This window comes from Saccopteryx bilineata, chromosome 11 (assembly GCF_036850765.1).
Source record: "Saccopteryx bilineata isolate mSacBil1 chromosome 11, mSacBil1_pri_phased_curated, whole genome shotgun sequence".
Taxonomy (NCBI): Eukaryota; Metazoa; Chordata; class Mammalia; order Chiroptera; family Emballonuridae; genus Saccopteryx; species Saccopteryx bilineata.
The window spans coordinates 60,211,378-60,487,708 of record NC_089500.1 but is presented as its reverse complement, the minus strand read 5'-3'; the positions used below and the strand labels follow the sequence as shown (position 1 = coordinate 60,487,708).

Sequence of the window (276,331 nt, the reverse complement as noted above, 5' to 3'; positions counted from 1 at the left end):
CAGCCTGGCGGTCGGTGCACACGTGTTCCGAAAGGCGGTCAGATCCTAAAGGAACTTTCTTCAACGTCAAATGGGTCGTTCTCTGAGAGGAGGCCACTGGATACCCGGTGTTGGTCTCAGCCTGCTCCGTCGGCCGCGGGCAGCAGAGAGCATAAAGCTCCTGTGTTCCGTAATGCTTGGATGCAAACAAGAAGCTTTCACCCAGCTAAAAACCAAACACTACGATGACAGTCTCTGGATTTTATAACTGAACTCACAGCTCCAATGTGAAGCCCTAACTGTGTGACTACCCCTCTCTGTAATGAGGAATGACCTTCCCGACGTTGGATCTGTTAACGCTGCTGAACTGTGGTACCACCTAAACATAATAAGCGGCGTTTCCCAAGAGAGACTCCGTGGTTTCCAGGAGTTTAATTTCATAAGCTGCTGTACTTACTACTCCTTTATAAAAGATGCTGACCCACATAAAATTATTCTGGAGTGCCAGGTCTCAGGGCCTGGGAGAACAATGAGAGTTTGTACAAGAACCTTGATGGGACATTCTTTACCCAATTAACCTAATAATGGGATTAAATGTTTTTAACTTTTGTCTGTGAGCACTTTATATTAAAGTTTCACAACACTCATTGTAGAGTAACTTTAGGTGTATCCTACGAGACAAAGATTACAAAGAACAAGGAGGAATCAGGAAGCCAGAGCTGGGTAGGGCTTTAGTCTCTACCCTAGCCTTGCCCAGCCTCTTAGTCCCACAGCTCAGAAAACCAGACCTAGAATTGCCTCAGCTGCCACTATAGGCCAGTTAGGGGCAGCGAAGGGCATGCTTTACGCCATCTTTTTCATTCATCTTTCTCATGATTTTCAAGATATGGAGCTGGACTTCTAAAAACAATTAAGACTGTGTTCTAAATGCTGCATTTTAAAATTAAATATATTCGGTTGTTGATTTTTCACAGCAGCTTTTCATAAGAGATAACCAAACAAAATTAGAAGTGTTGGCCCTGGCCAGTTGCTCAGTGGTAGAGCGTTGGCCTGGCGTGCAGGAAGGAGTCCCAGGTTCGATTCCTGGTCAGGGCACACAGGAAAAGCACCCATCTGCTTCTCCACCCCTCCCACTCTCCTTCCTCTCTCTCTCTTCCCCTCCCGCAGCCAAGGCTCCATTGGAGCAAAGTTGGCCCCGGGCACTGAGGATGGCTCTGTGGCCTCTGCCTCAGGAGCTAGAATGGCTCTGGTTGCAACAGAGCAATGCCCCAGATGGGCAGAGTATCGCCCCCTGGTGGGCGTGCCGGGTGGATCCCGGTCAGGCATATGCGGGAGTCTGTCTGACTGCCTCCCCGTTTCCAGCTTCAGAAAAATACAAAAAAAAAAAAAAAAAAGAACTGAAATTTCTCTTTGGCTTCTTTTCGGCTCCCCTTTCTGAACACCTCTCCCCGGGGCCCCACTTTCTATCTGGACCAATCTGAAAGCTCAGTTACATTTTTAGATAAACTCTTATTACAAATCTCAGCCTATCTAAATAGCTAGAGAAAAAGCCTTCATGCCTTTCTTGACTAACTTCCAAATAGCTTAAGGCAGAATCACTTGGTTTTTACCAGTATGAAGTTTGGAGCCAGCCAGATTGTCTAAGCTAAAATGTTGGATTCAGTTCTCCTTTGCCTTGTGGAGTTGAGCGAGTCACAAATAACCTCTTTGCCTCAGCTTCCTCAACTGTAAAAAAAAAACTTTTTTGTGGGTTCATGCACATGTGCTTGGCACTGTGTGTTTACTAATGTTACTAAAAACTTTGCCAATTTAGCCTCCAGTGATCAGCATACTGCTCTGCACATAATACCTGCTTAATAAATATCTGTTAATCATTGAATACTGAAATCAGCTTTTCCAAATGGATTAGCCACGTTTTTCATGCTTTAGTGATGAGTCTCCATGGCAACGTAAAATATTCTTCACTCCCAGTCTGCATGTTGCCTCTTTAATGTGAAAAACCGCATTAACTTTGGTAAGCCCCCAGAGTGTCATGCTCTGCCTTGAAAGACTTTTCTAACTGACCCTTCCAACCCCCACTCCAAGGGTGCAGCCTCGAGTGGGTTCTCTTATCACCAGAAAGTGGTATGCAGGTGCCTGTATAGGCGCCTCTGTCTACTGTGACTTGCCCTTTATGTCCTTATTAATCTGGGACTTCCTGCCCTCATGTCCTTTCTGGAACAAAGCAAAGCCTAAATAAACAAAATGCCAGATGAAGTTTCTCTTTTCTTCTACCTACTTCTCTGGTTTCCCAGTTACTTTGAAATCTGATATTATTTATTCTCCATGGGCAAGATGTGCTGATTTGGACATTTGCCAAGTGGTGTGTGTGTGTGTGTGTGTGTATGTGTTTTGTTTTTCATCTCATCTAAATCCCTAGAAATGGGCCGGGGATAATGTCTGACTATTCTTAACCTCACATATGGAAAGTTGTCTCATGGCTGAATCATGCCTTTCCCAAAATGCATATGTTGAATCCAAACCCCTAGGACCTCATTATGTGACTATATTTGGAGACAGGGCCTTTAAACAAATTATTAAATTAAAATGAGCTCATATGGATGAGCCCTAATCTTTTATGACTGGTGTCTTTGTAAGAAGACAGAATTGAAGAGACACAGAAAGTGGGAGGAGATCATCTGTAAAGAAGGAGAAAAGCCTGAGGAGAAACCAAACCTGTGAACACCTTGATCTTTGACTTCTAGCCTCCGGAGCTATGAGAAAATATATTTCCGTTGTTTAAACCCCTAGTTTGTGGAACTTTGTCATGACAGCTGTAACAAACTGATACAGTTGGGAGCCTCAGGCTTTCACTGCATTTAGGATTATCAGGAGCTCTTCTCAGCCAAGAGGCCTTGTGAAGGGCAGTAGGGAGCGGAACAGCAGAGGGAGCCCTTCTGACCCCAACCTGGTGGGCACTCAGGGTTGCTTATGCAATAGCGTCAGCCAGCACCACGACTTCTCACTGAATGAAGTCCGACAGGTAATTACCAGCAGGTGCTCTGTATTTCAGTATCCTGTATTTCAGTATCACCCAATACTGTGCAACAAGGAACAGCCCTGGGATTCCTTGCAAAAAGTTCTGCTTCAGCAGAGTTCTCTGCAAAAACATTCTCTGTGGGCTTTTTTCTTTTCGTTTATTTCCACTGTAAAACCAAGATGCTTTTTCCTACTCTGGAAAAACCTCCAAGTCAGTATTTCTTGTTGAGGAAAGGGTTAATGTGTTGGTCATGGCCCTGCCTGCTGAGTATGACCTGTACCAGATACTCCCTGATAATTCACATGGCATGCTGCCTTTCAGACTTGCAAAGCTGGTCTGGTACTTCTTTTTCTTCCTTGCTCTGCCCTCCACTCACTCCTACAGTCATAGATAGGTCCTGGAGACAAGGAAATGATAGTTCAATAATGGATGCCACCTTCATTCTGTTAAATTCTAACTTCCAAGGCCTCAGTCTTGTGAAATAAAAATAAAAAATTACTTATAATAAATAGACCCTTTGTGCTAAATGAAATAAGCCAAGCAGAGAAAAACAAATACCATAGGATCTTACTTATATGTGAAATTTAATGAACATAATAAACTGAGGAACAAAATAGAAAAAGAGCCAGGGTCATCACAGGAAACAGATGAACAGATAGCTGTCAGAGGGAAGGGGAGGCAGGGGACGGGGTCGAAGACGGTGAAGGGATTAGCCAAAATTATGTATACATGACACATACACATAGATAACAGGGTAGCAAAGGCCAGAGGGAAAGGGGCGAGTGAAAGTAGGAGGAGGCTGCAAAGAGGGGGAAATAAGGTGGAAAGAGACTTTGCACGGGGCATGCAGGGCACGAGTGTGTAAAGCAGGGGTCCCCAAACTACGGCCTGCAGGCCACATGCGGCCCCCTGAGGCCATTTATCCGGCCCCCGCCGCACTTCCAGAAGGAGCACTTCTTTCATTGGTGGTCAGTGAGAGGAGCATAGTTCCCATTGAAATACTGGTCAATTTGTTGATTTAAATTTACTTGTTCTTTATTTTAAATATTATATTTGTTCCCATTTTGTTTTTTTACTTTAAAATAAGATATGTGCAGTGTGCATAGGGATTTGTTCATAGTTTTTTTTATAGTCCGGCCCTCCAACAGTCTGAGGGACAGTGAACTGGCCCCCTGTGTAAAAAGTTTGGGGACCCCTGGTGTAAAGGGTCTTATATTGAGCGGGACACTTGAAGCCATGTCAACACAATAAATGGAAAAAAAAAAGGTTCCACCTATTCCTAAAATATTTAATATTTTTCAATATTTCCAATTCCAAACAACTGAAATGCTTCATGACGATGTTTATGAAATTGATACAGAACAGATGATATGTCATAATCTGTAGACTTGGAGGTACAACAGTTAACTCTCTTTAGTCTCAGTGATCTTTCCCAGCATCCCTTCCTGCAGGACAGCAGACAACTGAATCTGTTTATTTCCAAGACAACTCAGACACGTCAATGATTTTTCAGACATTGCAAGTTTAAAATTCAATCAATTCAGCTATGAGCTGTCCCCCTTTCCGTGAATCCATGCCAAGAGGACTTGGCCTTAGGGAGGACATTGCCCCTCGAACCTTCCTCTGTTCTGCCCTGGCAGATGCTGAGACCTGCCGGCTCCGGACTCCTGCCATCATTCCTCTCTTTGGCCAGCCCAAACCTGAGTAGTTCCGGCCATCCCGATGGGGATATTGACTGAGCCGCAGGCTAGTTTCTTCCTCAACCCCCTGGTCGCTTCAGTTCAAGGATGAGCCCTGTTGTCAGCAGGCTTGTGGCTTTGGGAGTCTCTCATGGGGGACTCCCAGCCTGGTCGGCTTGTCTTGGATGTTTTCTACTTGGCTGGCACTCCCTCCTCCAAGCTGGTGTCATGCAGAAGGAAACCAGAAACAAGCATGCTTCCCAGGTTCCACGGGAACAGGCTCAGGCTTCCTAAAGTTTTCTAGGAAAAATCATCTCCCTCTGCGCCCTTGGGCAGGCAAGATGCCTGGCCTTACTTAAGCTTTAACTTTCCCTTCATTGCACTCCTGTCCCCACGAGTAGCCCCTCCAACCTACCTCACCACTCGACAGGAGGGACATGTACATTGTCTCATTGTATCTTTTTTTTTTTTTTACAGGGACAGAGAGAGAGTTAGAGGGATAGATAGGGACAGACAGACAGGAACGGAGAGAGATGAGAAGCATCAATCACTAGTTTTTCATTGTGATACCTCAGTTGCTCATTGATTGCTTTCTCATATGTGCCTTGACCATGGGGCTACAGCAGACCGAGTAACCCCTTGCTCGAGCCAGCAACCTTGGGCTCAAGCTGATGAGCTCTGCTCAAACCAGATGAGCCCACACTCGAGCTGGCAACCTCGGGGTCTCGAACCTGGGTCCTTCCACATCCCAGTCCGACGCTCTATCCACTGCGCCACCACCTGGTCAGGCTCATTGTATCTTTTTTAAAATGTCGCTTTGTCAGCACTAACCACAGGGGCAATGCATTGTTTTGAACTCTTTCTGTAATAGATGGCCCCCTGTCCTTAGGGTAATTCACCTTCAGATCTCACTACTCTAATGGGGAAGGTTTTGGGAGTTGAAAATCAGTAGAGATAGGAACATACTAACCAATTCTTCTGTCCACCTGTATTTTAAAACTGGGTGGTTTTCAAGGAAATGTTTCTCTGCCATCTTTTTTTCTCTCTGTCTTCTTATTGACAGCTTATGTTTCATTTGCAAAAAAAAATTTTTAACCTAAAAAGGCATTGTTACATTACCCTGGAGAAAGTTTGTTTGTTGGTGCATACAAAAATGCTACAAAGTTAATAATAATGTGTGAGGGCACAGCGAGACTTTGCTACATTTGTTTCAATTTTCAGAACACTTCATATTTTGAAGTGGCTGGAACAATGACCAACACTGAGCCAAGGAAATTCACTTTAAACTTTATGTCTTCATCACACAAACTGGTTTTGGCAAGTGTTGATACCTGCACTCTCTTTCTCAGGTTTTTTGGTAACCATAGCAGAAAAGGGGAAATGCATGAACGTGCTCAGTCCTGCCAGGTCCCTTTCTCTCTTTCTCTCTCTCTCTCTCTCTTTCTTTGTTTTTCTAAGATTTTATTTATTGACTTTAGAAAGAGGAGAGAGAGAGAAAGAAAGTGGGGAAGAGCCAGAAGCACCAACTCATAGTAGTTGCTTCTAGTATGTGCCCTGACCAGGCAAGCCCAGGGTTTAGAACCTGCGACCTCAGCGGTCCAGGTCAATGCTTTATCCAAGGCATCACCACAGATCAGGCACCAGACCTCTTTCTTTACCCGATGTGTCTGCATTTTCCATATATTAAATCCTTCTCATATTTTCATGTATTTATACTCCCTGCATCTAGCTCCAATGCTTAGAGTTAAAGAAACAAACAACAAGCAGGCTTCCTAAACCAGCTATGTTGTATGGAGTGCTTTAAAAAGTACACATGCCTTGTGGGAATCTATCTCTCTACTCCCTGCTTCTGACTTCAGAAAAATAAAAAATAAAAAAAGAAAGAAAGAAAGAAAAGTACACATGCCTTTTGAAAGCAGATTAAATTTATTAAAATGAAATGTCTTACAATTATAAAATTCTGTCATACTTTCATTAAGGCAACATTTTTATATTAAAATTTAAAAAATCCTATTTAAACTTAGAAATAGAAAAACTTTTAAGTATAGATATGTGTGTGTAAACAGGAAAAGAAAGAGAGAGAAATAAGCAAGTACATACATCTTATACCTATTAGGAATATATAACTAATAGAAGAAAGCTAACAAATATAAAATTTCCTACTTGTCTGTGTCACAAAAAGGAAATATTATGATCAGTGCTAAGATTTGAGTCTTTTTTTTGCCAAGACAGGAACTCAGTTTAAGGGGGAAACACAATGAATGTAAATTTCATATTTTGGTGTAGATTTATCCTTACATATATCATTTGTTTTACTCATTCATTCATCTACTTATTCAACAGGCATTTCTTCATTGCATATTGGTCCTTGGTGGTTAGGGAAACAAGAAGAGAGAGAGAGTGAGGTGCAGTTAGATATTATTGGTCATTTCAGGGGGTGGTCCTGCACAACGAAGGCAGGTACCACCGAGGGTCCTAGGTTAAGTTAGAAATGTGACTGGACAGCCTGACCAGGTGGTGGCGCAGTGGATAAAGCGTCGGACTGGGATGTGGAAGGACCCAGGTTCGAGACCCCGAGGTCGCCAGCTTGAGCGCGGGCTCATCTGGCTTGAGCAGGGAGATCACCAGCTTGGACCCAAGGTCGCTGGCTCCAGCAGGGGGTTACTCGGTCTGCTGAAGGCCCATGGTCAGGGCACATGTGAGAAAGCAATCAATGAACAACTAAGAAGTCGCAACGCGCAACGAGAAACTGATGATTGATGCTTCTCATCTCTCTCCGTTCCTGTCTGTCTGTCCCTGTCTATCTCTGCCTCTGTAAAAAATAAAAAAAAAGAAATGTGACTGGACAGAAGAAAAAACACTATGTAGGGGTTCAGGAGAATCAGGATGGCAAACTCGGCAGGGGGGGGCATTATAACAAGAGATTGTCATTATTAGACTGTCCTTGGAAACTGGTTTGCAGAGTGAGACAAAAACCAGGGGAGAGATGCAGAATTCAGTCGGCCCTCATTGTCCCACCAGTGAGAGCTGCAAGCCCAGCAATAGGAAGAATATGAAAATAACACAGAATTACATTAAATGCAAAGGCCTGGAGTGGAAACCTTGCCTTTGTTATTTATTTATTTATTTATTTATTTATTTATTTATTTATTTATTATTTATTTTTTTACAGAGACAGAGAGTTGGCGAGAAGGATAGATAGGGACAGACAGACAGGAACGGAGAGAGATGAGAAGCATCAATCATCAGTTTTTTGTTGCAACATCTTAGTTGTTCATTGATTTCTTTCTCATATGTGCCTTGACCGTGGGACTACACAGCTGACCAAGTAACCCCTTGCTCGAGCCAGCAACCTTGGGCTCAAGCTAGTGAGCTTTTTTACTCAAACCAGATGAGCCAGCGCTCAAGCTGGTGACCTCAGGGTCTCAAAACTGGATCCTCCACATCCCAGTCCAACTCTCTATCCACTGCGCCACCGCCTGGTCAAGCTAACCTTGCCTTTGTTGAATTGGGTTGAATATTGTTACCTTGGTGGGTGAGATCTTCTAGCCATAGCAGGATGCAAAATTTAGTACAGTAACTAAATATTAAGTAACTAAATATTATCAATATCTCCATGTTAAGAAATTATCTGTGAATATTTATATTTTACATATATAAATGTAATCCAGTAGGATTAAATTCACTTAACAGAAGTTGCAAATGATCATAATAAAAATCATTTTTAATAGTGATTGTTTAAAATTCGCTAAATGGTATATAAACTAAAAACTGAATAATCAGATATTAATTTCTAGGACCGAAGGCAGCTTTGAAAAATCTTTGCTCTGCACGAAAACATCCCTGAGGACACTAAACAATTCACTGACTCATACAACTTTCCCTTTCAGGCATATTTCTCTTGGGGTGGATGGTGGTAGTGGGGGGCCATCACTGAAACCCGAGACAGAAAACAGGGGACAGGAAGATGTCTCTTGTGTTTCCATAGAGGGCATCTCTATCAAAGTTGTTAATAAAGTTATATTCTACAAAGTCGATCCTACTTCATGTTTATATCATCAGCATTATTCTCATGTCATCTGCATTCCAGAACTGAATTTGTCCTTTGTTTGGCTATTTGCGATGCTTTCTAACATTCCTAGCAAATGACATATTTGAACCTTCACGTTGTTCAAGTTCTGTGTTTATTTCACATCGATATACAGTTTTATTAACTTTGTGCTCCGTAAGACTGTTTTACTTAAGACAAGAGCATATTTCCTGGGATTCCCAAAAGCTTTGTAATTAAAGGTGAAGACACTGGAAACAGAGCAAGAAGAGAAAAGGAGTACCATCTAATGCTCCCTAACTCTCAGGAGGAAAAACAAGGAGCTGCCTTCTGAGTCAGTGTTGTTAAGGCTCAGCCAGAGTATGACTGTCTTAGGCAGTGCATGCTCCCACCCACAGGAAGGGTGTTGTTAGAGCAAACCTGGGGCCTCTGGTCCTCGGCACGGCAGAGCACCAACTGCTGCTAACTCCACAGGCTGCCACTGTGGCCGCTCTCCCACTACCTTAGGGATGGTGTAAATGTTTGTGGTAGGCTCCAGATTTAAGCAAAGCCACAGAGAACACATTCCTTATTTTACAATGTGAGCACACGGGAGGATGCTGAAATTCCCCCAGCGGGATGATCGGAAATTTTAGGCATCAAGTCTAGCTGGCTCAAGGAGTTTCTTTCTCTTTATGCTTGCTTTTGCCTGACCACTTGAATTTGTGCCATAATTGCTTTAAACAGATCCACCCTCTTCCCACTGTACAAAGAAATGATGCAAACATAAACAGGTGATTGGAAACAGTCTTTTATCAACTAATTTGTAAAATTAAAAGATTTGTAAAAGATGTGGCCAAAAAAATGTAAAGACTAATTTGCTTAAAATAAATAATAAAGAATTCAAGTGAATTTTTTTTTTTTTTTTTTTTTTTTTTTTACAGAGACAGAGAGTCAGACAGACAGGAACAGAGAGAGATGAGAAGCATCAATCATTAGTTTTTCGTTGCAACACAGTTGTTCATTGATTGCTTTCTCATATGTGCCTTGACCATGGGGCTACAGCAGACTAAGTAACCCCTTGCTCGAGCTAGCAACCTAAAAAAGTTTGTCAAACTCATAGAGAGTAGAAAAGTGGTTGCTGAAGGGTGGGAGAAATTGATAAAAGGGTACAATCTTTCAGTTCTAAGATGAATAATTTCTGAGGATCAAATGTATAACATGGTGACTCCAATTGATAACACTGTTTTGTATAATTAAAATTTGCTTGAGAGTAGTACAACCGAAATGTTCTCAGCAAAAGAAAAAAATGACGATGTGAGGTGATGTGTTAATGAACTCAGTGTGGGGGGGGGGGGGAGGAATCATTTCACAATGTATACAAAAAGCAAATCAACACATGGTACACTTTAAATATCTTACAATTTTATTTGTCAATTATACTCCAATAAAGCTGAGAAAAAATGGTAGATGATGCATTTGTTCAGTAATGATTTTCTGTTTAAACTAAATTATTGTTTTTGGATCAACTAGTTCTTTACCAAATTATTTGGATCAAGCTGTCCGCCACACAAAATGCAGATGAAAGAGGCATAAAAGGCAAGGCAATAGGAGAGCATCAGATTTTTTAAAGTGTCATCTAAACCTTGTCCGAAGGCTATTAGAACTCTCGGTAGGTATTTTTCTGTTGGGAGAGGAGGGGAGAAAGAGGAGGTGGACACAGGACTAAGACTCACAGCGACTTCACTGTCCTCGTGGTGTTAATTTCAAAGTCACCATTCACATTGCTTGAAAGAGTCTGTTCCCTGGCTTATAATTTTTTCACTCTGTCTAAACCTCTCCCATTTTTCTAGATTTTGCCAACTTTTTTTTTAAGATTTTTTAAAATTTTATTTATTGATTTTTAGAGAGAGAGGAGTGAGAGAGAAAGAGAGAGAGAGAGAGAAGGGGGGGAGGAGCAGGAAGCATCAACTCCGATATGTGCCTTGACCAGGCAAGCCCAAGGTTTCGAACCGGCAACCTCAGTGTTCCAGGTCGATGCTTTATCCCACTGCACCACCACAGGTCAGGTGGTTTTGCCAACTTTTAAAAGAATGGCAGACTGCATACCTGACACTCAGAGGTACTTCATCTCCTGCCGCCTGCGTGTTTCACTGCCCCTCCTGCAGCTCCGCAGTCCTCCCACGCGCAGGCTCATTGGTCATTGCCTGGCCCCTGGTCATCTCTGCAATCCATCTCCTAAGTTCCATTCCCTGTCTGAACTGCCCGTACTTATTTCTCTCCTGTACTTATTCTCACTACCTTAACTATCCTGGAAACCTCTAGTAGAGGAGTACTGCAAAGAACATGCCTTTTAGAGTCAAAGCAACCTGAGCTCACATTCCAGGAGTACTACTGGCTAAGACCTCAGACAAATGACCTTACCTCTTCCAGTCTTCACTTAAATAGACGCTCATTACACGGTGACTACTTTTTTCCATGTCTTTGACTTCAGTGCTGCTCAGCGATGCATCTTCTCTCCTCTTCACCATCATTTCCAAGCCTCTGCTCACAGTTCAAATTCCCTATTGCCTCCTATTTCACTAGAAGGTAATTTAAACCGCTTCGTCCTGATAACATACAACACCTTTCCCCCATACTTATTTTATTGTTGCAAAGGAAGAGATGCATCTCTATTCTATTTCCCCCACTTTGTGCTCTTGGCCCATCCACATGCTCCTTTGGGACCTCACATCACCAATTACCTCCCTTCTCTAGTATGTGAAGTCCTTACATCCATCGCCACTGACTGCTTCTACCTTCTTGCCCAACCTATAACGACGCTGATGTCTCCCTCTTCTTCAATGTCCCTTGTTGATCTTGCACTCCTACTGGTCACCACCTAACCATTCTGTCTGCAGCTCCTTGGAATAGTCCCCATCTCCTTACCACCCCTCAGTCATCCCACAGCCCCATGCTGCCAAGCTTCCTTCCAGCACCCTGCTAAACGGCTCTCGCGAATGTTACCAGTGCCCTTCTGAATGCTGCCCACAAGGGACACTTTTGTATCTTTTTCCTACTTGAATTCTCAGCAGCATTCACTCTGAGGCTACATCTTCCTGTAATTCACGAACTTGTTGGTTCCAGGACTCATCTCTGCTGGTATATTTTTACACTTTTTTTTTTACTTTATCTTTTCCAGTCTCTTTGAAACCCTTGATGTTTTGTCTACCCTCTTGTCTAGGTCCTCTCTCTTCAACGTTTACTGTGTGCCTATTAAGTGCCAGACCTGTGTAGGTGCATATGTCACAGAGGAAGTCAGACAATAATAATGGAAGTATGTCTTTAGTTCAGAGCAGGCAGAATCAACTCTCGTGAAGGGTGGAGCATGGTCAAGGAAGGCTTCATAGGGAGGCGAGGGGAAGAACAGGTGTCCACAAATAGAAAAGGAAAGAAGCAGAAGGGACATCCCCAGGGCAGTACCCAAAAGACAGGCAGAAGTGGATTTCCACAAATAGAACTTGGAGCACCTCAAGCTGCAGAGGTGTTTTGTTCCTTTATCTCAGTGATTGCTACCAGGGTGATTATGCCCCCCAGGGGACACGTGGCAATGTCTAGAGACATTTTTGGTTGTTATAAAGTGGGAAATGGTACTGGCATCTAGTGGATGGAGACCAAGGATACTACTGCTAAACATCCCACAATGCACAGGATACCCCCCTCTCCCTGCAACAAAGAATTATTCAACTGAAAATGTTAATAAGTGCTGACTTTGAGAAATCACGGTCTATTTTACTTCTAGTCTGAGGAGTCTGGCTCCAGGTCAAAACTCTATGTGCGATTTTTCAGACCTGGCCATAGACAATTACAAAGTTAGCTGGCAGGCCTCACAACGGGTGGGGTTTGCCCTTCCCAGGCTAGACTTGGTACACAGCCAGTGCGCTGCAGTTTTCTGCCGACAAGGCCTCAGAAACCACACCCACCCCTCCCTGACCCCAGACAGGCTCTTGGGCGTAGCTGTAGGCCTGACCGTGGCCCCTCCATTCCCAGGCCTTCTTTTATGGGGAAAATGTCTCAGATGAGGCCTTCCTCAGAGCACCTGCCAAAATCACCTTGTCTGAGGGCCTTGAAGACACTCTCCCCGTTTCCCGATTCAGTATTCAGTGCTTTTCCACTGCCGTCCTCCCTCTCTGCCTCCTGAGCCCCCGGGTCCTGGCAGCTCAGCTCTTCCTAACTGGGCTCTAGACCTAATCACATCGTTTTCTTTGTCTTTGGGACTAGTAGGCTCTCAATAATTTCGGCATTGAGTGAACAAAAGCGTGTGTTAGTTCTCCAGGAACTCAGAGAGGCCAAGAGGCCATTCACAGTGAGTTGAAGAATAAGGCTTTAAGAAATTTTGTGGACAGCGTGACAAAGAAATGTAACTAGAGTCCATATAAACTCCTCCGTTTAGGTCTAAAAGAGCGACTTACAAGGGTGGAGTGGGTGCCTAGAGCCGACTAGCTATTTATTGTAGGGACTGGCACACTGAGGTGTTATGATTCTCAAATACTTAGAGCCATGTAGGCCATAACCCAATTGTATTTTGGCTAGGCAGGTCACCTGGGGGATCTTGATCAGTTCTTGGCATGCTCTAAAACGTTATTTACTTAAATATGTGATTAAAGTCATCTCAGTGTATAACCATGCATGAGGTGACACAAAACTCCAGGGGGTTGTGCTGGTATCTGCCTTCCATCTCAGGCCCCGCCTTCCCTTGTCACCTCTGGAGCAACTACTGTTTACACACCATTCTGTAGGCGTGGTCGCTGACAAACTGGAGTATGTCCAAGGAAACAATTGAGAGAATTAAGGGTGTTTATCTTGCGGAAGAAAAGAATTCCCAATGTGGTGGAGAATGGGGTGACATGAAGAATTCTCAGGAAGAGAGGTCAGGACAGAGGTGTGGTTGCTATGTTTCTTTTTCTTTCTTTCTTTTTTTTTTTTTTTACAGGGACAGAGAGAGAGTCAGAGAGAGGGATAGACAGGGACAGACAGACAGGAACGAAGAGAGATGAGAAGCATCAATCATTAGTTTTTCGTTGCAACACGTTAGTTGTTCATTGATTGCTTTCTCATATGTGCCTTGACCGCGGTCCTTTAGCAGACCGAGTAACCCCTTGCTGGAGCCAGCGACCTTGGGTCCCAGCTGGTGAGCTTTTTGTTCAAGCCAGATGAGCTCACACTCAAGCTGGCGACCTCGGGGTCTCAAACCTGGGTCCTCTGCATCCCAGTTCAACACTCTATCCACTGCGCCACCGCCTGGTCAGGCAGCTATGTTTCTAATAAAACAGAAGCATCCAGGGCCTCACTTGCATGGACCTCTTCAAAGCCTTCAATCTATTCATGTTCGCAATTGTTACTCTTTTTTTTTTTTCTGAATGAGAGCCCCCCCCTCCAAAAAAAAGAAAAAGATTAGCTCCACTAATTCCTGATCCACTGCCCAAGCTAGAATTAGTCTACATAACTCTGTGAGACAAAACTAGGATGAATAGTAGAAAGTTACAATGAGGAGAACATTACTGAGATCTGGATATTCTCCGGTCAGAATTGTTACAAATTGGGAGGGGCTGCAGGAAACTGGTGAACACATCACTGGAAGCCTTGAATAGAGGTGAACGATCACCTGCGGGGGTGTTATTGTAGAAGGAGAAGTTATGATCGCTTCCAACCCCAGGAATCAAAGTCTCTGAGATAAGATACAGAGCACTGACAAATTATTTTTTTGGCTAAATATTACAGCAGGTACCCCAAGTCCAGACACAAATTAGTTTGCTAGCTTTGTTTAAATCACAACATTACGATAAAGTAATGAAAATATATATTCAAAGGCATTCAGTATTTCAGAATGGACTTTCTCAAGCATATTCAAACCAGTAGGAAGTTACTGAAATTAGTTTACAATGGACTCCCAATCTCCTACTCCTCTAGTCATGCTCTGAGAGATTGGATTCCTTGCTCAAAAACAGGCAGCAACATTGTCAAGTCTTTCTGTAAGCTCTCCAGTGGAGTGGGAAGTAGCAATGCACCCCACCAGGCCAGTCATGTTATTGCTGCCCCGACAGTAAAGTGCAGTGGCCACTTGGTTCTTTGAGGCACCTTAGTAGACACTTCATCACAGTGAACCACTAGTGGTGTTGTGACTAATAGGAATGGCACTGTATGCTGTAGATCAGTGGTCCCTAACCTTTTTTGGGCCACGGACCGGTTTAATGTCAGAAAATATTTTCACGGACCGGCCTTTAGGGTGGGACGGATAAACATATCACGTGACCGAGACAAGTGTCAAGAGTGAGTCTTGGATGTGACAGAGGGAATCTGGTCATTTTTAAAAAATAAAACATTGTTCAGACTTAAATATAAATAAAACAGAAATAATGTAAGTTATTTATTCTTTCTCTGCGGACCAGTACCAAATGGCCCATGGACCACTACCAGTCCGTGGCCCGGGGGTTGGGGACCACTGCTGTAGATTACTAGTGTTTCATTTCCCACCAGCGGATAACTCAGTACTACATTCAAGACCAAAACCACATCAATATCAATCCCATAATCTGACCTTTGAGAGCTGGTTTTCTTGAACCACTCAACACCTCCTATGACATCAATCATGGTCCAGTCAGGACAACAGAAACAACTTTAGGCATTTCCACACAGAGAATTGAATATAGATATTAGGTAAGCAGGTAAAAAGGCAAAAACAGAAAATGGAGACAGCAAAGATAGTGAGTGAGGGCAGGAAGGAGCTCCCAACCGTAGGGCTGGGGAGACAGGCCAAGGCTGAGGTTGCTAAACCTACCGCGGGGAGGGGCGCCCGGGGCTGGGAGCCAGGCCGCAGGGAGAGCTGCTGTGTGTGTGCTGGCCCTGCGGAGGCTCAGCAGAGCGGCCTGGAGGTGAGGCAGCTATCTGCTGCTTCTGCCACCTCTGCAAGGTGCAAGCCACCCGTGCTGGAGCGTGGGAAAGAACTGGACATCAGCAGGGTGATGCTGAAAGACAGCACGAAGGCAGGTCCCCTCTCCCTCCTCCAGCCTCTCAGTCTTTGCAGAGCCTGAGCATCAAACAGCAGAGAGCAGCCCTGGCCGGTGGTACAGTGGGTGACGAGACTGAAGGTTCAATCCCTGGGCAGGGCACGTATGAGAAGCAACCAGTGAGTTCCATGCGCAGCTATTGGAACAATGAGTTGATGCTTCTCCTTTCTTTCTCAAATCAATGAGGAGGAAAAATAAATAAAAAAAACAGTAGAGAGCGGAAGTGTGGTGCTGAGCTGGGAGGCAATAAGAGCCTTCCCTGGCCTGACCTGTGGTGGTGCAGTGGATAAAGCATTGACCTGGAAATGCTGAGGTCGCCAGTTCGAAATCCTGGGCTTGCCTGGTCAAGGCACATATGGGAGTTGATGCTTCCTGCTCCCCCCCCCCTTCTCCCTCTGTCTCTCTCCTCTCTCTCTCTCTCTCCTTTCTAAAATGAATAAAAATAAAAAAAATAAAAAAGAGCCTCCCCTGTCTGCAGAGCATCTGGCTCCTTAAGGTGGATTCCGCAGCCTTCCCCATCTGGCCTGCTGACCAGGCTTGTCCTCTCTGTGTGTCTGGGGAGTGTTGCTTCCCACTGCGGAGCCTCCTTCCCATCTCTCATGGAGAACTGACAACGCCCTCCTCCCTTCTGCTCCACTGTACCTGCCCAGGTAACTAGGAAAGCACTGGGACCACTTCTCATTGACTCATCGACATGTCTGTTTCCCCTTGTAAAATGCCTAAGCTCCTTGACGGAAAAGGATGCGTTTTTATTATTGTATCTGTAAAGCCAACGCAATATTATGGTTGGTACATAGTAGGTACTTTAAAAGCATTTGTTGAATGAATAAATATGACTTAAGTGTTTACCCCATTATGGCACTGAAATTCTAATTGTAAGAGGTCATATAAAACAATATACAATTCAAAAGTGTTTTGAGGAAGACGAAGCATACTAGACATAAAAGTTTTTCAAGTCTACAGAAAACTAATATAATTTCTGTTTAGTAATCAAATACACTGCATACCTTTTCAGGACACTTTATTCTCTGGAAGTCTAAAAGCCTCTGTCTCCCATGAGATGGCTAGCACACACAGAACATACTTGTAGTCTGAGGATGGGAGGTGTTTTTATATGTGGAAGTTTCCCCCTGCGTTCTTGGGGAAGATGGTTCCTCTTTTATGGACCATAGAAACAGCGACATCACACTGAGTGTGCTCGCAGGAAAGCAGGGTGGTCCCACAGGAGAACGCACTCCTTTCTGAAGCAGGGTGTGCTCCTCTCACAGCTGTTCCCTGGGCAAGGGGAGGGCTCTAATGAGGTCTTTGGGTTCATGATTGGCCCAGTGACAACTTTGGAGTCTAAAATAATGTTGATTTATCATTTGAAAGGCATCTTAATCAAGGGGCATCAACGCTTTATAGAGAGTGAGGCTGATACTTTGTCACTAAGGGGCCAGGAGGGCCAGGCAGTTTGCAGCTCTTCCAGGGGAGGCAGAGGAAGAAGTGGAGCTGTCCTCCTGGTGACCATGATGGGACAGTGTGGTGAGAGAATCAGGCTGTTTTGAGTGTAGTAGCCACTGCTCACATCCCAAAGCAGATGTGACCAGGAGCAAGACTGACTGCACATGGCCTGTTCTCTGGGCCGTGATTCCCAATTGGGGACTGAACTGTCCACAGTGACATTCACGTCTCCACGAGGGCAACACAGAAACTCTGTGAGGTTTTCATTCAGCTGCATGTATTTCATGTTAAAAAATGTTCTTATTGAAGTCATGGTCTTTCTGCATTTTGGCATTAAAATGTTATTTTTGTAATAAAATAATTGTGATGGGAGATGGCAGGGTTTTGTTTTCATTTTTCCTGTTTACTTGGCTATATAAATGGTTGACAGATCTATGTGGGTCATCAAAACAAAATATTTCTGAGACATTGCCGGGATGTAGAAGGTAGACTTCTGGGAACTATGGTAAAGGGCATGGCATATACAGGGGAGACTGAGACGGGACAAACTAAGGGGGTGTCAGCGATGGCGGCGCTCCCTCTTTGCCTGACTGAAAGGAAAACCAGTCTTTGGTGAGACTCCTCAGGACTTCTGAGACTCACTGAGTTCTTCCACATACTGAACAGGGAAATCTCTCTCTGTTGTAATGTCCTTTAAGAGCAGGGGTCGGGAAACTTTTTGGCTGAGAGAGCCATGAACACCACATATTTTAAAATGTAATTCCGTGAGAGCCATACAACGACCCGTGTATGTTATGTACTATCCAATAAAAATTTGATGTTGTCCCGGAGGACAGCTGTGATTGGCTCCAGCCACCCGCAACCATGAACATGAGTGGTAGGAAATGAATGGATTGTCATACCCGAGAATGTTTTATATTTTTAACGTTATTATTATTTTTATTAAGGATTTGTCTGCAAGCCAGATGCAGCCATCAAAAGAGCCACATCTGGCTCTCGAGCCATAGGTTCCCGACCTCTGTTTTAGAGGAAAGAAATTCCCATTAGAAAACACCACATTTATGTATATATTCCAAAAATTGTATTAGTCAGATAAAAAAAATTGCTAGGAGAAAAGAGCCTTGGCCTTTTCTGTGGCACGAGTGGGTGTGCTCCTTTATCTTTCTAGACTAAACTAAACTGTAGAGACCTGTCCACTGAGTGGTGGGGAGGGGGCATTATGTTCTCCAACCGTTATGTCCAGTTTATAAATCTTGCTAATCAATTCAAACACCTAGTAACATTCAAAAGTCTAAAGACAACTTTTCCTTGTTCTTTAAACAACGTGAAATTTGTGTATTAACTTGACAGATTCAATTTCCCCCAACAGCAGTCCAGCCAGCCTCCGAGATACTGTGGGCTTGGTTCCAGACCACTGCCATAAAGCGAGTGTCGCAATGTACTGTAACAAGTCATCGTCCTTTTGTCCTTTCCCTGGTGGAGGGTTTTGCTGTCAGTTTGTCAAACATGCACCATCTGCAAACCACAATGTAACGAGTTATACCTGTATTGTCAAACTTGATTAGATTGCCTTAGTCAAGCTATCATTTCGAATGCAGTATCTGATTCCTTTGAATACTTCAAGTACATAACTATTGTAGATACTTTTATAATTCTCAGGGGCAGAGTCCCTCTGCATACTTAAGTGCTCTGGTCTGTCAGACTTCAAAACCCAACCAGTCATCTTCCCTTACCTATATTGAACATCTAACAGCAGTCAAAGCAAACATGAAACAGCACAATAATTCTAAAATTGCTACCATAACTCTATAGACACAACTTGTACAAGTCCCATACAACTTGGATGTGATTCCTCTTTTTTGGTCTTCTGGTCTGTTTGTGTTCAGCACACCTGTTTGGCTTCCCAATCACAAACTTGCCAGCAGGTAGTAGTGGCCTGCACTTTGTTTCGGGTCCACCAGTTTTATTTTATTTTAAAAACAACAGCAACCCCTCCAAAACCCCAAAAACCTTTCACTGAAATACACACATATCAGAGAACTACCTATACCCTAGTTATAGAACTCACTGAATTTTCACAAAATAAACACACCTGTGTTTTACACAGGTGAGACTGTGTAACCAGTCTCAGCTTAAAAAAGCAAGGTTTTCTTTTAACAATGTTGATCTAAGAAACGCCCAAACCTGTAGTGATTTTTTTACGAGAGTATTTGAGCCAAGCTGATGACAATGACCAGGAAACAAAAATGTCGAGGAATTGAGAAAATGCTCCTGAGAATGGCAGTTTTGCGGCTTGTTTTATAAATTAGAATCAAAGCAGAAGACTTAAGGAGCATTACATGAAATCTATTGGTGGTAGAATAGGAAGGTGGGAGAAAGCAAAGCAGGGAAATCTCTGAGATTAGATAAAAAGTAAAATAAGAGACACATACTCCTTTTACCTTGGTGGGTATAGGATAGTTAATAATTAACGTTAAAAGCACACAGAGCTGGTATGTGTGGAACAAAGTAGCAATGAAGGATACTATGGGCTCCTGCTCTGGTGCAGGGGTTGTGCCCTGGGGCGTCTGGATAAAACAGGATTCCTCTGACATTACAAACCTATGTTATCATAGGTGCAAAAGACAACAGACAGGCTCTCTTAAGGTAAAGACTGACCTTAGTCAAGGAAGTTACAGGCTTAGGATGTGACTACCCACCGTGACCAACTTTTAATTTGAAATTTTAATGTTTCAAACCATCCTATGGGGTTACTGTCAGTGTCTGAGTTTGTAAGGCCACCAGGCAGGCCGTCACTGAGCTTTGGCAGGTTTAGTACGTGGCCCCTCTTTCATCCACAATAATGTGAATAATTTTGTACGGCATGAAATCCAAAAGGGTATTATGAAATAAGTCTTCCTCCCAACCCATTTTCCAATCACCCAGTTCTCCTTCCTAGAGAAAAAATATTGTTAGTCATTTCTTAACCAGTGGGTTTTAAATCACACACTTTCTGCCATCTGTGAGATCTCGGCAGAGTGGTGGTGGTGGTCGTGTACATGTGTGGGGGTGGGTGGGAGGGAAGGATGCCTGGAAGGTTTCTGGTGAGAACCAGAGAGCCTGTCCCGGGTGCTGGCTGGCCTGGGCTGCCCCAGGATGGCCGGGCCACAGAGGGGAAGGGCCCAGGGCCACAGTCTGAATCAGTAGCCGACACCAGGGCCCAGGTTAAGGGAAGGAGGACACAGACACAAGGCTTCTGGACTTTGAGGAGGAAGCCTCCAGGGATTGGCCCCAAGGAAGGAACCAGACCATTGTCAGTCCTGGGGAAAAGGTCCGCAAGGAGCCCCAGAGGGGAGAGGGGCAGCCTTTCTCTGGGAGAGCTGGGCCTGGTGGAGCCTGTCCCTCTAGGGGTGGTCTGCCTTCCTCCCTGCACCCCCTCACGCGTCTTGGGGTCCTCTCTCCCTGCCAGGCTGCAAAGCAAGGGCAGGCAGGCAAGAGCCAGGCTACAGTAGCCCGCCCCACGACGCTTTTATTTGGGGTTCTACAGGAAGGCAGATTCAAAAATAGCCTGGCTGACTTGTGGAGAGCCATATAAAGTGTGCTTTTTATGGAAGGTGATGATTGCCGCTCAAGTGCAAGCCCCAGGACTGAGTGGAGGGGATACAGAGGCCCCGTGGACTCCCGCCGCATTGTCGTGTCAATGCGCAGCCAGAAATGGGGCAAAGGTCCCGAGTGGGCACGAACAGGCGCCCGCCTGAGGCAAGTGTTTGTTCTTGAGCCTGAAGTTCTGAGAAGGCATTTCATTTCAAAGGCAAAAGAGAAAACAGAAATTTTAATAAAAAGATTTTTTTTCCCCTTGAAAACTGTTTGCTTTTACTTGGGTCATCTTTTGGCCTTTGCTTTATTTATTTATTTTATTTTATGTTTCCTTTACAGAGACAGAGAGAGAGTCAGAGAGAGGGATAAATAAGGACAGACAGACAGGAACGGAGAGAGATGAGAAGCGTCAATCATTAGTTTTTCGTTGCGACACCTTAGTTGTTCATTGATTGCTTTCTCATATGTGCCTTGACTGCGGACCTTCAGCTTGAGGGAGCAACCCCTTGCTCGAGCCAGCGACCTTGGGCTCAAGCTGGTGAGCCTTGCTCAAACCAGATGAGCACGCACTCAAGCTGGTGACCTCGGGGTCTCGAACCTGGGTCCCCCATATCCCAGTCCGAAGCTCCATCGACGGCACCACTGCCTGGTCAGGCTGGCCTTTCCTTTATTAATAAATTCAAAAGAATGATCTTGTCCCTAGCTGAGTGGCTTGGTGGATTAAGTGTCCTCCCAGTGCTGGGAGGTCACAGGTTACTTCCTCTGGTCAGGGCGAATATGAGAAGCAACCAATGAGTGCAAGACTAAATGGAACAACTACATGAAACAATGGCTTGATGCCTCTTTCTCTCTCTCTCACATCAATGGAAAAATTTTTAAAAAGGGAGAATGATCTTTCCTATATTCATCTCTTATCTGATGTCAAATGAGCTATTTTAATGTATCAGCTTTACAATTTATTTTGAAGCTGATTATCAGGTAACAGGTATCTATGGATAGCCAAGTTCATCCTAAGCAATACCATTTTGGGGGTATAAAATAATACAGTCAGGTTTCTTGTCCTTAGGTTTATCATCTAGTTGGGAAGACAAAAGTAGCACTAGCATGTTATATAATATGCGACACTGAACGATTCCATATATAGTAGTTCAGCGTTAATTGAGACAGACAATTTCTCTTAACACTTCAGAGGAGGAAAAAAGAGATCAATGGAGGAAAAAGGAATCAGGAAAGTATTCCAGGAAAAGGCCTGTTTTCAAGTGTTGGTCAGATTTCAGTAAGTTCTGGCTGAGTTACACTGAATGAGCTCCTGACATCTTTGTTGGCTTTTGTTACTGGAAGGCTGAGTGTTAACAGCAGGCTATGTCCCTGGGTCAGTTTACCTATTATTCCGGTGAACACATACAAATGTCAATTCTACCGGAAACTCCCCTTGTGCCTCTCCCGATGGCTACCCCTCCTCTTTCTCCCTTAGGTGATTACTTTCGGAATATTAACACCATGTATTCATTTTGTTTGCTTTTGAAGGTTACATATTTGCTCTCTGAGCTGACTATCAAGCCTCTCGGCTCCAAACCCATCCTTCTAGCCTGTGCCTGGTGGTGAGGGCAGGAGTCCTCCAACCCCGTTTCTGGGTCAGCTGCCCCTCTAAACTCAGCCAGGAGGACAGCTTAGGAGAATCTGCAGTCTGAAGGAGAAGAGAGAAGCTTCTTCCTGCTAGCTTCCCGTTGGCTCCCTTTACTCCCCATGTCACCCTAGCAGTGCTTCTTCCCCCCCACCCCCACCCTCAGCCAGTGTCAGGGCCTTCCCATAGCCAGAGCTGAATCGAGTCTATAATTTTCCTAAGATCTGGTGAGTCTCAGTGCATGCCAGTCCCAGCACTGAGAGCTGGCCCGGGAATCAGGGTAGCATTCCAAGAAGAGGCCCCGCCTCTAAGCTTCTAAATTTCAGGAATTCTAACATTTTTCTTTTGTACCCCAACCCCAGGGGTAATAGATACCTCCCCATGCCTCTTTTTTTGACTTTAAGTCATCTAATTAACATTATTATACCTAGTTAACAATTCTTTACATTTTTTTTTCCTATTGGAATAACTGGTGTGGTTTCTCTCTTTGCTTGATCCTGACTGTAGAATTTTGGGAGGTTAATTCTTCTGTGACTGGCTTCTTTCACTCATGAATTTTTTGCTGCCATTTAGCACTTTATTGTGTGGACATACTACAATTTATTTATCTAGTTACTGTCAGTAAATATTCAGGTATGGCCTTTTACATGTGAAGCCATTATGAATATTCTTGCACATGAATTTTGATGCATATGTTTATTTATGCGTGTCTGTGTGTCCTTGAACTGGAATTCTTGCAACATGGGGTATATAGATACTCAACTTTAGTAGATTGTACTGTGTGGTTTTCCAGAATGGTTGTACCAATTACACACCCACCAGCAGTGGAAAGAGAGTTCCCATTGTCCACGTTGTAACCAGTTCTTGACATGTCAAACTTTTTTTTGTTGTTGTATTTTTCCGAAGTGAGAAGGGGAGGCGGACAGGCAGACTCCCGCACGCGCCCTACCGGGATCTACCCTGCATACCCACCAGGGGGCGATGCTCGGCCCCTCTGGGACATTACTCCGCTGCACCTGAGATGGAAGCCATGGAGCCATCTTTAGAGCCCAGGCCAACTTTGCTTCAATAGAGCCTTGGCTGCAGGAGGGGAAGAGAGAGATAGGAAGGAGAGGGGGGAAGGGTGGAGAAGCAGATGGGCACTTCTCCCGTGTGTCCTGGATGGGAATCGAACTCGGGACTTCCACATGCCCAGCTGACGCTCTATGGCTGAGCCAACTGGCCAGAGCCGACATGTCAAACTTTTAAACTTCAGCTATTCTGGTGTATGTGTGATAGTATCTCATTGTATGATTAATCTATTTCTGTATAAAAAATTATCCCCAAGGCTTAAAAACTTTATTATCTTGTCCTGGCTGGATAGCTCGGTTGGTTAGAGCATCCTCCTGAAACGCAGAGGTTGCTGGTTTGATTCCTGATCAGGGCACATACAGAAACAGCTTGATGTTTCTGTCTGTCTCTCTCTCTCTCTCTTTCCCTTCTTCTCTCACTGAAATCAATAAAAAACACAACAACACAAGAACAAAAGCAAAGCAAAACAAAAAATCTCACAGTTTCTGTGAGTTACCAGCTCTTCAGGACTGAATTAGCAGGGCAGTTCTGCTGAGGGTCTTTCACCCACTGACCTCTGGGCAAGAGGCCTTAGCTCCTTGCCTGTGGCTCCTGCAGGATGTGGCGGCAGCTTCAGGCTGCCTGGGTGACTCAAGGGCAGGGGCGAAGGGAAGCTGCAGGGCCTTTGCCGGCCCAGTCACAGAAGGCTCAGGTTTCTATCTGCTTTATTCTCTCTTTTGGAAGCCACAAACGGGGGTGGGTGGAATTAAGCCCCATGTTTTAAAGAGAGAAGTCTACAGTAGCCCCCCTTTATCGTGGGGGACATGTTTCAGGACCCCCAGTGGATGCCTGAAACCACGAATAGTACCAGACCCTGTATATACTGCACTATGTTTTTTCCCCTATACTGTACATATACACCTATGATATCCCTATACTGTGCATATACACCTATGATATCCCTATACTGTACATATACACCTATGATATCCCTATACTGTACATATACACCTATGATATCCCTATACTGTGCATATACACCTATGATATCCCTATACTGTGCATATACACCTATGATATCCCTATACTGTGCATACACACCTATGATATCCCTATACTGTGCATATACACCTATGATATCCCTATACTGTGCATACACACCTATGATATCCCTATACTGTACATATACACCTATGATATCCCTATACTGTGCATACACACCTATGATATCCCTATACTGTGCATACACACCTATGATATCCCTATACTGTGCATATACACCTATGATATCCCTATACTGTGCATATACACCTATGATATCCCTATACTGTGCATACACACCTATGATATCCCTATACTGTACATATACACCTATGATATCCCTATACTGTGCATATATACCTATGATATCCCTATACTGTGCATACACACCTATGATATCCCTATACTGTGCATACACACCTATGATATCCTTATACTGTGCATACACACCTATGATATCTCTATACTATGCATACACACCTATGATATCCCTATACTGTACATATACACCTATGATATCCCTATACTGTGCATACACACCTATGATATCCCTATACTGTGCATACACACCTATGATATCCCTATACTGTACATACACACCTATGATATCCCTATACTGTGCATACACACCTATGATATCCCTATACTGTGCATACACACCTATGATATCCCTATACTGTGCATATACACCTATGATATCCCTATTCTGTACATATACACCTATGATAAAGTTCAGCTTACAATTCAGCACAGTGTGAGTTAACAACAAGAAGTAATAATACTATAGAACAATTATAATAATCTACTATAAGAAAAGTTAGGCCCTGGCCGGTTGGCTCAGCGGTAGAGCGTTGGCCTAGCGTGCGGAGGACCCGGGTTCAATTCCCAGCCAGGGCACACAGGAGAAGCGCCCATTTGCTTCTCCACCCCTCTGCCATGCTTTCCTCCCTGTCTCTCTCTTCCCCTCCCGCAGCCAAGGCTCCATTGGAGCAAAGATGGCCCGGGCGCTGGGGATGGCTCTGTGGCCTCTGCCTCAGGTGCTAGAGTGGCTCTGGTCGCAACATGGCGACGCCCAGGATGGGCAGAGCATCGCCCCCTGGTGGGCAGAGCGTCGCCCCATGGTGGGCGTGCCGGGTGGATCCCGGTCGGGCGCATGCGGGAGTCTGTCTGACTGTCTCTCCCTGTTTCCAGCTTCAGAAAAATGAAAATAAAGAAAGAAAGAAAGAAAGAAAGAAAGAAAGAAAGAAAAGTTATGTGACTATGCCCTGGCCAGATAGCTTAGTTGGTGCAGTGGTCGGCAAACTCATTAGTCAACAGAGCCAAATATCAACAGTACGACGATTGAAATTTCTTTTTTTATTTTTATTTATTTATTTTTATTTTTTTCATTTTTCTGAAGCTGGAAACAGGGAGAGACAGTCAGACAGACTCCCGCATGCGCCCGACCGGGATCCACCCGGCACGCCCACCATGGGGCGACGCTCTGCCCACCAGGGGGCGATGCTCTGCCCATCCTGGGCGTCGCCATGTTGCGACCAGAGCCACTCTAGCGCCTGGGGCAGAGGCCACAGAGCCATCCCCAGCGCCTGGGCCATTTTTGCTCCAATGGAGCCTTGGCTGCGGGAGGGGAAGAGAGAGACAGAGAGGAAAGCGCGGCGGAGGGGTGGAGAAGCAAATGGGCGCTTCTCCTGTGTGCCCTGGCCGGGAATCGAACCCGGGTCCTCCGCACGCTAGGCCGACGCTCTACCGCTGAGCCAACCGGCCAGGGCCTGAAATTTCTTTTGAGAGCCACATTTTTTAAACTTAAACTATATAGGTAGGTACACTCCTTATTGAGGTAGCACCTATACATGGTATTTTGTGGAAGAGCCACACTCAAGGGTCCAAAGAGCTGCGTGTGGCTCGCGAGCCGCGGTTTGCCGACCACTGTCCTGAAGCACAGAGGTTGCCTGTTGGATCCCCAGTCAGGGCACATTCATGAACAGATTGATGTTCCTGTCTCTCTTTCTCTCCCTATGAAATCAATAAGTGAAAAAAAAAAGTGATATGAATGTGTTCTATCTCAAAATACTATACTGTACTCACTTTTTCATTTAAAGGAATCACTTTACGATTTCTCTTTGGCGTATCTGAATTGCCATCATCACTACTCTTGTGCTTTGGGGTCATAATTAAGTAGAGTAGGAGTTATATAAACACAAGCCCTGTGAGACAGGCAGTCAGTATGATAACCAAACAGGCTACCAAGTGACTAATGGGCGAGGTGTGTATACAGCCTGGAGATACTGGACAAAGGGATGTGCCACGTTCCAGGAAGGACAGAGCTGGAAGGCGTGAGATTTCATCGTGCTACTCAAAACGGTGTGTGATTTAAAACTCAAGAATTGTTTATTTCTGGACTTTTTTGTTTATAATTTTGGACCATGGTCGATTGTGGTTAACAGAAACTGTAGAAAGCAAAATTGCAGACCTGTCCAAATCTCTTGATCATTTTTTTTTAATTGTTTTTAAAAATGAATTTGTGGCCTGACCAGGCGGTGGCGCAGTGGATAGAGCGTTGGACTGGGATATGGAAGACCTCGGTTCGAGACCCCGAGGTCGCCAGCTTGAGCGCGGGCTCATCTGGTTTGAGCAAAAAGCTCACCAGCTTGAGCCCAAGGTCACTGGCTCAAGCAAGGGGTTACTCGGTCTGCTGTAGCCCCATGGTCAAGGCACATATGAGGAAGCAATCAATGAACAACTAAGATGTCGCAATGAAAAACTGATGATTGATGCTTCTCATCTCCCTTCGTTCCTGTCTGTCTATCCCTCTCTCTGACTCTCTGTCCCTGCAAAAAAAAAAAAAAAAAAAAAAAATGAATTTGTGGAAGTTTTTTTGTATATTTTGGACATAAGCTCTTTATTAGAATTGTATTGCCATTATGCACTCAATCCTGGGTACATTCGCTTTTATAATACCTTTCAATGTGTTCTAATGTTTTTTTCAATTAACATACATTTGTTTTATATTTTAAAATACTTTAAAAATAAAGTTTCAATGGCAGACTAACAGAAAAGCAGGCTGGGGACACTGGAGAGTTAAAACACCCATGGAAGTGAGGGGAGGAGACAGTAGGTGCTGGCAGCACAGCTATTACTGGAAATTAGTCACTGACCTGAACATTCCACACTCACGTTTCTTTGGAAACTTGGGGCAGACACTTAAAAAGCCTTAATTAATCAAGTTCTACATTCTTTCCCAGATTGTGAAGATGATCCTAAGGATAACATTAATTATGCATTCTGCCTTCCAAAAGAGGGTTACCTCTTTCTCAGTGTTTTTTTTTTTTTTTTTCATTTTTCTGAAGCTGGAAACAGGGAGAGACAGTCAGACAGACTCCCGCATGCGCCCGACCGGGATCCACCCGGCACGCCCACCAGGGGCGGTGCTCTGTCCCCCAGGGGGTGATGCTCTGCCCATCCTGGGCGTCGCCATATTGCGACCAGAGCCACTCTAGCGCCTGAGGCAGAGGTCACAGAGCCATCCCCAGCGCCCGGGCCATCTTTGCTCCAATGGAGCCTCGGCTGCGGGAGGGGAAGAGAGAGACAGAGAGGAAAGCGCAGCGGAGGGGTGGAGAAGCAAATGGGCGCTTCTCCTATGTGCCCTGGCCGGGAATCGAACCCGGGTCCTCCGCACGCTAGACCGACGCTCTACCGCTGAGCCAACCGGCCAGGGCCTCTTTCTCGGTGTTATAAATGCTTCCAGTTCTACCGTTTATTCATAAAAAATGCATAGCCTAGAGCTCAAAATGTGAGCAAGAACATTATATTTATTTGTAAGTAACTAGTGAAGCAGCAAAAACATTGGCTGATCTCAATAATCTCTAATCAAGGTCCCCTTTCCTGTGTTTTCTTTCAGGATTAGTTTATCTTTGTTACAGGAAAACTTTCTCCATTATGAGCCCTTCACCAATTATCCTACCAAATAGGAAAAAGATTTTCAGATATCCAAATTCTTGGTACTTCGTCCTTTGGGACTTAATCTAAAACTTTGTCTTGGAAGAATTTTTAACTTTTTCAAAAGCCCCAAATGATGTGAATAAAACAATATTATTGGTGAGGTCAATGCACGTTTTAGAGCAGTTTAATATGAGTAACAAATTAAAAAGCCTCCAGATTTTTTTCTTTCCTACATAGCATCTCCTGGAATCCCACTGAAAATTTTCTTTCCTAACCCAGCCCCTTCCCTGGACAGGATCATCATATGAAGAGGAAACCAATTTTGATACTAAATGGGCGACACTGTGAGAAGTCTCATCACAGCGGAGGGCAGCTTGCGCCATCTGCTGGGAACATTAATAGCCTTATTCTCTCATGAGTTGATTGGCTGGGTCTAGTTAGTTTACAGCCCCATCAGCTTTAGTATTTCTGAGTGACGATTACTTGCCTTGAGACACTCTGTCTTTTAGATATTTTTTCAGATAAAAGCGAAGCATAATTTATCCTAGAGACAAAAATAATTTTAACCCAAAATATGCAGTTATCCTAGCCATTATTTGTTCTTACCCTAAAGGACGTCTGTCCTAAGAAGAGGCTAAGAAAATAAGTATAGTTGGAAAATAGTTAATTTCTTTAGAGTGATCACAGTGGTGTGTGTAGGCGTTCCCACCAAGCCATCTTCCTTCTTTCCTTCCTTCCTTCCTTCCTTCTTTCCTTCCTTCCTTCCTTCCTTCCTTCCTTCCTTCCTTCCTTCCTTCCTTCCCTCCCTCCCTCCCTCCCTCCCTCCCTCCCTTCCTCCTTTCCTCCTCCTTCCCTCCCATCCTCCTTCCTTTCTTCTGTTTTTTATTTCTTTTGTTCTATCTTTCTCTTATTTTTTCCTTTTTTCTTCCTTTTATCCTTCTATTTTTATTCCTCCTCCTTTTCCTCCCCCCCCCCCCGCAATTAATAAAAATGATTTGAGAATCTGGTTTGCATCCAGAACAAAGACCATGAGACCAACAGTTCTATCAATATTCTTCTGTTGGATGACTTCCCAGGCTTAAAATTCATGGCAGGAGACTATGATATGCCCTAAGGAAAGACAACTGGCAAGTAACTCAGTGTTCCTATGGTTCCTGGGTGTTGGACTCACAAAGCCCTGTTATTAGCTGGACTATTGGGACCTTTGCCTCCTAAAGAGACAGAAAGAGTCAATCAAGAACCTGGGCTTGGGGGTTCAAAACTTGGCCCTGATGGCTTCTCAATAATATCAATTGTTGCCTGACCAGGCGGTGGTGCAGTGGATAGAGCATTGGACTGGGATACAGAGGACCCAGGTTCGAGACCCCAAGGTCGCCAGCTTGAGCACGGGCTCATCTGGTTTGAGCTAAAAGCTCACCAGCTTGGACCCAAGGTCGCTGGCTCGAGCAAGGGGTTACTCGGTCGGCTGAAGGCCCACAGTCAAGGCACATATGAGAAAATCAATGTATAACTAAGGTGTCGCAATGTGCAACAAAAAACTAATAATTGTTGCTTCTCATCTCTCCATTCCTGTCTATCCCTCTCTCTGACTCTCTCTCTGTCTCTGTAAAAAAAAAAAAAAAGAAAAAAGAAAAGAAAAAGAAAAAGTGTTGTGGCATGCTGAACACAAACAAGTCTGGAGTTGGAGAGGAGGCTGGCTTATATCTCTGAGAGGTAAATTTCTGTCACTTTATTTCCTAACTTGGGAAATGCGGTGGGAGTGGGACTTGATTGGTTATACGGTGTGCCTTGTTGCATGAACATTTTTTTTGCAGCTGGCGGGGCGCCTAGAGCATCCTTCCCTGGTCCATGACCAGCTTATCCTGTCACAGGAGTCTTCTAGTGGCAAGCGCCCCAATGGCTCTTAAGTGCTCAACCTGTGCCCACAGAGGTGGGCTGATCCGCAGAGAGAGAAAACCCCATGGCCAGAGGAAAATGTGCAAGAAGAAAAGAAACCATGATTAGTCAAGTCCTTCAAGCCAAGGCAGCAAGGACAGCTGATATTACCAGTAATGAGGAGATCTGAGTCCAGGCACCAAAGAGATGTTATCAGTGAAGTGAGGAAACCTCGATTCTTGTCTTGCTTGAAACAATTCAATTAAGAGACAAAGTATAGCAAGCAAAGCAAGAGTTCATTGGCCCTACAGAAATGCACTCAGGGAGGCCTGACTGGGCAAGTCACTTGCAAGAATGAGTGCCCCACTTAGTTACAGAATTTAGGTAGTTATGGGCTTTACTTCCTGGACTTTCCCATTCCCATTTATTTTCTCTCCAGCTTCTTCTTCTCATTTATCTGTCTTCATTGTATTGCTGTGTGGCTGATACCATCTCAGGGAACTTGAGACCACCAGTCTGGGTGTAGTGAGGTAGATCCTGCAGAAATGCACGGGGGCAATTTATCCCTTCCCCCCTCCTTTCCTCCTTTGCCTGTCCTGGCTCATGTCTAACTAGCTACCTAAACTAACCATTCCAGTTGCTCCAACTGTGAGTACTTTAAATCCTTGTTTTCCCCTGGGTATGAAGGTTATGTTCCCATATTAATGACTCAGCAACTTTTACTTGCAGCAATATAAGAAAATTGCTTGTCTAATATGGACTGGACACTCAGTGAACTAATTTTGTGTCTGTTCCTTTTAGGAATGCAGTAGAAGGAGTCATTGGAGATGATGACCACGGGGGTTACATGTAGTAAGGACTTAGAGTATTTACTTTGTGTTCACAGAGCAGTCCAAAAGTTGTGTTACTTTTCTTCTCATTGCTACTAAATATAGGTGGAGTGTGAGCATGTCTACTTCTTGACAGGTTTTTGAGATAATTAGTATTTGAACATTTCTGTTAAAATAAAAAATCAGTCTCTTTTGTCTTATAATTCTTTTGTAAAGTCATGAAAATAATTTTAAATGCTATTTTCTGAGACCATTATGTTTTCAGAGGAAATTGTTCAGATTTCCCTCAAAGTTGTCTCTTTATCATTTTGTTCTGTCAAAATTGGCCACTCAGTGGAGCTATTCAGTCAGTGGTTTGCTCATTTCTTTGGTAAAGGTAACAATGCACCACAGCTGAAAAGTCCATCACATGAGATTTAAAAAATTATAAATAATTACTGCAACAAATTAAATAAACTAAAGCTTCGAGGCGATATACAGATGATGTATTATAGAACTGAGCACCTGAAACCTGTATAATTTTTTTAATCAATGTAACCCCAATAAATTCAATATAAATTAAAAATAAATAAACTAAAGCTTTAAAAAGGTCACAACACAATAGAGTACTTTCTTATGAGCTGGGGATGGCAGAAGGAAAGAAAACATAAAGATTCTTGGAGCTCTTGGAGGTTTTCAGATTTAGCTAGTGGGATGTCATTGTTAACATATTCAGTAATATGTGCTGAAGCAGCCTGGGTAACATTTCAGTGAAAAATCAGAGGTACTAACCAGCTCTCACCCTTTCCAGCCAAGTGACCTTGGGTAGGTTACTTAACCTTCCTGAGCTTTCATTTTCTCAACCGTAAAAAGAGATGACAATAATGAGATCCTGACATAAAATTGCTGTCATTTAATTCTAAGTGGGTTATTAGTGTTTAGTATGGGGCATAGTATATATAGTAAGTGCTCAATAAATGTGACCTAAAGGAGCAATTTAGCTTTAGGTTACTTTTTGTAATATGTACGTGGTAATCAACCTCTCTGCTACTTGGCAGATGACCCCCTAATAAACTTTTCTTACCTGAACTCGAGTGTCCTCCTTTGGCTGACCTTACACTCAGTACAAAAAAAGTGGCCCCTACTACAGAGCCTAATCCCTCAGCCACTGCTGGACACTCAATTTTAATTTTTCCCCAACAAGGTGAGCAGCAGGTTCTGACTGAGTGTGGCTGACAGTCCCCTCTGCAGAAATTCTTACAGCTGGTGAAACCTTAACTATGTCTTGCTTGAATACTCAGGTTTTTTATTCTTCCCTCGAAGATCTCTGTTGTGGGTATTGATAGTCCTATTTTCTGCTGCTTTGTTGAATATATAGTGGTTCCTTTATTCCTCCTACCTCAATGCCCCACTCATATTTCAGGCTGGGACCTACTCCTAATTTAGAGCTCTCTTTTCCCCTTTTGCCAACTTCTATTATGAATTTACCTTTGCCACCCAGCTTAGTGTATCCCAAGGTTCTCTTTACTACGCTACAGATGCAGAGCTCCAGGGAAAAGGAACCTGGTCTCATCTCTCCAGGCAGAGGAGAACAGAAGCTCCATATCCACACATGCTGCAGATGGCTTTTCCAGTCTATCTGAATCATTACCAGCAAGAAGCAGCGGTCATTGGGACTTGGACGTGAGCTGCAAAGTATAGAATGGTGACAACAATTCCAGTGCCATGCAGACTTTTCCTGGATGTGGACTTTTCCTGGACTCTTGCTCCTTGTGACAGCTCCTAACGGGCTGAACTGGGGTTGGGTTGCATTTGCAGGGATTTGGAATGGTGTTGGTGCCAACTTGGACTTGGTGAACATATTAAGGACACTACTCTTTTATGGATTCTTGCTGTATTGGCCAAGAGTTTGCTTAAAGGCTTTAATCACTGTAAAAAAAAAATAGAAGACTGGATAAAGAAGATGTGGCACATATACACTATGGTATACTACTCAGCCATAAGAAATGATGACATCGGATCATTTACAACAAAATGGTGGGATCTTGATAACATTATACAGAGTAAAATAAGTAAATCAGAAAAAAAACCAAGAACTGTATGATTCCATACATTGGTGGGACATAAAAACAAGACTTAGAGACATGGACAAGAGTGTGGTGGTTCCGAGGGGCGGAGGGGAAGGAAGGTGGGAGAGGGGAAGGGGAGGGGGAGAGGCACAAAGAAAACTAGATAGAAGGTGACGGAGGACAATCTGACTTTGAGTGATGGGTATGCAACATAATTGAATGACAAGATAACCTGGACATGTTTTCTTTGAATATATGTACTCTGATTTATAGATGTCACCCCATTAAAATTAATAAAAATTTATTTATAAAAAAAGATACATTTGTTTTGTTCTAAGTCACTAAATTGGTGGTAATTTGTTAAACAGCAATAAAAAAAATAATACAAGCATTTATTACATTTTTCTCTACTTTTAAACATGGCTAAGATTTTTCATAATGTTTGTTAATTCCATAAAACGTAGACCTACCTAAGAAAATACATTTTCAAAGTACTTTATTTATACCTGAATCATAACAGAATCTGACCTAAACATTTTGAAAAAGAATCATATGATTCCCTTTTTTAAAGTATTATTGAGTGTAATTAATAAAATAATATTTTATTTTCAAAAACAAAGATATAAAAGAGCATGATGCAACCTATTCCCAACTTTAGAATTGGTTTATCTAGGCTAATTTCTAACAAAATCTTTATACTCACATGCCTTCAAGAAGGTTATTAAAGTTATTTTTCTACTAACACGTTAATTTTGAGAAATAGATAAAACAATGAGTAAACAAAATTTATAAAACAGAATCTTTAAGAATACAAAGAGGCCCTGGCCGGTTGGCTCAGTGGTAGAGCGTCGGCCTGGCGTGTGGAAGTCCCGGGTTCGATTCCTGGCCAGGGCACACAGGAGAGGTGCCCATCTGCTTCTCCACCCCTTCCCCTCTCCTTCCTCTCTGTCTCTCTCTTCCCCTCCCGCAGCCAAGGCTCCATTGGAGCAAAAGATGGCCCCGGGCGCTGGGGATGGCTCCTTGGCCTCTGCCCCAGGCGCTAGAGTGGCTCTGGTCGCGACAGAGCGACACCCTGGAGGGGCAGAGCATCGCCCCCCGGTGGGTGTGCCGGGTGGATCCCGGTCGGGTGCATGCGGGAGTCTGTCTGACTGTCTCTCCCCGTTTCCAGCTTCAGAAAAATACAAAAAAAAAAAAAAGCTAGACATTTCTTTAAAAACAAACAAACAAAAAAACAGTTATCGGAAAACTCCCAACAAACAAAAGCCGTGGGCCAGATGGTTTCACAGGCGAATTCTACCAAATATTCAAAGAAGTATTAACTCCTATTCTTCTCAAGCTATTTCAAAAAATTCAAGAGGAGGCAGAACTTCCAAACTCCTTTTATGAGGCGAGCATAATTCTGATTCCAAAACCAGGCAAAGACAATACAATGAAAGAAAACTATAGGCCAATATCCCTGATGAATTTAGATGCCAAAATTCTCAACAAAATATTAGCAAACCGGATCCAGCAATACATGAAAAAAATCATACATCATGATCAAGTGGGATTTATTCTGGGGAAGCAACGCTGGTACAATATTTGCAAATTAATCAATGTGATTCATCACATAAAATGAAGAATAAAAATCACATAATATCAATAGATGCAGAAAAAGCATTTGATAAAATCCAGGACCCATTTATGATCAAAACTCTCAGCAAATTGGGAATACAGGAATATACCTCAACATGATAAAGGCCATCTATGACAAACCCAAAGCCAACATCATAAGCAATGGGCAAAAATTAAAAGCAACCCCCTTAAGATCAGGAACAAGGCAGGGGTGCCCCCTTTCACCACTCTTATTCAACATAGTTCTGGAAGTCCTAGCCACAGCAATCAGACAAGAAGAAGAAATAAAAGGCATCCAAATCGGAAAAGAAGAAGTAAAACTATCATTATTTGCTGATTATATGATACTGTACATAGAAAACCCTAAAGTCTCAGTCAAAAAACTACTAGACCTGATAAATGAATTCAGCAAGGTGGCAGAATATAAAATTAATATTCAGAAATTAGGCATTTTTATACACCAACATTGAACTGTCTGAAAGAGAAATTAAGAAAACAATCCCCTTCACTATTGTAACAAAAAAAATAAAGTACCTACGAGTAAATTTAACCAAGGAGATTAAAGACTTGTACTCAGAAAATTATAAAACATTGATAAAAAAATCAAGGAAGGTAACAAACAAGTGGAAGCATATACTGTGTTCATGGATAGGAAGAATAAACATCATTAAAATGTCTATATTACCCAAAGCAATCTATAAATTCAATTCAATTCCTATTAAAATACCAATGACATACTTCAAAGATATAGAACAAATATTCCAAAAATTTATATGGAACCAAAAAAGAACACAAATAGCTTCAGCAAGCTTGAAAAAGAAGAATAAAGTGAGTGGTATCACACTTCCCAATATCAAGTTATACTACAAGGCCATTGTACTCAAAACAACTTGGTACTCACATAAGAACAGGTATATAGATCAATGGAACAGAACTGAGAACCCAGAAATAAACCCGTACCTTTATGGACAATTGATATTTGACAAAGGAGGTAAGAGCATACAATGGAGTAAAGACAGTCTCTTTAACAAATGGTGCTGGGAAAATTGGACAGCTACCTGCAAAAAAATGAAACTAGACCACCAACTTACACCATTCACAAAAATAAACTCAAAATGGATAAAAGACTTAAACGTAAGTCGTTTAACCATAAGCACCTTAGAAGAAAACATAGGCAGTAAGCTCTCTGACATCTCTCACAGCAATATATTTGCTAATTTATCTCCACGGGCAAGTGAAATAAAGGACAGGATGAACAAATGGGACTATATCAAACTAAAAAGCTTTTGCACAGCTAAAGACAATATGAACAGAATAAAAAGACAAACCACACAATGGGAGAACATATTTGACAATACATCTGATAAAGGGTTAGTAATCAAAATTTATAAAGAACTTGTAAAACTCAACACCAGGAAGATAAACAATCCAATCAAAAATGGGCAAAAGAAATGAATAGACACTTCTCCAAAGAGGACATACAGATGGCCATTAGTCAGATGAAAAAATGTTCAATATCACTAATCATTAGAGAAATGCAAATTAAAACCACAATGAGATATCATCTCACACTAGTCAGAATGGCGCTCATTAACAAAACAACACATAATAAGTGCTGGCGAGAATGTGGAGAAAAGGGAACCATCCTGCACTGCTGGTGGGAATGCAGACTGGTGCAGCCACTGTGGAAAACAGTATGGAGATTCCTCAAAAAGTTAAAAATGGAACTGCCTTTTGTTCCAGCTATCCCACTTTTAGGAATATATTCTACGAACACCAAATCACTGAGTCAAAAGAAGAAACGCACGCTCATGTTTATGGCAGCATTGTTTACAATAGCGAAGATCTGGAAACAGCCCAAGTGTCCGTCAGTGGACGAGTGGATTAAAAAGCAGTTGGTACATATACACAATAGAATACTATGGGGTCACAAAAAAGAAGGAAATCTTACTTTTTGCAACAACATAAATAGACCTGGAAACTATTATGTTAAGTGAAATAAGCCAGGCAGAGAAAGAAAAATATCCTATGACCTCACTCATTTGAGGAATCCAATGAACAATGTGAACTGAGGAGCGGAATAGAGGCAGAGGTGGGATCAAAGGGACCAGAGGGAAAGCAGACAGAGGGAAAGGGGATGATAGGATGGGATCAGAGAAGGGAAAGAAATTGGTGAAATTACATATACATAACACAGCATTATAGAGAGCAGGACAGCAAATCCTGGAGGGGGGGGAGGACATTAGGGGGAGGGGAGTAAGGGGGATGTTGAGGGAACATGGGGGTCGGGGGGATGTATTCCGTGGGACACTTGAATCTATGTAAACACAATAAATTTAAATCAATAAAAGGAAAAAACAAACAAACAAACAAAACACTAGTTTGTCTTAATTATGACCCAAACAAGGCCCATAAACTGCATTTGGCTAATGTGTCTGTCTCTCAAGCACACTTTATAACAGATCTCCCTCCCACCCTACTCTCTTTGTTTCGGATGCTCTTTATTTGTTAATAAAGAAATTGGATCATGCCCTGGCTGGGTTGCTCCGTGGATAGAGTGTTGCCATTCTAGCTCACAGAGGTTGCCAGTTAGATCCTGGGTTAGGGCTCATACGGAAGCAATGAATGAGTGCACAACTAAATGGAACCACTAAGTGGAACAATGAGTTGATGTTTCTCTCTATTTCAAATCAAAGGGAAAAAAAGAAATTGGGTGAGTTGGTCTGTAGAATTTCCCACATTCTGGATTCAGCTGATTGCTTCCTGGTGGTGTAATATAACATCTCCATTTGGTTCATATATTTCCTTAATTGTAGTAAATTATAGGCTTAATTGGATTTAATTTTTTTTCCTTTTTTTAGTTTGTGAGAATACTTTAGAAGTCATGCCGCATACTTTCTGTTGCTTATCAGTGTTCGTTTGGAGTCTGGTTGTCCCAGTTTGGGGGATGTTAAAAATGTTCATCTGAACATATTTAAAAATATTACAACATTCCTAGCTAATAATAATAATTACCATTTACTGCTTACTTACCATATACCAGGCGTTTTGCTGGTTGCTTTCTATATGATTTTCTCATATTAAATCTCAGTACATTAACTAAACTCATAGATTTGCAAAAATCATACCTAATTTGTTGGCTTTAAGGTTGTGAATTATTGCTCTGTTCTTCTGTTTACTTTTTGTAACGTGGGGTAACGATTGCTGCTGATTTACAGGCTTATTTTGAGGGTTGTTGTTTTTTTTTTGATAATAGATGTGCAAGAACTTCGAAATGTAGATCAGGCTATGCTATACTGTTGTAACAGTAACATGAGTTAAAAGGAAAAAAAAACAACCCATAATAAAGAGTCACTCTGACCGGCTTATTTATTCATCACACTTTTCTTGAAGGCACCTTGCCAGGCCTTGAAGCCGAAGAGGAAAGACAGTCATCCAGGAGCGCGATTTGGGGGACAGAAGGCAGACGGAACAAGAAATCAGTTCTAGGGATAACTCAACAGCGAGCGCGAGCAACTCGCTTCCCCGAGCAGGCGGCTTCCCGCGGACCCGCTCAACCTCCGCCCGGTGTGCCTGGGTCCAGGGCGGTTCTCAGACGCTGAGCCGGTCCGCCGCGCCTCTGCGACGGGCGCCGGGCTGCCGACGGGAAGCCCCGCTCCCCGCCTAGCTTGAGGCCGTGCACTACGGAACGACCACTCAGGCCGCCGCCGCCACGCAGCCTTGCGAGGAAGCCGAGGGACCAAGTGTGAGTCCCCGAGCGCGGGGCCCCAGCACCGAGGGCGTGGCCGCCTCGAGCCGGCGGTCCCCGAGGCGACCTTGCTTCCTAACGGCCTTTTTGTCCCCGAGTGACTAGTCTTCTGCGCGCCCCCCTGGCCCTCTGGGGTGCTGTTCTTGTCCCAGGCTTCCACCCGTTTGCAGCACCTTCCCAAGGGTCCCGAGGATCAACAGTGCTCAGGAGGGGAGCAGACAGAAAAACCTGGAAGACCGACAGAGTTTCTGACACATGGTAGCCACTCTTGTTTTCCCTGCTCCAAGCACAAAACAGGGGAGGGGTTCCTGAAGTATACCGCCCAAGTGGTAACAAAGAGAAGGCCTGCTGGTAAGCTTTTCTTCTTTGTAACAAATGGTTCTTATTGACAGCGGTCCATCTTCCTGCAACGTTTGCTTTTTTTATTTTTGTTTTTTTTTTCTTTTGTATTTTTCTGAAATGAGAAGTAGGGAGGCAGAGGAAAAGACTCCCACATGCACCCGACCGGGATCCACCCGGCATGCCCACCAGGGGCCGATACTCGGCCTGTCTGGACCGCCTGGAGCGCCTGGACCGCTGCTCGGTTGGATCCCCAGCCGTTGTAGCACCTGAAGGGGAGGCCATGGAGCTGTCCTCAGCGCCGGCGCCAACTTTGCTCCAGTGGAGTCTTGGCTGCAGGAGGGGAAGAGAGAGACGGAGAGAAAGGAGAAGGGAAAGGGTGGAGAAGCAGATGGGCGCGTCTCCTGTGTGCAGGAAATCGAATGGGAAACTTCCATACTCTGGGCCCATGCTGAGCCAACCGGTCAGGGCCCCACCTTCCTGCAACTTTTTATGACAACAGTACCCATTTGCCTAGAATCAAGAAGCTGTAAACTGCTAAGTCTGCAGTTCATGCAATGATACAACTTATCCAAAAATATATCTGGGATCAAGCCTCCATGGTGAGTCTATTAAAAATCAAAAGAAGAGAGAGAGAGAGAGAGAGAGAGAGCGCGAGCCTGACCAGGCGGTGGCCCAGTGGATAGAGCGTCGAACTGAGCTGCGGAAGGGCTCAGGTTCGAGACCCCGAGGTCACCAGCTTGAGCGCGGGCTCATCTGGTTTGAGCAAAAGCTCACCAGCTTGGCTCAAGCAAGGGGTTACTGGGTCTGCTGAAGGCCCACGGTCAAGGCACATATGAGAAAGCAATCAATGAACAATTAAGGTGTCGCAAGGAAAAACTGATGATTGATGCTTCTCATCTCTCTCCGTTCCTGACTGTCTGTCCCTGTCTATCCCTCTCTCTGGCTCTCTCTCTCTCTCTGGCTCTGTAAAAAAAAAAAAAAAAAAAAAAAAAGGTGAGAGAGACAGAAAAGTCTAGAAGACATTTAAGGATGGCACAAAGGACCAAGTCATTGACGAAGATGCAGGCACATTTATGTGTTTGCTTTCCTTTGCATCTATTGTTTGGAGTTGCCAGCAGAGCCCTGACTGGTTCTCTTCCTGGGATCGCACGGAGGCTAGCCGGCCACCGGCTCTGTCTGCACGGCGCGCCGCCCGGGAGCCCGCGTTCTGGAACCGGGGCGGGGCTGGGCGGGGCTTTCTGGGACGACTCCGGGTTTCTCTGTGAGGCTGACGTCGCCGGGGCGGGGTTCCAGGGCGACGATGACGCGCCCGGCGGCGCTGAGGAAACCGGAAGCTGCGAGATGGTTGGCCTGGCTCCGAGGACAGGTGAAATGAGGGGTCCCCGCTCAACGTGGGGCTTTGCTTTCCCATCCGCCGGTGTCGTGCTGAGCTCCCAGTGAAAGTGGGATTTTACATGTATCCTTGTAACCGTGTTATAATATTTATGCTTTTAGGTTGATTGCTATTCCTTGTCAGTGCAAACTGGAACCCCCTTGCCCTTTTAAAAGTTAGCCTATTGAAAGAACAGTATTTTGGAGAATAGTAATTTATTTTGCTGGAAAATGACTCTTAAGTAATGACTATATTATTAAGTCGTAGGGGTTTCTCACTTTCTGGCTTCCTATGTATATTGAAAAATATTTTTTTAAAATATCATTTAAGATAAAAATTTTAACCAAGAAAGGCCATTGATGACATTGTGTTAATAGTGTATTTAAGATAATACACAAGTAAGAGAAAAAATTACAGGTTAGTATGTAGAAAATATTTTTTAATGCTCTTTTGGGGGGGAGGGAATTTAGATATTCAATAACTTTGACGTTAAAAATGGGTAAAATATTTTGCTCTCTGTGATGCATTGCAGCCATCATTCTTATTGGACAATATAGAACAATGTATACGTCTTACATAAATATTCTATACTGTAATTTAAAGGACCCATTCTTTTTTTTTTTTTTTTTTACAGGGACAGAGGGAGAGTCAGAGAGAGGGATAGACAGGGACAGACAGACAGGAAGGGAGAGAGATGAGAAGCATCAATCATCAGTTTTTTGTTGTGACACCTTAGTTGTTCATTGATTGCTTTCTCATATGTGCCTTGACCGTGGGCCTTCAGCAGACCCAGTGACCCCTTGCTCAAGTTAGTGATTTTGGGCTTCAAGCCAGCGACCGTGGGGTCATGTCTGTGATCCCACACTCAAGCCAGGGTGACCTTGGGGTTTCGAAACTGGGTCTTCAGCATCTCTTGCCTATGTTCTACCCACTGTGTCACTGCCTGGTCAGGCTCCACTTTATGTCTATGAATTTGACTACACTAGATACCTCATACATGAAATTATACTATATTTGTTCTATTGTGACTGACTTATTTCACTTAGTCTATGTCCTCAAGGTTCATCCATGTTGTAGAACATGTCAGATTTTTTTTCCTAAAGGGCTGAATAATATTCCATTGTATATGGATGTATATAGATTGCATTTTTTTTTTTTTTTGTATTTTTCTGAAGCTGGAAACGGGGAGAGACAGTCAGACAGACTCCCACATGCGCCCGACCGGGATCCACCCGGCACGCCCACCAGGGGGCGATGCTCTGCCCCTCCAGGGCGTCGCTCTGTTGCGACCAGAGCCACTCTAGCGCCTGGGGCAGAGGCCAAGGAGCCATCCCCAGCGCCCGGGCCATCTTTGCTCCAATGGAGCCTTGGCTGCGGGAGGGGAAGAGAGAGACAGAGAGGAAGGAGAGAGGGAGGGGTGGAGAAGCAGATGGGCACTTCTCCTGTGTGCCCTGGCCAGGAATCGAACCTGGGACTTCTGCACGCCAGGCCGACGCTCTACCACTGAGCCAACCAGCCAGGGCCTGCATTTTGTTTTTCCATTCATCTATTGATAGACATTTGGTTTTTTCCCACTTTTTAGCTATTGTGAATACTGCTGCTATGAACAAGGCAAGGCCCCTGTTATAAGGAGCTTACAACCTAGTGCAGTAAGAAGTACATTGTATATCATGACCAGTACAGACAGATACATGTACTGTTGTAAATGTTGTAAAATAAACTCTGCTATGCCTTGCCTTTACTATGTGTAGTATATGTTAGTATTTTATATTCTTTATTATTCTATTTTCTTTTTTAAAGTTCTGGTCACAAACCACCAAACCAATTTTGTAAACCAGTGATGAATCAGTTTTAGCTTCCAGAAAAATTCTAGGATAGTAGGTGTTACTAAGCTGTATTTTTATTTATTAATTTTAGCCTCCAAAGCTACTCTGTCTTCATTTCAGAAGGTAAAAGGAGGTATGCTTTGGCAGTAACATTGAAGACAATATTGGGAATACTAGTTTGATGAGTGATACAATAAATTTTGCATGAGGAAGAAAAGTGATTTTCCAAAATTTGAACAAAAGGAATTCTGTGTAAGGATTTGGTGCCAGAGGTTGTCAAACACAGTTTTCACTCTGCTGAAGAGTTCTGTGTTTTAGAGATATTCACGTTCTACCGGAGAGATGATGTGCTTGGAACTTGGGTTTTCTCAAGAAAATAAGTAATAGACCAGGTGGTTTGCTTGCTCTCCAGCTTTCTCTTTCCTTTCCCCTCAGATGTGTCTATTTCTCTATGGAAAGAAAACATAGGAGTCTGCGGGAAGGACCAGGGCTGACATATTCTTTGGTCTCTTTGCGCAGGGCCCTCCTTATCTAAGCCAACAGATTGATTAGTCATCCCGCAGCAGGCAGCCTGGAGCAGAGGGCCCAGCGAGAGGGAGCAGCAGGACCGACTGTGCGTGAAAACCGGTCGGGGAGGCTGTGCTTGTGCATGCAAAGCCGTGGCTTGCCTCCATGTGTCATCTGTCCTAGGACTGCAGTTTTGTGTCCTCTCTAGTCCCCGAATCCCACTGTGGGCTGCACTTGTGTGGCCAGCAGTATCTTTGTTTCCAGACCATTCACCCCTCTTTCAGATCTTAGCTACTGCTACTGAAATACAGTTCTCATAGTAAAGGCTACGTGGACAAGAGCAGTTTGAAAGCTGTCATTCTGAGTATCTTGGGAAACTTAGAGAAAACAAGGGGGCGAGGAGGTTCTAAATAGGGTGAGGTATGGGACGTGATCACTAATGGTCTGGTTGGTTAGAGATACTGTGGATTTGCTGATGGAATTTTAGTAGAGCAGTTGATTCTAGGTTACATGTATGGCTACTTTTGACCTCTCTGAGAGGTCATATTAAAATCTAGCACTTGTTTCTTTTTGATGGTACCAAGGGGGAAGAGGAAGAGGACCCAGTAAGGGTTAATTCTTAGAAAGTATATGTAACAATGCAACAGACTATACCATTCACCTTTCTTTACCTCTTATTTGAAAGCAAAAGTGGAAAATGTTGTCATTGGCCTTTCTATACTGTGGGGAGAGCTTATTTACCACAAGGAGCCTTATCAAAAACTATATTTTGTAACGACTTCATAGATACTGTACCTAGCAAAATATGCTTTGTATTAGCTCTCTGTAAAAGTATTTGTGGCGTAGGATGATTTTTTTATACATGTATCTTTTTATAACTTTCCAGGAACTAGGCACATTATTTGATACTGTAAATTATTTTCTGTCAGTGCTTTAGTTCAGGATGGGCAAGAAATTATTTTTAAAGGAGGTCTGAAAGTGGAAAGAACAGTTTGGTTTTATAAAATGAGTTGCTAGTTCATTAAAGCTTTTTACTTTTGTAAAAAAACAAATAAAAAATCTAGCACTTGTGGCCTGGCACAGTGGATAAAGTGTTGACCTGGAAATGCTGAGGTTGCAGGTTCGAAACCTTGGGCTTGCCTGATCAAGGCCCATATGAGAAGCAACTACTATGAGTTGATGCTTCCTGCTCTTCCCTTTGTCCTTTATCTCTCTCTAAAATCCACAAATAAAATCTTTTAAAAAATCTGCATGTGGGTACGGTTGGCTCCCTCTTTATTCATTTTTTTTTTTTTTTTAGAGAGGATAGAGAGAGGGAGAGAGAGAGACAGAGAGGAGAGAGAGACAGAGAGAGAGAAGGAGGGAGGAGCTGGAAGCATCAACTCCCATATGTGCCTTGACCAGGCAAGCCCAGGGTTTCGAACCGGCAACCTCAGCATTTCCAGGTCGACGCTTTATCCACTGCGCCACCACAGGTCAGGCACAGTTGGCTCCCTCTTTAATCAAGTACAATGCTGACTATCTATTATGCCATTCGGGTGCAGACAGAGGAAAGGTAAAGGCTGGAGTCTCAGAGCCCTTCATCTCACCCCTAGCCTCTCACTCCATCTGTCTGTGGAGCCACGGATGGGAGTGAGTACCTTCCAGTCCAGCAGAACGACTGGCAGTGCTCCATTTGAATGAGCCCGAAGAGGTTGCCTCACTTCATCAGTTTCGGAAGGCATTTTCAATTCTGGGGTTATGTTTTACATTTTTGATAATGGCTCAAAATATCTTTGCCTTTATTTATTTTTCTTTAGGTAAAGTTTTAAAATTTTTCCAGATAGAGTGGTTGCTTATTATACAACACCGCCATAAAATAAGATAGGGACTTTATAGGGACTGGGGCTTTATAGGGACTGGGGCTTTATAGGGACTGGGGCTTATGTGAAAGTTCTGAACACTGAAATTCACAGAGATTACTTTAGATCAGTAGTCCCCAACCTTTTTTGGGCCACGGACTGGTTTAATGTCAGAAAATATTTTCATGGACCAGCCTTTAGAGTGGGATGGATAAATGTATCGCGTGACCAAGACAAGCATCAAGAGTGAGTCTTAGATGGATGTAACGGAGGGAATCTGGTCATTTTTAAAAAATAAAACATCGTTCAGACTTAAATATAAATAAAACGGAAATAATGTAAGTTATTTATTCTTTGCGGACTGGTACCAAATGGCCCACGGACGGGTACAGGTCCGCGGCCCAGGGTTTGGGGACCACTGCTTTAGATGCTACAGAAATGAGTGTTTCTGACTAATTCCTTGCCTGGCAACCGTAGGAAGATTCCTAGATTCATCTTAGAAAGTCATCTTGGCAGAAAAGGATTTTCTTTCTTTATGGCTCGGTTAGGGTCTCAGGTCAGAGTCACAGTCCCCCTGCCCCACAAGACTGCTGGAGCTGCTGCCACAGCTGAGTGCTCCGGAGCCTCCAGGGCACTATTTGTTTTAAGATTTTTGTTTTGAGCATAAGCTGAGGAACCTTAAATAAAATGCCACTTCTTATCTCCCATCTCAGCCCTCCTTTTATTAACCTTTCTCTTCAGGTGTCAAAAATCAATACTTTTTTTTTATAGGATACTGAGTTTATCTATGATTCAGATGAATCCATAAACATTTTATTTTTATTTTATTTTTCTTCTTTTCCAAGTGAGAGGAGGTTAGATAGAGAGACATGTGCCCCAGCTGGGATCCACCCGGCAACCCCCGTCTGGGGCTCATGCTCTGTCCATCTAGGGCCATCCTTACAACTGAGCTATTTTTAGCACCTGAGCTGGAGGCTCCACGGAGCCATCCTCAGTACCTGGAGTGATGCACTTGAACCAATCAATCCATGGCTGCAGGAGGGGAAGAGAGAGAGAAAGACAGAGAGAGAGAGAGAGAGAGAGAGAGAGAAGGGGAAGGAGGAGAGAAGCAGATGATCACTTCTCCTGTGTGCCCTGAGAATTGATCCCAGGATATGCACATGCTGGGCCGACGCTCTACCACTGAGCAACCAGTCAGGGCCTCCATAAATATTTTAAAAGTTCCCATACCCTGGCCAGTGGCTCAGTGGATAGAGTGCTAGCCTGGTGTATGGACATCCCAGGTTTAACTCTTGATCAGGGCATACAGGAGAAGCGACCACCTGCTTCTCTCCCACTCCCTCTCCTCCTCTCACAGCCAGCTGGATTGGTTTGAGTGTGGCCCTGCACGCTGAGGATAGCTCAGTTAATTAGAGCATCAGCCCCAGATGGGGGTTGCTGGGTGGATCCTGATTGGGGTATATGTAGGAGTCTGTCTCTATCTCCCCTCCTCTCACCTAAAAAAAATTTCCCATAGAGAAACCTCCGCACATAAGCGTCTTCTTACAAGAAGACCATCTAGAGTTTTAAGGCAGGTGAAAAGCCCATATTGTGAAAATTTATATAACCTGAGTGCAGTATTCACAGATGGTGGTTCTGTCAGACCCTGTCCTCTGAGCGCAGGGTCTAGAGTGGAATGTATTAATTGGCTCTCTAAAGTACACTGTGTGTGAAGATTCACTTCTTTTATGGAAAAGAGTGTGGAAAAGTAATGAATCCATACCAGCACATTACCGAGGGCTTATGACTCACTGATTTTTAACATCCTGGAGAGGTGGTGGGGATTCCTTTTAGGAATTACACTTCAATGATATTTTTGATATGTTGACTTTCCCTGTTATGTCTACTTCCTAAAGTGTCCATCTGAAAGATTCTTGTTTAATGATTTCCAAAGTGGCGATAAGATTTTATCATCTCAATGGGAAGGAATTCTAATAGTATTATTCTGGCATACCTGCTTGTTATCCTTATCAGCAACCAGACATATTATCATTGTAAGAGTGGAGGACACTGCTCAGTTGGGAATGTGGATAGGATTCTGTAACTCATTGGTTCTTCATAGAGAGAGCCAGTGATAGAGGCATTATTAAGAAGCATAACCCAACCCTTTGCTGTTTCCCTATAGGTACATGGCTAAGACCCGGACACCATCGGCACCTTACCCAGGATTCTACAGTTTTCTCCTGGTGAATTCTTGATGGATCTGGCTCTTGGTTTCCGGCAGCGCCTGGGCAGGAGAAATGGCTGCTATCAGATTTGGGTTTGGAAGGCTCAAGTTTCATCTGTTAAAGAGCAGGAGTTTCTTGCTGTTGAAACTCATAGCTGTTGTCTTTGCTGTGCTTCTATTTTGTGAATTTTTAATCTATTACTTAGTGATCTTTCGGTGTAATTGGCCTGAGTTGAAAACTCCAGCCTCTGATGGTGAACAAGAGACTCTTGAACCTGTCCTGAAAGCCATGTTTTTGGCTGATACCCACTTGCTTGGGGAACTAAGAGGCCACTGGTTTGACAAATTACGAAGGTAGGAGCCAAAATCAGGAATCTCTGAAATTCTGTTTGCAAAAAGGTGTAGTCCTCTCCCTACAGGTCAGGCTTAATGGCTTCAGGGTACTCATTAAAGATTGTCCTCTCAGAGGAAAACATAAATGGGGCATTGGACTTTTCCTTGAACTTAATATTTACTGAGCATCTGTTCTATACAGGACCCAGGATTTGGAAGGCAGATGTGGGATTGGACAGGTCGCCAGGGCTCTCTGAACCTGTCTCTGCCTCCTTGTCTGTAACTGGGATAACATGAGAAATTGCACAGGCTGTGTGAATAAAGTGCCCAACACAGAGCTGTGGTCAGCAGAGGCCACTTCCCCTCACCGCAGGTGGGGCAGACACAGAGTGTGGGGTGTGGACCCTTCGCACTGTCACTGGAGTATAATTTTTAGCTCACTTGGTTTTTGTCCACTCTGGGCAGCAGGTGGAGCAGAGCTGACATGTGGCTGCATCCCTGGGGTGAGGATCAGAGCCTGTCCCTCCAACTTTGACCTGCACAGTGTAGACTATTTTCCCACAGGAGGCTTTTTAAAAATTAAATTGTGGTGAAATACATGTAAGATAAAAGTTGCTATCTTAAACATTTTTATGTAATTGTAGTTGTCCTTTTGTGACTGGCTTATTTCACTTACTGTCGTCTTCGAGATTCATATATGTGTCTTCACATGTGTCAAAATACCCCTCCTTTTTGAGGCTGAATAATATTCCAGTGTATGTTTACACCACATTTTGTTTATTCATTCATCTGTTGATGGACTCTTGGGTTGCCTTCACCTTTTGGCTACTGTGAACAGTGCCCACAAAAAGATGACTGATGGGGTTTTTTATTTATTTATTTATAAACTAAATTTAATGGGGTGACATTGATCGATGAGTACCTGGGTTTCAGGTGAACATCTCTGTAGCCTTTGAACCGTTGATTGTGTTGTGTGCTTACCACCCAAAGTGAGGTCATTTTCCGTCTCTGTATATTTATCCCTCTTTACTTCCTCCCACCCACTGGCAACCACTTCACTTTTATCTGTGTGATGGGGCCTTTCAACCACGTGTCAGAAGAGCTCTCTCCTTGCCCCTGATGATGTGCTGTGACCCCTTTTCCTTACCCCGACTTCATTTGTGCCTCTCTAACTAGATGCCTGTTCTTGCGAGTAGCAGTGTCCTCAGAGTGCTTTGATATACATTAACCTTACACTGGGTGGCAGGGGGAGACATGTGACGTCCCCAGGGTGGGGGAAGAAGCAGGTGCAGGTGCTCCTCTCCTTTTCCTCAGTTTTTTTTTTTTTTTTTTTAAAAGTTAGTTCATTATATACATGTTGCGTTACAGCAGTCGTTTTTTTATTTTTTATTTTATTTTTTTTAATTTTTTTAATTTATTGATTTTTTAGAGAGAGAGAGGAGTGAGAGAGAGACAGAGAGAGAGAGAAGGGGGAGGAGCAGGAAGCTTTGACTCCCATATGTGCCTTGACCGGGCAAGCCCAAGGTTTCGAACCCACGACCTCAGTGTTCCAGGTCAACGCTTTATCCCACTGCGCCACCACAGGTCAGGCATTTTTCCTCAGTTTTAAACCAGAGGAGGCGAGACAGAAGGTCGGGGTGCAGCCGAGCCCCCTGGCTTTGCTCAGACCTTACACTCGTGCTTTAGTTAGGAGCAGCTTTCCTTTTCCTGTTTTGCTGCTGTTTCTAGATACTTTCTTCTCAACCGCAAATAGCATGAAGTCAGGAAGAGCTGAGAAATGTATTCTGAGAGGTATCTTGAGTGAAGCTGTGCCATGCAGCAGTTTACATGAGGTCTGAAGTCTCCTCTGACCAAAAATTACTGTCCCTTATGTCAGGGGTCCCCAAACTATGGCCTGTGGGCCACATGCGGCCCCCTGAGTCCATTTAAATGGCCCCCGCCACACTTCTGGAAGGGGCACCTGTTTCATTGGTGGTCAGTGAGAGGAGCATAGTTCCCATTGAAATACTGGTCAGTTTGTTGATTTAAATTTACTTGTTCTTTATTTTAAATATTGTATTTGCTCCCATTTTGTTTTTTTACTTTAAAATAAGATTTGTGCAGTGTGCATAGAGATTTGTTTATGGTTTTTTTTATAGCCTGGCCCTCCAATGGTCTGAGGGACAGTGAACTGGCCCCCTGTGTAAAAAGTTTGGGGACCCCTGCCTTACGTATATGCCCAGGACAGAACCTTTCTCCTTTGCAGGGGGAAGCCGCCAGGAACATGCTTTAAAAAGGAGGCAAGAATTGGGATCCTTAGGAAAGTGACCAGGTCAGAGTCTGTTAGGAGAGAGGGACGGTGGAGAAAGCAGTGACAAGTTTGAGCACCTGCTGTGCTGGCTGTTCACAAGTACTACCTCAGTGGCTCCTTTGTCCTGTGACAGTGGGTGTTTATTATCTTCATTTAACAACAAAGAAACTAGGAGTCAGGGAGAGGAGGCAACATTCTCTACTGGTTAGTGGGTGGAGCTGGGATGGTAAGCCACTGCTCGTCAGGGTCCAGGTCCCAGCCCCTTTTCATTCACTTGTCTCACCTGAAGGGTGATGACTTGTATGTCTGAAGCCTACAGGATTTACAGTTTTGATATTGTCTAGTCTGTTTGTCTCATCGCCTCTCCCCAAATCTGAAGGCAAGAAGTTGAGGTCCCTTCAAGAAGAGGTGGAAGTTAAGCCAGTTACTGTCATCTCAATGTGGTGCAAAATTAGTCTACTCTGGGCAGCTCTGGTGGCTTTGCTCCCCGCATTTAATCAGATGTGGATTCTTTGGCCCTTCCAGGCTGGGAATGTGAGTGTGGGGCCATAGAGGAGGAGATTGGGACCAATAAATTTACCTTTAAATGGTCCAGGAGACAGGTGGAGGTTCCCCCGGAAACAGACTGATGCGTGTCCCCATTGGCCTCTAGGGAATGGCAAATGGAGAGAGCCTTCCAGACAGCTCTGTGGCTGTTGCAGCCAGAAGTCATCTTCATTCTGGGGGATATCTTTGATGAAGGGAAGTGGAGCTCCCCCCAGGTAGGACTCTTCAATCCTGGCGTCTCAATCCTGCTTTCAGGGTCCTGGACAGGCAGCCCCGAAAAATGCATGAAGAGATGTCAGCTGGGGTTAGAAGTTTTGTGTAGGATCAATATTATAAATATAAAGTCTGTTCTGAAGATGATTAGGATCTGCGTCTAATGTCAGTCTGGAGTTAGGTTGACTAATTTTATATTTGTCTATGTAGGAAATCTGTAGATTAGTCAGATGTCACTTTGTGGGAATGCACGGTCCTGTGAATGTCTTGAAAAGGGAAAATTGGCAAGACGGTGTTTTTCGATTACACATTGACACATAATTTGATTTTACGCTCTTTACACTCTTATTTAACCACTACATTAAACTATGCTACATAAGTTGCTTGCTAGCCTCTTATTGTCTTTCTTCTGAGGGAGGGAGCCGTGCAGAAGGGGGCGTGGTGCCATGTTCCTCTGCCTGAGCACTGAGGTGACGGGAAGAGAGGCTGTACTGACCTCTGCTCTTAGTGCTCGGCTTGTTACGTTTCTGGAATTAATGGAAAAAAAAAGAACTTTTTTTTTTTTTTTTGTATTTTTCTGAAGCTGGAAATGGGGAGAGACAGACAGACTCCCGCATGCGCCTGACCGGGATCCACCCGGCACGCCCACCAGGGGGCGATGCTCTGCCCCTCCGGGGCGTCGCTATGTCGCGACCAGAGCCACTCTAGCACCTGGGGCAGAGGCCAAGGAGCCATCCCCAGTGCCCGGGCCATCTTTGCTCCAATGGAGCCTTGGCTGCGGGAGGGGAAGAGAGAGACAGAGAGGAAGGAGAGGGGGAGGGATGGAGAAGCAGATGGGCGCTTCTCCTGTGTGCCCTGGCCGGGAATCGAACCTGGGACTTCTGCACGCCAGGCCGACGCTCTACCACTGAGCCAACTGGCCAGGGCAAAAGAACTCTTCTTGTTGCTTAAAAACATTTGGTCACTGATGGTTTTTGGAAGATATTAAAAATTCATTGGTATTTCACCGCACAATCCAAGAGCTGTACAAAGCATGTCTGGGCCCAGATGTGATAGAAACCCGTTGTTTACAGGGTTGTGGTGTCTGTTATAATCTAGTTAAAAATTAAATATGAGATAATGAGAAAAGCAACTAGTTATAAGATGAGATTGGATATATATGTTGGTTTTCCAAATGAAGGACATTTTATGTTTTTCTAGTTTTATGCTAGTCTGATTTTACATTATTTTAAATTTAAATATTACTTTGTAGAGTGAAGTTTTTGTAAATGTATTGAAGTACTCTACCCAGCATGTTTCCCTAGGTTGGGCTGTACTTAAACTTTCAGTATAAAACTTATTATTATTTAACCAGGCGATGTCTACCCTAGAGTATCCAATTGATGTTTTTAAGATGAATAAAAACAAGAACTATAAAACATAATTCCCAGTATTTAATAGTTAGATTTTGTTTTCGCTCCACGTCCTCAACAGTGGCTCTAGGGAAATACTAATGCTGAACGTGAGCTTGTCCCTGTCTCGAAGGAGACACGTGAATTCACTTGACATTTCCCAACAGCCCGTTCTTATAACATGACCAGAGGTGATGTGATTCTCCAGCTGGGGTCTATGTGCCGTCTTCACGGGATCCTGAAATAATAGCTATATGAACCAGGTACTCGGGAGGTGGCCAGTTAATGTCTTAAGATGAGGATAGCATTTACTTAAAAGTTGGCATTGAATTAAATAATTAAAATACTAAGTTAGTTTTGGAAAAAAGTTTGACATAGAATCTACATTAGCTTTGTGAATAACCGATGGGAACAGGGGAAATAACTTCTCATCATCAAAACAGGGAGCCACAGGGAAGAGAAGGTTCTCTGGGTATTAGCAGTGACCATCTTATCCCACAGGCCTGGGCGGATGATGTGGAGAGGTTTCAGAAAATGTTCAGACACCCACATCATGTGCAGCTGAAGGTAGTTGTTGGCAACCATGACATTGGCTTCCACTATCAGTAAGTAGTTCACTAAAGCATTGCAACATGAGCACCCTTGCTAACTCTCATTTCGCACCTGCTGCAACTTATGTGAAAGTCTTGTTTGGGCTGGGGGGGGGGGAAATTTGTGTAAGATTGGAGGAAATTTGTATAAGATAAAGCCTCTGGAATGTAAGCTCCATGAGGGCACCGATTTTTGCTTTGGAGCATCGTACACCTTCAATGAATCTCTTAAATTAATGATTTGTGGGTGCCCTTGTGTGATTCTAACTTGGAACTTATCTTTAATGGCTAGTTATTTTTTTGAGGGAGGAATTGGAAAACAAGATGATTTAGAGTTTAATAGCTAATATTTATATAGTATTTATTATGTGCCAGCTTGTGTTAAGCATTTCCATACATTAACTCATTTAATCTTCACCATGTCCTATTATTTTACCCATTTTATCTGAAGAAACTAGGCTCTGGGGACTAAGTCATTGCCCCAGGTCTCGTGGTTAGTTGGTAGTGGAGCTGAGAGTCGCACCTTGATAACCTGGGGCCAGCTGGAGCTCCAAACTAACAGTGCTAGTGTGTGTGGGGGGGGCTCAAATCCTGAAAGGTTCACGTTGTGAGTGTGTGTGTTCATGATAACTTGTAAGAGGCTTTAAAATGGCTTGTTTTGAAAAATGTCCCTATTTACAATTTAATGCAGGATGAGCACATACAGAATAAAACGATTTGAGAAAGTTTTCAATCCTGAAAGGCTGTTTTCATGGAAAGGAATTAAGTGAGTATTATTTGTGAATTCTTACAAGGACCTGTAGTCCTTGGAATTAATTTTTCAAAGGTGACTGCCACACTGATCAGACCCACAGTCTGTCTGGCCTGGGTTGGTCTCTGACGAAGGTACTTTAGGCTGCCATCGTTGAGGGCCCCATCGGAGCCACCTGGCCTGGGTTAGTCTCTGACGAAGGTGCCCCATCGGAGCCACCACCCTAGTTTTCCCTAACAACCTGCAGTAAATCAGCTAGTCTGTGGCTTTGCTAGCCAACCGAGAGAATTGTATTCCGTCGGTACTGCCTCTGGGTGATAGAAATGTCATCAGTCCACTTCGTAAAGGAGTTTTTTTTATTTGTTCAACATTTACTTCTCTCCCTTTTTAAAGGATGTTCCTGTGGTTGTGGTGTTATAGGATTTGGCCAGTGTGCTCACTATGCTCTGTAGCTCTGCGCCTACCCCTACTTCCATCAGCCTTGATTTTCAGATCGAAGTTTCCTCACCCTTTGTCTGACCATCAGCACCAGCTCCCCTTCTGCAGGGCAATTTTTGTGCCATCTTGGGACCCTTCCCAGTCTCTGTGTGTTTACAGCACAGTGGACCAGATAGTACCTACACAGTATTCTAGCTGAGACCTAGTGGAAAAAGAAGGGGTGGGAGAGGAAGCTTCTGCTATTTTGATCATAACCTTCCCATGGTATCCAGTACTCTGTTAGCTTTGGCCAGAGCAGCTAACTGGGCCCACCAGACGATGTGATCTGTGTGAAGCCCCGAGAGACCAGGGTCCAGTGGGTTCCCCACAAAGCTCACTTGTTCTCTTCCTTTGCCGGTAAGGCAGAGTGCTGGGCGTTCTCTTTCCTGAGTTATAATGAAGACTTACACAGTTTTGAGTTTTTTCTCCCTAGGCATAGAGTTTAAAATTGTTATGTTAAATATGCTAATTATACAGTGTGTCTGTAAAGTCATGGTGCACTTTTGACTGGTCACAGGAAAGCAACAAAAGACTATAGAAATGTGAAATCTGCACCAAATAAAAGGAAAACCCTCCCAGTTTCTGCAGGATGATGTGGCAGCATGTGCGCATGCGCAGATGACGACGTAACACCGTGTATTCAGCGGAGCAGCCCACGGCCATGCCAGTCGAGATGTGGACGGTACAGAGGAAAGTTCAGTGTGTTCTGTGGCTCGCTAAATTCGAATCCGTGACCAAAGTGCAACATGAATATCGGCGCGTTTATAACGAAGCACCACCACATAGGAATAACATTACTCGGTGGGATAAGCAGTTGAAGGAAACCGGCAGTTTGGTGGAGAAACCCCGTTCTGGTAGGCCATCAGTCAGTGACGAGTCTGTAGAGGCTATACGGGATAGCTACCTAAGAAGCCCTAAAAAAATCTGTGCGTGAGCCCACATCGAACTGCACTGAATAGGTCTGAAACTGGGAGAGTTTTCCTTTTATTTGATGCAGATTTCACATTTTTATCGTCTTTTGTTGCTTCCCTGTGACCGGTCAAAAGTGCACCATGACTTTACAGACACATTGTACTGTATTTAAGATTATCTGATTAGTCAGCTCCTTATCTCTAAAATTCTTTAAATTTCAAGCAATCTTTATGACAGGGACCTTGTTCATGCAAAAGTTGATGTGTGTAGGAAATAACAACACATTTAATGGAAGTTTATAGAAAATATGTATAACTGAACTGGTTGCAAAGGAGAACCATAATTGACTCATTTGGGATCATCCACACTAGTCTAACCAGCACCGCACCCCCCAGTCCTGCCTGCTTGCTGAGAACCAGACATTACTGAATGCTGCCTGTAGTTTACTTTATGGAATAACAATATCGCTATCACTGAGTACTTTCTAGGGCAGGACCTATTTTGTTGCATTATTTCATTTAATTCTCACAGTGAGCTGATGGCGCAGGTGTGCTATTTTTATCCCCATTTTGCAGATGAGGCACAAAGAGGCTAAGTAGAGGTGCCCAAGGACCCATGGTTTGAGGCTGAGCTTAGCATGTCTGTCCTTAGAGCGTGTCTGTACTTGTAGATTTCTCAAGTCCTAGCTTACAAATCCTTTCACCATGTCTTGGACTTCAGTCCCAATAATGCTATTTTGTTTTCTTAATACCGACTACTGCCTAAAAACACGGATTATTCGAGTTGCATTTTGAAGCTGTTCTGGGGGTTTTATTCCAAGGGAGCGATATTGCACATACAGAAGGCGAGCAGCCCCCGACCCTCTGCTTGCTCCCACCCCGCAGCTTTGTGATGGTCAACAGCGTCGCACTGGAAGGGGATGGCTGCAGCATTTGCTCGGAAGCAGAAGCTGAGCTCATGGAAATTTCTCACAAACTGAATTGCTCCCGAGAGGTAGGAGAGCATCTGAACAGCATAGGTGCCTTCTGTTCTGTCATGTTCTAAGGGCACAGTGAGTGGGAGCATTTGTGTTTTTATCATTCTGTCATCTCTGCCCTTCCTGCCTACCATGCCCGAATACGTGCTGGGTTTGCAGGGTAACTGCTAATTTCTGACCCACAGGAACCGAGCTCGGGCCACTGCGGCCACGAGCAGCCCCTGCCGTCGTCGGCCCCTGTCCTCCTGCAGGTGAGCTCCTCCTGGAGGTGGGGCGGGAGAAGGCAGCTCCTTGTTTTGGGCAGGACCACTCAGGGTCTAATAAAGCCACGTCTTGACTCTTCTTTCAATCCCTTCTTTCAATCCCCGACAGCACTTCCCGCTCTTCCGGAGGAGTGACGCCAACTGCACCGGGGAGGACGCGGCCCCTCCGGAAGAGCGGGCACTCCCCTTTAAGCAAAGATACGACGTGCTTTCTCGGGAGGCCTCGCAGAAGGTTTGGCAGGGTACCAGGTTCTGACCCAGAGACAGGACTTGTGTAGTTTTGATTGAGGGATGGAGGACAGGTTTTGGCACTATCTCAGATTTTCACCTCATCCGTGTGTTCCTTCCCCCACCCTCCCAGTGATATTAGCAAGAGGAAGGGGGGGGGGGGAAGAAGGGGAAGAGATAGAGAGGAACACTGATTTGTTCCTGTATGTGCACTGACCAGGGATTGAACCCGCAACCTCTGTTCTTCTGCGGATGCTCTAACCAACCAAGGTACCAGGCCAGGGCCGCTTCTGTTTCTTAATATCCAGTTAATAATATTTTCAGCTATTCTTTATTCAAAATTTTCCCACCAACTTAATGTATTTGGAAATGTAAGTGGAACTTAAGAGTTAATTATTTTAGGGACTTTAAAATGCTCTTTCTTAAATATATATTTATATAATATATAGTATATATATATAATAAAATATAAACATATTTATGAAATACATTTATAAATATTTCTAAAACCAAAACAATTTAAAAATATGAAATCCGGGCCCTGGTCAGTTGTTGGCTCAGTGGATAGAGTGTCACCCAGCATATGAATGTCCTAGGTTTCATCCGGGTCAGGGCACACATGAGAAGCGACCATCTACTCCTCTCTCCCTCATTCTTCCTCTTCTCTCCCTCTTCCCTTCCCACAACCAGTGGCTCAGTTGGTTCTGATTGTTCCCAGTGTTGGTCCTTGTGCTGAGGATGGCTGGGTTTGTCTGAAGGCATCAGCCTCAGGCACTAAAAATAGCTCTGTTGATTTGTTACAGATAAGGGTTACGTGGATCCCAGTGGGGTGCATGCAGGAGTCTGTCTCTCAATTTCCCCTCCTTTCACCAAAAATTAATTAGTTAATTAATAAAAAAATAAAATTTAGGATGAGGATAGATTCTAAGAGCCTGAACTTAATTTTGATAGAATATAAACAAACCAAAGGATTTGGAGGTAAAATTAAAGCAGCCCTCAGAAGTCGGGGTTGCGTATTTAGTTTAATGAAATCGACAGTAGCCCCGCTGTGGGACCCAGTAGGGTGGGGTCCCAGCCCTAACTGCCTGTTGCTGTCTCCCGTGCGGCAGCTGCTGTGGTGGCTCCGACCCCGCCTGGTCCTCAGTGGCCACACGCACAGTGCCTGTGAGGTGCTCCACGGAGCAGGGACCCCTGAGATCAGCGTGCCGTCATTCAGTTGGAGGAACAGAAACAACCCCAGTTTCATCATGGTAACGTGAACATTTATTTTTGTCTCAAAGCTTTCATACGTATTTAAACCAACACAGTAATCAACTATTAATTGCTGCAATCTATAAAAATATACAAAAGCCTTAAATAAACTTCCATCACTCCACATGCACCCTTGATCTGATACACTGCCCCCCATGTCTATCTGATTCCTCCCCCTTGCCGCCCGACTTCCTTGCATTATTCTGGGGGTGGCAGAGAGGAGCAGCTTACAGAGTGTTTTATCCTTCAGGGATGGCAGTGTCCTCTGATGTTAGACTCTGTTGGATTTTTTAAGGAAATGGAATCACTGCTTCATTAGCTATACTCAGTCATGTCTTGTTTTCCAAGTGTGGCCATGTGCTTTGGCAGAAAAGTGCCATAGCTCTTGCAGGTTGATTAAGGATGTTTTTCGATTAGTGACCACCTGATGTTTCAGCTCCTTTCTTTTGCCCTTGGGTTCCAGCATCCAGTTCATAATGCTTTTCTGTCAGATACTTCTGCTTCATAAAAATGTGGGGAAAACCTCATGTGGTCAAATTCAAGTAGTCACTGAAAACATTCTCCACTGTCACTCCACATAGCAAAACTGTCTACACTCCCCCAAAAAAGTCCCATTGAGATGCCCTGGCACATACACTATTTCTAGGTGACAGATGGCTTGTTTTAACATCAACAGTCATGAAAAATAGCCTTGTACTCCTGTTCTTCAGTGACCGTGGCTCGAAATCCTCATGCCTATCTCTCCAGTACGTCCCCTATGGTTAGAGGGAGCTTTGACTTCCCTTCTCCCCACTGCTTGTGTAGGCTAAAGGCTGTGCATCCTTAAGTCCCAGATGAGACCAGCCACTTACCTGCCTCACCCACGTAAGCCAAGAAAACTGCCTTGCCCTCTTTTTCTGAGTCAGACTGTTGTGCGGGAGCTGTGCGTGGAGCTCTCTCTGCAGCATAACATTCCTCTTCCCTTTCCAGGGCAGCATGACACCCACAGAGTATGCCCTGGCCAAGTGCTACCTTCCCTTCGAGGACACAGTCCTGATCACCTACTGCGGAGCAGCTGTATTCCTTGTAGTCCTCATCGTAGTGCACCTTGGACTTCTTGGCTCAACTTTTCTTTTTGGTTGTAAGCTGCTCAGAAAATTTAAGACAGTGTGAAGAGCAGGAGACTTTTTGCATTTAGTAATATATATCAAAGCCAAAGAAACTGAACTTCAGGCAGTGCTCATGTTAGAGGAGACCAAAGTAGATGGTCTTTATGCACATCACAGAAATTCTAAATCACTGATGCAAATTACTGCAGAATAAATAGTTGATTGTACTGTTCTCATGCTATACAAGTGGAACGTGTACTCTACGACAAATCTGTTTTCTCGTTTTATCAAATATATGTATAATCGAAGACTGTATCTGTACAATATGTAAACACTATTAATGTCATCACTTGCATGCACTAGACAGTCCTTCCTTCCCCAAGATGGAGCCAGCAGCCCTGGAGCACACTTGGGAGTAGGTGTATACAAATCAAACATTAGGTTTGCTTCTGTCCTCCTATGAAGTCATTCTCAAATTCCTATATATTACAAAGCTGTCCACTGAAAATAAATGTACAGATGCTACAAGCAGGAATATATTGTTTACACAGACTTTTGTACTTTTGTGCTATAGTAATGGAATCATATTTTTGATAAGTGTAATTTTCTCTCCAGCATACTGAGTTGTTAAATCTGAATTTAATGCCTGTCAGTGATAAAAATAAACTTGAAAAAATGGATTTGAGCCAGATAAAATGTATTCTTTTTGTGTTTTTCTTTTCCCCTAAGAGTCTAGTTCTTTTTCAATCAGACTTTTAAATAGCAAGTTTAGTTCTAGGGGAGTTGTTGAGTAGTAATAATGCATGTAACAATATACAGCTTAATTTTTTGTGTAATATGGGGGGGGTTATCTCTTCAGTTTTTCTTCATGTTTTACTTGGAAAGTGCAATGAAAACTGAAGATAAGCCCTGCTTTATATGTCTCAGTTCAACTGAGAGTTTTATGAAACAGTTAAGGATGACGGGAGCAGGAATTCCGTGATAATGAGCTAAAATATATATGTAGGTGTTGCATTGACTGTCCATAAAGTTGTCATCCTTTCACGTTAAAGTAGTAGTATTTAAAATGAGATAAGTTTAGAAAGGATTATTAAAATGCTAATTATGTGATAGAGTAAACTTTAAAATACTTAACAAAAACTAGAAGACTAAAAGAAAATTGACGAAGTAACAGAGGCTAGGCTGTCCCTTTTCTGGATTTGTATTGTTGAAATATAACTTTGGACATCATAACAGATGATCTCTGACCTAAGGAAACTACCCTAAAAGCTGTGACTGAGGACAGAATATAAAATGTCCCAGCTACAGTGATTCTTGCTTTGTAGATATACTGTGCCATAACTTTTGAGGCTGTATTTGCAGATCTTTCAAATATGAGAAACAGCCATATATGCTGACTTTATATTTCACATAAAAGTTTTATAATGTTTCTTCTTGAAAAGGCAAGTGAGGTTGCCATTCTTGGATTCTCCTAGGCAGATGTGAATGTTGACACCCTTTTGTCTTTTCCTTCCTGTTTGTCCATGGTGGAACCTGTGGTCAAGCGAATGATTCACAAGCTTTGATAGTGTGAATGGTTGACCCAGTCTCACACAGGACACCTGCAAAACTCTATAAATAGCAAAATAATCAAGAAACATATTTTCTGGAGAGAAGAAACATCCTTGGTTCTCTGGGTTCCCTGAAAGAAGCTTGTGATGTTAGTACGGCATTAGTTGTAAGACTTAGATGATTAACGTATATAACATACATGTATATATAATATTTTAAAAATCAAGGAATATTTTCAAAGTACCAACCTGATACAATATTCTAAATTCTATGGATTCTACAGATACCATTCATTCTCTTTCTTAGAGCAAGCAGCGGGTATGTTGACATTTAGCTGTTCAGCACAATAAGAACACATTTCTTTTCAGATATAGCCGTAATCAAGGCACACATATCTACAAGGATTTTTCTTTAGTAGTTATACAAAATAATTGTGTGGTCTGTACAATGTAATAAACCAGCAATAAGACAACAACGAAAGAATGTCTGAGACGGGCCCCAGCGTAGGTGAAGTCCAGGGAATCGTTTTCAGACTGGACACACCTTGCAGTAGTGAATGTGGTAGGTTTTCTGCCTAAATGTAAAAGGCTCAAAGTAGCTCTAATTCAAATGCCTGAGGCTAGCAGAGACTCTCAATACTATTTTTAAAAGGTTTTCTTAACAATCTGTGTTTTGGGGTCTACTCTAAGTCTTGGGCTGATGCAGATCAGAGGAGGCGGCCCCTGTCCGCCTGCTGCTCCTTGAAGCTAGAACCAGAAAGCCAGGAAAGCCTGGCCGCACTTCGCACAGGCGCCTCCCAGCAGGCTGTGTGATGCGCAGCGGGGCGAGTGCACTTCTCCGTCCGCCATCTATCAAGTTTTTAATGAGTCACTACAATGAATGGATGAATAAAAGGGGCCCACACCCAAAGAAATTTCACTGCAGTGTCACCCAGGGGAGAGTGGACGGTTTGCAGTGACACAAATCGGGTGTGGGTAGGGAGGCTAGGGAAAGCCATGTTCAATGAAAACAAAAGCCACAAACCAAACCTGAGGGGAACAGAGGTAGCCAGAGGCTTGGTGGTCACGGCAGGACAGACGGTTGCCTGGACGACACTGGGAACTCTCCTTTGTACCACGGCTTGGCTTGGGGCTGACAGGCAGGCAGTTCGGAGGGCAGCGGAGGAAGGCGCCTCACAAGAGTTCGTACTGTTTGAGGTGCATCCGCTGGATGATGTCGCGGCAGTCGTTAAATACCCTGCGGATGTTCTCCGTGTCCACGGCGCAGGTGAAGTGCGGGTAGCAGTAGTGTTTGCCGTCCCCTGTCGCTGTGCTGATCCTCTGTTAAAAAAAAAAAAAAAGACGCATCTGTGCTGCAGGGACCTGGCCATCTTGCCCAGGGGTGCACAGAATGCTGTCCCACCCCAGTCATTCTTGGAGAAGAATTTGAGCGACACTTTGATCAAAGACTAGAGGGCTTAGGGAGTTGTCTTGCTCGTTTGACTGTAGGGAGTGTCTAAATACTGAACACGCAGCTGGAAACCCAGGACCTCAGCTTTACCTCCTGCCCACAGAGGCTTAGAGGGCAGTTGAGACAGGACATACATTTAAAACACAGCCACTGAAAGGAGAATTCAGGGCAGTTTAAAAATTTTTTTCTCTCTCCAGAAATGAAGGTCTAAACCAGCATTTTTCAATGGCACTTTCTGCAATATGGAGATATTCTATACCTGCCCTGACAATAAGGTAGCTACTATTCTTAGCTGATGCAGCAGAGACTGATTTTTAGTTTTATTTAATTTGAATTTGAACTTAAATATCCACACGTGTCTAGTGGTCCTGTATGACTAGCACATCAGCCACATTGTTGTTCCTCCTCCACATAGAACCTGACCGTTTCCATTGGGGTGTCCCCTGGTCGGCAGTAGAAGGTTCACGGTGCTCTGGGAGAAAAGTTCTCTGTGGCCAAATAACTGGGAAACAGATGTCATCAGCCTTGATTCGTGACATCTTGGAGTGACATGCTCATGTGCATTGTGAAGCTAAGTGGGGCAGTGTGGGGAGAGGCTGTCATAGGCTAAATTGTATCCCCTTTCCCATTCATATATTCAAGTGCTAACCCCCAGCACCTCAGAGTGTGACTGGTATTTGGAGATAGGGTCTAGGGTTTTTGGAAAGGTAATTAAGTTAACATGAGGTCATTAGGTGGGTGCCAATCAGTAAAATGGGTGTCCTCATAAGAACAGATTAAGACACAGACACAGATGGAAGACCATGTGAGGACACAGGGAGAAAGGTGGACATCTAAAAGCCAAGGAGAGAGGGCTCAGGAGAAACCAATGCTGTTAACACCTTGATCTCAGATTTCTAGCCTCCAGAACTGGGAGGAAAAAAAATTTCCTTTGTTTATGCGACCTAGTCTGTAGGACTCTGTAATTGCAGCCGGAGCAGACTAGTGCAGGGGTCACATGGAACTTTCCTCACAGGTGTCCACAGGAATCCTTGGATGTCCTCCTTGCCCCCCACTCCCCCTTTTCATTTCCTGCAAAGCATCTTAGGAAACAGCCGTTGGAGAAATAGTGGGATTCTGCAAGGGTGTCGTGTAAGTGTTCATCAGGTTATGAAAAATCCTCCCAGAAGGAGAGATGGTTTTTTTAGCAGTAGTTGGGCTTCTCTGGAACAATTAAAAAAGTGTTTTTTTTTTATTTATTGATACTTTTAGAGAGAGAAGAATGAAGAGAGGGAAAGAGAAACATCGATTTGTTGTGCTGCGTGTTCATGCCATCATTGACTGATTCTTGTATGTGCCCTGACCGGGGATCGAACCTGCGACCTCGGTGTATTGGGATGGCACTCTGACCAACTGAGCTACCGGCTAGGGCCTCTCTTGAACAACTAAAAATGTTTTTAAACTTATGGACACTAAAGTCTGTAAGTTACATAGCTATTGAGTCTTAAGGCACCAGGTGAGGTATACGGCACACAGACTAAATGTGTAGTGAATGACTGAACACAGGTTTTCTTCTATAATAACCTGGCCAGTTTGTCCCTGCCTGGAGCTACAAAAATGTAGGGAATGGAGTCATTCATTACAAAGGTTGTTGCAGTTTGCAAACTTCAAACAATTTAAATCTCTAAACTCATTTTCGTTAAAAAGGACAGAAATAAGCTTGTCAAGGAAAACCGAGCAGTTTCAGACTCTGCTTGGCTGGGTCACCAGGGTGCTGTCCAACTATCTGAGGCTCTCTCTTAGGAGATGATGGTCCAGGGAATGAAATCAGGATCTAGTAAAATACCAGGAGGATAGTCCAGAAAACATGCAGGCTTCTAACAGATCCTAAGAGTGTCAGGACACAGGGTGCTGACTGCACCTTAACACCTTCTGCTTTAAAAGGTTTGGCAACACTGGCCCTAGAGGGGACTCTGGTCCAGGTCCGGGCTGGAGCTGGCCAGTGGTTTCCAGTGTGAGGAACAGATCTGATTGACAGGGACTGAGGGGACGCTGGGGGCTGACTACCTGGCCCTCCCCTCTCCTGGCTCCCTCTGGTCCTGGGGATGGTTCTCTCTGATCCTTCTGTTCTGGGGATGGTTCATGTCTCCTCATGGGAAAAACTGACTCTTGCTTGAGACTACCCTCCTGGTGGTCAGTCCCCTCCTCATGTGATGACATTTAAGGGAGAACATGCAGACAGTACTTGGTCTCTTCTCATAGAGGGGTTTTTCTCACTGTGCCCTCTCCCTTCTCGGCCCCAAGCCCCCTTTACCCCTCCTCAAGGACACCCCTCTCTCTCCTTTCTGACCTTTATTCCCCACCCTTTCTTGGGGGCCCTGTGTTACAAAGTTATCTTTCACCAAGATTTGCTCTTGTCCAGGTTAAATAACCAGTTCTGTAGTCTGCCCTGGATGCCTAAGTCTGGGGTTACGGCAGTGGTCCCCAACCCCCGGGCCGCGAACTGGTATCGGTCCGTGGGCCATTTGGTACCAGTCCACAGAGAAAGAATAAATAACTTACATTATTTACATTTTATTTATATTTAAGTCTGAATGATGTTTTTTTTTTTTTAAAAAAGACCAGATTCCCTCTATTACATCCGTCTAAGACTCACTCTTGACGCTTGTCTTGGTCACGTGATACATTTATCCATCCCACCCTAAAGGCCGGTCCATGGAAATATTTTCTGACATTAATCCGGTCCGTGGCCCAAAAAAGTTGGGGACCACTGGGTTAGGGGTTCCAACTCAGAACTTCTCGGATGACTCTGTCCCAGGCAAATTTCACAATAAAAAAATGTCAGTTGATACTGCCCATGCCTTTATTTCTCTGATTTGCAAACTGCATACAAGCCAGGGTTGTCTACTCTTAAAGAAAAGTTTTCTGCCCAAAGACTGAATGGTGGGGGCGTGACCATTCCTATTCTATTTCTAATCTTTATCTTAATGCCATTTGTACACTTGGTTAACTTGTTGCTCTCATTAGAGCAACTTTGTGGAATACTTTTTATGTGTTTCTATATTTTATGGTTTCGCAGGATGTTCCTTAAAAAAGGAAGTCCTTGATCTACTTACTACAAGCTAATTTCCCTTACTGAAGAGATTCACAACACTCACCAGCCCAGCCAAGGCCCCGCGAGTCTGACAACAGAGCACCTTGTCTCACTTCACCCAACCTGGCATTTCCCAGGCCAGCCCACGACCGAGCCCTTTCCCAGCACTCGCTGTTACTTCCTGAGGGTCGCCTGTTCCCCGGAACTCACTTTGGGACTTGGTCTGTTACCCTGGTTACTTTCTCACTCAATACAGGATTCAGGAGACAACAGGGGCATGGTGGGCGGAGGGTAGAGAAAGGGGTTCCCATGGAAACGCCCTCCTACAGACTGGGCTGACCTCCACTTCTGCACAATCGACTTGCTCCAAGTGCGGTCTGGGTATGACTGGAACATGGCTCTGGGTATGTCTTGGCACCTGCTGCCTTCCAGCTAGTGAATACTCCCAGCCAGTTACACATTGTGGCTTATTCAAAAGAAAAAAATAGATAAGACAACTGTGGTAAAATTTTCCCAATTGGTCAATTAGGGCAGTAGTCCCCAACCTTTTTTGGGCCACGGACTGGTTTAATGTCAGAAAATATTTTCACGGACCAGCCTTTAGGGTGGGACGGATAAATGTATCACCTGACCGAGACAAGCGTCAAGAGTGAGTCTTAGACGGATGTAACAGAAGGAATCTGGTCATTTAAAAAAAATATATCGTTCAGACTTAAATATAAATAAAACGGAAATAATGTAAGTTATTTATTCTTTCTCTGCGGACTGGTACCAAATAGCCCAAGGACTGGTACCGTTCCGCGGCCCGGGGGGTTGGGGACCACTGAATTAGGGTAAAGCAGGGGTCTCCAAACTTTTTACACAGGGGGCCGGGCCAGTTCACTGTCCCTCAGACCGTTGGAGGGCCAGACTATAAAAAAAAGTATGAACACTGCACATATCTTATTTTAAAGTAAAAAAACAAAATGAGAACAAATACAATATTTAAAATAAAGAACAAGTAAATTTAAATCAACAAACTGACCAGTATTTCAATGGGAACTATGCTCCTCTCACCGACCACCAATGAAAGAGGTGCCCCTTTCGGAAGTGCGGTGGGGGCTGGATAAATGGCCTCAGGGGGCCGCATGTGGCCCGCGGGGGCCGTAGTTTGGGGACCCCTGGGTAAAGGGTATATGGGAGTTATTTATACAATTCTTTCGCTTTTTTTATGTAAGTTTCAAATCATCTCCAAACAAAAAGTAAAAAAGAAAATGCCTGCTTTAGAGCAGGTCCATTTTCACATTGATTTGAGCCTCTTGGTGTTAACCGGAAGACAGGGAGTAAAGGAAGACCCAAAGTGGATGCTGGTGTTTCAGACTCTGCTGAAGGACTCTTTCCTTTCTGGAAAACACAGCAAGCAACAGGGTCCAGCTTGTCTCAGTGCCGTTCTTGACTGGAAGCTGTGCAACCTGAGGTGAGACACCTAATGTCTCTGAACCTCAGTGTGCTCAGCCGAGATGAACTGACAATACCTTCTCTCCTCTGTTGTAATATGAAGGGAAATCATAAAAGGCTGAGTAATTTGCAAACTGCAAAGAACAGTGTAAGTTGAAGGTGGTGGGAAACAAAGGTTAATAAAATTGCTTACCAAAAACAGATCCCTTATAAAGAACTTGGCTCTTGTGACTTTGGGATCTTCTCCTGCATCTGGTGTTGCTGTAAATTACAAATGGAACTTTAAGTAATGTGAAACAGAGATACGACTCTATGGAAAATAGAAAAGAAATTACAAAGTTGAACTGCAGTATATTCATAGCATTAAAAGACACATATGACAAGTGTAAGGCCAGTAGCCAGGGCCACCATCATAGCTGCCTGGCCCATGCAGGTTCGCATTGGATTCGGACAGACGGTAAAGAAACAAAGGAGCCAAAAACTGGTGGACCATCATCTTTAATCCTACCTTGCACCCAGTGGGCAAGTAAGAACACACACTGGGCTCCAAAACCCACTCATTCAGTGCTCACAAAGCTACTGACTTATCCGAGTTTCCTAGAATCAAAGGTTTCTAGCTCACCAGCCTTATTCACCTCTGTTCCCCATCTCCTTCCTTCTCCCTGCACAAACTCTGCACAAACTGGCTTCTCACTCAACACTCCGCCATCTTGGCTGCTTCTCCTGGCCTACTCCACATGGCCTCTTTCTGCTGTCCTCTCTGCTCTCTCCTCTAATGTTCATCTCAGGAACCAAGAGAGCAAGCTCCCGTTCTCACCGGAGGGGAGAAGACCTGGAGGGCTCAGGAGCTGGGCGCCAGGCCCGTGGGTGGTGGCTTCTGCAATGGCTCTGCTCATCCAGGCTGCATTCTCATTCCATCAGCCTTGTTCCTAGAAAGACCTCTTTTACTGTCCCTACCCCGATCTGCAGTATTGGCAGCTCCTAATTAAAATCGACTGTGGCAACCACTCTGATCTTGATCCTTGCCCCCATTTTATAGTGTAGAAATCAAAACCCTTAATCCAATATACAAAATAGGGAAGTCTCTGATACAAAGTCACTTATCTGAGGCATAATTGGATTGTACCACCCCACATCAAAAAGGGTGGGAAAGGCTTAATCCCAAAACCAAGCCCCAGGCTACAAGGATCCTGCCTGCCCACAGCCCACAGAGACACACATTAATATCACCTGGGCAACGGCCTTCACGTGGGCAACGGCCTTCACGTGGGCAGCACCATCTTTGACAAAGTGAGCATAATATATTTTATCTGCCCAACAACAAGGCAAAAAGCTAAAACATCACTTCCATTTTTCTTTTCTCTTTTCAAGTTATAGTGCTGATTTAACAGTTATAGGGCTGATAACATTTTTTGTTGGTGGTGGGGGATGATTGCTTCCATTCAAATGAAATGGAAACATCTCCCTGAACACTGGCCCAACCCACAGCTGCCTTGACCTTCAGCCTCACCGGAGGGGAGAAGACCTGGAGGGCTCAGGAGCTGGGCGCCAGGCCCGTGGGTGGTGGCTTCTGCAATGGCTCTGCTCATCCAGGCTGCATTCTCATTCCATCAGCCTTGTTCCTAGAAAGACCTCTTTTACTGTCCCTACCCCGATCTGCAGTATTGGCAGCTCCTAATTAAAATCGACTGTGGCAACCACTCTGATCTTGATCCTTCTGAGTCTTTTTCCCACACACATTCTCTGTTCACGGGATCAGTCAGTAGTTCCTGTGGCCCTGTGAAATGTACACTGCTGAGCTCTAGGCTTCACGTCAGCAGTGTTCTCATCACTGTCTCCCTTCTCTGATACAACTACTGTGATACCGGAAGCTCTGCCGGTGCTGAGTCAGCCCTGCCCTGGATCTCCCTTCTCTGATACAACTGCTGTGATACTGGGAGCTATGCAGGTGCTGAGTCAGCCCTGCCCTGGATCTCCCTTCTCTGATACAACTACTGTGATACTGGGAGCTGTGCAGGTGCTGAGTCAGCCCTGCCCTGGAGGCCTGCCATGCTGGTCAGGGCAGGTAGCTGGGCAGGCGCAGTACAGGCCTGCAGACAGGGAGGGAAGAGTGAGCAGGGGAGGAGCGCGGTGTCCCTGAGTGAGGAGGGCAGGAGCACAGTGTCACGGAGTGGGGGAGTAGGAGCACAGTGTCTCTGAATGTTAGGGGCGGGACCTGGAATGCTGAGGTCGACTGTTCGATATCCTGGGCTTGCCTGGTCAAGGCACATATGGGAGTTGATGCTTCCTGCTCCTCCCCTTTCTCTCTCTCCCTCTCTCCCCCTCTCCCCTCCCCCTCTCTCTCCCTCTCTCCTCTCTGAAAATTGAATAAATTAAAAAAAAATCTTAAAAAAAAAAAAAGGCCATGGCAGGTAGGCTCAGTGGTAGAGCTTCGGCCTGGTGTGCAGGAGTCCCGGGTTTGATTCCCGGCCAGGGCACACAGGAGAAGTGCCCACCTGCTTCTCCACCCCTCCCCCTCTCCTTCCTCTCTGTCTCTCTCTTCCCCTCCCGCAGCCAAGGCTCCATTGGAGCAAAGATGGCCCGGGCGCTGAAGATGGCTCTATGGCCTCTGCCTCAGGTGCTAGAATGGCTCTGGATGCAACAGAGCAACGGCCCAGATGGGTGGAGCATCGCCCCCTGGTGGGCGTGCCGGGTGGATCCCGGTCGGGTGCATGCTGGAGTCTGACTGCCTCCCCGTTTCCAACTTCAGAAAAATACAAAAAAAAAAAAAAAAAAAGAATGTTAGGGGTGGTAATCACAGCCACTGAGTGTGTGTGTGTGGGGGGGGGGGAGGAGCACAGTCACTGAGGGTGGGGGAGGAGCACAGTATTGCTGAGATCGGGGGTGTGCAGCTTTACTACAGTCTTTTCCAACAGGTCAGCTTTGGCCTCAGCTTGTGGAGGGATTACATCAGTGTTGGTCTGGATCATAAGCGGAGTTGTGCTTGTGTTTCAGGATGGCAACTTCAATAGAAGTTCAGCAAGTTTTCTGGAAACTTGAGTAAACAGAACCAGGGAGCCTGGGCAATAAACCGCACTGATGAGAGACCCATAGCTGAGGTGACGGGAGTGAGAGTCTGCACCAAGGTGGAAGGACAGCAAAGAAGGAAGAGTATGTTGTGAGGGATGGACGTTTTGGAGGTAAGCTCCACAGAGTCTGCGAATTGACTAGAGGGGGTGAAGGTATTGGGGTGGGGGGACTGATGAGTAGAAAAATGAAAGAAGAGTCAGTTGCCATGAGACAGGTAACCCAGCAACAGAGCAGGAACACAGGGGTGCTCTAAAGATGTCCCTCAGGCAGGTGGCTTGCTGACTTAGCCTCGAAAAGCATACTCCTAGGCTGGCGGAAGTTAGTGCAAAGAGGCCGATGAATTTCATTAACTTCTTAACTGAAGTTTCCAGGAAAGATCCTTTCATTCTGCTTGATCTAGTTTGGGCTTCAAATGTAAGAAGTGGTGTTATTTGCTGTAAACAAATCTGTCCTACAAGACTCTGGTGGCCCCGTGTCTACTGAGAATACCTGCTGAAAACGGAGTTACCAACTGCTGGGTTCACCTGGACAGGACTTTCTTGGCTTTAGGACTGAAAGGCCCCTGTCCTCGGAACACCCACAGATGGTTGGTGACCCTAATAGAAATCCCCAGTGTACAGGGTGCACAGGCATCCCTGGGTACAGGGTGGCTGGAGGAGCCGGCTGGGGGGTGAGGGTTTCAAAGCCTGCCTTGTCCTCACAGGCTCTACCCGAGTTACCTCAAATGAGTGACTTCACCTCTCCCCGCCTCACTTTCCACAAGAAAACTTAAAACAGCAACTCTCACATAGGGTTACGGAGAGGGTTCAGTGTGCAGGCTGTGTGAAGGGCTGACATGGCCCCGTTCTCAGCAGGCCCGACTGAGGCACCAAGAGGCCGAGCTTATCCCAACTAATGACACAGTCAGCTCCCAAAAGTGCCTCTTCTTCAACTGCACAGTTTGAATGGAAACTCAAACTCTGAACTTTTCACAAATCGAATCCTACATAGGATGTTTAAATCCCCTGCCCCCACTTTTGGGTGGGCAGTAGTAGAGAGGATTGATTTTAATCGACTGAATGTAGATTCATCAGAACTGTCTGAATTATAGTTATAGGGCTATTGAAAAAACAACTAAGTCTTTTCCTTAATCAAGAGAAACTTGTTTTGAAATCTTACCGTCCTCAGGAACAGTATAATTTGCATACTCTGGGAAATAATCTTCAATCTTTGATTTCCCTGCCAAGACTTTTTCTGCCAACATGTCTTGTTTGTTCAAGAACAAGATGATAGAAATGGTCCGTAACCACCTGAAAAGGAGAAACAAAGACAGAAATTTCACCTCCATTCTGTGGGAAAGTCCATCTAACGTAGGAGGGATTCCACAAAAAGAGAAACAGATACCTCAGCCCCCGACTCCATCTACAAGAAAGGCATTCTTATAATGGTAAATAAATATAGGAAGTTGAGTTAGTGGTTTATTTAGCACTTCCTAACTTACCTTCACTGGGGACATAAATTTACTGGTGCCAAAGCTAAGGTCTGCTTACATAATAAATACACTTGAATTATGGTGGTATAATTTATTAATAAAGGGTCAGAAAACTAGAAGAAGTCAAAGCATTGTTAACAACAAGATACAGGACTCATTAGCTAATCACACAGCACACTGAGCTGTGGCTTGGCTCTTCCCCGCCCCCCTTTGACCAGGTTTGAGATTCTCCAGACACGGAGCAGGATGTGAACCAGACCTAGATCACTGCACAGCACAGTACAGGTGAAGGGTGGGGCTCTGGTACATGAAGACAGGGGGTGGAAAGTTCTCTGTTTCATTAAATAGATGCCGAGAACTGGCTTAACAGGAGCTCAGGGTACTCAGCAGCAAACCTTTATAAATTCTATTACTTCAAAGGAATCGAGCTGATTGTTGGTGTAGGAATGTTACTATGAATCAGAAACACCGTCCATTCTCCCCCTCAAATGGTAATAGCCGTAAGATTTCTTCTAGTTAAAAAAATACATAGTCCTAGCCCTGGCTGGTCAGCTCAGTGGAAGAGCATTGGACTGGATGTCTCAGGTTCGATTCCTGGTCAGGGCACACAGGAGAAGCGCCCCTCTGCTTCTCCACCCCTCCCCCTGGCTCGCTTCTCTCTCTTCTCCTCCTGCAGCCATGGTTTGATTGGAGCAAGTTGGCCATGGGCACTGAGGATGGCTCCATGGTCTCTGCCTCAGGTGCTAAGAAGAGCTTGGTTGCTAAGGGATGGAGCAATGCCCCAGATGGGCAGAACAGTGCCCTCTAGTGGGCTTGCCACTGGTGATCCTGGTCGGGTCGCATGCAGCAGTCTGTCTCTGCCTCCCCTCCTCTCACTGAATAAAATAACAATACATAGTCCTTGTAAAAATAAATTTTCAATTATAGAAAAATTAATACATAGAAAAAAATTAAATACAATTACACCCAGAGACAACTGTTAGAATTTTTATGTTTTTACTTCCAAAATTATTTTCTATCCTCATACATATTTATTATATTTATAAAGGTAAGTTCAGGTGTTTTTAAATACCTACCTTCTTATTTAACAACACTGCGACCATTTTCCCATGTGACTACATGTGTGTGCATATTTATATATATAAAAAGTTTTAATGACTTCAATGTATTTCTCTCTGTAACCAGTATTTCTTTTTTTTGATTAATTTTAATGGGGTGACATTGATAAATCAGGGTACATATGTTCAGAGAAAACACCTCTAGTGTACTCAGTATTTCTTGATTCTTTCTTTCCCGTTCACTGTCTTAATACTATAAAACTAAGAACAGTTGCTGAATACTTTATTAGAGAAATGCTTTTCTAAGAACCCAAACCTTCTGCAAGGACAGCTCATGTCTCTGTTCTCCTTGGTGCTGTTTCTTCCCAAACGTCCCAGAAGGAAGTCTGCAGTGACCGGTGTGCCTGCGCCTGTCTTGGGTGTTGGCGGCACTTTCAAACATGACTGCGCTTTTATACTGTCACTGATATTAGGGGTCGTCTAGTTGTACGTGGATGTTTAAAACTGGCACTTTCCACATTCTGAAAACTAAACAAAACAAATTTTGAACCCTAGATCTAATCTTAGGCTTTTAAAACAGAGGTTTAAATTTCCTTGACAAAGCACCACCAGAGAGCTTCATCAAAGAACGTCCGGTGCTAAGTATTTCTATGCATGAGATGGACTAAAAGAGACACTTCTTATAGTTTTGGGTTTATCAGTAGGGAAAGAATGACTCTATCTGGGAATAAAAACAAAAGTGAGCTGAGGGATACTTTTTTTTTTTTTGTATTTTTCCAAAGCCAGAAACAAGGAGGCAGTCAGACAGACTCCCGCATGCGCCCAACCGGGATCCACCTGGCACGCCCACCAGGGGACGATGCTCTGCCCATCTGGGGTGTCGCTCTGTTGCAACCAGAGCCATTCTAGTGCCTGAGGTAGAGGCCACGGAGCCATCCTCAGCGCCCAGGCCAACTTTGCTCCAATGGAGCCTTGGCTGCGGGATGGGAAGAGAGAGACAGAGAGGAAAGAGAGGGGGAGGGGTGGAGAAGCAGATGGGCGCCTCTCCTGTGTGCCCTGGCCGGGAATCGAACCCGGGACTCCTGCACGCCAGGCCGACGCTCTACCACTGAGCCAGCCGGCCAGGGCCAAGGGATACTTTTACTGAAAGGAAATTTGCAGCTCAGGGCCAAGACTGAGTTTATTGTTTTCATAACCTGTTGTTCCAGATGCTTTCGAAAAGGTCCAGGGACTCCCTGAGCCTGTTGGTGTTGTTATCTTCTCGAATCACCATGTTGTAGCTACTGCAGGCAGCCACGTAGATGATGGCAGTGACGTCTGATGGGGAGAAGAGAGGAGAGTTAGGGAAACAGACGGCCATGCTGGGGCCGCAGTGAAGTGCACAGGGACCGTTTCTGCTGTTTCGGAGGAATTTCATTCCAGGACGATGACAGTGGTTGCGGTCACACTGTGTGTGTAACCGGTGTTCAGTGATGTGCCGACCTGGAGTCCACCCAAATGAGCAAATGGTAAATGCAAACTCGGGATGCTTAAATCCCTTATTTATGAGGTCCATATTTAAGAAGAGGAATTTTACAGATGATCTCATGCAAAGCTAAACAGAGTAGCAGGAGTGTGAGTGCTCATCCCATGTTCTTGAGAGAGCACAGAATCACCGTTAAAGCACTGGATCCACTTTCTTCTCTCGTCCCTCTGGCCGCCGACATCGAACATGCTGTGGGAGGACAACAGGGTGACAATTATTTGGGGTCTGAGGAAGCCACCTGCACTCTGCTCTTCTCCATGCTGTCCGGCCCACGGCAGGGCTGGTGTGACCTCGGGAGGCTGCTCGGTTCCACCCCAGGGTGCCGGCTGGCTAGGTGTCCACAGCCAGCGTTCCCGGGCAGGCGTCACCCTCGGCCATCAGGCTGCTTGGCCCCTCTCCTCAGTGCATCCCTGGCTCGGGTTTCGGGCTGCACTTTCTCCCCACCCACCCCAGGTCCCTGGCCCCCTCCCCCCTCTGCAGGCCTCTCCAGTCTTGGAGTCCTCCTTTCCCTAAATGTATTGCATGTGCTTCAGGGCCACACAGTCTATAGAGACCAGGGGTCCCCAAACTATAGCCCGCGAGCCGCATGCAGCCCCCCTGAGGCCATTTATCTGGCCCCTGCCGCACTTCCGGAAGGGCACCTCTTTCATTGGTGGTCAGTGAGAGGAGCACATTGACCATCTCATTAGCCAAAAGCAGGCCCATAGTTCCCATTGAAATACTGGTCAGTTTGTTGATTTAAATTTACTTGTTCTTTATTTTAAATATTGTATTTGTTTCCGTTTTGTTTTTTTACTTTAAAATAAGATATGTGCAGTGTGCATAGGGATTTGTTCATAGTTTGTTTTATAGTCCGGCCCTCCAATGGTCTGAGGGACAGTGAACTGGCCCCTTGTGTAAAAAGTTTGGGGACCCCTGATATAGACTCATCCCAGAGGATGGCAACGCACACCTGACATTCTGCTCCCCAAAGCCCAAGGCTGCGGGTGGGAGCTGGCCGCATTCCCACGTCCAGCTGGGCCCCAGCAGGCAGGCTTCCTGCCCACGACCCTGCACAGGCCTGCTCTCAGCAACACACTTACTGAAAGTTCACTTTGTCCACCTGGAATCGGGTCTCAAAGATGCCTGATGTCAGGACTCGGCACCTGAGGAGATCCTGAGAGGGAAGAGAAGAGCAAAGCCGGTGACGCCCCGTTCTCCTTCGAGAGGGAGCCCTGTTGCGACCACAGTCATCGAGTGTTGCAAACAGCAACTTCTCCCATTATAAATGAAACACTAAGACAGTAGTTAAAAACTCAGACAAATGTGTTCTGCCTCCCCTCTCCCATCACCCCCTGAGGAAGTCACAGTTAATGTACCAGTTTGGTCTCAGAGACTTTGATAGCTGTGCTTTTATTTTCCTTTTTTTTTTTTCTTCTTCAAATCACTGATGAATGTAGCCACTGACTGTCATGGTCCTGACAACAAGTCCCACTCAGTGTTTGGGGCAGAGACCTGGCTGGTGCTCTCCTGGTATGACCAGAGAGCTGGCTGCCCTGAGTTCAGAGCCAATTGGGTGAGAAACCAGAGAAAGCATAACTTCATTCACAGACCATGGGGTTTTTGGACTGGATGCTAGTTGGTTTAAGATTTCCTCTCTTCTCCACACACTTTTATCCTCTCTTAGATAAAAGATCACTGTGGTCTGGAGCAGAGGAGAAAGCCATATTCTCACAAAGCTGACATCTCTTGTACACTTGTCAGATGTCAGTGATACTTTTTTTCTGAGCACAAATCCATTAGGATGTCGATGAAGCAGACCCTGCAATCGTTCTGGAAGCCGGGAGGCGGTCCTCCCCTCTTAAGTCTTTGGACACGGGATTGACTCAGGAGCAGGACGGCTCCCATGTGCTGCCAGACAAGTCTGAGCTCTTGGAGTCAGCCACAGAGACAGACGGACTTCAAGGGCCAGAAAGGCTCTCAGACCTCCAGGGGGGGCAGAGAAGAACAAGCCTCCAAGCAGGGATCCACAGCCAAGGCCCTCCCTCCAGGGCACAGACACTGGGGAGTGTTAGAGAGGCAGTTTGAAGGGAACCCCCCTAACTTCTTTGGAGTTCGTAAGCTATAGAGGCATCTAGAGTGCCCATGAGCAGAAGAACAATTCAGAGTGCTCCAAGTCTCTAAAGATGCCAGAGGGTCAAAGGTCTTGGGGAGCTAGACCTCTGCTATGGCAAAGGGACACTTTTCCCTGGCTTAACCCCTGGAGACTGCTGTGCATTGTGGCTCAGGCCAGGGCAAAAGGCAGAATGAGCAAAGTTTATGAAGCTGGGGAAGTAAAGGCTTAGTTTTCTGTTGAGAGCTCCAAGAGGAATGGAAATGAAACTGCTTAGTCTTATTCCACAAATTTCTAAATGAGAAATTTAGTACATTTCTGAGAGCTAAGTCAATGGGCCGATTGACAGCACATGGTAAACATGCCACATGTACATACGTGCAGGGACAGCATAAAAAATCGGCAAGAAGTTCTCTTGAGAAATTTTTCCTTAATCCATTTAAAAATAATCACTGAATAATACCAGCAATTTCTTTAATCTCACAAGCTTCTGACAGCTGTAACTTCACCTACCTGGTCTGTGGGGGTGTAGTCCACCAAGCTGACGCTGTCGATTCTTTCCAGGAAGCTGAAAAGAAAGGCAGCGACTGCTCAGAATGTTCTCCGGTGACTTTCCCCTGGGCTGTGGGTGACGTATGGGGCAGTCACACAAGCACAGGAGGACAGGGCAGCAGAGAGGCTGAGGGAAGCTTCCGTTTTCTTTTCTGCCCATGTGTCTGCCCAGGCAGCATAACATTCCTGAATGAGGGGTTAAGTCTGTCTTCTTTTTTCTTTTCTTTTTTTTTTTTTTTTTGTATTTTTCTGAAGTTGGAAATGGGGAGGCAGTCAGACAGACTCCCGCATGCGCCTGACCGGGATCCACCCGGCACGCCCACCAGGGGGCGATGTTCCACCCATCTAGGCTATTGCTCTGTTGCAACCAGAGCCATTCTAGCGTCTGAGGCAGAGGCCATGGAGCCATCCTCAGTGCCTGGGCCAACTTTGCTCCAATGGAGCCTTGGTTGCGGGAGGGGAAGAGAGAGACAGAAAGGAGAGGGGGAGGGGTGGAGAAGCAGATGGGTGCCTCTCCTGTGTGCCCTGGCCGGGAATCGAACCTGGGACTCCTGCACGCCAGGTCGATGCTCTACTACTGAGCCAACAGGCCAGAGCCTATCTTCTTTTTTCTTTAAAAGATTTATTGATTGATTGATTTTAGTGAGACAGGAATTGGGGGGGGGGTGAGAGAGACAGGAACGTCAATCTGTTCCTGTGTGTGCCCTGACTGGGGGATCGAACCGGCAACCTCTGCACTTCTGGGCGATGCTCCAACCAACTGAGCTATCCACTATCCAGTAAGGGCAGCTGCCTTCTTTTTTTTCTTTTTGCCTCTGCCTTCCCTCTTCCCTCTTGACCACTCCTGTAGGGTTGGGGGTGAGGAGCCACTCAGAACCTGGGAGGGAGCACAGGTCTCCTTCCAAGGTTAAGCCAGCAGAGGAAGGCCACGCCGTGTTGTAAATACAAAACGGGAAGGAAGAGATGTTCCTTGAAAGCGTAGTAAGTTCCTGATAAGATCCCAAAGTTATGTGTGAGTGTGTGTGCATGATCAGGTCTAATCGGGTGTGCACACCTGGCAGAGGCTGTAAGATTGGCCCCGGCCATCTGACATGTTACACAAGTGGAGGCAGGACGAAGCAAGCAGAAGGGAAGGGGACCACACTGCATCTGCACGTGGGAGAAGACATGCAAGCGCTCCCTTCCACCGACCCACCCCTCTCACCTGGCAGCCTGGCCCTCTTGTCTAAAATAGCACCCCGGCCCTGGCCGGTTGGCTCAGTGGTAGAGCATCGATCGGCCTGGCGTGCAGGGGTCCCGGGTTCGATTCCCGGCCAGGGCACACAGGAGAAGCTCCCATCTGCTTCTCCACCCCTTCCCCTCTCCTTCCTCTCTCTCTCTCTTCCCCTCCCGCAGCCAAGGCTCCATTGGAGCAAAGATGGCCTGGGCGCTGGGGATGGCTCCATGGCCTCTGCCCCAGGCGCTAGAGTGGCTTTGGTTATAACAGAGCAATGCCCCAGATGGGCAGAGCATCGCCCCCTGGTGGGCATGCCGGGTGGATCCCGGTCGGGCGCATGCGGGAGTCTGTCTGACTGCTTCCCCGTTTCCAGCTTCAGAAAAAATAAAAATAAAAATAAAAAATAAAATAAATAAAATAGCACCCCGGCCATCTCCACACCAACCTGGCTTTCTTTTCTTACAAAGCACTTACCACGACCGGATATATTTTACCTTCATTGGTTTATCATCTGTCTCTTCCTACAAGATGTGAGCCATCTCCCTCATCCCCCTGACAGGCCTTTGGTTGGCCTGGGTGTCCCTAGTACCTTGTACAGACTGGCCCCTGAACATCTGATGAATGCGTGTTTGCTCCCTTCCTCCTCCTGGAGCCAGAAGGGGAAAGTAAGCAGGTGGCTGAGAAGCCCAGCCCTTAAAAGACACTGTGATGTTCAAGATGCAGGAAGAGGCGGGGACTAGTTAACTGGGGATCAGAGGACCGCGTCCAGAAAGAGAGGGGACAGCGGGGCTTCAGAAGGGCAGAGGAGCACGTCAGAGGAGGGAGGGGTCTCAGAGGCTCCATGTCTCCTGGCTGTGGGCACCCACATGGCTAGGGGAAGGCTCCTACACTGGGGAGAGTGAATGTGACACAGTCAGGGACAGGGTTCAGCCTCCCTGCCTACCCAACCTTGGAAGGTTTGGGCGCCATCACTGGGTTGTAAAGGAAAGCAGTGATGGGCCCTCCTCTAAGCCCTGGTGCTCGGGGGCATTTTACGCAGCACAGGGGTGTTACCTCCCATCTCCACACATTCCCCCAACCAGCCTGCACTACAGGTCTTGAGATGCTTTCAGCACAGTCAAGAGGGCAACCAAGGGCACATTAAGATCCTTTCATTCTCTTGGTCCTCCTCCCTGCTAGTGAAAGACAGTCCCAGTGTCCTGGCGCTAGGGTGACATTCTGGCAGCCCTCCACCCATACATCCTTCCTTGATTTGGCACCAGGCCCAGCTGCTCCAGGGCCAAGACCTCCCTTAGAGCTGCAACAAGAGGCCATCCCGTCACATGTAAGCCACCGGCAGAATGTAGGAAGGGGCAAGAGTGGTTCTTCTGGTGTTAGGGATGTCCTTTCAGAGACATGAGGTAGTGGGGAAGTGTCAGAAACAAGGTCATTTCAGGTGGAAGCAAGGGCCAGTCTGATGCAGAGGAAGCAGCTGTGGAGAGTGCTATCTGACTGCATGGTCTGCTGTGGAAGTGGTCAGAGAGTCAATGGCTCCTGGACAATGTCTGCAGAGCCACAGTCAGGTGCAGGGCCACTGGGAAGCCACAGGGACCTTGACCTGCCTGTGGCTTTCTGGCAGGTGCTGCTGCATGCATACCAGAGGTAGGTGAATTGGCCTGGGGTATGGCGTTGGTGTCTGAGACAGATATGCCACCAGAGGGCACTGCCTGGAGCTGTAGAAACACAAAGGCCCCAGGGAGGGGAGAGCCCCGCCCTTGCTGGAAACCTGGTTTGAAAACCACAATGCAGTCTGGCTAAGTCCTTGCTGGTCTTGAATTTGGTGTGGCGAAGAAGGCCTTGGAGTACACACTGAGCTCCTGACCATCTAGCAAAGACTCCTGGATGAAGGGAGAGAGCTTTCTGCTCCTGAAGAGGGAGCTCTGGACCACAGCCCAGACAACCAGGGGGTCCTGGATGGGGGGAATGAGCTACTCCCTGTCCCCACCCCTACGTGTGGGCTACAATAATTTGATTCAGAAATGATCTGTTCTCTTGGCTAGAGACATAAAATATTCCCATATGATAGAGAAACCAATCATCTCTGATTAAAAGGGCTGAAAGGAACTAAAAATTAAACTAAATATAAAGCCTTTGGCTATAGTTAGAGTTTAGGAAGCAACCAATTTCTATCAGGATGCAGTGTGGAGGTAGGTGGGTTACTTGATTAAAATGGTAATAACGAGTATAAGTAGAAACAATGGAAAGTGGTTTAAAAAGATATATATATATATATATATAAAGTTTCTGAGAGATGAGATTAAAGACTGCCTTTCAAAGGAAGTGGTGGGAGTACCTTCCCGAGGACAGCTAAAAATAAGTGGTTCTGAGATGTCAGCAACCAAGGCAAAGATGTCAAGCTCTTTTCTCCTCCACAGGCTCCTGGATGGATCTCTAAACTCCTTTCAGCTCTGAGGCTTAACCATCTAAGCGAGACCTGAGAAGCATCAATTTACCTTTTCAAGAGAATGTTCGGAATTGTTACTGATGCTGAATTGTGTTCTGAGTTCATGAGTTTCAAGTTCGTGCAATGCAAATAAACAGTGAAAATTCCCCTGAATGTAAATGTGTTCCCCAGTTCTTTGAAATACTCTCTAAAGAGGAATAAAGGAATAAAATAAAAATCTATAGTGGTAGATTCCTGCTGGCCTTTTGCCTAGATCTTTGGTTCAGTCTGCATATTTCCCAGTATGATGTGGAAGTACTTAAAACTACAGCTCCTACGATAAGATAAATAGAGATAAAATCGAACGGTGTTCCAAATCCTGCACAGAATTTCACATGACTGCAAATTAAAGTTAACGTTGTCTTCTTAAATATGCGACTGCCTGTTAGGCCCAAAAGTTAACCAGATTGAGGATTCCCAGCTATCCACCTTTCATTTACACTAGATACATAGTTGTAAGACAATACCAAATTACAATGGTAAAAGATCACCTTCATATGGATACTAAAAAAAAAGTAGTTAAAAAGCAATTTACTTAGATTTTTTTTTCATTTTCTATTACAGCTGAGGATATTTATGTTTGCAGAAGTATTTTTAGTCATCATTTAGATCTTCCTTCTGTTGATATTGGTACAAGCAATCCATTGTTTATTTCACCTCTACTGTCTGTTCCTCTGAAATAACTGAAAAATCTCAAAGCTCTTATGGCCATGGGGTTGATCATGAAAAGGGTCAAGAAAGAGATTATGAAAAGGTGATTTGCTTAAAAATAATTTATTTTTTTATTTTTATTTTTATTTATTTTTTTCCATTTTTTCTGAAGCTGGAAACAGGGAGAGACAGTCAGACAGACTCCCGCATGCGCCCGACCGGGATCCACCCGGCACGCCCACCAGGGGCGACGCTCTGCCCACCAGGGGGCGATGCTCTGCCCATCCTGGGCGTCGCCATGTTGCGACCAGAGCCACTCTAGTGCCTGGGGCAGAGGCCACAGAGCCATCCCCAGCGCCCGGGCCATCTTTGCTCCAATGGAGCCTTGGCTGCGGGAGGGGACGAGAGAGACAGAGAGGAAAGCGCGGCGGAGGGGTGGAGAAGCAAATGGGCGCTTCTCCTGTGTGCCCTGGCCGGGAATCGAACCCGGGTCCTCCGCACGCTAGGCCGACGCTCTACCGCTGAGCCAACCGGCCAGGGCTCTAAAAATAATTTATTTTTAATGTGTATACTTATTTAAATGTATTTAAAATGATCTCTTCTGTGATAAATTTAGCAAATTGGAACTCTGTCAAGGCAAGTAAAAATTTTTTCTTAGAGTTACTGAAATTGATTTCATGATGCTATTTTCATGATATAAAAATACTGTGCAGTGACAAAGTACCAGGCGGCTCTAATAAGCAGCAGGGTTAAGATCCACGCTACTTATGTGACCATGCAGAAAGCCCGTTTTCTTTCATCTGATCTTTTCTCCTTTGTTTCCCCTTTTGATTTAACCTGGCCTCATCCAAAACCCTGATTCACCCACTTTCCTCTCCCTCGCACAAGCACTCCCTTAATCATTAAAGGCCCCAGGACTATGAGCATCAAACAATCTCAGCAACAAAGCCTGGGGTCTGATGACCACAGAGGAAGATAACATCTCGGTCTGTGTTTCAGCTCTGGACCCAGAAAAACGGAACATTCCACCAAACCAGTACTTGCAAAACCAGACAGAATGATGCCATGGCTGACATCAGGATCGGATGCAATGATCAACTACTCTCTGCTCTGGCACCTACTGATCAATAGAGACCATAACTCCAATTCCCCTAGTCACCATGATTAATGATTTCCCCAAATAACCTATCTCCTGGAAGCCATTGGGGAGCCAGGTCTTTGAGCACCAGCTCACCTGTGACTTTGGGTGTGGTACCACTTCCTCAAATAATAAACCTTTACTTTCTTAGCTACAAGCTCCTGTTTGTGTCATTTTGGGCTTTGATGCATGCAGGCAAAAACACTTAGAACAGGGGTCGGGAATCTTTTTGGCTGAGAGAGCCATGAACGCCACATATTTTAAAATGTAATTCTGTGAGAGCCATACAACAACCCGTGTACGTTAGGCATTATCCAATAAAAATTTGGTGTTGTCCTGGAGGACAGCTGTGATTGGCTCCAGCCACCCGCAACCATGAACATGAGTGGTAGGAAATGAATGGATTGTAATATTATACATGAGAATGTTTTATATTTTTAACGTTATTATTGTTTTTATTAAAGATTTGTCTGTGAGCCAGATGCAGCCATCAAAAGAGCCACATCTGGCTTGTAAGCCATAGGTTCCCGATCCCTGACTTAGAAGGTGCAGCAGCAGCAGCAGCAGCAGACCTCAGAAATTAAGATTCACAACTAAACCACATCCTCAGATGAAGCATTGACTCATGTGCATCAAAGTTTGGGAAGCATTGTCTTTTCCTCTCCATTTTTCTGCCACCCTACTTTAGGCTTTCATTTCTTTTCATCAGGACAATACCGTTTGTTTCTGATGACTCCTGCTCCTGCTCCTTTCCTCAGTGTGAAGTCCACACTTTTAATCTGGCCTCCACACCATTCACAATCTGCCTGATCTCTTCTTTACTCTGCTGTCAAACCCTCCACTCCGGTCAAATCCCACATAGTTTTTGGCCTCAGACCTTTGTGTAATTCCCACTTGTTTTCTGTGAAGCCCCAGATTAAATCCAATTCTAACCACCACAGACACTGTGATTCCATTCACGTACTGAACTGTTTCATAATTTGATTAGCACGTATACTGCCTTAAATCGTGATTCACCCCTTTTACAAGTTGACGTATAAAATCATAGTGTAAAGCGCACTAATCCCATGTTCATCTGGATGATATTGTACATCCATAAACTATCATGTCCATTTTTCTTTTAATGTGTACGCCTTATCTACTTAACTCTATGGAGTACACTTAAGGTGGAGCATCTTTGTTATTTAGAAAGAAGCCCTAGATAACCAGCCTTGACATATTTTAGCCCAAATCTTTTACTGTAATCAGTCAATCTGAATAAATACTTCTGAATTGTTTGCCCTGAGACTACATAGGAGGAGGGAGGATTGACAAATCCTAAAGAGCGAGAGCAAATACTTCAATTAAAAAACAAATGCTATGAAGGAAAAGGATACAGTGCTTCTGGGTATATCATGGGGCTCTCACCACATGCTCACTGCACCTACTGTACCCACCCACTGTGTATATTGTCATTATAGAGCCATAGGCATGACCATGAGAGAGGCACGCATTCACTCTGAGGACACTAGCAGGAGCCAATTGAGCTAGAGACCACATTAGGCCCAGTAATCATGACCAAGACAGACACTGTCTGTCCTGCTCCACATGGAACTTACCATCCAATTGTAGAAAAACAAACCTAGGTAGCCTGACCAGGCAGTAGCACAGTGGATAGTGTCAGATTAGGACGCATAGGTCCCAGGTTTGAAACTCCAAGGTCGCCGGCTTGAGCGCGGGCTCAACAGCTTGAGTGCAGGGTCACTGGCTTGAGCATGGGGTCACAGACATGACCCCATGGTTGCTGGCTTGAGTCCAAAGGTCACTGGCTTGTAGCCCAAGATTGCTGGCTTGAGCAAGGGGTCACTTGCTCTGCTGTGAAACCACGGTCAAGGCACATATGAGAAAGCAATCAATGAACAACTAAGGTGCTGCAATGAAGAATCGATGCTCTCTTCCTTCCTATCTGTCCCTCTCTCTGTCTCTGTCACAAAAAAAAAAAAAAAAAAGAAAAGAAAAAGAAAAACGAACCTAGGTACCCCAGGCAGGCATTTTGCTAATGCTAGTCAGTTGATTTTAAGGGGGGGAGGGGGAAAGATGGGCTTGCTTGTGTCTTCATGTCAACTGGCTTGTGGTTTTTCTGTTGTCAATAGTACTGAAAGTCTTGAGCTTTGGATTTTGGCTATAGAAATGCCTTCAAAGGGGTGTTGTGTATATTGCAAAAAAAAGAATCTAGAACAGAAGGTCCCTCACTTCTGCTTCACAATGTGAGATTGTCTGGCTGACCTGAGACTATGATCAGTTAATAAGGTTATCAGACTGGTGCTGATTTTAGGTGGCTCTTTTTCAAATCAAAGACAACTGAGTAGGCACACAGTGTCCAAGACCATAGTATGTCTCTACGGAAAAGGCAGACACATGCATTAACATTCCTTTAAGAAGTAGCTTTAGTAAGAAAGTTCTCCAATAGTGCACATATCATCTGAACTGAACAGTTCATAAAATAAAGTTCATTCTAAATCCATGTTAGAAACTTTACATTTGAAGGCAGAAAAATAAAAAGGAGAAATAAGAGTAAAAGCTGTAGGCCCCGGTGGTTCAGTGGATAGAGAGCATCATCCTGGTGTGCCAAAGTAAAGGGTTTGATCTCTGGTCAAAGCACAGATAAGAAGCAACCAGCCCTGGCTGGTTGGCTCAGTGGTAGAGCGTTGGCCTGGTGTGTGGAAGTCCCGGGTTCGATTCCTGGCCAGAACACACAGGAGAACCGCCCATCTGCTTCTCCACCCTTTCCCCTCTCCTTTTTCTCTATCTCTCTCTTCCTCTCCTGCAGCCAAGGCTCCATTGGAGCAAAGTTGGCCTGGCCGCTGAGGACGGCTCCATGGCCTCTGCCTCAGGTGCTGCTAGAATGGCCTGGTTGCAATGGAGCAACAGCCCAGATGGGCAGAGCATCGCCCCCTGGTGGGCATGCTGGCTGGATCCCAGTCAGGTGCATGCGGGAGTCTGCCTCTCTGCTGCTCACTTCAGAAAAATTTAAAAAAGAAAGAAAGAAAGAAAAAAAGCAGCAATGAGTGCACAACTAAGTGGAATGACTTAACAGAACAAGTTAATGATTCTCTCTCAAATCAATGAGAAAGTTAACAAAACAAACAAAAAAGTAAAACTATATTAGTAGTTGCATGGAAGATTAACTATTTCCTTGGTATGTTTGAGTTGGGTCCTTTTGAAAATTATATCTGTAGCCTGGGGAAGTTTCAGTATGAGGAAGAATCTTGTTGTACTGAAGAAACTATTACAGTAAAGGAGTTATAGCCAGGGCTTCTAGAAACTGCACAAAATTCAGTAGTAACTGAAACAGAATTCAGGTGGTAAAGGTGAGTCTGGAAAAGTACCATGCTTTCTGAACCAAACTTACCTCTGAATTATTTTTCTTTTCTTTTTTTTTAAATGAGAGGAAATAGTGAGGCCGACTCCCACCTGCACCCTGACTAGGATCCATTTGGCAACCCCACCTGGGGCCAATGGTTGAATCAACTAAGCTATTTTTAGCTGATATGCTGGCCGGCCCAAACCACCCTCAGTGCCTGGGGCCATGCTCAAACCAATTAAGCTGTGCAGACGAAGAGAGAAGGGGGAAAGGGAGGGGAGAAAAGAAATGGTCGCTTCTGTGTGCCTTGACTGGGAATTGAACCCGGGATATCCATAGGCTGGGCCGATGCTCTATCCACTGAGCCATAGGCCAGAGTCCGAATTATTTTTCTTAAATAGCTTTTAAAATAGGATGCAAACTCATATGCAGTAACATGCAGTTTAAAATTATTTATTTGACAAACTTCTGTGGTTTACATTTTGGCAGTTCATCAACTGCAAAAATGAGGAAATAATTCATGGGCCTAATGTTTTTGAAATAATATATAGTAGTTCCCAAAAATGTACATTCATATAGTTAGAAATGAACATATTTTAAGGAAGTTCAAGCTTATTCAAGCATTGTTTAATCTCACAAAATATATTAATATTATTGGGAATATTTGTATTATAAAATAACCTTCAATCTACCAAAGGATTCAACACTAAGCTATTTTCAAAGTTTTAATTATTTTTTTCCTGTCTAAAGAGGGGTTATGACTCATGCTGTACTCACACAGCTGCCTCTGTGCAACCACATGGATGAGAGGAGACACCAGAAGGGGGTGGGTAATTCTAGAAAGATGTGGGGCGGACAGTGGACAGCTGTGCCTTATAGAAGGCTTCAGAACAACAACAACCAGTTAGACACAAAGACACTTAAATATGAGGGTTCATCTGCATATACATTTTCTCCCCCTTAAAAACACTCATTCACGCTGGGTAACGTTATAATGGTGAATCTGTCCAAGGGCCTGAGAGAGTCCCTATACTTATTTTCTGAAACACTGGAATTCTCTTATGGAGAAATCTGCCAGTGAAGAAAAGAGGGAATTTAAAATATCCATAGTATTTAACTTAGATGACATACTTGCCAAGGCAATAATAGCAAACCAGTGTGTCCTCCATGTTTTGAGGCTATGAGAAGTTCTTGCAACAGGCTTTCCTTTTTAGCCAGAAAATACACACTGCCATTCCAGAAATGTGGAAGGCGGCAAGGCCCAGCTCCAGCCTTGGAGGGCCAGCATTCTGTCCAACCCTGCATCCCCCTCTTCATTCCTGACTTCCAGCTGGCTGCACTGCTAAGTAAAACATTCCAACTTACATTTCCAAGGTATTTAAAGAGTTGTTTTAAGAACAATATAATAAATGCTAATAACTAGAACTTAAAACGCCGTTCTAATTTTATTTCTATTTTTGGTTATTAAAATCGAAACAAAACCTACAAATACACAGTCCCAGTGTCTAACTAATCAACATTTCTTTGGCGATGTTAAGAGTAATGTGACTGCCATGCTAATTAATATATTTTATAAGAAGCCTAAAGTATTGAAACAGTAAAATAACTAGAAACATTAGAGAAGTTCATTAGAAAGAAACTGTTGTATGTTAAACCTTGTAAATCTTTTAAAAAGCTCTTCAGCAAATAAAAAATGTAATTGAGCAATTTCTCCTTATAATTGAAGTTACATGCCATTTGTTATAAAAGACAACTACTACAAAAGAAAAATTTTACAGAATGTAAACAAGAAAGTCCGAAGATAATTTTAATATGTTATGAAAACATTTTTAATTAACGGTAGTCTCGTTTTGATGGCAAAAAACAAAAGATACACAGAAATAGCACTGTCCATTAAATAAGTTGAATGAGGTGTTGGTAGCCCTGTAATCAAAGTAATCATTCTCCTCCTTTTAACTTTTATGCACCACATGGCAATTTATCAATTACATACACTAAATTTAAAAAAAAAACCTTCAATTTTGATAATTCGGGCAGAAAAGAAAATAGACGGGAAGATTCATATACACCAGATTAATTAGTCCTGTTAAAAGGCAGCTATAAAAATACACACCATCACAAGCTATACAACTTTAAAATCCTGTTAAGGGTGGAGAAAGCCTGGGATTTCTTAATGTATCTGAGAGCACTGTAAACCCACAGGTAGAAGCATCTTAAGAGCATTTCAGCATTCTGGCATATTCAGAGTTTCTAGTGTATAGTATCTCTCTAATACACAGAGAGAGCATTTCAGAAGGTGGCTACAGACAGGAGACCTCCGAGCGAGTTCTGTCGTCACACTTGGTCTCGCAGGCGGGCCAGTCTCTGGGACAGTTCATCCTGCTCGGCCGAGGCCACGCTGGTGCCCACGGAGCCGGTCTGCCCCTGCGGCAGCTCCATGTTGAGGTCCAGGCCAGCCTCGTCTGCCATTTCCTGGAGCAGCATATCCACTTGGTTCTGGGGAGTGGTCAGCGTCGTCGTGCTGCTCATCGTGTCTTCCATTTGCTGCGTCTGGACGTCCAGGGTCTCAAACTGGTGTTCGAATTTGTCCATCAAGGCAGAGATCTTCTCCAGATTCATGGTTTTCAACGTCGCATCCATCGACTTAACCACCCCCGCCATTGACTTGGTCACCTTGCCCATCGTCACCGCCGTCTGGACTCTGGCAGCCACCGCATCGACCCGCGCACTCATCCTCAAGAAATTCACCGCCTGGTTCTTCTGGCGGATGGCATTTTCAGCGTGTATCCTCGCAACTTCCATGTTGCCCTTCTGAATGGCCTTTTTAATTTTGGCCTTTTCGGCCTTCTCCTCCTTGTCGCATTTTTTGGCACTTCTGCTCAATTCTTTGGCCGCGAACTTCAGGTTGAACAGGTGTTTCTCCATGTTGGACATAGTCGGACGGGTCCTCGGGGCGGGCGGCCAGGGCGGAGACGCGCAGAGAAGATAAACAGAGAGCAAGGTCCGCTCCGGGTTGCCGCTCCTTTGTTTTGGTCCTACTTCCTGTTTTTGCTGCGCGGCGCAGGTGGTGACGTCATACCTCGGCGCCGGGAGGTGGGACCCGCGGGACTCACGGCACTGGGGGCGGGCCCGCGGGACTGGGCGGGTCAGAGACGCCCCGGGAGCCGCTTCGGCGGTACTCCGCCGACACTGCCCGGCGGAACCGGACGTCTGCTCTCCCGCTGAGCTCTGCCCCAGCTATTTCAGCGTTGGTAGAGTCACACAACCCCGTGTTCACACACACTTTTCGGCATACACGTACTGAAATGTGCAGGATGTGCCTAGCGCTGCGTGTAAAAGGTACCCAGCCTCTGAACTTGCAGTGCAGAGGGTGAAAGCGGCAGTCCACTAGGTCTGCGGGCTAAAGCAATCTTTAATTGCGTGAGTGACTTTCTTAGGGGATCCTGAAACCAGGGATTGTTAATACATTGAAAAACGAAACAAAACCAACGTGTGTCATTGACTTTCCCCTCCGTCTCACTACAATTTGCTCCGGAGTCCTGTAATATCTTTTTGTTAATTCACCAATGGGTGAAAATACATTCAAAACCACACCACCACATTTTTACCGTGGCTGGAAGTTCGGCTTATAGGTGAGTTGCCAGCAACTATCACCCACATAGCGTTCTGTGATGATTTTAGTTTTAACTCCCTCCCCCAACATTTGCTGACAGGATTCTATTTGATGTTTTATAAATATCCAAGGAACTTCACTCACATTTAAGTCTGACATGCTAAATTGTCATTTCAAATTATTCAGGCAGAGAACAGTGAAGTATTGGGACCCACACCCACTGACACATCAAAGCTGTCATTATGTATTACACGCTTTAAAGTTGCAGGCTTTTAAATGGCGAGCAGTGTGCCGTAGCTTTTTTTCTCTTAGAAAGATTCCCCAAATATAGCAATAACAAAATACAAGAAGGCCCAACTTGTCCTAATGAGCTAGGTTGAAAATGATTATTGAGAGCTAATTCTGTTTAATTTTAATCCAGGGTCTCACCATCCCTTTGTGTCTCCTGCGATAATTTGCCAAATGTCCTACATCAAAAACTAAAGGTGGGCTGGTGTCACAGGCCTTTTCTTAAAACACAGCTCTGATATCACTCTCTTGCTCAAAAACCTGGGCAGGGAGGCTGTCCTCTATGTGGAACAGTGAGTCCCCACCTCCCATCTCTTTTACTCCCTTATGCACCAGTTAAACCAGAATGAAGCTTGGAAGTTGAGCATCATTTGTGTCATTTGATCATGGTGGAGAATGAGAATTGATGTTCCTCCCTCTACTGCCTGGGTTTCCATCCCATTCATCACTGCCTATTGCCCCTCCTCAGAGCCACCTTTTCCACGAAGCCTCGCAGGACTCCCTTCCTCTGTGGAGCTGCTGTACTTTGCATTTTTTGCCACAGCACTCAGGGCAGGCTGTCTGCGGCGACGGGTCACCTATTATACTATGAACCAAGTGGAAGTAGAGAGCAGTCTTATTTCTTCCCCTCAATGGACAGCAAACACTCGACACACAGTAGGCACTGCATCCAATAGCCGGTAAGACTTTGCAGAACTGAACTGTGGTTGGCATGGGCTAGGTCTGGACATTACCCTCATCAGCAGCTTAGCCAAGATTACTTTTTTCCTTAAAGTAGAATTTTTTCTTTATATGAGACATTTCTAGAAACAGAATATAAAAAACCAATAAAGAGAAGAAATCTGTTTGAAGTGGGGCTAAAGGGCCTACACCCTCTTCTCTACTAAACCCTATCTTACCCCCCCCCCCTTTCTTTTGGGTCCCTGGCTTTCCTTGCAGTTAACCAACCAGTTCCTTAATGTTCCATGTTCCACAGTTCGCTTAATGTCAAATTCTCATTAGGCGAGAGTGTTTGTTATATAATCATGAGAAACTCGGATAAATTATGAGGATATGACAACATTTATTAAGTACTGATGTGCCAGGAATTGTCCTGGGCACTTCACTTGAATTCACTCAACTCATCCTCACAGACCTTATGAGACAGACACTATTAACACCTCCAATTTACAAGTGAGGAAACCAGAAGCACAGACAGGTAAGCAGCTGGCCTGTGACCACCCACCTGCTCAGTGTTAGAAATAAGGTTTCCATAGGTATAATGGACACCAGTCATAAAACAAGGGGAATCTGATAATTTAACAAGAATAAAAGGCCCATCATTTTTGTATTAAAAGAAGTAGACTTACCGGTTTTCTTCTGAGAAGACTGAGAAGTTGTATTGACTGCAAGGTCAATATGACCTGAGTAAGATTGCTAAAAGAAGTTAACAGTCCCTGAAGCTATTTTAATTGAATAATGGAATAATAGGTTTCCTCTCCAGGCTGGTCAGAGAATGAGGTGGAGTTCCAGGAGCTGTATTTTCAGAGACCAGGGCAGACTGAAATCCAGAAGAGAAGGCTGTCTTCCTGTCTGACAGCCGCCCCTCCGCTCTCTGACCCGGAGGCATTTGTTAAGGCCTTCTGTTGTTTTCTTACAGCCCCAGTTGTGTTCAGTATAATTTATAGCTAATAGCTCTCACTTTTACATTTTTAAGAGCAACCTTTCTTCTGAGTCCAATATATCCAACAGTATCATGACCCTGGAAAAGTTTGGGTGCAAGACACCTCCTCCAAATGACTGAACACTCAGTCCTCCCCCCCCCCAATCTGCTCATCCCTTATTACTAAACGGCACCTCCATTCACCTGGTTTCCAAGCCACATTCTTAGCAATAATCCTAGATGACCTCCTCCCCTATTTCTACATCCTATCTCTAACTTTTTCCATTCTTTACATTCCATCAAGGCTGAAACCCTGGGTCTGTTCAGATTAGCATGCTTTCTTTTTCATGTATCTAGCAAAGGGGGCTTGTTCTGGGTTTATGGAAGATTATCAAAGGAGATCTTGGTCCTATTACAATTCTGATAGCACACGAGAACTTCTTGGACTCAGTTCAGAGAGAGAGAGAGAGAGAGACTGTGTGTGTGTGTGTGTGTGTGTGTGTGTATGTGTGTGTGTGTGTGTGTGTGTGTGTGTATATATATATATATATATATATATATATATATATATATATATATAAAAGAATACAATTTCCAGTCACTGGAATAGTCATAACTTCTGCAATAACAAAGCTGTCTTACAACACTCTTAGTTCAAGTATAATGTTTTTTTAGGGATTGTCAGAAAATTTTGACTGAAGTGCAGACCTTTCTTGAAAGCCATAAGTCCAAGTCAAGCAAGTTAATTAGTACTTTTATTTTTTTTACATCCTTTCCACAAAATACACTGATAAAAAACGGTAGCATCCACTTTAAGAAAGAAATGGGTACCCTGGCCATTGGCTCAGTGGATAGAGTGTTGGCCTGGTGTATGGATATTCTGGGTTTGATTCCCAGTCCGGGCACACAGGAGAAGCGACCATCTGCTTCTCTTCCCCTCTCTCCCCCTTCTCTCTCTCTCTCTTTCCCTCCTGTAGCCAGTGGCTTGATTGGTTGATTTGAACATCAGGCCCAGGTGCTGAGATTAGCTTGGTTGGTAAGAGTGCATCAGCCTCAGGTGCTAATAATAGCTCATTTGATTCGAGCATCACTCCAAATGGGGGTTGCTGAGTGGATCCTGGTTAAGGTGCGTACGGGAGTCTATCTTACTCTCATCCTCTCAGGAACAAAAAAGAAAGAAAGAAAAAGAAAGAAATGGGCACTATCATACTCTGGTAATGAAGAGGTAAACTGTATAATTTTTTTCTTCCACTATTACTTTTATTAGCATTTATTTTATGCTGACTTTACTCCTGGGCCATAAATTTGTTTCTCCAATGTCTTTTGTGCAGCCTCCTGTTCTGGTTTAGGAACAATATGTTCTTTTTCAGAGAGGATCATCTCCATGTGGCAGGGAGAGCTCATGTGAGGGGCCACACACCTGTGAGCTCTGGAAGTTCTGCGCTGCTTGAGCAGAGGCTTTGTTCCCCTGGATGTGCTCAATGATCAGAGAATCTACATCTAAACCCTTCAGCATTACTCTCTGCATTTTGAAGCATGTGCAGCAAAATTTCAGCACTCTTTTTGGGCCACCAACCCTGTGTCCATCCCCACAGTTTGACTTGGGTACACCCACCAACTCCACTATTGTAACAATGGAATGGCACACACTGCTTCTGTAAAGTGATATCCTTCAGATACTTGGTTTTCAGATAAACTTAGCCTGGATGGGCTGGGCAGTTTCACAAGTGTTCTTAAAGTGGACAAAAAAAAAATTGAACCTCTTGATTTGTATGGTTTTGTGGGTTTTCTGGGCCAAGAGAATAGTGAATCATTCGCAGAGGTCACCTCTGGCCACTTTCAGGAAGAGTCAAATAACTTTTTTTTCCCCAAATAACTTTTGAATCAGTGATTTTCTATCTTAAAATGGGGAGAAAAAATATGCTATAATTTGGCACATATGGCCTATTCCTTTTCCTTCCTTCCTTTGAACTAATACAAAAGGTTAAAGTTGAGATATTTAAACAGGACATGTAGCTTGATTTCATTGGAAAAAATATTATGTACTAAATTTAAAGATACTAAAAAAAGGGAATAAATAGATATAAAAATAATGTTATTGTGTGTGTTAAAATATTGCTGGACTCTCACAGGTAGGTTTCTAGTGGTTGAAATGTGATACTTGTAATAATCTTTCAGAGCTCCTTCTCACTTGCTACAATTTGTATCTATGTGTATATTTATGCTGATTTGCTCAGTAGCAGTCTGTCCTTTTAGATCTTTCTATGGTGACATTTTGGTTCACAGTGTCACTCCTGGTACCAGTCAACCTCTGGGATATACAATAAATTTTGGTTGAAGGTATGAATGCAGCCAAAGGAAATGGCATGGGATACACACACACATACACACACACACACACACACACACACACACACACACACACACTTGGTGACCATTTCAAAAAATATGTTACATATATTACTGTGTGTAATATACATTATTTTTTCATATCACCCGTTTATATAGGAATACCGCTCTCATTTAAAACTCTGTGACTCCTCAAACCTTGTGAAATTGCAAAGTCATTGTTCCTCAAATTAGTTTAACATGATGTCAAGGTTTAAAAATGAAAACGAGTGGCCTGACCTGTTTTGGCACAGTGGATAAAGTGATGACCTGGAATGCTGAGGTCATTGGGTCAAAAGCCCAGTCTTGCCTGGTCAAGGCACATATATGAAAGTTGATGCTTCCTGCTCCTCCCCCTCTTCTCTCCCTTTCTCTTTTTCTCCCCCCTCTAAAATGAATAAAATCTTTAAAAAGAAAATGAAGACAAGAAAGAGGCAGAAGGAAATAGCTCATAAGTTGATGTCTGCACTCCTGTATGTGCAGGTTGGTAAACATGTGGGTTATTAGTCTTCATGGTGGTGGGGGCATGGACACTGTTAGGCGAACCCTTCCTTCCCTGTGTCCTGATGGTCTAATTGGGCATCTACTATTATACAAACATAGAAATTCTCCTGCTTCTCTGCACTGACCAACCTACCAATCTGAAGACAGGCTGAAAATTAAATCTAAACACTCCTGACTGTCTAAAGAGAGCCCAGGATTTCTCTTGGTGATGAATAAAAAAAAGACCACCTGTCCTAGCTGTTCACAGCAGGGGGCTCCACAGTCCTTCCCAGTCCTCCTTGTCAGAGAGATAGATCTGTATTTATTTATTTTTTAATCTTTATTTTTTTTTATTTTTATGAAGTGAGAAGTGGGGGAGAGGCAGACAGACAGACTCCCACATGGCTGGGATCCACCCAGCATGCCCACCAGGGGGCGATGCTCGACCCCTCTGGGATGTTGCTCTGCTGTAAGCTGAGCCATTCTAGCACCTGAGGCAGAGGCCATAGAGCCATCCTCAGCGCCCGGGCCAACTTTGCTCCAATGGAGCCTTGGCTGCAGGAGGGGAAGAGAGAGACAGAGAGGAAGGAGAGGGGGAGGGGTGGAGAAGCAGATGGGCGCTTCTCCTGTGTGCCCTGGCCGGGAATCGAACCCGGGACTCCCACATGCCGGGCCGATGCTCTACTGCTGAGCCAACCGGCCAGGGCCGATAGATCTGTATTTAGAAAAAAAAAGTCCACTGGCTGTAATTCTTTTTTAAAAAGTAGACTCTAAATATTAATTTTCCTGTTTAGGTTTTATTAAAGAATAACTCCAGGTTCTCTTTCATTCAGTCTTATTTTTTTGTTTGTTTGTTTTTTTGTTTGTTTGTTTTGTTTTTTTCCTGAAGCTGGAAACGGGGAGAGACAGACTCCCGCATGCGCCTGACCGGGATCCACCTGGCACGCCCATCAGGGGGCGATGCTCTGCCCCTCCGGGGCATCGCTCTGCCGTGACCAGAGCCACTCTAGCACCTGGGGCAGAGGCCAAGGAGCCATCCCCAGTGCCGGGGCCATCTTTGCTCCAATGGAGCCTTGGCTTCGGGAGGGGAAGAGAGAGACAAGAGAGGAAGGAGGGGGGGGTGGAGAAGCAAATGGGCGCTTCTCCTATGTGCCCTGGCCAGGAATCGAACCTGGGTCCCCCGCACGCCAGGCTGACGCTCTACCGCTGAGCCAACCGGCCAGGGCCTCATTCAGTCTTATTTTAAGATGATTTTTGAACTTTCTCACCAAAGAAAGCAACAGGAAAGCGGGAGGGAGCAGCAGCATGCCCTGGTCCTGAAGAGCCTCAGGCAAAGCCGTGTGATCACCTTGACCCAGACAGGCCAGCTTTCTCTTCAGGCCTCAGTTTCCTCATTTGTAAAATTGGAAAAGGGGGGATCTATGATCTAATAGTCTGGTGATAATGTCTTTATCAGGTCTTAGCACCAGGAGAAGCCACTCAAGTAAGATTAGATTAAAATGAAAAAACTGGCCCTGCACTGGTAGCTCAGTTGGTTAGAGTGTTGTCCCGACATGCCAAGGTGCAGGTTCAATCCCTGGTCAGGGCACACAGAAGAATCAACCAATGACTGCATAAATAAGTGGAACAACAAATCAATGTTTCTGTCTCTTTCTTCCTCTCTCTTTAAAAGTCAATCAATAAAATTTAAAAACAAATTTAAAACACTCTATATAGATTAATTCTAAAATTTACAACGAGGAAACACGTATTGTTTAAATTGTCATTTCCCCCATGCACTGTGTGTGGATGTTTGCAAATCCCATGAGGAACATGTGGAGTAGATTCAGCAAAACAGAGAAGGCTGCCTATTTCTAGATTACTCCTCCATTTACAGAATATTTAGTAGAAAGAAAAATCTACTCCTCTGGTGGGGTTCCTGTCTCCAAGGGAGAAAAAATATAAGCAGAAACTAAAGAACTATGGCAGGAGAACAGACTTGAGCTGTTCTATGGTCTTTGAGATACCCCAGGTATTAATCTTTCCAGTTACGGTTCTTCACCAGAAGTCTTTATTATGCTTTTATTTTCTTGGTAAGAAAAGTATATTCCCCTGCATTAAAGCGCCTGCACTGTCTAATAGCTTCCTGGCTGTCTGCCGGGAGATGAACGGGTCATCCTATAGACATGAGTCTGCATGGAAAGCCACTTCCCGAACTGCAAGCCTGGGTGCCAGGACGGGACTGCATGCTGGCCTGGCCAGCTAGGCTGCATCTGAGGCCCTCTGCAAAAATTCAAAAGCTAACTGTTCTCATGTGACATTTAAGAAAACTTGACCAGTAAGCTTATAATCCATAAATCAAAACCAGTTAATGTGCACACATGCCAGTAAGTTTTGTTGCACATTAAAACCCTCTCCGGCTCTCGTTTTGGAGTATCTTTGGTAAATAACAGAAACAGATGGCTGGAAGCTGGGAGCATCCCCAGGACTACGTTGGATCCATGTATCGAGTCTCAGGAAATAATGGTGGAGGAGAATGGCCTTTGTGTTTTTACTGTAGATCCTGGGAGCACGCGTGTGCTGCTCATACACTCATATCCTTAATCAATGTTGTATTTGGTCCGCTACAACAGTTGGTTTTTACATAGCATCACATTGCAGTTAAATTAAGCTTAAGGAGGTCAAGTGATTTGCAATACCCATTGTCATAGAACAGAGAGTACTAGTCCCAACAACCACATATTCTGAGAACTATTTAAAAATTCTCCCAATTGTAGTTTAACTCACACAATGTATATGAAGGCAGGAACCACTGGCCATTAATGCCCATTTAGGGATAAGCCCGGCAATTTCAAGAAGAACTGCAATTTAGTTTTTGCGCCAAAACATAAAATTTTGTTAGTTTACACTTGTATCTTTAATTAGGAAGCAAAATGGTATTAGAAATAAAATATAATTTAACTCAATGAATCTTACTAGAAATAATTTAACATTTCTATTTAGAATGTAAAAATGGAAACTCAGGGTTCTTGTGACTTTAATTAAATTTAGCTTTAAATCCTAGCTCTAAAAATTCTCTATCTATCTATCTATCTATCTATCTATCTATCTATCTATATCCCTATCTATAGATATCTAGATTTTTTCATCTTTATTTTTTTTTTATTTTTCCGAAGTGAGAAGCAGGGGAGAGGCAGATAGACAGACTCCCACATGGCTGGGATCCACCCAGCATGCCCACCAGGGGGCGATGCTCAACCCCTCTGGGGTGTTGCTCTGCTGTAAGCTGAGCCATTCTAGTGCCTGAGGCAGAGGCCATGGAGTCGTCCTCAGCGCCCGGGCCAACTTTGCTCCAATGGAGCCTTGGCTGCGGGAGGGGAAGAGAGAGACAGAGAGGAAGGAGAGGGGGAAGAGTGGAGAAGCAGATGGGCGCATCTCCTGTGTGCGCCCTATAGATACCCCTCAGAGACCTAGGGAGATAGCCACAACCCCCAAGGCAAGCAGAAAGACAGTAGCGGGGACCAGACCAATGATCACAAGGTCTGGACCTCTGGCAGGCTGAAGACAACTTCTTGACCTAAGTTAGTTTCTGCTCCTACAGCTCCTAAAGGAGCCCTGGTTACTTGCCAATGAAACCCAACAGAGGGACTCTGGAACAGACTTCAGAACTGTTTTCTCAAGACCTGGAAAAATGATTTATTAGTCTTACCTCACCTTCAACCAATCAGCTCCCAGAACAACCCTAAACCCCCTAACCTATGGTGTCTTGTGACTTTTGTCCTATATAACCTGTAACCTACAGGAGTTAATTATTGGGGAGTTCAGGCTTCTCAGCATTGGCTTCCCGTTCTCCTGGGTGGTGCCCTTCTGAGTGATTAGTGTTTGGTTCTGCTGGTGCTGGTGGCCGAACTCTTTCTGTTCAGCAACAAAATCCTGTAACAAAGTGGGAGAGTTCTTATCACTTCTACACTTCTATTATGTTCTATTACCTCATTCAGTTTGCTCTCCAAGACAGTGAACAGTTCAGGTCTAAAGGAGGACAAAAATAGACCTTTAGACATTTTGTAATTAAAAATAAATTTCCATTGATTTGAGAGGAGAGAGAGAGAAAGATAACAAAGTATCAACTAGATGTTTCACTTAGTTGTTCCATCTAGGTGTGCACTCATTGATTGAACCTACAACCTCTGGTGCACCAGGTCGATACTTTATCCACTGAACCACCAGGAAATGGTCCCAAAATAGATATTTTTAAAAGAAGTCTTAATTTTAAAATGTTTTTGAACTAAATTTTCAGATATGAGATATCTTAAGTAAAATATAATAAAATATGCATTTATTATTATTTTTTTTGTATTTTTTTTTTCTGAAGCTGGAAACGGGGAGACAGACAGACTCCCGCATGCGCCCAACCGGGATCCACCCGGCACGCCCACCAGGGGGCGATGCTCTGCCCATCCGGGGCGTCGCTCTGTCATGACCAGAGCCACTCTAGCGCCTAGGGCAGAGGCCAAGGAGCCATCCCCAATACCCCGGCCATCTTTTGCTCCAATGGAGCCTTGGCTGTGGGAGGGGAAGAGAGAGACAGAGAGAAAGGAGAGGGGGAGGGGTGGAGAAGCAAATGGGCGCTTCTACTGTGTGCCCTGGCCGGGAATCGAACCCGGGACTTCTGCACGCCAGGCCGACGCTCTACCACTGAGCCAACTGGCCAGGGCTGAAATATGCATTTAAAAATTATATTTGAAGGAGTTGGGCTAGAGACTTTCAGATTATGCCTGTATTCCACTGATATTTACTGAATTCCTGGCTTCAGGTCGAACAGTATAGGAGGTGGGTCAATCATTAGCACACGTGCTGCAGTTATGTTCCATAAAACAGCTATTTATTTCCCCAGTGTTTCTTCTCAGTGGGGCATCGAGGTGGTGTTGGCTGAGCTTTCCCGGTAACCTTGACAAGGGAGGCATTCTAGCAGATTTTTCTTTTCCAAGAACTGCCTTGGGACATGATTAACCATGTCTGAAATATAATTACTCCTAGCCAAGATTAACATCTGGAAAACAATACTTAATAGTAAATCTTAGTATACTGCAGGAAAAAGAAAATATTTTTAGGGGTTAAAAGAGAATTCGAAGCTTGCTGAATTTTAAATTACATAATGTGCAAAACTGCAAATTCTTACATGTCATTTACATGAAATAAAATAAGCAGACGAACACGGACAATGAACCATTCAGCGTGGTTCCTGGTCATTGGAAGCATTCTGGTATTTCCTCTCGGCAGAAGACCCCCACTGTGTGTTTGCCATAAGCATCATTTCAAAGCTTGCACCCCGTCATCCCCACGAGGAAGAATGTGGCGATCAAGGAGGAGAAAAGAGGTCTGAGAACGTTAGGATGAAAATGGCCTCTGACAAGGGGGGTCATGTGAGCTGCTCTATTTCAGAGACCAAATATACTGACTTGTTCAGATCACACCATGTGTCAGGGACAGAACTGGAATGAGAAATGAACCTTCAGATCGACCTTCACTTCACGCCAAGTTTCTTATTTGAAGAGATCTGCGATGTCATTAAGCATCTTCAACTGAGGATAATTTTTCCTTTCATGGAAAAGGGATCTATTAAGTCTTGTTGATTTTAGAAGATATATTTAGTCACTGCATAGATCTCAACAGAGAGAAAAAGTGATTTCCTTCATAGCAATTATTGCCTGCCTCAGGAATCTTTCTTTCCTTCTTCACAGAAATTACGCTTAACACTCCGGACTCACATTAATGTCAAGTAGAATAAAAAGCAATGTATGTTGTGCACTTAGTTGTCATATGGATAAAACTGTTAGTTCTATTTGTGTTTAGATTTCCCTAAAGAAATAGAATAAAGCTTGTATTTCAAAGGTAGCTTTGATATCATGGATTCCTATTATTATGCGATCAATGGAATTTGGTGTGAGAAGGAGAAAATTCTGAGATGTCCTAAGTTAAATAAGAGCAGGTCAGAGGGTGGAAAAAAAGAGACGAAAAGGGGTTAATCAGGCAACAACTATAGGCCAACTAACAAAACTGCTCACATTCCTGACTGTGTGTAGAAATTTCTGATTAACTTCTATTCCTGAGTATCTAAACAAGAGAACAGCCAGGTGCCATGGAACCTGGGAGCCTCCACTTCCGTTTTACACCGGAACTTTTCAACCTGCTGTCCACACCTAAGCTACCGAGCAAACCTCCCTCCTTGTTGACTCTGCTCCTATCCCAGAACTCTTCCTGCATCAGCTTCTCCCACTTCCTTTGTCTACAGCAATGTAAATTTCTTTCAGATGGGCTTGTACCTTTCTCCCTCCTACTTGGTGTATAAAAACACTCAACAACCCCAGCAGAGTGGACATGCATGCCTTTTCCACCTGGTACAGTTGCTGGTGGTTTAGACTTCATGTGTCAGGACCTGGTCTTTTCCTTTTTTCTTGCTAGCAATGGCCTAATAAATACTTTCTTTTAAAAAGACATTCAACCATGGAAGTTAAAAATTTTGTTTCACAGGTGTATGAAAGACATTCAATTCTAATCACTGACACACACATGATCTTTCCTTTCTTTCTTGAATGTTTTTGATATAAAATTATCAAAGGACAAAAACAAAGTGAAAATAAACAAAACATACCTCCAAATATACTAAAGGTCATACATGGCAAACTGATTGCTAACATCATACTCAACAGAGAAAAAAGCAAAAAGTGTTTTTCTTAAGATCAGGAACAAGACAAGGAAGAATGTCCACTTTTGCCTTTTATTCAGTACAGTATTGGAAGTGCTAGCCACAGCAATCAGACAAAAAGAAGAAATAAAAGGCATCCATATTGGAAAGGAAAAGGTAACATTGTCATTATCTACAGATCACACGATACTAAAAATAGAGAACCCTAAAGATTCCACCAAAAATATACTAGAACTAATAAATTCAATAAAGTAGCAGGATATAAATGAACTATCAGAAAGAGAAAATAAGAAAATGATCACATTTTAAATTGCATTAAAAATATACCTAGGAATGAATTTAACCAAGAAGGTAAAAGACCTGTACTCAGAAAATAAGACAGAGAAAAAAGAAATTAAAGATACAAATAAATGGAAGCATGTGTACTGAGCTCATGAATAGGACCAATTAAAATTATTAAACTGTCTATACTACCCAAAATACAATCTATAGATTCAATGCAATCCGCATCAAAATACCAATGGTGTTTTTCCTTCTTTCTTTTCTTTTTTTAAGGTGAGAAGAGGGGAGATAGTGAGACAGACTCCTCCTACATATGCCTCGACCCAGATCCACCTGGCAACCCTGTCTGGGGCCCGGTGCTTGAGTATCAAGCTCTCTTTAGCACCTGAGGCTGACACACTCAGACCAAATAAGCTATTCTCAGTGTCCAGGGCCATGCTTGAAACAATCAAGCCACTGGCTGTGAGAGGGGAAGAGGGAGAGAAGGGGGAAGGGAAGCAGATGGTTGTTTCTCTTGGGTGCCCTGACTGGGAATTGAACCGAGGACATCCATAGGCTGGGCTGACACTATCCACTGAGCCACCAGCCAGGGTCCCAATGGCGTTTTTCACAGAACTAGAACAAATAATCCAAAAATGTATATGGAACCACAAAAGACACCGAATAGCCACTGCAATCTTCAGAAAGAAGAACAAAGTTAGAGGTATCACAATACCTGATATCAAACTATACTACAAGGTTATAGTAATCAAAACAGCATGGTACTGGCATAAAAACAGACACGTAAATCAATGGAACAGAATGTAGAGCCCAAGAAGAATCCCACACCTATACTATCAATTAATATATGACAAAGGAGGCAAGAGCATACAATAGGGTAAAGTCAGTCTAGTCAATAAATGGTGTTGGCAAAACTGGACAGATACATGGAAAAAATTAAACTAGACCACCTTCTCACACCATGTACAAGTTAGACTCAAAGTGGATTAAAGACTTAAATGTAAGATTTGAAACCATTAAACTCTTAAAAGAAAACACAGGCATAAAATCTCAAACATCTCTCTCAGCATTGCTTTTTCTGGTGTGCCTCCTCAGGAAAGGGAAACAAACAGACAAACAAAAACCATAAACAAATGGGATTTTATCAAACTAAGAAGTTTTTGCACAGCAAAGGAAACAAGGAACAAAATGAATAGACAACCCATTGAAAAGGAGAAGATATTTACCAGTGACATCTGATAAGGGCTTAATATCTAAAATTTATATAAAAAAACCTCATACAGCTATACAATGGAATATCACTCAGCCATAAAAAAGAATAAAATCTTACCATTTACGACAAGTTGGATGGAACTAGAGGGTATTATGCTAAATGAAATAAGTCAGAAAAAGGTAAATATCATATGATTTCACTTATATGTAGTATCTAAAGAACAAACAAACAAAACAGAAACAACTCGTAGAGAACAAACTGATGGTTGGCAGATGGGAGAAGATATGGGGGCTGCATGTAAAAGGTGAAGGGATTAAGAAATACAAATTGGTAGTTACAAAATAGTCACGGAGACGTAAAGTAATGCACGAGGAATGTGGTCTATGATATTGTAATAACAATGTTTGGTGACAGGTGGGTACTTGAATTATCAGTGAGATCACTTCATAAATTATATAATTGTGTAACTACTCTGTTATATACCTGAAACTAATATAAAGTAATGATGAATGTCAACTGTAATTGAAAGATGAAATTAAAAAGTTAGCAAAGGGTATCTTTACTATCCCTAAATCCTATTTTTAAAGCTTTAAATATATTTCTTGATACCATGAACACATTCTCATAGTGTATGGGAGGAGGGAAGCACTCTCTAATGTATCACTACAGTATTTAGTTTTTTCTGAGACAGTAGTAGGACACTCTGCTCTAAAGGAGGCCATGTAGGAACGGATATCAGTACTTCATTTCTTTTTTTTTTGTATTTTTTTCTGAAGTTGGAAATGGGAAGGCAGTCAGACAGACTCCTGCATGCGCCCGACCAGGATCCACCCAGCATGCCCACCAGGGGGCGATGCTCTGCCCATCTGGGGCGTTGCTCTGTTGCAACCAGAGCCATTCTAGTGCCTGAGGCAGAGGCCACAGAGCCATACTCAGCGCCGGGCCAACTTTGCTCCAATGGAGCCTTGGCTGTGGGAAGGGAAGAGAGAGACCGAGAGGAAGGAGAGGGGAAGGGGTAGAGAAGCAGATGGGCACTTCTCCTGTGTGCCCTGGCCGGGAATCGAACCCAGGACTCCTGCACGCCAGACCGATGCTCTACCACTGAGCCAACCGGCCAGGGTCTTCATTTCTTTTTATGGCTGAGTAATATTCCAGTCTGGACAGGCCAGGTTTTGCTTGTCCATTCATCATATGATGAACATTTGTGTTATTTCCACTTTCTTGCTATGTTGAATAATGTTCTTCTGAACAGGTATTGTGCCTTGATCTGAACTTTACAGAAAAACTCATTTTGTATTTATGAGAATGGTGAACTATGAGTGGTAAAGAAAGAGGAAAAAGATGTGATAATATAAAAGTTCCTTCATTTAACAAATATTTTTTGAACACCTACTGCTAGGCATTATTCTAGGCACAATGGTAAACAATAATTCCACGTAAGCAGTCATTAACGGCATATTAACCCATCCATAAGGAGTTGAAATATCTTGATTAGAGTTAGTTATTCATTCAACAAGTATTTAATGAGATGTTAGTTACTGTGTCAGGCACTGCATGGCGAGGAACTGAAAATCCTAGGAAATAATTCTTATAAAATTACCTGTTGTTATAAGTCAATTATATTGTAATGAGGCTTGAAAAAAATAAATACCCATTAAAAAATCCCTAAACAAATAAAAATTACCTGCCAATTTCCATAAAGGTTTTTTTGAGATATTAAGATCTATTTTCAGTATGGGAACTATATTTTGAATCAGCATTTTTGTTTTTCCATTGCTTTTATCCCCTTTTCTCAAACTGATTTAAAAGAGATCAAGTAAGAACATGCAACATGAAATTTTATGGGTCTTTTCTGAATAGTCTCACAGAGCATCCATACTGTCACTAACCAGCTGAAGCACACAGATGAGGCAGGATTTATTTTACGAGGTAAGCAGTACTGGAGGTGACCAAAGTTTTTCCACCCTAAGTTGCCTTCTATAATGTTAATTTTTTTAAAAAAATTTTTAATTGACCTGAGAGACAAAGAGAGAAAGAATGGGAGACAGAGGGAGAGAGAGAAGCATTAATTTGTTTTTCTACTTAGTTGCTTTATTTTTCACTGGGCACTCACTGATTGCTTCTCATATGTACCCTGATCAGGGATTGAACCTCCGACCTTGGTGTGGTGGGACAATGCTTTATCCACTGAGCCACATGGCCAGGGCCCTGTGAAGTCGATTTAAGCTGGTTATTAAGAAACAAGAGATTCAGAAGGAACCTATGTCCCTCCCACCTTTCCTGCCCAACAGTTTCCGATGGAAAAACTTGCTTCAGGAAGGGAACCTTAGCATAATTCACCTTAGCATTAAACAGAAAGACTCCAAGCAGGAGCCTGCTGATCAGATCCCTCAGATCCCCTCCCCCCCTTATCCTTTGTCCAGAATGTTACATATGCCCGATTTGACCTCACTGCCTTTGGAATTTTCACACTTTGTGAATTCCCCATGTTCACATATTAAAAATTTGATGTTACACTATTAACTCATCTTTCTGTTCATTTGATTATTAGCTCAGCTAGATGAACCTAGAAGGTGGAAAGAAAAGTCTTTTTTCTCTAGTCCCCACAGTATTTATTTTTATCCAGCAATCATTCAGCATTTTTCCTTTTTTTTTTTTTGTATTTTTCTGAAGCTAGAAACCGGGAGAGACAGTCAGACAGACTCCCGCATGTGCCCGACCGGGATCCACCCGGCACGCCCACGGGGGGGGGGGGGGGACGCTCTGCCCACCAGGGGGCGATGCTCTGCCCCTCCGGGGCGGCGCTCTGCCGCAACCAGAGCCACTCTAGCGCCTGGGGCAGAGGCCAAGGAGCCATCCCCAGCACCCGGGCCATCTCTGCTCCAATGGAGCCTCGGCTGCGGGAGGGGAAGAGAGAGACAGAGAGGAAGGAGAGGGGGAGGGGTGGAGAAGCAGATGGGTGCTTCTCCTGTGTGCCCTGGCCGGGAATCGAACCCAGGACTTCTACACGCCAGGCCGACGCTCTACCACTGAGCCAACCGGCCAGGGCCCATTCAACATTTTTAAACAGTCTGTCTCTCTCTGCCCCACCCTTGGTATTAAACAGAAAGGCCCTGAAATTAGGCAGATTCAAATGATCAGCAGTTTCCAAATTCATGTTCCTGAGGCGATCAAGTTGAAATCTAACAAGCCAGTTGCAAAAGGGGGCCTCAATTAAGGTGCATTTAAAGTGCACAATTAAATGATTTTTCATATTGAGTTGTGCAACTACAGTGCGTCCGTAAAGTCATGGTGCACTTTTGACCGGTCACAGGAAAGCAACAAAAGACGATAGAATTGTGAAATCTGCACCAAATAAAAGGAAAACCCTCCCAGTTTCTATAGGATGATGTGACAGCATGTGCGCATGCGCAGATGATGATGTAACACCGCATATACAGCGGAGCAGCCCACGGCCATGCCAGTCCAGATGTGAACGGTACAGAGGAAAGTTCAGTGTGTTCTGTGGCTTGCTAAATGTGAATCCGTGACCAAAGTGCAACGTGAATATTGGCGTGTTTATAACGAAGCGCCACCACATAGGAATAACATTACTTGGTGGGATAAGCAGTTGAAGGAAACCGGCCGTTTGGTGGAGAAACCCCCTTTTGGTAGGCCATCAGTCAGTGACAAGTCTGTAGAGGCTATACGGGATAGCTACCTAAGGAGCCCTAAAAAAATCTGTGCATGAGCCCACATCAAATTGCACTGAATAGGTATGAAACTGGGAGAGTTTTCCTTTTATTTGGTGCAGATTTCACATTTCTATCTTCTTTTCCTGTGACAGGTCAAAAGTGCACCATGACTTTACGGACACACTGTACTTCTATGATCACTGTTAGAACATTTTCATCACTTCAAAAAGAAACCCTGTTCTCACTAAGCAGTTAGTTACTTCTTGTATGAACCCACCCAATCCCCCACCTCTTCTCCCTCAGCCTTATGCAACCCTAATCTACTTTCAATCACTACAGACAGACCTATTCTGGACATTTCATATAATGGACCCATACAACATGTGGTCTTTTCTGTCTGGCTTCTTTGAGTCAGCATAATGTTTTCAAAGTTCATCATGTTGCATGCAGCATAAATCAGTGCTTCATTCCTTTTTATAGCTAAACAATATTCCAGTATACAGATATGCCCCATTTTGTTCGTAGCAGTTGATGGGTATTTGGGCCGTTTCTACATTTAAGCTATAATAAATAATGCTGTTACGAACATTTGTTTTCAAGTTTTTGTGCAGGCATATATTTTTAATTCTCTTAGACACATACAGGAGCAGAATTGCTGGATCATATGATAATTCTATGTTTAACCGTTTGTGGAACTGCCAGATTTTTTTCCAAAGTGGCTACATCATTTTACATTCCCATCAGCAGTGTATGAAGGTTCAGTTTCTCTGCATCCTTGCCAACACTTTTTTGTTTTCTCCCTAATGTATGTAGTGATATCTCCTTATGGTTTTTTTTAAATTTTTTTAAATTTAATTTTATTTATTCATTTTAGAGAGGAGAGAGAGAGGGGGAGAGAGAGAGAGAGAGAGAGAGAGAGAGAGAGAGAGAGAGATAGGGGGGAGGAGCTGGAAGCATCAACTCCCATATGTGCCTTGACCCAGGCAAGCCAGGGTTTCGGACCGGCAACCTCAGCATTTCCAGGTCGACGCTTTATCCACTGCGCCACCACAGGTCAGCCTCTCCTTATGGTTTTTGATTTGTAGTTCCTAATGGCTAATGATGCTAAGCTTCTTTTCATGAGTTTAGTGGCCATTGATAGCTTATTGGGGAAATGTCCATTTTGATCCTTTGCTCATTTAAACATTGATAAAATTATTACTAAGATAAAATTATTTACCTTTTTATTATTGAGTTGTAAGAGTTCTTTATGTATTCTGAATACAAGTCTCTAATCAGATACATAATTTGTAAATATTTTCCCCTTTTATGAGTTATCTTTTTACTTTCCTGAACCAGGAAGACCTCTATAGAAAAATACATTTTCTGGTTTTAATTTGTAAACTATGTTCAACATATAAATGAAATGGAAATGGAAAGTTGATGAGCATGACTTTAGAATCTGGAAAATGGGTGCCCCTGTGACAATCTACTTATTTATAAGCTTAGAGACAGGTTGCATCATTTTCATAAGTTAGCATCTGGCAGTGCCTGACACATATTTGATGCTCACATATTTGTTAAACTTTTTTTTTTTTTTTACAGAGACAGAGAGAGTCAGAGAGAGGGATAGATAGGGATAGACAGACAGGAATGGAGAGATGAGAAGCATCAATCATTAGTTTTTCACTGCGACACCTTAGTTGTTCATTGATTGCTTTCTCATATATGCCCTGACCATGGGGCTACAGCAGACCGAGTGACCCCTTGCTCAAGCCAGTGACCTTGGGTCCAAGCTGGTGAGCTTTTGCTCAAACCAGATGGGCCTGCGCTCAAGCTGGCAACCTCGGGGTCTCAAACCTGGGTCCTCTGCATCCCAGTCCGACGCTCTGTCCATTGTGCCACTGCCCAGTCAGGCATATTTGTTAAACTTTTAACTTACAATAGTCTCCACAATCTTGAGGTTTAAAATGTGAAATCCTGGATAAATCAAGTAATAGTCTGGCATGGTATAGTCTTGGGTAATCTAAGATGCTTTTGTTTCTTTCTCTGTAAAGTGGAAATAACTGACTCTTTGATTAGCGTGAGGATCAATAGGTTAACTCATATAATATGTATAAAATAGCAACCTCCACATGGTAAATTTCAATAACAATGAGCTATTTTGCAGCTATACTTTGAAGCTTAGAAATATAGGACATACCTCTTAAGCTATTCAAAAGCTGTACACTTTGTTAATAGTAGTACTTAGCGGTTTTTGATCTGAGTTTGCTGGGTTCCTGCAAGTGTTTTAAAGAATTCAGTGAACACTTAAAAAAACTGTAATAAAAAGGTTCATACACAAGAATGTCTTAAATGTCACGTTGCAAATTGTGGGGGGTACCACCATTGTGTTAATTTGTGCTGCTATGGTCCTTATTTTTCTGTAGACATCTGATTACATCTATATATATGTATACTTTTCTTCCTAATTTTATTGTGAAAAAGTTCAAATGTACAATGCATTTGAAATAATTTTATAGTGAATGCTTGAATGCCCACCATTCTGCCATTACCATTTCACTGTACTTAAAAAGGCAGCACCTCTGCCCACCTATCCATCTTATTTTTGATGCATTTCAAAGAAATTACAGATATCAGTGCACTTCCTCCTGAATACTTCAGCCTGCCAAGCTTTATCTGGACATCAATATTTGTTCATTACTTTTTTTGAATGTAAGATTTAGATCCAAAGAAACGCAAATCTTAAGTGTACATTTGCTGTTTTGAAACATGCATGTATCTGTGTACCCAAACTACAATATATTATGTATATATTTCAACTTCTTGCAGATGTGCTGCTTGGAAGAAAGGCTGCAGCAGGGCACTGGCCATTGTTTAGACTTTAGAGGATGTGGCACCTGCCTTGAAGGATGACTGTGAAGGGAGGACCTGGAGGCTCAGAGGACGCAGCACCTGCCTTGAAGGGTGACTGTGAAGGGAAGACCCGGAGGCTCAGAGGACGCAGCACCTGCCTTGAAGGGTGACTGTGAAGGGAAGACCCGGAGGCTCAGAGGACGCAGCACCTGCCCTGCAGGGTGAGTGTGAAGGGAGGACCCGGAGGCTCAGAGGACGCAGCACCTGCCCTGCAGGGTGAGCGTGAAGGGAGGAACGGAGGCTCAGAGGACACAGCACCTGCCCTGCAGGGTGAGCGTGAAGGGAGGACCCGGAGGCTCAGAGGACGCAGCACCTGCCCTGCAGGGTGAGCGTGAAGGGAGGACCCGGAGGCTCAGAGGACGCAGCACCTGCCCTGCAGGGTGAGCGTGAAGGGAGGAACGGAGGCTCAGAGGACACAGCACCTGCCCTGCAGGGTGAGCGTGAAGGGAGGACCCGGAGGCTCAGAGGACGCAGCACCTGCCCTGCAGGGTGAGCGTGAAGGGAGGACCCGGAGGCTCAGAGGACGCAGCACCTGCCCTGCAGGGTGAGCGTGAAGGGAGGACCCGGAGGCTCAGAGGACGCAGCACCTGCCTTGAAGGGTGACTGTGAAGGGAAGACCCGGAGGCTCAGAGGACGCAGCACCTGCCCTGCAGGGTGAGCGTGAAGGGAGGACCCGGAGGCTCAGAGGACGCAGCACCTGCCCTGCAGGGTGAGCGCGAAGGGAGGACCCGGAGGCTCAGAGGACGCAGCACCTGCCCTGCAGGGTGAGCGCGAAGGGAGGACCCGGAGGCTCAGAGGACGCAGCACCTGCCCTGCAGGGTGACTGTGAAGGGAAGACCCAGAGGCTCAGAGGACGCAGCACCTGCCTTGAAGGGTGACTGTGAAGGGAGGACCCGGAGGCTCAGAGGACACAGCACCTGCCCTGCAGGGTGAGTGTGAAGGGAAGACCTGGAGGCTCAGAGGACGCAGCACCTGCCCTGCAGGGTGAGCGTGAAGGGAGGACCCGGAGGCTCAGAGGACGCAGCACCTGCTCTGCAGGGTGAGCGTGAAGGGAGGAACGGAGGCTCAGAGGACACAGCACCTGCCCTGCAGGGTGAGCGTGAAGGGAGGACCCGGAGGCTCAGAGGACGCAGCACCTGCCCTGCAGGGTGAGCGTGAAGGGATGACCCGGAGGCTCAGAGGACGCAGCACCTGCCTTGAAGGGTGACTGTGAAGGGAAGACCCGGAGGCTCAGAGGACGCAGCACCTGCCCTGCAGGGTGAGCGTGAAGGGAGGACCCGGAGGCTCAGAGGACGCAGCACCTGCCCTGCAGGGTGAGCGTGAAGGGAGGACCCGGAGGCTCAGAGGACGCAGCACCTGCCCTGCAGGGTGAGCGTGAAGGGAGGACCCGGAGGCTCAGAGGACGCAGCACCTGCCCTGCAGGGTGAGCGTGAAGGGAGGACCCGGAGGCTCAGAGGACGCAGCACCTGCCCTGCAGGGTGAGCGTGAAGGGAGGACCCGGAGGCTCAGAGGACGCAGCACCTGCCTTGCAGGGTGAGCGTGAAGGGAGGACCCGGAGGCTCAGAGGACGCAGCACCTGCCCTGCAGGGTGAGCGTGAAGGGATGACCCGGAGGCTCAGAGGACGCAGCACCTGCCTTGAAGGGTGACTGTGAAGGGAAGACCCGGAGGCTCAGAGGACGCAGCACCTGCCCTGCAGGGTGAGCGTGAAGGGAGGACCCGGAGGCTCAGAGGACGCAGCACCTGCCCTGCAGGGTGAGCGTGAAGGGAGGACCCGGAGGCTCAGAGGACGCAGCACCTGCCCTGCAGGGTGAGCGCGAAGGGAGGACCCGGAGGCTCAGAGGACGCAGCACCTGCCCTGCAGGGTGAGCGCGAAGGGAGGACCCGGAGGCTCAGAGGACGCAGCACCTGCCTTGCAGGGTGAGCGTGAAGGGAGGACCCGGAGGCTCAGAGGACGCAGCACCTGCCCTGCAGGGTGAGCGTGAAGGGAGGACCCGGAGGCTCAGAGGACGCAGCACCTGCCCTGCAGGGTGAGCGTGAAGGGAGGACCCGGAGGCTCAGAGGACGCAGCACCTGCCCTGCAGGGTGAGCGTGAAGGGAAGACCCGGAGGCTCAGAGGACGCAGCACCTGCCCTGCAGGGTGAGCGTGAAGGGAGGACCCGGAGGCTCAGAGGACGCAGCACCTGCCCTGCAGGGTGAGCGTGAAGGGAGGACCCGGAGGCTCAGAGGACGCAGCACCTGCCCTGCAGGGTGAGCGTGAAGGGAGGACCCGGAGGCTCAGAGGACGCAGCACCTGCCCTGCAGGGTGAGCGCGAAGGGAGGACCCGGAGGCTCAGAGGACGCAGCACCTGCCCTGCAGGGTGACTGTGAAGGGAAGACCCGGAGGCTCAGAGGACGCAGCACCTGCCTTGAAGGGTGACTGTGAAGGGAGGACCCGGAGGCTCAGAGGACACAGCACCTGCCCTGCAGGGTGAGTGTGAAGGGAAGACCTGGAGGCTCAGAGGACGCAGCACCTGCCCTGCAGGGTGAGCGTGAAGGGAGGACCCGGAGGCTCAGAGGACGCAGCACCTGCCCTGCAGGGTGAGCGTGAAGGGAGGAACGGAGGCTCAGAGGACGCAGCACCTGCCCTGCAGGGTGACCGTGAAGGGAGGACCCGGAGGCTCAGAGGACGCAGCACCTGCCCTGCAGGGTGAGCGTGAAGGGATGACCCGGAGGCTCAGAGGACGCAGCACCTGCCTTGAAGGGTGACTGTGAAGGGAAGACCCGGAGGCTCAGAGGACGCAGCACCTGCCCTGCAGGGTGAGCGTGAAGGGAGGACCCGGAGGCTCAGAGGACGCAGCACCTGCCCTGCAGGGTGAGCGTGAAGGGAGGACCCGGAGGCTCAGAGGACGCAGCACCTGCCCTGCAGGGTGAGCGTGAAGGGAGGACCCGGAGGCTCAGAGGACGCAGCACCTGCCCTGCAGGGTGAGCGTGAAGGGAGGACCCGGAGGCTCAGAGGACGCAGCACCTGCTGCATCAAAGGCTGTCCCACTGGGGAGCCCAAGCTCTCATCACAGTTACTGCCACATAATCACAGGGTAAAATGTGACACATTTCCATGCTGCTACACAGTATTTGTGTCTTTAAAATTTTAAGTGTCTTTCAGACTTGACATTTATGTTCAGAACTGCAAGAAGTTGTTAGAGGTTATTAAGAACTCAACTTGGAAGGAAATCTTTTACAGTTCTCCTTTCACATTTCTGCATAATTTAACTTAAAATGTTTACTGTGATTATAAGGCAAACCCCCCAAAAGAAAAAAACAGTGTTTGCTACCATTTGCTACTACTCATCTACATAAAGCATAATACTTCCTTATACTTCTACCCAGCAGGCAAACACTGACGTTGATCCCAGTGAAAGGCTCAGTGTCATCCATGAACATTGAATTTCAATTTTTGTTTTATTCAAAATGGCCACACAGAACTTATAATCAGTTAATGTGACCAGTGTGAACATCTACAACACATTTAATTCTAATCAAGTACCACTCTGATTTGGTATTTGATGTAAACTGCATTTGGTCCTATGGCTACAAATTTTGGGAACTGGCCCTTGTTTTGAAAGCGGGTCTTATGGAGACTGGTGTTTCCTGAAGCCAATGAAGGGGCTGGCAAGGAGCCCGAGAGGCACAGGGCCACTGGCTGGCCTCTTAACCATCGACCTCTCCTCACTATTGTCACCACACACACAATACCATTTGACAAAGGGTCTTACTTCTAAGAAATAAGTGGAAAAACACTAACATTTGTTTTTAACCATATATAGTTCAAAGGCTTGATTTTCATAGTTTTCAAAATGAACCTGAGACCATCTAGTGAATGGGAAATATCATCAGAAACGAGTGAGACATGCTGGAGGGGCAAGGAGTTGGAGCCCATCCAGTCCCAGAATCCTCTCTTCTGTATGAAATCTGAGGATTCAATGAGGCGTCACATGGGAATCCAAAGGGATTTACCACTTCAGCGGGCAATTTTCTGAAAGATTTAAAGAAATCCACTTACACAGTGTGGGATAATAGAAAAAAAAAATATGTTGGTCTCTGCCCTGGTTCCTGGCACAGAGCTCCTTAAACGCTTGTAATCTCCTAAGTGATAAGAGCAGTAGGAGCATCTTGTGTTCCAGTATTTGGTCTTTGACCCCAGTTTTGGACATGGAGATCTTAAATCCCTTGGGATATTCTGCATGACAGTCTTGTTTGTTCCCATCCGATGACTCTGGGTGGGCTCCTGGAGCCATCCAGGGCTGGTCACCAAAAGGACGAAGCTATGATTTCAGTCCCACCTCCCGGTCTTCAAGAAGAAAGGGGATTGGAAATGGGGTTAATGGTGGCTCATGTTTACATTACAAAGCTTCCATAAAATTCCAATCCTGTGAAGAGCTTCCAAGTCGGTGAACACATGCATATACCTGAAGGGTAATGCAACCTCAACTCCTCTGCTTGGGAACCCTCTCTGCGCCTTGCCTGTGTATCTCTTTTTCTGGCTATCCATCCGTATCCTTTATCACAGGGGTCCCCAAACTTTTTACACAGGGGGCCAGTTCACTGTTCCTCAGACCGTTGGAGGGCCAGACTATAAAAAAACTTTGAACAAATCCCTATGCACACTGCACATATCTTATTTTAAAGTAAAAAAACAAAACGGGAACACATACAATATTTAAAATAAGGAACAAGTAAATTTAAATCAACAAACTGACTAGTATTTCAATGGGAACTATGGGCCTGCTTTTGGCTAATGAGATGGTCAATGTCGGTTCCATATTTGTCACTGCTAGCCATAACAAGTGATATGACGCGCTTCCGGAGCTGTGACGCGTATATCCCGCATCACCAGAAGTAGTACTGTACGTGAGCGACGCCGCACTTTGCGGTGCCGCCATATACAGTACTCCAGGAGCACAGGATGCAGATGCATCACTGACCATCAATGAAAGAGGTGCCCCTTCTGGAAGTGCGGTGGGGGCTGGATAAATGGACTTACGGGGCCGCATGTGGCCCGCGGGCCGTAGTTTGGGGACCCCTGCTTTATCACATTCTTTAATAAAGTGGGAAATAGAAGTAAGTGTGTTCCCGAGTCATGTGAGCTGTTCTAGCAAACTGAACACAAGGGGTAGAAGATCAGGGGAACCTCTGATTTGTAGCCAAGTTGGACTGAAGTTGCAGGGACCCTAGGGACCTACTACTACGTGCAAGTGGCCTCTGGAGTGGGAGAATCACTTGGGACTGACCCCTTAACCTTGGGTCTGACCCTCTCTCCAAGTAGAATTGAGTTAAATTGCAGAACAACCAGCTGGTGTCGCAGAGAAATGTGTGGTGGAGAAAAAAAAATCCCCCTTCACATCTGGAGTCAGAGTGTAGTGAGTAAGGTAGTAGTGTGAGAACACAGGAGGCACACAGGAGGAAAGGAAAAGGTTTCCTACTCCACAGCAACACCGATGCTAAGCAAACCCTCTGAAAAATTCCTCCTTGGGAATTTACAGAGTATAGAAGACAGATATCTGGTCTACCTACTTTGCCCTGCCACTGAATTTATTTTTCATACCTGACCATAAACTGGAACATTTTCAACTCTGCAAATCGAGAAAATAAAACTGAAAATAAACTTGGCAAGAAATAAAAGGTCAAAATGAGAGTTAAGAAGAATGTGTGTATGTATCCAGATGGTGGATTATATGTTCAATGAACTCAGCAGTACATGGTAATGTGCACATTTTAAATTAGAGTTTCTTTCATTTTAAAACGACCTGCAACAAAATCACCTTTGAAGCTGAAACTTCATTTTTGCTAGTGATCTCTGGATTGTTCTAAAAGCTTAGATTCAAGGACTTGAGAGCCATGAGCTACAGGCCAGTGGTTGAGACAACAGAGGTCGTCACCAGGCCTCCTGACAGACGGCAAAGGGCCCGTGGAGGTGCAGAAAACCACTGTATCTTTCTCACTGCCCTTATCTTTTTTTCTGGGTATTCTCTGTCTTTGAGAGCATTCCAAAACCAATTTGTCAAATGAATATATTCCTAGAGGCTCTCCTCATGTGAACACATTGGTGGTGCAAAGCCTAAGAACCTGCACTCTGAGCTGCAGCACTTCAACTTACATTAAGCAAAGTCTGATTATAAGCCTGTTCTAAAGATCCAATTTTCTCTCTCCCAAAAATAGCTGTTTCCATGGCTACATAATCATTTATGATTAGGACTTACAGGAAATGCATTTTGGGGGATAATGCAGCAGAGATTGTTTTTAAGGTTCACAGTGGGAAATGGGGAACTCTGAATCAAATATAATCTCTGGTCATTTAATATAATATAATCTCATAGTTTGCTTGATGCTTCAAAGACACTCATTTTTACCAAAAGTACAATACACCAAATAAAAGGAAAACTCTCCCAGTTTCATACGTATTTAGTGCAGTTCTATGTGGGCTCACAAACAGATTTTTTAGGGCTCCTTAGGTAGCTATCCCGTATAGCAGGGGTCCCCAAACTTTTTACACAGGGGGCCAGTTCACTGTCCCTCAGACCATGGGAGGGCCAGAGTATAAAAAAAACTATGAACAAACCCCTATGCACACTGCACATATCTTATTTTAAAGTAAAAAAACAAAACGGGAATAAATACAATATTTAAAATAAAGAACAAGTAAATTTAAATCAACAAACTGACCAGTATTTCAATGGGAACTATGAGCCTGCTTTTAGTTAATGAGATGGTCAATGTGCTCCTCTCACTGACCACCAATGAAAGAGGTGCCCCTCCCAGAAGTGTGGCAGGGGGCCGGATAAATGGCCTCTGGGGGCCGCATGTGGCCCGTGGGCCGTAGTTTGGGGACCCCTGCCGTATAGCCTCTACAGACTTGTCACTGACTGATTGCCTACCAGAACGGGGTTTCTCCACCAAACTGCCGGTTTCCTTCAACTGCTTATCCCACCGAGTAATGTTATTCCTATGTGGTGGCGCTTCGTTATAAACGCGCCAATATTCACGTTGCACTTTGTTCACGGATTCGCATTTAGCGAGCCACAGAACACACCGAACTTTCCTCTGGACCGTTCACATCTGGACTGGCATGGCCGTGGGCTTGTGGGCTGCTCCGCTGTATACACGGTGTTATGTCATCATCTGCGCATGCGCACATGCTGCCACATCATCCTACAGAAACTGGGAGGGTTTTCCTTTTATTTGGTGCAGATTTCACATTTCTATCGTCTTTTGTTGCTTTCCTGTGACCAGTCAAAAGTGCACCATGACTTTAAGGACACACTGTATTAAAAGCTCAGTTATAGTCATTCTTCCCACCCTTTTTTAGCCACATCAGTCCTGGTGTTGGACAGTGCAGTTCAGCTGCTGTGTCCTTGGCACAGCCTCTGATGAGGGCCACGAAGTGGCCACTGATTAGGCCAGTGGGACAGTGTGACGGGGTGGGGGACAGGCTGCCTTGCTGTCAGCAAAACCAATTGCCCCTGTTTCCTCTAGGATCTGGCCTGCAGGTTATGGAGAGGGTCTGCTAGTCAGTAGCAGGGGACGTGAAGAGCAGACAGAAAAGGCAAAGTCAAAACGCTTAGAGAGCAGGAACAGAAGAGCTGTTCCCCACAGTGCATCTGACTCACTAGAGGCTTCCGAGGGACTCAGAACAAATTTCCTTTTTCTTACAGTTGCCTGAGCAAGTTTCCACTGCTTGCATGACAAACAGCACAGTACAGATGTTAGCAGCCTTTGCACCTATATAGCATAGGGCATAGGCCCTTTATAACTTGGGAGCTCCCCTTCACAGCTGTATGTGTGGGCAGGCTTGAGGGCAGCATGTGTCTGTGGCTGTTTGAGTGTGAAGAAGCAGGCCTTATGAATGCATGTTTATACTTCCATCTGCAGCTGACAGGAGGACCTCGGTTCCATGAGTACACTGCCCCAGGGGCTGGTCTTGACCAGTGTTCCCATCACTTTTCCTGCCCTGGATTCTTCTTTCCCTGTAATCTTTCTTCTTTTAGATTGAGATATAATTCATATAATACAATTTCACTAACATAAAGCTCACATGTTGAAGTATACAAAGTATACAATTCAGTGGTTTTTAGTATATTCACGAGCTCATGCAACCATCACCACTATCAAATTCCAGAACATTCTCATTATCTTCAAAAGAAACCCTGTACCTTTGGAAGTTACTCTCATTTTCTCCCACCGTCACGCCCCAGGCAATACTAACTCCTTTTATCTCTACTGTGATCTGTCTCCATTCTGGACATTTCACATAACGTGGCTTTCATGTCAGGGGTCCTTCTGTCCGCAGCATGCTTTCAAGCTCCATTCATGTTGTAGCCCCTGTCATTATTTCACTCCTTTTTACTGCCAAATAATATTCATTGTGTCATGTATCATATTTTGCTTATGCATTCATCATTTGATAGACATTTAGGTTTTTGTACTTTTTGACTATTAAGAGTAGTGCTACTCTGAACATCTGTGCGTAAGCTTTTGTGTGAACATAAGTTTTAAATTCTCTTGGGTATGTATCCAGGGCTGAAGATGTTGGGTACCTCTGTGTCTAAACTTCTGAGGACCCCTGAGACTGTCCCTAGGTTCTTCATCGGTAGCTCAGCCACAACAGAATTTCAGCATCCCTGAGAATCCTCTCTTCTTCCCAATACTCCCATGGTTCCTGCCATGAAAGAAGTTTCTTGAACAGGGTTTGAATTATTCCCTTCCTAATAAACATTAAGGTTTAAAAGCAATACTGTTGAGCAAGGTAACACAGTGACTTAGATTCATACGATGTAAGTTAGACTTTTCTCAGAGCAATTGAGATGAGAAGAAGAAAACATGTCAGAACGCCAAGAATGTGCAAGGGGAGAAAGGAACACAGAATGCGAGTCTGGGGTGGTGTGGGCTGCGCACTGTTAAAGGGACAGGGTCAGCTCTTCCTATCAGTACCATACTGAATATGGGGCTCGCATGCTGTCAATGCATTTTCTTCAAATAGCACTTTCTGAGCACTGACTTTATGCAAGAACACTCACCTAAGAGTTGGGCATTTAAGGATTAATGAAACATATTCCCCGAGGAATTAAAAATCCAGTGGGTTGAACGAGATGACCAGAGTATCATGGTCCCAGGCTTTACTCCAAAATCATGTCTCTTCACTCTTTTGACATTGACATGTCCTTTTTTTCTTTTTTGAAAGTGAAAGGAGGGGAGATAGACAGATTACTGCATGTGCCCTGACCGGGATCCACCTGGCATCCCCCGTCTGGGGCCAATGCTCAAATCAACCGAGCTATCCTCAGCACCCCAGGCTGATGCTTCAACCAGCCGAGCCACTGGCTCTGGGAGGAGAAGACGGAGGGAAGAGGGAGAGAAGAGGGAGGGAAGAATGAGGGAAGAGGAGCAGATGGTCGCTTCTCCTGTGTGCCCTGACTGGGAATCAAACCTGGGACATGCATACGCTGGGCCAACCCTTTATGCACTGAGCCAACTAGGCAGGGCTGACATGTCCTTTCTTTATGAAGGGCTGGTGATGGGAGATGGAAACAGCTTATGCTCCTTTAATATCTTACTTGGAAATCTAAAAAACACTTGCCAGCAGCTGTATATTGGTCTAACAAGTATTATTGAAATATTACTTGTTTTTGAAATCTCTCATGACCACACTATCTCCAAATTTGAATATAGAAGAAAAAACAAGATAATTATTAAAAGACAAAGATTATTGATACATCTTGATTCCCATGTGTATCAAAAAGAATTAAAAAAAAAAGCAAAGCTTGAGCAGTTATGATTAGCCCAGAGAGAGAGTTCTGGAGGGGGAACCACTTTCTGCGCGTCTGCTGAGCCTGGAGTGAAGACAGCATAACTGAAGCTTTGGGGTTTCATTCCCAGCAAGCCTGGAAGGGGAGTCTTGATCTCATGCCTGAGTCTCTTGCTCACAGGTGGTTTTTATCCACAACTCTTGGTCATTTGAAAGGACAGAACTAAAAGAAATAGCAGACCTTGGCTCTGTCCTTTCTGTCAGTGAGAAACTGTGACTTTGAGCACCTTAGTTTACTCCTTGGGGCCTCAGTTTCCACACCGGTGACACGACAGCAAAAGCTTATCTAGGGCTTGCTATGTGCCAGGCACTCTTTTTTTAAATTTATTTTTATTTTTATTTTATTTTTCTGAAGTTGGAAACGGGGAGGCAGTCAGACACACTCTCACATGCGCCCGACTGGGATCCACCCGCATGCCCACCAGGGGGCGATGCTCTGCCCATCTGGGGCGCTGCTCTGTTGCAACCAGAGCCATTCTAGTGCCTGAGGCAGAGGCCATGGAGCCATCCTCAGTGCCCGGGCCAACTTTGCTCCAATGGAGCCTTGGCTGCGGGAGGGGAAGAGAGAGACAGAGAGGAAGGAGAGGGGGAGGGGTGGAGAAGCAGATGGGCGCTTCTCCTGTGTGCCCTGGCTGGAATCGAACCCAGGACTCCTGCACGCCAGGCCGACGCTCTACCACTGAGCCAACCGGCCAGGGGCCAGGCACTCTTTTGAGGACTTTATTTAATCCTATGGCTCTATGAGAATAGATCCTATAATTTTTCCAATTAAAGTAATTTACCCAAACTCTCACACAACCATTGGTGTCAGAGCTAAGATCTGAATCCCCACTACTAACTGTCAAGGCTCAGGGTACTACATTTTTGCATACACTCGTCCCTCGCCATATCACGGTTCACTTTTCGTAGTCTCACTGTATTGCAGATTTTTAAATTGTATATATCTAATTTTGTATTGCAGATTTTTTGCTATATCATGGGATTTTATGGTATATAGGTATTTTTATATATTTATTATTTAAATTATTTTTTGTGGTAAAATAAGCATTTTCTAGCCTAAAAAATTTGAAAATATTAAAAATATTAATTAAAACATATTAAAAATGTGAAATCATCATCATCTTCATCATTCAAGCTGTAGTATATTCACTGGTGAGTGAGTACCCATATAGAATTTTATATGTTGTTAAAATTATGTTTAAAAGTGTAGAAAGTGTTGAAGAGCATAGGAAGTGTTTATAAGAGTGTGGGAAAGGTTAGTAACAGTGTGGGAAAAGTTTATAAGAGTGTGGGGAGGGTTTATAAAGCCTTAAAATAGATATAAATAATAAAACAAATATAAGGTGGCTACCTCATGGATTTTCACCTATCACAGGGGGTTCTGGAACCTAACCCCTGCGATAGATGAGGAGCCACTGTAGTGTATTTTAAATTAAATCATCATTTCTATTACTATAGTGAGAATAAATTTTTTTTTAAGAGAGCGAAATTCCTAATTTGACATTGAGCAGCACTGTGGTGTTGCCTCATGATGTCTTTGCAAGAAATACTGTAAAAGAATAATAAAACACATCATCCACATCAGTGTTAAATGCAAATATATATTAATTTCAGTATTATGATGATCTGTGTTAGAAATTCCAGTTGTTAGTATTTTCTTAGCATATCATTTCCATCTCTAAAACCTGGTAATTTAGCAGATAATTCTGTCATGGCTGCAATGACTGTGAAATGACATGTTAGAGAAAATGAAAGTAAGAGGGGAAGATAAAGGCCCTTAAGGAAGGAGGGTGCTTCTGGGATCCCCTCAGACTGTGTGAGTGCCACCTGGGACCTCTCTCTGTTCCCACCCACATCTAACCCAGCCCGGCTTGTGGACTGAATGATCAGTCTGTGGAATGAAAAGAAATGTACCTATTAAATTACAGGAGAGTAACCACAGCAATGTTTCCACAAATATAAAACCAAGGGCATGGCCAAAGTAAAAAGAGAATACTTATTTAAGGCAAGTCTTGAAGGAACTGTTAAGTATGGCAGAAAATGAGAAATTGTAAGTACTTGTCTAGTTAATAAAATTTTTAATTAGTAAATAGTTTCCTTGTCATCTGCAGTGGAAACTAAGCTCTCAGTGGTCACTTTGGAATGTGCCGCTTCTCTATGCTGACCACGCCCTGTGGAGCTGAGGACAGTGGCTGCTCATCAAATGCTCGCAGACTTCAGGGGGGGGGTACAGCAAGTTCTCGGTCAGGATAAGAAGGCAGTTAGGTAAATCTTAAGAACACCATCAGTCCTCTCTCATTTTATCCCAGAGACTCCCCTCCCTACTCACTTAGATGTGATTTTAGACCAGGGGTCCCCAAACTACAGCCCGCGGGCCACATGTGGCCCCCTGAGGCCATTTATCTGGCCCCCGCCACACTTCCGGAAGGGGCACCTCTTTCACTGGTGGTCAGTGAGAGGAGCACATTGACCATCTCATTAGCCAAAAGCAGGTCCATAGTTCCCATTGAAATATTGGTCAGTTTATTGATTTAAATTTACTTATTCTTTATTTTAAATATTGTATTTGTTCCTGTTTTTGTTTTTGTTTTTACTTTAAAATAAGATATGTGTAGTATGCATAGGGATTCGTTCATAGTTTTTTTTATAGTCCGGCCCTCCAACGGTCTGAGGGACAGTGAACTGGCCCCCTGTGTAAAAAGTTTGGGGACCCCTGTTTTAGACCCTTCTTCCTGAAACCAGCTTCTGAGGACTTGAACCTACTGGGCCCAGGACTTACCTCTCTCGGAACTCACTCCAAGTGTTCATGCCTTTCGAAGGCTTGGTATACATACCATCAGAGGGCTGCTAACTTCCACCCTTGTATCGTTAGTCAGCTCTGAGCTCCAGGCTCCAACTGTCCGCTTGAACTCTCCCCTTAGACAGATATCCCTTTGGCATTTCACACTTAACTTCTCCAAATCAGACCTTGGTATCTTCCCATGTTCTCCCATAAATACCTCTCCCAGGTTTCTCCATCTCAGTAAATGGCTCCATGACCCACTGCTTGTCGTCCTTAATTCCCCCGGTAATGCCGGTTCCATACTGGTCTGAACTGAACGCCCACTACACAAGGTGTAATACTGGCAGTCAAGGCCAGGCAGGTTCACACTGGATTTGGGCAGCGCACAGAAGAACTGTGGAGCCAAAAGGCATTAAAGCTTTCCTGTTTATTGGATTCTCCCAATGGCGGGTGAGCAATCGGGCAGGGGAAAATTGCTTCTCCCAGGGGCCGGTGAGCAAACAGGAAGATTACCCCTTGTGGTGGTGGGCCAGTGATTAGGAAAACTGCCCCAGAGGGAAAGTACCTGTAGCCTTCTATAGGCTATACCCACGTGGCTTTCTGCCGTGTGCTCACACACTAATCATGCAGAGTGCCTGCAGCTGGAAAACAAGTGAGCAAGCCTAACACAGCTGTTTTCCCTACACCCCCTTTCCTCTGCCTCCCTCACCTGATCTACCACCACCTAGTTCTTCTGTCCTTTCGGCACCCAAGACTCACCTCTATGGCCACTACCTGACCCAAGACTCCCCACTGGGGTCTCTACTTCATTTTGTTCATTCTCCATACAGGAGCCAGAGTGACCCTGACAACCTCATTCACGGAGCCAATGGAAACGCACTGCATTTAGAAGGAAATCCAAGTTCCTTGGCATGGCCTTCAGGACTTGGCTGGGTCTGGCTGTAGCGACCTCTCTTATCTGTTTATACCCACTCTTCTATCACCTATCTGCTCCTGGACTGGCTTCCTGTCAGCGCCTGGGACACACCCAGCACCTTCTCGTTGGGCCCTTGCCACTGGCCTTTCTCAGTGCCTGTCACACGGTGATGGTGCCGGAACTGCTATGGGTGAGAAATGGCTGGGGCTGGCACAGCTGCATTAGTTCGTTCCAAATATTGTGAATTCCCATATTTTATGCTTACAGACTCCTTTCCACGTGTACGAATTTTTAGAGTTTACATACTAAGAATGTAATAGTGCTGACTTCTTGCTGTCTGAAGAGTCATATAAAACAATTAGTTAAATAAAGTTATTGTTATCAAAGCAGCAAATATATCTAGAACTTTTGATTAACGCTTTCCTGGGGGACCATTATTCTCTAGTAGTTAGGGAATGAATCTAAAATACCAATGAATTTCAGAGAAAAACAATCAGCCAGTCTCGGCACGAGAGCCTTTTCCTTATTTCTTATTTCTCATTACATTTTTCATCCAGTATTTACTTATTATATTAATTACTACCTACTTCCAAGGTCCTTCTGTTGTATCACTTATTTAAGTAAAAGCTTGGACTTGATTACAAATGTCTGTATTATTTTAATTTTTGGTCCCTGCCTGCTACAAAATTAAAATATAATAATGAATATCTAATTATATTATAATTACAGATATGCCTATTCCCCTGTAGAAGCAAAAATGAATAGAACTGAAAACAAGGATTAGAATAAAATGAATACAATATATTCCTGATTCTTCCCTGAAACTGATTCCTACCAGATTTTCAACTTTCCATCTACTAAACATGCTTCATCTTAAAAGTTGGTTTCTGACCCTGGCTAGTTGCTCAGTGGTAGAGTGTCACCTCGAGTGTGGATGTCCGGGGTTAGAGGCCCTCCTGGCTCAGAGCCGACTTACTATTGTGCGCAGTCGATCAGCTGGTACTCGTTCGACCTCTCGAAGCATGCCTTCACGCCTTCATCATCCCAAAGTTTCTTCACATGATCAAAGAATTCCTAAAATTTGAAAATGTTACAAATAAAAGAATGCATGTGTTATAATCCTTCAGAGCAGGGGTCAGGAACCTTTTTGGCTGAGAGAGCCATGAACGCCACATATTTTAAAATGTAATTCCGTGAGAGCCATACAACGACCGGTGTACGTTACACATTATCCAATAAAAATTTGGTGTTGTCCTGGAGGACAGCTGTGATTGGCTCTAGCCACCCGCAACCATGAACATGAGCGGTAGGAAATGAATAGATTGTAATACATAAGAATGTTTATATTTTTAACGTTTTTTTTTTTTTTAATTAAAGATTTGTCTGCAGCCAGATGCAGCTATCAAAAGAGCCACATCTGGCTCGCAAACCATAGGTTCCCGACCCCTGCTTCAGAGTTAAAAGTAAAAGAAACTGCCCGGGCCCAAATTTTTCAGGTAGCACATGAATTATTTTCTCTGTGGAAGCCTACTTTACACACAATAAAATGCATGGATCTCACATTCTGTGTGATGAAAAATAGAAGCATATGTTATCACCATGCAAATTAACTTGTTAAACATCCTTATTGTTCCAGAGAGTTCCCCAAAATGAAAAGTGCAAGTCACAAGTTAATGACATTCATTAACCAGAAATACAATGAACAATTTTAAAGTTCTTAATATTCAATACTTTACTACTGGAACTATCACTTCAGCAATGAAGAAACATGCCTACTACAAAGGAAAGTTCTGTTTTAGCTGCTCTAACTTTTCTCTGGGAGCTACAATTATGGACAGACACAGTTGAGTAGGTGGTTTATATTTGGTCCAGAAGCATTACGGTCTTAAGAAAGAGATCTTTAAAAATCACACTCTTTGGGGACAGTAACTTACTGTTTTTTGACATTAAATAAAAAAGCCTATAAATTAAGTGTGTACTGTGATTGTTGGTTCACTCATCTGTGAGGACAGTGCTCAATTTCACCCATTATGATAAGCAGCATCCTTTGTTTCTATTGCGTTCAGAGAGAGAGAGCAACATCAATTTGAGAGAGAGAAACTCACGTATTCATTGCCTGACCCTTGTATGTGCCCTGTCTGGGAATCAAACCTGCAACCTTGGTGCAGTGAGACGATGCTCTAACCATGTCACCCAGCCAGGGCAATAAGCAGCATCCTTTGAAGCAAGAACTATCTTTATCGCAAAGTAAAAGGTAGTTTTAGGAATTCATACTGCCAAAATTACCCAAATTAACTTAATACTGTTATGGAAGCAAATGGCTACATATTATTAGCTGCTAAATATAAATTTTCATAAAACACACACACACACACACACTCTCTCTCTCTCTCTCTCTCTAAGAGAAATACTCCATGCCGCTACTCTCAAGATGGTCTTGGCAGACAGTCATAACCCCTGAGTCACAGTGCTATTAGAGGTGAGCCCCATTTCTCTCCCTTTCTACAAAACTCCAGTGCAGTGGTCCCTTGAATAAAGTTCCTGTCTTCAACAAGTGTCTGAAACATTTTTTTCTCTAACAGTTTGAGACAATTATAGATGAGAACTTGGCCCAAGAACCAAGACCCATGATTTCTGGGGTACAAGTTGAATAAAGTTCCTGTCTTCAACAAGTGTCTGAAACACTTTTTCTTTAACAGTTTGAGACAATTATAGATGAGTGCTTGGCCCAAGAACCAAGACCCATGATTTCTGGGGTACAAGTTGAATAAAGTTCCTGTCTTCAACAAGTGTCTGAAACATTTTTTCTTTAACAGTTTGAGACAATTATAGATGAGTGCTTGGCCCAAGAACCAAGACCCATGATTTCTGGGGTACAAATTGACAGCAGCAGTAAGGCAGGAATTGTGGGCACTGTGATCTGAAAACAGATGCTTTGGACAACACCAAGGAAACACCAAAGCTACAACAATGTCTCTTTGCTCCAGCTCCCTCAGTGGTAAACAAAGATATTGAATGGGAACACATCTGGGTCCCCAGGATTCTCCATGTCTGCTTTTTAAAGGGGTTCTAAAAACTTCATGGAAAATCCAAGGCTGCTGCTCCTATTGTTTCTTCAACATTTTATTAGGGAAAACTTCAGACTTACAAAAGTAGAGAGAGTGACTCCCAGGCACTCATTACTCAGCTCCCTACTGATCAACATATGGCGGATTTTCTTTTATCTGTATGTCATGCTCTTTGTCCCACCTTTATTATGTGATAGCAAACCTCTTATACTGTATGCTTTATTTTAACATTATTTCTAAATTATAAGGCTTTTAAACTCATAGCCACAATGCTACTATCTCAACTAAAAATACATAAACAAGTAAAGAAATGATTCTATAAAATCATTAACTATTCAGACAGCCAGTGCAACTTTTTTCAGCTATAATTAAAAATTTGTCCAGAGCCAGGCTAGAATTCTCACAAATTTGCTACAACTGAGAAATAAATATGAGGAATAATTTTAGTATGCTTCAATTAACAACTAAGACAAATAATACCAAATAAAAAATAATTTCAGGGTTGTGCGAGCATATGTCTGAGAAAAAAGGGATTCACGGTGAAATATAATCTATTTTGACATCTGTGAATATATAGAAATTGAGAGTATAAAAGGAAATTACTAAGTGACATTTCTAAATTTTTTTCTGTATACTATGTGACTCGTCTTAGGATAGTCATATATTAGCAAATAGAATACGTGCCTATTTATGTTATTATTCAAGAGTTTATATCATATTATAGAAAATAATTATAATGACATCAAATTTACATCTACTTTTATTTATTTATTTATTTTCTGAAGTTGGAAACAGGGAGGCAGCCAGACAGACTCTCGCATGCGCCCGATTGGGATCCACCCGGCATGCCCACCAGGGGCAATGCTCTGCCCATCTGAGGCGTCACTCTGTTGCAACCAGAGCCATTCTAGTGCCTGAGGCAAAGGCCACAGAGCCATCCTCAGCACCCGGGCCAACTTTGCTCCAATGGAGCCTTGGCTGCAGGAGGGGAAGAGAGAGACAGAGAGGAAGGAGAGGGGGAGGGTTGGAGAAGCAGATGGGTGCTTCTCCTGTGTGCCCTGGCCAGGAATCAAACCCAGTACTCCTGCACGCCAGGCCGACGCTCTACCACTGAGCCAACCGGCCAGGGCTTACACCTACTTTTTAAAAAGCAAGGATTTAAAATTTACAGCATAAGTTGGATTTTTAAATAAAAAATTAAAAACATATGCCATCCACATCTTTCCTTTATATATAAAATACCCGTGAAACTAACTTGAAATTGCCAGATGAAAAAATGATTTTTTTCTTTTGCTTTTAAATTCTTGATATATACTCTAAAATACAAATAGATGTATGCGAAGATACAGAAGAATAAAAATTCTTGCATGATACCTCTGCTAATATCATACAGTAAGAAAACTTTGTGGTTACACTGACGCTTGAGGTACACTTTGTATTCTTGAAGTAAGAGCAGAAGCACATTTCTTATCTTTTGAAGTGAGTGCTGTCTGGTGGTGGCAGTGGAAGCCGGAAGCCGGAAGCCGGGCTCCACTGGCTCGGGCAGAACCGCTTTCACACTTGCGCCCTGCCCGGTGGCTGGAGAAACTGTCCCTGCGTTGAGCACAACAGTGTTATTCCTGTGCTCACGGCACAATACTCTTTCTAGGACATCTTATGGATAAACTTCTAATTTTAGTGTCAGGAATACTTTTCTGCGTCTCTCAAGCAACTGCTTTCTACATGTTATTATTAATTTTTAATCTTACAGTCTCTGCTGTGACTTCTCTGCTGCATCTATTCATGCCACCGACTTGAGAAAGACCAGAAGGCCCGTTTTCGGGTTAGTCCTGGCCTGTGTGCAGGGCTTTGCCTTATGGTGTGGGTACAAACGTCACTCTGGCTCCCACACAGCTTACTCTCCTGTTCCCAGCTTCATTCCCTGGTGTCTTCTGACATTGTTCTCTTCTGAAAACAGGTATTTCATTAACTTATTTTATAACATTTTTGAGCAGCACTAAATCTTTTCTAGAAAAAAAAACTGAAGCATAAATATAAATGTTTCACATAACTTTTTTCATGGGAACACAGTGAATAATGCCTACTATTATAATCAAATGGACCTTAAAACTGGCAGTTTCAGGTCAGTAGCCATTTAGCTGAATTTTCTAAAGCTCAAATTTATCTTTGCTTCATTTTAAATACATCTACTCCATTTTACCCCTTGGATAACAGAATGATCTGATATAGTTCTGTCATTTTTTTTCCCCCCCAGATATCTGCTGTATTATCTTTTAGATATCAAGTTAAAAGTCTGTGTGCGATCTGTCATTGCCTGGTAATGCTATGCTTATGTTATTTATAATCTCTGTTCATCCTCCTATCTAATGTAATACAGTATGTATGTCTAAAATTCTATTTGGGAGCATCTTTCAGAATTGTGCTAAAAAAACAACCCCCAAACCAACTAATTCGAAGTCATCAGCAGTCCCCACGCCCACATTTTTCCTAGCACGAAGCATGACCACAATCTCAACAAGCAACCAGGTAGAAAATAAGGTCCCTCCTGGCACTTCCCCAATGCCTGTCGTGTTCCAGGCAATGCTCTCAGGGTGTTAGATACACGGTACCATTTGTGTCTCCAATGACCCTGCCACGGAGGTGATTCAAACCCCATTTCACAGATGAAAAACCGAGAATGAACGAGGATACTTTCTATTTGTCAAGCCTCCTTGGCTAGGAAGCGGTCAGCCCTGGGTTTGGAAGCGTGCTGAGTCCAACCAGCTTCCTTTGCTCTGCCCCACGCAGCTCCTTTTGGTGGGGAGACCGGTGAGGACAAATGCAAATTTATAGTGAACACCATGTTCCTGTATTTTAGTCCTTAGGACAGCCTACTTTATTCTTAGAATCATTTTAAGCAGCTTTTTGAGGTACACTTTACATACCACACAATTCCCCCATTTATGCAGGCATGCAACCACCAGCACAGCCACGTTTGAAAACCCCTCCATCACTTCCTCACCCTTCCCTGGAGCCAAGCTCTGTTCATACCTCTGCTCCTAGACACTATTAATCTGCTTCTGTCTCCGTAGTTTTGTCTTTTTTACCAGGTGTTTTTTTTTTTGTTTTTTTTTTACAGAGACAGTGAGAGACTCAGAGAGAGGGACAGATAGGGACAGACAAACAGGAATGGAGAGAGATGAGAAGCATCAATCATCAGTTTTTCGTTGCAGCTCCTTAGTTGTTCATTGATTGCTTTCTCATATGTGCCTTGACCGTGGTCCTTCAGCAGACCGAGTAACCCCTTGCTCAAGCCAGCGACCTTGGGTCCAAGCTGGTGAGCTTTGCTCAAACCAGATGAACCCGCACTCAAGCTGGTGGCCTCGGGGTCTCGAACCTGGGTCCTTCCGCATCCCAGTCCGATGCTCTATCCACTGCGCCACCACCTTGTCAGGAGCTTCCAAACTGGCACAAAGGTACTAGTTTTAGACAAGGCAGTGAAGGAAAGTTAAAGTTAACTGCAGGAAATTATTTCTTTGGGACAAAGTTGAAGAGAATTCTGCATATATCAATATTAATTTTTTTTTTAAGTGAGAGCAGGGGAGATAGTGAGACAGACTATCTGCATGTGCCCCAACCAGGATCCTCCCAGTAACCCTATCAGGGGCCAATGCTCAAATCAATCCAGTAATCCACAGCACTTGAGACCAACGCTCAGACCAACCGAGCCACTGGCTATGAGAGGGAAAGAGAGAGAGAAAGGGGGAAAGAGGGAAAGGGTAAAGAAAAAGACAGTCACTTCTCTTGTGTGCCCTGACTGGGAACTGACCCCGAGACATCCACACACTGAGCCAACGCTTTACGCACTGAGCTAACTGTCAGGGCCTCAATACTGATTTAATTTGAGACGTTTGATGGCAACTCTATGAGGTGATTTCAAGAAAAACATAACATGTCACTCAGCAGTGATTTAAAAAAACTGAAGAGACAAGGAAATAAAAACCTCTTTTAGGAGATGGAAAAACAGAGTTGGATATTCAATATGTATACATTTCCAACTTCAAATTTAAAATCATATTGTCAGTTGTCCAAAGCAACTCAAATTTAAAGTTTGTGTTATGAAATTGTACAAATATTTTCTGTTAAGGGCTGGAGAAAAGCCATGTGCCACTCTACTATTTAGCTTCCTAAGGTACTTCGACCTACAGATAACAAACAACATTCCTGAGAGACGAAGGCTAACTTAACTTAGGTAGAGAGCCCACCAAAACAAGTTTTAGTTTTTAAGTACACAAATTTCAAAATAAATCATAGCATTTCTCTTTATATATAACTTGGCAAAACCTTAATTAAGTGTCTGAGTATATTGCTACTGGCTTTAGATCTTCCATTAAATGCATCACTCTTTCATTGGTCTGAAACATGGTAAAACAAATGCCAATTACTTTTAAAACACTCAATCCTTTCAGATTAAAGTTGAGGGTCCAGAAATCCAACACCCAGCACCCTTTAATGAAAACAAGACTAAATCTGTTTCTGATATTGATTTAAATATAGATCTTGGCCTTGGCTGGCGGCTCAGTGGATAGAGTGTTGGCTTGGTGTATGGCTATCCTGGGTTCGATTCCTGGTCAGGGCATATAGGAGAAGCCACCATCTGCTTCTCTCCCCGCCTTCTCCCCCTTCTCTCCCTCTTCCCCTCCCACAGTCAGTGGCTCAATAGGTTCTAGCATGGTCCCAGGCACTGAGGATAGCTCAGTTGGAGAGGGTGGCAACCTCAGGTGCTAAAGATAGCTCGGTACTCGAGCATTGGCCCCAGATGAGGTTGCTGGGTGGATTCCAGTTGGGGCGCATGCGGGAGTCTGCCTCACTGTCTCCTGTCTTCTCACCTAAATAAGTAAAAAATTAACAAACAAATAAATATAGATTCCAATTTTCAGCCCCCCCAGCTCAAATGACTGAAAAAATATGAGGTAATTTCACATAAATCACAAACTAAGTAAAAGAACTATAACTAATATATAAATAAGGATTTACCAAAAAAAAAAAAAAAAGGCTTAATTGAGTGATATTTTAAATCAACCTTTACATACAAAAGGTGTTTTGTGTTGCTTAATCACCCAGACTTTCAGATGCTCCTTTGTCTACAGTTACATATTTGGCAAGATTCCTGGAGAATCAACACCATAGCCTCTGAACCAGCAACTGTAGGGGGATCACCCTGAGAATACCCTGCCAGCAGTCTACTGCGTGGGGCACCTTGATCTTTTTGTGTTCTTAATGGTCTCGATGTCTTCCTTATCACAAATCACCACTGGGCATCCCTGCTTAGCAACCGCCTGCTGAGAGTATTCTGACATTTGAGGTCAGATATTCTGTGACCTCTCATGATGATCATGATGACAGGCATCAACTTCTTCACCAAAAAAGCCAGAGGGCCATGTTTCAATTCCCCAGTGGGAATGCCTTCAGCGTCTATGAGGGAAGTGATTTCTTTGATTTTTAGTGCCCCTTCAGGACAAGTAGCATAATGGTTGCTATGTCCCATTATCAAGACTGATTTTTGATGATAAAGCTTTGGTGCCAGTTTCTGAACTTAATCATCCATGTTCAGTTCTCAATCAAATCAGGCTGCTGCGTCAGTCCAAGCATGGTCTCTTTGCGTCTCTTCTGCATGGAAATCCTGTCATCACACATCTAAAGGGCAAACATCACAAGGGATACAAACGGGCTGGTGTAAGAACTTTCAACAGTCTACCTCCTGTGACATGGAACAGCTGACAATGTCTGTGATCCTAGTTATAGCACTTCTCTTCTGACAGCAACGAACACCCACTTGGGCATCCGCTGCCTTACTCAATGGACTAATGAAATAGCAAACATCATCCTGAAAAACTGATGTCAGGAAATCACTGGATAGCTGCTCCATCCTAACAGGCAACTCAGTCAGCAATTTCAGAACCTGATGTGTTGCTACACCCGCATGATAACTGGATAAAATCAATAAGAATCAGAGGCCGGCACCTCTGAATCTCCTTAATGTGATCCTTCAACCCACACAAATTCACAGTATAGTCATTGAAGTTGACTCTTCCTCTCATTGTGTTCACAGCTGACTCTGGCTGCTCTAAAGCTTCCTTCTCCATAAATCAGGGGTCCCCAAACTTTTTACACAGGGGGCCAGTTCACTGTCCCTCAGACCGTTGGAGGGCTGGACTAAAAAAAACCTATGAACAAATCCCTATGCACACTGCACATATCTTATTTTAAAGTAAAAAAACAAAACGAGAACAAATACAATATTTAAAATAAAGAACAAGTAAATTTAAATCAACAAACTGACCAGTATTTCAATGGGAACTATGTTCCTCTCACTGACCACCAATGAAAGAGGTGCCCCTTCCGGAAGCGTGGCGGGGGCCAGATAAATGGCCTCAGGGGGCCGCATGCAGCCTGCGGACCATAGTTTGGGGACCCCTGCCATAAATGAACTGAAGTTGCCCTTCATGATCTGTGGGAGTTCCATCTGGAGGGTTTATACAGCCCTTCCAGGGTAATCCCCTACTGTTCATCTGATTCAATGGATAGAAAGATGGACATCCACCACCTCTGCTACATCATCATCTTCAAGAAAGATGACACAACTGATGTGTTCTATGACAGCACTTGTACCGGAAGCAAAATAACTGCTTTTTCGCCAACAGGGAAAAGGCAAGTTATACTGTCCACATGAGAGAGACTGCAGCTTCCTTTTTGTAATCTTTGCCTGTTCTGTTGAGTACTGGAATTTGATCAGTAGAGTTTATGTTCACTTTGTACACCAGTCAACAGAGGGCTATCTTGTCTTGTGCCAACTGCTTGGCCAGAAAAATGAACACTTTTAAATACCAGTGCAAAAGCACCTTTCAATTGTTGGATAACTCTCCCCACCAAGGTAGTAAAATAAAACTGGTATCTTCTCTTTCCTGATTGTTATACATGTATTTAATGTGTTTGGCAATTGTCTTAGTGTCTGTTTCAGCTTCAAAATCAGCCTTTGCTTTCCCAAAACTTCTCAAGTCTTAGTAGTTGGTGAGGATTCCATTGTGAATAACAAAAACTTCATTATTTTCATCAGAGTGCTCAGGATGGCCATTGATAGGACTGGGTTCACCATGTTTGCCCAATGGGTGTGAACTATTCCAAGGCATACATCAAAATTCTGTATCTAAATCCATATCCTGTTGTTTGTATACTTCATCCAGTGCTTTTCTGTTCCCTTTCCTCTTTTTTCTTTTTTAAATTTATTTTTTTGACAGAGATAGAGAGTGAGTCAGAGAGAGGGACAGATAAAGACAGACAGACAGGAAGGGATAGAGATGAGAAGCATCAGTACTTAGTTGTAGCACCTTAGTTGTTCATTGATTGCTTTCTGATATGTGCCTTAACCCGGGGGCTATAGCAGAGTGAGTGACCCCTTGCTCAAGCCAGAAACCATGGGGTCAGGTCTATGATTCCATGCTCAAACCAGCGACCCCGCGCTCAAGCTGGTGAGCCAGTGCTCAAGTTGGTGACCTCAGGGTTTCAAACCTGGGTCCTCCATGTCCCAGTCCAACACTCTATCCACTGTGCCACCGCTGGGTCAGGCTCCCTTTCTTCTTAATGAGCTGGATTTTGCAGGTGTTGGCTTCCCAATCTTTGTCATTGCCTCCACCAACTCACACACCAGTAGAATCATATCCTCTGTATTCCAGGTATTTGAAGTCCTTTGATTTAGGGCCTCCAAGCTTTCTACTCTGTGCGAGAGACATGGTAGTTTACTGCACATGATGCTGGAGGCATGGTCCACAAGGCGAATGGTGAGCAGGTGGGGAGGCCAGGAGTGCACAGGAACCTGTGGGGCTATCGGAGGGCTTGGGAGCCAGGGGGCCAGTTTGTTCTTCTTTTAAAAAATTACTGAATTCTATTCTATTGTAGATATACCAAAATTTATTATTTGATGGACACTTGGGTTATTTTAACTTTTTGACTGTTATGAATAGTGCTGCTAAGAATAGTTGTGTAACAGTCTTTGTATGGGCTTTTATTTCTCTTGGGTTTAAGCCAAGCGTGGAATTGCTGGGTTAAAAGGCATGTGAATGTTTAACTTTAAAAAAATTGCTAAATTATTTATATTTTCCAAAGTGGCTATTATACTCTACATTGTCAAGAGCAATGATCTAGGGGTTCTGATTTTTTTACATCCTCACCCATACTTGGTTTTACCAGTCTTCTTAATTTTAATTACTTTAGTGGATGTGTGGTGACATCTAATTATAGTTTCAGTTTGCATAATTAGAGGTTGGACATCTTTTCATGTATTGTTGGCTACCTGCTATCTTCTTTTAAAGCGTCTGTTTAAATATTTGGCCCATTTAAAAAACTGTGTTGTATGTCTTCTTCTTTTTTTTTAATTCAGTGAGAGGAGAGGAGGCAGAGACAGACAGGCATGCATCCCGACCGGGTTCCACCTGAGCCCAGAAGGGGGCAATGCTCTGCCCACCTGGGGCATTGCTCTGGTGCTCAGCAACTGAGCTCTTCTTAGTGCTTGAGGCAGAGGCCACAGAGCCATCCTCAGTGCCTGGGGCCAACTCACTCCAATGGAGCCATGGTTGCAGAAAGGGGAGAGGAGGAGGAGGAGGAGAGGGAGAGGGAGAGAGAGAGAGAGAGAGAGAGAGAGAGAGAGAGAGAGAGACAAGAAGGGGAGGGGTGGAGAAGCAGATGGGTCCTTCTCTTGTGTGCCCTAACTGGGAACTGGACCTGGAACATTCACAAGCCAGGCCAACGCTCTACCACTGAATCAAGCAGCCAGGGCCATATGTCTTCTTATTATTAAGTTTTAATTATTTTAAAAAATTTTAAATTTGATCTCATTTGCACAAGGGCCACTTAACTATGTTTGGCCTGAATAGTCAGGTTTTTTATTCTTCCCTCGAAGATCTCTGTTGTGGGTGTTGATAGCCCTATGTTTTGCTGCTTTTCTTAATATATAGTGTTTCCTTTATCCCTCCTATCTCAATGCCCTACTCATATTTCAGGCTGGGACCTACTCCTAATTTAGAGCTCTTTTTCCCCCTTTTGCCAGCTTCTATTATGAATCTACCTTTGCCACCCAGCTTAGTGTATCCCAAGGCTCTCTTTACCATGCCACAGTCACAGAGCTCCAGGGAAAAGCTACCTGGTCTCATCTCTCCAGGCAGAGAACAGAAGCTCCATATCCACGCATGCTGCAGATGGCTTCTCCAGTCTACCTGAATCATTACCAGCTAGAAGCAGCGGTCACTGGGACTTGGACATGAGCTGCAAAGTATAGAATGGTGACAACAATTCCAGTGCCATGTGGACTTTTCCTGGATGTGGACTTTTCCTGGACTCCTGCTCCCTATGACAGATCCTACAGACTGAACTGTGGTTGGGTTGCATTTTTCAGGGATTTGGCATGGTGATGGGCCAACCCGGACTTGGTGAACATGTTAAGGACACTACTCTTTTATGGATTCTTGCTGTATTGGCCAAGAGTTTGCTTAAAGGCTTTTAATCACTGTAAAAAAAAAATAGAAGGCTGGATAAAGAAGATGGGGCACATATACACCATGGTATACTAGTCAGCTAGAAGAAATGATGACATCGGATCACTTACAGCAGATTGGTGAAATCTTGATAACGTTATGTGGAGCGAAATAAGCAAATGAGAAAAAAACAGGAACTGCAGGATTCCATACATTGGTGGGACATAAAAGTGAGACTAAGAGACATGGACAGGAGTGTGGTGGTTACGGGGGGTGGGGGGAGGGAAGGAGGGGGGGAGGGGGAGAGGTACAAAGAAAACTGGATAGAGAGTGACGGAGGACGATCTCTCTTTGGGTGATGGGTATGCAACAGAACTAAATGACAAAATAACCTGGAAATGTTTTCTTTGAATATATGTACCCTGATTTATTGATGTCACCCCATTTAAATAAAAATTTATTTATTAAAAAAAATTTTAAATTACACTTGACTTTCAATATTATTTGATATTATATTAGTTTCAGATGTACAGCATGGTGGTTAGACATTTATATAATTTATGAAGTGATCCTCCAGGTAAGTGTAGTATCCACCTGCAAAATATATATTTTTTACAATATTACTGCCTATATTCCTTATGCTGTACATCCCCATTGAGTTTTATTCTTCTATAGAGTAAGAGATTTTAAAACCTGTCTGGATTCAACCATAAGTTTGGCAACCATAAGTTTTTCAAATATTTTTTCCCAAATTGTAGCTTGAATTTTAATTTTCTTAAGTATCTTTTTTTGAGTAAGTTTTTAATTTTGCTGATTATCAATTAATTTTTTTATTTTAGCATTATGCTTTTTTTTGGGGGGGGGGTTATGTTTGCTTAACCCAAAAGTAAAAATATTTCCTTTAAATTTTCTTCCACACGTTTTATAGTGTTTACATTTAGGTCTAAGATCCATCTGAATTAATTTTGGGGGATGATGTGAAGAAAAGATCAAGGTTCACATTTTTCCATAAGGATATCCAACTTTCTCAGCACATTTATTGAAAATACTATTCTTTCTCCATGAAATTTCTTTAATATGACTGCTGAAATTGACCTGACACACGTGGGCCTGTACCTGGGCTCCCAATTATTTCCATTGATCTATATATCAGCGTATGCCATACTGTCATGATTATTATAACTTTGTAGTAAGTCTTAAAACTAGTAATGTTGCCCTGGCCGGTTGGCTCAGCAGTAGAGCGTCGGCCTAGCGTGCGGAGGACCCGGGTTCGATTCCGGCCAGGGCACACAGGAGAAGCGCCCATTTGCTTCTCCACCCCTCCGCCGCGCTTTCCTCTCTGTCTCTCTCCTCCCCTCCCGCAGCCGAGGCTCCATTGGAGCAAAGATGGCCCGGGCGCTGGGGATGGCTCTGTGGCCTCTGCCTCAGGCGCTAGAGTGGCTCTGGTCGCAACATGGCGACGCCCAGGATGGGCAGAGCATCGCCCCCTGGTGGGCAGAGCGTCGCCCCTGGTGGGCGTGCCGGGTGGATCCCAGTCGGGCGCATGCGGGAGTCTGTCTGACTGTCTCTCCCTGTTTCCAGCTTCAGAAAAATGAAAAAAAAAAAACAACAAAAACAAAACAAAACAAAACAAAAAAAACTAGTAATGTTAAGTCATCCAACTTTGTTCTTTTCCAACATCATATTAGCTGTTCGAGGTCTTTTGAATTTCCACATACATTTTAGAATTAGCTTGCTGATTTCTATAATAAAAACCATGCTGGTATTTCGATTGATATCACATTGAATCTATACATCAATTTGGGGAGAACTGCCATCTTAACAAATAAGTTTTCTACTCTATTAACATGATATATGTATTTAGTTATGTCTTATTTAAATTCTCTCAATAGCCCTAGCTAGTTAGCTCAGTTGGTTACAGCACCCTCCAGAAATACCAAGGTTGCGGGTTTGATCCCCGGTCAAGACACAGATGGGAAGCAGCCAATTAAAGCACAACTAAGTGGAACAACAGATGAATGTTTCCCTCTTTCTCTCTCTGTTTCTCTAAAATCAATCAATAAAAAAGTTTAAATTCTCTCAAAAATGTTTTGCAGTTTTCAATATATAGATATTTGACATTATTTATTAATTTTTTTCCTAAGCAGTTGTTTTCATGTTATTTGACACATACATGTCTTTTAAGTTTATTTTTTTGGATTGTTTTCATTGTCAGTACATAGAAATACAATTGATTTCTGCATCTGATCTTGTGTCCTGCGATCTCATTAAGTTTATTTCCTAGTTCTAGTAGGTTTCAATTCCTTCCCCTGTAACTCTGCCCAGAAGGAGGTACCTACGGAGCTCCAGCCTCTTTCTGTTTCTCTAGCAAGAGCTTGGCCTGTGAGGCCCGGGGCAGAGTAAGAATTCCCTGTGGTTCCAAAGCCCAGGGACCTTCACTGCCATCACGGTGAGGGTTCGTGGCTTCTGTTGCTCTTACACTTTTTTTTGTTTGTACTTTTCTGAAGTTGGAAACGGGGAGGCAGTCAGACAGACTCCCGCATGTGCCCGACCAGGATCCACCTGGCACACCCACAAGGGGGCGATGCTCTGCCCATCTGGGGCGTCGCTCTGCTGCAATCAGAGCCATTCTAGCGTCTGAGGCAGAGGCCACAGAGCCATCCTCAGCGCCCGGGCAAACTTTGCTCCAATGGAGCCTTGGTTGTGGGAGGGGAAGAGAGAGACAGAGAGGAAGGAGAGGGGGAGGGGTGGAGAAGCAGATGGGCACCTCTCCTGTGTGCCCTGGCCGGGAATCAAACCCAGGACTCCTGCACACCAGGCCGACGCCCCACCACTGAGCCAACTGGCCAGGGCCGCTCTTACACTTTTTAAAAGAACACAGTAAGATTTATCTAGAAAGTCTACCTTTTATTTCTAAATTATAATCTCACAAAAACAATTGTGGTAAGTATAAAGTTTCAGTAATTAGACTCATGACCCATGATAAGAGAATTAAATAAATCTACCCTATAGTGATGGGAACATAATTTTTCTCAACTATTATTTTCCCCCCAAATTAATTTCTTATCTTTTGCTTTTCCCCCTTCATAATACTCCTACTCTTATACCTAAGCTTCTCATTGTAAAATCCTGATTCTCTGAGAAAAGTATGCACTTACAGCATGCCAGAGAGCCTCACAAGAGAAACTTATTTTTGTGGGAACAGAAATAAACTAATTAGGTATTTTCATTAGGGACTCAAAGAATCACGACTTTAATCTTTGCTTCCAGACAAGGCTCTATCAAGTTATCTAATAAAAGTTCTCTTTGGAACAGCACGCTTGAATTACATAACACTTTAAGGTATTATTCTTGGTCTTCTTAGTCACTCCGAATCTTTTTTGTTTTATGTACTGAGAGATAAAATGGAGAGGGAAGCTCCTCTTTTGGGGGAGAAGGTAAATTGAAAGCAAATGTCCTTTTGCTATAGTTCTACTGACAATGACATATTTCTTTGGGAAAATTTTAGTGCAAAGCTGTCTAAGAGGAGCCTTAAAACGGTATGCATGGTTTGAGCATGGATGTTGGTATTTGAGTGCGTGGGCCAAGTGTCTGGCTGCTGAGACTCACTTTTCTCCTTTGCTCTAGGGCAGTGGTCCCCAACCTTTTTTGGGCCACGGACCGGTTTAATGTCAGAAAATATTTTCACGGACCGGCCTTTAGGGTGGGACAGATAAATGTATCACGTGACCGAGACAAGCGTCAAGAGTGAGTTTTAGACAGATGTAACAGAGGGAATATGGTCATTTTTATTTTTATTTTTATTTTTCATTTTTCTGAAGCTGGAAACGGGTAGAGACAGTCAGACAGACTCCCGCATGCGCCCGACCGGGATCCACCCGGCACGCCCACCAGGGGCGGTGCTCTGCCCCCCAGGGGGCAATGCTCTGCCCATCCTGGGCGTCGCCATATTGCGACCAGAGCCACTCTAGCGCCTGAGGCAGAGGCCACAGAGCCATGCCCAGCGCCTGGGCCATCTCTGCTCCAATGGAGCCTTGGCTGCGGGAGGGGAAGAGAGAGACAGAGAGGAAGGAGGGGGTGGGGGTGGAGAAGCAAATGGGCGCTTCTCCTATGTGCCCTGGCCGGGAATCGAACCCGGGTCCTCCGCACGCTAGGCCGACGCTCTACCGCTGAGCCAACCGGCCAGGGCTTTTAAAAATTAAACATTATTCAGACTTAAATATAAATAAAACGGAAATAATGCAAGTTATTTATTCTTTCTCTGCAGACCGGTACCAAATGGCCCATGGACCGCTACCGGTCTGCGGCCCGGGGTTTGGGGACCCAGACTGCTCTAGGGGACAAGTTATTCCAGGCAGAGGCTGGTCAGTACATGGTGTGTGTGTGTGGGTGCATGTGTGAACAGTAAGGGAAAGAAGGAGACAGAGAAAGCCGGCTGGAGAGACAAAACAAGAAATGGGATAGAGTTGACATCAGGAAGGGCAAGCTTGGACCCATGATGGTCAGGACTGTGGTGACCGACAGTGTGATGAGCAGGTCGGGGGGGAGGGTCTAGGAGAGCCTTTCAGCTTTGGAACTTGACTCTGTAGTTTTGGTACAATTGTGTAAGGCCTGCTAGATGCCAACAGGCCACGAGGGAGACACGTGGTGGGGACACGGAACTCATGTGGAGGTTTGAGAACCAGTTCCAGAAACATCTACAGAGCACCCGTCAGTATAACGCATTATGCTTGGTGCTGGGTATAGGAGAGAGGACATCGGATTCCTGAAAGTGAGAAGAGAGATGAGTTCCAATCACCAGCACGAGGCAGGTGATAGTGTGGCTGTGCAAAGAACCTACAACTCGGGACAGGAGCTCGAGGGACACGGTTGTCAGTGGTTAACTTTTCACAGTGTGCTTCTAATTCCTGGATTTGCCCTAGGCTTTCAGACCTTTCCAGAAAGGCCCCCAAGCTAATGTGACCTGTCTAGACACATGTGTAACAGCTGGTGAGGGAGTGAAGCTGGCTGAGTAAGGCAGCAAAGGGGCACAGGATACTTATACGTTTGCTACAACTTTGAAAATTCACCTTGATGGCCACGTGCTGTAAACTGAGCCTCCAAATCCTTTGCCCAAGGAGAGGTGCCAATGGCTGTCACTGGGACCAACAGCTCACGCTGCAAGGCAGCTGGGAAGAGCTGGGGATGTGGACAGAACAGGGAGAAGCTGGAAGTGATGATGTGGGTGCAGGCCACCACCATCCTTGTCTTACTGATGGACAGCTCCATGGCTAGCCAGCACTGCAAGCAGCTGATGGTGTCCCTGAGGGATGAGCAAAACCAGGCGGGCTCCGCTCTGAGTGCCTGCAGCCCCACAGCTCTCGCTGCCAGAAGGCAGCAGCCTCCCTGGAGAGTAACAAATAGCAATGTTGGAGGTGCTAGGTGATGCCAATTTCCACCTGGACCTAAGATCAAAGATTGCAAACACAGCCCCTGGATTCAGGCAACTGCCATATAGGAGAAAGAAAATTGCCCAATAAACTTAATCATCGCCACAATCACTTTTAGAACATCAGCCTCAGATGAAACCCCACACCATTGGTGGTCACTCCTCATTTTCCCCTCCCTCAGTCCCTGACAACCACTAATCCATTTTCTGTCTCTGTGAATTTGCCTATTCTGGGCAGTTCACATAAATTAAATCATAAAATGCCTGGCCTCTGTCTGCCTTTTTTCACTCAGCAGAACGTTTAAAGGTCCGTCTATGTTGTAGCCTGACAGTGCGTCATTCCTCACATTTTGCTTATCCAGTCATCATTTGATGGACATTGGGTTGTTTGCACTTTTTGGCTATTATAAACAATGCTGCTATAAGCATTCATGTATAAGTTTGTTTGTTTTTTAAAGTGAGAGGAGGGGAGATAGTGAGATAGACTCCCACATGTGCACCTGGCAACCCCATCTTGGGCCGATGCTCAAGTACCAAGCTATTTTTAGTGCCTGAGGCTGAAACGCTTGGACTAACCAAGCTATCCTCAGCGCCCAGGGCCGATATTTGAAACAATGGAGCCACTGATTGTGGGAGGAAAAGAAGGAGAGAAGGGTAAGAAGGAGATGGTTGCATTTCCTGTATGCCTTGACCAGGAATCGAACCCAGGATGCCCATATGCCAAGCTGACATTCTATCCACTAAGCACTAGCCAGGGCCTAAGTTCCTTTTTTTTTTTTTAAGATTTTAATTTATTTGTTTTACAGAAAGAGGAGGGGTGGGTGGAGTGAGAAGTATCAACTTATAGTTGCTTTGCTTCATTTGTTCACTGATTGCTTGTCATGTGTGCCTTGACCAGGCAAGCCAGGGTTTTAAAGAGCCAACCTCAGTGTTCCAGGTCCATGCTGTATCCACCGCACCACCACAGGCCAGGCACATATGAGTTTTTGTGTGACATATTTTTCATTCTCCTGGGTATATACTAGGAGTGGGCCTTTCTTTCCCAAGAGAAATGTCTACAACTATTTAACAGGAGTTACTAGTTGGAATTTCTGACTCAACATGCTTAATGCATTTCAACATTTAATAACTTTGTTAAATACTTAGTTACTTATCTAAATGGAGGGAATAGTTAATCTTATCTAGTTTTTGAATGTATTTCTGAATAAACACAGATAGACCTGACATTTTTTTTGTATTTTTCTGAAGCTGGAAACGGGGAGAGACAGTCAGACAGACTCCCGCATGCGCCCGACCGGGATCCACCCGGCACGCCCACCAGGGGCGAAGCTCTGCCCACCAGGGGGCGATGCTCTGCCCCTCCGGGGCGTCGCTCTGTCACAACCAGAGCCACTTTAGTGCCTGGGGCAGAGGCCAAGGAGCCATCCTCAGCGCCCGGGCCATCCTTGCTCCAATGGAGCCTTGGCTGCGGGAGGGGAAGAGAGAGACAGAGAGGAAGGAGAGGGGGAGGGGTGGAGAAGCAGATGGATGCCTCTCCTGTGTGCCCTGGCTGGGAATCAAACCCGGGACCTCTGCACACCAGGCCGACGCTCTACCACTGAGCCAACCGGCCAGGGCCTAGACCTGGCATTCTTGTAGTTCCTGACAATCCCAGACAAATAAGAAAGCACCAAAGGCGAACCAATAGCCCAGCAGCCCCTGCCCACCTACTCACCTGGTCCCCTGCTCCAGCGAGCTCCGTGCAGGTCGCCCTGTACTGGGACAGCAGCATGGGTGGAAAGGCAGAGCTAGCTCCTTTCCTTTGGAGCTCACAGCGGCCAAATAAATGTTTGGATAAAGATGCATCTAGAGCGGTGGGAGTGGTTATATCCTCCACACTGGATTCAATCAAAGCAAGGGGTGATAGTCACTGATTCACTCAGCAAATATTGAGGAAATGGGTAAGATTCATAAGGGGGCCTTTAATGAAAATAGAGGCCAAAGAACTGTGGAATTTCTTCTGTAGTTAATAATACCCTTCAGGCTGTTGTGTTCCACGGTCATTTTTCAGTTGCCCCCTTACCTGATCTATCAATAGCGTCTAACACACTTGAGCACCTCCTCCTTCTAGAAACACTGTTCTTTGGTTTCTAAGACATCACTCTCGCCTGCTTTTCCTGCTAACCCACCATCACTCTTGCTCAGTGTTGTCTGCTGGATCCTTCTTTTCCCAGCCTTCTAACACTGGGTGGCCTCATGGCTTAGTTCTGAATTCTCTTCTCTAAGCTCACTTCCTTAGTGACCTCGTCCATTTTGTGGTTTAACGATGTATGAATACACAGCCATCCCTTCCATGTCCCTAGGGGCCAGTTCTAGAACCCCCGTGGTACCAATATCTGCAGATACTCAAGTCCCTTACACAAAATGTTGCAGTATTTGCACATAACCTATACAATTTAAATCATGTCTATGTTGCTCATAATATCTAACAATGTAAATGCTAAGTAAATAGTTACAATGTTCTGTTTAGGAAATGATGACAAGAAAATTAAGCCTGTACATATCAGCAACAATATAACATTTTTTCCCCAAATATTTTTGATCCCTGATTGGTTGAATCTTCAGATTTGGAACCTGCATATACTAAGGTTTGACTGACTCTTAAATTGACATCTCCAGCTCAGACCTCTCATCTGAATTCTGGATTTGCATATCCATTGCCCGTTTAACATCACCACTTCAACAGGCCATTGTAATTCAAGAAGTCCAAAATGAAACTCCTAATTTTCCCTCTAAAACTTGTTCTACTTGGTTTTCCTGTCAGTGGCAACACCACCATTTAGTTACTTGGCCCCAAATCCTGGAGTCGTCTTTGACCCCTCCCCTCCTCTAACACCTCCATGAAATACTCTGGGCGGTACTTTCAGAACACACCAGATTCTGATCACACCTCACAGCCCACTGCTACATTCCTGACTGAAGCCGTCATCTAGGACTGGCAGTTACTGTCACAGATGCCCAACTGGCCCGTTTCCACCCTTTCTTAGCACGGTGGATTCAACTCCGGAGCCAGAGGTTCTTTGAAAACATGTCAGATCATATTACAATGGGCTCAAAATAATTCAGTGCCCACCACCTATGTGTCCATTGATGGATGAATAAACAAGATATGGTATGTATAACCATACAAGGGAATATCATTCGGCCCTAACGAAATAAAGATATTCTGATACATGCTGCAGCACGGATGAACCCTGAAGCCATTATACTAAGTGAAATAAGCCAGCCACTGAAAGAAATACTGAATGCTTCTGCTTATATGAGGGCGCCACAAAGACAGAATGTGGAATGGTGCTGGCCAGGGGCTGGGGGGAGTGAGCAACGGGGAGTTAATGTTTAATGGATAATGGATAACGGAGACAAAGGTTTAGTTTGGGAAGATGAAAATGTGCTGGAGATAGACAGCAGTGAGGGCTGCAGGACAATGTGAATGCACTTAAGGCCACAGAACTGTGCACTTAAGAAATGGTTAAGATGTTAACTTTTATGTTACACACTTTTTTTTTTACTACAATAAATAAGAGCTCATTAAGAAAACAACAATCCAGCATGACCAGTAGTGGCACAGTAGATAGAGCATCAGCCTGGGATGCTGAGGTCCCAGGTTCGCAACCCTGAGGTCACCGGCTCGAGCGCAGGCTTGCCAGTTTGAGTGTTGGATGGCTGGTTTGAGTGTGAGATCATTGACATGACCCCATGGTCGCTGGCTTGAGTCCAAAGTTGCTAGCTTGAAGCCTAAAGTTGTTGGTTTGAGCCCAAGGTTGCTGGCTTGAGCAAGGGGTCACTGGCTTGACTGGAGCCCCCTGGTCAAGGCACGTATGAGAAGAAATCAATGAACAACTAAAATGATGCAACAATGAGTTGATGCTTCTCATCTCTCTCCCTTCCTGTCACTCTCTCTCAAAACAAACAAACAAACAAACAAACAAACAAACAATAATCCAATGCTTCCCATCTCACAGTAAAATCCAAAGTCCCCATATTATCTGCCCCCTGATTCTTGGATGACCTCCCACCTCTCCCTGTCTTTGCCTGGCTGGCTCTTCTACAGACACACTGGTTGTGGTGTCCCTGGAACATGCCATTCTGGTGCACTGCTCACGCTCCTGCTTCCAATTGGACACTCCTTCAGGCCTTTGCCCAAGTGCTATATTATCTTTAAGAACCATATGTAAAATAGCAACTCCAACTGCCACCCTTTGGTCCCTATTCTCCTTACTCTTCTTCCCCCTCTCCCCCTAGCCATATCCTTAATTATCTAGTGGTTGTGATCTTGTTTGCTCTATGAGATGTAAGCTGTGAGGAGCTCTATCTCTTCTGTCTGCTACGATAGTCACGACATCTAGAATTATGCCTGCCAGAAATACATTCAGTGGCTATTTTTGGATTGGATAGGTTCTGTGACTGGATGGGAAGCCATTGGAAATTTTGATCAAGAGAATCCCAGAGTTCTACTCTAGAAATGTGAATGTGTTTAGAGACATAAGCCACTCACGCAGTGAGATCAGTCTGAAGGACTGTGATGAGACGTGATTGGGAAGGGATGGCAAATTAAATTCAGATAAGTTAGGTGTGGGACGATCAGAGACATGTCTGGGAGGGAGTGACAGACGGAGGACTGGAATTCAGCTCAGGCTTAAAATTGGAGAGTGGCTGAATTTGGGGAAGAATTAATAGGAGGATGCTGCTTAAAGTCATGGTGCTGAATGAAGTCGCCAAGTGAGAGAGGCAGTGGGAAAAGCAGAGAATGACAAGGGCGTGACCATACAGAATAAGCAGATTTGGGGAATTAGAGGGTTGGAGGAAGAAGAAGAAAGTGAGGAGAAGAAATGAAAGTGTCCAGTGAAGTGAAACTCAAGTACAGCTAGTGCTCAACTTACGACCATGATTGGTTCCGACAGACCGGTCGTAACACGATTTGGTCATAAGTTGAGTAGGCTGTATGTGTACACAGTATGTGTAACATACTGTGAAATGATGTTATGAAAATCTTTAAGTCATATTTTATTGTAATTTTCTTTCATTATTGTTATATATCATAATTTTCTTTGTTCATTTTATGCCAATTGTATCATCTCTACACCATTTTGTTTCTTATTTTTACATTTGTCAGGTTTAAGTAAAACACTGCATTACCAGTACAACTGGTTTAATATTTATTTGCGAAGACAATTTCCTCTTGGTAGGCATCTTGGGAGGGGTTTGATGAAAAATATCCAAGACACAAAACACAAATTGCTGTACCGAGTCTGGGATAACAGTTGAAATGGTGCATGCGGAGATGGTAGTGCTGCCGGAAGCTGGTCCACACTGTCGTACGCCCAGCTGGGCAACATTTGCGCTGCCAGACGCGGAGCAGTCGTGGCTGGCGATTGTGGTCGTAAAGTTGAATGGTCATAAGTTGCATAGGTCGTAAGTCGATCAATATTTGTAGTACATGTGAGGGCAGAGCAATGGCAGAGGTGGAGTTTAACCACACCATCGAGGTACAAGTAGGACCCGTGAGTAACAAAGAGGCGAAGAGAAAACACCCTTTGAACCAGTTCAGTTATTCCAACAAGAACTGAAAGCAATTTCCAGGGGCTATCCATGACATAAAAAAACCTCATAAACCGAATGGTTTGTTATTACTCTCTCAATTAATCTTTTAGGGACAAATAATACAATCAGCAGCAGCAATAGAATTTTCAGGGGAAGTCCGTAAGAAGCGTGATCTTTATTAATTTTTTGTGGTTTTTTGCTAACTTGACTTTAAATATCAAGAAAATGATATTTTCATGGCAAGTGATTCTTTTATCAAGAGGGAATAAATTAAGGCATCTGACATTACAGGAAGAAGAAAGATTTTTCTTACAATCCTTAGCCAGAACCTAACTTTCTTCCTACCAAAAGAACAGTGTTTCTAAATTTTCAGGGAAACAGGTAACCAAGTTCATATTTGAAAAACCTTTGAAAATATAGAACCCACATAGGATGGTATATATAAACTGATTACTGCTCTGAGTGTCCTAAGGACCCGCCTGGGACCATGTATCTGAGCAACATCTCCTCCTTCTCTGCCACGGAGCACCTTCTTCAAAAGAACCTGCTACTTAAAGATGGTGGAGAAGGGCAGTTCTCTTGAATGTCTACTGGACCTCTTAAACTGACCGTGGCCAGCGGGGAATTCTGGGCCCCTGCACACCTGCCCTCCCTATGGCTCTACATCTTGCCAATGGCAGCTTGGCTTCCCCACTTGCTCAGACCAAGCCAGGAAGTCATCTGAACGCTTCTCTTCTCCCACTTTCAATCCACATGCAGAGTTGACTCTCTCACCACTTGCATGGTTCCCTGGATCTGTGCGACAGCCTCCGAGCTTGTCCCCCTCCACCCAACAATGCCCCGGGACTGCAGCCAGGACGGCTTCCCCAGTCAGGCCAGCTCAGATGGCTCCTGCACTCCACACCTCCTGGGACCCTATTCTCGCAAAGTCCTTGTGATAACAAAACCCTGTCTCTGTGGTGCCCCTTTCTCCATGACCTCTTTAGTACCATGTCCTCCCTCTCTTCCTGCTTCCTGCTCCAGCCACACGGGCCCCTGCTGGGCCCGAAGCCCCACTGGAGCAGCACCTGGCACTGCTGTCCCACTGCCTGGACTGTCTGTCCTGACCCTGCCTTGCTCCCTGCAGAACCTGCTGCTGAAGGGCTCTCCTAGACCCCTCCCTCTCCGTGACAGCCTCTCTGGCCATCCTCTGTGATGCTGCAATCCCTTCCTGCTCCACCCTAAGCCTCTCAGCCAGCCCTGGCTGGTCTAGAGCAGTGGTCCCCAAACCCCGGGCCGCGGACCGGTACTGGTCCGTGGGCCATTTGGTACCGGTCCGCAGAGAAAGAATAAATAACTTACATTATTTCCGTTTTATTTATATTTAAGTCAGAATGATGTTTTATTTTTAAAAAATGACCAGAGTCCCTCTGTTACATCTGTTTAAGACTCACTCTTGATGCTTGTCTTGTTAAGTTCGACAAGTGTATTTAAAAATACCACAGTTTTTACGCCAGTCGCATAATTTTATTTTGTGCATTTATCCGTCCCACCCTAAAGGTCGGTCCATGAAAATATTTTCTGACATTAAACCGATCCGTGGCCCAAAAAAGGTTGGGGACCACTGGTCTAGAGCTACAAAGCATAGTACTTCCTAAATACTCCGTATTTGATTTATCCACTATGTTCTGCGTCTTCTCCGTACTCCTCCCTGGCCCGTAAGCCTCGGGAGGGCAGGGGTCTTCATGTTTGTTCCCTGATGTGTATCGAGCACTTAATACAATCCTTGACATGTACTAAGAGCCCGTAAATATTTGTGTCATGAGTGAGCGTGTGAATGAACTCCCGCGGGGAAGCTCTCTTTTCTCCGTGCCTCCCACTGACTTCATTGCCCACGTGCATGTCCACACCAAAGGCTTATGTGCATCAACAGAGTGGAACATTCATATACATTATTGTTGGCATCTTTGAATTGATGGGGACCTGGTTTGTGTCTACATGTGGGTTTACTATTTGGATGTTTATTTTTTATTATTTTTATTTTATTTATTTTTTTTGTATTTTTCTGAAGCTGGAAACAGGGAGAGACAGTCAGACAGACTCCCGCATGTGCCCGACCGGGATCCACCTGGCACGCCCACCAGAGGGCGACGCTCTGCCCACCAGGGGGCGATGCTCTGCCCCTCCGGGGTGTCGCTCTGCCGCGACCAGAGCCACTCCAACGCCTGGGGCAGAGGCCAAGGAGCCATCCCCAGCGCCCGGGCCATCTTTGCTTCAATGAAGCCTCAGCTGCGGGAGGGGAAGAGAGAGACAGAGAGGAAGGAGAGGGGGAGGGGTGGAAAAGCAAATGGGCGCTTCTCCTGTGTGCCCTGGCCGGGAATCGAACCCAGGACCTCCACACACCAGGCCGACGCTCTACTACTGAGCCAACCGGCCAGGGCCTATTTGGATGTTTAAAGGCATGACTGTCCTGTTTCTGCTCCATGAAAAATTTTAAAAGTGACTTTTCTACAGTCCAAGAACAACATGATCCTCAGAAAGTCTTAAATAATTCTTGTTACTGATGATGTATTGACTACCACCTGTAAAAGAGTTTCTTTTTTTGACAGACTAGAGCTGAGACAGACACTGCCCACGTAAGAGCCCGTCCGGCCTCGCCTCGCAGCCCCCGGCCGGTCTGGCCTGCCTGGCCATTTCCTGGTCTGACTCCCGACTGTCACTGTTGTAGATGTAGCTTCCTGTGTGCCCTGAGGATTTTAACCCAGTTCTATCTGGGTCTGAGGCCTGAGGGAAAGTTTACCAAGGTGGTGACCTCTTTCCCCCCTTTGACTTTAGCCAGGATTTATGCCTCTCTTTCCCTCACTAGATGCTGTTTCTATAGGACAGCAACTGGCCTCCTGTTACTTACACACCTCCCAGAATATCCAAGAATTCTTTATTTCCTAACTATAAATATTGACCCAAGAATAATAAGCAACATACGTGTTCAGTTATCTCCTCAATTTACACTTCTATGCAGTTGGTCACATTACTCCCACGTAATCCTTAAATAGTCTCTATTTAAGGGGCTCGCTGGACAGCTACTGTTTGTCATTGTATCCATCCATCCATCCTCCATCTATGCATGCATCTGTCCACCTACGTACCTATCTACCTATCATCTATCTGTCATGCATATATTTATGTTTGCAATAAATATGTAGAGATAAGGCTGTATACACACATGCATGTGCATGTATACATAAATTTATTGTAATAGTTGTTAAGGTTGTTGATTCACAAGGGAAAAATCAGAACATGGGATATTGAATTCGATTTTAAAAATAAAGCAAATAATAATAATGATGAGATAATAATGACACTTTAGTTTCACGGTATGTGGAGAGCAGAGAGATATATGGAAAAAAGGAAAGAGAGAGAAAGAGAGACACATATTGGGGAGAGAAAGACAGTGTCAAATGAAGAAAAAGGGAAGGCAGGAGGGAGGAAGAGGCAGAGAGAAAGACTGGGGACACACAGAGAGGGGCTCACACACGCCTACAACGAGGAACAGTGGGACGTTTGTAAATTGTATCATCTCAGATATTACCACTAAAACTTTAAAAGAATTCTTTTTGTTGTTTTTTTTTTTTTTTACAAAATTTATGTGCAAAGTAGTAGCAACTACGGGCGGGTCAGCTGATAACAAACTGAAGGGTACAACCTGCCTGGCCTGGATGGGGAACCCCGTTATTCATTGTGTTATTGTAGGAAGTCAGTGAAACATTCTCATCGTGGAGAAAACAGAACATTTACATTTAAGACCGAGCAATTGACAGATGGAACACAAGACATTTGAGAACGATGCTGTACGAAGTCCACCTGTACTAGGAAGACCACACTATTCAGAGCAAAGCCCTTCGGTGCTTTCGGGCTGGTGTCTCTTCCTGTGCACAGGCTTAGATGGACTGACTGCTCTGTGCCTGGGGACAGAGGCTCGGGATCTCGGGGCTCATTAGTATGAGGAGTAATTTCTAAAGATGCTGTTAGAAAGGGTATATTCATCGAAACATGTTAAACTACTTAACTGCTTTTGGCTTATAATCTGACATCCACACTTGATTCTAAATATTTCATTCTATAATATAAACATGGGTAAATAAGAGAGAATGTACCTCACATCCACCAAGGCATGTTCACAGCTATCAAAGTTATATTCAAAATATAGTATTTATTTATTTATGTAAGTATGGCTGGTCTACAATACCATATTACTCTTGGTGTACAGTATAGTTATTTGGCATTTACATACCTTACAATGTGATCATCACACTAAGTTTAGTAATCATCTATCACCACACAAACTTATCACAATCTAAACATATATAATTTTGAATGTCAGCAAACCATAGTGTATATGTTGTAAATATAAACATAATTCATACATCTATCAGGAACTGGATTAGTGTTTGTCTTCCTTTCATTCTAAAGCTAAGAGAAGACTGGAGAAAACTTAACTAGTAACTACTTTAAGGAAAAAGAGAATTACTAGGTAGGCGGGGAGGCCGTGCGGAGGTCCAGGAGTCCAGCTCTCTGTTTTGCCACCACAACTTCCATCTGGTTTGTTGAGCGAGAAGTGCAAGGAGCATGCCTGTGAAGCCTGTCATCAGCTTCAAAGGTTTTGTAGTTCCCTCTCAGCAAATGTCATACTAACCCAAGAATAAGAGTGTCCCAAGCACATTTTACATGTTTGTTGTTGAACACTGTATTAGCACATTATATATTTGTTATAGGAAAATATTTGTTCTAATGTAGGGTGGGGCAAAAGTAGGTTTACATTTTTGAGTTCGTAAAACAGAGTTTATTCTTGAGTAGTATATATTAATTATTGTATTATTTTCCATACAAACAGCTGTAAACCTACTTTTGTTCCAGCTTGTATGTTTCCTGTAGAGAATCCAACTTACTCACTTAGGTTATAATGCTTACAAGCAGCGCTGCGTGAGTAACTCACTAACTCTTTCTCTTTCGAAAGCTCTGTGTAACAACACTAGTTCACAGCTTGTACAAAACACTGTAACTGTGTCTGCCTTTCTTGGTGGGCCTGCTTGCAAAGGATGTGTATCAGATTCTGACAGTATCACTTGTAAACTGAACAGGAAGCTTGTGTTTTTGATAACACTGTCAAAAGAGCTTTGAAGAAAGAATGTGAAATAATCAAGTAATTCAAGAGATAAAACTTTGTGTATTGTAAAAAAAAAATTTTTTTTTTCTGACTGCAAAGAAGAATTAAAATTAGGTCAGTCCAAAAAAGTAATATAGCCATATAAATCAAAAGCCTTAAAGATGATGTCTCTTTAAGTATTTCTATCAGGAAATTATCCTAAGAGGAAAAAGGAAGTCAGAGAGTTGTAAAAAGTCACGTGTCAATGAAGTATTAGATACACTAGCAAAAACTTGAATGTGTACAATAGGCAGTTTGTTAGATGAGTAATGGGGTGCCATATGATGAATACTGTGTGGCCATTAAAACTCAGGTGTGTGAGGCAGATTTATTGGGTAAAAAATGTTTCTAGTAAGTTTAAAAGGCAGGTTTTAAATCAGTAGCTATTCTAAGATTCTAATTTTATAAAAAATGGGTATGCTTATCTATAAGATGCTAGAAAGCTATCATCAAAAGTTTGTAGTATTTATCTCAGAAAGATGGGACTAAGGAAGGGTTTTATTTTCTTTCATAATACTTTTCTGTATTAAAAAATTTTAAATCCTACAATTAAATCTGTATACTGTCATTATATTAAACAGCACATTGTAGGTGTTGAGAGGTCACCTTTCACTGGCTTTCTGCTTATATGCTCATCTCTAAATATGTGACATGTCTATATAGAATTAATGGGAGAGAAAGGAATGGTTATTTTCCTCTAAGGCAGTAACAGCCTCCTGTAACTGGAATGCTGGTGACAGTTGGCCTCAGCTTTGAAGACACTCATAGCTGAGGCCTCATCTCCTGCAGGAACTCATGGCTACCACCCCCGCCGGAGCCGGAACCCGCGGCTGCTACCACCCCCGCCGGAGCCGGAACCCGCGGCCGGAGCCGGAACCCGCGGCTGGAGCCAGAGCCAGAACCGCGGCTGCTACCACCCCCGCCGGAGCCGGAACCCGCGGCTGCTACCACCCCCGCCCGGAGCCGGAACCCGCGGCCGGAGCCGGAACCCGCGGCTGGAGCCAGAACCTGCGGCTGCTACCATCCCCTCGGGAGCCGGAACCCGCGGCTGCTACCATCCTGGCTGGAGCCGGAACCCGCGGCTGGAGCCGGAACCTGCGGCTGCTACCATCCCCGCCGGAGCCGGAACCCGCGGCTGCTACCATCCTGGCTGGAGCCGGAACCCGCGGCTGGAGCCGGAACCTGCGGCTGCTACCATCCCCGCTGGAGCCGGAATCCGCGGCTGGAGCCGGAACCCCGGCTGCTACCACCCCCGCTGGAGCCGGAACCTGCCGCTGCTAGCATCCCCGCTGGAGCTGGAACCCGCGGCTGGAGCCGGAACCTGCGGCTGCTACCACCCCCTCTGGAGCCGGAACCCGCGGCTGGAGCCGGAACCCGCGGCTGCTACCACCCCCTCTGGAGCCGGAACCCGCAGCTGCTACCATCCCCGCTGGAGCCGGAACCCGCGGCTGCTACCACCCCCTCTGGAGCCGGAACCCGCCGCTGCTACCATCCCCGCTGGAGCCGGAACCCGCGGCTACCATCTGGAGTTGGCTAACTGGGAACTGCATTTTACTCTCAACCCCTGGGACAGTTCATTTCTCCTTAAAGGCTGTACTCCTTACTGAAATCTGTTGAGATCCAAAGAACCTGTGTGAAATCCACGTCTTCAACAAAGGGCTGCTTTTCTCAGCCACCTGACCAATGTGTCAGGACAACAGGCCAGGCTGGGAGCAGCAGGGTTCTGTTCTTACAGGTCCTGACATAGACCGGTGGCCTGGACACACACACAGAGGGCCTGAATTCACACTAACCTTCAAGGAAGTATCTAACAAAACCTAAACTTTTTTCATAGTGGAATTTATATTATATTTAGTACAAAGCCTTCCATTACACCTGCTCTTATATCACTATCCCCAAACCTCTAGTGCAGTGGTTCTCGAACTTTTTGAAGTCGGGCCGCATTTAAAATCCTACAAATAATTGTAGGTGCACAATATACAAATTTCTGAGAAATATGTTATAATAATTAAGTCAAATATTAAAGAAAAAAATACCAACCATGCTTTTATGGTAATTAAACAAAATAAATAATGACAAAATTAAATTTATTCTGACATTAAAAACATTTTTATGTTACACTTTTTGAGTTATGCTTTTTAGAATCCGTAAAAAAGAGAGGTTAAAGAATAAAAAATGACAAAAGTGTTATCTTTTTATATATATATAGATGCATTCTTAGTAAGATTTAGTAAATTCGGCAGGTCCCAGTGCAAATGTGTTAAGTTTTTTCATTCTTGTGTTTATGAGAAACATGAGCCTAATGTGTCCCAGCAATTTCTTCAACGTTTGGGCATATATTTGAAAGGCAAACTTTCATTTCCTCGTCAATACATTGAAGAATTCCTCTCTTTTTACTCTTATTTGTGTTGAGGGTAGAAAATCTTAATTCACATAAATAGGATGTTGAAAATTGTAGTAAAATATTCAAAGCTTTTAAAGATATTGTCACATATTCTTCTTTTATAGAAATCCAAAAGGCTTCAAGAGACAATTCCTTACGTTTAATCATCAATCCAAAACCCCCACCATACATATCATCTTAACTTTACACCAAACAAAGGATAGAAGAAACTTGCCTCCAGTCTTTCTGGGGAACATGGGGGGTAGTGTAAACAATCCAGCACCACAGTTTAACAGCCTTTTGCAACCTAATCAGGTAAGTGAGGTGGGGGTTTGGGCAGACTGTCGGCTTACAGCCAATTCCCCACACCTCTGTCCCCCCAAAATCTAAACTCCAAAAACCCTGTTGGTTTTTTTGGTCCCCAACAGGCACATATTTCTCTGGATTACCATAGGGCGCACCTGGAAATCTTCTAGTGTGCACCAGTGTGCCCTGGCACACACTTTGAGAACCACTGCTCTAGTGTGGGTGATACTTGGTAAAAATGCATTATTTATAAGTTATTTTAATTTGTATTTCACTAAAATTTGAGAAAGTTAATCTTTTCTAAGATGGGCACTAACATTGTTAGGTGCCTGTTTGGGTATGACTTGACATTTTGTTTTTTAAATTGAAGTGAAATTCACCTAATATAAAATGCATCATCTCAAAGTATATAATTCAGTGTCATGAATGTCTTCACAATGCTGTAACCACCACTTTTATTTAGTTCCAAAACATTTCATCAATCCAAAAGGAAATCTCTTGTCCACTAAACAGTAAATCTCCAGTCTCTTCTTCCAATACAGGCAACCACTGGTCTACTTTCTGTCTCTGTGGATTTGCCTAGTCTAAATATTTCCTATCACTGGAATCATACAATACCTGGTCTGCGTGTCGGATTCCTTCACTCAGCAGAATGTCATTAAGCTTCATCCATGTTGGAGCGTGTAGTACTACTTTATTCCTTTGTATGGCTGAATAACATTCCATTGTACTATATACCGCATTTTGTTTATTTACTCATCTGTTGATGGACATGTGGATTTTTTCCACATTTTGGCTATTGTGAATGGTGCTGCTAATCATATCAGTTTAAAGACAGCTGTTCAATTCCCTGCTTTCAATTATTTTGGAATTGCTGAGTCATATGGCAGTTTTATGTTTAACCTTTTACAAAACCAGCAAACTGTTTGCTACAGTGGCTGCACTATTTTATACTCTCACCAGATGAAATTCCAATTTCTCCATATCCTCACCAACACTTGTTATTTTCAGTTTTTTTTAAAAAGAAATAAATGTTATAGCCTAGTAAGTGTAAAGTGGTATCTCATTGTGGTTTTGATTTGCATTTCCTTAATGGCTAATGATGCTCAACATCTTTCCATTTCCCTGTTGGCCATCCGTAGCCATAGTTCTCCATCCTCTATGTAGAGCTATCTATTCAAGCCCTTTGCTTATCTTTAAATCAGTGGTTCTCAACCTTTCTAATGCCGTGTCCCCGCAATACAGTTCCTCATGTTGTGGTGACCCCAAACCAAAAAATAATTTTGGTAGCTACTTCATAACTGTAATTTTGCTACAGTTATGATTCGGAATGTAAATACCTGATAGGCATTATGTATTTTCTGATGGCTTTAGGCGACCCCGCTGGGGTCGCGACACACAGGTTGAGAACCGCTGCTTTAAATAGAGCTGCTTGTCTCTCTGTTCTTGAGTTGTCAGAGTTGTTCAGATATTCTGGAGACTAGACCTTTGTCAGATATATGATTTGTAAATATTTCTTCCATTCTATGGGTTGTCTTTCACTTTCTTGATAATGTGATTTGATGCACAAAAGTTTAAATTTTTGATGAAGTCCGTTTTACCTATTTTTCTCTTATTGCTTAAGCTTTTGGTGTCACATCCAAGAAACCAAGGTCATGAATATCTATCCCTGTTTCCCTTTAAGAGTTTTATAGTTTTAGTTCTTATATTTAGGCCATTGATCCATTTTGAGTTAATATTTTTACATGGTATGAGGACATGTATACTGTTTAGAGGTAGTTCAAGCTAGATTATTTCTCAAATTCCCATGAATCTTTGTTGGAAAATGACATATTTCAATGCTATAATAAGTCAGTACTATATAAACATATCTAATTTTATCAACTAGTTTTATAGTCACCTCCTATCCACAAATAGAATATGAAGAATTTCATATGGAAGTTGTACCATGATGTCACCATGATGGTAGTTTGTCAAAGACATTTCAAGCAAAGAGTACCTCTTTCTCAATGCTTGTTTTCAATGCCCAAGTAATCCCTGATTGCCAACAATCGATCAAACATTCAACAAATAAACCAGCCCTGGGCTAGGTACCATGGTAGGGGTTGGAGAGACCTTAATAAATGAGAAGAAGGCGGTCCTGTACTCAAGTAATTTGTAATTTTGCAGATAATGTGCCTAGCATAAGGCAGGGTGCTGGGGAGATGGACCACAAGTTTGAGCCACAACTCCTGTTCTCAGGAAGTTAACACTTTTGTAAGGAGACCACAGCTGAGATACACCAAATAATTAGGAAATGATAAAGGACACTAAGTACTGAATGTAATATGGTAACTAAAGTTATGGTGCCAGCTGGGAAAGCCTCAGGAAGTGGAAGCCCAGGGATTTGGGAGAGGGACAGATCAGACTATCTCAGAACAGACTGGAAAGGTCTCCAAAGGAGGCAGGCTTAAACTCAAAGAATCAGCGGGTCATGAAACATGAACATGATAATAGTCAAGAGACTCTGAACAGAGTGACTTAACTGAGCGGGAAGGATCGATACCAGAAAGCCATGGTGGGGGCGGGGGGAGGGTGCTGGTGCTTTGGTGGAAGTCCTGGGGAGCCCTTGGCACGCTTGGACTACTGTAAAGATGGTCACTGGAAAGCAACTTCAGTCCAAAGTCCTTTGTCTCACACTCTTTAGTATCCTTGTAACTACACCCAATGGAGCAGAAAATGCCACACATACAAGTGGCTGCTGCAGCTTGGAGTCTGGGGTGACTCATCCTATCAGCTAACCATTCTTCTCTAGTCATGTTTCACTCAAGCACACCACGTGCACTAGCTGGTTGGTGGACTGCGTGTGTGTGGGCACTACATAAGCTTAGTGTCTTATTATTTAGACAGTGTGAAGTTGGTCATAGTGTTGTTTTTTTTCCTTTTCTTTTTAAAAGCTTTTAAAATGTTTTACTAAGAAAAACACCCAGGAGAGATACCAGCTCACTTATTTCAAACAAGCATTATCTCTTGATAATCAACCTTCTGTTTAGAAGGTTAGAAAAGTCCCTATGGCTTCTCTGTGCTCCCCTCTGGCCTAAATGGCTCCATGGTGCCACAAGGGAGTGACTTCTGCTATGGCTACAGAATAACACCTAGCTGCTCCTTCTCTGGCTGGCAACAAAGATACAAACAGACAAGAGTTGTTTAAAAATAACTGTGGCCAGTCATCTCTTTAGAGATTCCCATTATTTTCATGGAAACCTTTAGGATCCTAGCAACAGCTTACGACTGCAAGCAAGCTCCCCAACACCAAGCTTCTCTTCACAGCCCCCCCAAGAGACAGCTTACAGAGCTCCACCCTTCCAAATCAGGATGGCTTGCTCTCTAAGTTCTGAGTAGTAGTTTTATTTCTTTTATCAAGTATTCAAATAGTTTTGGCAGAAAAATCAGCAGGCTGCAAAACACAGAATTCTGTGTTATGGTAAATGCCAAAGAGTTCTCAGAGATAAAAATTAAGCAGTTAACCAACTCATTCCACCCCCAGCATGTACCTGACCCCACTATCCTGTCAAGAATTAAAGTGTTACAAAACTCTTGGTGATCTGCACAAACAACGAGGTCCCTCTGCAGTGTGAATGCCACACCTTCATAAACAATCCCACCTCCCCCAGGACACGGTGATGTCAGATTGTTGGAAGCTGGGGATTACAGATGCACTAATAAGCACTCTGGACAATTCTGTCACAGCCAGGTGTGGTAAAGTCCCAGAGGGACAAACAGCACAAGCCAGGGGTCTAGGCACCAGCCCCCCCCTCCAAGACCCAGCACTCAGCTCCTCATCAGAGGAATGACTTGAGTAAATTATATTCAAACTACTATAGTCATTCTCCCACTGCAGTTTTACCTTGAATACATCTGGCACCTCATAATTTTTAGAAAGAGTAGCTTTTGTGGGACATTGGAGCAAACTGAAACCTGGGAACTTCCCTAGTTTTATTCTCCTGTTCACTATCAATGACCTGAGCCTTTTCTTCTTCTTCCTTCCTTCCTTTCCTTCCTTTCTCTCTCCTCCTTCTTTTTTTGACAGAGACAGAGAGAGGGACAGATAGGGACAGAAAGGCAGGAGGGGAGAGAGATGAGAAGCAGCAATTCTTTGCAGCTCCTTAGTTGTTCATTGATTGCTTTCTCACATGTGCCTTGACCATGGGGCTACAGCAGACCGAATGACCCCTTGCTCAAGCCAGCGACCTTGGGCTCAAGCTGGTGAGCTTTGCTCAAACCAGATGAGCCTGCACTCAAGCTGGCGACGTCAGGGTTTCGAACCTGGGTCCCCTGTATCCCAGTCCAATGCTCTATCCACTGCACCACTTCCTAGTCAGGCCTTTTTCTTCTTTTTTTAAATTTATGTATTGATTTAATTGAGGGATAATTGACATATAATATTGTATTAGTTTCAGGTGTACAACATACTGATTTGATACCATTTGTTCATATTGCAAATGAGCCTTTCTCTCTTCAAGTACTCCAACATATCAAAAGTAATCAGATTTATTATGTACTTGAAATAAAATATTTACTTTGAGACTTTTACTTTGAAACACGGCAGCAAGAGCAGCAGCAGAGGGTTAGAGGCTACCTCTTCATACACTGGCATTTTAAAACAAGGCCACTTCATAGCTTTTGGATCTAAACTTTTTGTATACCTCCTTAAAGTCAGATGAGCATTATTTGTATAAATAGCATGTAAAGCTTTGTGTCAATCTGTTTGTTTCCAGATTATAGTAGCAACTGCCAAAATAAAAGTGGGAGTGCCTGACCAGGCGGTGGCACAGTGGATAGAGTGTCGGACTGGGATGCAGAGGAACCAGGTTCGAGACCCCGAAGTCGCCAGCTTGAGCATGGGCTCATCTGGTTTGAGCAAAAGCTCACCAGCTTGGACCCAAGGTCGCTGGCTTGAGCAAGGGGTTACTCAGTCTGCTGTAGCCCCACGGTCAAGGCACATATGGGAAAGCAATCAATGAGGTGCCTCAGCGAAAAACTAATGATTGATGCTTCTCATCTCTCTCCGTTCCTGTCTGTCTGTCCCTGTCTGTGCCTCTCTCTGACTCTCTCTCTGTCTCAGTAAAAAAAAAAAAAAAAAAAAAAAAAAAAAAGTGGGGGTAAAGTTTAAGTAGGGTAAAGTCTAAGTAGGGTATAAGGAGACACACAGATACTTTACTTAAATAATCCACTTAGAAAAGGATATTTTGCTTATGCTTATAAGCCCTATATGCATAATTGTATTATTTACTATGTAAGGAATCTGGTTGTTTGTAGTCTTCCCCACCAACTATGCTTTGCAGGTGCCACAACTCTGCATTACCTGGATGTGGAGCCTCCCCACGCCCTAAGCTAAGAATCTTGAGAAAGTGCTGAAAGTGGGTCTGCAAACCATCTTCAAGCAAAGCTGACATGGAGGAAACCCACCATTCACAGCCCCTCAGTCTGGAGCACTTTGCTGATGCCAGAATTTCACACCATACTAATAAGTTTTTGTTTTTTTTTATCACTCCCTGTTTACTCAGGCTTAACTACACTGTGAAAGAATGGAAAAGTTGGCCATTCTTTCATGGGTGCCTTAGTTTTGCCTGGGGCTAGCCCTAGTTCTAACTTCTTGGCACTCCAAAGCAATGCCCTCATCTTCATGCTGCTGTTGAGAGCACTGTGCCCAAGCCTGCTGCAGCTGCCTCTCTGTGTTCTGTGTTTCCATGGCTTTGGCTGGGCTGAGAGCAAAGTGATAGGCTGATGCAGCTGCGGCACTGGCTAGAGGTGGGGCAGGTGCCTGAACTGACGCAGGTCTACCAGCAGTTTAGTATTTGGGGTGAGGAGTCTTTTTTTTTTTTTTACAGAGACAGAAAGAGAGTCAGAGAGAGGGACAGATAAGGACAGACAGACAGGAACGAAGAGAGATGAGAAGCATCAATCATTAGTTTTTCGTTGCGACACCTTAGTTGTTCATTGACTGCTTTCCCATATGTACCTTGATCGTGGGGCTACAGCAGACTGAGTGACCTCTTGCTCTAGCCAGTGACCTTGGGTCCAACCTGGTGATCCTTGCTCAAACCAGATGAGCCCGTGCTCAAGCTGGCAACCTCGGGGTCTCGAACCTGGGTCCTCTGCATCCCAGCCCAACGCTCTATCCACTGTGCCACCGCCTGGTCAGGCACGAGTCTTTTTTATAACCAATCCTTTATGTTTAATTTATCACACAGATATGGCTGTTAGGCAATAATGACTGAACTATAACTGCAGAGAAGACAGAGGCTACATTTTAAGTCAGACAATTTGCACCGGTGACCTCTCACATATAACTAGAAAGTTCCTGCAAGTACACTGAAAGTTTATGACCATAGTCTCACTTGACTAAGCACCAACAGTCACACAATGTGTTCTGTCATTATTGCCAAACCTGAGGGCACAGTAGAAACCTTTGGGGAGCTTTTAAAATTGATGGATTCAGCCCTGACAGTTTGGCTCAGTGGATAGAGCATCAGCCCAACGTATAGACATCCTACATTCAATCCCCAGTCAAAGTACACAAAAGAAGCAACCATCTACTTCTCTCCCCCTCCCCCTCTCCTTTCTCTTCCTCTCCTGCAGCCAATGGCTCAATTGGTTCTAGTATTGGCCCGGGTGCTGAGGATAGCTCAGTTGGTCTGAGCGCAACCTCCTCAGGCACTAAAAATAGCTCAGTTGATTCGAGCACCAGCCCCAGATGGGGTTGCCAGGTGGATCCTGTTCAGGGCGCTTAGGGATCTTGTTTGAAAAGCTTCCCAGATGACTTTGAAGTACAGCCTGATTTGAGAATAACACTGTGATCTCATGGCTGAGACACTCTCAGGGCTGCTTGAGATCTTAAAAGCCTGATTGTTGGGATGGTTTCAGGTTTGATCAAGGATAAATATCTATATTGGATACAGGAGGTCATAAAAAGGGAAATTTGCAGAAGGAAGAAATTGGCAATATCAATGAAGCCAGGTGCTAACGTCTACTTTGTGCCTTTCTTTCTTATCAAGCCAATCCAATGTAGGTTGCCATGATCCTACTAAACAGTTACTACCTAAACATACATGAAAACTTCATTTAGGAAAATTCACCAAGGCAGGTAAATCTCAAATACAGGCAATCATCCAATTGGGTTTAATGTTTATTAGTTAAATGATGGCTGCCATGATGCAGAAGTCTGAAATGTTCTATATCCTCACCTATGTCAATCCTGTCAAAATTCACTAATGATAAAATCTGATAACGCTATAAATGTTCACAACAGCTTCAGCCATCTTAGTCAATATCATATTGTTGCTTCTAGGCACAAGGGATGTTGCCAAAGAAGTGACCTGTTATTTACGAGCACAGACTTTAGTTGTACTGACACATCTTAAGGAGATATAAAATGCATTGTCTTGAAATTTATACAGAATAGTTTTTTTTTTGTTTGTTTGTTTTTTTTTTTTTTTCCTGAAGCTGGAAACAAGGAGAGACAGTCAGACAGACTCCTGCATGCGCCCGACCGGGATCCACCCGGCACGCCCACCAGGGGGCGATGCTCTGCCCCTCCCGGGCGTCGCTCTGTTGCGACCAGAGCCACTCTAGTGCCTGGGGCAGAGGCCAAGGAGCCATCCCCAGCACCCGGGCCATTTCTGCTCCAACGGAGCCTCGGCTGCGGGAGGGGAAGAGAGAGACAGAGAGGAAGGAGAGGGGGAGGGGTGGAGAAGCAGATGGGCGCTTCCCCTGTGTGCCCTGGCTGGGAATCGAACCCGGGACTTCTGCACGCCAGGCTGATGCTCTACCACTGAGCCAACCGGCCAGGGCCTATACAGAATAGACTTTTGCCATTGTCAGATCCTTATTTTCCTTCATCTCTGTCATGGGAAGCAGAGACAATTTCAAACTAGCATTTAGTTAAATCTTACAACCTCTTGATTTTTAGTTTTTCATGAGTGGCTTCATCTTCCTAATTATACCATAAGCCCTAGAACAGGGATTATTTAAAAATTTTTCCTATACTCCTCAGCGCCCGCAACCCATTCCTTGAACACGACTGGAGATGAGCAAATATATGTTGAGTAGTTTCATAAGCTTGGTCTGCACAAAGGTGAGTTGAATTAACAGAAAGTATAAAATGATGTCCATAAAATATGAAATGATTTAAATGAAAATCTGAGAAAACCTATCACACCACACATATTTAGTCACAGGTAAAAGAATCATTATCAAATACTACAGGGTGAAGCAAAGATAGGTTTACAGTTATGCGTACGTGAAACAGAGTTTATTCTTGAGTAGTATATATTAATTATTGTTATTATTTTCCATATGAAAAACTATAAACCTACTTTTTCCCCACCCCATATTTCTATTCATGTCTGATCCCAAAAATGGGTTTATTTCCCGCGGGAGTTCTAGTGCCCAAAAGAACAGGAAAAAATAAACAATTCTCATTTGTCTTTCACATCCTTCTCTACATTTCCATTAGTTGGTGTCTCCCAGTAAGACTACTGGGTGAGTACGTATCCCCAAAGCCTGGGCATCTCCTGTGAGGCAAGCCACACTCCTAGTTAGGATGTGTAATGCATCTTAGGACAATGAATTACAAGTTAAATAAGCACACAAAAGGCCAATGGGATAGACTTCCTTTTCTCCTGACTGTGTGTGTGTGTGTGTGTGTGTGTGTGTGTGTGTGTAACAGAGAGAGAGAGACAGGCAGGCAGGAAGGGAGAGAGATGAGAAGCATCAATTCTTCATTGCGGCATCTTAGTTGTTCGTTGATTGCTTTCTCATATGGGCCTTGACCCTGGGGCTGCAGTAGAGCAAGTGACCCCTTGCTCAAGCCAGCGACCTTGGGCTCAAGTCAGCGACCTTGGGCTTCAAGCCAGCAATCTTTGGGGTCATGTCTATGACCCAACGTTCAAGCCAGCAACCCCGCACTCAAGTTGGTGAGCCTGCGCTCAAGCTGGCGACCTCAGGGTTTTGAACCCAAGTCCTCTGCATCCCAGTCCGACACCCTATCCACTGCGCCACTGCCTGGTCAGGCTCTCCTGATTTCTAAAAGTCAGAGTTCTTCACCCTGTTTCTGATAATATCCTTCACAGGTAGGAATAATAAAGGAGGGGCGGACCCGCTTTTCTTCTCTCCCTGTTTCAGAACACAGAACAGTCATTTTCTTTTTTGTTAATAATTTTCTCACTTGAGAGAGGAATTCAGATGTCTCTCACTTGCCAGGAGAGTGGGAGGAAGGTGGGTGGAAATCTTTAAAGACCTTCAATAACAGCTGACACAGGCTGAGGCGGCAGAGCCAGCGCTGTAACCCACTCTGCGCCGGGACACTCTGGGTGGCCTGCTGGGGGCGGAATTAAACCAGGTTTCTGGTCAGAATGACCCCATGACCTCACACACACCAACCTGGACCCAATGTAGGGGTAGACAGTGCAGAAAGACGAAACCTTAACCAAAACAGACACCCTCTTTTACTTTTTCTTTTTTTTTATTTTCTTTTCATTTTTTTATTTATTATTTATTTATTTTTTTGTATTTTTCCGAAGCTGGAAATGGGGAGAGACAGTCAGACAGATTCCCGCATGCGCCCGACCGGGATCCACCCGGCACGCCCACCAGGGGCGATGCTTTGCCCACCAGGGGGCTATGCTCTGCTCCTCCGGGGCGTCGCTCTGCCAGAACAGAGCCACTCTAGCGCCTGGGGCAGAGGCCAAGGAGCCATCCCCAGCGCCCGGGCCATCTTTGCTCCAATGGAGCCTTGGCTGCGGGAGGGGAAGAGAGAGACAGAGAGGAAGGGGGGGGGTGGAGAAGCAAATGGGCGCTTCTCCTATGTGCCCTGGCTGGGAATCGAACCCGGGTCCCCCGCACGCCAGGCCGACGCTCTACCGCTGAGCCAACCGGCCAGGGCCTTTTTCTTTTTTTAAAAGTGAGGATAAATAGACTGATTCCCTTATGACCCCAACTAGGATCCCCCCAGCAACCCCTCTCAGGGGCTGATTCTCGAATCAATGCAGCTCTCCTCAGTGCTGCAGCTGACGCTCAGATCAACCGAGCCACTTATTGCAAGAGGGGAAGAGAAAGAGAAGGCGCGAGAGAGAAGGGGTCGGAGGAGAAGCAGATGCTTAATTTCCTAATTTCAGGGGGGCAATATCTTGCAAAAAGTTCTCTAGAGGACTTGACTAGATGAAGGGGGGAAAGAGGTGGCGGAGGGGCCCAACACAGAGCGGGACTGACGCAAAGTATGAATCACGGCGACAGATTTCAGAGAAATTAAAAGTGCTATAAAATCTGGAGCTTTCTCCTTTCAAACACTAGTGTGCTACCTGTCTTCCGGTCCCTGGTTTTAAATAGTAGTGACTGAGTAATGCCTTGTTTATTCACCGTTTCTCTCTCTAATTCTTTGCATATCTTTCCTCCCACTTTTCTGACTCCCTTATGCACTGCGCACCCAGACTTGTGCAGCTTGCTCTTCTTCTTCTTTTTTTTTTTTGTGGCAGAGAGTCAGAGAGAGGTACAGATAGGGACAGACAGACAGAAAGGGATGAGAGATGAGAAACATCAATTCTTCGTTGTGGTTCCTTAGGTGTTCATTGATTGATTTCTCATATGTGCCTTGACCGTGGGCCTTCAGCAGACCGAGTAACCCCTTGCTCGAGCCAGCGACCTTGGGTCCAAGCTGGTGAGCTTAGCTCAAACCCGGTGAGCCCGCACTCAAGCTGGCTACCTCGGAGTCTCGAACCTGGGTCCTCTACGTCCCAGTCTGAGGCTCTATCCACTGCGCCACAGCCTGGTCAGGCCAGCTTGCTCTTAATTTGGAATGTACAGCAAGTTCCCTTAAAGCTCAGAAATCAGGTACCAGTCCTCCACCAACCAATTCCATGAGCTTGAGAAAGAATTTTTTTTATGTATCCTATTCAGAGTCATAATACAGTGCTTTTAAACATATACAGATCACAGCCAATTTCTAGGCTCAGAGTAAAATGCTAATTTATATGTTTTCAGTGAATTACTAAATGCCCTAAAAAGTGCAGGCATAAAAAGAAAATGAAAAGAACAAAATTACTCAATCTGCTTCTGCTTGAGCAACACAATCATGCAGCTCTTTTTGAACAAAGGTGTGAAGAATATGTTTAAAAAGCAGAGCATCAGGCTTATCACAGCTTTAGATAATTTGGGGTGTCTTTATGAAGGTACGGTGAGGTAAGTTACACTGTGCAGTTATACCTCCTGCATGCACTGAGAACAGGGCTGTCTGCAACATCACCTGTAAATGTGGAAAAAGCCACACGGTTGAATTCAGTCCTGATGTCAGGCCATGGTGAATGACACAGAGGATTCAGAAGCAGTCAGATGGATTAGGGGTCATGCCCATTTGAATAGACACCTTATCCAGTGACCTGAAGACAGAAAAGCATGGCAGAGAAGGTTCTATGAGAGCAAGAGGCTCCCATCAGCACTGGGAGTGCAAAGACTAGTGTGTCCGGCCCCCTTGAGGGGAAGCCTGGCTGGCAGGCCCAGACAGCGGTCACTCCTAAGTAAATGCCACCCTCCATCCAACACAGGCTGGGAAGGCCACGTGGACATGAGGTACCAGTGGGGACTCAGAGAACAATGAACAACCGCAAACAGTGCTTCCCACCTGGCCCTGCACCCGTCAGTATTATCAATGCTGAGGCTGGTTAAGAAGAAGTCAGTATCTCCTTTGCCTACATCCTCCGGGCCAGGCCTGCCTGTCTGATGTGGCAGCTGCTGGTGACAGGCGGCTTCTGAGCACCTGACATGCCATTTGCTGAAACTGAGATGTGTTGTACATGTAGACTACACACTGGATTTCAAACTCAGTTATGACAAGATTATAAAACATCTCATTAATAACTTCTAGGAACTGCACATTGAAATAGTATTTTGGATATACAGGGCAGACAAAAATAGATTTACAGTTCTGAGTATGCCAAACACAGCTTCTTCTTGTATTAATATTTATTAATTATCATATCATTTGCATTACAGCTGTGAACCTACTTTTGCCCACCCCTGTATTGCGTTAAATAAAATATATTATTAAATTTACTTGTTTCTTTTTACGTTTTAAAAATGTGGCTAGAAACGGAAAAATTACATATGTGGTTTGCATTGGTGGCTCCCACATTTCTATTTTCTGTATTTGGTCAATGCTGGTCTGGAAAATGGATTCACTAAAAGGGCTGGCCACAGTTACATAGCCTGATGCAGTCACTTTGAAATGCGTAGACTATCTTGGCTTTGCCAACACATAACAAAAATTTGATTTAAAAATGTTTTTCTCGCCTGACCTGTGGTGGCGCAGTGGGATAAAGCGTCGACCTGGAACACTGAGGTCGCCGGTTCGAAACCTTGGGCTTGCCTGGTCAAGGCACATATGGGAGTTGATGTTTCCTGCTCCTCCCCCTTCTCTCTCTCTCTCTGTCTCTCTCTCTCACTCCCCTCTCTCTAAAAAAAAAAAATCAATAAATAAAAAATATTAAAAAAAAAGTTAAAAAAATGTTTTTCTCTGAATAGCTAATATGGCGTACTTATGATGTGCAAACATTGAGCCTGACACTGTCTATATACATTAACTCAATTTATCCTCATGGCAATTCTGGGAGCTAGGTCCCATGACAATGCCCATTTTAGGAAGAACAAGCTCTAGACCACTGAGGGGCTGCTGCTGCTTCGACGGGCAGAGCTGGACTCAGAGCAGACTTCCTTCTACAATCATTTCTGTTAAATGTTGACAGTTTAAAATACTCTTAAAATAACCTGAACTACATATATTCATAATAAACAAGAAATGGGAGAGGCATCCATCTCTGGAATTCTAGTCTGACTAACAGCAGGAATAACTGCTGGAATGTGATAAAATTCCCAGAATGGCAGTTGATTACTTTCACAAACTGACTGGTCTTCCACCACAACTGCATAATCAGAATCTGTCTCCATGGAGGAAAACTCTCAACAACTTTGTGCCACCGAATCTTAAAGCACTGTCACCTATCACAATAAATCTCAAATAAGATTCTTGACATTAATTATTCTCTTTGTTGTTTGTGTATATTCACACAGTCCCTTCAATATCATCTATGTAAAAGTCTCCTTTAAGAGAGGACATGACATAAAGAAGAATATATGGTAATAAATTAGAAACTCTTAATTTCTTTTTAATGTGCATTGCAGGAGAATAAAATTGGATAATGACACATGGATACCATTGGTCCTCACATGGTCTTTTGTTTTATTCTAGTATTTATCTGTTTAATAATACAATGCATATGATGAGCCTCCCATCCCATCCCCCATACTAGACATGACCAATAGCTGACATTGGCCTATGTGCTCTCGGTGCCCTCTGCCTCCTCTTCACTACCCTGAAAATTGTGATTATTGTCTCTTTTTTTCTTTTAGCATGAGAAAGAGAGAGAGAGAGAGAGGAGAAGAGACGGTGAGAAGCACCAACTCCTAGATGGGTCACTTTAGTTGTTCACTAATTGCTTCTCATAGTTGACCAGCTGAACCAGTGACCCCTTACTCAAGCCAGCGACCTTTGGGCTCAGGGCAGTGACCATGGAATCCTGTTGATGATCCCACACTCAAGCTGGCAACTCCACACTCAAGCCGGATGAGCCTGCGCTCAAGCTGGCGACCTTGGGTTTTTGAACCTGGGGCCTCAGCATCCCGGGTTGATGCTCTACCCACTGTGCCACCACTGGTTAGGCAGATCATTCTCTTTTAAAAAAATTTTTTTAGCACAAATATATGTATGCTGAAAAGATACAGTATTGACTTTTGCCTGTTTTTGTTTTTGTTTTGAGAGAGAAAGGGAGGGAAAGATAGAACATTGAACTGCTTCTGTATGTACCTTGACCGAGGATTGAACCCGCAATCCCTGTACTTTGGGATGATGCTCCAACCAACCAAATTATCTGTCCAGAGCTTGATTTTTTATTTATTGATTGATTTTTAGGGAGAGAGAAAGGGAGAGAAAGGGGAGGGGGAATGGAATCATTAATTTGTCATTCCACTTAATTGTGCATTCATTGCTTGCTTCCCGTTTGTGCCCTGACTGGGGATTGAACTGGCAACCTTGTCGTTTCAGGCCAGCACTCTAACCGACTGAGCGACTGGCCAGGGCTTTACAGACAGGTATTATATTACATATACCTATCCAACACTTGAGCTTTTCATTCATCGTTAAGATCCTGAGACCCATCCACGTGTGGTGTGGGTGTAACTCATTCCTTTTCACCGCTGCATCCCTCACTGTGTGAGTATTCCACATGTTATCTCTTCATTGTCTTGTTAGTAGGCATTTGTGTTACTGTATTTCCCCATGTATAAGACTTTCCCATGTATAAGACACACCTTAATTTTGGGGCCCCAAATTTGAAAAAAAAATGTATTACCTAGTTATTGAACTCATTTTATTCATTATAAAATTCATACAACTCCTCATCACTGTCAAAACTCCCATCCATTAGTTTGTCTTCATTCTGGGTCTGACGACAAATCACTGTCTTCATATATTGTCCCGTCCTCAGTTCCATCTGTGGCATTTGAAATGCCACACTTCTACAACCACTGTATAAGACCCAGCAAATTTTTTGGAAAAAGTTGCATCTTATACATGGGGGAATATGGTATTTCTAGTCTTTCGGTTTTATAACTAGTGCTACTATGAATATTCTTAAACATGTTTTATGTTATACATTCCTAATGAGAACTCTTATTTTATTAAAACAAACGATGAAGTCTATTGCTGTCCCTACCCTTCCGGCATAGCACCCCTAGGTTTCTGTCCTAAGTGCTTGAATAAACAAAGCCTGGTAGCTCAATGATTCCACTGTGCCCAGTCAGAAATTCCTTTCCATGTCCCTTACCAATATAGCTTTTCAGTCATATATCACAAGTAGTTTATTATAGTCTCACAAGAGAACTTAATAATTAATTTGTTCATTATGTAAAATGATTCCTTTTAAAGAATTATGCAATTAGCATACAATTAGAAATGCCTACAGCTGCCCTTGTCTTTTTTGAAGCAATATAATGTTTAATTTCCACAAAATGCTGCATTTTCCCCATTCTTGATGTAGTACTGTTTTAACTATAGCTTTCTGAGGATGTGGGAGTGTATGCGAGAAGGCTACTGTCACATTAAATGTGCATCTCTATTATAAGATATATGGTCATTTCAGAAATTGTACATTATTTAAGGTGTAGATAGAGTAAGGCTTTCTCAGTCATAGGTTGGGCTCCCTGGCTTGGGAGACACAAAAGAACTTTCAGTTGTTCAATGGTCAGGTATTCCAAAGTCCAACTTTTTACTTGTAAGGCAAGAGATGTTTTATTTGCAACGACCACAGACATGGCATTTTGAAAAGACGCATATGAGAGTAAATGTTGATATGCAAATTAAAACATAGTTCTGCTAAAGTCTTAATTTGAAACAGCTATAAATACCTCTGCTAAGTTTTCGTCATTTACTGATTGATATTTAAAATTTAACTTGTAGAATGTCAATCCTGCAGTCACAGGCTCTGGGTGGGTTAAAATGCAAAGACATCTGGTGGGGGTAGCACATTAGTAGTCTGTTTTCAGTCATTTATACCTTGTGTTACTTAGATTTTCCTAACAGGTCAACAATGAAGTTGTCATCTATGTGTTTGTCAAAGCCTTTGTGTTTCCTTCTGATTTTTATTATAATTCAAGTCCTTTCCTGGTTCTAGTATTTGAACTTGGCCAGTACTAATAACAGCAACAACACACTGATTGCGTTGTTTGTTTTTTAGCTTACCAAGCTTTTTCAAGCATGTGTTCTAATTCATTTCTCAGAGCAACTCCTTGAAGTAGGTATTATTATTTCTATTTTACAAATAGGAAAATTCAAAGGCATGGTGGCTACAAGACTGTCTGGGTGAGAATTGACTGTAAAGTCTTTAACCTTGGGCTCATTCCAGTGCACCACACTTCACTGGGGCCAACCGCAATGATTTTGAAAAACTGGTTGGACAGAGGACCCATCCTCCAATTTATAGCTGAAATATTTAACTTTTAAAGAGGCAAAGAGGTTCCCTCAAAAAAAAACACTATATGCATTTATTTTTTAAAGACCTAAAAATATTTAAATATTCAGAGTTGACACACCTTAAATTTGACAAAAACTTATCCTTTAATTGATTGATTGATTTTAGAGAGAAAGGAAGGGAGGGAGCAACAGAAAGAGAGAGAGAGAGAAAGAGAGAGAGAGAGAGAGAGAGAGAAAAGCATGGATTTGTTGTTCTACTTATTTCTCCATTCATTGGTTGATTCTTTTTTTTTAGATTTTAAAAAATTTATTCATTTTAGAGCAAGAGAGAGAGAGAGAGGAGCAGGAAGCATCAACTTCCATAAGTGCCTAGACCAGGTAAGCCCAGGGTTTCGAACTGGCGACCTCAGTGTTCCAGGTTGATGCTTTTATCCATTGCGCCACCACAGGTCAGGCTCACTGATTGATTCTTGTACATGCTCTCACCAGGGAGCAAACGCTCAACCTTGGCTTATCTGGATAATGCTCTAACCAACTGAGCTACCTGGCCAGGGCAAAAACAACTTATCCTTTCTTTAAATAGCAGGAGCATAATAAAGATTTTAGACATTCACTCTGAAAGAAGACCTTATATATTCTAGTTCAAATCTATAAATAGAGAACGTAAGGATAAATCCCTGGACAGGGAGGTATAAGTGTGACAATGCAAAAATCCCTGTACTTCAGGGGTTGGTTTCAAGACCCTGTAGAATAATTTTAGGTAATAGCACATTAAAAGAAGTTAAAAATCAAAAATAGAAACTTATTACAGAGATATTTTTATGCTACATCCAAGAAATGTAACACAAACCACCTGAGATCCTAAGAAAGAATAAGAATATAAAACCAAAGCCATAAAAAGGTACTAACTGAGCTAACACAGCACGTTCTGATGATATAGCTATGGTACAGCCACAACAACAAATTAGTAATGACAGCTTTCACCGAGTCAGAAGCAGAGCCCTCCTTCAAGTAAGTGAAAAAAAGAATCTATGGTTGATATTTTCCATTTTCCATTTTGATTTCTGTTAATGACTGCGCAATTAAGTTTTTACATTATGATGCAAGGACATGAATAAAAAAAACTGCAAAAGTATTCAAGTGAAAATGGCTGACTTCAGCAAAAGTGGTGGGTTAACTGTCCTTCATGGCAGAACTATGTCCTGTTCACTGTGACTCCCCAGTCTCCTGGCTACCCTGGAGCTCACCGAGGATGTGTTCTGGAAATTCTCCCGGAATGAGTGAATGACCCGATAATACCCATCTTCCCATTCTCATCTACTTGCATTCAGTGCCTGAAAGACCCGAGGGACTACTAGGTCTGACTATTCACACAGAAGCTGGCGGAAGAGCACACCCTGTTGTTCCAGGTCATTTCCCATTTTTAGGCTGCTCCGTGAAGCCGAGCCTTTGCCCCACAGGCTCCTCACCCACTAACCTCAAGGCGCTCCATAGAACAACCGTTATGCCACCCTGCCTCCACCATCAATATCACCATATACATGGAATGTGCAGTTACAACTTACGAATACCACGATACTCGCAACTTATGGGAAGAAATCTAATAATGGCAATGTTAGGTGCAATCTCCAACGATTAGAGAGGTAGAGATGTGGTAAATAAGAAAGTTGCTTTCATCATAAATATTGCCTACATCAGTGGTCCCCAACCTTTTTTGGGCCACGGACCGGTTTAATGTTAGAAAATATTTTCACAGACTGGCCTTTAGGGTGGGACAGATAAATGCACAAAATAAAATTATGTGACCGGCATTAAAACTGTGGTATTTTTAAATATAATTGTCGAACTTACGAGACAAGCGTCAAGAATGAGTCTTAGATGGATGTAACAGAGGGAATCTGGTCATTTTTTAAAAATAAAACATCGTTCAGACTTAAATATAAATAAAACAGAAATAATGTAAGTTATTTATTCTTTCTCTGTGGACCGGTACCGGTCTGCGGCCCAGGGGGTTGAGGATCACTGGCCTACATCACTTGCCTTGCGTGGCAATACCAAGAGACCCATTCTTCACCCACAGTGTGTTTTTCTCCACTCCACTAACTCCTCTGTGACCGAACCAGGAAGAGTTGGTCCCCCATGAAATCTGCATACTGTGCTCTTTCGGCAGTATCCAATTGTGCCTGTGGAATTTCTCTCCCAAGCTGTGACGAGAACTGATAAAAATAGTCTTGAGCAGAGGTATTTTACTTTCTGTAAGAATTGTCATCAATGTACCTGTTGTACTGATGAGATACTACTTTTATCATAATTTTACTGGTTCGCCGGGCTGGAATGGCCTTTCAGAGATGTTCCACCTAGCATTTGTTTTTCCAGATGATACAGTGAAATCCCCAGATTGTGAGTGTATTTTCCAACGTTTTGTCACTAGTACACATCAAGGGAAGAAGAAACTAAGATTCTTCCTACAGTGTTTCTTGTAACATCACACTTCCTCTGCAGACGTTGCTCCGAGCTCTGAGGACCTAAACAATGATCTAGTGGATGCCCACTCAGTTTGCAGTTAGCACCATTTTTGAAGAAAAAACTAAAAACAGGAGAACTAAATGGGACTTAACATGGACACATAAACAATGTTGTCTATAAAACCATGAATGGGCTGTGGTTCAGCTATTCCAGACAATTTAACTCTTCCTTGACAGTCATCTACGGTCATCTGTTCCAAGGATGACAATCAGAGAGAGTCAAAAGGAAAACTTTTTAACTCTTAAAGCAAGTAATCCAACAACTGCTATTCCATCCTGCCTCAACAGTCACTTTTCACTATACATACATGTGTATGTATGTATGTATGTATGTAATGAGTTGTTATGAGATTCTCTTCCCAAAGAACACATTTGTAGGCAACATAGTAACCTGTGGAAAGCAAGCTAGTAATAAGAATTCTAGGTCCCAAACAAGGTGGTAGGAAGGTGCAGATTCAGGGGCCCAGCAGTGGCAGAGTGAGGGCATGAAGAGCATAGACTCCAGGGTCAGATACTGGCCCTGAACCCACCACGAGAGTTGTGGGGCCTTCATCTCTGCACACAGTCTCCTCATCCACGAGGCAGAACACTGACGGTGCCCCTGCTGGGCTGCCGCCGGATGAAGCGAGCACGCACCCTCTGAAGCTCTCGGTCAGTAATGAGTGCTCTTCTGGGAAGGGTGAAATCCACGGCGACCTTTAAAACATAGGAGCTGGCCCTGGCCAGTGACTCAGCGGTAGAGCATCGGCCTAGCGTGCGGAGGACCCGGGTTCGATTCCCGGCCAGGGCACATAGGAGAAGCGCCCATTTGCTTCTCCACCCCTCCGCCGCGCTTTCCTCTCTGTCTCTCTCTTCCCCTCCCGCAGCCGAGGCTCCACTGGAGCAAAGATGGCCCGGGCGCTGGGGATGGCTCTGTGGCCTCTGCCCCAGGCGCTAGAGTGGCTCTGGTCGCAACATGGCGACGCCCAGGATGGGCAGAGCATCGCCCCCTGGTGGGCAGAGCGTCGCCCCTGGTGGGCGTGCCGGGTGGATCCCGGTCGGGCGCATGCGGGAGTCTGTCTGACTGTCTCTCCCTGTTTCCAGCTTCAGAAAAATGAAAAAAAAAAGAAAAAAAAAAAAGAAAAAAAAAAAAGAAAAAAACATAGGAGCTGCCCATCGAGCTTACCTACTTCATTTTGATTAAATAACTTGCAAAGAAGAGCATGAAAAAAGGCATTACGTAAAAAGATTCAAAGTGCTTATTATAGCAGAGGCAGAGAGATAGTTTATTCACTTACTAGATAACCTTGTAAGATTTGAAGCCTCTTTTTGTCAGCAGTCTTTGCATTCCATTGTACTGTCTCCTCTTACTGCTTTTTCTAAAGTTCTCATGCCAAGCAGCACGTGTCTGCCGTGCTCTGAACACATGGCTCAGTAAAACGAAATCTTTATTACTCTGATATCCTGTTCCTCGGGTCTTCACAGGGCAGAAGGCACAGTGTTGGCATAGTTCCTCCAGTATATCCGCTGGAATAACAGCGGCAGCTTACTGTGATTTTAGGCTGTCTGTTCACTGTGTCTTCAAAGTGAGAAATTCTCACTGAATTTCATGTCATGTGACACAAGAGTAGTAAGACCACCAATCACAGGAGAAAGGGATGTTGCTTCCAGTCATGATTTTGCCCTTAATGTCTATGAATTTGGAGAAATCCCACCAATTCCCTGGGATTCTTGTTCCTCATTTATAATATCCTAACATTCTCTGAACATATTCATGTACATCATAAACTTATTTTTTAAAAGAGGACCAAAGAAAAGAAGAGTCATAAAAAAATGTATTTCGTTGTCTGGTTCCTTATGTTAAGGAAGAGTAAAATGGCTTTTTATTTTATTACAACCTTTATGATGTTACAATTTATTTATTTTAGTCATATTTTTGAGGTGATCTCCTAGTATGCACAAATGACTATTAGCATGAAGGGAATTTGTGAGAAGTTTAACAAATGGGAAGAGTACCTGTAGCCTACGATGCAGTAACAAGCTTTAGTAAAGAGTAGAAAGTAAATTTTCAACAAAAAATCTTTGCAATTTTCAACACAGCCAAAGAATGAAGAAAAGATTATAGTATTTCTAAATAAAAAAAAAATTTATTACAGGAGTTATCTCATATATACATCAGAAAGCATTATGCTCCTATAGAGACCCTTTTTTCATTAACATATCTCTTACATAAAAACAAGTATGATATTCTTTTTCCTCTAATGAGCTAATTGAACTAGGGTTTCTATCTCCAAAAACATTTTGTAAAATCAAGACAAAGTGGCTGGAAAAAACAAAAGAGCAACATGGGTGGCTGAATTTAAGAATGAGAAGAGTGGCTACTAAGCCAAGTCTTCAGCATAAATGTGTATCCCCAGTAGTGGGATTCAGCCGGTTCGTACTGGTTAGGCAGAACCTATACCTAATTTTTTGTTGCGTTCGGCGAACTGGTTGTTAAAATGGCACTTGTAATCGGGGTTCTCTCTAAGGTGGGTACCTGGGCAGCTGCCCAATGTCGAAGTCACAAATTGACATTCCTTACTCTTTTTAATGTTCATCCATGCAACAGTGTATTCTAAGCACCGGTAGTAACGTTCATTCTGTTCTTAGGTGAAAAAAGTTGCAAGTGAGGATGCCAATCAAGAAGCAATATGGAAATAGCTTTTTAAAATTTTTTTTATTTTTTACAGAGACAGAGAGAGAGTCAGAGAGAGGGATAGATAGGGACAGACAGACAGGAATGGAGAGAGATGAGAAACATCAGTTATTAGTTTTTTGTTTTGATACCTTAGTTGTTCATTGATTGCTTTCTCATATGTGCCTTGACCGCGGGCCTTCAGCAGACCCAATAACCCCTTGCTTGAGCCAGCAACCTTGGGTCCAAGCTGGTGGGCTTTTGCTCAAACCAGATGAGCCCGTGCTCAGGCTGGCAACCTTGGGGTCTCAAACGTGGGTCCTCCGCATCCCAGTCTGACACTCTATCCACTGTGCCACCGCCTGGTCAGGCTGGAAATATCTTAAATAACAGTTTTATTGCTTTTTTTTTGTCAGGTATTATTTAATATTTTTTCATTAATATTTTAAAACTTTTATATTCTAGTTTTGTGTACCTCTTTTATTGTTCTTATTTAAGTATTAAATGGATGAAATGATAAACTATCTTTTGGTTTATCATATTTTTATATATATATATATATATATATATATATATATATATATATATACACAACAGTCATCAGGGCAGAGAACTGGGTGTTAAGTTATTTGAACCCCATCACTGTGTATCCCCCTGGAACTGTACTAAAACTTGAAACTTGCAAGAGCTTACTAAGCAGAGTGACCCTAGAAACCAACGCTGTTGATTTTCAGTTGCCATCGGGAAGCACTGGGCCTTGACAATGACAGATAGATTACAAATCACTTCCATCTCCAGAGGCCTCTTCTCTGGGAGCCAACGATTACAGTTAAACCTTAGGTAAACTGACAGTTGATGAGATTCTAGAGAGCCCATCCATTCAAATAAAAGATATCTAGATACTTATGGGCTTAATTCTTTCAGCAATAAAACTTTTTTTCCCCACATCAATGACTTTTGAATAGAAACTTTACTGAAGAATTTTATACATTCCTGACTTCTTTAAAAAAATTGAATTTCACCTCTCTACTCTTTTTTAAAAATTTGAAAATTATTTTATTGATTGATGAGACAGAGAGAGAGAGAGAGAGAGAAGCATTCAGTTGTTGTTCCACTTAGCTGTGCTATCATTGGTTGCTCTCCACATGTGCCGTGACCAGGAATAGAACCTACGACCTTAGAGTTTTTGGAGGACTGAGCTATCCTGCCTGGACTTCACTTCGCTATTTTTGAGGAGCAAGGATCTAGATTATGAGCATCAATTGCCATATTTGTGGTGTAGACATGGTGACACTCCAGAAAATCTGTCTCTGAACAGAATGACCCAGAAGATTTGGTTTTTGAGTTCCTATGCAGGTGTTCTACCCATTTCTTTTTTCTTGTTGTTTATAGTACTTCTCTTTGCTCTCTCTTAATTTATATTCTGATATAGGTTTAGAGCAATAATTTTAGTGTAGGTAGATCTTTTGAGTGTGGCTTAGAGTGTGGGGTCTAGAGGCAAGCACCACCCTCGCTGGCATGAATGATGTGATGTGGGACCAGTTATTCTGCCTGAAATTCTTCATCCACTTCATGGGAATTTTCATGGTAGCTAATTTACAATAGGGAGGGAAGGAAAGAGGGAGGTCAGGGAAAAGAGAGAGAAAGAAAGAGAGAAGAAAGAAGAGAGAGAGAATAAAATGAGATAATCCATGTAAAATCTCAGAATGATACGTACTCCTTAGCTAAGTTAGCTAAAAAATACAATGGTTAGACTTAAAATTATATTAGAAGGGTTCAACAGGTGAGATGAATCAGTTAACTCAATGGAATTCTACCACTCAGAAGAGCAAAAGCAAAAAAATGGGAAAAAAAAGTGAAGATAGGTTAAAGGACTTATGGGACAACATCGAGCAAATGACCATGCACATTACAGGGCTCTCAGATGAAGAGAGAGAGAAAGGGGTAGAAATATTAGTTGAAGAAATAATGGCTAAAAACTTCCCTAACCTAGGAAAGGAAACAGTCATCTAGAACCAAGAAACCCAGACAGTTCCAAACAAGATGAACCCAAAGAGACCATACCAAAACACATTTTAATGAAAACGTCAAAGGTTAAAGACAAGGAGAAGATATCAAAAGAGAAAAACTACTTGCTATGTACAAGGGAACCTGGAACCCCCCCATAAGATAATGAGCAGATTTTTCAGCAGACACATTGCAGGCCAGAAGGAAGTAGTATGATATGTATATATTCAAAGTGCTGAAAGAAAAACAAAGATTTTCCAACCAAGAATTCTCAACCCAGCAAAGTTATTCAGAATTGAAGGACAACTAGAATTATCCAGATAGGCAAAAGTTAAGGAATCCATCACTATTTACCTGGCCTTACAAGAAATGTTAAAGGGACTCTAAGTTGAAAAAAATAGGGGTGCTAATTAGTAACGAGAACACACATGAAAGAATAACTGTCATTGCAAAGATAAATATATAGTAAAGGTAGTGAATAAACTATTTATGAAGCTAGTATGAAGTTTAGAAGACAAAAGTAATAAAAATAACCATGATTACAATAACAGCTTAAGAAATATACACGATAAAAAGATGTGGCATCTTTCTTTTGGGTATCACAATGTGTCATCAAAAACACAGAATGTATGTGTGGGATAAAAATGATGAGTTTTTGAATTGGATCAAACTTAAGTTGTTATCAACCTAAAATAGACTGCTACAGGTATAAGTTGTTATATGTAAGCCTCATAGTAAACACAAAGCAAAAACCTATAGTAAATATACAACAGGAAGGAATATTGGCATACCACTAAAGGGAGTCATCAGGTCACAAAGGCAGAGAGCTCTTCGACATCTCTCATAGCTCTATTTTTGCTGATTTATCTCCACAGGCAAGTTAAATAAAGGACAAAAGAAACAAATGGGATTATATCAAACTAAAAAGCTTTTGCATAGCAAAAGACACCATGAACAAATTAAAAAGACAACCCACACAATGGGAGAACATATTCGCCAATATGTCTGATAAGGGGTTAATAACCAAAATTTATAAAGAACTTCTAAAACTCAACACCAGGAAGCTAAATAATCCAATAAAAAAATGGGCAAAAGAACTGAGTAGACACTTTTCCAAAGAGGACATACAGATGGTCAATAGGAATATGAAAAAATTTTCAACATCAGTAATCATCAGAGAAATGCAAATTAAAACCACAATAAGATACCACTTCACACCTGTCAGAATGGTGCTCATTAACAAATCAACACACAATAAGGGAAGCCTCCTACACTGCTGGTGGGAATGCAGACTTGTGCAGCCACTATAGAAAACAGTATAGAGTTTCCTTAAAAAATTAAAAACGGAACTGCCTTTTGACCCAGCTATCCCACTTTTAGGAATATATCCTAAGAAAACCTAATCACTGATTCAGAAGAAGATATGCACCCCCATGTTTATTGCAGCATTGTTCATAGTAGCCAAGATCTGGAAACAGCCCAAGTGTCCATCAGTGGACAAATGGATTAAAAAGCAGTGGTACATATACACAATGGAACACTACACAGCCATGGAAAAGAAGGAAATCTTACCTTTTGCAATGGCATGGATGGACCTAGAGATTATTATACTAAGTGAAATAAGCCAGGCAGAGAAAGACAACTATCATATGATCTCACTTTTACGTGGAATCTAATAAACAAGTTAAACTAAGGAACAGAATAGAAGCAGAGGCAGGGTCACAGGGAGCAGAGGGACAGCTATCAGAGGGAAGGGGGATGAGGAGATGAGATCAGAGAAGGTGAAGGGATTAGTAAAATTATAAATACATAACACACAGATACAGATAACAGGACAGCAAATCCCAGAGGGAAGGAGGAAGATAATTAGGGGGATGGGGGCAAAAGGAGGTTAATGAGGAACATAGGGGTGGGGGTGAGAGTGTTATATTGAGTGGGACACTTGAATCCATGTTAACATAATAAATTAAAATTAGAAAAAGAAATGCTTATGCTTTTTTTATTGGTATGTAAAGACTATCTGAATGATATTTGTGTAAGTGATAATGTTGTTACTGTATAGACACATCACCATTGCCCTGCACCTAAGAATATAGGCTCCTTGCATGATTTCCTAACTAAGTCATTGGAGTTTCAGCTGGCAGAGTGTTGCAGTGAGAAGCTCCTCCTGATTCTCATTGACTCCTCCAATTCTTAAAACCCTGCTCATTGTCTCTGAGCACAAAGGCAACAAAGGAAACAGGTCAGTCGAATCAGAGAGACAGCACCAAAAGGCATTAAAGGCTGGTTACTAAATCATCACTGCTTGGGCGATTCAAGTCCAATACCCAACCACACCATTGGAACTCTTATCTTGTGCCCCACAGAAGCAGCACTGACTGGTCGCCCATAACAAAGAAGGTGGTCGTGACTGGAGCTGGGGTCAGTGGCCTGATCTCTCTGAAGTGCTGTGTGGATGAGTGACTCATGCCCACCTGCTTTGAGAGGACTGAAGATATCAGAGGACTGTGGAGGTTCAAAGAAAAAGTTGAAGATGGCCGGGCAAGTATCTATCAATCTGTCAGTAGCAACACCAGCAAAGAAATGTCCAGTTTTAGTGACTTTCTAATGCCTGAAGATTTTCAAACTTTCTGTACAATTCAAAGCTCCTGGAAAACCAGGATCTTTGCCAAAATGTTCGATCTTCTAAAATATATTCAGTTCCAGGTATTGTGTTTTGGGGGAACTGTTTTCTCTACATTAGTTCAGATCACATTTAAACAGAGCAGTTACTCTATAGTGAAAGAAATTATAAATAAAACAAAGTATCCCAATCCTATTCTTTGCTGAAGATAAGATCATGACAGAAAACTCTAAAATACCTTGATATTACAAATTATACACATTAACAGAAGGAAAGAATGATCTGTGAAAAGGTTTAAATGATGATGATATTGATCATGAAAATACATTTAAACTAATATTTATAACCCTGTAAAACTAACTAACTAACTAACTAACTAACTAACTAACAAAAAACAAAGGCAGAGAGCAAGAGAAGAAAGGACCAGAGAGAAACTACAAAATCAGCCAGAAGACAATTAACAAAATGGCATTTCATACATATATAGCAATAACTACTTAAAATATAAAGTAAGTAAATTCTTCAATCAAAAGACAGAGAGTGGCTGAATGGATAGAAAGACAAGACCCATTTCTATGATATCTACAGAGACTCGTTTTTGATGTAAGGACAAACAGACTGAAAATGAAGGGATAGAAAATGATATTTCACACAAATAAAAACCTAAAGAACCAAGAAAAGAGGTAGCTTTACTTTTACCAGACAAAATGGACTTTAAAAAACTACAGTAAAAGACAAAGATGTTACATAATGATAAAGGGGTCAGTCAAACAGAAAGATGTAACATTTGTAAATATTCATGCACCCAACATAGGAGCACCTAAATAGATAAAGCAAATATTAACAGAACTAAAGGAAGAAATAGATAGCAATACAATAATAATAAGGGGACTTTAGTACCCCACTTACATCAATAGACAAATTATTCAAACATAAAATTAATAATGAAACATGTCCTTAAATGACACATAACACCAGATGAACCCAACAGATATATATAGAACATGTAATCCAAAAACTGAAGAATATACATTCTTCTTAAGTGCACATGAAACATTCTCCAGGATAGATCATATGTTAGGGCACAAAACAAGTCTTAATTAATTTAATAAGACTAAAATCACATCAAGCACCATTTCTGACCACAATGGTATAAAACTTGAAATTAGCTACACAAAGAAAACTTGAAAATTTACAAATATCTAGAGATTAAACAACATGCTACTGAATAACCAATGGGTAAAAGAAGAAATCAAAGTAGAAATAAAAAATTCCTTGAGACAAAAGGAAATAAACCGAAATTTATGGGGTGCAGCAAAAGCAGTCCTTAGAGGAAAGTTCATAGTACTAACAATAAAATAACAATCGAGAAACAATAAAAGTCTCAAATAAACAACTTAACTTTATACTTCAACTAACAAAATAAAGAATAAATGAGGCCAAAGATAGTAGAAGAAAAGAACAAAAAATAGAGCAGAAATTAATGATATAGAAACTAAAAAGACAATAGAGAAAAATCAATGAAACTAAGAAATGGTTTTTGGAAAAGATGAACAAAAGTGAAAAGTCTCTAAATAGACTCATCAAGAAAAATAAAAGACCCAAATAAAATCAGAGATGAAAGAGGACTTGTTACAATTGATACCATAGAAATATAAAGGCTTATACGAGACTACTATGAAAAATTAATGCCAACAAATTGGATCACCTAGAAGAAATGGATAAATTCCTAGAAATACAACCTACCAAGACTGAATCATGATGAAATAGAAAATCTGAACAGATTGATTACTAATAATGAGATTGGATCAGTAATCACAAACATCCCAGTAAATAAAAGTCCAGGACCAGACAGCTTCACTAGTGAATTCTACCAAACATTCAAAGAAGAATTAACACCAATGCTTCTCAAACTCTTCCAAAAATAGAAGAGGAGAGAACTGTTCCAAACTCATCTTATGAGGCCAGCACTACCCTGATACTAAAACCAGATATGGATGCGACAAGAAAAGAAAACAACAGACCAAGATCCCCAATGAATATACATGCAAAATCCTCAACAGAATCTTTGTAAACCAAATTCAACAATACATTAAAAACTGATTTTTCAACCTTTTTCATCTATGGCACACATAAGTTAATTACTAAAATTCTGCAGCACACCAAAAAACTTTTGCTGATCTGAGAAAAAAAAAAGGTTGTAATTTTGATCATTCACACTGGATGGCTATTACTGTGTTGTCTGTTGTCATTAAAAATTTTTTTTTAATTAAATTTATTGGGATGACATTGGTTAATATAATTATACAGGTTCAGGAGCACAATCCCACTATACAACATCTGTATATTGCTTTGTATTCACCACCCCAAGTGAAGTCTCCCTCCATCACCATCTAACCCCTCTCTACCCTCCTCCACCTCACCCACTGTCATTTTTTTTTATTTGACAATCTAAGGGAAAAGCGGTCAGTACCCCTGACTAAATAGGTATTGTGTGTTTTAAAAATTCTTGTGACACACCGGTTGAAAATCACTGCATTAAAATGACCAAGCGGGATTTATTCTTGGGATGCAAGGATGGTTCAACAGCTTCAATTCGGTTAACACGATACACCACTTTAACAAAAGGAAGGATGAAAATCATACGATCATCTCAATAGATGCAAAAAGCATTTGACAAAATTCACCATCCATTTAAGATAAAAACTCTCAGCAAAGTGGGAATAGAGGGAACATACAAAGCCTCACCCTGCAGCTGAAATGAGGCTGACTCAGCATGCAATATAGTCCAGTGGTTCCTGAGCCCCACAAGGTCACACAGCAGTCTCTGGAGTCAAACAGCCTGGGCTCAAATCCTGAACCATCTGCTCTTTGACTCCAGAAAGTGAATAACCTTCTCTGTGCATCTGTTTTCTCATGTGTGAAATGAGGACAATGTTGTTGACCTCAGAGGATTGCTATGAAGACATGACTTAGGGTAGTACTTGGCATGAAGGGCTAAGCAAGCACCGGCCATGCCCACCAGTTTTTGGCTCCACAGTTTCATTACCGTCTGTCTGAATCTAATGGGAACCTGCAACTGCCTGGTGGCTGTGATGGCCATGACTACTGGGCCTACAGGGAGCTACAGGATCCTTGCATGTTCCTGGCACACATGTACTTAATGGAAAAATCCCTAAATAAAGTTTCCAGAGCTTCAGCATTTGGCAACATCTAAAAAGGCAGTGTATATACCTTTATAAACATGTTCAAAGGCAGCTAGGGTGGTGGCTAACTTTTGTTAGATGTTTACAGGGTACCAGGCACAGTGCCAAGCACTCTAGGTGCATTATTGTATTTAAGACCCATCACTACTTATATGATAGGCGTTATCATTGCTATCCCCATCTCACAGAGGAGAAAACTGAGCACAGAAATGCTACTTAACTTACCCAAGGTTATATAGACAGTAGGAGGTAGATGAGATCGGAACTACAAAATCTACATTCTTAGCCATAATATTAACCAAGCTACCTCTACTTTAGCCATCAAAATGACTCAGATGCAATTGTTTTTATATAATTATGCAGGGGTGGACTAAAGTAGGTTTACCATTTATTTTTGTATTGTTTATTAATTATTGTATTATTTTCCATATGAACGACTGTAAACCTACATCTGCCCACTTTGTGTGTATGACGCTATTGTTAGTAGATTTTTGGATAATGTCTTGCTTCCTTTCTGTTCAGAAAGGAAGATCCTCAAGGCCTGACCTGTGGTGGCGCAGAAGATAAAGTGCCAACCTGGAATGCTGAGGTCGCAGGTTTGAAACCCTGGTTTCCCTGGTCAAGACACATGTGGGAGTTAATGTTTCCTGTTCCTCCCACCCTTCTCTCTCTTTTCTCACTAAAATGAATAAATAAAATCTTTTTTTTTTTTTAAAAAAAGATCGATCCTCAAGAATGGAAACTATGATGACTAGGGCGCTATCTCAGAGACTGGTTACCCAGAGCGCCACCTGGTTTGTCTCCACCCTCAAGACACACTGAGACTCTTCTTGGGTGACTGATTGTTACCACTGTAGATAAGCAAAACAGGTCACGTGCTTAGCCACCAAAACTGTGTGACTTTGACTAAACGAGCACTGAAGACACACAAAATAAATGAGTCGGGGGGATGGGAAGTGGGATGTGCAAGCAAGGGGAGACTGTGGGGTCAGGTAACCGAGGTGGCACTGTGCAGGGAAGGTGAGGCTTCAGGGGATGTGCCAGCTCTCATTTCTTTTTTATTTTTATTTTTTTTTTATTTTTATTTTTTCATTTTTCTGAAGCTGGAAACAGGGAGAGACAGTCAGACAGACTCCCGCATGCGCCCGACCGGGATCCACCTGGCACGCCCACCAGGGGCGAAGCTCTGCACACCAGGGGGCGATGCTCTGCCCATCCTGGGCGTCGCCATGTTGCGACCAGAGCCACTCTAGCGCCTGAGGCAGAGGCCACAGAGCCATCCCCAGCGCCCGGGCCATCTCTGCTCCAATGGAGCCCTGGCTGCGGGAGGGGAAGAGAGAGACAGAGAGGAAAGTGTGGCGGAGGGGTGGAGAAGCAAATGGGCGCCCTTCCCACGTGCCCTGGCCAGGAATCGAACTCGGGTCCCCCGCACGCCAGGCCGACGCTCTACCGCTGAGCCAACTGGCCAGGGCCTGCCAGCTCTCATTTCAAAGGCAGCAAGGATCCCAGAGATGGCTTGTTGGCAGTTCTGCCCAAGTGTATGAAGAGACTAAGGATGTGAGGAGCAGTGCCTCAGAGGTGAGAGGGTGATGATCAAAGAGGTATCAAGGAGATGCCACTGACCAAAGTGAAGCCGGATGCAGGACGGAGGAAGGGAGACCTGTGGAATAAGAAGGAAGAGACTTGGCCAGCCAGTTAATGGTGTCCCGTATTGAGCACCTGTCTTATAATGAAAAGCAGTCTTCTGAAAATGGATGTAATATAATCCAGAAGGTCCAACTATATGAAACTACCATATATAGGCAATTTTCTCTCTCTCTCTTTCTGTGTGTGTGTGTGTGTGTGTGTGTGTGTGTGTGTGACAGGGACAGAGAGGGGGATAAATAGGGACAGACAGACAGGAAGGGAGAGAGATGAGAAGTATGAATTCTTCATTGTGGCACCTTAGTTGTTCATTGATCGCTTTCTCATATGTGCCTTGATGGGGGGGGGGTACAGCAGACCGAGTGACCCCTTGCTCAAGCCAGCGACCTTGGGCTTCAAGCCAGTGACCATGGGGTCATATTCATATCTATGATCCCAGGCTCATGCCAGCAACCTTGCGTTCAAACTGGTGAGCTACACTCAAGTCAGATGAGCCCGCGCTCAAGCCTGTGACCTTGGGGTATTGAACCTGGGTCCTCTGCATCCTAGTCCTATGCTCTACCCATTGTACCACCATCTGGTCAGGCCAGGCAATTCTTATGATTCAATCAAATAATAAAATTATTCTATATAAATGCAAATCTGAATGGTACATGAATGACAATGATGAGAAGAGCACTAAATGAGGAATTAGGAGACTCTGTATTCTAGTCTTGACTTGACCTCCAGGCCAACCCATCTGGATGAACCTAGATAAGTCTCTTCAAGTTCTGCTGTCACACCCTGCTCATCCATAAAGTAAGTCTTGGACTAGACAAGCTCAAGTCCACTCCGGGCTGAAATAGTAAGAGTCAAGGAGAAGCTATTATGAGAGTACAATTAGGAAGTGTGGTTGAAATGAGGTAAAGAAATCAATGCATTTGACCCATATGTAATCCACAGGAACAGGAGTAGTTCTGGGGGCAAACTGATGCGTATAGAGGAAGCCCGTGAAGTAGAAAATCTGCAGGATTTTGTCTCCAGATTTCTTAATAATGAGAACCACAAAAGAAACATAAATAGCAACTTGGCTTAAATACTAAGTAGTTTCAAGTTTAGTTCAATATAATGAACTAGGACAATTTAAAGCACACTTTTTACTGAGGCACAGACATATTGTAAATTTATGGTAATTCTTTCTTACTATCTGTATTGGTGTTTTTATTTATCTCTACCATTATACTCATAAAATTTTATACTGCAGTAAAGTATGAAAGTTTTCAGTTGAATTATCTAAAAATTAGCTTTAAGAGAGCCATGACTGTAAGAATGTCTATATGGCCAGCAGTCGCGGCCATAGTGGCCATTCACATGCAGGTTCCCATTAGATTCGGACAGACGGTAAAGAAAGAGTGGGCCCTGGCCGGTTGGCTCAGTGGTAGAGCATCGGCCTGGCGTGCAGGAGTCTCAAGTTCGATTCTCGACCAGGGCACACAGGAGAGGCACCCATTTGTTTCTCCACCCCTCCCCCTCTCCTTCCTCTCTGTCTCTCTCTTCCCCTCCCGCAGCCGAGGCTCCATTGGAGCAAAGTTGGCCCGGGTGCTGAGGATGGCTCTATGGCCTCTGCCTCAGGTGCTAGAATGGCTCTGGTTGCAACAGAGCAACGCCCCAGATGGGCAGAGCATCGCCCCCTGGTGGGCATGCCGGGTGGATCCCGGTAGGGCGCATGCGGGAGTCTGTCTGCCTCCCTGTTTCCAACTTCAGAAAAATACAAAAAAAAAAAAAAAAAAGAGTGGAGCCAAAAAATGGTGGGCTATTCCTTTATTCAAGTCTCACATTGGCTGATGAACAGCACACAGGGAAAACATTTCTCTCTTCATTCAGAGTTCCCAAAGCCCTGACACATTATCCGGTTCCACAACCAAGAGAATCTTCTCCAGTTCTTCCTAGAATCAAAGGCCCCACCAATCTCAGCAGAGCTCACAAAAGCCCCTCACCTCTGGTTCCCCATCTGCACACCTTCTCACTTCTCTGCCAAGATGGCTTCTTCTTCAGCACTCTGCATTCTCTCTGCTCTCACTCTGCAAACACGGCTTCTTTCTGCCTCTTCTCCTTCTCCTCTTTCTTTTCAAAACTTTCTGGCACAAAAACCTCTCCTCCAGCAAACATCAGCAAAACAATAACCCTTCCCAAGCAGGAAGGTAACTTGCAATTTCACAGATCACATATACCTGGTGCTGCCCAGCCCCCAATGCAAACTATATATAAGTGAGCAAACATAAAAATCATATTTTACAAACTTATTTGACCAACAATGTCCTGTAACGATTTCTGCAGGGCTAGACTCTCTAAATTCTTCATATGATATGGCGCATTTGTGAGACGGACCTCTCAGATGCTTCCCAATTTGAACATGGTGCCACTCTGGCTGCACTGCCCCACATCCCTGGTCTACCTGCAGAACTCATTCATTCTTCAGAGTCTAGTTCAAGCCTCACCTTCCTGGGACAGCACTGCCATCTGCTCCCGCATGGGCTATCCCAGCTTCCTTTGTATTGGTGACATGCCTAACAGAGTTCCATAAGAACTATGGAACTACTTCATGGGCTTCCTCCGTACGCATCAATTTGCCCCCAGAACTACTCCTGTTCCCGTGGATTATGTATAGGTCAAATGCATTGATCTCTTTACCTCATTTCAACTACACTTCCTCATTGTACTCTCATAATAGCTTCCATAAGACACACATCAGTAAACATTTGAATAACTATTCTTGAATTGTTAATTCAACATCATAGTTGGGTCCAGCCTTTTCTTTCAACGTCATAAACTTTCTGTTTGGGCTGTGAACATTGTACTGCTGACAGGGACACATTTCTCTGTCTGGTCTTCAACCCAGGTTGTTAGAAGTTTCTCTAGGTCTTATACAGGCCCTTCTCAAACTTTTTTAGTCTCACTGCCCCCTTTAACAGCTCCCGTCACTTTGAGCTTGTTCTTCAAGATCGGATCTATGGGGAATGGGCCAGGCCTGACTGGCGTGCATGAACTATTCCCAATTTTCTGCCATTGTGGTCCTTGATCACTTTTCATTTCGTTTCCAGGTCAATTACTCAACATGACCTCTTACTGGTAATATTAGCAGTGGCTTTTGTGCTCTTAGAGGCTGTGATGAACAAAATAGCATGAGATGAAATGAGACACAAGAGATATGATGCAATCAAGGGGATGTGCTAATGTGAGATGTGTGAGTCTGCTGCAGGCATAACAGGGCACACCGTTTTATAGCAAACCATTTTTATACGTAGAAAGAGTACACTCTAAAGCAGGGGTCCCCAAACTGCGGCCCCCTGAGGCCATTTATCCGGCCCCCGCTGCACTTCCAGAAGGGGCACCTCTTTCATTGGTGGTCAGCGAGAGGAGCATAGTTCCCACTGAAATACTGGTCAGTTTGTTGATTTAAATTTACTTGTTCTTTATTTTAAATATTGTATTTGTTCCCGTTTTGTTTTTTTACTTTAAAATAATATATGTGCAGTGTGCATAGGGATTTGTTCATAGTTTTTTTTATAGTCTGGCCCTCCAACAGTCTGAGGGACAGTGAACTGGCCCCCTGTGAAAAAAGTTTGGGGACCCCTGCTCTAAAGTAACAATAAAAAGTATTATAAATACATAAACCAGTAACACAGTCATTAGTATTACCACCAAGCATTATGTACTGTACATAATCGGATACGTTATACTTTCATATGGCTGGTAGTACAGTAGGTTTGCTTACACCAGCCTTACTTTGTGACCGTTCAAATGTATTTTCCTTCTTCTTTTTTTAAGGTGAGAGGAGGGGAGATAGTGAGGTAGACTCCTGCATGTGCCCCGACCAGCATCCACCTGGCAACCCAGTCTTGGGTTGATGCTTGAATACTGAGCTATTTTTAGCATCTGAGGTTGCTTTGCTTGGACCAACCAAGCCATCCTCAGCATCCGGGCCACCAATGGCTGTGGGAGGGGAAGAGGGAGAGAAAGGGGAGAGAAGGGGAGAAGAGAAGCAAATTTCTTCTCCTGTGTGCCTCAACTGGGAATTGAACCCAGGACATCCATACACTGGGCTGACGCTCTACAACAGAGCCACCAGCCAGGGCCCAAATGTATTTTCTATAAGAAAAAACAGTTAAGGAAAAAGTTGCCTTGTGGCTCAAGCCCAGATTTTTTGGAATGTTGGTGCAGATAAAAGGCTGCTTCTCTGACAGATCCTCTAAATGGGCTTTTTTTGCTTTTATTATGTGAAAAGCAGCATTATGACCCACATTCTATTTAGTTATCACTATAGTATGTAGAAATAGTCAAAAGAATTGACAGAAGGTTTCCTTCTTAAATTTTTATGATGGATAAAATTTATCAGTGTGCTAAAACTAATGTGTAAACATTTTGGTAAAAAAGAGGCTATTTATGCCATCTCAAAGGACATTTCTAAAATGTACTCAGGAATTACAAAGGGGAAAAGGTACCCTATAGAAGAGAAACACTGCAGACAGCATCTAAGTGATCAGAGTTAATGTCCCCAATTGTCTAGGAGACACACAGATCACTTCCAGTTTTTTCCCCCCAAAATTAGAAGCAGGGAAGCAGTCAGACTCCCTCAAGTGTTCGACCACGACCCACCTGGCAAGCCCACCAGGGGGCAATGCTCTGCCCATATGGGGCGTTGCCCTGTTGCAGCCGGAGCCATTCTAGCACTTGAGGCAGAGGCCATGGAGCCATCCTCAGCGCCAGGGCCAACTTTGCTCCAATGGAGCCTCGGCTGCGGGAGGGGAAGATAGAGATAGAGAGGAAGGAGAGGAGGAAGGGTGGAGAAGCAGATGGGCGCTTTTCCTGAGTGCCCTGACTGGGAATTGAACTCAGGACTTCTACACGCTGGGCCGACGCTCTACCACTGAGTCAACCGGCCAGGGCCACTTATGTGTTTTTGATGCCAAAGCACTAACCAGATCTAGTCACAATGCAGCAGATGAACCACAGTAAGGGCATTCCACAAAATAAATGTCTGGTCAATGCCAGGAACAAAAAGGAAAACTCAAGTATTGTTCTAGAGTAAAGGAAAAAGGGAAATATAATATAGAACTTGAGTGTGGATTGGATTATGGACATCATTAGTATTATAATTACATCATTTCACTGTATTATTTATTATTGGGACAATTGGTGAAATATGAATAACATCTGTAGATTATAAAATAACACTGTATTATTGTTAAATCTCCTGATTCCAATAATCGTACTGTGGTGATATAAGGGGATGTCTGTGTTCACAGGAAATACGTACTGAAATATTTAGAGGTAAGAGAGCATGATCTCCAATGGTTCATAAAAAGTGTGTGCTAGTACACACAGAATGAGAAAGCAGGTGTGGCCAAACATTAGCTATTAATAAATCTAGGTTCACCTGAAGGGTAAATGGGAGTTCTTTGTATTATACTGTGTTTTGGGGGTAAGTTTAAAATGGTTTCAAAATAAAAAAACCAATTATTAGGAATACATCTTATGATGATATTTCAAAGGAAAAATAAAATTTTAATAAAGTATCTTCACTGAAGCTCTAGATCTAACTGAAATATCTTATTCAAATGACAGCAATTCCTTTTATTACTATATACCAGGTGTGCAGAAGGAAGTACAGTAGTAATTCTCTGTGAGGGCTCTGCTCCTTGTTAGCATTCTGACGCACGTGGCGTGAGGCTTAGCAGGGTTCCTGACAGCGTGAATGCCCTTTGCCCAGCGACAAACTCCCCGAGCTCCACTCCAAGGGCAGACGCATAGGAGTAGCCTCTTTGTGAGTCCAGGAGTGGTCTTGCCAAAGACAACTAGCGTGGTTCTCCACGACCTTAGGGAGGTGCCAAACCTCTTGGTGAACACATGCGGCCTCTGGCCCCTGCCTACTTCTCCCTCCACTGTTACCACTTGGTCTCCGACCTACCGTCAGCCCCACTAAGCCTTCTGTCGGTCCTGGAAGGAGCCACCTCCTTCTGCACTCCACCTTCGCCCTTCTATCAAAGGAGGGCTCAGCCTGGCATGAAACTTGAGTAGAGGTCCCCTCAGGTGCTCCCCATAAGCCCCTCTAAGCGCAGCATTATACAAAAGTATCAACTTTGTTTATAAGTGTGCATTCGCTCTAGATGACAAGCTCTCTGGGGAAAAGTCGTGCTCTTTATTCATCTTGGTATCCACAGACACTTGAGTTTGTTGACTAAACACTGAAGACGCAGAAGAGCTGATGTGACCTCTCACACGTCCACCTGTCCCTCCCCCTCAGCAGCAACCCCGCACTCAGTATTGGCAGAAGAAGCCTGGGGGAGGAGTGTTATCCATGTCCCCCTGAAGACTGCTGGTTATAGACTACTCTGTCACAGAAACCTTCCCCTGGGAAGAAAGTCATTCAGGGACACCATGGTCCATCTTCGCCCGTGGCCAGGTACTCTGTACACAGCTGGGGGTCATCAGACTTCCGGGGCAGTGGCTTTCCCGCAAGTTCTTTCCCCGCCCCCCGCTGCTTCCTCAGCTGCGCGGTTGGCCCGACATGTCTGCGACCTCGCTGACGGTCTGTTCTGCACACACCGCCATTCTAATCGTTCAGGCCCGAGTCTCACCGAGCCCTACAGAATCACCACGGCGGCCTTGAATCTAAGACACAGGCCCTCACCCACCCCTCCCAGCAACCTCAGAAAAGGAAAGAAACAGACAAACAGAAAAAAATGTGCACATTTAAAAAAGGAAGGTATTGTTCATTTTTTTAAAAAAGAATATTCCTAGGATATTTTTAAGAGAACATACCCTAAGACAGGGGTCCCCAAACTTTTTACACAGGGGGCCAGTTCACTGTCCCTCAGACCGTTGGAGGGCCGGATTATAAAAAAAACTATGAACAAATCCCTATGCACACTGCACAGATCTTATTTTAAAGTAAAAAAAAACAAAACGGGAACAAATACAATATTTAAAATAAAGAACAAGTAAATTTAAATCAACAAACTGACCAGTATTTCAATGGGAACTATGCTCCTCTCACTGACCACCAATGAAAGAGGTGCCCCTTCCGGAAGTGTGGCGGGGGCCTGATAAATGGCCTCAGGGGGCCGCATGTGGCCCGCGGGCCATAGTTTGGGGACCCCTGCCCTAAGACATTGTTTTTTTTTATTATTAATAAATAAATTTTTATTAATCATACCCTAAGACATTTAAAAGATTTTATTTACAAAAATTTAAAATGCTGATAACCTTCCCGAGAGCCACCTGTGTTCAAACTGTGGTGTGTGTGGGTATTAAGCGCACTTGCCGGGGGTGGGTGGCGGTGACGCTCCAGGACGTTCTCATCTTTCCGCCACTAGAAAGCATGAAGCAAAGGTGTGTTGGGGTCAGTACTGGGTCTAAGGAATTGAAACAGAATTCTGTCGGAATCTGCAGCCAAACTGGGCCAACGATAGCTCCAGGAGCAAGGCAAGAAATCTACCAGAAACCTGGCAGACGCAGTGCATTCCAGGCGGCCTCGGAGAACCCGCAGCTAGGTGAGGCGGAGAAGGGAAGGGCAGGAAACAGGTGGCAGAGACAGTGGAAAAGGAGGGAGACCTCAGAACGTTTACGAACATCTGACTGAAGCTAAGGTGGAGAAAAAGAAAGAGGGCTGAGGCTGGGGAGTTGCTGGTGGCAGAGATTGGGTCGATTACCTGGAAGAAAGCTCCCCTGGGCACCTGGGCTCTGTGAGGGCACCAAGGTAGGGATTTCTGAACACGTGGGGCCAGTCAACAGCCAGACTTCCCTCTGGGGATAACAGAGACGCCTCCCTCCAGGCACACTGTGCGGTACGGGGGCATGAATTCTTGGCATGAACAGAGGAAATGGTTTATAGATGCCAGTTTGAGGCAGGGCTGTGGAGAGGGGTTGGCTGGAGGCAGGGAATGGCGAGAGCGTTCAGCTGGCTCCTCAGTGCACCCAGAGAGGAGTGGGCAGTGCGCAGGCGGCTGGGTGCTCATCGCAGGCCATGGGGTCTCAGGGAGATGGTGAGGAGCCAGAGCTCCTGCTTTCTTCTACGGAGCAGTAACATGCATTCCGTAGGGGCACCTCCCAGAGCCATCACTGCCTCAGGAGCTAACAGTCAGTCCTCATGACAACCTCACAAAGTAGGTCTAAGATCATCTCCACTTCCACGAGAAAAGGCAGGCAGCAACTAAGCAAACTGCTCAAGGTTACCCAGTGGCTGGCTGGAATTTTAGCCCGGGGGCCTGGCTCCAGCACCTTCCTTCAAGACTGGAACTCCGGCCAGTCCACAGACTCACAGAGCATAGGTGTCTCTGGAGCACCCGGCCCACTTCTTGCCACGAATGCCCACAGGCAGCCAGGAGCCCAGAGAGGTCACTATCCTCTCGGGTTCCTGGTCATGGCAGCCAGGTCCCGCAATGACCTGGTGGTTGAGGACCCACCTAGGGGCAGCTGAGATCTGAGGCGAGCGCACCCAGAGCAAGGCCCCAAAGTGCCCCTCTACAGTCACATGGGTTCAGAAATTACATCTGAAATGAGCTAAGGTAACACTTTTCTCTTCGATGCCCATGTATAAAAATCTCGAGTGTCAGATTACTCTGAAACGCATCACAGCAGTTCCCACTTGTTACACCTGCTAATATTACCGTTCCCTTTTAAAATACACATTGAACCTCACTACCTCAGAAGGTAAAGAACAGGAGGCCTCTTGGGAGATGTACTGAAAGGCCACTTTGAATAAAAGTGTTGGGTACTATGTTGCTGTACGGATGGGACTCTTCCTTTCTTTAACACTGTGACATCCCAGTGGGCCAGTGTCCTGACTTGTCCCCACAACCCCTTCCTGAAGTGAATGAAGAGTTCTGTTATACTCGAAGTTAGTAGGCACTCAGGGATGGTTTTGGTTACCCAGGTCTGCCGTGTGAGTGGTGGGGGAGGGGTCAGGCAGTAGACGGAGGAAAACGCTTGCTCCTCCAGGAGCTAATTCCACCCACTCATTTTCCCACAGTGCTGGGTGGGACAGGAAGGCTCCAATAAGGTCTGAGAGCAGATAGATGCCAGGGACTCACATGGGGGTTGCAGCTTGAGCTTAGGGATAACTTGTTTCTACCTGATTTACACTGTAGGCCTCAAAGTCTTGATGGACAGAGACTTGACCTGGGGTGGTGGTGTACACACAATACAGTGGACAGATGTGTTGTGGAAAGAACTGTGCGCCTGAAACCTGTATAATTTTGTGAACCAGTGTCAGTCCAATTTAAAAAAATAAAAATAAAAATAAAAAAGTATTTTGCGCTGGGGGGCAAGGGGTTTCAGTTGGTTAAAAAATCACCAGAAAGCCCTGGCTGGTTGGCTCAGTGGTAGACCATTGGCCTGGCGTGCAGGAGTCCCAGGTTCGATTCCCGGCCAGGGCACACAGGAGAAGCACCCATCTGCTTCTCCACCCCTCCCCCTCTCCTTCCTCTCTGTCTCTCTCTTCCCCTCCCGCAGCCAAGGCTCCACTGGAGCAAAGATGGCCTGGGCGCTGGGGATGGCTCCTTGGCCTCTGCCCCAGGCGCTAGAGTGGCTCTGGTCGCGGCAGAGCGATGCCCCAGAGGGGCAGAGCATCACCCCCTGGTGGGCAGAGCATCGCCCCTGGTGGGCGTGCCGGGTGGATCCCGGTCGGGCGCATGCGGGAGTCTGTCTGACTGTCTCTCCCCGTTTCCAGCTTCAGAAAAAAAAACAAACAAACAAACTCAAGTTTTATGTAATTCAATTGAAATTCAAAAGGGAAGCAATAGGAAGAGAGAAAGAAAAAAAAAAAAAAAAGAGAAACCCAGTGTGATATTCTTGGCGGAGATTCTTAAGACACCTAAAATATGTTTAGACTTTTCATTAAAGTGAACAATCTCACGTACAATTTCAGATTCATAGTCTTCTACTTTAAAGAACTCTGAATTATTTTTAATGATAGGGTATGTTTGGCCCAATTTTTTGTTGCCCTTGGAGGGATGGTGGGGGGAAGAGGGGGAGAGTTTCCTTAACCGCAGGGGTGGAGGGTGGGGGATGGGGGAAGACAGGAGGGTGCCCTCCACTCATGGGCTGAGCGGCTCAGCACGACTGGAAACATTACATTATATCTACAGAAAAATAACTTAAAACTCTCAAGGAACTGAACGTGATACCAAAAAATCCTTAAGAACTTAATCTCAAAAAAGTACTAGATTTAGTAAATTAGTGTTTTATTTACTATAAAAATACTTAACTTAGCTCTACTTTTATGATTTTTACAATATACTTCTTCTTTAAAGTTACTTTTCTCCAAGTGTACCAAGTAATATCAGTATGTAAGTCAGAGATGTGTTTTAGGATTATCAAAATGTTGATCTAGAACTATTTAATCTAATAAGAGAAATGATTTTCAGGGCACTTTTGAATAAATGTTACTGAAACTGTGTGTATATTGAAATAAAAAATAGCTTTTTCAGAAGCAAAGCTGTATATTTATACATTTCCCATTTATATAACTGCAGGCTCTTTTATAAACAATCTCATTTGATGCCGATAGAGACACAGATAACAACAGAATGTTACGCTTAAAACTACTAAAAAATTATTACCTCTGAAAGAGCAGTAATTACATTTGCATCTGCTGGTTCTCAATTCTCTTTAAATAATAGTTATGGGGTTTGTTTTTGTTTTTGTTTTTTTTACAGAGACAGAGAGTCAGAGAGAGGGACAGACAGACAGGAACGGAGAAAGATGAGAAACATCAATCATCAGTTTTTCGTTGTGACACCTTAGTTGTTCATTGATTGCTTTCTCATATGTGCCTTGACCGTGGGGCTGTAGCAGACCGAGTAACCCCTTGCTGGAGCCAGCAACCTTGGGTCCAAGCTGGTGAGCTTTGCTCAAACCAGATGAGCCCGCGCTCAAACTGGCGACCTTGGGGTCCTGAACCTGGGTCCTCTGCATCCCAGTCTGACGCCTTATCCACTGCGCCACCGCCAGGTCAGGCGATAATTATGATTGATATGTTAAGTAGCCTTAACATATTTATATGAAAATACATGTGTGCAAAGGAAATGGTTTTTTTTTTTCCTTTTCTTTTCTTTTCAAATTAAAAAATATTCATGCCCTGGCCAGACAGCTCTGTTGGTTAGAACATGATCTGGATTTGCAAAGGTTGTGGGTTCGATCCACGGTCAGGGCACAGAAACAGCCATGTTTCTGTCTCTCTTCCTTTCTCTCTCTCCTAAAATCAATAAATGAATTTTTTTAAAAATTAATGATTTTGCTAAAAAAAACACTGTCACCTATTCGGTGCTTTGGATTCCACAGTAATCCGCTCAAGAGTTATAGTTTCTGAATTTCAGATTAAATGTGGAATTTTAAAAATCATGTGTGGGTTTGTCATGAACAAGAAGGAAACTGCGTGACTGATAAATATGTCTTTTTTAAAAAAGTTTTTCCATTGATTTCAGAGAAAGAAAGGAGAGGATAAAGAGAGATAGAGGGGAAAGGGGAGGGAGAACTAGAAAAAAAAGAGAGAAAGGGGGAGGAGGAGAAAGGGAGAGGGAAAGAGAGAGAAATAAGAGAAGCATCAACTTGTTGTGCACTCATTGGTTACTTCTCATATGTACCCTGACCAGGGATCAAACCTGTGACCTTAGCATATCAGGATGATGCTTTATCCACTGGAGCGACCTGGCCAGGTCCTGATTAATATATACATCTTAATTCTAATTTCTCATTATATGTTAAGAATAACTTTTTCCAACTTCAGAACCACACAAGTGATGGTTTATGATTACTTTCAGAACATAACAGGACAAAATTGAGAATTTAAATATATGCGTATAGTGTGTATCTGAAGTTGAATGGGAATGCCACTCTTGATTTCAGCTAGGACCTTATAGTTTTGGGTGACTGCTGCAGTACATAAAATATCACAGTGTTGGTAGGACATCCTATAGCTCTAGTTGGCTAAAGCTCTGCTTTGGTACTACCCCCCACCCCAAATCATCTCCCCTTTACCTTCATTTCAAGCCATCCAATCAATTAAAGACACAGTGTAGTAAAACAACAACAAAAAACAAAAAACAGCAGGCTCTGCTGTGCCAGATGCCTGCGTATCCCCTTTTCTAGCTATTTTGCTACCTCAAACTCAGTTTTAGAAATTCTAGAGCAGGGGTTCCCAAACTTTTTACACAGGGGGCCAGTTCACTGTCCCTCAGACCGTTGGGGGGCCGCCACATACAGTGCTCCTCACACTGACCACCAGTGAAAGAGGTGCCCCTTTCCGGAAGTGCGGCGGGAGCTATATAAATGGTTTCAGGTGGCCACAGGCGGCCCGCAGGCCGTAGTTTGGAGATGCCTGTTCTAGAGATTTCATTGTCTACATTGGAATGTTTATCAGAAGCAATAATCCCATGAGACCATGCAAATAAAAACTTTAAAGAATTAATTCTTCTCCACCACCTCTCTATAGAGCTTACAGGGCAACCATGTTGTGCTGGAGAGAAGGGGCAGGGCTGAGCAGGCAATGCTGGCCTGACCTCCAGTTAGGGCAGGGCAGCGCCTACCTATTGTACACTCTGGTTTCTGCATCAGCTTCCCTTGGAAGACAGGGTTCTGAGAATGGAAAATGTCTCAAGACCATCGTTTCAGACAATGCAAACTTTCAAGTACTGTTATTGATGGGTACACACACACACAACACAAATAATGCTCTCTTGGCAAATGATAACAAAAATGATTTTCAAATTTAACAAATATATTTTTCTTTGAAACATGGTTAGCCTCGTTGCCAGATAACAACAATATTTTAAAGAAATGTTTATTCCCAAACAAGAGAAAAATAATATTCATATCATCATTTTGCTTAAGCAATACCGCCATCCAAGTGATTGGGAAAACAGGCCTAAATCCTGCAGATGGAAAACCAAACACATTTTCCTATCATACAGTAAATGTTCAGAAGTCACCAACATTATTATTTACGACATGCACCCTCTTCTGGTTTGATCTGAAGGACACCCACCTTACAAATAAACTAAATTCTGTTATTTCTACTTTTTTCCCTCAGAGGCAATCGTATATCAGAGTGTACTTCTCTCTACTTGTGGAATTCTTACTCATTTATTATCTTGGAAATGGCTTAGTTATGAATTTAGACATACATATAGAAAAAAGTACTATAGGTATTTTTTTAAAGGTATGCTGTCTTCCTGATTATCAACTTCACCATACATTCAAAAAAGCACTTTAAAAAAATCCTGTTGCCTTAATATTTTTAACTAATATTAATATTTTGATACAGAGGACAAAAAAAGCATTCCTTTTAAGCAGAATGAGATTTTGAAGAAAGTTAATAGTGAATTAATATTAGCAATGATTCTCAGTAAGTCACCTCATTAAAAACAGTTCCATCTTGCTCCATCTAAAATATTTCAATAAGGATTTACGTACCTGGGAATATTCAAAGTCAGTGATAGGGGCTATACTCTTGATATAGTCGGATCGAAATTGGTTTTCTGGGTTGGCCAGTGGAACTGGAGGTATTATAGTACTCATTGCTGAAATAATTGTCTAAAATGGAATAAAGAAAAATATATATGTAGGTAAATATAACACTTAGGCTCCATGTATGATAATTTAATACCTAATTTCTGTCTACATAGTTTTAGAGAGCAGAGTACTTAACTTTTCTAGCAAGCAAACATTTAAATTAAAGTCCTTACCACAATAGCATCTTTAACATTTTTCCGGATGTCCAGAATTTTTTGCTTCTTTTCCCTGTATTAAAAGAGAATTGTTACTAATTTGTCATTAGCACTGATTTGAATGAATTGGGTGGAATGTTAAATTTCCAGCCACAGCACCTGGCTAGACTGGTTTTCCTAGAGGTCAACACCAACCCCCAGGACGACAGTTTTTATTGGCAAAGTTTTCATCCGGGCAAGAAAAACACCCCTCCCCCCTTTCTATTTTGTATTCTAAACAAACTTGAATGTACACATTACAATCCATAGCTTTAAACAATCACAGGTTACACAAAACATGGCAAACCTGTCGTGAGTTTGCATATAAAAACTGTACAGCTACACTTGTAAATATATTTGATGTGAATCTATCCATGTGTTGACAGATATGAATTAAAATAGATGCAGATAAATAAAGTATACATTAACATATTGGTTGTGTTCAGAGAAATACCAAGAATACAGAACAACACCTCAAGAATGCCTAATAAATCATATTTTTTAAAGCAAGTAATTTTATTTTATTTTTTATCTAGACTCTGACAGGAAAAGGATTTACCTAAATATACCAAATTCAACAATACAGGTGTATATTTTTCTCCCTTAAAGGTTTATTCAATGATCAAAGTAACTAGAGAAAACACTTTTGGGAAGGCTGGGAGAGAAGTAACAAAGTTCGCATGCAGTTTAGAAGTAAAACTGAAATTGATCATTCCTTACTCGGGATTAAATCCATTGACGTGCAGGATCCTCATTTGTTTGACTATAGTGCTTTTCCCAGATTCACCAGCCCCTATAAACAAACAAAAAGAATGCTGTGATCTGTGGCCCGATGCCCTTGCCATCTTGCCCGCCAACCCACGCTGAACATTTCCAAGTACACGCCAGCAGCTCCCGGCTGGAGGAGCTGGCCGAGTCACAGCTGCGCGCGGGCCGGGAGCCATGCGCTCTGCTCTACCGCCTTACCCAGTAGCAGCAGGCGGTGAGTAGCTTTGTAAGCCAGGCGCTCCTTCTGCAACTGCTTCTCGATCTTTTTGTTGGCCTCGCGTCTTTCTTTTTCATCGACGCCCTGGTCTTCTGTTGTCTTGCTGTTGCTGCCCAAACAGCCCATGCCTGCCCGCTTGGTTAGACGTCAGGCACAGCTAGGAATTTGCACAAAAAGCAGTCGAGTTGTAGATGTGTGTGGGTCCCGAGACGGCTTCTTTTCCTCGCTGCTGAAAGAGATGGTCTGGTCTCTCGGTGTTTCCGGATCAGAACAGGCAGGAGTCTTTCTCCCTCCCCCTGCCCACAAGAAGGATGCAAGGAAGACGCACAGAGTCAAATGCCTTTTCAAGCTAACTGTTTAGAACTATCTGCTGGATAAATAGTATAAAATGAACGGAGCCAGGGGCAGAGAGTGCCAGGCGCCGCTGGAGCCAGCCAGGTGGCACTGCGCACTCCGCGCGCCCAGCGTCCCGAGCCGGTGCAGCCCCGCCCAGCTGCCCGGCTGGGATGGGCTCAGAGGAGACCCTGAGGGGGCGGTGCACTCAGCCCAGGGCCCCGCAATGGATGTCGGCCGGTTCAAAAGGGAGGAACTGTGTGCACTGCTGAGTCCCCACTGGGCGACTGTGGGCACCTACCTGCTAGCCCTTCCCCACTGTGCCTCCAGGGCGAGACCTGCGCTCCCTCGGGTCCGAGCTGCACCCGAGCTTCTGCAAGGTACGGAGGAGGAGCTGGCCCTCCGGGGCGGCGGTCGGTACCCTGGTCCCAGGGCGTCAGATGGGCGCTAGCGCTAACAGTGCTGGAGAGGTCGGGAGCTGACCTCCAAGGGCCGGGCCGTGGGAGGCTCACCCGCCCAGGATCCTGAACCCGGCCGGTGGCTGTCTCGCAGCCCCAGCCCAGGAGAGCGGTCTGAGCGAGCACTCCCCGCCGATCCTTCGGATGCCTCCCTGTTCGCAGGCAGGCGAGGCCTCGCGCGCAGGATCATACATATTCTATCAGGGAGGAGGATCTGTAAAGAAGCTCATCAGTCACACCGCCTTTGTTCCCTTCATTTTCTAGACTATTCCAGCACACCCACGCCGCCGCCTCTCTTAGCCGCTTGTCTTTACCTCCAGCCCCCATTTCTCCTTTGCAGTTCTCTGAACAGGTGTACTCTTTCCCAGAGGACACTCTGGCCTTGAACTTGGCATTGCAGTGCAGGCACAGTGAGGGCAGGAGACAGACATATGCCCTCACGTGTGTGGCTGAGTGAGATAGGTTCCTTCCATTCCTGCTACAGCCAGCCGGACGGGCAGCCAGCCTCTCTGCACCTGCGTTGCTGGACTTGGGGGAAGGAGGGCAGAAGAGGTACTGGGCAGCAGTCCGGGACCAGCACTGCGCAGTGGCCATCACTTCCCTGTGCGTTGTTATTACAAGCTGATGGTGTCCGGTCTCCGGTGTCGGTGGCACTGCACAAGGATTCTTTCATATGACTTTGCTGGGCTCCCTCTTCAAGTGCCCCTTTTCTCCAAACCCAGATTTCCCTCACTTTCTACCTGGCGTGGCCTTTTCTGCAGAGAGCAAACCCCCACCTACCAAGGGGAGGCGCTTCCTGTTCTGCTGCCCCTAAGCCCAGCTGCATGCAGGCTCCATCCTGTCAGTGAGTCTCCTCTCCTCTGCTCCTGCTCTTTGGCTTGTTTCTTTCACGTGTACGAATACATTAAACTCTGTCCCGTTTAAAACCAACAGCAGTTCCTTCAGTCGCAAGTCCCTAGTCAGTTCCACCACAACCAACAGTTAAAAGGGGATGCTATGCCCCTTGTCCTTCCTTACCTCCTGTTAACACTTCAGCCTCTGGGCCTACTGTCCTACACCGAAAATGAAAATACAGTGGTCCCTTATCTATCGCCGGGGCTAGGTTCCAGAACGCCCCGCGGTAGGCGAAAATTCGCAAAGTAGCGACCTTATATTTATTTTATTATTTATATGTATTTTAAGGCTTTATAAACCCTTCCCACACTCTTATAAACCTTTCCCACACCCTTATAAGCACTTCCTATGCTCTTAAACACTTTCTATACTTTTAAATCTACATAATTTTTAACAACATATAAAATTCTATATGGGTACTGACCAGTGAATATACAATAATACTTCTTTAATGTTTTAATTTTTTTTGTATATTTTTATATTGTTTTCAATTTTTTAGGCTAGAAACATGCTTATTTTACTACAAAAATAATATATAAAAATACCTATATACCACAAAATCCCGCGATACAGCGAAAAATCTGCAATACAAAATTAGATATATACAATTTTAAAATCTGCGACACAGTGTGACCACGAAAAGTGAACCACAATCTGGCAAGGGATGACTATTCTCAGCAGAGTCATCAATGGTCACCCGGAAGCTAAAGGTCATCCATGAACTTTGGTCTTTACTTTTTCTGACCTCCTTAGTGGAGCTGGCTCTGACCCTCCTTCAGAAGCTCTTGACCTTTGGCTTGCAACAGATGGTATTTCTGATTCTGCCTGCTCTCTGGCTGGTGGATCTCCACCCCTCCACCAGGTGGAGGTGCCTTGGACCCAGAACAATCTTTCTCCCCATAGGCACATGCCTTGTGGGGCTACTGTACCTTGCATGGTTTGTACACACAGCTCTGACTATGCCCATATCAGGTCTCCAGCCAAGCTCACCCTCCACCGTTGTCCCCCAACACACCTCTACCTCACAGGCACCTCCAACTCTCCCTGCCAAGGCCTGAGCTCATCCCCCATGCCGACCTCCCATCTCCAACCTGCCCTTCTCTGGGAATAGGGGCCCAGATTGTCCAACCAGAACATGGAAGTCATTCCTGACTCCTTTTCCTTCTTGCCAATCCAAATAGAATCTTGTTATTCTGTATCCTGAGTATCTATCTTATCCTGTCCACCCTACCTGCCATTGCCATGGTCTTAGATCACTAATCTAGCCTTGATTTTGGCAGCGGCCTCCTGCTCACTTATTCCAGTGCACCCTGCACAGTGTTGCCACAGTGATAATACAAATCTGAACATATCACGGTCAACACCACCTACTAGCCCCTGGCTCAATGTAATGACTGGATCAATGTAAACTTGAGGGCTTCAGCTCTCACTCTCTCCAAGTGTTTTCCCATCGTTCTTCTAATTGCATTTCCTGAACACCTTAATTCATCCTAGTGCTGCTCCTCCCTCTGGAAAACCTTGGCCTGTTCTTTTTCTTTTTTGTATTTTTCTGAAGCTGGAAACGGGGAGAGACAGTCAGACAGACTCCCGCATGCGCCCGACCGGGATCCACCCAGCACGCCCACCAGGGGCAATGCTCTGCCCACCAGGGGGCGATGCTCTGCCCCTTCGGGGCGTTGCTCTGCCATAACCAGAGCCACTCTAGCGCCTGGGGCAGAGGCCAAGGAGCCATCCCCAGCGCCCGGGCCATCCCTGCTCCAATGGAGCCTCGGCTGTGGGAGGGGAAGAGAGAGACAGAGAGGAAGGAGGGGGGGTTGTGGAGAAGCAAATGGGCGCTTCTTCTATGTGCCCTGGCTGGGAATCGAACCCAGGTCCCCCGCACGCCAGGCCGACGCTCTACCGCTGAGCCAACCGGCCAGGGCCTGGCCTGTTCTTCACTTGGTGGATTCCTACTCATCCTTCTAGCCTCACTACTGCCTCCACGGCCCGGGCTGGGTTCCCCTTCTCCGTGTTCCATCATCTCACCGGCACCCTGCATTGGGACTCTGTGTTTTACTGCTCTTTCAGAACTCCCCTAGACTGCAGACTCCACGAGGGCCTGGCCGAATCTGTTCTTGGCGCCGGCTGCACCTGTGCCTGATCCAGCGCCTGATCTGGAGGAGGTGCCCTGGGAATCCTTGTGGAGCAGATGAATGAATGTACAAATGCCAGAGACAGATAATTTCTGCTTGAAGTGTGGTTCTCAGTAAAGGAATTTCATGGTCAAGTTTTTTGTTATTCAATTGTTTATTTATATATTAACTTTAGAAAGAGATAAAGAGGGAGAGAGAGAGAGAGAGAGACAGGAACATCAATCTGTTCCTGTATGTGCCGTGACCCGGAATCAAATCGGCAACCTCTATGCTTTGGGATGAGGCTGTAACCAACTGAGTCATCTAGCCAGGGCAATGAAGTTTGAAATTTATAAAATACTTGTCTAGTTCAGTACTATTTTAAAAATAAGAATATTCTTTTAAAAACAAAAGCACTAAATCACTCTTTTCAACACAGGCAGAAGCAAATACACAGTGCTATACTACATTCGGAGTTAGGTCAAAAGTTCTAATTTGGTGGAAGTACACTCTTTAGAATGTTTTCAGGTCTCACACCTGTGTTAACACAAATTTTGACACATGGCAATATCAACCCATCCATAGTGTGGCTAATGGGCAGTCAGAAGGTGAGAAAAGGTATGTAAAAACAACATAATATAGTGGCATGTTTATAAGAATGTCAGTTATTTTTTAATGCCAAGATTTCTACAGATTGCTAGTGGGAAGAGAAGGGGACAAAACAAATCCCATGAGAACTTATAAAGGGAGAATTAAGTTAGAACCCAGAAGCTATACTTCTAAGGCAGCCTGATATTTAGTTACTCTAAAAATATAGTGAAATGTTTCCACTTGTTAAGATTTAGGAATTAGGATTAAAGATAACTTAAACTTTTTAAAAAAATTATTGATTTTAGAAGGAGAGGAGACACACATAGACACACACACAGAAATAAAGAAATGGAGAGAGAAATTAATTTGTTGTTCCACTTATTTATGCATTCATTGATTATTTCTTGTATGTGCCCCGATCAGGGATCAAACCTGCAACCTTGCTGTATGGTATGACACTCTAACCAACTGAGCTACCTGGCTAGGGCCTAAAGATACTTTTTTTTTTTTTTTTTGAGACAGACAGACAGAAAGGGAGAGAGATGAGAAGCATCAACTTGTAGTTGCAGCACTTTTCAGTTGTTCATTGATTGCTTCTCAATGGTACCCTGATGGGGGGAATGGCTCCAGTCAAACCAGTGACCCCTTGCTCAAGCCAGTGACCTTGGGCTCAAGCCAGCTTCAAGCTAGCGACCTTTGGGCTCAAGCCAGTGTCAATGGGATCATGTCGATGATCCCATGCTCAAGCCAGTGACCCTACACTCAATCTGGCGATCTTGGGGTTTCAAATCTGGGACCTCAGCAACCCAGGTCAACACTTTATCCACTGTGCCACAACTGATCAGGCTAAAGATAAGTTTTTATATGTTGAATTTTATATGATCAGACAGACAGGTCTAATAGAACATATCTGCACTATGTGACTTAGCGTGCTGCACAATACCCTGCTAAACACTGTAAAATATAAAAGCAGTGTTTTTATACAGTGATGTAGTGTTTCTTAAAAGAAATGCAAAGTCAATCTTTACCTAGTCCTACCTTTATCCCATAGGAACTCAACACAAGTTTTTTGTTTGTTTGTTTGTTTTTTACAGAGACAGAGAGTCAGAGAGAGGGATAGATAGGGACAGACAGGAACGGAGAGAGATGAGAGGCATCAATCATCAGTTTTTCGTTGCAACATCTTAGTTGTTCATTGATTGTCTTCTCATATGTGCCTTGACTGCGGGCCTTCAGCAGACCGAGTAACCCCTTGCTCGAGCCAGAGACCTTGGGTCCAAGCTGGTGAGCTTTGCTCAAACCAGATGAGCCCGTGCTCAAGCTGGCAACCTCGGGGTCTGGAACCTGGGTCCTTCACATCCCAGTCCGATGCTCTATCCATTGCGCCACTGCCTGGTAAGGCAAGATTTTTAAAAAAAACAAAACAAAAAACCCAGTCACCTGGCCTTCTCCTTGTTTGGTCTGGAAAACTGATCCTCATTGGCGTTTCCAAGCATGGGATCAGAATTCAAAATCTCAGCTGGCTCACCTGGATCTGGGGGAGCTGAGCTGTAGGTAGAGCATGGAGTACAGCCAAGCGCTGCTGGCAATGTAAGCATCTGTTGCCAGGCAACACTGGCAGCCGCACTGCCCTCCTCCAGCTGCACACACTCACCTGCAGAGATGAGGGCTGCTGGCGGGGTTGGAGGAGAACTGGGAAGACACAGAGAGTGGGGGCGAAAGGGCAAAGATAAAACAAAGTGATCTTTTCCTCACTTTTGTTGATGTTTAAGACAGCATGTCTCAGAAGTCTTAGTGCATCTGAACGTTTAATTACTTATATTTCTTTTCTATTACTTAGTTTTGTGAATTTTGGATACTGTAATTTTTAAATTTTGTTTGTTTCTTTCATTACCTCTGATCAAACTTGACAGATGTCAAAAAATATTGCACCTGTTCTCTGCTCTGGTTAGTTGAACTGAAGTTGATGACCACAGTAAGAACAAAATTTGTTTCTCTTATAAATAAGAAAAAAAATTTTGTTTTTCTCCACAGAAGTTTAACAACTGGATGAAAATATTCAAAGAGCTTGACCTGTGTTGGCGCAGTGGATAAAACGCTGACCTGGAAATGCTGAGGTTGCTGATTTGAAACCCTGGGCTTGGTTGGTCAAGGCACACAGGAATCACCTACTACGAGTCGATGCTTCCCACTCACCCCACCTCTTCTCTCTCTCTCTCTCTCTCTCTCTCTCTCTCTCTCTCTCTCCTTTCTCTAAATTTAATAAATAAAAAATCTTTAAAAAAATATTCAAAGAAACTGTTTCAATTCATGCAAGCCAAGATCTAGGAGATGAGAAGCTAGTTTGAAAAATGACTCGACTGCTATACAGCACAAGACAGCGGATAGTTGAGTTTAATTTAAAAAAGGCAATACTTACAGACAGTTTAATAACTGGTTTTTCAGTAGCATTTTATACTTTAGAAGTTAGTAAAGGTTAAAACTGCACTAAGACTTTTGGAACAGATATATAAAAACTTTTTAAAAGAAGAGGAAAAAAACAGTTTAGGAAAGATGAAGAGTCAGTAATTCAGGGCAATGACAATGTCCCAAGAAACCAGAGGCTGCAGCCAGTTCCGCAAATGAACTTGGCGCCCATGCAGTGGCAGCTGCGTGAGCACTTGGCCCTCTCAGTCCAGCTTCTGCCATTTAAACAACGTGCTGTTGTTTCAGCTCTTGTCTTTCTCAGTATCTTGGTGGAGAGAACCCGTGTAGACTATTTTCCATTTTTAACAGGGGAGCTCACTCCATGACATAATCGCAATACACTTTAAAGTGACTGTGCTTAATTTTTAAGATGTTTATAGGAAAGTAGGGAAACATTTCCCCCTTTTGTACGTAATACTCTGCAATCAACTATTTTACAATTTATTGAAATATTTGTCCTCTTTTTCCTCCTTCTTACTCCTATAGGCAAAGTAATGTTATATTAAGTAGCTTTCGGAAGTATCATCCATAAAGGGTAGTAGAAATGCAGACTTATTCAACTAACAGCTTTAAAAGTCAAAATAAGAGCAAATCCTAAGGGAAGGTGAGCTGTCTCTGATTCCATCCAGTGTCCCCAAACCCAGGGCTGAAAGAGCCTGACTGGGATGCAAAACTCTGTCACAGGCAGGAGTTTATGACAGCAGGAGAACGTGAGGGGGGAGGCTACTGAATGCCAAAACAAGATAATACACCTCCCTAAACCAGAACAGAGAATGTAGCTATCAGTGTCTGCAGCTCACTCAAAACAGCCGGTGAAAGCCGTCAAATTAGGTCAGGTTCTGAGACCGAGATGGACGGGCGGGCGGTCAATGGACCGTTTGTGTGTTGCGGGAGAAACCGCACACATTCAGAGTTGCATTTAAAACACATTTTAGAAACCAGAAATCAAATAACGGGCTCAAGGACCAGAGGAAGCGTGAGAATTAGCATTTGAACAGTGAAGATCAGCATTCCTGTCTGTTTACATAATTCTGTTCTTGAACCTCAAATAGCCTAACAAAATACTGGGACTACAGCAGAGTCAGACCCATTTGTTATGTTTCGATACTCAGGTGAAGTTTCAAACATAGTCTAATCAATTTTAAAGATATTTTTTCTTTGTTTTGCTAACTAACAAACATCAGATGAAGTAAAATGTAGAAACTGTGAACAAACCCACCACACATGAACAGAATTTAAATCTTAAGAGAAATTTTGTGATTAAAAAGTAGTTTCAGCACTGAGTTCAAGATAGCATGAGTTTTCTCATCCTCAAATAACTACATTCACTAACATTTTCTTATAAAGTGAATCAGACTCCATAAAGTCCCCTGATTTGGAGCAAAAAGACAGACAACACGATGTGCATTTTAAATGCTTAGCAATGTTCTCCTGGTGTCACAGGCTCTCGGGGGATGTCAGAGCTACCAGAAACATGGCGACAGGAGTTCTAGTCTAACCACACTGACTCATCATCGGCCTTCACCAATGACTACCTGCCTTACAATTATTTTCCTGTTTTAAGCAAATCATGTAACATTGTGCTGTAAGGAAAGATAGTGAAGAGAATCCAATTTGGTATCTACCCGCTGTAGATTCCTATCATTGAACATGTTTATTTCTGTCACAGGCCATCCTCTAAGACAGGGGTCCCCAAACCTTTTACACAGGGGGCCAGTTCACTGTTCCTCAGACCGTTGGAGGGCCGGACTATAAAAAAAAACTATGAACAAATCTCTATGCACACTGCACATATCTTATTTTAAAATAAAAAAAAAAACAAAACAAAACGGGAACAAATACAATATTTAAAATAAAGAACAAGTAAATTTAAATCAACAAACTGACCAGTATTTCAATGGGAACTGTGGGCCTGCTTTTGGCTAATGAGATGGTCAATGTCTGATTCCATATTTGTCACTTCTAGCCGTAACAAGTGATATGACGCGCTTCCGGAGGGGTTTCCTTCCCCCCCTCGTCACCGGAAGTAGTACTGTACGTGAGCGATGCCGCGCTTTGCATCCGCATCCTGTGCTCCTCTCACTGACCACCAATGAAAGAGGTGCCCCTTCCGGAAGTGCGGCAGGGACCGGATAAATGGCCTCAGGGGCCTGCGGGCCGTAGATTGGGGACCCCTGCTCAAAGAGATATACTACAAAGCAGATAAGCTCTAAGACCAATTTCTTGTGTTCTTGAGCAGTTGGGAAAGCAGGAACAGCATGCCGCGATCATTCAGAGGACAACGCATGACACTATGTAGGAACCAAGGGCTGAAAGGGGTGGCAGGGCCTCCCGTGGGGTGAGCGTTCATGGAATTGGGGAAAGCTTCATCAGGGAGGAGGCGCCAGAGGCATGTCTTGAAGAATGGTGGGGCTGGATCATGTAGAGAGAATATATACAATTCAGGTGAGGAAAACTTGCTAGGTAAAAGCAATGAAAAGGGAACTGGCATTGCCCTGAAGGGAGCTGGGCCAGCAATGAAAACTAGATGAGCCATGGGAATATATTGATATGTTCTTGGTATGGCGGCTGCAGCTTAGTGGTGAACAGCATGGAAGGCACGGGCTCAAACCCCTCTTCTATGTTGTTCTCAGCTTCCTTCTCTGTAAGTCAGTGAGGATGATGGTATTCTCCTCACAGTAATGTGGTTGGTGAGAATTATGAGTCAATTCATCTATCACAGTGCCCAGCAAGTAGCGAGCTCTTAAACAGTGTAGTAATCATTTTCAGTCAACATTAATTTAATAAATACATATCCATTTTATCCTTTTACATTATCTCCCTTTAAGGAGCGTCTGAGTTTTGTCTCTTAGGCAGACACATGAACAATGTACTCCAGTATAGACAACAAAGATTTGTTCAATATCCACCTGTACTTAGCTGAGCAAAGTACTAGCTGCTAGCTTTGAACATAAAGGTGACAAGATGTGTTAGAAAAATGACTAAAAAAATGCACAATTGATAAGTTGATAAACAAAATATGGTCGATACATAGAATGGAATATTATTCTGCTTTAAAAAGGAAGAAAATTGTGACACAACATGAATGAATGTTAAGAGATGCAGGCCTTGACCAGCTAGCTCAGTGGATAGAGTGTCAGCCTGGTATATGGATGTCCTGGGTTCAATTTCCAGTCAGGGCACACATGTGAAGCAACCATCTGCTTTTCTCCCCTCCCTCTCCCCCTTGTCCCTCTCTCTTCCCCTCTCACAGCCAGTCGCTCGGTTGGTCTGAGCCTCAGCCTCAGACCCTGAGGACTACTTGGTTGATTTGAGTATCGGACCCAGACGGAGTTGCCAGGTGGATGGATCCTGGTCAGGGACCATGAGGGAGTCTGTCTCACTATCTCCCCTCCTCTCACTTAAAACAACAAATGAAGATATGCTTAGAGCAGTTACATTCATAGAGATGGAAAGTAGAATGGTGGTGGCCAGGGGTTGTGGATAGGGGATAATGAGGAGTTAGTTTTATGGGTTTGAGTTTCAGTTTGGGAGAGAAACAACTTTTACAGATGGATGGAGGCAGTGGCTGCACAACAATGTGAACGTATTTAATGCCTCTGAACTGTACACTTAAAAATGGAGAAAAGTGGCAAATTTTGTTTCACATGTTTTAACATAAAACAAACAAGAAAAAACTCACATGCAGAATCTTTGTCATGACAATGGTTGAAGAGAGGAATCTTTCTTTCTTATTTCAGGATATTTGTTTCAATTCTGAGTACAATTAAGTGACTTCAATTTCTTGTTTAGAAACATTGACTACAATTGTAGTTTCCTGCCAGCAGGTGGGAACTAAAGCCCGAAGGACAGATGAGGGATCTAAGGATGTTTTCAAATCAGTGCATTTTCACTCATTCATTCACCATAAAGCATTTTTTGAACACCCTCTCCTCCTACAGAGCCTTGAGATTACAAGAACGAGTTAGACATTGTACCTGATTTCAAGCAGTTTAAGTCTAGTAGAGAGGGATAGACAAGCAATCAATGTAAATGCAATCAGGTCCTCTGGGTTCTATAGAGACTACAGTGGGAGCATAGAGAGGGGTGTGTTTGTGTGTGGTCAATTACAGAAGTGAATAAATAGTATCATTTATTTTCCTAGAGGAATTTATGCTAACTTTTGTAAGCCACCTTTCATCTGAATTTTAAGACACCAAAAGGCACTTTATTTCCAGCATCTCATTGATCATAACCAGAGCTACAAAGTGCACATTATTATCCACATTTTGCAGATAAGATGTTAGTCGAAGGTTGTACAGGGGCCTCAGAGGGGTGGCCTGTGTCTGATCTCAATCCTGTGCCCTTTCCAGAAGGAACTCTAGGGCTCTTACAGACAAAAAACCCACACCATTCTCTCTTCTACTAATTTCAAAAGGAAAAATCAAACAAGCCCACTTCTTTTCTAACTCAGGCAGATTAATCTGCATATAATGACTGATGAATTAGTTAACTCTTTGCCCAGTTGCCTTAGCAACTGGTTTCTGTTAGAATTCGGTTTAGCTACAGAGTTTAAAGCATCAGTAACACTTATACTAGAATGTCAAATTGTATATGAAATTAAACAGAACTGAAAATTGTGGGTTTTTTTTGTTTGTTTGTTTGTTTTTTTTTCATTTTTCCAAAGCTGGAAACAGGGAGAGACAGTCAGACAGACTCCCGCATGCGCCCGGCCGGGATCCACCCGGCACGCCCACCAGGGGCGACGCTCTGCCCACCAGGGGGCGATACTCTGCCCATCCTGGGCATCGCCATGTTGCGACCAGAGCCACTCTAGCACCTGAGGCAGAGGCCACAGAGCCATCCCCAGTGCCCGGGCCATCTTTGCTCCAATGGAGCCTTGGCTGCGGGAGGGGAAGAGAGAGACAGAGAGGAAAGCGCAGCGGAGGGGTGGAGAAGTAAATGGGCGCTTCTCCTGTGTGCCCTGGCCGGGAATCGAACCTGGGTCCTCCGCACGCTAGGCCGACACTCTACCGCTGAGCCAACCGGCCAGGGCCTGAAAATTGTTTTTATCAGAGGTGGAGGCTGCCTTTTTCAAAACTGTAATGGCTCTAAAATTTGCAGGGCTGCTGACAATAAACAAGGGACACAGAGCTTAAGATTTGTCTACATTTGCCATTACATAGTTATTTATGTTTGTCATTAAGTAGGACCATTTGATGGCTTTAAGCTATAGACAAATTAAAGACTTCCATTCAATAGGCAGTCTCTGATTGTAGGCAAATCACAATGTATTAGAGCCAGGGTTTTCACAGAGGAAGAGAAGTGCGCAAATATGAAAGGCAAGAAAAAGCCTGTGGGGATGGCCTGAAATTGTGTTCACCAGTGCAGTCATGATTTCCTTTTTTTTTTTTTGTATTTTTCTGAAGCTGGAAACGGGGAGAGACAGTCAGACAGACTCCTGCATGTGCCCGACCGGGATCCACCCGGCACGCCCACCAGAGGCGATGCTCTGCCCCTCCGGGGCATCGCTCTGCCATGACCAGAGCCACTCTAGCGCCTGGGGCAGAGGCCAAGGAGCCATCCCCAGCGCCTGGGCCATCTTTGCTCCAATGGAGCCTTGCTGCGGGAGGGGAAGAGAGAGACAGAGAGGAAAGCGCGGCGGAGGGGTGGAGAAGCAAATGGGCGCTTCTCCTGTGTGCCCTGGCCGGGAATCGAACCCGGGTCCCCCACACGCCAGGCCGACGCTCTACCGCTGAGCCAACCGGCCAGGGCCAAGTCATGATTTCTAAAGTATGTATGTATATGCTCAAAATCACTGTGCATATATATATATATGTATATGTGTATATATATATGTACATTTATATACCTGTGCATGTAGTATATGTTTATATAAATGCACATCTTTCTTAGTTCTGTCTGCTGTAAAGTTGAAGAACTTAAGACACTCCGGTCGCAGAGAACACACCTAGGGCTCAGACCTTGGTCTATGGTAATTATTCACAACCAAAGGGAACCAGGGTTCCTTGGAGAAATGCTAGTTCCAGGGTGGGGGCAGGGTAGCTACACAATAAACCTGGAACATTGTTATGTCAGAAAGTAAGAAAGTGCTTTAAAAACGTTGAGGGCATGTCACAAGAACATAGGAATCAGACGGAAGGGGCTCTCATTTGGCCAAATCTGGGATGGTTTGAGTGCCAAATATTTAAATATGGTATGAATTCTATGCCACTGAAAAATATAGAAATATCAGATGTCTATGCCAATAAAAAATAGGTAAATAAATAAATTGGGGAAGGGCGCCTGCCCCCTGGCAGCAGGCTTGTGGAGGAATTCTGCCAAGTGATTCAGCATGTGTGACCTGCAGAGTGGGGTCCGGCAAGACTCAGCAACGGAGCCTAGATCTAAGGGAACATTTTCATGAGGAGCAGGTATCTCATGGGCTTCCCACAGACTGCTTATTAGTTGCAGAGTAAAAAATAAGCACACAGTGGAGGAACTAGACAAAAATTTGGGTAATCAAAACAAACACTGTCAAAGGGGAAGGGGCTGGACATTGTCTGCTTCCTGATGCAGACCCTGAGGACATACATCGTCTATGTAGTGTTCTGGCCAGGGAGGTTACTGAAGCTGCAAACTGCACCTTGGTTATGTAAAAAAAACCAAACCCTATTCTTTTTTCTTTCTTTTTTCTTTAAGTGAGAAGAGGGGAGATAGAGAGAGACTCCTTCATGTCCCCAACCAGGATCCACCTGGCAACCCCATCTGAGGCCAATGCTCAAGTAACAAGCTATTTTTAGTGCCTGAGGTTGACATGCTCGCTCAGACCAACCAAGACACTGGCTGCAGGAGGAGAAAAGGGAGAGAAGGGGGAAAGGAAGGGGGAGAGAAGCAAATGGTTGCTTCTCTTGTGTGCCCTGACCAAGGCCGAGCCAATGCTCTATCCATATGCTGAGTCAATGCTCTATCCACTGAGCCACTGGCCAGGGCCAATATCCCCATTCTTAAGGAATACATATAGAAGTCTTTCAGGCGCCACGAGGCCCACAGCTAACTCTAGAATGATTAAGAAAATATCCTGTATCTACATCCATACCTTCTATCTGCAGAGAATGCAAACAAGGCAAATGGTGGTGGTTGAGGGGGATTGTTAACAGGTGAACCTGGGTGATGGGTATCTAGGAGTTCTTTGTATTCTTCTCATTCTTGAAATTTTCTAAGTTTGAAATTATGTCCAAATAAAAGGGTAAGCAAAACAGCACCACAGGGGTTCCCTGCTCGGCACAAGGTTCACAAGTGCATTAAAAATCAAGCCCAGGGCATCCAGGTTTGAGCTGAGCTCTCTCCAGCCATGTGCTCTTGCTGAGTCTACACATTCAGTGCCGTGTTCCTGTGCCTTGGTGGTACCTCTAGTGCAGGAACCAAGGCAATGCCATGGTGGTGATAGGTAGTTCAGAGCAGGACTGGGATTATTTGTGCTCCTTGGGCCCTGCAGTTGTTGAGGGACTCACACTATACAGTTTCCACTTCAGCCTGGAAGAAGCTGTCTCTGATTCCCTGCTGAATCACTGGTATCAGGGGAAAGCTCTGAGGCTAGGAGGTGGCAGGCCAGGCAATATCCATCACTTGGGCAGTGGACAAAGCCACGCTGGGCTCTGCCCATAGGAAGCCAGACCTAGGAAGAAAGATGGTGATGGAGTAAGCGGACGTTCCAACTGCCACCTCCCAGGACCAAACTGGATTACAACTTAATTTAAGAACAATCATCTTGAAAAATCAACTTTGGACTAAACTAAGAGGAATCTACAACCAAGAATCACCGAATAAGCCACACTAAGACTGGTAGGAAGGGCGGAAATGCAGAAAGGGCTGCCCCACTTCCAGGAGTGAGCGGTGGCTGAGAAGCGAGTGGTGGCCGAGGATCCAGAGGGACTCTCACGGTGGGACGGGTTGCCCCGAGAGGTGTGTACCCTCAGGACCAGATCCAGAGCCCCAGCCTGGAGCCCCAGAGCCTAAAAGAGGTGCCCAGATAGCATTTAGCTGTGAAAAGAGCCGGTTTTCTGTCTGTGAGAAAGAGACACACCTCTCGGACACACACTGTTTTAAAGGGCCCACGCAGAAAATCTCGTTTTCAGCCACTTACCCGGGGCTCTGGTGAGAGAGAGCTGAGAGGACTGGAATTGCAGGAGGAGAGTGTAAAGTTGGAGGCCCGGGGAGAGAGACTGAGGGGGATGGCCACCAGAACCCCTGTGCTGAGTCATTCTCTAGTACTGCAGTCAGCATCTTTCTTGGGTAGAGGAATCCCCTCTGAGTGACATCAGCCTGGGGAAGAGCAGCGGCTCCACCCTCGGGAGTGTCTCCTACCTGAGGGATGGCGATAGGTAGGTCTGAGAGGCCAGGAGGCAGGGGGCGCCTCAGTGACTCAGTTTTCTGGTGTTGAGACCGGAGCTCCCCCCCCACACCCTCCTGTGTCTGTGACTGGTGCTTCCACCTCACCAGAGACTCAGTTGAAACTGTTGGCGGGCAGACCACACTTCTGGGTCTTAGAGACCACACCCATGAGACTCCTGGGGCCTCACCTTACAGAGGTCGGTGGAAAAAAGTCTGGAAAGACTGACGCCTGGGGCTGAGGGACAGAGTCACAACCACCACCCTTCCTAAATTGCTGAATTGCAGCAGGCTTCCAGGGGTCTTCAAACTTTTTATAAAAACCGCCCACTTTTGCAGTGCTGGTCAACCTGGTGCCTACCGCACAACCAAACAGCACTGTGATTGGCCCACCATGAAAGCTGGACCACCCACTAGTGGGCGGTAGGGACCAGGTTGACCAGCACTGCAAAAGTGGGCAGTTTTTATAAAAAGTGTGTCGACCCCTGCTAGAGTTCTTTCAGTGGCCAAAACCAACAAGTAGCCAATAGATAGGCTGCAGGAGGCGAATCTCAGGGAAACTTGGCCTTTTGAGTGGACTTTCTCCCAAGACCAGAGAGGGAAGTAGCCAGCCTAGGAGGACAGCTTGGTATTTCCATGTACACCTGGGCCCAGCAGAGGCAGCCCCAAACTCTGAATTGCTTGTAGCTCCAAGAAGGTTACTGAGGGCCAATCACAGGCAATGTCTTTTGCTGGTCTGCGTTGGGTTCCTGCTTGGAGGCCCTGGGCTGGCACATCCAGGGGCCAGCTGTGGAAAGCATTGGTTCAGGACCTAACAACCCTTGCTAGAGTGGTATCCTAAGGAAAAGCTCCTCACACCTGGCCCAGCTGAGGCGAGTTCCACTCTCTGTGATCAGCACTGGCACAGCAACTCATGTGCATTGGATAAGGTGGAGCTTCACAGTCTGCTGGCCTGGAGCTGGATATTCTGTACTGCTAGGCTAGATTCCACAGGAGGAAGGGAGAGAGGCCTGGAGCATGGACATTTAAAGTATGGGTCCCTGTGAGTCTATTGTTGGATCTGGTCCAGGGGCTTAGCCACCTTTGGGAGGGGCACAGTCAGACCCAGGAGAGGAATCTCTCAGTCTTCCAGCCTGAGACTGGGGGTCTCAACAGCTGAAAGAACTTCTGCAGAGGGGACTGTTGGCCACACTCAGTCTGGACCTGCTGCTCACCTTGTTCAGGAGAAATAAAATTTGAGTATTCAGCAGTGGTTGAGGGATCAAGCTCTGGAGTAGGGGCCACATTCTGTGTACTGAGCTCCCAACCAAGAGACTCCTGAAGTAGGGGGTCCCACAAACATTGTATTCACAACCTCAGCTTCCCTAACCCACCAAGTGTGCAACTTGTAGAGGGGTTGGTTGGGTGAGGCTAGACTGACCCACAATATGGTCTTACTACAGAAGACTATGGGGAAGACCAGGCAGCTGAAAAGTGGGGACAAATCTTACAGATCTTGGGGCTATTATGGAGCTGTTGTCATCTCTAAGCAGGAGGAAGCTGATCCTTATACACAGGTTGGCCTCTCCCACAGCACCCAGACACAGAAAATGCAGACACAAACAGCGAAAAGTGTAGTAGCTACAGACTGGTAGCCCACAGTGGGGTACAACCAACAGTAGATGCCAACCAAAGAAGAACTAGAGCCAACATTACTGGTAGTGGGTGGCAGACAGCACCAACCATAGATTCAACTACCTATACAAGCAGCACATCCAAAGGTGGAGTCTAGCAGGCACCAGATACTGTGAAAAATAAATACACCCAACAGGACAGACATCGCACAGTGTGCAATACACATAACCAGGGTTGACCCTTAAAGCCAGCCAGCAAAAGCAATAACCATATCACAAAATGACCAACTGCATCTAATACTCACATATAACAAGAGAAAAAATAGTACTCTCAAGAAGCATTCCTAGAACAAGGAAAACAAGTGACCTGGAGAACATTATCACCGAGCCCATTTTCTTCATAAAGACCATCCAAAAATTTCAAAGTCAGCCAGTGCTACCTAATACACAGACAAAATGGACAGACAGAGAAATGTGACCCAAATGAATCAACAAGAGAAATCCCCAGAAAAAGGACTGAATGAGATGGAAGAAACCAAAATGCCAGCTGCAGAGTTTAAAACGATGATTTTTAGGATGCTCAAAGATTTTGGAGCAACAATAGATGGACATAATGAGCACCTAAATAGATAGCAAGCATCCAAAAGGACATTGAAATCATAAAAAAGAACCAGTTGAAAATGACAAATATGATATTAAAAATGAATACTGCACTAGAAGGAATTAAATGCAGGCTGGATGAAGCAGAGGATTAAATCAGCGATTTAGAGGACAAGATAAATGAAAACATGGAAGCAGAGTAGCAAAAAGAGGTTCAAAAAGAGAAAACTCTAAGAGAGCTCTGTGACAACATGAAGAGAAACAGCATCCACATCATAGGGGTTCCTGACGGAGAAGAGAAAGAATAAGGAATAAAGAAATTCTTTGAAGAAAACATAGCTGAAAACTTCCCTAAGCTGATGAAGGAAAAAGTCACACAAGTTCAAGAAGCACAGAGAGTTCCATTAAAAAGAAACCCAAGGAGGCCTACACCAAGACACATCATAATTTAGGTGTCAAAGTTAAGAGACAAAGAAAGAATGCTAAAAGCTGTAAGAGAATAGCAATTACCTACAGTGGAACCCGATAAGGATGACATCCGACTTCTCAACAGAAACACTTGAGGCCAGAAGGGATTGGAAAGAAAGAGAAATATTCAAAGTGTTGCAAAGCAAAAATCTACAACCAAGACTTCTTTATTCAGCAAGGCTATCATTTAAAATTGAAGGAGAAATAAAAAGTTTCCCAGACTCCAAAAAAAAAAAAAAACCCTCAAAAAATTCATTACAATCAAACCAGTATTACAAGAAATGTTAAGGGGCCTGCTGTAAAAAGAGCAAAAGAAAAAAAATCGAGAGAAAGAGGATTGTAGGTTTAAAAAATAAAGTGTCAATAAACAACTACATATCAATAATAGCCTTAAATGTAAATGGCTTAAATGCTCCAATCAAAAGACACAGGGTAGCTGTGTGAATAAGAAAACAGGACCCATAGATATGCTGTCTACAAGAGACCCAACTCAGAACAAAAGAGACACACAGACTGAAAGTGAAGGGATGGAAAAATGTATTTCATGCAAATGGAAATGAAAAAAAAGCTGGGGTAGCAGTCATATCTGACAAAATAGACTTTAAAACAAAGATTATCGTAAGGGACAAAGAAAGTCACTACATAATGATAAAGGGAGCAATAAAACAGGAGGATATAATCATCATAAAACTCTATACACCTGTCACTCTGTTGCAACCAGAGCCATTCTAGCACCTGAAGCAGAGGCCACAGAGCCATATTCAGTGCCCAGGCCAACTCTGCTCCAATGGAGCCTTGGCTGCAGGAGGGGAAGAGAGAGACAGAGAGGAAGGAGAGGGGGAGGGGTGGAGGAGCAGATGGGTGCTTCTCCCGTGTGCCCTGGCCGGGAATCGAACCCGGGACTCCTGCATGCCAGGCCGACGCTCTACCACTGAGCCAACCAGCCAGGGTGAGACAACTGGGGACCTTTTACTTGCAGGTGACATGGGAAAACTATTGTGAAGGACGCACCTCCTGTGCTGGGAGAGGCTGCTGCCATGACCAGCGGCTCCTAACGCCACAAGGCCATCCCTACTCTCAGACATGCGTGAAGCACTTTCTGCAAATCAGGGCTGCTAAATTCTGGAGTAAATATTTTTGAAACAAATGCTATACAAAAGCATTGTAAGGCCCTGGCCGGGTTGGCTCAGCGGTAGAGCGTCGGCCTAGCATGCGGAGGACCCGGGTTCGATTCCTGGCCAGGGCACACAGGAGAAGCGCCCATTTGCTTCTCCACCCCTCCGCCGCACTTTCCTCTCTGTCTCTCTCTTCCCCTCCCGCAGCCGAGGCTCCATTGGAGCAAAGATGGCCCCGGGCGCTGGGGATGGCTCTGTGGCCTCTGCCCCAGGCGCTTACAGTGGCTCTGGTCGCAACATGGCGACGCCCAGGATGGGCAGAGCATCGCCCCCTGGTGGGCAGAGCGTCGCCCCTGGTGGGCGTGCCGGGTGGATCTCGGTCAGGCGCATGCGGGAGTCTGTCTGACTGTCTCTCCCTGTTTCCAGCTTCAGAAAAAAAAAATGAAAAGAAAAAAAAAATGAAAAAAAAAAAAAAAAAGCATTGTAAGGGTGCATGGTGCTGTAGTAATCCTTATTCATAGGACTGTCTTAAGTTTCCAGTTAGGTAAAAATAAAACCAACCCCCCTCCATTAAAAAGAAACAAAGCCACAGAGAAGTATCTGTAATAAAAAAAAAATCTATTCCCTCCACGGGAACTAATAGATAGGTCTGGAGATGTACTGACATGTGAGGTTAAGTCCCAAGGTGGCCGAAGAAGAAGACAGAGAGTATTGGCCTACTTGTCTAAAGTCATCTATGGTCATAGATGCTTGTCTGGGAATAGAGAGAGGGCCTGGTGGGCTCCTGGTGAGCAGCTGGGATGGGGAAGGAAAGGTTTTCCTTTTTATTTTCTGTTCTCCTGAATTCTCTGAACTTTTTACAATGCATTTGTATTCTTTTTAGTTAAAGAGAGCAATGAACAAGTGTAATTCAATTATCTCCATTTACCCCAACCCTCTTATTACTACTACTCATCAGTGCTTTGTTAGTGTCTGCTGGAGCTTCCAGTGGCCCACCGTGTTCCCACTCCCCGCTCAGTTCAGCCTTCTCGCTTACCTGGAGCACTGTCCTCTGTACATCTCTGCAAGTGCTCTTGGAAGCCCAGACTCAGTTCAGTGACTCCTGCCTGAAGGCGATGCTGGCCTCACCTGAGTCCACTGGTTCTTTACTTCCTTCCCCTGTTGCTGTGGCTCTTGGTGAAGCCTGGTCTCTCTACTGGAGCAAAACCCTCCCCAGGCTGTTCCCTGCAATGCTCGTCAGATCAATGTTTGTTGAGTAAACAAATGAAAGACTCTCCCAGCAGCCTCCACTTGGTGTTCCATGTGGAACCTAAAACCAATGCCATGAGGTGGGTAGTGTCCTAGGCTAGCCCATGACATCATTCTCCACCATGACCTCAGTGTAGGGCTGCGTCTCATCTCTCTCTGTGCCATGCCCATTGGCATCAATGTGAACAGAAAACTCCCAACACTCTGCTACTTCACTTTTATTTATGTTTTGTAATCTGTTTACTATATAGCCTAAAGTATGATTCTATAATATTAAACTGCCGTGAACCAGCACGACTCGTAATTGTGCAGGTCTCAAGTGGGTATGGTGTGAGATAAGGAAATAAACACAGAGAGAAAAAGGATGGGATCACAAGGCCTCTGTAGGCTTATGGCATACAAAAACAGGGGGAGGGGGGGAACCCTAGCCAGCTTTATTATACAGTGCAGAGAACAAAAGCTATTTGTAAAACAAGGAAGTTTCTGATACAAAGTCACATATCTAAGGTATAAATGAGAATCCTCTTAAGATTGCACCCCCCCAAAATGTAATAGCCAAGAGTGAGGGGAAGAGCTTAGTCTTCCAGAGGTCCCCAAACTTTTTACACAGGGGGCCAGTTCACTGTCCCTCAGACCATTGGAGGGCTGAAACATACAGTGCTCCTCTCACTGACCACCAATGAAAGAGGTGCCCCTTCCGGGAGTGCAGCGGAGGGGCTGGATAAATGGCCTCAGGGGGCCACATACGGCCCGTGGGCCGTAGTTTGGGGACGCCTGCAACTGTAAGGACTTTAGCAGCTTATAGCCTGTCTCCCACAGTTCCCCCTTTCTTATTTTTTAATTTTAGCTCGAGTGTTGAGATTTGTACTCATCTGATTTCCTGGATTCCGATTCAGAGACAGACTGGAAAAATACAGAATAAACACAAAATTAATATATTTATAGCTGCCTGACCAGGCAGTGGTGCAGTGGATAGAGCGTCAGACTGGAATGCAGAGGACCCAGGTTTGAAACCTCAAGGTTGTCAGCTTGAGTGTGGGCTCATCTGGTTTGAGCAAGACTCACCAGCTTGAGCCCAAGGTCACTGGCTTGAGCAAGGGGTCACTCGGTCTGCTGTAGCCCCCTGGACAAGGCACATATGAGAAAGCAATCAATGAACAACTAAGGTGCCGCAACAAAGAATTGATGTTTCTCATCTCTCTCCCTTCCTGTCTGTCCCTTGTCCCTCTGTCTCAGTCACATACACAAAAAATTAATACAGCCAATGCTAACAGATACCAAAATGAGTGTCTTAATACACTAAGAGGATTAAAGCCTTTTAGATCATCAAGCAAATTCTTAGCCAATACAGTAGGATCTATAGTAGAGTCTTTGATGTTCTGAGTGTCCTGAATATGTTGATGTAATTTCACCAAGTCCATGCTGACATTATTATAGTTCCATACTCCTTGAAGATGCAACTTAACCTTATTCCAGTCCCATTAAGAATTGTTATAAGGATCAGGAGTTACACATATCCAGGAAAAGTCCACATGGCACTGGTGCTGCTGTTACACTTTCACACTCTGTAGCTGGTTTCCAAGACCTATGACCACTGCTTCCAGAGCATTAAGTTTTTGTCTCAAGCTTGATGTCAATGGCTTCTTGATCTCTGGAACCAGGTTGCTTTCCAGGGGCTGATGCCAATTCATGATGAGGCTTTGCATATTTTGTTTCTCGCTGGTTCTGAAAGAGGACATGTTGATGACAAAATTGAAACATACTCTTGCCCCATCTGGTTAGTAACTTGATTGAATTCTGCCACTCAGGGCCAGCTAATATATCCCGGTACCACATGAGAGGGTTAGGCCATTGCTCAGCTGGTATAAAATGCCTCTTGGCTGTAGTAAGTCCTGAGGAGAAAATGTTAAAAAGTTACGAGGGGATGTCAGAGAAATGGTGTCATGAGGGTGTTCCTGGTATCTCCCCCTGAAATTTCAACATATTCAACAACTAGAGACAGAGAAACAATCTCAGGAGCATCTGAACTACACATACACCAAACAAAGGTACGACTGGGCAAAAGGGTGGCTGAATATATAATCCACTCTGAAGGAAATAAGATGGAGAATGAAGTGTTCCTCTTTCCTCACTGATCTGTGGAAGGGCCGCTTTCGCTTGGAACTGAGAGAAAGGAGGGTTAGGGGCGAGGGAAGAAGCTGGATCAGGGCAGATGATCAAGCAGAGGAGAGAGCGCCAGCAGCTCAGCCTGAGATTGCGGACACGGAACTAGAGCGAATGGAACTCTGGCGGAGGTGGCCGAGTGGGTTGCCTGAGGAGGCCGGCACCAGAGCGGCTTTGGGCTTTGTTCACTCCCGGTCTGTGATTGCAGGTGGTGTGCAAGTGGCTCCACCTGGCACCTCTGGTGTGGGTGTGTGCGTTCACAGGCGGAAGGGCTAGGCTGGAGACTGTTGGCAGTGGACTTCTGTGTGGGCTGTAGCCAGTGTTTCTGTGTGGTCCTGGCTCCCCAACCAACAGCACGGGAAGTGTGCAAGGGCCAGGATCCCCAGGTCAGGACCTGTCTGGGCGGGGTACCTCTGCCAGCCAATACAGGTTACAAAGCACATTCCTGTGGAGCAGACCTCAGAGAGCACTGTGGAAGTTGTGGGGGCTGGGTTGCAGGCTTCCAAACAGGGGACAAGGGAGAACCTGTGGAGAGAAGACCCGTGGAGCACTGAGGCAAACTAGACATGCCCAGGGTCCCTTAGAAAGGCACCTGAACAGCAATCGGCTCCCTGCCCTGCCTGCTTATGCTGGAGGCTCTGGTTGACAAAGCCTTACCTAGAACTGTGCTTTGAGTGGGGATGGAGGGGGGGGATTGGCAGCTCTTAGAGCATCTTGCTCTGAAAGCAATGGCTGGGGCAACTTCACAGTTGGGTCCCCAGGCTGCTGGCTCAGGAAAGAGAGACATGGGGAGAGGCACCGGAAAAACTTACTATCCTGTTGTTGGAGCCTGCAAACCTTAACAAGCCACGCCTACCAACGGGATTGAAGCCTAGCTTATGTCATCACCATAGCGGCACATCAACTGCAAATCTCTACTCAAGAGTGCTACAGGGGCAAAACCTGTGGTACAGTGCCACCTGCCAAAAAGAAAAAGAAAAAAAAAAAGATACCTCTCAAAACCAGAAAAAAAATTCACTTTTTATAACTTTTTTTCATTTTTTTTATTTTTCATCTTTTCTTTTCCACTTTGGTCATTTTATACTCTTTCCATCTTATTCCATCCTTTTCATTTTGAACTTCATTACCCATAGGTGTTACATTTCCATTCTTGTTTTGTTTTTTTTAATGAGGGCTACAGTCCAAAAACCTTAACTTTTTTTTTATTCCTTTTTTTTCTTTTTTCTTCTTTTCTCTTTTACTTTTTCTCTCATTTGATTGTCATTTACAAATTATTTTATTCAGGATTCAAATGTTTTCTTTGGAGCATTTTAAGTGTTTTGTACTTCATTTTTTTATCTCTTTGTCATTTCCCCCCAAATCTGGCTCTCCGCTCTATGTAGTCTTTGTTCCGCTTAGCACAATAGAATTTTCATTTTTCAATTTTTTTATTTTTTCCTTTCTTCTTTTTACTCATCTCTTATTAGTGTTTTAACAATGCCACTCTCAAATGCCATTAAGGAAAAACAAATAAAATATCATGGTTTTAAAAGATGTAGCTCAGATAGATGAGAAAAAAATCTATAGAAAAAATTTTCAATTGCTTGTAAACCTTGGATTTAAATGACAGAGAATTAAAAATTGAAGTTCTAGCCCTGGCCGGTTGGCTCAGTGGTAGAGCGTCGGCCTGGCGTGTGGAAGTCCTGGGTTTGATTCCTGGCCAGGGCACACAGGAGAGGCGCCCATCTGCTTCTCCACCCCTCCCCCTCTCCTTCTTCTCTGTCTCTCTCTTCCCCTCCCACAACCAAGGCTCCACTGGAGCAAAAAGATGGCCCGGGCACTGGGGATGGCTCCTTGGCCTCTGCCCCAGGTGCTAGAGTGGCTCTGGTTGCGACAGAGCGACGCCCTGGATGGGCAGAGCATCGCCCCCTGGTGGGTGTGCCGGGTGGATCCCAGTCGAGCGCATGTGGGAGTCTGTCTGACTGCCTCCCCGTTTCTAGCTTCAGAAAAAATACAAAAAAAAAAATTGAAGTCCTAAAATAACTCAGGGAAATACAAGAAAGCATGGAAAAGTAATTTAGAGAGCTCAAAAAACAATTAATGAACAAGAAGAATACATCACCAAGGAAATTGAAACTATAAAAATTAATCAAACAGAGATGAAAATTTCAGTTCATGAACTGAAAAACAAGGTAACAACTTTAGCTAATAGAACAGGCCAGATAGAGGAATTAGTGACATAGAAGACAGGCAACTAGAGACACTACAGAGAGAAGAGGAGAGAGACTCACAAATTTAAAAAAATGAGAAAGCCCTACAGGAATTGTCTGACTCCATCAGAAAGAGCAAGATAAGAATAATGGGTATATCAGAAGGGGAAGAGAGAGAAAATGGAATGGAGAACATATTCAAACAAATAATAGTCAAGAACTTCCCAAGCCTGTGGAAAGAATGAGAGCCTCAAGTCCAAGAAGCAAACAGAACACTGAGTTATTTTAACCCAAACAAACCTAATCCAAGGCACATCATAATGGAATTGTCACAAACCAATGACAAAGAGAAGTTCCTCAAGGCAGCCAGGGAAAAGAAAAATACAATATATAAAGGAAGGCCCATTAGACTATCATCAGATTTCTCCACAGAAACGCTACAATCCAAAAGAGAGTGGACCCCAATATTGAAAGTTCTGAAAGAGAGGAACTTTCAGCCAAAAATACAATATCCATCAAAGCTATCCTTCAAATACAAAGGAGAAATAAAAACATTCACAGATATAGAAAAGATAAGGAAATTTATCACCAGAAAATCCCCCTTCAGGAAATAATAAAGGGGGTTATCTGACCAGATACAAAGAACAAAACAAAACTACAAGTAAAAGCTCCATTAATATCACAATAAAAACAAGATTAATTTGTGACAACAAAAACAAAAAAGGGGAGAGGACAAAGATTAACAGTAGCAAAGGAGAATGGAGTGCAGAAGAACTCATGAGATAATGTACTACAATGAATATGATATATATCCTTTCTATTTATCACTCAATAATAACCACCCCTGAAAAAATCACCACAGAAACACATGGCTTAAAAAAAAAGAAGAAATAGAGGAAAGAAGTATGGAATCAATCAATCAAACAAACAAAAAATGATAAAAAAATAAAAAATAAAAGAACCAAACAAGGTACAGAGCTATCAGAAAGCAATATATAAAATGGCAATAGAAAACCATCAAGAGTCAATAATTACACTAAATGTAAATGGATTGAACTCACCAATAAAAAGACATAGAGTAGCAGAATGGATTAAAAAAGAAAATCCAACTGTATGCTGCCTTCAAGAAACACATCTAAGCTACAAGAATAAAAACAAATTCAAAGTGAAAGGTTGGAATACAATTCTCCAAGCAAATAACATGCAAAGAAAAGCAGGTGTATCCATACTCATATCTAACAATGCTGACTACAAGACAGCAAAGGTAATCAGAGACCAAAATGGTCATTTCATAATGATAAAGGGGACATTGAATCAAGAAGACATAACACTTCTTAATATATATGCACCAAACCAAGGAGCAACAAAATATATAAGACATCTACTAACTGACCTAAAATAAAAACCAACAAAAATACAACCATACTTGGAGACCTCAATACACCGTTGGTGGTTCTAGATCATTTATCCAAACAAAAAATCAATAAAGAAATATGGGCCTTAAATGAAACACTAGAACAATTAGATATGGTAGACAGCTATAGGACACTTCATCCCAAAACGCAAGAGTATACATTTTTCTCCAGTGTACATGGAACATTCTCAAGAATTGACCATACATAGGGCCACAAAAATAACATCAACAAATTCAGAAAGATTGAAATTATACCAAGCATATTTTCTGACCGTAAAGCTTTGAAACTAGAATTCAACTGCAAAAAAGTAGTAAACAAACCCATAAAAATGTGGAAATTAAACAACATACTTCTATAAAATGAGTGGGTCAAAGAAGAAATAAAAGCAGAGATCAAAAGTTAAATACAAACAAAAATGACAACATGACATATCGGAATGTCTGGGATGAGAAAAAAGCAGTAATAAGAGGGAAGATCATTTCACTATAGGCCTATATGAACAAATAAGAGAGATCCCAAGTAAAAACTTAACTTCACATCTTAAGGAACTAGAAAAAGAGAACAAAGGCAACCCAAAATCAGAAGAAGAAAGGAAATAATAAAAATCAGAGCAGAAATAAATGAGAGAACAGAAAAACTATAGAAAAAATCAGTAAAACAAAGAGCTAGTTCTTTAAAAAGATCAACAAAATTGACAAACCCTTGGCAAGACTCACTAAGGAAAAAAGAGAAAGGACTCATATAAACAAAATTCAAAGTGAAAAAGGAGAAATCACCACAGATATCATAGATATACAAGGAATTATTGTAGAATACTATGAAAAACTATATGCCACCAAATTTAACAATCTAGAATAAATGAGTAAATTCCTAGAACAATACAATCTTTCTAGACTGAATCGTGAAGAAGTAGATAGCCTAAACCAGGGGTCCCCAAACTACGGCCCGCGGGCCACATGCGGCCCCCTGAGGCCATTTATCCGGCCCCCGCTGCACTTCCGGAAGGGGCACCTCTTTCATTGGTGGTCAATGAAAGGAGCACATTGACCACCTCATTAGCCAAAAGCAGGCCCATAGTTCCCATTGAAATACTGGTCAGTTTCTTGATTTAAATTTACTTATTTTTTATTTTAAATATTGTATTTGTTCCCGTTTTGTTTTTTTACTTTAAAATAAGATATGTGCAGTGTGCATAGGGATTTGTTCATAGCTTTTTTTTATAGTCCGGCCCTCCAACGGTCTGAGGGACAGTGAACTGGCCCCCTGTGTAAAAAGTTTGGGGACCCCTGGCCTAAACAGACCCATAAACAGGGAGGAAATTGAAACAACTATCAAAAACCTCCTAAAAAATAAAAGTCCAGGGCCAGACAGCTATACTAGTGAATTCTATTAAACATTCAAAGTAGACTTGGTTCCTATTCTACTTAATGTCTTTCAAAAAATTGAAGAAGTGATACTTCCAAACACATTTTATGAGGCCAACATAACCCTCATACCAAAACCTGGCAAGGACAACACAAAGAAAGAAAACTACAGACCAATATCTCTAATGAATACAGATACTAAAATACTAAACAAAATACTAGCAAATCGGCCCTGGCCGGTTGGCTCAGTGGTAGAGTGTCGGCCTGGCGTGCAGGAGTCCCAGGTTCGATTCCCGGTCAGAGGACACAGGAGAAGCACCCATCTGCTTCTCCACCCCTCCCCCTCTCCTTCCTCTCTGTCTCTCTCTTCCCCTCCTGCAGCCAAGGCTCCATTGGAGCAAAGTTTGCCCGAGTGCTGAGGATGGCTCTATGGCCTCTGCCTCAGGCGCTAGAATGGCTTTGGATGTAACAGAGCAATGCCCCAGATGGGCAGAGCATCACCCCCTGGTGGGCATGCTGGGTGGATCCCGGTTGGGCGCATGTGGGAGTCTGTCTGACTGCCTCCCTGTTTCCAACTTCGGAAAAATACAAAAAAAAAAATACTAGCAAATCAAATACAACAATACATTAAAAAATAATTCATCATGATCAAGTGTGATTCATCCCAGAATCACAAGGATGGTTCAACATACATAAAACAGTTAACGTAATACACCATATCAACAAAACAAAGAACAAAACCATAAGATCCTTTCAATAGATGCAGAAAAGGCATTCAATAAAATACAATACCATTTTATGTTTAAAACACTCAACAAAATGGGTATAGAAGGAAAATATCTCAACATAATAGAGGCCATTTATGACAAACCATCAGCTAACATCACATTAAATGGCATAAAACTGAAGATTTTTCCTCTAAAATAAGGAACAAGACAAGGTTGCCCACTCTCTCCACTCTAATTCAATGTAGTGCTGGAAGTTCTAACCAGAGCAATCAGACAAGAAAAAGAAATAAAAGGCATTCATATTGGGAAAGCTGAAGTAAAGGTTCACTTTTTGCAGATGATATGATCCTATACATCAAAAAACTCAAAGACTCCACAAAAAGACTATTAGAAACAATAAAACACTACAATAAGGTCGCAGGATACAATATTAATATACAGAAGTCTACTGCCTTCCTATATGCAAGAGGTCGGGGACCTATGGCTCGTAAGCCAGATGTGGCTCTTTTGATGGCTGCATCTAGCTCGCAGACAAATCTTTAATAAAAAAAATAATAATGTTAAAAATATAAAACATTCTCATGTATTACAATCCATTCATTTCCTACCACTCATGTTCATGGTTGCAGGTGGCTGGAGCCAATCACAGCTGTCCTCCGGAACAACACCAAATTTTTATTAGATAATGCGTAATGTACACGGGTCGTTGTGAGGTCAGGAAGTAAGCTTCCCTTCTTTTAATCAAGTAGTCAGCTAGCTAACTGCTGAAACCCTTTTGAAGAAGAAGATGGCTAAAAGAAAAAAAGATGAGGAGTATCATACTTTTCAGCAGGAATGGACAGAGGAATTTGCCTTTGTGGAGAGAGCAGGTTCTGCAGTGTGTCTAATATGCGATGATAAAATTGCATTGATGATACAGTCAAATATAAAGTGGCACTTCGACACACGCCATACTATGTTTGATTGAAATATCCAGTTGGGTACAACAGGAAGAAAGCATGTCAAGAGCTACTGTGCAGAGTGCAAGCTAGTCAGCAGCAACTCCGTGTTTGGATCCAACAAGGTGACTGGAATTCGGCTAGCTTTGCTGGTGCTTTAGCAATTGTGAGAAACGGAAAGCCATTCACAGATGGGGAGTATGCCAAAACATTCATGCTTGATGTTGCCAATGAACTTTTTGATGACTTTTCGGATAAAGACAAGATAATCAAGCAAGTAAAAGATATGCCTCTGTCGGCAAGAACTGTTCACGATCTTACCATCATGATGGCAAATCAAACTGAGGTAACACAAGTGAAGGACATAAATGCAGCACCACTCTTTTCTCTTGCTTTGGATGAGTCAACAGATGTAAGCCGTTTATCCCAGTTCAGTGTGATTGCAAGGTATGTTGGTGACACACTAGGTGAGGAAAGTCTTGCAGTTTTTGCCTATGAAAGAGACAACAAGAAGGGAGGATTTATTCAAGTCTTTCACTGAGTTCGCTAAAGAAAAAAATATACCAATGGATAAGCTTATTTTGGTGTGTACTGATGGTGCTTCGTGCACGGTGGGGAAAAACAGGATTTGTAGTGCTTCTTCGTGAACATGAAAAGAGATCCTCCTAAGTTTTCACTGCATCCTACATCAGGAGGCGCTTTGTGCTCAGATGTGTGGCAAGCAGCTTGGTGAGGTGATGTTGCTGGTCATTCGGGTGGTAAACTTTATTGTTGCCCGAGCTTTAAATGATTGCCAGTTTAAAACACTGCTGGATGAAGTTGGGAATAATTATCCTGGTCTGCTTCTGCACAGCAATGTGCATTGGTTATCAAGAGGGAAGGTGCTCAGCTGTTTCGTGGCTTGCCTGAGTGAAACCTGGACTTTTCTTGAAATGAAAAACATCGAGCATCCTGAGTTAGCTAACACTGAATGACTCCTGAAGTTCTACTATCTAGTAGACATGACTGAACATCTGAACCAGCTCAATGTGAAAATGCAAGGCGTTGGAAATACAGTCTTATCCCTTCAACAAGCAGTGTTTGCATTTGAAAACAAGCTGGAACTCTTCATCACTGCCATTGAAACAGGTCATTTACTACACTTTGAAAAACTGGGAGAGTTTAAAGATGTACACACAGCAAGTGACCCTGCTCAACATCTTGATCTCCAGCAGCTAGTGGGCTTCACATCTAATCTCCTGCAGTCATTCAAAGCACGCTTTGGATAATTTCGTGAGTGCACTCGTCTTTTTAAGTTCATCACTCATCCACATGAGTGTGCAGTGGACAACGCCAACCTGAGTTACATCCCTGTTGTCTCCGTCAGAGATTTTGAGCTACAAGCTGCTGACCTGAAGGCCTCAGACATGTGGGTGAATAAGTTCAAGTCACTGAATGAAGATTTGGAAAGACTTGCATGACAGCAAGCAGAGTTGGCGAGCAAACACAAGTGGGGAGAAATGAAAAAACTTCATTCAACCCGTGGACCAGCTGATTGTCAAAACTTGGAACGTGCTCCTGTCACATACCACACACTGCAGTGTGTGAGTATTGCTGTACTGACAATGTTTGGCTCTATGTATGCATGTGATCAGTCTTTCTCACATCTAAAGAACGTTAAGACCAAGCTACGACCATATTTAATGGATGGAAGTCTCAACGCCTGCATGAAGCTTAACCTCACCACATATCAACCAGACTACAAAGCCATCAGCAAAACCGTGCAGCACCAGAAGTCACATTAATGGTAAGAAGTACTTTATTCATCATTAGTTAGCAACAGCATAACAATGTTATTAAAAAGAATTCAGAGACTTACTGTACTTTAAAAGTGTTGGTCTTACATAAAATGCACACATTTACTTATATTTAGTGTTAAACATATTGTGTGGCTCTCACGGAATTACATTTTAAAATATGTGGTGTTCATGGCTCTCTCAGCCAAAAATGTTCCTGACCCCTGCTATATGCCAACAATGAAACATCAGAAAACAAACTAAAAAAATAATCCCTTTCATGGTTGCAACAAAAAGAAATAAAATACCTAGAAATAAACATAACAAAGAATGTAAAGGACCTATATAATGAAAACTACAAAGCATTATTAAGGGAAATAAAAAAAGATACAATGAAATGGAAAAATATTCCTTGTTCTTAGATAGGAAGAATAAATATAGTCAAAATGACCATATTACCCAAAATGATATACATATTTAATGCAATTCTCATCAAAATTCCAATGGCATTTTTTAAAGAAATGGAACAAAAAATCATCAGGTTTATATGGAACTATAAAAAACCCCGAATAGCCAAAGTAATCCTAAAGAAAAAGAACGAAGCTGGGGGCATTACAATACCTGACTTCAAATTATATTATAGATAGAGCCACAATAATCAAAATAGCATGGTATTGGGCAGAAAAATAGACATTCAGACCAATGGAACAGAATAGAGAGCCCAGAAATAAAACCACATATATATGGTCAAATAATCTTTGATAAAGGGGCCAACAACACACAATGGAGAAAAGAAAGCCTCTTCAACAAATGGTGCTGGGAAAACTGGAGAGCCATGTGCAAAAGAATGAAACTTGACTACAGTTTGTCCCTTTGTACTAAAATTAATTCAAAATGGATCAAAGACCTAAATATAAGACCTGAAACAATAAATTACATAGAAGAAAACATAGGTACTAAACTCATGGACCTTGGCTGTAGAGAACATTTTATGAATTTGACTCCAAAGGCAAGGGAAGTGAAGGCAAAGATAAATGAATGGGACCACATCAGACTAAGCTTTTGCACAGCAAGAGAAACTGACAACAAAATAAACAGACAGTCAACTAAATGGGAGATGATATTTTCAAACAACAGCTCAGATAAGGGCCTAATATCCAAAATATACAAAGAACTCATAAAACTCAACAACAAACAAGCAAACAATCCAATAAAAAAATTGGAAGAGGGCATGAACAGACACTTCTCCCAGGAAGAAATACAAATGGCCAACAGATATATGAAAAGATGCTCATCTTCACTGGTTATTAGAGAAATGCAAATCAAAACTACAATGAGATACCACCTCACACCTGTTAGACTAGCTATTATCAACAAGACAGGTAATAACAAGTGTTGGAGAGGCTGTGGAGAAAAGGAATCCTCATTCACTGTTAGTGGGAATGTAATGTAGTACAACCATTATGGAAGAAAGTATGGTGGTTCCTCAAAAAATTAAGAATAGAACTACCATATGACCCAGCAATCCCTCTGCTGAGTATATACCCCCAAAACTAAAAAAACATTGGTATGTAAAGACATATGCAGCCCCATGTTCATTTCAGCATTGTTCACAGTGGCGAAGACATGGAAACAACCAAAAAGCCCTTCAATAGATGATTGGATAAAAAAGATATGGTACATATATACTATGGAGTACTACTCAGCCATAAGAAATGATGACATTGGAACATTTACAACAACATAGATGGTCCTTGGTAACATTATACTGAGTGAAATAAGTAAATCAGAAAAAACTAAGAACTGTATGATTCCATACATAGATTGGACACAAAATTGAGACTCATGGACATGGACAAGAGTGTGGTGGTTACCAGGGGGAGGGGGACGGGGCGGGGGAGGAAGGGGGTGAGGGGAGGGGAGGGGCTCAAAGAAAACCAGATAGAAGGTGATGGAAGACAATTTGACTTTGGGTGATGGGTATGCAACAAAATCAAATGTCAAAATGACCTGGAGATGTTTTCTCCGAATCTATGTACTCTGATTAATCAATGTCACCCTGTTAAAATTAATTGTCTAGATTAAAATAAATTAAGAGTAAAATAAGCCTTATACAATTGCTCTTGTGTGGTGAGTTGCTCCTCCTGACTCATGGAGTCTCACCAAACGTTCAGGAACCCACAGAGAAGCTTCAGCCGACCTAGGAAAAACACACACATATCCTTGGCCCCACAGGAGAACAGGGTTTGGTGCCTGATGATTCCTGTAAGCAGGTCCTTCCACTCCACTTCGGGAAAGGCTTTCCTTCCTAGATTCCAGAGTTTCTCAGCTGCTGAATGGCCCTGTACATTGGTATTTAAAAATTTTAAAGTAAAAACAGCATGATATAGAAGATTTGCAGGAGTTTGAGGGTATAACTCCCCCTTTTTTATTTTTTCTAATTGACCTTTAAACATTTGATGGGCACGCTCTACAATGCCTTGGCCCTAAGGATTGTAAGGAATACCTGTTCTCAGAGTGATTCTAAAAGTCTGACAAGAAGTAGTAAATGCTTTTCCTTCATACACAGGAGCATTGTCAGTTTTAATCATCTTAGGAAGTCCTAAAATAGAAAATGCATACAAACAGTGAGCTGTGACGTGCTTAGCAGCCTCACCTGTTCTGGCAGAGGGTACCATAAATCTAGAATAAGTTTCCATTGTAACGTGGGCAAAGGATTGTTTGCCAAATGATATATGAGTGACATCTATTTGCCAAAGTTGTCCTGGGAGGAGTCTTCGAGGGTTAACTCCAAACGAGCGGACAGACTGTAGCATAGGACACTCTGGGTAGGATTTAACAATCTGCCGTGCTGCCTCCCGAGAGAGCTGAACTATTTACGCAGGGCTGCAGCATTCTGATGATGAATAGCGTGAGACTGAATTGCCTAATAAGAAGGTTATTCCAATAATCTTCTTTGGGGTGGCTTGATCAGCAAGGGCATTCCCTTGTGTTAAAGCTCCGGGGAGCATGGAGTGAGCTCAAATATGTCCTACAAAACATGGAGCTTTATGTTGACAGACAGATTTTTGAAGGAGGAGAAATTGTGAAAATAGTTGCTCATCTGCAGTTGTCCCTAAGACAGCAGTCTCTATAGTGGAAACAACCATAAGTAAATATTTGCTGTCTGTATACAGATTAGAGGAATGTGGTGAATGCTGAAAAGCTGGACCCATCAGTAAAGACTGTAGGTGCTTCAAGATGGGCTCATTAACAATTGTTTTAGGAAAAACAAATGTAATAACTAATGAAAATTGAACTATTTTATCAGCTGGATAATGGAATCAATTTGACCTGTAAAATTTGCAAGAGCAACTTGCCATTTCATGGAAGTTCCCCAGAGCCACTGTTGTTGGACTTTTTAAAAAGGAACAATAATGAATTGAGGTTCAAAACCTATAGGCTGTACAAGTCATTGAAGTCCCTTGATAATCAACGAAGGGACAAGATCAAAAGCTAAATAGATCCATTCAATAGGACCTGAGGCTTGCCATAATAGTCCCATTGGATTGTAGCTGGAGGGATAAATTAGTAAAGCAACTGGCTCTTCAGGATTTATGCATTTTACATGTGCTTGCTATAAAGCCGGTTCTACAAGCTGTAAAGCTTGCTGCCCTGCAGCATAAACTGCCAAGGGGAGGTTGGTTCAGGGGAACCCCTAAGAATGTCAAAAAGTGGTTTCAGTTCCCCTGTAGTTTAATTTTAAGGAAGGTCTAAGCCAACTGATGTCTCCTAACAATTTCTGGAAGTCATTGAAAATCTGCAAGTGATTTGTCCTGATTTCTGATTTCTGTGGACGAATTTGCCATCCCTCAATGATCTGTCCTAGACAAGAGAAAGGCAAGGACTATTATACTTTCTCAGGGGCTATACAAAAGTACTGATTTCTTCAGAGAATGTTCTAACTGTTGCAAAATGGTCAGCAAAGTGTCTTTACCTGGATAAGTGATAAGAATATCGTCCACATAATGGATTATGTATGCCTTAGGGTGTTGCTTTCCTACTGAGAGATAGATTGAGCAACATATTTTTGGCACAAGGTAGAACTGTTGGCCATACCTTGAGGCAAAATTTTCCACTGATGTTGCTCCATGGGAGCCTGAAAATTAAGTGAAGGGACACTGAACGCAAAATGTTTGCAATCATGAGGGCTTAAAGGAATAGTGAAAAAGCAGTCCTTCAAATCAATAATAATAAGGTGAAAATGCCATGGAATGGCAGTAGGAGAGGACCAATAATTTCCATAGTCTTATTTATTGCTCTCAAATCCTGTAATAGCCTCCAGTTTTCTGATTTCTTTTTAATGACAAATATGGGTGTATTCCATGGGCGATTAGAAGGCTCAATGTGTCCAAGCTATAACTGCTCTTGTACCAATTGAGTAGCTGCCTCAAGTTTCTCCTGAGAGAGGGGCCATTGGTCTACCCAAACAGGATCATCTGATTTCCAAGTAATTGGGTTGGCACAATGCATTATTGGGGTAGCAGGAGCTACCAAGGCCCCTATGATAAATTTTGACACCCTAATCTATAACTCCTGGTATTGGATGTCACTTCTATGGGGATGTGAATCCCCTTCTGTTCTTTCCCTAATCCCTTAGTGAGCAAAAATCCCTGATCAAGCATTTGAATACTGACTAAATTAGGGCTGACAAATAACACTCCCATATCTTTCAAAACATCTCTACCCCACAGATTAACGGACAATCCAGGGAGCACATAAGGCTGAAAAAGTCCAGTATGACCTTCCTTATCTTCCCATTGTAGAAAACTAGAGCTTTGTTGGGGGCATTTACTTTGCCCTATGCCTCGCAGCTCAGTGACTGCTTCATAAGCGGGCCAGGAAGAAGGCCAGTGTAGCTCAGCAATAACAGATACATCAGCTCCTATATCTTAGAGTCCTCTGATCTTATGTCCTTGTATCGTTAGCTCCATTTCAGGGCATTCCTGACCTATCTTTTGAATCCAATAGGCAACATCAGATGAGCCAAATCCCTGATCTCCTCGGGGCCCCTTTTGCAAGGTGTGGCCTTGTCTTGAAAGAGGTAAAAGGACTAATTGAGCAATCTTCATGTCCGGGGAGACAGTGACTATATTCCTTGGAGTGTGAGCCATGACTTTAATTTCCCCTGACTAGTCAGAATCTGTATTACTACTGGGGAGCAATCCGAAAAATTCCTGTGGGTATAGCTTGAGATCCCGTCTCTGGAGTTAATATGAATTGGGAGATGGGACTGAGGTCCAGTCCTGTGCTGCCTGCTGTTGCTCAGGATAACTGAGTAATGTTTGGCCTGCTGAAATCAGAATTTGCTGAGGAAACACCAACATTGTCCCTACAGTATGACAGGGCCGGGGAGGGCCCTGCTGTCTGTTTCCCTGAATCACCTGCCCTTCATCAGTATACTTAGATTCACCCAATGTCTCCCTCTCCTGCAGTGTGGGCAGAGGCTAGGAGCTTTAGGAGCTGGCTGCCCCGCAGGGGGAGGCTGAGACTGATTTCCAGAGGAAGTAGGACTATTTCTAGCAAAATGCCCTGAACCCCTATATTGGAAACGAGATCCACTGGCAGAAGTACTTCCCTGGCCTCCCTTCCTTTAATTGTTCTGCCGTTTATCAAAGTATTGTCCTGGAGGCCTCCCTGAAGTGCTGCAGCAATAGCCAGACCTTGCATGCATGAAGGCCCAACATCAGCGCATATTCTGATGTAATCCTCTATATCTCCCTTCTTGCAGTGAGGCTGGAGTACAGCCTGACAATCAGAGTTAGCATTCCCATACACTAGCTGTTTAACTAAAATCATTCCTGCTTCTCCGTTCACCACTACTCTTTCAACTGCCTGAAACAGCCATGAGACAAATTCCTGAAATGGCTCATCAGGGCCCTGCTGAATTTTGCTCAATTCCTCCGTTTCACAGACCTGAGTACAGTTTTACACATAAACAAGACAATTTACAGTACAGAGACACGAGCATGACACATAAACCTGATTAATTCTAATATCAGAGTTGCTACTTGGCTCCCAACTCCAAAGACAAAGAACACAGAGCACTGCACTTAGCATGACAGGACCTCACAAAGCACAAACTAAATTAGCAAGTCTTTATTTTAGGATGCAAAATTCCATTGTATTGAAATGAGTGCTCCTGATATGTTACAATTTTAAAGGTAAAATGCAAGGATGAAACTATTTTATTTTTTTAGTTCAATATTAGAGCCGGCATTTCCAATTTTTGCGTGCAAGAACTTAATTCAGGCCTTATAAAAGAGTCACATTTTGGACAACATCAGACAAAAACTAAACAGAAACTAGAATCTGACAAACCAGAGAGAAAGCCGAGGTTTCAGAGCACAACCAGACCAGAAAGATGCCTGCCCGACCTCAGTCAAGGCATTTTCGGACAGGGGCACAGGAGGATGGAACTAGCAGAATCTCCCCAAGAAAATACACTCTCTGCAGCTGCTTGGGAAATTTTGTAGTCAGATCCTCCAGGGGTCAGTTCAAAAAATTAGTAACAGGAAATATTTTATTGAATATATTTCTACAACATACTGTTGTACATCTCTGTTTAACCAAATAAAGTGTTCTTAAACTGTCATTTGTTGATTTTTAAAATTAATTTTTTTATCTTTTCTTGATTTTATATGATCTTACAGAAACCAAAACTCCACATTCTCTAGTGCTGTTTTTATGTAAGATTGTAATGTTTGCATACAGGAGACTTAAAAAAATATATTTTTTAAAGATTGCATTATGGAAAAATTTAAACGTGCACTGCAATGGGCCCCATGCACTCTTCACCCACTTCAGCAGTCTTTGACTCTTGGCCCATCTTGCTTCAATCTTCCATCTCTCTGCCTTCTCCTATATACATAATCGCAGACATCATACCACCCATATAGCTTTCAGTGTATCTGAAAAATAGAGGCTCTTTTGTTTTTATTTTTATTATTCAGTGAGAGGTGGGATGCAGAGAGGCAGACTTCTGTATGTGCCCCTACCATGTGCCTTGACCAGGATCTACCCCTAGGGGGAGCAATGCTCTAGGGCAGGGGTCCCCAAACTACAGCCCGCAGGCCACATGAGGCCATTTATCCGGCCCCCTCTGCACTTCTGGAAGGGGTACCTCTTTCATTGGTGGTCAGTGAGAGGAGCACAGGATGCATCCGGTGACACGGGACACACGTGTCACGGTTCTGGAAGCGCATCAAATCACTTGTTACGGCTAGCAGTGACAAATATGGAACCAGACATTGACCATCTCATTAGCCAAAAGCAGACCCAAAGTTCCCATTGAAATACTGGTCAGTTTGTTGATTTAAATTTACTTGTTCTTTATTTTAAATATTGTATTTGTTCCCGTTTTGTTTTTTTACTTTAAAGTAAGATATGTGCAGTGTGCATAGGGATTTATTCATAGTTTTTTTTATAGCCTGGCCCTCCAACGGTCTGAGGGATAGTGAACTGGCCCCCTGTGTAAAAAGTTTGGGGACCCTTGCTCTAGGGCGTCACTGCATTGCTTATCAACCGAGCTATTTTAGTGCCTAAGGCGAGGCCATGATGCCATCCTCAGTGCCTGGGGCCAACTTGCTTGAATGAGCCATGGCTGGGGGGTGGTTGGGGGGAGGAGAGAGAGAGAGAGAGAGAGAGAGAGAGAAGGAGGAGGGATGGAGAAGCAGATGGTCACTTCTCCTCTGTGCCCTGACTGGGAATCGAATCCGGAACTTCTACATGCCAGGCCGATGCTCTACCGCTGAGCAAGCCAGCCAGGGCCTAGAAGAGGCTCTTTTAAAATAATACAACTGCACCTGAAACAACTGACAATAACTACTTAGTATCAGCAAATATGCAGTCAGTGTGTGAGAAGGTTCCCGACACAGGGCTCTGGTTGGGTCCTGGTTTCAATCAGAGGTCTCTAACTGGTTTCCAAGCTCCAGATGTTTTAAGACCACTGGATAGCGATCCTCTCACCCATCCCCAACTGAGAATTACTGCTGCAAGATTACTGGTGAAGTACTGGTACTATGAAGAATGTGACTTTTCTGGCTCCTGATGTTCTTTGAGTGTATTGGAACAGAAATTAAAAATGCATCTTATATTTCAAAAAAAAAACAACAAACGACCAAATTTCAGATGCACAACAGAGCAGGATTCTGACAGAATCTTTATGGATCCCATGTTTATCTGATGCTAAGAATTTGGTCATCTCATTGTCATCACCCTTTTCCTTTAAAAGCTAAATATAAAATTTTAAAAAGTTTGATTACTTTGAATCTAGTTAACTACGTTTTTATTACACATGCAAATTGTCAAGCCATTGCTAAATCTACCCAGTGCTTGCTGCTCCTGAGAGCAGTTCGGCACAGCACCACACTTTCAGCCCTCGAGCGTCAGTAGTGATGGTTTTAACCTAATCCAGCTTGTGTGATTTGATCCTTTCATGTAAAGAAAAGGATACTGCCCTTCTCTAACTCTCCAACTCTACCAAGAAACCACTGAGCCTCTGGAAAGATGGCTTCATCTGAATTAAGAGCTGTCTGAGACAATGAGGCCACTCTCACACCTTATCTGTACCTGGTGAGACAAGAAGGGCTCAGGCCGTGAAAACGATGGCGATCTGCAAATCAGCACTCAGGCAACCTCCCCACAACACAGCACAGTAAGATACACTGCCTGGTACGTCACTAAGTGAGAAAAAACCACCTCTTCACCTCTGAACTCTCCTTCTGTCCCTCATCTTCTTACCTGCTTGGTAGTTAGATTTCCTTTGTGGGGATTCTCTCACTGATCTCCCCAAGTATTTCTGCAGTGATGACAGGCGGGGTTGCCCCAAGAGTCAGGGGTTCACACAGATGGGCTGTGGCTTCTGTTAAGGATTCTATTCTTCATACCAAGGATGCGATAAGTAACAGCATTTGTCAGAAGCAGGGCAGTGACAGGGGGAGTTTTTGTTTCAAAATAATTCTGTTAGGTGGAGAACTGATTACAGGTAGGACAAAACTGGAATCCGGTGGCAGCTGAGAGGCATGGTGCCTTCTTGGGGACAGAGATAATGGGAACAGTTTTGCAGCATAGACTCAAGAGCGGTGCCTGGCCTGTCCATGTATGCACAGAATCATATCTGTACACAAGTCCTGAGCTTGGATTTCCTTTAACACAGAAAAAAATATTCCCAGAAAAAGAGAACACAGTAGGAGGGTCTGGGACTCTGGAGAGAAAGCTGCAGTGTGCTGCCCAGGCCTCATCAGTTACCCCATCCCCCCATCTGGCATGGATTCATCAGATGGATGGATCACTTTAACTTCCCTTTGAAAGAAGGTTATAGAGGAAACTGACCAATACTCATCATTCACATCTGAGAGTGAATAAATGCTACTTTTCCTTCTAACAGTAGACAAGCTTGGGTAGCAGTCACTTCTAGGTTACCAGAATTGATTCCAAGTGTCCCTGGCTACAGCTGGCCAGTCCCTGGCTACAGCTGGCCAATCGCAAGAAGCCCTGCTTTTCAATGCCAGCTGCACACACAGTCCAGCTGTCTTGTGCGGCTGCACCACCTGGTGGCTGGTGAGAGGACTACACACAACCAGAACACAGATCTTCATTTCTTTCTACAACTGTTCAGTGCTAACTGTCCTCCAGGCACCACCTTAATTTTCTCCTTACGATGGTGCAGGTTTCTTTCCCCTTTTCTCTTTGTTTGTTCTTTTCTACGTGTCAGTCCATCAACTCCCAGAAAACGCCTATTTCAAAAATACAAAGCTTATTTCTTTCCACCCCCTTTTTCTACTTGTTGTTTTCTATCTCCCTGAATGGTACTTTCGCTATGTTATTGCTGTTAGCCATTAAATTAATGGGTTCATCTCACCATCAAGCACTGGGTTCTACCACTTGGCATTCACATGGATAAAACAGTGTTTCCAAAGTATGTTGACATTTTAATTTGTTTAGAAAAGTCCATATATTCCCCCTAAATTTGTAAATGTTGGTAAAGTCCATATTTAGAATCTTGAAATTAACACTCTTGATATTGACCATGTATATAACACAATTAAAATGATAAAAATAGAAGCTGAAGCTGAAGTATTCACTACTGAACAGATATCCTGTGGTCAGGACATAAAGTGGAGAGTTACATGTGGTTAAGAACAAAAGGCTCCAGTCTAGAATATTTAAGGAGCTACTACGACTCAACAATAAAAAGACAACCCAATTAAAAAAAATGAACACAGGATTTGCATAGATATTTCTCTAAAGAAGATATTCAAATGGCCAAAGAGGACATGAGAAGATGCTCGTCATTATTAGTCATCAGGGAAATGCAAATCAAAAGCCCAGTGAATACATTTCATACCTACTAAGGACAGCTGTAATAAAAAAGACAGTAAACAAATGTTGGTGAGAATGTGGAAAAACTGGAACCCACATATTGCTAGTGGAAAAACTCAGCTGCTCTGGAAAATTGTTTGACAGTTCCTCAAAAAGTTAAACATGAAAGGACCACATGACCCAGGAAATCCACTTCTAGATATACACTCCAGAGAAGTGAAAATGTATGCTCAGATGATAACTTATACATGAATGTTCTTGGCAGCATGATTCATAATAGGTAAAAAGTGGAAACAGTGCAAATGTCCATCAACTGAATGAATGGATAAAACGTGGCACAGCTACACAGTAGACTATTATGTGGCCATAAAAAGAAATGAAGTACTAATACCTGTTATACTGGGATGAAAACATCATGTTTAGTGAAAAGAGCTAGACAGAAAGACCACACATTGTATGATTATTCATGTGAAATGTCCAAAATAGGCAATTCCATGAAAATAGAGAATAGATTAGTGGTTGTGGGGGTGGGGGTGGGGGTGGGGGGGAGGAAGGGCTGGGTGAGGAATGACTGCTAATGGATAAGGGGCTTCTTTATGAAATGATAAAATTGTCCTGGAATTAGACAGTAGTGAAGATTCCAGAACCTTGTGAATGCACTAAAACCCACTAAATCAGGGGTCAGGAACTTACGGCTCGCGAGCCAGATGTGACTCTTTTGATGGCTGCATCTGGCTCACAGACACATCTTTAATAAAAAAAAAATAATGGTAAAAATATAAAACATTCTCATGTATTACAATCCATTCATTTCCTACCGCTCATGTTCATGGTTGCAGGTGGCTGGAGCCAATCACAGCTGTCCCCCGGGACAACACCACATTTTTATTGGATAATGCGTAACATACACGGGTTGTTGTATGGCTCTCACAGAATTACATTTTAAAATATGTGGCGTTCATGGCTCTCTCAGCCAAAAAGGTTCCTGACCCCTGCACTAAATTGTACAAGTTAAAAAAGGGTTGCCTGACCAGGCGGTGGTGCAGTGGATGGAGCGTCGGACTGGGATGCGGAAGGACCCAGGTTCGAGACTCCGGGGTTGCCAGTTTGAGTGCAGGCTCATCTGGCTTGAGCAAAAAGCTCGCTAGCATGGACCCGGGGTCGCTGACTCGAGCGGGGGGCTACTCAGTCTGCTGAAGGCCCACGGTCATGGCACATGTGAGAAAGCAATCAATGAACAACTAAGGTGTCACAACAAAAAACTGATGATTGATGCTTCTCATCTCTCTCCATTCCTGTCTGTCCCTATCTATTCCTCTACCTGACTCTCTCTCTGTCCCTGTAAAAAAAAAAAAAAAAAAAATTGAAAAAAAAAAGAGTTAATTATGGCATATGAATTATATTTCAATTATGAAAAAAAAACAAAAAACCCAGAAGGCAAACTTTCTGGATTGGAATTTAAATGCATAGCAGGATCTCCATGTTCTCACTTCTGTTTTGTCAATGATTATTTCTTATTTATTTTATACCAGATTCGGCTAGGCACCATGGAGGATACAGAGGTGAATCGGAATGGACATGACTCTCATAGACTATATAACCTGATAATGAATTTAAGCTAAACTTATAAATATCCACAATATAAGGTGAAAAGGTGTTATAAGGGAAGTACATATAAAATGAGTAGAAACTTACAACAGAGGTGATCACTGAGTGTTTTAAAGAGGAGCTAACACTTGAGATGGCCTTTAAAATATGAGGAGGATCAGCCTGACCAGGCGGTGGTGCAGTGGATAGAGCGTCGGATTGGGATGCCAAGGTCCCAGATTCGAGACCCCAAGGTCGCCAGCTTGAGCGCGGGCTCATCTGGTTTGAGCAAAAGCTCATCAGCTTGGTCTCAAGGTTGCTGCCAAGCAAGGGGTTACTCGGTCTGCTGAAGGCCCGTGGTCAAGGCACATATGAGAAGGCAATCAATGAACAACTAAGGTGTCGCAATGCTCAATGAAAAACTAATGATTGATGCTTCTCATCTCTCCGTTCCTGTCTGTCTGTCCCTGTCTATTCCTCTCTCTGACTCTCTCTCTGTCTCTATTTTAAAAAAAAATACGGGGAGGATCTGGCTATTTAGGGATGTAGGGGACAGGGTTCCAGGGTCAGAGGACCACGTGTAGCTGAGGAGCAGCAAGCAGAGGACACAGAGAAAAATGTCTGCTGGTCAAAACTTCCAGTTATAAAAAAAGTAAGTCCTGAGCGTGTAATATACAGCATGGTGACTATAGTTAATAAAACTGTATCATCAATTTCAAAGTTGCTAAGAAAGAAAATGTCATCACACAAAAAACACAAAACTAAGTGTAGTGACACACATTAACTAAATCTACTATGGTGAGCATTTTGTAATATATACAAGTATCGTATCATTATGTTGTACACCTGAAACTAATATAAAGTTATTGTAACTCAATAAAAAAGGAAACAAAGGAACTTCCAAACAAAGAAGTTTGTCATCTTAACCCTGTACTCTTGATCTAGAGCGCCCACCTGCTGGGACACAAACGGGAAGGGTGGGCACCCGCCAGCATTTACACTTGGTACCAGGGACTCTGCTTATTACCATTCTGTTTTATTCTGACATCAATTATTTATCAAAACTCTTTTCCTTGGGAACCATGCAGGACACTAGAGACTGAGTGAGAAACAAGAGGGATGTGGTCTTTGGATTCCGGAGCTTACTGGACTCAGTCAGATACTACACAAACATGAATGAATGAAGACATACTTGGAAAATGCGTTAAGTTCAGTGAAGAGAAGAGCCAGCTACCCATGGAAAGAGGAAAATGAGAATAAGGGAGGCCTCTACGAAGACACAGTGACAAGTGAGCTGAGAAGTGACCAATAAGACAGAGTTTATGAAGGTAAACAGAAAGAGGACAAGTTTTCCAGGCAGAGAGAACAGCACGTGGGGAGAAGTAGACAGAGGGATACAAGGACAGACAGATGTAAAGTGCACCCGAAATGGCCATTACTGGTGCAGTTTCACCAGAGAAAAACGGGAGGAGTGGCAACCAACCAACCGGGTCAAGTATAGACTTGAAACAACCCAGCTTTGGGCAAAGAGGCTTTTCTTTCTAGCCTCTCAGGAAAAAAAATGTTTCATTTCTCTCTGCTAGATGATATGATATTCAACAGAACTGGGGACCCGCAATGCCACAAACATCACGTCCTGAATGTCTTTTCCAGGGTTTTAGAAATATGGTTTAAATATCTTGTTTGTTGCCAAACCCTAAATTATGAACACAAAGACCAAATGCCAAATAAAAAAATATGATGCCAGAGGTCTTTCCTCGCCCAATGGTTCTGACATTTCTCAATGAGACTTTATCTACTAATTGGTCCACTCATGCCAATGTGTCCCAACTCCAAGAGCTTTAAGTGATGCCTATGATTTCTCCCAAGAGAGAAATCAGCCCTTCATCCGTGGCCTGAAACAATCTGCCTTCAAAGTGCGTCAGTGTCTTTAGCTTGCAATACTAATTGGTATTAAGCATCATGAAATCACTGTCCAGAACACGAATCCAGGAATATGTTCATTTTCTTACATCACTAAGGAGCAAATATATATGTTTCTGTCTGTTTAATCGTTGCAAGGGAATACAATAAAAACATGAAAAAAAATCAATAAAGATTAATGCTGAAATTAAGTTCAGAAATAATTTGGAATATATTAAATGTTTCTAAAAGCAACATTGAAGTTTGGACAAGAACAAATAACAGAGAAAAAAAAATTTTTTTTTTCTTCTTAAGCTGGAAACGGGGAGAGACAGTCAGACAGACTCCCGCATGTGCCCGTCGGGGATCCACCCGGCACGCCCACCAGGGGCAATGCTCTGCCCACCAGGGGGTGATGCTCTGCTGTGACCAGAGCCACTCTAGCGCCTGGGGCAGAGGCCAAGGAGCCATCCCCAGTGCCCGGGCCATCTTTGCTCCTATGGAGCCTTAGCTGCGGGAGGGGAAGAGAGAGACAGAGAGGAAGGAGAGGGGGAAGGGTGGAGAAGCAGATGGGCGCTTCTCCTGTGTGCCCTGGCCGGGAATCGAACCTAGGACTTCTGCACGCCAGGCCGACGCTCTACCACTGAGCCAACCGGCCAGGGCCTACAGTTAGAGAAAATTTTAAGCTCTCACTTGAACTGTCCAGCCCAGAATCGTTTAAGACTCCAAAGCCTTGTTCCATGGAGCTCCCGAGACTTTGTGAGGTTAGCATCGCTGGAGGCCTATCTGAAAGAGTGGCCAAAACATGGCAGAATCAAGACCTGGAGAGACAGAGCTTGGACAACATTAGTTGTCAGGGTGAATGGACTCCTTTATTACATAAGCCACTCCTCTGCCTCTAACTCACACGAGTTTGAGTGGGAATTCTATCACTTACAACGGGAAGATTCTGGATTAAAAACAATCAATGTATAATTTCCCTAGACAGTTGACCCAGTGAATGTCTTCATATTAGAAGGAGACCCAATAATAAAGCAGTTTATAGTTTTATGATTTGCAGGTATGGATATTCCCAGGATGCCTGTCATCATCTAGGAGCTCAGTAAACATTGAAATAGGCAGTTGACATGAACACAAAACTCCTTTTTCAATCCTGACTACATGACACAGACATTAGCTACACCACCCTCACCACCACTTCAGAGATTGTTCATCTTTGGGTTCATTAGAACAGTGGTCCCCAACCCCCAGGCCGCGGACCAGTACTGGTCTGTGGGCCATTTGGTACCAGTCTACAGAGAAAGAATAAATAACTTACATTTATTCTTATTTATTTATTTATTTATTTATTTATTTTTGTATTTTTCTGAAGCTGGAAATGGGGAGAGACAGACAGACTCCGCATGCGCCCGACCGGGATCCACCCGGCACGCTCACCAGGGGGCGACGCTCTGCCCACCAGGGGGCGATGCTCTGCCCGTCTGGGGCTTCGCTCTGTTGAGACCAGAGCCACTCTAGTGCCTGGGGTAGACAGAGGCCAAGGAGCCATCCCCAGCGCCCAGGCCATCTCTGCTCCAATGGAGCCTCGCTGCGGGAGGGGGAGAGAGACAGAGAGGAAGGAGAGGGGGAGGGGTGGAGAAGCAGATGGGCGCTTCTCCTGTGTGCCCTGGCCGGGAATTGAACCCAGGACTTATGCACGCCAGGCCGACGCTCCACCACTGAGCCAACCAGCCAGGGCACATTTATTCTTAACTTACATATTTACATTTTATTTATATTTAAGTCTGAACGATGTTTTATTTTTAAAAAATGACCAGATTCCCTCTGTTACATTCGTCTAAGTCTCACTCTTGACGCTTGTCTCAGTCATGTGATACATTTATCCGTCCCACCCTAAAGGCTGGTCCGTGAAAATATTTTCTGACATTAAACCGGTCGGTAGCCCAAAAAAGGTTGGGGACCACTGCATTAGAACACACATTCAACAAATGGTAAGGATCTTCTGTACTGAACATATTAAATTTAGGTGTGGCGTAGCAAGCCACAATTTATTATCTCATTATATAATTAGGGGTTTGTCCCTCTTTTGAGTTTTAACATACATATCCTTGAAAAAGAATTCTTTTTAAAATATAGTAAATATTCATTAAGCCTTTGCTATATGCCAGGCATTATTTTCAAGGGGAGATTCATTCTTCTAAAATTAAGAAGCAAAATTTACACACAGTAAAATGCATAGATCTTAAGTGCACAGGATTTTTAAGTTCTGACACAGGTTCACACCACCCCAGGGATTTCCATGACCTCAGAAAGGTGCCACATGACCTTGCCCAGAAATCTGCCCCTGAAACTACTGTTTGACTTCTACCATCCCAGCACGGTTTTACCTGTGCTTGAATTCAATATAAATATATTTATAAGTACCATATTTCCCCATGTATAAGACGTGCCGTTTTTTGAAAAAATTTTGGGGTCTAAAAACTGGGTGCGTCTTATACAGTGGTTGTAGATTTTTTTACTTGCATTTCCTGCTTTTTCATGCTTATTTTTGTGCTCATTGAAACTTGAGTCAATAACTTTATGTAATAAGTTTTTTTTTTTCAAATTTCAGGCCCCCAAATTAAGGTACGTCTTATACATGGGGAATATGGTAGGTACTCTTTTGTATATTTCAGTATACTCTATTGCAAGGGTCCCCAAACTTTTTACACAGGGGGCCAGTTCACTGTCCCTCAGACCACTGGAGGGTCAGACTATAAAAAAACTATGAACAAATCCTTATGCACACTGCACATATTTTATTTTAAAGTAAAAAAACAAAACGGGAACAAATACAATATTTAAAATAAAGAACAAGTAAATTTAAATCAACAAACTGACCAGTATTTCAATGGGAACTATGCTTCTCTCACGGACCACCAATGAAAGAGGTGCCCCTTCAGGAAGTGCGGTGGGGGCCGGATAAATGGCCTCAGGGGGCCGCATGTGGCCCGCGGGCCATAGTTTGGGGACCCCTGCTCCATTGTATATGTATATTATAACTTAAAAATTTCATCCACATTATATTATCAGTTTATTTTTTATTGTTGAGTATTTAATTGTATGAATATATATAACTTGTTTATTCATTCTCCTGTTAATGAATATTTGGCTTGTTCTAGATTTTTGGCTATCTTGAATAAAGCTAATATAAACATTCTGTACAAGTCTTTAGATAAACACGTTTTCTTTTTTCTTGAGTAAATTCCTAGGAGTGGTATTGCCGTGTCATAGAATATCTATTCACACACACACACACACACACACACACACACACACACAGAGTAAGTGATTCCATGAGGCAATCATCCAAAATGTTATTTGTACCACCAGCAAAAAGTGAGTTTAACTTATAGATCAGGCCTGACCAGGCGGTGGCGCAGTGGATAGAGCGTCGGACTGGGATGTGGAGGACCCAGGTTCAAGACCCTGAGGTTGCCAGCTTGAGCGTGGGCTAATCTGGCTTGAGCGAAAAGCTCACTAGCTTGGACCCAAGGTCACTGGCTCGAGCGGGGGGTTACTCAGTCTGCTGAAGGCCCGTGGTCATGGCACATATGAGAAAGCAATCAATGAACAACTAAGGTGTCGCAAGGAAAAACTGATGATTGATGCTTCTCATCTCTCTCCATTCCTGTCTGTCTGTCCCTGTCTATCCCTCTATCTGACTCTCTCTCTGTCCCTATAAAAAAATTAAAAAAAAAATAACTTATAGATCAGGGTTCAGCAAACTTGAATTTGCTACCCATTTTTTGCTTAAACAGTTAAGAAGAGTTTAAGTAGTTGGGAATAAAGTTTTTTTTTAAAGAATAGTATTTCAAGACACTTAAAAAATCCATGAAATTAAAATTTAAGTGCTTATAGACAGTTTCAGGGGAACAGAGTCACAGTCATGTTCCTGGACAGTCTCGGGCTGCCGTCCTAGTCTAGTCGGAGCTGCAGGGCAGCCCTGGAGATGCTAAGGCCTGCAGACAAAACCTACTCACCACGTGTCCCTCAGAAAGTTCGCTGGCTTCTGCTGTACAGCTCTGCCAACATTTGGTTTTGTCAGTCTTCAAGCCATTTGCTTGAGCGTGAATGGCCATTTTTGACTTTAGTATACATCTCCTTGATGAGCAATGGTGTTGGCAGATATGGGCTCTTCATGTATTTTCTTTTGTGAAATGTCTGTTTTAAATCTTCTGCCCTCAGTTGGTAGGATTCCTTTTTAAGTTTTGGAAATTAGTGCTTTGCCTGCTCTGAGGACGTTTCCCGCAGCCTGCGGTGCAGCCTCCGCCCTGTGCCGGGTGGGGTGGGGGGGGTGTGAGGCCCACGTGCGTGCACAGCCGGTTCCCACCAGGGTTTCTGGGCTCTCCCTTCACACAGCTCCCGGCCCACATCCTGCTTTACCAACCCCTCACCCTCACCATTCTAAACTCCAGTAGGCTTCCTCGGCTCCCACACCACTGAGCCCTATCTCCCTGCACAGGGGTGCAGAAACCCCACGAGGCAGGTTATTATTAGCCCATTTTACAGATAAGGAAAGTAAGGAACTAGATTTTCTTTTACTTAAGAGGAATAAGAAGAGTTTACCGGCTGAACTGGAATGTTTTGTCTGAGGCCTGGTTGTTGTTATACTTCTTTCATGTTCTTCAGCAGGTGAATGAATAAACAGTGTGGGAGATTCCGACAATGGACACATGTTTTGTAGCACTGCTTTACGGCGGTCACTCTTTTCTCAAGAATGTAAAGAGGGGCCCTGGCCAGTTGGCTCAGCGGTAGAGTGTTGGCCTGGCGTGTGGGGGACCCGGGTTCGATTCCCGGCCAGGGCACATAGGAGAAGCACCCATTTGCTTCTCCACCCCACCCCCTCCTTCCTCTCTGTCTCTCTCTTCCCCTCCCGCAGCCAAGGCTCCATTGGAGCAAAGATGGCCTGGGCGCTGGGGATGGCTCCTTGGCCTCTGCCCCAGGCGCTAGAGTGGCTCTGGTCGTGGCAAAGCGACCCCCCGGAGGGGCAGAGCATCGCCCCCTGGTGGGCAGAGCATCGCCCCTGGTGGGCGTGCCGGGTGGATCCCCGTCGGGCGCATGCAGGAGTCTGTCTGTCTCTCCCCGTTTCCAGCTTCAGAAAAATACAAAAAAAAAAAAAAAGAACGTAAAGAGAGTAGGCCCTGGCCGGTTGGCTCAGTGGTAGAGCGTCGGCCTGGCGTGCGGGGGACCCAGGTTCGATTCCCGGCCAGGGCACATAGGAAGTGCCCATTTGCTTCTCCACCCCCCCCCCCTTCCTCTCTGTCTCTCTCTTCCCCTCCCGCAGCCAAGGCTCCATTGGAGCAAAGATGGCCCGGGCGCTGGGGACGGCTCCTTGGCCTCTGCCCCAGGCGCTAGAGTGGCTCTGGTCGCGACAGAGCGATGCCCCAGAAGGGCAGAGCATTGCCCCCTGGTGGGCGTGCCGGGTGGGTCCCGGTCGGGCGCATGCGGGAGTCTGTCTGACTGTCTATCCCCGTTTCCAACTTCAGAAAAAAAAAAAAAAAAGAATGTAAAGAGGGTAAATCTCAAAAAAAAATGCAAACCAGACACCTGCACTCCTTCAGTCCTCAACAACCAAGCAACTAGTGTCTCAGTGTAAATTGTGAAGACAGTTTTCTCCAATAATCATACAATTCAGATACAAGAGCGTCACATATTTAGATCCAATGTTCTGTATACTGGAGGCGCTGAATAAATTTTAGTTCTACCTCTCCCCCCAAAATAACAATAATCCTTCACTCCACCTTCTCTCCTACCTACATCTAATTCATCAGCAAATTGTTAATTTGCCTTCAGAACCTATCTGGAGCCTGACTGCTTCTCAGAACTCCATTGCTACCATCCCATCCCAAACCTCCACTGGCTATTTGGATTATCACAACTAACCAGAATAAAATCCAAGGTCCTTTTAGTCCCTTATATGTTACCACATGGTTGGCCACTAGCCCATGGCTTATTCCTTGAACAAGGCCATGAGGCCTTGGTACAAATCTCCACATCCTCAGTGAAACCTTCCTGACCAGGTTATTTAAAACGGCAACCCTTCAGCCATCCCAGTGCTCGTGGTTACCCTTCAGCTGACAGCAATCAGCCAGTGAGGTCGAGGGGCCTCGTGGGTGGGTCTTTGTGAAGTATTTATAGAAAGGGTGGGAGAAGCTAACACTCTCACTTCACTTATTTTGTGATTCATTTAGTTGCCGGCACTGGAGGTGCCCCTCAAAATTCCCACAACTCTGGGATGACCCGTGAGATCAAACCTGGGCTCTGTCCCCTGTTAAGAGTGCAGGTGTTCCCAGAAGGAAAGCATGTACACCTTACACCTCAGTGAACGGGGGGACATCAGGAACAGGGAAGCCCCCAGATCCTGCTCTGGGTCATGGTGTTTCACCTCACCCAATCTTCATAATGATCCTCTGGAAAGAAGTCTCAGAGGCGCTAAATAACCTTCCAGAGAAGGAAGAACCAGAATTCCAAACAGGTCTTGGACCGGGAGCCTGTGCCAGACCCTGCACAGCACAGGCTCTCTGCTAGATCAGATGACTGCATTCTTCGTGGACATGCATGGAGACACTCAATGTATAAACAGACAATGGCTTAAAGACGTATAAATATCGAATGCTGACTCACAACCTGCAGCCACTGTGATTCCAACCCGACACCTCGTCCTGAGAAGCCACTGTGGGGAAAGTTAGAAATGTGAGCTTTGTCTCCCAGCGGGGAGATGTAACATCACCCTCTCAGCTGCTCCTAGGAGTTCCTGTCAAACACATTCACTTCTTGGTAGTCCAGTTAAAGGTTCCTCCGTACTGTGGCATGGCCTTTATTCTTACAATTATCTCCATTCACGCTATCAAACACGGGCTAATTCAGAACTCTGTTAAACATCCCTTACACACCTCTGTACATGAATCGCTGATGCTTGCGTTGCCAGTGGAAATAGGATTCTTCCATGGAATCACGGGTTCTTGTGAATCATGAGAAAAGCATATTGAGAACTGCAAGTAGGAGGATGTGAGAGCATTTGTAGTAAAGTTTACTGGCGGGAAAACAAAGGACTGTCATCAGGTGCCTGATGTCTCGTCTAGGACCACGTGGTCTGCCTCCATTTCATCCTGAGAGAAGTCCACCCAGCCTCGAGGGCCTCAGACCTGCACTCGTTACTGTCAGGTCCAGGAGGGCCAGGGCCTGGAGACGTACAACTTCTGTGCCTCACTTCCCATTTTCCTGGGACTGGTAGGGCATCCGGAGCCTCTGGAGTTCAGTTCAGTCTCTGTCCCCCTCCAGGTAGCTTAGTCTCTGCTCCCAGCTGCACTGAGCTCAGAGTGTACTGTGCCGCCACACCCAGGCCCACACTTGGGCCTGCACTTGGACCCACATGGCCTGTATGGAACGAGAGCACGTGAATGAACAAGCAAACCAACCAACCCAGGACCTTTGTTAAGCTTTGATTATGTTACCTCAGGCTTGAAAAAAAGGTTTTCTTTCAAACTGACCAATCTCTTTCCTGGCTCTTCGCAAGCTTGTGATGGGCCCTCCCTCTATCCAGCACCTTTCTTGGATTTTCCAGGGTTTTACGTCCTTATCCCAGCTGACCCTTCCTCCAGATTTTCCCAGGCTAGATTCTTCTTCATTTTAGTCCCCATTTTGGTTCCTACTGTGCAAGCCTCAAAGTTTTGCCTCTTTTTCTGGTTTCTGCGATGCCTGTACTTACCACCCTGGGCGTCATCTTGGCTTCTACTGCACATGTCACTCACCATGGAATTTCCCCTCGACTGATCCCTGCATCTCAATGTGTAGAAAGAACTGGCTGTTCCCTGGGTAGGCTGGACAGCCATCTGGGGTGTCTGAAGCTGTAACTTTCGTATTTAATCAGGTTTAGGTTTAGCCAGTGTTGTTCTCTTCTCTTTTGTTAGTATCTTTTTTTTTTTGTATTTTCTGAAGCTGGAAACGAGGAGAGACAGTCAGACAGACTCCCGCATGTGCCCGACCGGGATCCACCCGGCACGCCCACCAGGGGCGACGCTCTGCCCACCAGGGGGCGATGCTCTGCCCCTCCGGGGCATCGCTCTGCCACGACCAGAGCCACTCTAGCGCCTGGGGCAGAGGCCAAGGAGCCATCCCCAGCGCCCGGGCCATCTTTGCTCCAATGGAGCCTTGGCTGCGGGAGGGGAAGAGAGAGACAGAGAGGAAGGAGGGGGGGGTGGAGAAGCAAATGGGCACTTCCTATGTGCCCTGGCCGGGAATCGAACCCGGGTCCCCCGCACGCCAGGCCGACGCTCTACCGCTGAGCCAACCGGCCAGGGCCTCTTTTGTTAGTATCTAACTAGCTGACTGCCTGCTGTAATAGTTGGACTCCGGATTAGCTATTCCTCCTGTCCCCCAAATGTTTTAAAACCACTTTAATCAAAACTTAGAACAAAACCTGATGTTGTTCTTACAACACTAGTAAACAGAATGTTCATTGCCTTAATGAAGACAGTTTTGGGGGGGACTAAATTAGCAGCTCATGAATTTCACAATGAATATATTGCTTAAAAAAGACAAACTTTATAATGTTTTTCCTTTATGCTGATTTACAGTCACTCTGCCATAATGGTGTAATTTATAAAATGTAGCTTCTAATATTGATTTGTGGAGTACTTTAATGGTTGGATATAAAAGGAGCAATCTCTTTCTCATTTGAAATCACTATATACTGTTTCTCAAACTTCAGGAACCATTAATCCCATTCGGTAAGCACACCAGGTTTCTGCCACATCCTTGGCATTGTGGGTACTTCTGGGTTCTTTCAGGGCTCCTTGATTAATAAAGAAGCCAGCCTGCCAGGTGTGAACTCCTAGCAAGTGTCCTGATGCTTCTGTTGCTAGTTGGCATCCAGTGTCATAATGGCATTATGCACATTTATGTGTAAACACCAAAATTCCTCTGAGTAATTACGTTCTTCTTTTCCCTGTATTCCTCCCCCACTAGTAACGTCTCCACAGGAAGTGGTTATATATTAAAGAGATTTTTACATGGATCCTTGTGATGATGTTATTGACCTGCACTGTTGCTGTTTATCACATAGCACAGACACACTGACACTGCTATTCATTTTTTAGACCCATGTTATTTTCTCTTCAACTACACTGTGAATTTTCCCTGGATGGAGACTGTGTTCTCTACTCCTGGGAATCTAACTCTTTTCTCTTTTTCAGTTAAAGAGTGTGCTTCTGTTTGAAATTAACTAAAAATAACTTAAGTATTAATAAATTTAGACTTGAACTAAATTATTCTGGGTGCTGTGGGGTAAGAAACAGTCATTTAGAGTTCTTTGTTTATTCTTATTTATCTACTGAGGTTTTGACAAACTACTGATTATTAGCTTCAATGTCATGAACTGATTTTGGGCCCTAGTAGTTAGGGCTTAAATATTTGAAAATCTTGTGCTTGGAAACTTTTTATAGACTAACTGAACTAGCTAAAAAATTTGCTAGATCTCTTGGTCTCAACTAAAAAATATGCCTGCCATTGAAGAATTTCAGTGGGAATTATAAATTTGTGTGACAGTGTAACAGGAAGGTTACTTGTGGTAGAGGCACTGAAGTTCAGTCTATATACCTGAATGCTTAGAGATGGGGCACAGCTCACTTTTTGCTATGTGAGGACACACTAGAATGTGGTCATCTGCAGGGCAGTAAGGAAGCTCAGCTCTCCCTGACACCAAACCTTGCTGGACTTTGAACTTAGACTTTTAAATTGTTTTAAGTTTTAAGTGTTGTTTAAGCCACACAGTCTGTGGTGCTTTGTTGTTGCAGCTTGAGCTAAGACACAAGTCAAAGAGAGCAGATATGAATAGGGCTCTGAACTTTTGAGGGGTTTTTTAGTGGGCGGTGGGGGGGAGAGGGAGAGAGGGAGAGAGGGGAGAGAGAGAGAGAGAGAGAGAGAGAAAGGAGAACAGAACATCAGCTCATTGCTCCCTTAGTTGTGTATTGATTGCTTCTCATACGTGCCTTGACTGGGGATCGAGCCAGAAATCTCATGCTCAAGCCTGTGACCCCAGGCCCAAGCTGGTGACCTCAGGCTCAAGCCGGCAATCTTATGTTTTGAACCAGTGACGTTGGCATTCTGGATTGATGCTCAATCCACTGTGCTACCACTGGTGGTGAGGCAACTTTTGATGTCTTGACAGGTCAAAGAACAACCTGAATTTCTGGGATGGAATTCAGCTTCACAGAAACAATGACAGCTTCAAGTCTATAAAACTGTAACAACAGTATATTTAATAGAGTGACACAGAAGTTTTGACTAAAATGCAACAACCACACTGCATCCTCTTCCAAGGCTGGGCGAAAGTGTTATGCTTCCATGACGTTAGAAAACCCAAGACACAGCCAGAGTATCTGGGATTTCCACTGACGCTAACAGCCATGGCACCACAGTAGCCTCTGGTCAAATGATGGCAGCAGTGGATGAGGGTGTGTCCCAGTCCCCACAGCTCAAGTCTACCGCTCACCCCAACACTGCTGTCCAGACTGCTAGCTGCATTACCATTAAGAAAACAGACACTTATTTGAAAAACAAAAGTCTTCAAAATCTCACAGTGGAGAATACCCCCCCTTTTTTCTGACTGCACCAGTAACTTCCTCTTAGAGAAACTAAGGATACAAATAAAGGTCATGTCTGAACTGACACTTCTACTAAGAGGACTTACAAATGGCCCACAGATATATGAAAAGATGCTCACCTTCACTAGCTATTCAAGAAATGCAAATTAAAACTATAATGAGTTACCACCTCATGCCTATTAGATTAGCTATTATCAACAAGACAGGTAATAAGTGTTGGAGAGTGAGGCTGTGGAGAAAAAGAAACCCTCATCCACTGTTGGTGGGAATGTAAAGTAGTACAACCACTATGGAAGAAAGTATGGTGGTTCCTCTAAAAATTAAGAATAGCATTACCATATGACCCAGCAATCTCTCTACTGGGTATATATCCCCAAAATTAAAAAAACACTGGTACGTAAAGACACATGCAGCCCCATGTTCCTCACAGCATTATTCACCATAGCCAAGACATGGAAACAAAGTGTCCCTTGATAAAGGACTGGATAAAGAAGATGTGGTACATATATACAATGGAATACTACTCAGCCATAAGAAATGATGACATATTGCCATTTACGAAAACACAGATGAACCTTGAGAACATTATACTAAGTGAAATAAGTAAATCAGAAAAAGCTAAGAACTATATAATTTCACACATAGGTGGGATATAAAACTGAGACTCATGGACATATAGATAAAAGTGAAGTAGTTATGGGGGAGGGGAAAGGAGAGGGAGTAAGGGAGGACAAATTAATGAGTTGACTTTGGGTGATGGATACACAACATAATCAGCAGTTCAAATGCTATAGAAATGTTTACCTGAAACCTATGTACTCTTATTGATCAATGTCACCCTGTTAAAGTTAATTTTCTAAGTAAAATTAAACAAACAAAAAAACACAAATAGTCAGGCCAGCATTCTGTTCTACAGGGTGGGGTAAAAGTAGGTTTAGTTGTAAACACCAAAACACAGTTTATTCTTGTATTATTATTTATTAATTATTGTATTATTTTCCATACAAGCAATGGTAAACCTACCTTTGTACCATCCAGCATACTAATAATAGTCAATTATAAAAGAAATTACAGTCACTGTCCCAAAGAGATTTCTTTCATTTCGAAACATGTATTCCAGGCAGAGAAGTACCAAACATAAAAATAAACAACAGGAAATGATGGAATAAAGCAAAAAACACAAATCCTACCCACACTGGCCATTTTAAATTTGAATAATTATCTGGAAAATGAATAATATCAAATGAATAGTTAGGTGGCCCATGATGACTTTTTTCCAATTGGAAAGTGCTGAACAGGGAGCGAATTTACATCATAGTCAATAAGATGTGGAAGAAAAATCAATGGTACCCACTTGAGCTCAGTGATAGAAAATTCACTTGAAGAATGGTGAATGTAGCTTCACTTCCAATACGGGTTTGGATAAATATTTTGATCTCACACCCAGCCTTATCAATTGTGTGTTTAGCTGGCATTGACCCAGGGTTGCTGTCCCTGAAGCTCAGTGCACCGCCTGCAGAAATGTCTGTGTGGCTTAAGACAGATGAGATAAAGATGTAACCTGCAGACTGTATTAGTCACAAAGATTGTGTTTTGTTAATTTGTTTTATTTTGTTTAGCCAATGCTAAAATATAAGTAGGTTTCAAATGAAAATAGGAATTCCCATCTTATTCGGGACATTCAGAAGACCTAGAAACATGGGCCTGCATTCTCACATGGCAACAACGAGATAAAGCTAGGATGATGCACTGTCGCTTTTAGACAGAGCATACAGTCCCTTAGATGAGTTTTGGGCTGAATTGTGTCCAGGAAGATAGGCCTTATCAGAAACCAATCCTACTAAACCTCAATCGTGGGACTTAAAGTCTCTAGAACGAGCCTGACCTGTGGTGGCGCAGTGGATAAAGCATCGACCTGGAAATGCTGAGGTCGCCGGTTCGAAACCCTGGGCTTGCCTGGTCAAGGTACATATGGGAGTTGATGCTTCCAGCTCCTCCCCCCTGTCTCTCCTCTCTCTCTGTCTCTCTCTCTCTCTCTCTCTCCCCCTCTCTCTCCTCTCTAAAATGAATAAATAAAATAAAATTTAAAAAAAAATAAAATAAAAATAAAGTCTCTAAAACGAGACAATGAATGTCTGTTGTTTAAGCTACTGACATATTTTGTTATGGCAACTGAAGCTGACAGATACATAAGTCACGCTCCGGGAGTTATCTGAGAACTCCTCCCCATGGTACACTTCCACATGCACTGGTCTGCCACCTCTCCCAGCCCATTCTTTCCCCATTCCTACGACACTGCTCTAGTTCCAACTTCAGAATCCCTTCTGAACTGGCTGCCTTCTAACTGGAACTTTCACCTTATCTCCAACCTAATTTTGACACACACCCTCCTTGGACTTAACCAGTCACCCCATGCTTGAAAGAATACTTCATCTAAAAGTTAAAACCGGGCCCTGGCCGGTTGGCTCAGTGGTAGAGCGTCGGCCTGGCATGCAGAAGTCCTAGGTTCGATTCCCGGCCAGGGCACACAGGAGAAGTGCCCATCTGCTTCTCCACCCCTCCCCCTCTCCTTCCTCTCTGTCTCTCTCTTCCCCTCCCGCAGTGAGGATCCATTGGAGCAAAGATGGCCCGGGTGCTGGGGATGGCTCCTTGGCCTCTGCCCCAGGCGCTAGAGTGGCTCTGGTCGCGGCAGAGCGATGCCCCGGAGGGGCAGGGCATCGTCCCCTGGTGGGCATGCCGGGTGGATCCTGGTCGGGCGTAGGCGGGAGTCTGTCTGACTGTCTCTCCCCGTTTCCAGCTTCAGAAAAATACAAAAAAAAAAAAAAGTTAAAACGGGACCATATTACTCTTGCCGCAAAGCTCTCATTACCATGGTGGCTCCCAGACTCTTGTTCTCTTTGCACTGTGTGGGTGCACAAGTCTTAGTCCAGTGCAAGTAACAAAGCTCAGGTCATTGGATGGACCTGAGCAGGAGTCAGAGCACAGGAAAGCAACCATGGCGACTGTAACAAAGTGCTGTACAAGAGGTATGAACAGAATTCAATGTGGATACAAGGGAATTACATACTTATTCCCACTAGAGGACATTGGGCAGGTTTCCTCGAGGAGATACTATCTTGGAAGATGGAACTAACCTAAGACTAATGGGCATGGAAACCAGTATGTCCTTCCTGAACCTATGAATTCTGTCCTCCAATGCACATTTCCAGAATAGATCAGTAAATGGGGCCAGTGAGCAAGATAAATGACTACTAGACATAATGGAAGAAGCAGCAAGCATTTGAAGATATGAATGGTCTGTAGATCAGGTTTCTGACTCAGAGATTTCCAGCTAAATCCATTCTAAATCCTAAAAAACCCAGGAACCTTTCTGTGTTTAATTTAAATATACACCAAAGCTAATAAACAATGTCCACCTGATATAACAGTATGTCTTTTCCTTTTGATGCCATTGAGTGAGAGATATACTTTCCCCCCAAAGTGTAAGCCATTTGATTCACTGTCATCTCAGATATGATGTGGATACACAAGCTATATTAGGCTATGTCTTCAAAGGGAAGAGTCTTTCAACACTTGTTACAAGAAGTTGGTTCTTTGAAGCTCACCAGTGCATTCTTTAGGTCTTCTCTCCAAGTTTTTTCACAGGATTGTAAGTGTGTGTGTGTGTGTGTGTGTGTGTGTGTGTGTATCATCTTTGGCAAATACACTTCTGCTCAACTGCACAATCACATTAAACAACACTATACTGCCACAATTTTAGTCCTTATTTATTTTATTCTTATATATATTTTTTGAGACCACACTCCTCTCCTTTTTGAGTTACTGTATTTTAATCCGACCCATTTTAAAAAAATTGGTTGGGATAATCTCTAATTTCTTTTCAGAAAAATGTGTGTGGGAGGTGATAACTGAACATCTATTTACCTCTCACACACAAATAGTGGTTTTAATGAGGTATGAAACTCTAGGATACAATTCTGTTTTCAGACCTCTGAAAACATCACTCTGTCATATTCTAGATGTCACCACTGTGCATGAAAACTCTACTTCCGAGCTGGTCTTCCAAGCTGGTCTGCTGCCCTTTTCAGGCAAACTGCTTGTTTATTTTTTCTTTGTTTCTCCTCCAAAAATTCATTTTTGTCTTAGAATTCAGGTGTTTCACCAGGATACAGCAGCTAGGTTTGTGTTGTTTTAATCATGTGTTCTTGCAGTGGGTGAGCCTTTTCAAACTGAAGACTTAATTGTCTTCTAGACCTTAAATTTAAGTCACATTTTTGTATAAGCAGGTATCTTACTCAAACCGTGGAATAGGTTCTTTCCCCATACACAGCAGAGTACAGATCTGAATAGTTATTCTTCCTTTTATCTCAAAAAATTTAGACCAAAAGTTCACGTCTTAAATTTTTTTATTCTTTGCCTTGAAATTTAAAAGGCAACAAGTCGCACCAGGAATTCATCATTTTTGCTTTGATTCTACAGTAGAGTGTATGTAAATGTTTTTCGGTTGTTAACTGGTGATTTTGTGCCCCCTTTCTTTCATGCAGTTAGCAGAGAACCGCTGGGAGGGGATGGAGGGAAATCTGCCACTCTTTTCTGCTCCTGAAAGAGGAGCCAACATTCTGAGACCACCAGGTTGAACTCCCTCAATGAAACAGAAGTACCATATCTTCAGCTGTTGAAATTATTTTTTGAAAGGGAACCAGCCACACCTACCTATAACTCTATCATTCTGTGATTGGAATAAAGGCTTTGTGGTCAAGCTAAAAGGGCTTATAAATCTTTCACTTGTGTTTTCAAAATGCAGCATAACTGCCACTGTTGCAGGAAATGAGATGCTCCAGTTAGCATCCCTGTGGGTCACATATGGTGGAAATACATCAACCGAGGGGGGAAAAATTCCCCGAGAAGCTCATTAATTAGTAAGAAGTGAGCGACTGGCCAAACCGCAAGGTGTAGAAAAGAGCAAAATCACGGGGTAGTGTGTTCTCGGCCAAATCACAGAAGTAAATATTGTCAGGGTAAGAATCATGCTGTGCAAGATTTCAGGATGACAAACCACCCTGCATCCGGCCTGCGCGCGTCGCCCACCCAGCGCGGATGACAGCGCCGCCCAGCCCCGGGACTGGGCGCTGCGAGAACTCTGCCGAGCGCCCGGCTCTCCCAACCCCCGAGCTCGCGGGCTCCGACAGATCCGGGCGTCGACGGCACCTACCCAGGAGCAGGAGCCGGTGCGTCAGCTGCAGGTCCCGCTTCTGCTCGCGGAGCATGCGGTCGATGCTCCTGCTGACTTTCCTCGCCTCCCGCTCGGCCTCGCGCTCCTCGGCATCCAGCTGGTCCGGGCGGCGCCGCCGCTCCTTCTTCCGCTCGGCTCTGGGCTGTGCGCACGCCGGGCTCCCACCGGCGCCCCGAGGGAGCGGGGTCCCGGCCCCAGCTTCCCCGGCCGCATGGGCCTGGCAGAGCCGCGCGCCCTCCGTGGGCGGTTCCAAGGCCACGCGCGGGGCGTCCTCCGGGTCCCCGAAGAGCAGCGGCCGCAGACTATAGCACAAGCCCATGTGGGTGCGGCGCGGGCGCGGGGAACGCGCCGGGACGCAGGGTCGGCTGGCGCGGGGCTCAGGCGGGGCCCCCCGCTGCGCGGCTGGAGGGGGCTGCACCTGGACCCAGGGCGGGGGTGCGGGGGCCCGGGGGCCAGTACCACGGCCCCTCAATGCCCTGAAGGGCCATTTTTCATTTTCCGGTGGACGCAGCGGTGGCGGCCGCCTGGGCTGGAGATCACCTGATAACGCGGAGAGCCGGCCGCGCCGACGGGCCTCGGCGAGCCCTGCCCCCCTTACCGTAAATACCGCTGCCCAAGCGGTTCTCTTTACCGTAAATACGGCCGCAACGGCCGGTTTCCGTTACCGTAAATACAGCAGTCTTGGCTAGTCCACGTTGCTGGTAAATAGCGCCGCCTGGTCAGACTCTAGTTAAGGCAAGTATCGCTTCCCGGGCGGGTCCTTAAGACCATGGACAACGACGCGCATGTGGATCTTCCATACCGTAAGTACCGCCTCCCGAGCCCGCCGCGCAGCTACGGACAGTGCCGCAGTGGCGGTGGTGGTGCTGTCAACCTCTGGAGCTGCCATTACAACACTTAGAAACCACTGTGGCTTTTATCTTGGGACAGTGGTAAACAAGAAGTGCAGGTGAAGAGATAGAGGCACTAATTTTAAGATCTCGCATTCCAGTTATACCTATACGCTGAATTGTAGACTAAATGGTAGGTAATATGAGATCACACAATCTAAAAAATCTAATCCTGTTTCAAACTCACACAACTACTTTGTGGGCTATGTATTGCATAGAGTAAATTAAAATATATAATATATATCACTGTTAATTAGTTAAGTTTAATGGGTTTTTATTTTTTGTTTGTTTGTTTTTAGAGAGAAATATCAATTTCTTGTTCCACGCATGCATTCATTGGTTGATTGTTGTATGTGCCCTGTCAAACCCACAACCTTGGTTTATCATGATGATGCGCTAACCAACTGAGCTACCTTGCTAGGGCCTGACCCAGAATGATTTTTAATTCACAAATCATTGGGTCATATAAGTAAGCAGTTTCTAATATAAAATAATGATTATGAATCTGAAATATATATATAATATATATAAAACATATAAAAATGTTACAAAGGGTGGGGTGGGTAAAGGAACAATACCATCACAAAGTTTCAATATTTTATTTATTTATTTATTTATTTATTTATTTATTTTTTGTATTTTTCTGAAGCTGGAAACCGGGAGAGACAGTCAGACAGACTCCCGCATGCGCCCCACCGGGGTCCACCCGGCACGCCCACCAGGGGGCGATGCTCTGCCCCTCTGGGGCATCGCTCTGTCACGACCAGAGCCACTCTAGCGCCTGGGGCAGAGGCCAAGGAGCCATCCCCAGCGCCCAGGTCATCTTTGCTCCAATGGAGCCTCGGCTGCGGGAGGGGAAGAGAGAGACAGAGAGGAAGGAGGGGTGGGGGGTGGAGAAGCAAATAGGCGCCTCTCCTATGTGCCCTGGCCAGAAACCGAACCCGGGTCCCCCCGCACGCCAGGCCGATGCTCTACCGCTGAGCCAACCGGCCAGGGCCTCCAATATTTTATTTAAAGTAGTATAATATTAACTCTAAGTAGATTGTAATGTTACCCTTAGAATTTTCTACTGAACATGATGGACATATTCTATATCTGCACCGTCCGTTAAGGTAGCCACTGGTCGCGTGTACTTACTGAGTACTTGAAATATGGATATTGTGACTAGAGAACTAAATTTTAATTTCATTTAATTTTAGTTAACTTTAAATTTCTACATGTAGCTAGTAAGAACTATTTTGTTCAGTGCAGCCCTGGAGCAACCAGTAAAAATAATGAAAAGAGGGATACGGGATACCTAAAAAGCTATTAGGGAAATAAAATAAAATACAATACCAAAAAGTAAAAATAAAAAAATTCAAATAAGCCCAAAGAAAGAATAGAAACAATAAATTAAATAGAAAACAAATTAACAAAATGGCTGACATGAATCCAACCATTTTATTATTAAACATAAATGAACTAAACCTTTCAATCGAAAGGCAGAGAATGTAAGAAAAGACCCCACTTTATTCTGTTTATAAAGAATACACTTTAAATATAGGCCCAAATAAGTTGATAGTAAAGGGAGGGAAAACTGTATATGGTGGTGTATTAGTTTTCTCACGCCGCAGTAATAAATCACCATAAACTAGCAAGCTTAAAACAACAAACCATTCTCACAATTCTGGAGCCTAGAAGTAGAAATCAAGGTGTTGGTAGGGCCCCCCATTCCCTCAGAGATCCTTTCTTGCCTCTTCCAGCTTCTGGTGGCTCCTGGGGACTGTTGGCTTGTGGCAGCATCACTCCAATCTCTGCCTTTGTCTTCTCTTGCCTTCTTTCCTGTGTGTGTCTCTGTGAGTCCCTTTCAGTGTTTTATAAACCAGTCTCATTGGATTTAGGGTCCCCCTAATACTATGTGATCTCATCTTTCTCTCCTTACCTTAATTACAATATGCAAAGATTGTATTTCTGAATAAGATCATATTCTGAGGTTCTTTCTAGATAGATGTGAAATTTTGGGAGATGGTAACACATACAGAAACATTATTCCTGAAAAACTTGGAGTGGCTATATTAATGTCAAGCTACATAGACTTATAGATATGGAGATTTATTGAAAATAAAGAGAACTATTTCATCATGATGAAAGGGTCAGTACATTAGGAAGACATAACAATTATAAATGTGTACACACAGCTTCAAAATACATGAAGTGATATCTGACAGAACTTAAAGAAATAAATCAACCATCTTAGTTGAATCTGTTAACATGCTTAACTCATTAACAGAAAAACTAGAAGGTCTAAACTCTAAATGATATTACAAGCCACTTTTAGCTAATTTATATTTATGGAACACTATACCCCAGTGTTCCCCAACCTTTTCTGGGTCATGGACCGGTTTAATGTCACAAAATATTTTCACAGACAGGCCTTTAGGGTAGGATGGATAAATGTATCACGTGACCGAGACAAGCATCAAGAGTGAGCCTTAGATGGATGTAACAGAGGGAATCTGGTCATTTTTTAAAAATAAAACATTGTTCAGACTTAAATATAAATAGAACAGAAATAATGTAAGTTATGGATTCTTTCTCTGCGGACCCTTACCAAATGGCCCACAGACCGGTACTGGTCTGCGGCCCGGGGGTTGGGGACCACTGCTATACCCAACAAATACAAAATGCTCTTCCCAAGTTTAAGTTGAATGTTCACCAAGATAGACCAGATCCTGGGCCAAAAACATCTCAACAGATTATAAAACATTTAAAGTCTTTTAGAGTATGCTTCTGACCATGATGGAATTAAGTTAGAATGACAATACGGTATTTAGAAAATTCTTAATATTTAGAAATTAAACAATAAACTGCTAAATAATTTATGGTTCTTTGAAAAATTTAAATAAATTAATAAATTCCTGGCAAGAAATTGAGAAAATTCAAATTCCCAATATCAGATATAGAATACTGTCATAATGACTACATATATAAAAATTATTAATGGGAATATTATGAACAATTTTATATCAACACATTTAAGAACAGCTGGAATGAACAAATTCACTGAAAAAAGGCACAATTTTTATTTTTAAAAAATTTTATTTAGAAAATTAAATTTAACTGGGTGACATTGGTCAGTAAGAGTAACAAAAACACAAGTTTTCAAAGCTAACAGAAGAAGAGAGAAAATCTGAATAGTGGTGTATCTAGCAAATAGATACAAATTGTTACTAAAAAGTGCCCCACAAAGAAAACTCCAGATATCAATGATTTTACTAGTGAATTCTATAAAACATATAAGGAAGATAATATAAATTTTATACAAACTCTTTCAGAATGTAGAGGAAAGAAAAACAAAATTCAGTGACTTGTCTGAAGTCAGCATGTCTTTGATACAAAAACTTGGCACATAAAATAAAAAGCCAGGAGATTTTAGGCCAATATTACTTGTGGACAAGGCCCACCAGGGGTGAGGAGGACAGAGACGCAGAGACCGGACTCCGGAGACCAGGTTCAGTGATGCAGATCCACTTTATTCAGGAAACAAGCTAGCTTATATACACAGGTTCAGCCTATAGGGTGTTACAGCATGTTCTTCACAGCCAATGGCTGAAAAGGTCAGGGAGCTGCCTGGTTGGCGCTGAGTCACTTCCTTATAGCAGGCGAGCTCCCTCCTGGGTGTGTCTAGGAGGGTTTCAGGTGCTGGAGTGTTCTCACAGCATTGCATCAGCCACAGCTGCTAGGAATGTGCTCTGCGCTCTACCTACAATTACTCATAAATATAAATGCAATAAAAGTATTAGCCAAGAATGTGGGAAAATAATATGTCATGATCAAGCTGAGATTTATCCCCCAAAGGCAAGATCAATTTAACATTTGGATAATTAGTGCAATTCAACACATTAACATGTTAAAGAAAAATGGTATAATCATCTTAATAGATGCAGCAAAGCATTGGAAATAATTTAACATCTGTTTATGAAAAAAACCTAACTCTTAGCAAACTACGAATGGAAATAAACTTCTGATAATGAAACATTCATTAAACTCCTGTAGTTAACATCATAATTAATGGTGAAATACTGAAAACTTCCTTCCTAACATTGGTCACAAGGCAAAGATATCGGCCCTCACCATTTTTCTTCAACATCCTTGAGGTTCTAGCCATTGCAGGAAGGCAAAAAACGGAAAGTGTAAAGATTAGAATGAAAAAGTGAAATTGTCTGCATTCCTTAATGATATCAGTGTTTATATAGAAAATACCAAGGAGACCCTGACCAGGAGGCTTGGTGGATAGAATGTCATCCCAGTATGCCGAGGTCGTGGGTTCAATCCCTAGTCTGGGTACATATGAGAAGCAACCAATGAGAAAGCAACAATGGAATGAATCGATGTTTCTCTTTCTCTCTTTCTCACTTCCTCTCTCTCTCTATTAAATCAATGGAAAAGTTAAAAAAAAATCTTAAAAGCATTCTAGAACTAATATGTGAGTTTAGCCAGGACTCCGGATACTCAGTCAATATACAAAAATAAATTATATTGTTGTAAAGTAACTAAATCCACAAATCTGTGGGTGTTCGTAGAGGCACATAGTCCAAATAAGTTTTTGAAAAGTTTTATTAAAGGAGGAAATTTATTAAATATGCCAGCAGCATATGGCTAACACAGGGCAACAGACCCAAGTTGTGCAGCAGCCCCAAATATAGCCCTGAGGCAGGTTATATACCCTTGATCACACACAGGTTGGCAGGAGCAGGAGGGGGGCATGACACAATCATTATCAAGCTTATAATATTTGTCTATAGGATTTATAAAAAAAACATTTCTACATATTAAAACATAAGCGAAAAATGTTGTTTTTCATATTAAAAGACATTCCCAAATCTTTTAGTGTTCATTTGCCATCCCTTTGTCTAGAGCAGTGGTAATCAACCTGGTCCCTACCGCCACTAGTGGGCGTTCCAGCTTTCATGGTGGGCGGAAGCAGAGCAACCAAAGTATAAATAAAAAGATAGATTTAACGATAGTAAGTTGTTTTATAAAGATTTATTCTGCCAAACAGCAGAAATTCAACATAAAGTACTTGGTAAATAATTATTATTATATGCTTTAACTTGCTGTAACTCTGCTTTATAAATTTTATAAAGTAAAGTTACTTCCCTACTTTAAAAATCACCATTACTGTGGAACTGGTGGGCAGTTAGAAAATTTTACTACTAACAAGAGATACAAAAGTGGGCGGTAGGTATAAAAAGGTTGACTACCCCTGGTCTAGAGGAATATACACATACATTAATCACACATTTTCAGGATGGGAGGGGGAGCTTACATGGTGTCAGGGGATAAGTGTTTGTGAATGGCCCATTAAAGAAAGAAAGATGGGAGAGGAAAGGCCCTGCTTAATCCTCCCTTTCCCTGCACCTGGCTAGCTATTCACCCTTCTCCCATAGCTATGGTGGTAGGTCAGGGAATCCAAGTCTCCTTCCTCTTCTGCATTTACAACACAATGCCGTTGGCCATCTTAGTTTTGATGCTAATCACACAAGCATAGAAATCACACTTGCAAAATCTTTCTGCAGGCCTAGCCCAAACTAATAAAATGTTCTTTAAATTTCCTAAAATATATTAATATTAATTCTGTAGATTTTGGCACTTTACAATATTACTATATATATACTAAGAACAGCAATAATATATTTGGAATATGAAATTTGAAAATTCTGTCCACATTATCTAAAATCACAAACTACTTAAAAATAAATTTGGTAAAAGATGTGAAAATCCTCTATACTGAGAGCTACAAAATATGATTGAGAGAAATTAAAGAAAACCTAAATAAATGGAAAGGTATAGCATGAAAGACTCAAAATATAAGAGGTCCCATTTGTCAAAAATTAATCTATAGATTTAATGCAGTATCAATTGCTATCTCAGAAGCCAATGTCATAGAAGTTGATAAACTGATTCTAAAATCTATATGGAAATACAAATGACCTAGAAATCCAAGGGAATCTTTGCAAAGAAGACCAAAGCTAGAGGACTTGCACCACTTTTCTTCAAAACTTACTGTAAAGTCACAATTATTAAGATAGTATGGTACATAAGGACAGGAAAATAGATCAATGAAATGGAACACTGAGAGCTGAAATAGACTTACACTTGTATGGTTTCAACAAAGGTGTAAAGGTAATTTAATGAGAGAAAGTTTTTTCAACAAATAGTGATGGAACAACTGGATGTCCATATTAAAACAAAATGGATCTGTCCTCCACCTCACTGGTTTTCAATGCCCAGTCCATGAACTGGTGCTGGTCTGCTAAAGGGTTAACCACCCTGATATTGTATGAACAGCACAGAGTCCTATGGGTGAAAACCACTGCCCTACCTTACCCACACACAAAAAAGAATTGGCGATTAAACATAGACTTAACTATACTATCTAACGCCATAAAGCTTTTAGAAGAAAACATAAGTGGATATCTTTGTAACATGGGATAGACAGAGATTTCTTGGGCAGGACACAGGCAAATTAACCATAAAGGAAAACTGATAAATTTGACTTGATAAAATTAAAAACTGCACATCAAAAGACTATTAAAATGAGAAGACAGAAAGTATTTGCAATACATATGGTAACAATGAACTCCCTCCCCCAAGCCAACAAAAAATAAGACAATTCAAAAATGTGTGAAATACTTGAACACTCTACAAAGGTCGATACGATTTGCCAGTAAGCAAATGAAGAAGTGATCAACATCTTTAGTCATCAGAAAAACACAGATTAAAACTACATCTACTGCCTGACCTGTGGTGGTGCAGTGGATAAAGCATCGACCTGGAAATGCTGAGGTCGCTGGTTCGAAACCCTGGGCTTGCCTGGTCAAGGCACATATGGGAGTTGATGCTTCCAGCTCCTCCTCCCTTCTCTCTCTCTGTCTCTCTCTCTCCCTCTCTCTCTCCTTTCTAAAAATGAATAAATAAAATAAAAAATTTGTTAAAAAAAAAAGAAGAAAAAAACTACATCTACTAAAATGGCTAAAATTAAAAGGATACTCAATATCAATTGTTAGTGAGGATGTGGAGAAACCAGAGCACTCATCTACTTCTAGTGGGAAAATACAATGGTCTAGCCATAAAAACAGTTTTTCAGTTTTGTTTTATAAAATTAAACATTTACTTATCCATCCTTTGAACCAGAAAACCCCACTTCTAGGAACTTTAAGTATATGTCCACAGAAAACTTGTAGAAGAAAACATAGAAGCTTTATTCACAACAGCATTGAAATGGAAACAACACAAATGTCTATCAGGACAGTGACTAAACCAACTGGGGAATATTCATGCAATGGATTTTCACTCCCGAATAAAAAACAAATATGTAAACTACTAATAAATTTTACCGCATGGATAAATTTCACAGACATTATGCTAGGTGAAAAAAAAGCCAACACAAAAGTCTACATATACCACTTATATGAAATTCTGAAAAAGAATGAATTCAAGTTGAAAAAAATTATAACAATAGTGGCATCAGTTGGGTAGTATTGAATGAATTTTGGGGGAGATAAAGAATGTTCAATATGATAAGAATGTGGGTTATACTGACATTCATTTTTCAAAATTATACAACTGAGATATGGGTATTACAATATATGTAATTTTTACCTAAAAAATTAAAATCTTAGTGGAGTGTGGGAGGCAGGTAGAGTTACAGATGAAGTAAGAATGACAAAATGCTTATAATTGTTGAAGGTGGATGATGAGCACATTTGGATTTATTATTTTATTCTATTTACTTTAAATATGTGAAAATTTTTATAGTTGAATGTTTAAAGATCATGATCTATAAAATTTAATATATTCTTCAGTATTCTTCAATGGAAAACATTGAAAACCTTAAAGGACATAAAAATACTCATGCTAAATAAAAAAAAGGAACTTAACACATTTTCAGGCAAAAGAATCTGAATAAATAGAAAGTCACTGAAAAATTGAATTCTGAAGTATAAGCAGTGTTGTTTCTAAGTAGGTGGATTTGTTGACCCTGATAATGAATTCCTTTTAATAAAGAATCCTGGAGGCTAAACTGATTTCAAATTTATTAACAGTCTGGTAGCCATTGATAAATACGGGCCTCTCATGCCTGGTTTCTGGGAAAAGCCATAGACTGAGCTGCTAAGCCTTCTGCATTGTTCCTGCCATCTGAACCAACCAATATAATGGAGCGTCTATGCTTGTAAATCAGCCAATGAGCTGAAGACCTGAACTGGCCTGTAGGGCCTGCACAGCTCCTGGCTGGAGCTGCAGCCACCTGGCTGTAACACTTGAGCTGCCTCATTTGAGTTGTTTCACCTGAGTCACCTTGCCCAGGTCACTTAGAGCAGTGGTCCCTAACCCCTGGGCCGTGGACTGGTACCGGTCTGTGGGCCATTTAGTACCGGTCCGCAGAGAAAGAATAAATAACTTACATTATTTCCATTTTATTTATTTAAGTCTGAACGATGTTTTATTTTTAAAAAACGACCAGATTCCCTCTGTTACATCCATCTAAGACTCACTCTTGACACTTGTCTCATAAGTTCGACAATTATATTTAAAAATACCACCGTTTTTACACCGGTCACATAATTTTATTTTGTGCATTTATATGTCCCACCCTAAAGGCCGGTCCATGAAAATATTTTCTGACATTAAACCGGTCCGTGGCCCAAAAAAGTTTGGGGACCACTGACTTAGAGGGAGCTGCCTCACAGCCCAGCAATTTCATAATCAAGACAACTGAAAATCGGGGACTCCTATTGATGTTGAATTGGCAGTGATAACCTTTGACAGATCACAGGTGATTTTTTTTTCTTTGTGCTCTTTTCCACCCCCCACCCCCGCAGTGAATATCGCTAACCCTTTGAGTAGTGTAAAGAATGAGACAGCACTCGAACTCCAGGTGTGCAGGCTTTATTAGAGGAGAAAGACCTGCCGGGGCACTCCTCCAGGAGAAGTGCACCAAAATAGACTCTGAGACAAACATTTATTAAGGTGGGGGGAGCTTTGAGCAAGTGTACATTGAGTCAGCAATTCTAGTATGCTCCCTTCTGCAGTCCTACGATTTCGGCTTCCTGGAACGCTTCTCCTCGGGGCAGCTGACCAGCTTCCTAGAACTTTTCTGTTTTGGGGTGATAGTCCAGTAAGCAAGGTTAAGGTCAGATAGACAAGTGGAACAGCAAAAGGGCAGTTTGGAAGTTTTAGTAAATTCATGTATCCATCAAGTAGTACAAACATTCATGCATGTCCTGGTGCCTCCTGACCATCAATTTATTTTAAAGATGTGTAAGGCAACATTAAAAAAAGGCAAATGTATATTCTTCTTGTTTCCATTGGTTATCAAACAAACATGATTTTAAGTTAATAAAACTGTAACTGGAACTAATTTTATTTTTTGAAAAACAAAAACAAAAACAAAAAAAACCCTCACTCCTGGGGGTCAGCAAGCATGAAAAAAACTCACTACTCAAAGGGTTAAATGAAAATCTTTGAGGCCAAAAGCTTTACTGAAAGAAAGGGTTTATTAAGCCATATGCTGTGTAGTAAAAGGTCCTGGGACATACAACCTAAACCATCAGGATGGGGAGGATGAGCACTTCCTCCATCCTGGGCCCAAGGGGCCTCTTTTATATGATGAGTTTAGGGAGGAAAAGATGTAAGGTGTTTTGAAAGAATTTATGTTTGCTATAGGTAACGGGGGTGGGAAAGGGTGAAGTGGAGCTAGTTCTGATTAACTCTTCATTTCTTCTTCCTACCTCCCATCCTGTTGTAGGTTAGTTTAGGACATTTCAGAATTTTCCCATTGTCAAAATGTATAGCTCCATCATTCTATTGATACCTTTCTTGGAATTCTTGCTGGTAGTTGTTATCTAGTTCAGTCCAAGGTCCAACTTGGGCATTAGCTTATTTTTTTTTTTATCTTCTTCGGTGCAGAAAAAGGGCCTGATGTGACTTAATGCCCAGAAGAGATGCATTTTCCGAGATACAGAGCAGTGGGTAAATATGCCCAGGAGGTGTGCACCGTGGTTTGCTGGAAAATATAAGGACGCCTCTAAAAATATGTATCTCAAAGAATCTTTTAATGTCTGTTTCTATGTGTATATTTCATAATAAGCATGATATTTTATTACAATTGATAATCACACATTAAGGTTTTGAATTCAAGTCTTTTTTTTTTCATTGAGTAAAACTGAGGGCACGGATTTAGAGGAAATTTGGCTAACTATGCTATTTGGGGATCTCCCTTGTAAGGCATTCTGGGGGCCCAGGAAAGTGGATGGGGCCTTCCTGGGCTATTGGAGTGGGCCACTGATGAGCGAGCCGAGACCATATCTGGATTTGGGTGCTACTGTTGTAAGGTACCAAAAAGCTGCACAATTAATATTGACATTCTAGGAAGAAAGGTCAGGCTTTCCTGTCCTGTCCTTTCTTTGGGGGGGGGGGAGGGAGAAGAATGTAGAAATTTCTGGCTTGCAAGACCAATGGGTCATTTAGTTTCAAATCTAAAATAAAGGTTAACTGAGAAATTTCTTCTCTTTCAATAGGAGATAGAATTTACATACCACCTTACATTGATTGAAATTCCTCCCCCTTCCTGGAATCTTGAGAGTAAAATACTTCTAGGCTGGTGAGGGAAGATGAACCCTAAAAGATTTGTAAACATCATTGATTGTGTTACCTTAAAGGTCTTAATGTTTCTGTGTATCCCGTAAACAAATGTTGTAAGCTTGTGCCATGATGTCATGCTCTCCCCTGCCCATGTGTGATCAAGGGTATATAAACAGCCCCTGAAATATTTTGGGGACACATGATTTGGGCTTGCTACAACCATGTCAGCCATATGCGGCCAGCATATTTAATAAATCTCCTCCTTTAATAAAACTCTTCAAAATTCACCTGGACTTGGTGTCTCTACGTAAACCTGCAGAACTGAGGTACAGTACCTTTCAACATCTGGAGTACTTTACAACATTTGGTGCCCATCGCGGGGCTGCGGTGTTTTGCGTTGCCGGGTAGAGACACCCCAAATCAAAGAGTCTCTCTGGGGAGCTGCCCGACCCGGCTTGAATCTCGAGGAGAGGTGTGCCACCTGAGACTTTTCAGGGCTCCCAGTCTTCCTGTGGGTCCAGACAGTTTTCCAGTAGATGCCTCCCGGTTCCCAAATTTGACAATTTGGACAATTCAGCAGAGAAATCAAGGAGGTAGGTAAAGCAACTCTGGCTTTACTGAATTCTAGCTTTCCTCTGAATTCTTGCTTTTGCTTTTCTGTCTGGGACTGGTACTGGTCAAATTTGGTTGGGACTAGGTGTAGGTAAGGTAGATTTGTGGCTTTGCTGATTTGTAACTCTGGAGATGTGGAACTCTGGTGTGTAGGTAGGGCCTTCAGAGTGGCTTTGCTAATTGGTAACTCCAGAAGTGTAGGTGAGGTAAATCTCTTGTTTTGCTGATTTGAAACTCTGGAAATTTGTAGGTAAAGCAAACCCTTTGCTTTACTAATTGGAAACTCCGGAGGTGTAGGTAGAACCGCTCTTCTACTTTGCTGTTTGAAACTAGTCTATCTGGGTCTGGGACTCTCCAAAGACCGAGACATCAGTAGGAAGCCTATTGGTTCTGCCTTAGGATTATCTGGGAGGCATCTAGTTATGCTCTCAGAGAAAAACCTGAGTAGGCACACCTTTGTATTTGTTGAGATCTCGTTCTTTGCTCTCCTTGTTTCTGTCTGAAACACTCGGCATAAAGGAATCTCTGGTGCCGTGGCCTGCATGCACCTGAAAGGCCACTAGGGGGAAACCCTCTCTCGTCTATGAAGCTTTGTCTTTGTTTGTCAAAATATCCGGTATTATTTTAATTGAAATAAAGCATGCTCATTATTTGTGTATGTGAAGTCCTTTGTTCAATGTCTAAAAGTGTCTGTTTTTAAGGGCTGGCTTGAGTTTTTGTGTCAAGAATTAAAGGTTTATGACTAGAAGGCAATCTTAAATGGCGAATTGCTTATTCTCTTTGTTCTTGGATCCAACCTTTAGCTTCAGGGGCCCTGTTAGATTTCTCCCCTGAAGAAATTATTCTTTCTGTTGGCTTTTCTCCTTGGTTTTGTATAATAATTAATACCTTTATAGTCAAACACCCTTTATTCTTGGTGCTAGTTAATTATCTGTCTCTTTCTTGCTTTTATTAGTGCACTAATTCTTAGATTCTCCTGGAGCAAGTTTCAATTTTGTAATAGGTAGCATCGGCTGGAACTTTTAATCTCTAGATAGTAAAGGCAGTTTGGAACCTCATAACTGAAGATCCAGACTGTCCTGATCAGTTTCCATTCATTGATCAATAGCTAAATTTAACAATGAATCTGCAACAGTGGCTTTAAACATACTCAATACAGAGCGGGTGCCACATCTTCTTAGTCAAGCAAAATTTGAGTTGAAAACCGGAAAAAAGAATAACTAAAGCAATAGAAGCAGCACTCCAAGAGACAAACTCTTTTAAGGATAAGGGACCCCAGGAAAAGGAAGAAGGAAAGAAAGGAAGCAATTTGAGAAAGAATAAGACTCTTATAGGAAAAAATCAGTGTGCCTATTGCAAGAGAGAAGGGCACTGGAAAAATACATGTTCCATATTACAAGCAGCCAAGGGGGTGAGAGAAAAGTGGAGTCCACAAATTGAAAGTGTTTCTCCAGACTTTGGAGCTGAAGGACTGGCAAGTAAGCGATTTGGGTGAGAGAAAAGAGAAAAACTGAGCCAGGATGTGCGGTGTGCAGAGCGGTGGGGCCTCGGCTGAGGAGAGGCAAACGTAGGCATGTTCCCTCCCCTCCCTGCCGTTCTCCGGCCTCAGCCATAGCGCTGCACCTGAGCAGAAGGGAAACAGCAAACAGCAGACCAAGCACCAAGAGACAAGCCCTGCAGCCACCTCACCGCGCTCGGCTAGTTCAGCTTGCTGTGTGTGGAGCGATGGGGTGAAAGGCTCTAGAGAAAGGGTGAGGTAACTGGTTTCAAATATCCTCCTACTGACCAAAAGAGGTTTTGCCCATTTGGAAAATACAGGGTAGGAATAATATGATATTAAAAATTAAAACTTTGCTTTAAAAAAGTCTTAAAGGAAAAAAAAATATTTAGAATTTAACAAACCACGGGTGTGGACCTTGCTAGTTATCAGTTCCTTGAAATAAATTGCAACTCCAGAAAGAGTGATAGAAACATGAGTAATAGAATTATAGGGAATAAAATTATTAAAAACAAGCCCTATGTGGGTTGGGGATGATGGCTTGTTGCCCTCCATTAGAGTAAAAAAAATTTTTTTTTAAAGTTTCAACACTCTCCCACGGGGTCAAGGGGGTGTTGGGTTCTCTCCAGGTTTCCCAATTCCTTCGTGTGGCATAATTGTTACCTGATAAGGGAGGCATGGAGTTCATAGGAAAGACCCGCTGTGTTAGCCAAAATAGTAAAATTATAAAAAGAATTTTCAGGGAATTATGGGGAAAATTGGAAACCTCATATAGGCTAAAGCAACCCACTATTGGGAAAATAATTTTGTAAAAATTGTATTTAGCTGCTCAAAGCAAGGCAGTTAGTTGCAGGTGGTGGTTTGGATTAAAGTCCTGCTTGGGAAAAACCCATTGTCTTGCTAATAGCTGCAGAAAAAGAAAAAAAGGTAAAAGTGGCAGACTCCACTCCCAGGTCTTGGAGTCTGCTTCCCCCTTAGGCATCCCACCCATCATGTTGACTTAATAGTGTAAATTACTGTGGGTCAAAAGAATTAGTATCTCTTTGCCAGCTGGGTAGTTTGTACCAATGCAGGTGTCCCCAAACTACGGCCCGCGGGCCGCATGCGGCCCCCTGATGCCATTTATCCGGCCCCCGCCGCACTTCCGGAAGGGGCACCTCTTTCATTGGTGGTCAGTGAGAGGAACACTGTATGTGGCAGCCCTCCAACGGTCTGAGGGACAGTGAACTGGCCCCCTGTGTAAAAAGTTTGGGGGCCCCTGCGTATTGTATAAAAAGTATTTTTCATGTTAGAAATGTATATATTATTTCAAAGGTCTTTTTGAAATTTTTATTTTTATTTGCTGTTTTATAGCCCTATAATATTGAAATCTTAATTTAAACATTAGGAATTGTTAATAATGTCTTTTTATATAATTGGTTTATTATTTTGAAACAGTATTGTTCAATGATAAATAATATAAAAAAAAGGAGTCATATCCTGGAACTCCTGCAAATCTATTTTTATCATGCTCTTTGTTTAAAATTCCTTTTGAATACTAATGTACTGAGTTATTCAGCAGCAGAGAGATTCTGGAATCCTAAAGGAGACACCAAACCTGTTCTCCTACAAGCTTTTACCCTCTTTTATTTGATCCAGGCAATAACGCTGTTTTTTGTCTTTTTCCAAGAGTTTATATAGACAGAAAATGGCCCTCAAGCCCCTCAGTGAGATCTTCTGCACATGGCTTTTAAGGTCTATAATGATCAAGTAAGGAACAGAAAAGGCAAATAGATCCCAAACATGCCCTTAAAGGCTCCAGCGCCCCAAAGGGGCTTCATAGGATTCCATCAGGGCCCTGCTTCAAGAGTGGAAAGAAAGGTCATTGAGCTAAAGCCTGCCAGGCTTCTCAGCCCCCATCAGGGGACATGCCTTTGATGTGGGAAAAAGGAACAGGAGAAGGTAAGCTGCCCCCTTGCTCTGCGGAGGGAAGGTTCAGTCTCTTCCAGCCTTGCTCCAGTTACCTGTGATCTGATCTTGCCCAGCCTGCTGGGACATGCCATTGAAGGTTAAAGGTGCCCAGGGACGGTGGCCCCCATCTCACGTCACCGTGAACGAGCCTAGGGTATTTCTTCCAAATAGCAGGTAAACTAACCTCATTTCTTGTAATCACAAGGGCCACTTACTATGCCTTGCCTAATATTCGAGTTTTATTTATCCCTCAAAGATCTCTATTGTGGGTATTAACAGTCTTATTTCTGTTTCTTTGTTTAATGTATAGTATCCCCTTTATTCCTCTTGTCTCAATGCCCCCATGCCTATTTTAGGCTGGGACCTGCTCCTAATTCCAGTTAAAAGCAGTGATCATTAGGACTTGGACTCTAGCTGTAGAGTATGGAATGTGACCACAACTCCAGTGCCTTGTGGACTTTTCCTGAATATATTGAATAGGTGATTCCTGTCCTTTAGGACATTTCTCAAAATGAAGTAAAATTGGGTTACATTTGCAAATAATATAAAGCAGTAATAGTGTTAACATAGACTTAATGGTTAACATGTTAAGGACATTTAAGACTGTAAGAATTTTATTTTAAATCCTGTTATATTGGTTAGAACTTTGTTTTGTTTAATAATCTAGTAGGCTTTGGTCACTTTATTGTATTAGGACACTTGTTATAGTATTTGTTAACATTAGCTGTTTGAATCTTATTGTTTTTCCAGTCTGCCTAAAATTGGAACATAGGAATTAGGAATTCAAATAATAGAAAATGCCACCCAAAACCAGTGGGGTTTTGGGACCCTTATTGCCAAAGGTTTATTTGAAACCAACTAAAAAAAGATTTTGCCAACAGGAAAGGGATAATTAGAGAAGCCAGACTTAGAATCTATTACAAAAGGCATAATATCTGAGTATTTAGTTTGTATCCAAGTGAATACTAAGTGAAGTAAGAAAATTATAAAAAGAAACAGGAAAAAAGGAATTTTCCCAGGTAAACATTTAAAAATAGACTTTAATAAAATAATTGACAATTATTAGGAAATTGCTATATAAAATTCTTTCCAGGTTTAGCTCACCCATTCTAGTGTTGGGCCTGCATTGTGTCCACCGTCTCAAAGCTGGTAGGAAAGAAACCCAATATTAATTAGAAATTAATTTGAAGTTACATTGTTCCCACAGGCTCCAAAAGGTTCAGGGCAAGTAAATTGCATGAATCAAATCATAAAGAAAGCCTGACCAAGTGGTGGTGCAGTGGATAGAGTGTCAGACTAGGATGCGGAAGGACTCAGGTTTGAGACCCCAGGTTGCCAGCTTGAGTGTGGGCTCTTCTGGATTGAGCAAAAAAGCTCACCAGCTTGGACCCAAGGTCACTGGCTTGAGCAAGGGGTTACTTGGTCTGCTGTAGGCCCATGGTCAAGGCACATATGAGAAAGCAATCAATGAATAATTAAGGTGTCACAATGAAAAACTGATGATTGATTCTTCTCATTTCTCTTCGTTCCTGTCTGTCTGTCCCTATCTATCTCTCTCTTCTGACTTTCTCTCTGTTCCTGTAAAATAAATAAATAAATAACCATAAAGAAAACATAACCACCCCTTCCTTAAGTACTTTCAGGGTTTACAGTTAACTCAGCAAACTGTTCAAAAGACTATCCGACAGGTGCTTCCAACATTGCCAGGAGATCCAGTACATCACCCAAAGACTGACTCTCATGTAGACGGGTCCACACACCGTAATCCTGACAACTTCCACTGCTGCCAAGGTAGAAGAAAGTATGCCCACCTGGGTCCACCATAGCTGGTTGAAGCCTGCAGTCCCAGTAGAGGCACCCACATGGACAACAGAGACTGACCCCACCAACCCTTATAAGTTAACCCTGAGAAGGATAGCATGCCCTACTCCCCACAAACCGGAAGCTGGTTGGTCTACATACGATGAAAGCATGAAGAAACTTACTAAGGACTTGCTTTTAAATCAGACTTTGGGGAAAGGGAAACTAGGGTAAAATGAAAACCAGCTTAATTGTCACTAACAGTTAATGGTTTTAAAATTAAGAGTTCTAACTAAAAATAAATTGTTATAAAAGCCAATTAGTTTATGTAAGTTGCAAAAGGTTTGTACAGTTTATGGGAAATTAATAGTATTTGTTTCTTTAATGAACTATATTGCTATTAATGCTGTCTATTAAATATCTGTTACATGTTATAAGTTAATACTTCTGTAAAACAGCCTCGTGCTCTTCAGTAAAATAAGTCAAGAATTTGACTTAGGAAATAAAACCAGTGGGGATTGTTGTAAGGTACCAAAAAGCTGCAAAATTAATATTGATATTCTAGGAGGAAAGGTCAAGCTTTCCTGTCCCATTCTTCCTTTGGGGAGGGGAGGGAGAAGAATGTAGAAGTTTCTGGCTTGTAAGAACAATGGGCCATTTAGTTTCAAATCTAAAATAAAGGTTTACCGAGAAACTTCTTCTCTTTCAATAGGAGACAAAATTTACATACCATCTTACAT

General features: G+C 43.6%; 3 protein-coding genes, 1 long non-coding RNA gene and 1 pseudogene across 10 annotated transcripts; 2 read left to right on the top strand and 3 right to left on the bottom strand.

Moving 5' to 3' along the window:
* Nucleotides 1-38,868: 38,868 nt before the first annotated feature.
* On the top strand, nucleotides 38,869-60,486 carry MPPE1 (metallophosphoesterase 1). 4 transcript variants are annotated; one of them, XM_066247494.1, is made up of 11 exons: nucleotides 40,208-40,336; nucleotides 43,995-44,060; nucleotides 46,591-46,986; nucleotides 49,908-50,016; nucleotides 51,907-52,010; nucleotides 52,687-52,761; nucleotides 55,020-55,128; nucleotides 55,297-55,362; nucleotides 55,484-55,606; nucleotides 56,712-56,852; nucleotides 57,823-60,486. In XM_066247494.1, exons 3-11 carry the CDS (start codon nucleotides 46,706-46,708, stop codon nucleotides 58,003-58,005), a joined length of 1,191 nt encoding a protein of 396 aa, XP_066103591.1. In that variant the 5' UTR covers nucleotides 40,208-40,336; nucleotides 43,995-44,060; nucleotides 46,591-46,705; the 3' UTR covers nucleotides 58,006-60,486. The 4 variants fall into 4 exon arrangements, with proteins under 4 accessions (XP_066103593.1, XP_066103590.1, XP_066103591.1 ...); XM_066247496.1 differs by lacking the exons at nucleotides 40,208-40,336; nucleotides 43,995-44,060 and adding an exon at nucleotides 38,869-38,889; XM_066247493.1 differs by lacking the exon at nucleotides 43,995-44,060 and having other exon boundaries at nucleotides 40,113-40,246.
* GNAL (G protein subunit alpha L) lies at nucleotides 59,295-258,768 on the bottom strand. 4 transcript variants are annotated; one of them, XM_066247492.1, is made up of 13 exons: nucleotides 198,281-198,413; nucleotides 197,628-197,872; nucleotides 197,382-197,454; nucleotides 196,641-196,695; nucleotides 196,369-196,488; nucleotides 121,725-121,822; nucleotides 75,180-75,234; nucleotides 73,657-73,730; nucleotides 72,705-72,763; nucleotides 72,246-72,366; nucleotides 69,679-69,809; nucleotides 65,645-65,712; nucleotides 59,295-60,811 (listed from the first exon to the last, which is right to left on the bottom strand). In XM_066247492.1, exons 2-13 carry the CDS (start codon nucleotides 197,770-197,772, stop codon nucleotides 60,665-60,667), a joined length of 1,146 nt encoding a protein of 381 aa, XP_066103589.1. In that variant the 5' UTR covers nucleotides 197,773-197,872; nucleotides 198,281-198,413; the 3' UTR covers nucleotides 59,295-60,664. The 4 variants fall into 4 exon arrangements, with proteins under 4 accessions (XP_066103589.1, XP_066103587.1, XP_066103586.1 ...); XM_066247490.1 differs by lacking the exons at nucleotides 197,628-197,872; nucleotides 198,281-198,413 and adding an exon at nucleotides 258,195-258,768 and having other exon boundaries at nucleotides 65,645-65,761; XM_066247489.1 differs by lacking the exons at nucleotides 197,628-197,872; nucleotides 198,281-198,413 and adding an exon at nucleotides 258,195-258,768.
* CHMP1B (charged multivesicular body protein 1B) lies at nucleotides 85,475-87,106 on the bottom strand. The gene has a single exon (XM_066247498.1). It carries the CDS (start codon nucleotides 86,980-86,982, stop codon nucleotides 86,383-86,385), a length of 600 nt encoding a protein of 199 aa, XP_066103595.1. The 5' UTR covers nucleotides 86,983-87,106; the 3' UTR covers nucleotides 85,475-86,382.
* Nucleotides 128,974-130,985, bottom strand: LOC136315605 (glutamine--fructose-6-phosphate aminotransferase [isomerizing] 1 pseudogene; annotated as a pseudogene).
* Nucleotides 198,228-204,239, top strand: LOC136315686 (uncharacterized). Its single transcript, XR_010727540.1, has 3 exons — nucleotides 198,228-198,359; nucleotides 201,399-201,592; nucleotides 204,068-204,239. It is a non-coding gene; the product is annotated as an uncharacterized lncRNA (long non-coding RNA).
* Nucleotides 258,769-276,331: the final 17,563 nt, after the last annotated feature.

What these genes read in the sequence shown, in the direction of transcription:
- GNAL (XM_066247489.1), bottom strand. Translation starts at nt 258,534, where the DNA reads ATGGGCTTGTGCTATAGTCTGCGGCCGCTGCTCTTCGGGGACCCGGAG. An exon ending in ATGTTAAAGATGCTATTGTG is followed by an intron (nt 196,489 to 196,640) that starts GTAAGGACTTTA and finishes ATTCCATTTTAG; the next exon opens with ACAATTATTTCAGCAATGAG. An exon ending in ACTACACCCCCACAGACCAG is followed by an intron (nt 73,731 to 75,179) that starts GTAGGTGAAGTT and finishes CTTCCCTCTCAG; the next exon opens with GATCTCCTCAGGTGCCGAGT.
- CHMP1B (XM_066247498.1), bottom strand. Translation starts at nt 86,982, where the DNA reads ATGTCCAACATGGAGAAACACCTGTTCAACCTGAAGTTCGCGGCCAAA.
- MPPE1 (XM_066247496.1), top strand. Translation starts at nt 46,706, where the DNA reads ATGGCTGCTATCAGATTTGGGTTTGGAAGGCTCAAGTTTCATCTGTTA. An exon ending in GACATTGGCTTCCACTATCA is followed by an intron (nt 52,011 to 52,686) that starts GTAAGTAGTTCA and finishes AATTTAATGCAG; the next exon opens with GATGAGCACATACAGAATAA. An exon ending in CGGCCCCTGTCCTCCTGCAG is followed by an intron (nt 55,363 to 55,483) that starts GTGAGCTCCTCC and finishes AATCCCCGACAG; the next exon opens with CACTTCCCGCTCTTCCGGAG.